Source organism: Equus caballus, chromosome 1 (assembly GCF_041296265.1).
Source record: "Equus caballus isolate H_3958 breed thoroughbred chromosome 1, TB-T2T, whole genome shotgun sequence".
NCBI classification, from domain to species: Eukaryota; Metazoa; Chordata; class Mammalia; order Perissodactyla; family Equidae; genus Equus; species Equus caballus.
In genome coordinates, this window is record NC_091684.1 from 3,183,869 (window position 1) to 3,472,226 (window position 288,358).

At 48.0% G+C, this 288,358-nt stretch overlaps 1 protein-coding gene and 2 long non-coding RNA genes across 3 annotated transcripts; 2 read left to right on the plus strand and 1 right to left on the minus strand.

Annotated features, from left to right (window-relative positions):
- Positions 1-14,537: 14,537 nt before the first annotated feature.
- TCERG1L (transcription elongation regulator 1 like) lies at positions 14,538-237,779 on the plus strand. The gene is made up of 12 exons (NM_001433644.1): positions 14,538-14,940; positions 16,987-17,133; positions 17,876-18,056; positions 59,710-59,895; positions 161,047-161,138; positions 164,519-164,607; positions 180,889-181,043; positions 195,310-195,379; positions 216,347-216,491; positions 229,446-229,535; positions 233,555-233,673; positions 237,623-237,779. The coding sequence occupies exons 1-12, from the start codon at positions 14,599-14,601 to the stop codon at positions 237,777-237,779; spliced, it is 1,773 nt and encodes a 590-aa protein (NP_001420573.1). The 5' UTR covers positions 14,538-14,598.
- Positions 63,288-64,887, minus strand: LOC138920516 (uncharacterized). Its single transcript, XR_011431841.1, has 4 exons — positions 64,699-64,887; positions 64,325-64,402; positions 63,953-64,129; positions 63,288-63,517 (listed from the first exon to the last, which is right to left on the minus strand). It is a non-coding gene; the product is annotated as an uncharacterized lncRNA (long non-coding RNA).
- LOC138920521 (uncharacterized) lies at positions 133,090-137,853 on the plus strand. The gene is made up of 2 exons (XR_011431863.1): positions 133,090-133,230; positions 137,570-137,853. It is a non-coding gene; the product is annotated as an uncharacterized lncRNA (long non-coding RNA).
- Positions 237,780-288,358: the final 50,579 nt, after the last annotated feature.

The window sequence follows — 288,358 nt, forward strand, 5'->3', positions numbered from 1 at the left end:
AAATGGGTAAAGGTACACAGGATTTCTCTGCATTATTTCTTACAGCTGCATGTGAAGCGACACTTATCTCAAATAAAAAGTTTAATTTTTAGAAGCATAAAACAAGTGAATCTATCGAATAGAATGTATCTTTCTTAGGAGTCACTTACCTATGTTTTTATGAGATGAATTTACATAGAGTGAAATGCACAGATCTTAAGTGTAAAATTAGATGAGTTTTGATAAATGCTTGCACCCATGTAACCCCACTCACCCAAGACAAAAAACATTTCCATCACCCCCAAAATGTTCCTTTGGATTGCCTTCAAGTCAATCCCCACCCCCGTGGCAACCTCTGTCCTAGTTTCTATCACTATAGATAATTTTTTTCTGTTCTTGAATTTTGTAAAAATGGAATGATTGAGTATGTATTCTCTTCGGTCTGGCTTCTTTCACTTCCCATGATATTTTTGATACGAATCAGTTGTAGGTGTCACTAGTTTTATTGAGGAGTAATACTACTTTATTGGGGAGTAATACTCCCTTATTTGAATATGCCAAAATTTGTTTTTCCACTTTCCTCTTGGCCATTTGGGATGTTTCCAATTTGAGGCTGTTAGGACTGAATCTGCTAAGACATTTTGTGCAAGCCTTATTGCAGACGTGCCTTTTTCTGCATCTCAGATAAGTAGCTTAGAGTGAAATTGTTGGTCACATGCAAACACAGGCTTAATGTTAGAAAACACTGGCAAATGGACTTCCAAAGTAGCAGGACCATTAACATGCTCCTCTGCGAAGCAGGAGTTCTAGTTACTCCACAGCCTGATGGTATGTGGCAAGTCAGTTTTGTTTGTTTGTTTGTGAATTTTAGCCATCCCAGGGAGGTGTGAAATGTATCTGCCTTGGGGTTTAATTTGATTTTCCCTGGCAATTAATGATGCTTAGCAACTTTTCATGAGCTTATTAATATTTAATTTGCATCAGCCATTTGTACACCTCGTTTTGTGAAAAGTCTAATGAAGTCTTTCTCATTAGGCTGTTATTCTTTTTGTTATTGATGTGTAGAAGTTCTTTGCATATGCCAGATCGTCTTTATATACTCTAAATCCTTTGTCAGATATTTGTGTTATGAATTTTTTTCTCCCAGTCTGTGGCTTGCTTTTTCATTTTCCTAGTGGTGTCTTCTGAAGAACAAATGTTTTAAATTTTGATGGAAACTAATGTATCCATTGTTTCTTTTATTCTCATGCTTTCTGTATGCTGTGAAATTTTGTCTGCCTACCCTGAGGTTGGGAAGATTTTCAAATGTGTTCTCTTTTAAAGCTTTAATAGTTTTGGCTTTTAATTTCAGTTCTGTGACACATCTTACATTGAATGCCGTGTGTGGTCTAAGTTAGGGGTCCAAGCATTGTTTTGCCTTATTGTGTCTCACATTTTATCCAGTAGTTCCAACGCTGTTTGCGGAAAAGATTTTGAGCAGTTTTCTGTATTGAACAGTTTGTCATGTCTTGGCTATTCTTACTCTTTGCACTTGCATATGTATTTTAGAATTAGCATATCGAGTTCTATAAAAAATTCTGATTGTTTTGATTGCATTAAAATTATACATCAGTTTTGGAAAGATTGACAACTTTAAAATATTGTCTTCCTTTCCATATATATAGTCTATCCACTTTAAGTTTTGTTTTAAAATTTCTCAACAAAATTGTACAATTCTATCCATAAAAAATTTACACATTTTTTGTTAGATTACTCTTAAGGACTTCTTCATTTTTGTGACTATTTTGAATGTTACGTATTTTTAAATTATGTGTTCCACTTGCATGTATTATGGAAACGCAAATAACTTTTATATATTGATTTTTTAAAAAACTTGCCAAACTCTATTTTTATTCTTTTAGTATTTGCTCTAGAAATTCTAACATGCATATTGAATTTAACAAAGTTAAAATTTAATAAGTATCTTTACTTCTTTCCAGATTTACATGCTATTTTTGTCCAGTACGTTAGTTCCAACTTGATTTTTAACTCCACCAAGTATTCACTTACTGTTGTATTTTCAGGGCCTATATCCCGCTTGCACAGTTACTGCTTTCTCTGCTCACTGTTACTGCCAGCATCTCTGACCTTCCTCCTGGGATCGTTTACCTTCTTTCTCTAGAGCCTCATTATAACTCCCTTTAGCGAGAGTCTATTGGAGTAAATACTCTTGGTTTTGATTAGTTTTCACAAGTCTTTATTTTGCCCTTTTCTTTCTATTCCACAGATGTTGGCTACTGTGTTCCATATGTATCAAAAAAGGTGAACTTCATTATCACCTTGTTCATTTCTTTCTGTGTACCCGCTGATTTGTGCATTCGTCTGGATGTTCTGTCGGTTACTAAGAGAGATGTGTTAAAACCTCCCACGATGCTTACTAATTTGTCTACTTTTTAAAAAATTCTGCTAATAGTTATTTTGTATATTTTAAGGTTATGTTATTAGGTACATATTCATTTAGAATTGCCATATCTTCTTGTTGTGTCATTAAATGGTGCCCTTCTTTAATCTCTCATCATGTTTCTTGTCTTAAAGCACACTTTGATGGCACTGCCCCTAAACCAGCGTTCTCTTGGTAGTGTCTGTTGGCAGGGCTGCCCTATTGCTTGTGGGGACCTGGGCAAATATTTTGTGGGGGGCTCTGTCTATAGAAATAATTTGATTTAAAAATGTGTTAGAAAATCCCTGGGTGCATTGGAAGTGTCGTGATTTATCCGGGAACATTTAGAACAATGGGTAGAGAAGAGGGGCACACATATTGGTTTATTCTCCAATCAGCAAATATGAAGATTCTGGGTAGTTCTGAGACTCCATCTCTTCCTGTTCAGGTCCAGGAATCTTCTCATTATTTATTGCCAAATGCACTATTCCTGGCCAATTTCATCTCTTATAATGTGCAAAAATACAGCAGTGCTGTCGTGACTGACTGTGGCCCGGCTCGTAGGAAGCTGCGTGCCTGGATGTGGCGTGGGTCTTCTCATCTCCGCGGGTGTACATAATGTTGGTTACATCATTACTCCAGAAGTCACATGGTCAGCCTGCCGCCCAAGAACATCGGCTTCCAATGAGCCTCTCAGTTGTGCCTGGGCTTTCTTGATGATGACCACACATGCAAGCTTCCTTCAGAGCATGCCAAAAATGTGCTTGGGATCTGTCATACTTCCAGAAACTGGGGACTTGTGATTCCCATTAATTCTGGAAAATATTGTTTCTCCTTTCTCTTCTTTTCTTTCTGACTTTCTGGAACTCTTACTAGACACACATGGGCCCTTTTCACTTTATCCCACATGTTTCTTATCCTCACTTTCATGTCACCTGACACTGGAATTCCCACGTGTGACGTTTCCTGGGTAACTCCTTCATCTCTCCCTCCTGGTCCGTTTGTCTCTTCAGCTGCGTCCAATCTGCTTTTTAATCTACACACTGTGTTTTCAACCTCAAAGACTGTGTTTTTCACTTCTAAAAGGTTTATTAAATCAATTTACAAGTTCACCTAGTCGTTTTTTTATAATCTCTCATTCTTTAGCTGCAGCTTTAGTACATTATTTTAAAATAGATTTAAAAGAGTGTCTTAAAATATTTAGATTTTATTTGAATACATCAAGCAGACATACTTTATATTCCATGTCCTGTAATTCTAACACTCTCCATCTTTTGGGGTCTGATCATTCTGTTTTAATTTTTTCCTACAAAGCTCAGTCAGAATGACATCTTCCCTCCTGTGCTTCTTGCTCTCAGATATGTCCCTTTGATCTTCTGTGGCATATCTCTGGGGACTGCATTTACAATGTCTTCCTCCGGAGGTTTATATTCTTACTCCCAAGTGCCTGGGGCCACTTGCCTTCAGGGACCACTTCAGGCATTTTTTTTTAGTCACGTGGGTGGTGTGAGTTCTGCCTGCGTTCCCACTGTCTGAGGACAGTATGTGATTACAGATCTTCGGAGGAGGCGTTCTCCTGTCCGCCTGGAATCCAGGGCAGAGCGGGCACGTTTCTGACCATCTCCTTTTACAGGATGTGTTTCCAGTTCACACTGAGGATGTCATCTTCCTAGGGTGGCAACTCCAAGCTTGACCCTCTCGGCCGTCTCCATCTGTGCCCTACCAAGCAGCACAAAAAAGCAGGGGCTACAAATGGGCACCATGGGCAGCAAATGTCCAGATCAAATGATGGCTTTAGCTTAATCATGTCTCCAATTTGGTTTTCTTGGTCATTTTTCACCTCTCAGGATTTCCTATATATATATATATATATATATATATATATATATATATATATTTTTTTTTTACTAATCAGCCCTATATTTTTTTAAGTTGTAATCACACTGTTTGTTTTTTTTTTTTAATGTTTCATCCTAGAAACTTTTTTCAAGACATACAATTTATAACATCCTCATTCGACAAGTGTATATAGGGGTGCTGGTCAGCTACGGACTGGGTTCCAAGGACACAATGTGTACAGTTCACCTCTAGAAGAGTCTCAGTGCAGAAGGAAGCGGGTGTCCAGCTGACCTGGGACCCCCAATGAGTGCCCTGCCTCCTCCTCCATCCCCTGCCCTCCCCCTACGGGTCGCCATCAAGTCCTGAGGCAACTGCCTGGGCTTTTTGGTGTAGAGAGTGAGTTGGGAGCCAGCGATGAGAGGGACAATGGCTCCACCTGAAGCAGGCGGAAGGTTGAGGTGGTGACAGTTGGCTCTTGGACAGAGCGTGTGGGCGAGGGGCCCTGCGGAAATTCTTAGCGGCAGCTAGAGAAGTGGAACTGAGGAAGGGGGACTGGAGAACTCTGCAAGCTGTGCCAGCGGGAGATGGGAAATCCCATCTCTCCTAGTCCTGAGAACATGAGGAAGAAGGAGGGGTCTGGACAGCCGGGAAAGGCAGTGGGCATCCTGGGAAGGCACCACACTTGGGTTCCAATCTTCTCACTAGCTCGGGCCGTGGCCGACTCACCTGCCCTCCCACCCCTGCTTTCCTCACCCCTCGGCAGGTCCTGGGGATGGTCAGAGGGGAGCTGAGCAAGACCTCGGGTGTTGTGCCTGGTACCTAGGTGACACACAACTTTATTATTAAAATCAGGAAAAGCCACATGGCTTCACTCTGCTGAGGGCTGCTTCCAGGCACCTCGAGGGCTGAGGAGCCTTGGACGGGACTGTCTCTCAGTCCCAGATGTTTGGTTCTGTGCGTTTGCTCAGATGCTGTTGGACAGAAGTTGCAATGGCTGAAGAGAGGCCTTCGATGTCAGCCTCTTTGTGGGCAGCATTGCTGATGAGCAGGCTGTCACTTGGTGTGAATATTTAACTTTCACAAATTCAAATAGTGGCACTGGTCTGAGAGAGAGAAAGTGGAGGGGGAGAGGCTGAGGGAGGGAGGGCACCCACTCACAAGAAACACGCAGCTGTGAAGCTGGGCTCTCAGGGCATGCCCTGTTCAGCGTCTGGCTGGCTCTGGCAGGGCTGGAACCTTGCATGTGTGATAGCCCTGTGGGCGCCCTCTCTCATCCCAAACCAGTCTGGCTGTCTGTAATTGGCCTCGGTCTTCCTGATAGAAGAAAGAGCCCTGGACTGGGCGTTGAGAAACCAGGACCCTGGTTCTGACTCTGCTGCTGGAGGGGCCTCTGGGCCCAGGGCCTGCCACCGTGGGGCCGCAGCGGGGACATAGCAAGGAGCCATGGCTCCTTGGGTTCCTGTGGCTCCATTGTCTGTGGATAGGCTTGGGAACCCTGTGCATGGTGCTTCCTCTCCCACAAAGCTGCTGCCACAACAGCATCCAGAAGGGTCCTAGGTCCCAGACTGGGCATGGTTCTGAAATGCACATGTGGAGGCAGCTCTCCTCTTCAAATGAAGAGTCATGGGATCCAACCTGCTTTACTCTCCCCTCCTTCAGGGCTATTTTATTTTATTGTTATCATTTTTGTCTTATTCTCTCACTGTACTGAGGAAGGTGTGCCTTCTGAGGCATCTGATGCCCCAGAGGGGTGGTGCGGCATGCCTGCCCCATGCCTGCCTGTGGACCCCAGGTCGTAGGCAGGACTTCCTGAGTCCGGGTGCCCAGGTGTGGGTGAGTCTCTGGTCTGGTTTGCTGGTTGGGAGTCCAGAAGGAAACTGCTGCACCATCCCCGCCTCGCGGTGGGAGGAGCCCTCCGACTACACAGGCTACTCAGGGTGCTGGCACACTTTGTTTTATTTTGGCACGGAGTTGAGAAGTTTTGCACGTGCGTGCTGTTAAGGTCTGGATGTTGTGTCCCCTCCAGATTCATGTGTTGAAATCCTACCCCCCCGCATGTGATGGCATTTGGAGATGAGGCATTTGGAAGGCCATTAGGTTTACAGGAGCTCATGAGGGATTAGTGTCCTTTAAGAGTTCCAGGAGCTCGCTTTCTCTCTGCTCTCTGCCACGTGGATGCAGCAAGCAGAAGGCCATCTGTGAACCAGGAAGCAGGACCTCACCAGACACCAAATCTGCCAGGGCCCTGAGCTTGGACTCCCAGTGAGAAATAAAAGTTTGTTGTTTAAGCCCCATCTATGGTACTCTGCTACGGCAGCCGGAAAAGACTGAGACACACGCATCTTCCTTCACTGAGCTGCTGTGTTCCAGGCACCCTTCTGGACAGTGGGACACAGCGTGCGTGCTGCCGGGAAGAGAAGTGGGGTGAAAATGAACATGTCTACTTTATCAACCTGCATCAACTTCAGCGACACCCTACCTTGGTGTGGCGCCGCTGGCAGGCATTCCCATATGCCTGTCCTCATTTCTATAGGTGCCCTGCTAAGTGGATTTGACTTGCCTCTGGCTTCACTTGAGGAACTGAGCCTATGGAGGTGGCAGGACTTGTCCAGAGTCACACGGCCACCCATGACTCACAGGGCTCAGACTGAGCTCATGAGATGCTGCACACGCTATGCTAACCACTGGGTGGACCAAACTTCTCTCACTTATGGGCAGTAAGAGAGCTGGCAAGGGGAATGCCTGGGAGGGATAGAATCTTCATGACCTTCCTGATGGGACTTGGAGGCTGGCCCATGGGCCGTCCACCCCCCGACCTCTCACAGACACCCTATGGAATGGTTTGCATGGAGGAGAAAGCCTGCCCCTCTGCTGAGCCATCCTCGCCCTGTCCGATCTGTGGCATCCCCAGAAGCTCCCGGAGCAGGATTTTCAGGAGCGAGATGGCTCAGCTCTCCCCTCACCAACATCGCTATGAAAACCACACCCTTCGGGCCCCTCGGTTTCGTCTACTCACCTCTGTTTCACCACTTAGCTCCTTGAATAATCAAAACTTTTGCCCTGTCTAATTCTGAACATGGAAAAAGGTCAGAAGTCGGATGGCTCAGAGACTGGTCCCAAAGCAAGTGTATTTCAATATATTTATTAATGAGTTGGAAGAGTCAGAGAAAAGGTTAAGTGGTAGAATTTGCTGAATGCACAGAATTATTTAAGTTAACTGTTCAGGGAAGGAAAAACACAGACTATCTTCTACGAAATTCTATTTTTTTCCTTACCCTAAGAATATTTTATCAAGGTGAAAAATATTAAGACAATCAACGGTGCAGAGAGCACATTTAGTCATCTCCTTGATTTTCTGTTGAGACGTAATTTACTACCAAGGGTGGAGAGTTTGGATTGAAAGGAGATGATTGCTGAATTCTGAATTGTCACCTCTCAGGAATGTGTGCTGCTGGGTGAGATCAAAGGCGTGTGGAGAACAGCTGCCTAGCCCAGACCCTTCCAAAGAGAAAGGAAAAGTGCGACCGTGTGCAGAGACCAAGGATGGACATGCCAGCCTGGCCTGGGCACCATCCCCGGGAGCTGGGTCTGCTCAGGATCCCACTTCCTCCCTGTTCTTCACGCTCTGAGCACTGGCACACAGCTCACACTGCGGGCTGGATCCAGACCTTTATAATTGTATTGTACAGTAAGCTTGCATGGTGGCCTTGAATCCGGGTGACTTAGATGCTGCAAACAGGGAGTGGGGGCGTGTCAGTGATCTTTAGAATTCCGGTCAGCTCAGGCATGCGTTGGCAGATGCTGAGCGACTAGGCACGTTGCGGACTGTCCTCTCCCCAGGAATCTTGTTCTTCTGGTGCCGCTAAAGAAGTGTGCTCTGCACTCTGTCATGTGTCCAGACCCTGTGCTTTAGGGTTTGTGCTCATTTGAATCTGGTCGGAATCTGCAAAGTCTGTCCTGTGTACAGAGGAGGCTGATTAGCCTGCAAAGAGAAACACTTTCAGGACGTTGATTGCTGAAGCTTCTCGTCTGCTCAGCGCCAGCACACGGGGCTTCCCTTTGACCTCCTGTCAACTTCTGCTCCTGGCTGTGCCCCCAAAGCAGTAGGATTGTGTTAAAACTGCACTTGATAACCTTTATATTCTCCCCTGGTTTGGCCCATGCCACTTCTCCTCCTGTATTATTTCCCATTAGCAGGTTTGTTGTGACATGTTTCCTCATCACGGCCCCTCTTCCACGCAGCATGTGGTGTGGCCACAGTGTGATGAGATTGAGTGATGGCCAAATGTGCCTCTCCAAAGGGACATGGATATGGGAGTACCCACCCCCTTCTCCGCTGTGGTTGAGAAATCAGCGGAAAGAGCACGTCATGTGGGACAGATTGGAGCGGGGTTAACATGGTGGCTTCATCTGTTATGAGATCAACATGCTTTGATGGAACAAAATAAAATTATATGTAAGTACAAATGTTTGTGTTAAAATAGGAAGGGTGGGGGCCAACCCAGCGTTTGCGTGCTCCCCTTCAGCACTTCAGTGGCCTGGGGTTCATGGATTCAGATCCTGGACATGGACCTACACTCCACTCATCAAGCCATGCTGTGGCAGCATCCCACATACAAAATAGAGGAAGATTGGCACAGATGTTAGCTCAGCGACAATCTTCCTCAAGCAAAAAGAGGCAGATTGGCAACAGATGTTAGATAAGGACCAACCTTCCTCATACACACACAAAATATATCTAAAAATTAAAAAAACAGTAGGAAGGTTGGGTGTTTTCTGAACGGCAAAAGGCCTACTTAGCACGCATGATGATGACTTTCTAGTCATTTGGTTGGGATTTGTAGAGAAAGTGCAAATGATTTCACGTCTTCAAAACCCACAAATCATGCCCCCTGATGTGTGTGCTGAGAACAAGGCAGATAAATCCTCTGGCTTGTGAGGATGTACTGTACTATGTGTCTTTGTCTCTCCTCCTTGTCCTAAGTGTGTGGTAAATCATATTCGGATAAGATTAAAGACCCCTGTCCCCTTCCCCAGCAGCTGGGGCTGCCAGACAGTGGTGGGACAGGGAAGGGCACAGGAAGGGGTTGGGCATGGGGCAGGGGCAACAGTGCCCCCAACACTGCCGGAAGCCTGTCCTGGGAATGCCAGCTCATCCTTTGGTCTCTGACATCCCTGCCTTCTCAGGGAATCCTGGGTCTAAAGGGGGGAAGAATGGAACAGGGGTGGGGTGGACTCAGAGAGCGTGCATGGCTGGTCTCTGCTCCCACGCTTTGCCCTCTGGCCCTGAGAACCTCGGACAGACAGGGGCCACTGCTCTTTATGCTCGCATGTTTGGTGTTGTCACTCCCCCCTCCAGGCTTCTAAGCTTCATGAGGGACATCTGTCTCACTCAGTGTCATTCTCTAGGGCCGAGCACCCAAGCTGCCTCGGTGTGGATTCTGGAAGGTGACTCTCTGGGTGGACATATCCCTGTGCCTGGTGTGTGGCTTGGCAGATGGCCTGGCTGGATCCCAGCGCTCCCCTCCCCTTGGCTGGGCACCTTTATACAGGACACCGCCTGCAAAGCCCTCACAGATTTACCGTCTGTTGGGCGGGACATGGTCACGTGGCAGGTCTGTCTTTGTATCCAGTTGGGGCTCAGTAATGGGCCTGCTGGTGACCCTGGGCTGGGACTTCCATCCAGCAGTGAGAGAATTCTGTTCTATTCACTGAGCATTTATTAATTTCTTATTAGGCGTTGTGGGAGAGAAGGAAAAAGGCCTGGTTCCTGCCATCCAGGGCTTCTCAGCTGAGCTCAACCAAGAGGCACATGTGTGCGATGACCAGGGATCAGTGTGCACCTTTGGGAAGTGCCTCCGGGCAGGGCAGAGGGTGTAGACAGGGGGAGGAGCCTGCTTCCCACCAAGGGGCCTCTGCCTGGTCTTGAGCATCCAGGGAACTGAGCCTCCTACAGCCACCTGGGGACATTTTACATACATCTTATAGACAGACAGACAGACAGATAGGTAGGTAGATAGATAGGTAGGTAGGCAGGCAGTTTTTCATAACTACAAAGTGTGTGACAGGCTGTTGAGTGGGATACCCCTGTTGTCCCACAATTGGCTACTGAATTCCCGTTAGGGGCACATGTACCTTAACTTCTAACTGTCTTCATTGAGGGGTTTGCTCTGCTATTAATAAGTGGGCTCCTCTAAGAATTTTTATTAATGTGGGAAAATGTTCCTGCTAAGATACTGAGTGAAAAATAAGATTTAAAATTATATATAGTACAAGAGAAATTAAAACTGTTTATTATAAAATGCAGCTTAATATAAAATGAAATATTATACACTATATATAATATATAAAATATGTATTATCACATTATATATATGGAGAGATGAGAATAAAAAAATACTGTGCAGGAGAGGTCACCAAAAGGATGTTTCATATTCCTTTTCCCTGAGTGGGCTTGAATCATTATGCTTCTCTGTATTTTCCAGATATTCTATGGTAACACGTTTATAGGAAGAATGATAATAATACCCTTTATGAAACAAGCACACTCCTGCCCATCCAGGATGGTTTCGTGGCCACTGCCTGCCTCGGTTTACCTCCCTGTGTTTCCCAGGGAGCTTCGTTCCCCATCACTGGACCCGTGAATGGCCTAGGGTGACCCCATCCACATCTGAGATCTCAGGGAATACAGACAGCTGTCTCTCTCAATTCTTGTTCTGTAATTCTAATTCCGGTTCTGTAGCCCCATGCAAGACTTTGCTCCTGAACCCCAGACTGGAGTTTCCAACTGTGATATAGATGGATCTTTCCAGGTGTCCCTTGGTGCCTTCAAGGTCATCATGTCTAAAGCCATCACCTCTGCTTGGCTGCTCCTCGGCAAAGGCCCCTCATCTCCAGGAGGGGACGAGAGCTGCGTGGACTCCCAGGTTCAACAGAGCTTTGGAAATCGCTCTTGCACCCTCTCCTCTCCCCCAACACTGAGTCAGGTAGCAAACCACCAGTTCCTCCTCCTGAACACGCCAGCCTCCCGCGGCGGTGGCTTGCTTTCGTGGCTTTCATCCAGGGCCTCATCATCTCACAGTTGGCGAGTTTTCAGTTGGGAAGGACCAGGTCGGATCAGCATTTGTTTTGGAAAGATGTTCTGGCAGTGTGGGCAGGTGGGAGGGGCAGGGTGCTGCCGAGGTGACATCTCGGTCCTCCACCTCCCTCTGTTCTCCTGGGGCTTATTTTAAATCTGCAGGCCTGGAAGGAAGCATTTTCATCCTTCTCCCTCGCTTTCTTTTTTGGATTCTTTTACATTTTACTTAGAAAAATAGAGTGAAATAACTTTAAAAAAAAAAACTTTTTACAGGCTACAAAATCTTATTTCATTGATCTCTCCCTAACACACGACATTATTTTCTCCTGAAAGGTAATAAACAATTCTGAGCTCACTAGTGTATGTAGATAATTCACATTTCTCCTGGTGTGGGCTCATCTTGCTTTGGTTAGGTGTTCTGTCTCACCTTACCTGGAAATTTCTGCTGGTTTTGCCTGAATAATATGAACAGACTTAAGGTTGTTTTTATTGGTTAGGAGAACTTGAGACTAGATTGTACATAGAAACCTTTCTAAAGAAAATTTCTCACTGATTTTTACAGGGAGATCAAGGGCCTGAGTTTATGGGATGCCAGCCACGTGCACTGCCCAGGGCTGACCTCCCCAGGTGCCCACTAGCAGCACAGGTCTACCTTGCGTGGAGCCTCCACCCACAGGTGGGAGGTCTCCTGATTCAGGCTCTCCAGGAGCACAAGGCTTCCTGCTTCAGGAGAGTCCTCTCCAACACCCACTGGAATGAGAGAGTCTACAAGGAGACTTCTATCCTGGGGCGTGGAGGGTTGTTCCTGGGTTAAGCAGGGTATGTGGGGAATCCCTGAGATGAATCCGATAGAAACAAGAGTCGGAAGTGGGAGATAAGCCATCTCCTGGGTCCCTTGTCGTATGAATTAATTAATTAGTGGAAATTGCTCTGCATCGGTGTTGTCCTTGGCCATGTCCCCAGAATTCAGCACACAGCATGGTATGGAAAAGGGGTACAAAGCACTGTAGTAAGTGAAGACAGTTAAGCCTGTGGCAGGAAATGGCAAAGGAGTTTGGGCTTCTTTGAGGTTCTTTGAGTGAATGTTGCTTCTGATTTTCCAGCTCTTGTTCAGAGTCAAGCAGTTGCCCAAGGCATGGTGCACTCAGGGCACTGGAAAGCCCACGGAAGGAATGAATATCACCAGTTGACAAAAAATGACTTTAGCAGAACCACTCAAAGGACAGTGCTGTGTAGGAATGGGGTGAGTGTCCTCCCAAAGTACCTGCCAGAGCACCCACAGATCGTGGCTGAACCCTGCCTTTGTGGGAGCCTGGGGTCAGTGCATGGAGCACTTTGTTTTTGCTGAGAGGAGCCTGCAAGCTGGGCACTGCCACTACTGGTCCCCCGTCCCCAGCCTCCAAACGATGGAGAAAGGATGAGTAACTCCTGTTCAGACAGGACCCTTTAAGGGGTCCACATTAGCCTGCCTAAAGACAACTGCCCCAATGCCTTAGTCTGGCTGTGACCATGGAAATCAAGGCACTTGTATCCCATGCGAGCACATACAAATATATGCACATGAATTAAGGGCTTAAGCTGAATAGTAACAGGCTTCTAATCTGCACAGCTTTCTGATTTTAGGTGAGAAAAAAAACAAAATCTTGCCAGGACTTTTGCATCAAAGACAGAGAAACTTGCTAATTGAAAAATGGCTTGCGTGAAGGAAAATATGGAGACGCCAACTATGTAAATTAGCATATGCCTGGATCTAAAAGAAATCCTGCCGGGCCAGGAGGAAATTAAGCAAATGAGGAGAAGGAGGAAACAACCCTGGAAGCAAACTGGAGGCGCTCTGGGCTTTAGTTTCTCCCAGGAGGGTGGTCGTGGACCAGTTGAGAGGTGATGAGAGCGGTGTCTGGAGAGCCCCAGGCATGTCTGTGGGTGTGAGGGGCCTGGTCAGGTGAGGTCGGGGGAGCTTTTCATACAAGCTCTTGAACGCAGGCATTGTAATGCCCCCTTCTGCTGTAGGCGGCAGAAAGCCCCTTCACCAAACGCCCCTAAGACGCACTGGGCTTGCCCTGCTGTTGCCTGTAGCTAGGCTTCTCGGGCTTAGAGACTTAAAGAGTTTATTAGCATAGGCGAGTCTCCATTCCCCTCTCACACGAAGTGCCCAGGGCTGGGCTAGGTCTCAGAGCTGACGTTTCTGGCAGAACAACACAAGGAGGAGACTGCGCGTCCCGGGGACCAGTGTCTGCCGCAGGAGGGAGGTCGGCGCAAGCGGCTGGGAAGCGCGCCGCCTGGCGGTGACTGCGAGTGGCCAGCGCCGAGTCAGGCTCGGCTCTGCAGGCACGGACTGTGCTCTGAGTTCAAGGAGGGTCCTCGAAAAAGGGGTCCGTCCTTGGCCCCTGGCAGCTCAGGGTGCACGGCAGAGGCCACGAGCGGTGGGTAAAGAAGAAGTGCAGTTTTGTGCCTGGGGAAATCCAGGACGAGTTTTCACTGGGCAATCCCAGCTAAAACCGGACGTCCTGTGCAAAGGCCCGGAGACGAGGGGCTTTGCTCCGGATTAGTGGGAAGTGGGGTAGGGGCTGCAAGGACAGAGGGCCCACTGAGGGCGTAGGGAAGTGTTTGTCAGATTGTCAGAGAAATCCACCCGTCCCCAGCGGCAATTGATGCCCTCCTGGCTTTGGGGTCTGCAGCCAGCATCCCCTCGCGGCCCGGTGCCCTTGACCTGGGTTAAGCCAGGCAGACAGTGGTCCCCGCTGGCGGCCACAGCCCTGCCCGGCGGCGGGACGTCCCCGACTTGGGCGCCGCCACCTTGGCCTCTGCTCGCTTCTGCGCGTGGATTCTGACTCCCGGGCCCCGCTGTGCGCGCCTCACCCGCCGTGCGCACCGTCCGCGAGAGCCGGCTGCCTCCCGCGGCCGCTCCGGAGCCCGGGGGCGCGATCCGCGGGATCGTCGGCACGCGAGCCCCTCCTCCGTTCCCCGCCCGCCGCCGCGGGGGTCCAGTGCGCGGGCGCGCGGGGCCCGGCCTGGCGGGGGAGGGAGCGCTGGCGGGCGGGGCCGGGGCCCAGGTCCGGGGGCGCGGGCTGGCCGGGCCGGGCCCGGGGGCGGCCGCGGCGCGGGCTGCCGCGCTCGGAGGGGAGGGCGGCGGGCGGGAGGAGGGGCTCCCCGCGCGGGGCAGGGGCGGAGCGAGCGGCCGCGCCGCGGAACCAAGTGAGTTCGCTCCGGAGCCCGCGCCGCCGCCGGCCCGCACCTCGGGCGCCTGCCGCCCCCGCCGCCGCCGCTCGCGCGGGGATGTAGGATGCTGGTGGGCGCCAGGCTCCAGCGGCGGCGGCGGCAGCTGCAGCAGCAGCAGCAACCCCGGAGGCGGCAGCATCTCCTCTGGCCGATGAATGCAGACCCGCAGCCGCCGCCACCCTGGATTTGGATGGTCCCCGGCTCGGCCGGGTTGCTCCGGCTGGGCACCGGGGTCGCGCCCCGACCCTTGTTGCTCGCATCGGCCCAGCCCCCGGCCCCTCCGCTGCTCCCGGGGCTGCCGGGCTGGCCGGCCCCTGGCGAGCCTCTGCTGCCGCTGCTGCCGCTGCCCTCTGCGCCAGACCACGCCGCCGCCGCCGTGCATCACTACCCCGTGCTCCACGGGCAGGTAACGTGTCTCCCGTCCCCGGCCCCGGGCTCGGGGTCGCCGGCTCCCCTCCTGACCCTGGGCGCGGCCCTCGCCCGTCCCAGGGGTCTCTGGCCTTGTGGCTCGCGCTCTTTCCTCCCTCGGTGGCCCTAGGCTCCCCAAACCATCAGGGCGCAGGCTGGCAGCCATGCATTGGCAACAAAGTTCATGCTTCGACGTCCCGTTCTACCTTCGGCAGTTTTTGCGGTATTTCCTCCCGATCTCTCAGCTGAGCGGTCTGGAGACCCGCACCCCAAGGCCAGAGCGGGACCTCCTGGCGGCAACTTTCGCCTGGGCCGGGGTCGCTGTCCACAGCGCGGTGCTGAAGTAGCAGCCGCTGGAGCCGAGCGTGGCAGCCGCGTACCGTGGCCGACTTATTGCAGAGAAGTTAATACTTTTACAGTCTCTGCCAGACTTGAAAAGCAAGCTGGGAATCAATAGCTATTTCTGATTCTGATCTGGGTGTTTTTTTTTTCCCCATTTGAAAATAGACTCAGGACAATGCTTAAGAAAATTCAAACCAATGGAAGCCGGCAGGGAAATCCTGCCTTTAATACTGAGAAATGTTACCGGTGATTTCCCCCGCAGCCTGCGTCTGCCTGGGCCTGCCAAATTAGCCAATGCTGTATTGGACTTCAGAAGAGTTTGGCGTTTAAACCTGGGATTAAAAATAAAAAGTGATTGCACCTTTGATTAATGGTGCAACAGAGCAACACAGGCTGGTTTTGGCAAGATCCATTGTTTGCTGTCTAACTATGCAGATGCATTTAAATCAGGGAGTAAAATGTATTTTATTCCAAGGATTGTCCTCATTAGCATATTCAAATGAGCGGTATGTTAGAATACAGCATTTAATTAATTTAATTCCAATATTGTGAGCATTTCTAAAAGATGTTGTTAAACTCCTCCTAAATTAGTCTCTAGAATTAATGATACATCTCATATGTGATACCGGACATTGCATTTTGACGTGTGATGGAGTTGATATGGGGTTTTATGAATAAACGGTAGCTTTTTCAGTTTTTTGAAGGGGTTGTTATATCAGAGTGCCACCACTAGAGGTATATAATGTCAAGGAACTACATTTTTTCTCTTTTTTTGTATAGAACACTGCATTTCTTTCTCGTGTAAATTTAAAAAGAAAAACCCAAGGAACTTAGTATTAATCTTTTAAATATTTTAGTGCTACATATTTTCTGTTAAATAACAATATTTAGAACCAGAAGAACATTTTCACATAACAGGAAAATAAAAAACACTTTTATGATTTTAAAACAAATAGATAGGGAAGTGTTCCACGTCACTGAGCAATGATCTTATTAGTTCCCCACTGATGGAGATTCAGGTGTTGCATTCGGGAGACTGTCTCCTGAACTGCCTGCCTCGTCTGGCGTTTGCTATTCCAGTCTGTGCACTGGATCTTCAGTTACGTGATAAGCCAACCTACGTGTTCCTTGACTTGGAATCTGTTTGCATTTGTGACCCTTGGGGAACTTTGAATCTTAACCCTTTAGCTAGTTTTATTATTAGTCATATTTGCTTTTAAAATAAGTATAATTAATACAAAATGTTGTATTAAAAGGATCATCATGAAATATAGCTCTCTTCTTGCTCTCGAAAAGAATTCAAGAACTATAAAGGGAACACCCCGCATTTCACCTTTCCATCTTGGCTTCTCATTATCTCAGAGCAGAAGCCCATTTCTCACTAAGATCTCATGGTTTTGTGCTTAGAGGTTCTTTCTCGATACTACAGACTGTAATGTTGGTAATGCTTTGTGATGATTCAGATATGAAAACTTTTTTGTGTTTTTAAACTTATATTTTAATTTTTAAATTTATATTTTAAATTTAAATGATAAACTTTTATGGTTTTTCTTGACTGGGGAAAGGGAGAGTTTTTCTCATAATCAAATGCATACATTTTTAAATTCCCTTTGTAAAAAAGTTACCCCATCATCTTTTGGTACAAATTAGAGTTGATTGATGTAGGCTAATGAGAACTCTCTTCTCTTTTCTTGGGTTTCAGTGGCTGTTTGGTGGCCATTCTCCATCGATAGGACTGTCCCCACCTTCCACTGTGGAGTTGGTGCCCACTTTCCCACATTTCTGCCCATCTGCTCTTCCACCTCCTATTGGGAAAAGCTGGATAGACAAAAGGATACCTAATTGTAAGGTAAAAATGCAAATGGTTTAGTTGGATAAACGGACTTTTAATTATTAGGTTTCTGGGTGTTTCCATAACAACATGTATTTTCCACATTCTAATTGCAGTGGTGGGCCATGTAATTGTGGAGGGAAATCCCTTCAGAGTAAGGCCTGTCTGTTCAAAAACACTAGCAGATGGGGAGGGGATCATTTTGTTTTAGCTTAAAGAATTTGGATTGCATAGAACAATATAAAATTTACAATTCTGAATCAGAATCTACTGTTTAAATTTTTTAGTTTAAATTTGTAACCATTGATGAATATCTAAACTTAAACATCATATTATTCAGGTATAAATTCTAAAAGCAAGTTTTTCTTGCTATTATTGCTTTGGGTGTTCACCTTTCTGATGGTTTATCTTGGCTTTTGAATTCAAATTTACCGACTACACTTTGTTTACTTGAAAAGTATAAATAAGTAAAGTGGTGACTCTTTCTAGACCACACTGCTGCTCTCGCTGGGGTGATTCCTAATCTGTCAACTGGCTGCTGGGCTGAATTAACCAAGTCAGTAGTTGAAGACCAGCCCAGATAACTTTAACTAGAAGATGATTGGTATTGGAGCCACATGGATCTTTAAGTTGTGGAATGATGCTTTTATAGACTCCCTACTTATAGGATCTCCAATATTTGATCCATGTAAGACAAGATGAATATTTTATAGTAGTCTTTAGCTGTCTTAAATGTTATACTTGCTTTCCTCTTGGACAGATCTTTTTTAATAATTCCTTTGCCCTGGACTCAACATGGATATATCCCGAGGAATCAAGATGGCTCCATGGGCATGAGAAGCCTCATTTGTTGGCAAATCAAGTCTCTATGTCCCTGTCCAGGCCAGTTCCTGCCTCCAGGCCTCTTCCCACAATGGTGTTAACACCTCAGCCTATACCAGGTTGGTGCCCAAATAGTGGTGACAATGTGCTTTTTATTTATTTTTTTTTTTTGCTTGAGCTACAAGTTAGTTTTAGGTATGAAAACTACATTTGTCATTTTACTGAAACAATTCTTTCAGTAAAATATAATTTCTTCTCACAGGCATGATTCTTTTTTATAAAGAAATTGAGTTTGGGGTGGCTCATTCACTGTGCTTTTGGAGTATAGAATCTGTTTTAAGATGAAGAGTTGGCTGATGGGATATGCATAGAGTTGTATTTTTGGTGCTCTATTTTTAGAGTTGGACCAAATCTACTGATTGATAGCTCTTAATGGGGGCACTAATTGATCAGGCAACTTGTTAAAAAAATATTGCTTGTGTGGGGTGCAGTGCATGCGGCAAAGCTCCCTCGTCCGCAGGACACAGGCACGCGTATGATTTTCGTGAATTTTATCTTCACATCGGGGGTGATATTGGGAATGGTCTATAAAAATATACTGCTTGGAAGATGGATTTTGTTCTATCTTTGGAGTCTAGTGACCTGAAAGAACATTTGTCCTGGAAGAGATTCTCATGAAATCAGCCTTGGATGAAAGATTGTGTAATAAACCTATATAGTAACAGGAGAATAAAATCATCTTATGAATTTTTAAATTGATTTTTAGAATCACCTTAACACATGATCATGTTATAAAAGCAAATGTTCCTCTTGCCAAAATTATCTTGCAACACCTTCCATTGTGGAATATTTTATGACTTCAGAATTACATTATCTTCCTGTAATTTCCTACCTCCCAAGTTTGTCTCAGTGTGTGTCTGTACAGTTTAGTCATGAGGGTGCGTGAGTGCCTGTGGGTAACGCAGTGCTGGTGTAGGAGATGTATTTATTTTCTTCTCTGTTTGCCTACCTTATGTGTTCTAATTGGCTATGGATCTTGTTTGGAAATGATTCAGGAAGAACAACTCAACTATTTGTGTTTTTCACAGGCCTTAATGATTCCTGACTGAAACATGCCTTCTGTCCTTATAATTATGCATTACTCAGTTATTAAAATCTGAATGAGCATTGCACACACATACATACATTTATAAACATTTTACACTAAGATGATCATGTTTCCTACTTAGTTTAATGATGATAAAAGATGATTAGATAGCATATATTATACAAGGATTCCAAAGTTTTAAATGGCTCTTTTGGTTTATGAAAGAATATTATTTTATTTTCCTAATGCATTGGCAATAACTGTCACCAAAATGATCGGCAAATTTGGTTTAAAAAATAGTGAAAGTAGTTCAACTGTTCCAACAGAATCTTGGAGTGAATTTTCCTTCCCTCGGCTCCTCTTGGAATATCATATGGACATTTTGCAGTCTACCTTAATCCTCTTCTTAGAAAATTCATACTGTGAACACGCTGAATATCTGTTTAGTTGAAGGAGCTTATGGCAACTTATCATAGCTTTTCTCTCAAGTGGATATTGTTTACTTACTATTGTGTAGCAAACATTTCACACTTTATTGAAAGCAGGTTTGTGTTAATTTTAGCTTTTGATTTTTTGAGTAAGCTATTTTAAATGACAAAATAAAATAATATTTTTTACTAATACAAACGATAATAGAATAACCATTAATTCTAACCCGGCCTACTGGATGTCAAATCTCTGCATTTTTTTTTTCTTGGACTTAAGAATGTAGCACTTAGAGTTTTACTTATCTTTTCGGGAGAAGTCTATCTGTCTCCAAAGGTTATTTAATAACAGCCTGATGCATTTGTTTTGAGATGGACATTTCTGACTTGCTTCATGAAAAGTTTGATTTTTTGATAAGTTGGAGAATTCTCAGAAATTAGTACTCTGGAAAGCATGCAGATAATGATGTTTCAGTGAATGACAGACCGCATAGACAACGGCGGTCTCATAAGATTAGTACCACACAGCTCAGCTGGGCCATAGGCTACACCATCTAGGTTTATGTAAGTCACCCTATCACGTTCCCACAAGGACGACATCACCTAACAACGCATTTCTCAGAACGTATCCCCATCGTAAAGTGACTCCTGACTGTACTAATTGTCCCTTAGTCCAAAGAACACATTTAAGGGGTTGTTTGTATGTTATCAACTGCTTAACAGAGAACTTGGGAGAGGGAGCAAGTAAAGAAGGAAGGTGGTGGAAACTACGAGTCAGTTAAAAATTACATTGTCTCAATTTTACTGAAATTAATGAGACAATATAACTTTATTAAAATATTTTATGTGCAAATTTTCAGATATATTGTTAAAAGTTATTAAAAATTGCTGTTACATTTTTATATCCTATTATGAATAAACTTAAATGTTATGTTTAATTTATGTTTATATTATATTATATATTTATAATATAAAATATGTATATTGTATATAATATAATAATATACAATGTAGAAATATATTATATAACTGATATTTTAAATTGATCAATCTTGTTATAAATTGTTATATTCAGAAGTAGGTAAATGACCTCAAAATCATAGATATAGTTTACTGATCATCCTTCATTTAATCAAAGAAGCACCGTCAGGACTCCAAGAGAACCCAGAAAAATGAGTCAAACCCCTTCATTTTAAACAGGGCTAGCGGCTAAGCTCATTTTCCTTTCTTGGATAGGTAGTAATTTTTGTGTAATAATCGTTCTTGGAGTAATGTTGGGTATGCGGCGTTGCTTCAGGACAATGGCAATTTGTATCATGAGCTTAAAGAATGTGACACTAGAAAGCGGTTTTGAGTAAGTCTACTTTTGTGGAACTGTGTTAGAGGTCGCAGTGGGTAGAGATATCAGGGCAGGTGACCTGTGAGGCTATTAACGTTACAGCACCCCTGATCTGTTGTTGATTAGGAATTAAGAATTAAGAAGACCTGAGGCAAACAGGTCTCAGATAATATGAGCACGGTTTGGATGAATTTGGATGTCATCTAAAATTTAATAAATACTATCAGAAACTTTAGTTTTGATATATATTAGACTCGCTTATGTTGCTGATAGTGATGATCCACCATTGTATACTCAGATCTGAAAAAAGCTGGCTACTTTGAAGTGTAGCAACTGATGGTAAATATTCACATTCTCTTTTGTTTAATGTTAGCACTTTTTTTTTTTTTTTTGCTGGGAAAGATTCACCCTGAGCTAACATCTGTCACCAATCTTCCTCTCTCTCTCTTTTTTTTCCTCCCCAAACCCCTGTACATAGCTGCACATTCTAGTCGTAATTACTTCTAGTTCTTCTATGTGAACCACCACCACAGCATGGCTGTTGGCAGACGAGTGGGATGGTTTTGCACCTGGGAACTGAACCTGGGCCACTGAAGCAGAGCATGCCCAACTTTAACCACTAGCCCATCAGGGCTGGCTCAATCTTCACATTCTTGTCTTCACTCAGTAGGCCCAGCTGTCATCGGGCACCTCCTCTGCAGGTTGCTGCAGAGCTGGGGCCACACAAGGCGCTGTTGAAAAGCTCTCGCTTTAATGGGGAATATGCAAGTCGGTAGATGATTGCATGGCCCTGATCGTGTGTGCCCGCTGCAGACATCTGCGGAGAGTCTTAGGAGGAGGGTTGTCAGGGAATGGGGGTGAAGCCACCTGAAACACATCACGAAGACTCAGCAGCACTTTACCAGGGCGGGAAGAGGGGAATGGAATGCCAGATGGAGGGAGTGGATCATTCAAAGACAGAAACATGGGGGAGAATGTTGATCCATTGGGTGATCAAACGTGGTTGAGTATGGCTAAGCCACAGGAGTAGACAGGAGTGGTGGGGATGGGGCCGTGGCTGGCCCAGCCTTGGGGGTCTCTTCATGCAAGGTGAATCCCATCATCCCACTGGAGCTGTGTTGTAAGGTCCGGGCTCTCTACGGAGTGTTGTGGAACTTTCCATCATTCCTCGACTCGGGACCCCTGCTTCCTTCAGGAAAATGTGAGCTTGTCCTCAATAAGCAGAGCAGCCCAGAGAAGGCAGAGAGTCTTCTCAGTGAAAAATAAATCCAAGCACACAAAAATTTGCAACATTACTATTGAACTAGAAACTAAGGTCTCCAGTGAATAATTTGGCAGCCTTTTAAGGAATTATCTCTAATTAAGTGTGAATGGGTTGAATTGAGAAAAAAGCTAGGACTCATTCATTTCCAGACTGCAAAAACTGATTCAGGGCCAGCCTGCAGGAGGGGCGGGCGGTGTGTCACCCACACGGTCATTCCCTCCTCTTCAGGAGCTTCTCTGCATGTGGGACAAGGCTGTGTCACTGTGCCTCCTCCATCATCATCCCCCTTCTCCCAGGAGGAGGGAAAGGAGGTTGCATTGATCTTAGCATGTGAGGTTCATCTCAAGTAGAGGTGGAGGCAGGGCCAGGGTGGAATCTGCTCTCTAAGGAGTCTCTGTACTCTACTTCTAAAAGTAAGAAAGAGTCCTTCAAGCTGTTCAGAAATAAAATCACTTATACTCAGAGTGTCAAGTACTTGGAGAAGAAGAGAATTAATTCAGGCCCCATCCAGTAAAGATACATGAAATACTAGTTTGCTGGAAACTGGAGATTCGTCTGAAAGTTGTCTGTATCCTATTGCCCTTCAGCTTAAGATCAAAGAGCCTGATTCTACTAACATATTGTTGCAAAAAAAAAAAAAAACCCTGGCTGTGCCTCATCTCATTCAAAGATGACTAAAGAGAGAGAAGGAGAGGAGATGGAAGGTGAGGCGGGGCGCCTGAAAATAGTCTGCTTTCTGAAAGACGCGCTTGCTGAAAAGATGTAGAAGAAAACAGATCTGGGAAAAGGCTTTTGCACAGGAAAAACATGTTATAAACATGTTGGATGAATCAACTTTTGATTTACCTTCATAGGAAAAGCATGAGCTTTATAGAAAAGCAGTAAAGGAAAAACAAAAGGGAGCTGGCCCAGATGCAAAGAGATATGGAAAGAGTTTGAAGAAATGAGAAAAGATGCAAGGAAACTTGAAAACTGGCAATTAAAACATTAAAGAGAAGAACTGATTCTGGACCTAATGATGGAAGACAACAGAAAAATTAGCTTATGTAGCTGTGGCAACAAAAAAGAGGTGATAATAATGAGAGAAGGTAGTGTAAAATAGAAAGCGAACAACATATCTGCATTCATTTGACTGCTTAAAAAACAAATAGAATGCAGTGGAAGTATTGAATGTGGCAAAGCCGTGGACTTGCTCACTAAACGGAATTCTGTGAGTGGGAGAGGCCCTACTTGAAGGACTCAGAAGTGGACATGGCTCCAGATCACTCCACAGTCTTAGATGTGATTACTCCATGGGGAACCTCAGAGAAGTATGAGGAAAGTGTCAGTGATGGAAGAAACGTGTTCCCAACAAGAAAGTCTTACATCTGCACAAGCAAGGAAAGACACTCTCAGATAAGCAGTGGGTTGACTTTGTCACATCTAATGTTTTCACTTCAAATTCTACTTTGTGTAAAGTTAATGTTGCGGGCCAGCCCCAGTTGGCCTAGTGGTTAAGTTCACCATGCTCTGCTTTGGTGGCCTGGGTTTGGTTCCTGGGCACTGAGCTACACCACTCATCTGTTAGCAGCCATGCTGTGGTGGTGGCTCCATAAAAAAAAAGAATAGGAAAAAGGGCCATGGATATTAACTCAGAGCCAGTCTTCCTCAGCCAAAAAAAAAAAAAAGAGGTTGATGTTGCTACCACTGTACCTTTCTATTTTGTCTTTCTTGTCAATATTTGTCTTATCTTTTGTTTGAAGCTTGGGCGAATTGTTTAAAAGCACAGTCTCTGCCTTTGCCTTTTAAGAATGTGGTTTAGCATACTTATATTGATTTCCTATTTTTGTATTTCTCTGTCATGTTATTATATCCTGATTTTTATGGTTTTTTTGTCATTCCTTTTAGTCTGATTTGTCCTTATTCTGGGCCGCTAATGTTTTGTTTGGTGTTGTTTACTTTTGTTTATATGCTTATTTGGAATGCCTTCATACTGATCCCATTTTCTCAAGCAATTATCAGTAAGATTTAAAAAACAGCCTTGAACTTATGTTTCCTCTAATTTTCAAATCATGACAGCACTATCACTTTAGAATCCTTTCTCAAACATGCGAAATTTGGGAAAAGTTTATCTCATAAAAATGTATTTTTTTCTCAATTTTCTCAGCTAATTGAGAAATTAATCTAAAGCAATAACTAAGAATGGGAAAATCAGGTTTCAAAGTATCTGTAATTATCAACAATTTCTGTCAATCACGTAGAATATATGTGAACATTTGCTAATTTGGTTACAGAAATGAATGAAAAATTCAAAGCAATTTTCTTGATGGAGAAGAGATTATCATAATAATTATAATCCGAATACATAACTTCAAATCTGTTCATAAAATTGAGAAGAGGACTGTAAAATTCCTCAACTTTGTTAAAAGAAGCAGAAACGCTAGAAAACAGTCACACACAAAGCCCAGATAACAAGGTTATCTAAGACAGAGATGGGACCAGGACTCCTTCCCACTAACCAGCCTAGCAAGTTGGAGTGGAAAGCAACAGACATTTGCCACTGGTGCCACAGCAGGACATGGAGAGTGACCCTTTTGTGTGGTGCAAGAATATAGGGATGGCTGAAAGCTGAGGGAGGGGGGCACACATATTAACGAAGACTGTCAGACACCCCACATCTTACCCTAAGCAGAAGCATTGTTAAAGCATTTTGAAGCCTGTAGGGCATTGAAGGCAATCATAGCTACAAAATCGAAATCCAGGTCAACTCCTGAATACACTGACACACCTCATTCACTAACAGCTTAACGGAGGAAAAGTCGTGCGCATTTCCAGGAGAAAATCCTGTTTACCTCATTCTCTATTGCTCTACTCATGATGTATGGTGTTCAGTAAAAACGTTACAAGACACACAAAGAAAGAAGAAATGGTAAACCATTGTCAAGAGATAAAATAATCAACAGAACCTGATCCTAAGATGGCACAGATGTTGGAACTATCAGACAGGGACTTTGAAATAACTATGGTTAAAATATTAATGAGTCTAATGGAAAAGGAGGGCAACGTGCCTGAATAGATGGAGAATTTCATCACAGACGTGGAAATATAAGAGAGTCAAATTGAAATACTAGAAAAAAGAGACATAGTATCAGAAATGAAGAATTACTTTGATGGACTCATGAGTAGATGTGACACAGCCAAGGAAAGAATGAGTGAACTTAAAGATAAGTCAATAGAAATTACCTAAATTGTAATGCAAAAAGAAAACAGTGAAAAATGGAGCATGCTTTCCCAGAGCTATGAGATAATATCAAATGGTTTAACATCCATATAATTGAAGTCTCAGGAGAAGGAGAGAGAACATGGCAGAAAAAAATATTTTGATACATAATGACCAAAGGTGATAAAAAAATGATGAAAGTGATCAAAACATGGATCCGAGAGACTCAGTGAACCCCAGGCAGAAAACCTGCAAAAGCACAAAAGCAGCTCCAAACTGAAAGCTGTACAAATCACATTCACACTTCTGCCTCAAAGATGAAGAGCAAATCTTGAAGACAGACTGAGAAGAAAGACACATTGCACAGATAGGAACGAAGTTTAAAACTTCAGGAGTTTTATTGTCAGAATTTGTCCTCAACAAAAGGCAACAAAGTGACATCTTTAAAGGACTGAAATAAAAATCTCTTGGTGAAGGACCAAGCAAAAACAGTGATCAAAAACTAGGGTGAAATAGCGATTTTTTCCCAAACAAACGAAAGCTGAAAAGACTTCATAGTCAGTAGACCTGCAGTTCAAAACATTAGAAAGAAGTTTATCAAGAAGGAGTGATATGATGGCAGAGAGCACCTTACATCTGCGCAAAGAAATAAGGAGTGTTATAAATGGAATGCATTCAGGTGAAATATTTATTTTCCTAGTTTTTAATTGCTGTAAAAGATAACTAACTGCATAAAGAATAAAAAGTAGCTCTGTAGTATGCGCATATATATATGTAAACTTGAAATAATGCCAACACTCACAGAGGTGGGGGAAGGAAGTGGAGATACAGAGCTGCAAGGCTCTCACACCATTCACTAAGTGGTGTGATATCATTTGAAGGTGAACTCTAATAAACTAAACACATATTGTAAAGCATACAGCAAGCACTTAAAAATTAAAAAGAGCGATGACTAATAGAAGAATAGAGCAGATAGAATTGGAATCGTAACAAATACTCAACACAAAATCAGGTCAGAAAAAGAGAACACAGGATCAAAGCACAGAGGGACAAACGTTAAAAAAACCCCAAAACATCTAATAACTACAAGATGGTAGATTTAAATACAAAGGTGTAAACTCTCTCATTAAAAGGAGAGCTTGTAAGGTTTTCATCCTCAAATATATAATGTCCACAAGGGAGTCATTTTTAATATAAAGATATAGAATAGATAAAAGTAAAAACATGGAAAAGATATAGCAGGCAAATACAAATTAGAAGAAAGCTGGAGGGACTGTGTTAATATGAGACAAATTAGAATTCAGAACAAGTGTTACAGGGAGGAGGAGGGGCATTCCATAGCTAAAAATGCATAATTAAAAACATGCCAAGAAGGCATGACAATTCTAAATATGTGTGCGTCTAATAAAAGAGCTTCCACTGAACAGGAAATAGACAGAGCCACAATTATATTTGGAGATTTCAGTACTCATCTCTCAGTAATTAATAGAGCAAGAAGGCAGAATATCAATAAGGACTTACAGAACTTACACAATACTCTCCATCAAGGTGATTGAATTGACATTTATAGAACACTCTACTTAACAACAACAGAATAGATATTTTTTGTCTTCCTCTGGAACATTCACCTACACAGACCGTGTTCTAGGCCGTAACACAAATCAACATATTTTAAATAATTAAAAATGTACACAATTTGTTCTTTGGCCACAATATAGTTGTCACAAATCAATAACAGAGAAATATACAGATAAATCTCCAAATATCTGGAAACTAAAAAAACTCCCAGGTAACACATGGACCAAAGGGGAAGTGACAGAGGAAATTAGAAAATATTTTGAGATGCATGAAAATGAAAATCAATATTGAAAAATTCTTGCGGAATATAGCTAAAGCAGAGTTTGGATGGAAGTGTAGAGCACTAAAATGTCTATATTAAAAAAGAAGAAATTCTCAACAAAATACTAGCAAACTGAAGTCAACAGCACATTAAAAGGATCCTGCACGTGACCAAGTGGGATTTATCCCTCTGGTGCGAGGATGTTTCAACATATGCAAATCAATAACTGTGATACAGCACAGTAATAAAATGAAAAATAAAAATCATATGATCATCTCAATGGAAGAAAGAGCATTTGACAAAGTTCAACATCCTTTAACAACTAAATAAAATCCTTAACAAATTGGGTATAGAGGGAACACACCTGAAAATAATAAAGGCCATATACAACGGATCCACAGCTAACACCATACTCAACAGCGAATGGTTGAAATAATTTCCTCTAAGAGCAGGAACAGGATAAGGGTGCCCACTCTCACCACTCTTATTCATCACAGTACTGGAAGCGCTAGCTACAGCGATCAGGCAGAAAAAGAAATAAAAGACATTAAAATTGGAAGCAAGAAGTAAAATTGTCCTAGAAGAAAATATAGGGTAAAAGCTTCTTGACATTGGTCTTGGGAACATTTTTTTTTGATATGACAACCAAAATCTCAAGCAATAAAAGCAAAAATCAACAAGTGGAACTACATTAAAACAAAAGGCTTCTGGGCAGCAGAAGAAATAATATGCAAAATGAAAAGTCAGCCTATGGGATGGGAGAAAATATTTGCAAACCATATATTTATAAAGGGTCAATATCCAAAATATATAAAGAACTCATATACCTTAATAGCAAAAAAAGTACAGTCGTATTAAAAAATGGGCAGGGGAACTGAATAGACATTTCTCCAAAAAGGATATACAGATGGTCAACATGTACATGGAAAGGTGTTCAATATCACTAATCATCAGGGAAACGCAAATCAAAACCGCTATGAAATGTCACCTCACACCTGTTGGAATGGCCACCATCAACAAGATAAGAGATAAGTGTTGGCCAGGATGTGGAGAAAAGGGAACCCTTGTGCACTGTTGGTGTGGATGTAAATTGGTGCACCCCCTGTGGAAAACAGTATGGAAGATCCACAAAATATTAAAAATAGAACTACCATATGATCTAGCAATCTCACTTCTGGATATATATCCAAAGGAAATGAAAACAGGACATGGAAAAAATGTCTGCACTTCCATGTTTATTGCAGCATTATTCACAACAGCCAGACGTGGAAACAACCTAAGGGGCCATCTATGAATGAATGGACAAAGAAAATGTTATATATATAGTGGAATATTATGCAGCAACAAGAAATAAATCCTCCCATTTGGGACAACACAGAAGGACCTTGAGGGCATTACGCTAAGATAAGTCTGACAGAGAAAGACAAATACTGTCTGGCCTCGCTTATATATGGAATCTAAAAAAGAGCTGATCTCCTAGAAACAGAGAGTGGAGTGGTGGTTACCAGGGGTTGAGGATAGGCGGAGGGAAGGAGGAGATGCTGGTCAAAGGGTCCAAACTCCCAGTTATAAGATGAACGAGTTCCCGGGATCTAATGCACAGCGTGGTGATTATAGTCTACAAAACTGTACTGTATACATGAAAGTTGCTATCTTAAATGTTCCCACCCAAAAAAGAAAAAAACAAATGAAAAGAAGAAAGGTCTCAAATCATTGATCTAAGCTTCTATGTTAAGAAACTAGAAAAGAGGGAACTAATTAAACTGAACCAAGCAGAAGGAAGGAAGTAGTAAAGATAAGAGCAGAAATCAAAGAAATTAATAACAGAAAAATAGAAAGCAAATCAAGGAAACCAAAAGCCTTTAGGTTTTTTTTCAGAAAGATCAATATAATTGACAAACCCCTGGATATAGAGAATAAGAAAAAAAGAGGGAGAAAGCAGATTATTGATGTCAGAAATGAGAAAAGAGACACCACTGTAGATCTTAACACTAAAAATATAACAGGAAAATGTTATAAACTACCTCATGTCAATAATTCAACAGCTTACATGAGATAGGCGAATGCCTCATAAGTCACAAGCTACCTGTGCTCACTCAAGAAGAAACAGAAACCATGAATACCACTATACCTAATGAAAACATTGAATTCATAATTTCAATCCTTCCAACAGAGAACACCTCAGGCCCAGAAAGCTTTACTGGAGTTCTCCAAATATTTAAGGAAAAAATTTGTTCAGAAAATAGAAGTGGGAATAACATTTCCCAAGATGGAGGTCAGTGTTCCTCTGATACAAAAACCAAATAGATATTACAAAGAAAGTCAGTTACAGACCGATATACGTCATAAGCATAGATGCAAAACTCCTCAACATGACATTAGTAATATATAAAAGTGATATACATCATGACCAAGTGAGATTTTTTCTAGGAATGCAATGCTGGGTCTACATTAGAAAATAAATGTTATTTCCTTTATCAAAAGAGTAAAGAATAGAAACAATGTGATCATTTCAATAGTTGCAGAAAATGCATCTGTCAAACTCAACATCTATTCAGATTAAAACAAACAAACAAAACCTCTAAGTCAACTCGGAATTAAAGGGGACTTCCTCAAACTGACAAAGGATGTCTCTGACAGAGCCGCAGCTAACCTTGCATATAATAGTGAAGGCCTGATGCTTTCTCTCTAAGATGGAGAACAAGGCAAAGATTTGTGCTTTTACCATCCTATGTAAAATTGTACTGGAATTCCTAACCAATGAAATAAGGAAAATGAAAAAAAAAAAAAAAAAAAAAGAATGAAAAGCATATAGGTTGGTAAAGAAGAAATAAAGCTTGTTTCCATATGCAGACAAAATCGTTGCCATGTAGATCATCTCGAAGAGTCTACCGAAAGCTACTAGTACCAATAAGAGAGTTTAGCAAGGTTGCAGGATACAACATCAGTGTGAAAATTCACACTGTTAATGAACAGCTGGAAATATAAGATGGCAATATCATTAAAGCACCAAAAGAATGAAATATTTATGGATTAACTTAACAAAATCTGTATGCTGAAAATTATAAAACTTTGATTAGAGAAATCAAAGACAGTAATAAATGGAGAGATATCTTGTATTATTGGGCGGGAAACCTCAGTAGTGTTCAGATGTCAGTTCTCTCTGAATTGATCTATAAATTCCTGTAATCCTGAACAAAAGCCCAGTTTTGTAGAAATTGACAAGCCAGTTCTATAAGTGACATGGAAAGCCACAGGAATGGCATAATAGCCACAAGAGTCTTGAAAAAGAACAACAAATGTGGAGGACTCGTACATAACTGATTTGAATGCTTATGATAAAGCTGCAAGAATTAAGGCTTTGTGGAATTGGCAAAGCATAGGAACAAAGATCGATAGAACATAGTAATAGACCTTCCAGAAATAGACACACACATATATGGTCAATTGATTTTTGACAAAGGCACAAAGGCAATTCAGTAGAGAAAAGCTTGCCTTTCCAATAAATGGTTTTGGAACAATTGTACATTCATTTTTGAAATAAATAAACCTTGACCGACACCTTATATCATATACAAAAATTAACTCAGAATAGATTATAGACCTAATTATAAAGCCAAAAACCCCAACCAAACATGCTAGAACTTCTCAAGGAAAACATAAAGAAAATTTTGTGACCTTGGATTGGGCAAAGATTTTTTTAGATGTGACACCAAAAGCATGAACCATAAAAAAAAAGGCATTGATAAGTTAGACTTCATCAAAATTGAAAGCTCTTGCTCTTGAAAGGATTTTTAATCAAATAAAAAGAAAAGCTGCATAGTGGGAGAAAATATTTGCAAAACATAAATCTGATAAAGAATTGATATGCAGAATATATAAAGAACTCTCATAGGCCAATAATAGGAAAACATCAACCCAACAAAAATGGCCAAAATATATGACAGATGCGTCAGCCACAAAGATACATGGATGTCAAATGAGCATAGGAAAATATGCTGAACAGTATCCATCATTAGGGAAAGGCTAATTCAATCCTTAATGAGGGTCCCTCCACACCTGTTAGCATGGCTGGAATTTAAACACTGCAGTACCAAGTGCCTGTGATGACACGGAACAGCTGGAACTTTCTTAACTCGGTGGTGGGGATGCAACATGATATGGTTATTTTGGAAATTGGTTTGGTGGTTTCTTGTAAACATACTTGTATCATACACTCAGTAATCACTTTCCTAAGTATTTACCCAAGAAAAATAAAGAGATATGTCCACACAGAAACCTGTACACAACTGTTTGCTGTTTCCTGATTTGTGAGTGACACTACCTGGGAACAATCCAGATACCCATTAGCTGATGAATGGATCAACAAACTTGCACATGTCCTAATGGACTGTGACAGAAAGAACGAGGCAGCAACACGGCCCCATCCCAACAGCATTCTGCTGAGTGAAGGAATCCGGGATGAAACACTTGTATCCTGTGTGGTTCCCTTTTCATGACTTCAGGGAAAGCAGAACTGCAAGAACAAGAACACTGTGGTTTCCAGGGTTGGGCTGGGAGCAGGGTATTGACTGCAGGGGAAGACGGCAGGTTTTGGCGTTGGGCACAGTTATCTGATTGTGGTGGTTATCTGAGTGGTTGCATTTGTTAAAATTCAGAGAACTGTACACCTAAAAGGAGTGCATTCCACTGTACGTAAGTTATACCTGAATGCACCTAATGTTTTCTTAAAAAAGAAAGACTTAGGAGGCATACCCATAAAATGTGTGGATTTTATTGAACCTGGTTTGAACAAACCAAACAAAAAAATTGTGTCAGCTGGAGAAATCTGAACACTGAATAAGTATTTAATAATTTAAGGAATTACTGGTAGTTTTATTAATTTGAAGGTGATATGAAAGTTCTATGCTTATGCTTTTAAAAAGAACCCTCATATTTTAGAGGTATGTACTGAAACATACAAGGATGGAATAAAATCATGCCATGAGGTTACTTCAGAATCATGTAGGCGTGGGAGGGGGGAGAGTGAGTGTAAAGATGACTTTAAAGATACGCCCAGCAGCTTGGAAGTTAAAAGAATACCAAAAAATAAACGAATGAAATAGAAATCAATATTATAAAAGTGAGCCTTTCATAAAATAACCAAACGTGACGTGCACATGTTAGAAGTGGTAAGTTTCAGCCAATTGTGCTACAAGGCAAATCTGAAGCCCAAGATGGGGATGATGTTGACTATGAAAGCAGGGGCGCAGCAGAAATTAGCTTTCAAATCAATGCATTAGAAAGTTAGAGAAAATTAAGGAAAATATGAGGAGGCAAATGATAAAACTAAAGGCAGATAGCCATAGTTTTAAAAACAGAAATAAATTAAATTGATTAAAAATGCTTTCACCACCTGCAGTCAGAAAAAAGAAACACATTAAGTGAGACATCTCTGCTCAATATTGGTAATTTTTTTATAATTAGATGAGCTGTTTTCTGGGAGAGAATGAGCTATTCAACTTGAATCAAGCAGGGGCAGCTGCATCACTGCCTGCCGGTCTTCAGCCTCTCCTGACGGGCCGCGTGCTCGGAGAGCCCAGCCTCACCTGTCCCCTTACCTGAGGCCCCCCGCCCCCCACACCCTGACACGTCACAGGTTTTACTGGTATCATCTCCCAAACTTCAAGAAGAATCTTCTCCTGATACAGTTTGTTTCAGAACATCAAAAATGGTGAAATGCTCAGATAGATTAGGAAGTTGGTTATCGATTTTACCAATGTTTCGAAAAATAGGAAAAAAAAAAGCAGCAAATAAATTATATGGACAGATCTCAGTTGTAGAGGTGGCTGTAAAAATCCTAAAAATATTACTGAAAATTGATCAGGATGGTAACAATAACATCTACCAGAGTTCAGTGGAGTGTGTTTCATGGTTGCAGAAATTGTGTAATAGTAAGAAAGGCCAGGACAACAACATCACACCTGTGGATTTAGTAAGAGAAAATGCATTCTTTTCATTGTACCATGGGAAGAGGCAATGTTTGACAAAATGCAACAGCCATTTGTTAAATCAGAAGACTAATGACTGAAGTGCAATTCTTCAATACGGTTTTAATATTTATCCCCAAACTGCCACATCACATGGCAAACGTCATTGTCACTCCCAAGATGATCAGTCACTATTCATCTCCTTTTACTGTTTTCTGGAAGCTGCAGCCTATGCAATAAGAAATGAAACAGAAATCTGAAACACCACTTGAAGTTTACACACTTTTACATTTATAAAACTCACGACATTCAACTTAAAAACGCTCAGAATTAAAAAGACGGTTGAGCAAAATGGATTGAGAAAATATTAATGTACAAAAGGTACTATATATCCTACACATTAACAGTTATTTAGATATTGCAATGGAAGAGAGAGTCTTCACACAGCATGGAAAATGCCCAACTACTGGGACACAACCATCAATATGGGCAGACGGATCGCAACTTCACTTACGTGTGAAACCTAAAGGAAGAAAGCTAAGAATTTGCTGAGAATGATATTTTTCAACTGAAGAGACTCGCTATTGGCTTTGATAGGATAATGCAACATTAATTAATGTATATAATACATTGCTAGTTATATTACTGTTTTCAAGTGTGAGAAAATCATTTCATAGTTTGATCATGGAATAAACATGAGATGAACAAATATATACTTTCAAAAAAATCTAAAAGGGCGATTTAACTTACTGTAAAGTTACAACAGTTTTTAAAAATGTGGCACTGATGTATTAATCTGCATATAGATTAATGCAGTGAGTTTTAAGAGGATTGCTATACAGCACAACATTCTAATACCATAGTAAAAATAGGCAGACATGAACAGATGACTCAAAATAATCATAAATGATCACTGTGCAATATGTCATTTACTCACAAGTGATTCAGTGAATGCAGATTTAAACCACCAAGTGTCTCAACTGTCTGTGAGGCTAGAAAATTGTCTGTGGCTAGAAAATTGGTTATGTGGGTTATGATCCATCGATATTAAAACATGAAGAGTCTTCCACCGTTAAGCAAGTCACATTTGGAAGATGGTTTAGACAAAAGAAAACACTCTTATTTTGTTTTAGTAAGTTTCTGAAAGCAGGTTACAAGCTGTGTGAACAGGATGATCCCAATTTTGAAAGCACCATACACACACACACTCACACACACTCACACTCACGCATAAAAGATAGAAGGAAACATAGCAAAATGTTAGTCGTAGTTGTATCTGGATGCTGGGGTGAGAGGGTAGTTTTATTTCCAACTATATAATATCTTTTATTTTTCATTTTTAATGAGCATGTGTCACATTTATAGTCAGAAAAATGCCACAAAATACATAAAAATGCTTTTTTCTTCTTCATGCCATTAAAAATGAGAATATAATCTGCTGCTACAGCCTCTCATCCGCCACATAACACTGGCAGAATGAAGGTAATGGAGTTGTGTCCGTCCATCCCACAAAGAAATGGCCGTGCTAAGGCAACGCGTGATATATATATATATATATATATGTAATTTTTTTTTTTTTTACCACTCCTCATCTGGGGACGGAGCTGTGCTCCATCTTGTAGTCACAGCTAGACTTCTGGAAGAACCTTGGGAAGAGGCTTTGATTTCCTCCTTGGACACGTAACGCTGGGGATCCTTGGGATCTGGCGCAGGCAGCAGCACCACCTTCTCTGACAGTGAGTGTCCCCACAGGACACCCATCCTGAGCAGTTGGGTCTGTCCCCACCTGAGATCGCGTGTCCAGGTGCTGGTGATGGGGTGGGGTGAGGTGGGGGTGGAGGAATAAAATGGAAGTAGAGCTAATAGCTCCCGGGCAAGGATCAGCCTGACTTACTAGGAAATGAAACTGTGATGTCACGGCTGTTTCTTGAGCTCAGCTCTCAAGCTGGGCAGGCTGGTGCCCAGGGATTTCTGGAGTAAGAGGATAAACAGATAAATCTTTTGGGGTCCCCAGATTTACTTAGAGAGTTGGGAGAGACATGTAGCTTTTATATGATGGGAAACAGATGTTTTAGTAGAAGTTGCAGGTGAGTTTGACTCTTAGAAATAACAAGAGGTCCTCAAGAGCCTTTCAGGCTTGTGGCGACCGGTGTGGGGTCTGCCCTTCACCCAGCTGGTGGATTCCTGATTCCCTCCAGTTCCAGAGAGAACCGTGTGGGAAAATCCAAGAAGTACTGTAAATTATGCCATTTGGAAGAAGTCACAAAAATGCTTGTATATGAAAAACATTTATCCAAATGCTTCTTCTAATGAGTTGCTTAAATTCTGCTTTTAAAGATGTGACATCCCAGCACAGAGGGCTTGGGTTCAAAATGACCCCGCCACGTGCTAGCTGTGGGAGCGTTATTAACCTCTTTGCACCTCAGTTCTCTCATCTATAAAGTGGGATTATTTCAATAATTCAGTGCATTATTATTATAATACTAGAAATGATATAAATAGCTAACATCTCCACAGCATCTTTGATGCCAGCACTATCCAACTGCTTTACACAGATAGTCCCTACACGATGCTTCTCCAGAGAGGCGGATGTCTTCCTGGAAATACTCATCCTGTGAGCCAGCTATCCCTTTTGATCACTTATATTTTCTCTCAATCTAGACTGTACTTCAAGGCTCCATTTGTATGAAAATTGGTTTTGTCCTCAGACCCAGTGGTAAATTATTCAGACATCAACTGAAATTGAGAGACTGCCTCGATAATGAAAAAATTAAATGAGATTTGTGTTTACCAACATAACTCATATCATTTTAAAGAACTAGGAATTTATGTCCTAGCGATCATTTTTTTCCTTGAGTTTATGAGTGACATTCCGCAAAGTAATGAATCAGTTTATTGAAAAATGAGAGTTGTAAGTGACGGATATGATACTGAATCACTGTCGTCGTGCTGAGATACTGTTAAGAAAATAACTAAGGAAACGTGAGGGTTCCATAACTGTTTGGGCTTTAAAATCAAAGTTAGGCTCGTATTCCCTGACTTTCTTCTTATCGGAGGTTTCTGGACACCAGTCCCTATCCTAAAGCAGCATTCTCTACTGGATATATAACGTGAACCACACGTGGAATTTAAAATGTTCTAGTACTCATATTTTAAAAAGTATAATGAAACAGGTGAAATTAATTTCAATAATTTATTTGATTTAGTCAGTATATCCAGCACATTATCATTTCAACATGAGATTTATATAAAAGTTATTAATGAGATATTTACCTTTTTTGCGTGTTTTCTTCGAAATCCAGTGTGTGTTTTACCCTCCCAGTACATCTCAGGGCAGACCAGCCACATTGCAAATGCACAGGTGCCACATGTGGCTGATGTCTCCCCTATGGGACAGGGCGGCCTGGGAAGATAATAACCAAGTTTGTTTGTGAAGACGTCTAAGATCATTTGTGAGCATATTTTAGAGTGGCTACTCAACAAGGTGCTAAGATAGCATTTTGAAGACATTTAATGCTTGTTCAGTGAACAACTTCAATTTGAATGTGACTTCTCCATGTCCGAGATCTCATAAAAGTAGTTAGAAGAGCTGTTTTATCCTACATCTGAAATATTTAAAAGGCATAAGCTTATATGGTGTCTATTGCACAAATGGTTTGCCTTTTATTTTAAGGCATTTAATTTTTCCTAATTTAAGAATAACCCAGGGGCCGGCTCCGTGGCCGAGTGGTTAAGTTCGCACACTCCGCTGCGGTGGCCCAGGGGTCGGATCCTGGGCGCGGACATGGCACCGCTCGTCAGGCCACGTTGAGGCGGCATCCCACATCCCACAACTAGAAGGACCTGCAACTAAGACATACAGTTATGTGCCGGGGGGGTTTGGGAAATAAAGCAGAAAAAAAAGAAAGAAAAAAAAAGATTGGCAACAGTTGTTAGCGCAGGTGCCAATCCTTCAAGGAAAAAAAAAAAGAGTAAACCATATTTGTTAGAAATAGAAAATTTGGAAATGACCAAAATGTAGAAGGAAGGAAAAAAAGTCACCCACAGCCCCGGTAAATATACAAGGAATGTTAATCTATTGGTGGCTTGCCGCACATGATGCATTATTGTCGCCACTGTCTTATGTTCCTAGTCTGACTTAATATTTTAATATATACTTCCCCAGGATAGTAGAAGTTAGTAAATGCCATCTGTAATGAATTTTTAAAAATTCAGCAGATGAATCAGAGTTTACTTAACATAAACACACTAGAGGAAACCATTTCCAAATTTTCACTGTGCATAAATATTTTGTAGGTGTTTACCATCATTTCTTTGTAATAACTTTACAGACTTCTTAAAGACCTCTTCATCCAAGTTGTCAAAGTCTTTTCGCTTGCTCTAAAGGACACAAGTCTGCTTGGCAAGAACCACAGACGTGATGATGATAAGGAAAAGGATTTGATTCTTCCTTTCCATTCTCATGCCTTTAACTTTACTTTTTAAATTTTTGTTTTTACCCTTGCTGTCTAGGACTTCCACCACCATAGCTAATGTAGTAATGATTGTAGGAGCTCTATGCTCTTCCTGTCTTAAAGGGGAGCCTTCTAACACTTCCCATTAACCGTAGGATGTATGGCGGATTTTAGCTACCCTTTACCAGCTTAGGAAAGTTCTTTCCTTTCCGAGTTTGCTAGAGGTTATTTTTTGTTACCATAATTTGGAGATGAAATTTTTTCGATGTTTTCCCTTTTTCTATTAAGATAATTACATTGTTCTTCTTTTAATCTGTTATTGTAGTGTACGACGATTTAAAATTTATAATGTTAATTCACTTATATTCCTTGGATAAACCCAAGTTCTTCATGACGAATTGCCTTTTTTCTACCCTCTGCTGCGTTTCTGGCTGTTACTGTGTGTGGGGTCTTTGGTCTGTGTTCCTGTGTGAGACTGCCCTGCGGTTTACTTCCACTGTAGTCACCCGGTTTGGGTGTGAAAATTACTCTGGTTCCATAGCGTAAATTGAGAAGTGGTTCCTCTTTTTTAATTCTTTGGAACAGTTTTTACAATATTAGAATAGAATATTCCTTTAAAAATAATTTGTAGGACTTTCCTGTTAACATTTAAGGACGTGGTCTTTCCTTTGTGGAAAGATTTATTTTTTAAAGATTGGCTCCTGAGCTAACAACTGTTGCCAATCTTCTTTTTTTTCTTTCCTTCTTCTCCCCAACCCCTCCAGCACATAGTTGTGTATACTAGTTGTGAGTGCCTCTGGTTGTGCTGTGTGGGACGCCACCTGAGCATGGCTTGACAAGCGTTGCCATGTGCACACCCAGGATCCGAACTGGTGAAACTCTGGGCCACTGAAGTAGAGCGCACGAACTTAACCACTCGGCCAACAGGCGGGCGCCAAGATTTTTAACTGCTGATTTAATATCTTTAATTGTCATATGACTATTCATACTTTCTATTTCTTATTCTGGCAGATTGACAAGCTATATTTATCTTTTCTAGAATTCATACTTGCATTAAGTTTTAAAATCAGTTTTGGTACACGGTTGTTCATGGTATTTACTTATCTTTTTGATATATTAATAGTTATCGCTTTTTTAATGTATAATATTGCTTATTTGTACCTCTTTGTTTTAAAAAATTTACTTGTTCAACTTCACTAGAGATTTGTCCATTTTACTAGGGCTTCAAAGAAACAACTTTTGTGCTTTAAAAGTATTTTCTGTAGGTATTTTCAGCTGTATTGATTTCTGCTATCTCTATTTTCTTTGGATTTGTTCAGATTTTTTCCTTAAATCCTTAAGTTGTGTATTTGTGGATTAATTTTCTATCTTCTTTTCCAATGAAGGATATAAGGAACAGATACTCATGACTCAAGACACCACAAGGAATGAAGAAGCAAATTTGTCTGTACCTTTCTCTGTACATACCATTCTCATTACTTTTCATAAAATGATAAATGTACTATTTTTGTTATCACTTGGTTTTGTATATTTTAAACTTTCATCATAATTTTATGTCACGGATTTTATTTTAGAAATATCTGTTTCATTTTATAATTTATGGGGATTTGTAATTTTCTTTTTGTTATTCGTTTATAATTTAAATAAATTGTGGTCAGATATGTGGTCTATCTAACAAGAATTCTTTTGAAATTTGTTGAGCTTTATAGCCTGGCACGTTCTTGGTTTTCATAAATGTTCCGTTGGCGTTGGTGGATAAGGATGAGTATCTGTTCCTGTTGGATGCAGAGTTCTATAAATGTGCATTTGAATAGGCTTCATAATTATGTTGTTTAATTATAGTTTTCCTTTTGAAAATAGTATTTGAGAAAAACGCAGTTACATCTTATACTGTGGTAGCGGGCTTCTCGAATGCTCCTTGTGGTTTGATCGCTTTTGACATGTTGCATTAAGTTCGTTGACATTTTGACTTACTGTGTTTTCATGGTGGATTTATCTTTTCCTGTTGTCTGGTCACCCCCTCCATGTTGGCAGTGCTTGGTTTCTTACAGCACTTTTGCTCGTCATGTATTTCCCACAGTGTCAAATAGTTGCAGCTCTCTTCAGCTTACACTGGCTGTGTCTTTTTCTGCATCTTTGCTCTGAACTTTTCTGCATCTTTACAGTTTAAGTGTTTGTTTTAGACATTAGAGAGCTGGGTTATTATTCCAATTAGCAATCCATCTTGTAGTTAAGGCAATTAGTCAACTTGCATATATTACTCACATTCATCTATTTGAAGTTGTTTTTAACCTTTTAGTTTTGTATTTTTTATCTTTCCTAATTTTTCCAATCTCTCAATTTGTCTTTTTTGCTGTGAATTTTATTTTTTGTTCATTTAAAAATTTTATTTTCCTCTACTGTTTGGAATTCGTACACTCTATTTCTATTATTTAAAAACACTCTTGGGGCTGGCCTGGTGGTGTAGTGGTTAAGTTTGTGCCCTCTGCTTCATCAGCCTGGCGTTCACCGGTTTGGATCCTGGGCGTGGACCTGCACAGCACTCATCAGGCCGTGTTGTGGTGGAGTCCCATTTATGCAAAATAGATGGAGGATTGGTACAGGCGTTAGCTCAGTGACAATCTTCCTCAAGCAAGAAGGGGAAGTTTGGTAACAGATGTTACCTCAAGGCCAATCTTCCTCACCAAACAAAACAAAACAACAAAAAACACTCTTAAATTTATATTATAAATAGTTAACTTAAAAAGCATAAAGTTAAATATTATCTTTCCGCTACCATCCCCCACTGAACAACATGAGGACATTACAGTAATTTAACACTCACCAGCCTGTCATCCCTACCCCTCCTAATTTAGATGCTTGTATTGTTCATTACTTAGTTTTTTTAAAGCATGTTTATCATTTTTGTTGCTCTTTCTACTCATTAACTATTTGGTTTTACTCAGATGATCCTTCCAGGGTCATTTTTCTTCTTTTTATTAGATCCTTTAGAATTTAGTTTTTTTAGTGAAGGTCAGCAACTGGTAAAACCTCTGTTTTTGCTCATCTGAAAAAAAATATTTATTTTCTTTCATTTTTGAAGGATGGTTTTTCTGGTTGACTGTAATTTTTCTTCTCGACTCTTTGAAGATCTGATTCCAATGATTTATGGCTTCTGTTTATTAATGCTAAGTTTTCCATTATTCTAAGTGATGTTCCAGTGCAGGTCCTCTATCTTCTCTCTCTGGATGTGTTTAACATTTCCTCATTGACTTTAGAATTTACAGTTTCATCACAATGTATCCAGATGCCGTTGTTTTAAAAATTCCTAACTTGCTGTGTTCCTGCTCCTGGGCTTCAGGTCTCTCATCCTTCCTGAGACATCCTTCAAAAGCTGACTTTATCTTCATTTTCTCCTTCTGAAATGTTGATAAGGAATATTTTTAACTTGATTGCTCTAAATTCCATATCTCTTAGTTTTCCTTTCATGCCATTTATCTCTTTGCTCTCTGTGCTGTTTCCTGGTACTTCCTTTAGATATATTTCCAGTCACTGAGTCTCTCTTCCCCTGTGTCTAATCTTCTGTTTCAGCTCTCACTGAAGCTTTTCATTTCAACAATTATAATTTTAATCTTTAGAAATTCTACTGGCTTTTTTTTTTTTTCAAAGTTGCTTCTTCATTCCTTGTGGTGTCTTGATTCTTGCTCCTCTTAAAAACGTTTCACACACAATTTTGTATTCTGTTGATGACCGTCCTGCTACTTCTAGCCTTTGAGGGTCCGAATCCATTTGTTGTTCGATGGCTCTCACTCATGGTGGCTGGCTCTTCTTTTACGTGGTGCACTTCAGTTATGATTTATCATTTTGTCACAATATGTGGACCTTCAGCAGGCCTAAGTTGGTTATTATGATTTCCTCGTAAGATATTTTATACCTGCCTGCTTCTGCAGAACTGGGGGGCACCACTAACCCAGGACCAGACAAGTCCTCCCTGAAGATATAGCTTCTGCTCAATTCTAAAATCCTAGACACATCTCACTGCCGGCCAGCCTCTACATCTGCCCTCCTGCACATGTCTCCCTCTTGTCTGCCACCTGCAGACCTAAGACAAAAGTTCTTCCAGAAAGTAGGAAGAGATGGAATCCTTGGGACCACATCTCATTTTGGCAAGCATAGTGAAGCATTAGAAAGTGGAGTCTATCCAGGGTTCTCTTTGTTGCAGCTGGAGAGTCCCTGAGAGTACCCAACTCATCACACTGTTGGAAACCTAAGTCGGTTCAACTTTTTTGACTGAAAAGTCTGGCCAGCTTAATGGCTCATGTCCACTTTTCTCTAGAATTGTATAATAAGAAATAGTCCTTCAATAGAGAATAAATTTTAGTCTCAGATCATATACCTTGTGGTCTGATAGCCAGGCAGAGAGCTGGATAGATGGGTTTGTAGATTTCTCTTGAGTTACAAATATCACCAGGACTTTATTTCAATCAAATGTCAGGTGCAACAACTATAAGAAATTAACTTGTCAGACATAAAGTTTTTGATAAGAATTAAATATTCAGCTTTCCATGCCATGATTTTCTTCCTTTAAACATTCGGTATCAATGTCATGTAGGTAAGAATTCTTGGATGGCAAAAGCCCTTTCTGTCTTGTTTACTGCTTGATTTCCAAGGTCCGGCAAAGTGTCTAGTCTCTGACAAGGTCCTTGTTTTTCGTGTCATTCAGTTGATTCTGACTCCTAGCTACCCTGTGCACAGCAGAGTAGAACCCTGCCCGGTCTTTTTGTGCCATCTTCTCTCTGGTGCTCTATCAGACAATGCTCTGCTGCTATTCACAGGGTTTTCATGGCCAATTTTTTTGGAAGTGGGTGACCAAGTCCCTCTTCCCAGTCTGTCTTAGTTTGGAAGCTCTGCTGAAACCTGTCCACTGGGGTGACTCTGCTGATATTTGAAATCCCGGTTGCATAGCTTTCAGCACCACAGCAACACACAGCCACCACAATATGACAACCAGCAGATGGATGGTGTGGTTCCCTGACCCAGAAATGAACTTGGATTGTGGTGGTGAGGACAATGAATCTTAACCATTAGACCACTAGGGCTGGCTAACAAGGGCCTGGCAAATACTAAATCAATGATCAATACTACAAATATGGATTGAGAGCCTACCGTGTACCCGCATTGGTGGATGTGCTGGGAGAGAGAACAGTGAACAAAACAGATCGAAAATTTTGCTTCTGTTTTACGGCTCTTACCATCTGGTTTATTTTGTTAACATTTTAGTGTATCTGCTGTGTTAATAGATTAACATACTCTCGGTGAACAGTTTTCAGATAGGGAGAGACCCAGTCTTTCCGGTGCGACACCTAAGACTACTTTCACTGGTTTTTCTGGTGGAGAATCCGTTTTCTCCTGTTTACGCGGTGTTGTCAATCATGACTGATTTTCAGAAGACAGCTGCATCAGGAATCCTAAAGATTAACGTCTTTTCCTAAAACTCCCTGCATGTCATGGTCGTATTTCCCATAATTGTATCTGTTGAACGCATGTGGATGTGATTGCAGTTAGAATCCTCAGAAACCTGAAGCTCGCACTCTGAACTGCGGCTGTGATGTGCACTTTAGGAGATGGAGATCTGGGTGCGTCCCCCGAAGCGGCTTTGCAGAGGAGTGGGTGTTCATTTGTGTCAGACAGCGTTTGCTCTTGAGTGTTGTAGGTGATAAGCAGAAGACCAGGTTTTTCGGACTCAGACATTTATACAAATTAGGGTCCTCTTTAAGGGAAAGAATACAAAATTAGTGACAGGAATTGGGGATGGAGGCGTGGGGTTTTTGTGTGCACGGGCACCCTGGAGGTGAAGCCTCATCAGCTCCAAGTCAGCTCTGCCTTTGGAAAAAGCAGAAATATGAGCGTCTCCAAATGACTAAGCATTGCATTTTTACTTATAATAATGAACTGGGGATTTTGAGTCTTACTTGCAACTTCCTTGTTCCTCCTGTATCAATACAAATGCCTTTTATGTAAACAATATATTATTCACTCTTTCAAGGAAAGTACGTATTCATTCCAGGTACCATTATCTTCAATATGGTGGATTATTTATTATTTTTTTGGGGTAAGGGAGGTTGGCCTTGAGTTAACATCTGCTGCCAATCTTTCTCTTTTTACTTGAGGAAGATTGGCCCTGAGCTAACATCTGTGCCCATCTTCCTCTATTTTATGTGGGATGTCGCCACAGCATGGCTTGATGAGCAGTGTGTAGATGCCTGCCCAGGATCTGAACGTGCGAACCCAGGATGTCCAAAGTGGAGTGTGCAAACTTAACCACTACACTACCGGGCCAGCTCTGGTGGATTTTTTTAAATTGAAGTTGAACCTTGGGCCCCTTCTGATCTAAGAAGCCTATTCGCCCTCAGCCCCATGGTGGAGAGACAGTCCTGTGTGGCGGGTTTACTCATGCAGTGCGGGGGTGCAGGGCAGGCCTCAGCGTGGACTGCTGCAAGGCCTCGCGCATAATGGACACACAGGAAATATCTGCTGATTCAGTAAAGGAAGAGTGAATGCAGTTTGGATGCAGGGAACAGGATTTTACAATTTGCAACAGAAGGAAGAAGGATAGCGGCTGTTGGTGGTCAGATCATGGCCTTTGAGACCCTGAGAAAGAGGCGTGTAGACACTGATGCAGGTTTAGCTAAGATAAAAAGAATTCTCACAGGGGACTACAACAACCTTTATGACTCACATGTTGTGACTGACTTTAAGGTGGAGATATGAATATTGGGACAGAAGAGGGAGGGGGCCAGAGGGTTTGCTGGGATTCCGTGGATGGCCTGACTCCTCTCCTTTCTGCTGGGAGGTGAAATGACAAGGCCCAGGAGGTCCAACTCAGGTGCCTGTGGCTGCAGAGCTTCTGGTGGTGAGGCACACCACTGCCTGCCCAGAGCCTGTCTCAGGTCCCTCTCTGAGGCTGCCCAGGTAAACCTGGGGCTGTTTCCACACATTGCAACCATAGAGAGAATGTGTGCGTGCATGCATGCACATGTGTGTGTGCAGATGCACATGTGTCTTCCTGTGCAGATACAGATGCCACGTGTAGCTTAATATTGAAAGATGCAGAGGGCTGGCTCTGCTGGGCCCCACTACAAAGGGAGAAGCTCTCACCAAGTGGTCCCCCGTGGGCATCCCTGATGGAAGTGGGAGCATCTCGGCTTACCCACTGCAGTGAGAGGTGGACGAACGGCGGGAAGGGGGTTCGGACAGATTTGCTTCGACTGTTACGGCTCTGTGAGACCCACGAAAGCTCTGAGCTCTCCCATTTTCCATTATTTCCGGTTGTTTAGAGACTGTGTCCCTGACACAGTTGGAGTAGGTCTGCTGAAGTGTGACCTTCCTCGTGGGGACACTAGATGGCCTGTTTTCCTCTTGGGTTTGGAATTTTCATGGTTTCAGGCTAATGTGGCCATGGCCTTCTCTTTGCTTTGGGCACCACTAAACGTGTGACATGAGTATATTCGCCAAATGTCACTTCTTCCAGGGCTCCTTCACGTTGCTCTTGACACTGATGACACTGTGTTTTCTTTTGCCCTTCTGGGAATTCTTCAGGCCACAAAAAACCAGGCATGACATCATGCCTGGAAATTACTGGTAGGAATGATGATTATAGATAAATATATTGTGCCAAGTATCTTATGTTCCTGCTGACCTGCCTGGTGCTGCCTTCTTTTTTTCTTTCCTCCTTCTCTCCCTTCCCTCCTCTGACCCTTTGTAAAGTCAACGCATGTTTAGAATGCCTTAAAATTGCAAGGAAAATGGCCAGATTTTATTTGAACATGCACAGTGTGCAGGCACGTCATAAGCGCCTTCCCTGTGCAGGGGGCTTAGCTCACTGGTCCTCACGTGGACTTGCACTCTGTGAAGCAGGTAGCAGTGTCCCCACCTCAGGGAACACTGGGTGCTGCTGTGAGGCTGGGCCAGCTTCCAGAAGAGCTGTGTTGAGCCAGACCAGGCGAGGTCTCCCGGCTCCTGCAGCTTGGCGGCCTGCGGTGAGACTGGCTTTCATGGAATGAACACAGAAATGCGTGTGCAGTGGTGGCAGACACATGTAGGAGGGAGTTGTGTGGGGCCGTGCAGGAGGATCATGCAGGAGGAGGTACAGACAGGGACCACCTTCAAGGGTGACTCCGGGGAGACAGTACACGCGAGAGGAAGAGGCCTTCCTCTTGCAAAGCTCCTGGTGCAGGAGAGAGTGTGAGCCGCCAGGGCCAGAGCTGCTCCTGGGGCGGAGGCACCAACACCAATGGGAGGCAGCTGGAGGCAAGAGGGGAGCCAGGCTGCCCGTGGTCAGGCAATGATGCCCACGGAAGGGATGCAGTCAGATGTGTTTTGAAAGGAGGCTTGTGGCTCAACGGTGGAGATAAATCAGGGGGCTGAGGGGCTGCCTTGTCTGCACTGTGCAGATGTGATCTCGAGGAGGTGCTACTATCCCGATGTGACAGATGAGGGGATTGCAGGCTCTGGGTGGTCAGTCCCTCGCCCCCCACCCTGGGCTCAGAGTTGTGGGCACTAGGAGCAGGTGGCGCTCCAGAATGCCCTGATTTGGGTTCTTGGGGGCTGCGAGGCCCTGCAGGGCATGGAGGGAGCAGGGCAGCTGCCTCCAGGCTACGCCACGCATGTCCATAAGTGAATGAGTGCGTGAGCATGGCCGCGGAGGGACGTTAACCATCTTGCCAGGAAGCAGGGAGCAGCTCTCTTATGTAGCCATGGTCTGGCACAGGCCACTACCTCCCCAGGCTGCAGGAGATTTTCTGGCCTGCTGTCTGTGTAGCTGCAATGGCTGGGATGCTGTTAAAGCTGGGGGTGTGCATGCACCACCACAGGAAATCCTTCTGACGGTTACAGTGGCTGGGGCTCAAAAATGAACTATAATCTCCTTTGTTTCTCCCATCATCTCTAGAATGAGTGGGATGATTTTAAGCTCCTTTTGTCCTTGGTGCTCACCATGTGTGGGGTGCAGGAGCTGACGGTTTTGAGCACAGCCTTAGCCCTGGGCCTGGGTCTGCATGTGGGAGAATTCAGTTCCCTCCAGGTGCTATCTCAGCAGGGTTATTACTCTCCTTATTCCTCTCCAGGGCCTTGGTCCTGGAACTCAAAGCCTCATCTCGCTGGGGTATCAGTTCTACAAGGACAGATGCCCTTGTGCCTTATTCCCTGAAACGTGAATGCACATGGCACATTTCACCTGCAGCAGCTACACATGACGGGAAAACTTTTCTGAAAATTTCTGTCTTTGAGATTTTCATTCTCAAATGCAGTGGGTGTTCATTAGGGGTATGTATGGAACCCTGCTCCAGAGGCTGTTTCCTGGGAAAGTCTGTTTTGTGGAATAGAGTTGTCAGTGTGGACACGTTTATCCTGGTGTGATCCATTAAGGCTGCGTCCACTGTCCTGAATAGTCTTGCAAGTAAACAACTGCGTGCATTTACCTGGGAAAATTCAGGGGACAGAACCCACTCTGGCAGGTGGCGAAGGGACAGGCATGTTTGGCATCTCCATTATGAGGCATTCTATCATCTTAATTTCATAATGAAGATAGGCACAATAAAGCAGGAAAATTCCTACGCGTCGTCAGCTGGCTGATTGCATCGCTGTCTGAATGCGTCTCCGAAGAGAAAGACGGTTGAGAATGGTTTCCTGTGCTTTATTACTGCCACGGGACGTGATGAGGCAGGTAAGAGGTGAGTGTAAATCGTGTGTGCGTCGAACATAATGAAGTGCTTTGAAAGCAGCTGCCTGATGATAAACAGTGTAGTTTTGCTTAATGCACTATAGAACCCTTCACACAACTTTGGTTGTTGTGCAAACAAATAGGATTTTGTCCTGCTTTCAAGGTCAGTAAAACCTTGGGCTGTCTGTTAGTAATAGCATCGCTTGCTGCAGCTTTAATGATATGAGCACATTTATGTTAAGGCAAAAGGTTAATCTTCTGCCCATGCCCTAGCATTCCATAGAAAAAGACACCCCTTTTCAGGACAGCCGTGCTCACCCTGGGACCCTCCACAGGGTGTGCATTGCTGGATCCCCAAAGGGTGAGCCCCACTCAAGGCTAACCTCAGAAGGTGAAGAATCTGAGAGGACCCCTGGAACCCACTAAGCCACTTACAGAATGAATCCTTCAGGAGACCTGGGTTGATATGTTGACTACTCAGTTGACATGCATTTGTTAAATACCTGCTGTATACACAACACCTGGACATGAGCTGTGAATACAGTCTTGCCCTCAAGGCGTTTATAAATGTGGGTGGTAAAGGCAGCAGCTATGTCTTGGATGTTCTGACGGAAAGTGAGTCTTGGGGAGACAAGGAGCTCTGCTGAGCCAGCCCTTGGGTCCAGCTTGGCTGGTGTGCATGCATGCATGTGTGTTGTCACAATCCACTTCCACCCCAGGCACCTGAGCCCTGGTCTGCTGCACACCCGCCCTTTCCTGTGACGGGTCTGGGATCCCAGAGAGTGGGCTGCTGTGGGTGGGTTCTGGCTCAGAGGGGAGGCTGAGCTGACGGTGCTTGTTAGAAGTTACTGTCAAACTGTCCATTGTTTCTTAATGAAGAAAATCGCCACCCTGCTCTCTCCCCCTTTCCCTCCTAACACAATTCATTACCGCACTCAGGGCATTTAGATTACCCAGTATTCACGGCAATTTGTTCTTTGGGGTAGTGTAATTAATCTCTAGTTTTAATAAAATGAATATTCAAATTTTTGTGCATCAAGTTACGTGAAATCATCAAAATTACAATAAATTAGTATTTCTAAACTGATGCACAAAGCTGAGTGAATTCGCCACCCTCTTAGCGTTAAATAGCTGGTTCGTCCTTGCCTAGCTCCATCTCCGGTGCTGAGGCGGGGAGAGCTAAATCCACACTTGTGTTCAACCCGTGCGGAGCCCAAGAGGTGACTCAGCCATTACGTGTTTGGGGCTCGATCCCGTGGCGGGAGAGGGGCTTGCTCATGTGGATGTGGTGGGATCCAGTGCACATTTTGAGCTTGTGTCATCAGGTGTCCCTGGGAGAGACACACATGTCACAGCACATCTTTTGTCTGTGGGAGGAGACCCAGCTGAGAGGGTCCACATGGCTGTGAGGAGAAGGAGCTGTGAGAAGGAGTGCGAGGACCTGGGAAGTACGGGCACCTTTCAACATAAGGTCTGGGGACAGTGACTAGGAGGGATCGTCCATCTAGGAGGGGTTGCTCAGAGCACCACCATGGGGTCTTCAGGGTCTGCGCCCACAGCTGTGGGCTCCAATCCGAGGCCCTGGGCCTGCCCAGCTCCACCCCAGATGACAGTTCAGAATGGAGAAACTTGGAATGTGGATGAGGGACAGGTGGCAGGGCTGTCAGCTCCACGTTCAGCACAGCTGCTGGTGGCAGCACAAAGAGAGGAGGCGCAGCGGGCCCTGCCTCAGCTCCGCTGGAAAGGCAAGAGGGAGAGAGAACATATCAGGGAGGCGAAGGGGCCTCCTGGTGCTGGGGCCTGGGAGGAGACTTGAGTGGCTGGAGACGCGTCCGGATGTGCGGGCAAAGTTAGATTAAAATGAGCCACAGAGCGGCAATGCTGCTTCCTAACAGTTTTAAATGAAACGCGACTAGATTGAAATCCGCCCTTGGCAGAGCAGTTTCTGGGCACAGACATGCTATGCCTGTAAGTCAACAAAAACAAAGACAGGGTAATGTGGATAAAATTAAAAGGATCTGTACAGGCAAGTCACCTTCCAAGTGCCTTAAATGAGGGGAGGTTGAGAGGGAAAAAAAGCAAAGATTAATAAATCGAATCTCAGTTTTCATGGTGATGGGATTTTAGCAAAGCTGAACAAATGCCATTGAGGTGGCGCTGGGGCACCTCACTGTGAGCAGACGCTATCCTGAAGGACAGTGGTCCTGTGTGCCGACCACTTCTCAGAGTCTGGGCTCTGCGTGCGCAACATCATTCCGAGGAAACTGCGCACTCCTTTTAGAACAGGAGAGGTGGGTGCCTCCAGGAATGCCGTTCACTAGAGTCTCTGCCTTGTCTGGGAGTAGACGACCATGAGCAAGGAGCAGTACAGAGGCCAGGGAAGTGAAGGCAATGTGAGCTCGCCAAGACCATGAGTAGATGGGGGACAGTGGCTCGTCTTCTGTCACACGCAGTGCCCTACTGTTCTCTCAGCCGAACGGTAGAAAATGGGAGATTCCGAGGGGAGCGTCGTTTCCCCTGTGGCGTACTTCACAACAAATTGTCTTCTTTCTGTCAGGGAAGATTTCGTCTGGGAATACTCATCCCTCTGGTCGCTGACTCTGACTTGGGGACAAATCCTGGTTTTCTTATTTCCTGGAAAGACTTGAGATGCGGGCGTTCCAGGCTCCATGTGCCTAAGCTATCCCGTGGTGGGCTGGGCTCTGAGCCTCTGTGGGATCGCTGCCTGAGAGCTGCGGGTCGCTGGGCGCCCTCGGAGGACGCAGATGCCCACACAGGTGATTGTGTAAAATGGGGGGCCATGGAAGGGGGTGCTTGGGTGAAAGGGCGTTGTCAGAGGAGAGCTCCTGGGCAGGGGCAGCGCAGATGAGACCGACACCCTGTCACTCGTGGGCCTGCACATGACGTGGCGGCTTGGAGGAGAATGGCAGTGTCGGCCTGGGAAGGGGGCACTGAAGGTCCCAGGGGCAATGGGGGAGGCCTGCTGGTGGGTTACAAAGGCCCCTGGGCATGGTCTGGAGGGGAGATCAGAGCAGCGCAGTGAGGGTGACGGCAGGGAGCTCCTGTAGTATTTGGGCTGTCACTGATGGGACCCTGACAGTGGGATCCAGGAGAGGGCCCAGATTTGAGAATTCTTGGGCCGAGTTGTCAAGATTTAACAGGTGATTGGTTAGAGGTTGAGCCAGAGAGAGAATGAGGTGTCTAGGTGATTCTGGCATTTGTGCCTGGGGTGACAATGAGGTGGCTGGGCTAGGGGGCTTCCCTGAAGTAGGCATAGCAGCAGGAGAGGTAAGTGAGGGGCGGAGGAGGAATTAACCAGGAATTGATGGCTCAGGTGTGTACGTGCACTGTGGGGTTTGAAAGACGAACGTGCACCAGGGTCTCAGCGTGGATGGCCTGATCCAGGGGGAGCGCTGCCACTGGGGTGGAGGAGAGTGAGGGGGTCGCATCTGGCCTGGGATGGAGGTTTCTGAGAGGACCAGGGAGGAGGCGTCCACAAGAATAGAGAGGTGCTGTCAGAGAGCCAAGAGGACCCCAGGGAGCCTCCTGAAGGTCAAGGAGGAAGCAGGAAGGAGAAGGAGGGGGAGGGAACAGGGAGAGTGGGAAGACAGACTGAAAAGCATGCATTGGAGGTGGTCCCAGGAGGCCCTGTGGTTATAGCCAGAGCCTCTCACTGTGAGGCAGAGGAGAATGCAAAGACCCAGGGGTGATGAGTAATGGACATGAGGTGGTAGAGGCGGCGCTGATCCATGGACCCAAAAGTTTATTGGCACCAACTATGTGCCAGGAGCCAACGTTTCTGAAAATCCCCCTCGTAGAAAGGGAAGCAGGGTGAGACATGTGTCGGGGGAGGGGACACTCAGTTGAGAGGCATCTGAAGGAGGGAGAAACAGGGGCACATCGGTGAGGGGTCAAGTCTGTGTCCCCTGTGCCCCAGAAGGAAGAGGCACAGCTCCTGGTCCCACCACAGCTCCAGCTGCTGCCATACCCTGCTCCCGCCCTTGTGGGACACAACTCGGTGGGACATGATCTCTGAGTGCCCCCGGGAGACGACCGCTGCTTCTCCTGCACCGCCCGAGCCCTAGGCTGGCACCCTGTCCCCTCCGCCATGGCCAGGTCTGGAGTGCTTTGGCCTCCTCTCGACCATAGAGGTGTTGGCTGCTGCCCACAGGTGGCTCCCTGCTCTGCATGAGCCTCATGGCCTGGGCCAGCCGAGGGTCCTGGACCAAGACGGTGGAGCCGTGGTCCATGGTTGGGGGCTGCTCCTGCCACTTTGAGAGTCATTTCTGAGTAATAATTTCCAAAGCATCATTCCTGGGAAAGTTTGCTCATGATTTTGAGGAAAGAGACTGAAGCTCCATGTTGAGTTTGTGACAGCAAAACCCCAGGTGTTGGCAAAGGGATGCAGGTGACTCCTTCAGAGGTTTGGCTAATCTGTGACTTCAGACCCAAGGAAGAGGGAGCCTCAGGGGAAACCATCTGAGATGTCACCAATGCGCTGGTCCGTGCCTGGGCCACCTGCCCGTCCGTCTAGGCTGTACCCTCACCTATGGGGGTGCCCAGGTGGCCTGGCTGTGAGTCCAGTGGTGTCACTGATACAAGGATAGTGACCATCCTAGGCCAGGGATAGGTGAGGACCAGGAGGAATGTGGGTGATAGAGCTGCCTGAGGGAGAGTCCCTGGACCTGACGTGAGGCTGGTGCTGACCTGCTCCTGACCCGCACTCCTCAGGCCATCTCTGCTGGTCTCTTTGGCCAACTGCCATTGTCTGAGGTCCCCCTGTGCCTGTGCCCTTGGGGCTGGCCACACCCTCCGTCCCCACCCACACCTGGCCAGGCCTGCAGGAAGGAGATGGAGCTGAGGGAGATGCTTCCTGCAAGATCTCTGGCCCATGGTTCTGCCTGGGGACCCATGAGGCCACGGGCGCCTGCCCAGGCCTGGTGCTCTGCGCCTGACCCTCAGACACCCAGCTGCAGAGCCTCCTGGACCACAGGGAGGGTGGGGTGAGAGCAGGTGGGACCGCCTCCCTCTCCCCTGGCTCTGAGCGCAGTGCACTTTCCTTTCTCCATTCCCCAGGGACTTTGCCTTAGTCTGCTCAGAGCTGGATCATGAAGCCAAGCTTCTGGAGTCATCTCTGGTATGTTTCCTTCTGTGCAGATTTCAGTGACCAGCTGGCAGTGAGCTGGCTCCATCACCAGGGCCTGCATTTTCCAAGGGAAACATCCTTCACTCACAGGTTATTAGCTGCAGCAGAAGCTGCTGACCTGCCCCTGGGTAGGCTCCTTCCACAGACTTGGAGCTGGCGTCAGGACAGTACAGAGGGAAGAGGCAGGGATGAATGGGCACCAGCCAAGACCACAGGCCAACTTGCTCTGAGATCCCTTGGAAGATCCTTGCCATCTGTGGAGGCACCAGGACTAGCCTTGTCAGGGGGAAGGGATAAAGATGTGGTGGGCACCTACACTTGGTCCAGCAAGTGATCTGCGAGATGCCATTTGGTTCTCCAAACAACATTGTTCCCACCTCACAGATGAGGAACTGAGAGAGGAGCTTCTGTGACCTTCTCCAGGTTGCACTACTGGTTGCTCAGCCTGCTGAGGTCTGGAGCTGGCATCCACACCCTCCCAGGAGGCCCAGGCGGTAGCCTAGGAGAGTCTTGTGTTGGTATGGACATGGGCTGAGTGGGCCACCTTCACCCGTGATTGGACATGCAATTCACAGACTGGGCTGGGATGTGGAGCCAGAGCAGTTGCCAGGGCCATCCACCCCACCCCGTGTGGGGTTCTGGGCAAATGGACACTCCCTCAGCATCGGGGTCCTGCACTGCCCCAGGTGGCAGTGAAGACAAGTGTGGCAGGTTCCTTGAGCAGTTCACGTCCAGAGGGCCCGATCTTGATGACTTGGCCAGTTTGCTGAGAGGGTCCGTGGAGCTTGGTGATCATCCTGCCCAGCTTGTGGGTTTCTTCCTCAGCATATGGAAAACTTCAACTCTGCCAGGAACTGAGTGTCTCTCTCAGAAAACAGCCAGAAGGACAAACACCAAGAAAAGCTAATAAAAATAAAGATCACCTCGTTATGAACAATGCACACACACGCGGGGGGTGGTTTGCTGGCCTGTCACTGAGACACACAAAACCCATCACATCTTCTTAAAAGGAATGGGTCAAGTGCTGACGATTCCTCCTTCCTGGGAGCTGTGTGTCCGCATGCCGCTCTCGGAGGACGGGAAGGAATAAGAACCTGTGCTCTTGGCCCCGTCTCCGCAGCTCTCCCCTCTGCCCGTTGCCTGTCAGGCCACAGGCGCCTGTTAGAGACCCCAACGTGCCTCCCCTGAAACCTGTTGCACCTGCTCACGTGCCTAACGTCACTGTCTTCACCAAACAGTCATTTTGCAGGAATAATTACAGTTGGTAGATAGATTGCCTGAAGGATTTCCACCGGAGCTGAAATCATTTGCTAAATAGACATAACAAACTAATGGTTGTTTATTTTTTTGAATATGTGGCTCTGCACAGAGACACAGCAGCTGGTGATTGTCAGATGAGCTTCTCTCCTCAGCACAAGACTCTCGCCAGCCATCCCAGTGTTTACTCAACACCCTCTGCCAACTTTGAGACCTGAGGTCTTCCCTTCTGCATGGGCATCCTCAGAGGCAGAAATGACATGCTGAGTCCTTCATCCTGTTCTCTTGTAAAGATGCAGAAGTTAAATGTGTAGCATTTTATCTCCTCTGCAACCCACTGGCAGTTATAATTCCCCTCTTACTGTCTGGTGACTCTCTGATACCAGAGCAGCCCTTCCAGGCTGAGCATCCCTCCTGGAGGGGGCCAGAGGCCTGGATGAGGGGTGAGGGTCTGGCCTGGACGAGGGGCAAGGGTCTGGGCTGGACGAGGGGCAAGGGTCTGACCTGGACCAGGGGTGAGGGTCCCTCTGCAGCACTTCCTGCCTCTGCTCTTTTTCTGCAGAACACAGGCTGTGACTGAGATCCTCTGGGCAGGGAGCGGGATCTCTCCCAGTGCATGCCTGGAGAGGAAGAGAAAATCGAGACGTAGTGAGAACAGGTCGCATCGTGCAACCCCTGAGCAGGCTCCCCTGAACATGTGCAGCGCCAGGATGAGCATGGTCAGCCTATGCTGGGTGGTTCTAGAGCCCCTCTTGTGCCACTGTCCCAGCTCCCATGGCCACTAGCCTTTTCCTTCCGTCCTCTCTGTTGAATCCTGGAAAACGCAAAATGCAGCCTCTGATTTTGGAGGCAGGCTCTGGGAGGGTGCCAGTAGTCAATGTGCCTGTGAGCACAGAGGCTCATGCAGAAACCACCTGTCCCCGTATGCCGCTGAGGCCCACAGAGGTTCAGATAAGTCATTGCACCGGCCATCACCAAGGCCCCCTGTGCATACAGCCCCAGGGTGGGCTCTGGTGGTGCCAAGGAGAGAGTCTTCCAGAAGCTCGAGTCTGCCCAGGTGTCTCAGACGAGGGAGGGAGGGACAGGCGTCCGGCCAGGTGGGGCCCCAGCACTAGCCCTGCAGAGGAACCTGATGTTAGGGTTCAGGTGCTATCATTCTCCAGGGACCTTTGGGAAGTTTCTTAAACCTCTCTGAGTCCCATTCTCTTCAGCTGCAAACAGGGATGATAGAAGTTCTCTTCGTGTGGCTGTTAGGGGTCTACTCAGAAGGAAACCTGCAGATGAAGCTCTTGCATGTTTGGCCATCAGAGAAGGAGGCAGACATGGCAGTGAGGATAAACCTGCAGCGAAGGGCCGTGAGCTAGCGCACATGGAGTGCCTGGTGCTGGCCTGCCTGCTCTCCTCCAGCAGAATTCATGGGAAGCACATGGTTAATTACTGCTTTGCTTAAAATGTTGATTTTTATAAGTAATCCTTATGGGATAGCATCTCTGGCTTATCTCCTAGCTGGCTTAGCAGTGTTTTTTGGCTGGAACTCTTATCTCGCTGTTTATTTACTCAACTAAGGGATTCTCTGCAGCCCTCGGGGAGAACGAGTTCTGATAATTATTTATCAGTCGACAGTTGATCGAGTGCCTGCTTGTCTTCCAACACTGGGCTCGGGAGGTGTCTCTCGGGGAGCAGCTGGCGTCCCAGGGCTCTCGCTGGCTCTGTGCACCTCCTGGCTGGCGTCCACAGGCAGCATGTACCTGCGGGCCTTTATCTGTTTGCATCAGGGTCTCCTGTCGGATCGTCTTTCCTGTCCCCCACCGTGCGCAGTCTGGCATACAGATGCTTGATAAATACCTGGCCGAGGGGGCAGGAAGGAAACAGGAAAACCCAAATAATCAACAGCCTTCCTTCCCCTGCTGGGTGCCCCAAATTTTATTATTGCACAACCATCAGTAAAAGTTCTTGAGCACCAGCCTCCCAAAGCGCATTCTACTTATTTACAATGTGCACGCATGTCTTCTTGTGCTCAGGCGTGCTCTCAGTGTGCTGCAGGTTTGGGGCGAGGTTCTGCTCCCACAGCAGGTGCCTGTTCTAACAGGAACACACGAAACACCTCGAGAGGGCCTGGAGCCTGCTGGAAGCCATACGGTAATGACTCCGGGACCTCTTCTTTCTTTCTCATCAACCAACTACGACAATACTTTTGGTGATGTTGGTTATTAACTTTCTATCTTCCCTGATAATATTCAGTCGATTTTGTGAAATAACTGGAGAGTGTTGCATTTTTATAGGTAACCACACAAATGCAAAGTGGGTTAAAAACTATTTTCCAAGTTTTTCTTTTTGCTGAGCAAGATTTGCCCTGAGCTAACATCTGTGCCAGTCTTCCTCTATTTTGTCTGTGGCTAGCAGTGGTGTGTAGGTCCGTGCCTGGGAACCGAACCTGGGCCACCAAAGTGGAGGGCGCTGAAACTAACCACTAGGCCACGTGGGAGGTCCCCAAGGTTTTTTTGTTTGTTTTAAAGAGGCAGATGAAGTCTACTTATTTTCCTTTTAGTTGACACATATTTTGACAACAAAATCACGTGGTGATAAAGGCATTCCCACGCTTCCACCCACGAAGCATGGCAGCCTTGGCATCTGTTTCTTTGAAAACACCATGAGCTACTTTCTCATCCGTTGCTAAAGGGTCCTCTTCATTTGAACAGTAGATCAAGTTCATTAAACAAATTCACTAGGTAGCGTATCACCAGGTCGGCCGGTTCAGTACTCTTTACTTAGAGAGGAAAGACGTTAAGCATAGCAATTCTCTTCAGCACACCAGCGGCTCTGTCTCTGAACGGGGCAGAGAAGTGGTTAAATTCCCGTGAAAACACCTGCGGTGAAATAGTATCAACGTGGAGATGCTGAGGGAGAAAAGCCAAATTTAATAAGAAACTTTTGCATGGGGCTTTACGGTGTATTGACGTTCACAAAATTACCTCATTAAACTGACACCTGCACACCCTGAAATGCTCACACTGTTTTGACCCTGAATATGTATCTTAGGGCAATAAATGCAGAAAGTAACTTCTTTTGCACACAGTTGTGTGTGTCACGTTTATTTATAATAGGCTACAGCTATTATGATGGGGGCTGGTTGTATGAATACAGCAAATTTGTGTGGCTGGTCCATTGCCTGGAATACCAGGCTCTGATTGGTAATTGGACTGGGGAAGGCCATTTAATGATAAGGGCAGTGATCATTTGAAACGCCTCCTGAGAAAGCTGTGCCCACACAGGGTAATAGTGCTGCGTTATCAACACAGCTAGACCGGGCACCAGAAAACTGCCAGGTCACTGCTTAACAAAAGGGCAACGGTGTCCAGCTGGGGAGACCAAAGGGACATTTTTACCACTTATTTAGTCTATTTTATAAGTATTCTGTAATGTGTTTTTATTATTAAGTAGGATGATACTTTTTGAATAGTTTTTTTTTTTTTTACGTTAAATCTGTATGTGACAACAAGATACCACTATACACCTGTTCGAATGGCCAAAATCTAGTACACTGACACCAAATGCTAGAGAGGATGAGGAGCAAAAGGAACGCTCATTTATTGCTGGTGGGAACGCAAAATGGTGCAGCCACTTTGAGAGACAGTCTAGCAGTTTCTTACAAAGCTAAATGTAGTCTCACCATATGATCCAGCAGTCGCACTCCTTGGGATTTACCCAAATGAGCTGAGAACTCGTGTCCAGACAAAACACACACACAAATGTTTATAGCAGCTTTTTTCATAACTGTAAACGCTTGGAAGCAACCGTTCACCAAGTAGATGAATAGATAAGCTGTAGTACATCCAGACAATCGAGTATTATTCAGTGATAAAAAGACATGGGCTATCTTGCTGTGAAAAGACACAGAGAAACTTTAAGTACATATTGCTAAGTGGAAGAAGCCAGTCTGAAAAGGCTACATCACGTATGGTTGCAATTATATGACATTCTGGAAAAGGCAAAACTATGGAGACAGTGGAAAGATCAGTGGTTTCAGGGGTACGGTGGAGATGAGCACAGAGGGTGGTTAGGGCTGTGACACTGTGACAGTGAGTGGCGGATACAGGACTTATGCGTTTGGCAAAGCCCACAGAATGTACAACACAGTGAACTGTAATGTAAACTATGGCCTTTCGTTAACAATAAGGTGTCAGTGTTGGTTCATCAATCGTTAACAAACATGGCCCTGGGTGCAGGACGGTAATAACGGGGCAGTCGGGTGAGGAATGGCATTGTGAGAGTATGGGAACTCTCAGTATTTTCTCCAAACCTAAAACTGCTCTATAAAAATTAGATTAAATTTTTAAGATCGTATTTGGCCATCATAGGGAATGTGGAAAATATGAAGACAGAACGAAGAGAGATTCCATAGGATCTGGCACTGAGTGCGTCCAGAACTAGCCTACCCCCTGCCTCTCTGTTTCCAATAAAGTGGCCAGGATGAGGACATGGAAATGGAAGTCAGAGCATCCTCCTCCGCTCCACGCACCTCGTGGCCTGGCTCACTCAGAGTGAAAACCCGAGTCATCATCATACCTCGGCCACCCTCCCCACCCCGCCCGCATTTCCCTCTCTGCCCCTCTCCCGTCCCCCTGGCCTCCCCGTCTCCTTGCAGCTTCTGGAGCACACTAAGTAGGCATCAACCTCGGGGCCTTTGTGCTTCCTCTACTCCTCCCTGGCCTGAGTGGCTCCTGTCCTTGCCTCCTGCAGGCCGTCACCCACGTACCCCTCCCCAGTGAAGACCTTCCTGACAACCCCATTTAGAGGTGAAACCCGCCTCCCAGATGTCAGTCCCCTCCCCTGCATCGCTTTTCTCCCTTGTGCCTATCAACCTATAACACAAAGCAAATAGACACGAAAAGTGCATCCGTGTGTCTTCCCCACCTGGGGCTACAGTCCCCCAAGGCGGGCCTTGTCTCTGATTCACTGCTCTGTCCCTAGGAGCTAGAACATGCTTGGCGTCTGGTCAGCCACATAAAGATTTGCTGACTGAGTGACTATAGAGTGTTGAAATTAGAGTGGTTCTGTAACGTGCTTATTTACCGAACATACTGTGAGCTGCCCCCATGGCGCTGCATGCTCTTTGATGTGATTCCACTGGCTGTTTAACCCTCACTGAGTGGATGCACCATCGTTTATATGACCGTTCACCTTTTGTTAATATTTCTAGTTTCCCACTATAAACCTTTATCTTAAGGCACTGGACTCATGGACGAATTACAGAAAGGGAAACGCCAGATCAGAAGTTGTGAACTATGTTGAGGTCTTTAGAACATACTTCCAAATTGCTTTCCAGCACTGGCCAAACGAGGCCTCCACCATCAATATAAGGAGGTATCTACAAAATATTTCTTAGAAACCACAGTTATTTGAGGGGCTGAGGATTCCATAAAAAAAAAAAAACGCTTTACAGAAGAGGCATATACAGAAACAAACTTTCAAATTCTTCCTAAGGCCAGAAAGGACAAGCTGGCTTTCAGGTTTGGAGCCCAACTCCTCACAAGGAGCTACCCAAGCCAAGACGGATGTTGAGTTTCTCCACTGCAACGGCCCGTCAGATGGCCAGCCTGACTGCTCAGGGGCAAGCTGAGCCTCATGGGCTCTGGAAACCCCTCTCTGCCCTGGCCCCTAGCTGCCCCTTCCTCTGCACCCACCTCCCACATTCCTTATGTGCCACTCCCTGGGCCCTCAGCAGCCTCTGCTCCCAGTAGTTGCCCACTTTCACCATCAGCTCTCATCTGTACGTATGTAACTCATGTGACTGTAGCAAAGTTGCTTCTCTTTAAGGTGCACACGTAAGCTGTGAGCTTCGACTGTAAGCTTTGTGACTCACTAAACATCACACAGAGGTGTGTGTGTGCTCTGTGTACAACTGACATGTTGATAGATTACAAACGCATCCCATTTATTTCTGGGATAGTGGCACACAGCATGTGCTTCCAGCAAAGGGGGTTAGCACCACTTTTGTTTTCTGGGTACTGGTATGTAGCATAAGGAAATGGCATTTGTCTCCTGAGGACACTGGGCGTCCCCATGCTGACCTCCCTGTTCCTCTTCTGCAGGTGGCGGCCACAACAGCCTTAAGCCCGTCAGCAGCAGCCCCACCATTGCCATCGCAGCCGCTGCCACAGCCATGGTCTCCATGGACCCTGACGGACTTGGGGTCCCATCACCATCCAGTGTGCAGCCCTGCCACTTCCTGACGTTGGCACCCATCAAAATACCCCTGAGGACCACTCCTTTCTCTGGTAAGCACAGAGCACTGTCTCTCAAAGCCTTGAGCGAACAAGGCAGGAACGAGCCTGCCTTCAGGTCCTCAGTCTCTGGGTTCATGTGCTGTGTGGATCCAGGCCTGGCTCCGGGGAGGGACGTTTGGTTGGGGTTATACAGGTTTTGCTCATCTTCAAGCTACACAAACGGACCTCAGTTCCATTGAACAAAGTCTTGTTAGGTCAACTCGGGCATTTTCTGCCATAAAGCAAAGTTTAAAGTTTCTGTTTGAGGAAATGAGACTTCCCTTTACTAACTCTTTAGGGAGAATGAAGTAGTGACCAATAGGGCAAGGACGCTGAGAAGTCTGGACTTTTCTTACATGAGGCATGGAAGAAAGAAAGGCAGCATGTTAGAAATCAGTTAAGCATCTAAGTTAATAAAACACAAAACAGTACAGCTCTCACTAAGCCATCCCACCTGGGCTCAACAGCTGGGCCTTCTCTGAACATGTGGGATGGGGTCCTACCCACCATGGCAGGACCTCTGTGGAAGCCACTGAAGCCCTGGGATGAGTACGAGAGGCGTGGATGACCACAAAGGTATTTGAGTCCATAAGTGTGGTTGGCGTACTCTTCTGAAAAGTCCTCAAGGTGGAGGCAGGGCTGGTAGACATCCTGGCATCCTGAGCAGAGCCAGGATGTGTGATGTGGGTCTCAGAGGGGAGATCAAAGCCCCCAGGTTCTGGATTGGTTGTGACTATGTGTGTTCAGAGCTGTACATGTCTGTCTGTTACCTGTAACCAGCAAGCCATGTGTTTGGGCGCCATCTTTGTGAACCCACGTTTAGCTCCTTTCCTCAAATGAAGAAAGAGCAACATTAATTTGGAATGACATATAGTAAGTACTCAAATCTTGTGAGCTAGTACTCTTTAGTTTTAGTGTTTCATGTGATATTGTAACTGAACTCAATGGGTTAATCGCCTGGTGATTGTAGAGCCAAAAAGCACAACTGAGGCAGAAGTAGGTGAAGAAAAGGTTTATTGCTTGCACAAACAAATGGAGAGCAGTGGGGATAGCTCCCAATGCAGTCTCCCTGAGCTCAGAGCCAGCCGAGACTTTATACACAAGAGAGCAGAGGATAACAGGTTTATTTGTAACAACTGTGTACCAATTCTGTGTTCATTTAAGGCGCATGTGTAACAGGTAAAGATGCTAGTGCATACAGCACAGGATCTGAAAAAGGCTGCTTGGACCCTCCCCGAGGAGGAGGATTTAAGATACTGTGAGTTTAAGGTAACTTTCAGATGCTTGGTACTGGGACATTTTGCAGGTGTCTTGCTGCAAATGCACAAGTTTCTCTTGAAGACAGCAACACTGCAAAACGGGATGTCGACTTCTGCAAAACAGGACACATAGTTTCTTCTTGTCAGAAAAACATTTGATAGACCATGCTAATCATTGATCAGATCCTCAGTAACCCTTTCTTTGCCTGGTTCCCTGGTCACAATATGATAAGACTTGAATAGAAATTCTATACTAGAATTAATACTAGAATTCTAGTATTAATCTTATTAATTGTTAGACTATAAGCCATAGGAGTCATCACTAGATTGCGAGGTGTATACATACGTGTGTATAGAGAGAGATGAGCTCATGGTACAAAGGGAAGTAACCTAGTTTCATCTCTTTCCAGTTTGGGGAGGGTTTTTGATTGCTTGTTTCTGGTAAATCTAATGTGGTCTCCTCAACACCAGACCTTTGACTTCTGTATTTCTCTATTGCCTTAAGAAATTAGTTGATCAGTAGAGCACTGTCTTCTCAAGAACAAAATCTTATTCCTCTTTCAGCATGTTAGTGAACGTGCATGTAGGGTGTGATGGGGAAATAAATAAAACACATAGATAATCTCTTGTGTGGAACATAGTTTACAGCTGTGTCAAGATTTTGGTTAAAATCCATCAGTCCACTGGCATTTATTAAGGATGATTTACTGTTTTTGGAGAAAAATAATCTTAGAAAGAGCCAAAAACCATGTACCCCACGGGTGGCTTCACTTTTCATGTCTCTTGTATGATTTATAAAGTGATATAATAATTAGGCATCTTTCCATGTTTGCATTTTATAAGGCTCTATAATCAAATTTGCCATAATGTGCATTCAGTTAGAAAAAGACAAGCGTCAACATTATCTGTCTTATAGATAACTGCCAAAATGGGCTGTCAAAAAGATGAAGGGGCAGGACTCAAAGGTAGCTTCCAAAATTGCCTTTACAGTATTGGCATGGATTCTTTTGATTTCTAGTAGAGGCCCCAGTTGAAGTTGAAATACAGGCAGAGAGTTGGGTCTGGACCAATGACCCAGCCCAATGGGTGGCGTCTGAGCTCTTCTGTCAATCAAGGCGTCAATGGTGAATGTGGTTCTACCCAGGGGTGCCCCTGGTAAATGAGTTCTTTGGGAGATATGTTCACTTAGTAGGGTCATTGTCCTGGCTAACTCCTCTTGGCTTTAGCAGAAGGTATTTGAGTGGGACTGGCCATGCCTATGATGAAAACCTTTAAAGAATTTCCCTTGAGTGCTTTCTGAGAACCAAGGCTTGAAGGAGACTGAAGGTAGACCCTTTGGCTATCAGGCTTTTTTTTTTTTTTTTTTTTTTTTTTTTTAACAATGTCAATAGCCCCATAGGATCAATGAGACTGAAGAGGTGACTGTTCTGATGGGTGTTCTTAGGGGAGGTCCATGCATTCTGCTGGGAAACTCCTGACATACCTTAAAACAGGTGGACTTGGGGGATGGGGGGCGTTCAGCATAAAATGCAAGGCCCATCGAGGGCTAGGTGGGAGAAGTGTGGCAGAGGAGAGAGAATGGCATCGACAGCAAAACAGGTTTTTATAGACCAATAAAAATGTGCCTCTCTGTGAAGTTTGCTCCATACTCAAATTGATTTTGTAAAAGCATGTGAACTTTAATCTAACTACACACAAATAATCCTGTTTTTATTTAGAAGATAATTAATTCCCATTTTAGATAAATGAGCTAGACTATTTAATTTAAACCCTCTGCTTCATAATATAAGCCAGATAAACTTCGCAGCGCTACACGGCTTAGCTTTACGGTTCTCAACTGGGGCAGTTTTGCCCCCAGGGGATATTTGGCAACAGCTGGAGAGTTTTTGGGGGGATTGCTACTGGGATCTAGTGGGCAGAGACCAGGGATTCTGCCACACACTGTGCGATGCCCCGGACAGCCTGCCATGGTAGAGACTTCTCTGACCCAAAATGTGCATAGTGCCTCTGTTGAGAAACCCTGGTTTATAGTCTAGAATTCCACTTCACAAACTGTGACATCTTAGATTGGTGTATGAATAAGCTCGCCCGGGAGAGCTAGTGGTCCAGGAACTGAAGGATCCTGAAGGAAACAGGCTCAGTGCTAGAACAAGCAGCCATAAGAGTTATACTTCGTTATGCCTTTAACGTGATTCAGAGTTTCAAATAAGACATCAGATTGAAAGAACCCACAACCAGTTCCAGATTCAATCACAAACTGGGTTTTCTCTTTCACAGTGTTGTCGGCACATGAGGAAGGTACCCGCGTCAGACTGGCCGCGCCCATGATGAAACTTTTACAGAATTTCCCTTGAGTACTTTCTGAGAATCCAGGCCTGTGGAGACAAGGGTGGACTATTTGTTTACCAAAGTTAATCCTTGCTCTTGGGCTCCCAAAGGACCCGTGCTGACCTAGGGGATCTCTTTGGCCTCCTGCTCACGTTGCTCTGTTTGCTGGCCTGTCCCTGCCCCCTCCCCTAGCCTCTAAGTCATCTGCTGGTGGCGCTGAGTCTGCCTATCCTCATCCAGCCTGCATGAGATGCCCAGGGCACTCTCATTACATCTGTTGAACTGCTGGCTCTGCACACTGAATTCTTCAGCAGTTTCCTGGACTAGTGTCTATTCTTCATATTGTACATTGATAGGTTGAACAACAATCTGTTCTCCTGTTCCCATAATTTCTAATGCTATTTCTCACATATCTGCCCCGAATCAGAGACGAGGTAGAGGGAAGGGTAGGTGGTGCAGAGGGTTTACCTGGAGATACCTACCACTTCCCTTTCCTGATGATGGCAGCCGCTGGCCCCTTAAACGTGGGCTGTGAAATCTGGGAGCGAGCAGGCACAGGGCACAGAGCACAGGGGGACACCGTCCTATTCATCTTCTTGAAGCAGCTTTCCGCTAAAACCAGTTTGCCTCATTTCCAACTGTTCCTTTAAATCTTAGACCTTCAGGTTAAAGAAGGAAGACATTCTAGGTAAAAACATATCTCGCATGCCATTTCTTTCTTAGCTTTTAAGGAGAACATGACGTTTATCAGGCGAGACGGAAAGACACGCAGGACTTGTCCGAGAGAAGAGAATTGCCTTCGCAGCCCTCTCCAGGGCTGCGTCCTCCTCACCTGTTCACTCACAACTGCTCACCTCAGACTTTCTGCCGGCGTGTGAGGCAGGTGCCCACATTCCAGAGGAGAAACACCAGCACAGCTCCAGCGTCTGCCCCTATTTGATGAAATAAATGAAGAGATTCTTTTTCTAAGAATGATGGTAGCTATTTTTAAACCTTGCCCACGGTTTCGTAAGCATTCAGATGAAAAAGCTAAAATATGGGTGATAGTTATGGTCTCTGGCAGAGCGAATTGCTACTGCATACAGCTATTAGCAAGTGCCATCTGCCCCCAAAACCGTTTACCACCTGCTCTTCTGCTTCCACAACTATTTAATGGTTTAACTTTGACATTCTGTCCTGCCACAGAACAGCTGGGAAGTGACTATTCTTTTTTCTATCAGGAACTTACCAGCCAAGCTACACGACAAGTCAGGAACGTCCCCGAGCCAGAATCCTACCACGCAGGCTCTTGCGTGGCTGTCGGCTCACCTCATCAGCGAGCTCAGCGGATGCTCAGACAGGTTCTATCATAGCCATAATCCAGCCACTTGGGGATGAAGTCTTTTCTCTTTTTATCCAGGAATTGTTTCCTCCTCCACTATAATCAAAAATGTCATAATACATATTAACATTTTAGAGATTTTCAGAGACAAAAATACTGTAACAACATAATTACTTACACCCCAAAGTGCCTGAGACTCAGCTGGCTTCTGTGAGAAAGACATAGGTGTTTCTAATGGAGGGATTGAGCTGTTTTTAGTAGAAAAATTATTGGATTCAATGAAACAAAAAAAAGACTGTCTAGTTTGTTATCCACAAGTGAACTGAGATTAAGGATGCTAGCTACGGAGGGGCGGTGGCATCACTCCACGTAGGTATGTAAGGTGCGGAGCTCGCTAACTTCAGGTCCTACCATTGGGATGCAATGGCTGCTGGGAATCGCTCCCACTGAGACTCCTTCCTGTCAGCAAGTATGTATACTCTAGATTGCCCACCTAGAAAAGGTCCTTCTTTGACCTTTTCCTACCCCTGGCTGCTCCATTCCTCCTACCTTCCCTGAGAAACGCCTAGCACTTTAGCTACATTAGCCGTCTGCACTGTTAGCTCCAATTCACTCTTTCTTTGAAAAGAAAAACGGAAATCCATCCTGCACAGAAAAGCGTGTATGTGTTTATGCCGAGGATAAAGAACGCTGATACAATAGACCCCCAAACGCCTCCCTCTGAGCCTCAGAAAGTAGACGTTGCCTTATTCCTAATGCTCCTGGGAACCTCGACTCCTGATTACCCGGATCGTTACCTACCTCCTCAATATGGGCCAGTCCTTTCTCTGCCATTGTTTAAAAATATGTTTACGTACATGTATTATCTCCAAACAACGTATCATGCAGTTTAGGTTTTTTTTGACTTTCACATAAATGTAATCATAGTTCATGCGTTCTTCTGTGATCGCCTTTTTTGCTCAAAATGCTGTAATTTTTTGAGTCGCCCCGCTGGTGCTGTAACTGTCATGCAATCATGGCCACTTTGTGACAGCATTGTTCCTTCCTGTGAATCCACACGATGCATCGTCGGTTCTGCTGCTGGTGGACGTCTGGGCTGTTTCTTGAAATGCCAAGCACAATTGTCCCCTTCTTCCTTCTGGAAGCACTTTCCTCTCCTGCTGATGTCCCTTCAGGGGATGGGGGATCTTGGCACAGATCTCTGAAGCCAGGGAGTGCTGTGGCTTGTCCCTAGACGTCCCCTCTCCCCACGGTCCCACGTGCCCTCCTCCTGGCTAATAACTAATCCCAGCTTTGTCTTGAGGTCTCATTCTCCCTGGAGCTCTAGGTTGACAGACCCAACTTCTCCCTGGCACCCACTCTTCTGATGGAGATCTCAAACCACGTTTTTCTGTAAAGGAATTGTTGACTCCCCACCCATGGGGCGAAACCTTCTTCCCTTAACTCTGCTGAATGAGTCACAGCTGGTAACACAGCAGGGTGTTGGCTGGGACACTCTGGGTGTTCTCTACAAGAGAGAGAAGAGATGACACGCCTGCTCTGAAGACGTCCATCCTACACCCACCCCACCCATCCCAGTCCTAACAAACAAGGTCACAAAAAGGGGAAACTATCTACACGCCCAAGGTGTTCTCAGCAGTGTTAACTGACATGGAACCTGGCTCCCAACATCGCTCATAAGCTCAGTGTGAATTGGGACATCTAATGTGGGAGCTCAACAGAGAACGAGGCTGCACTGTGAAGGACTTCAAAGGACTTCAAAGGCATGGTCATGTCTCAGCTGCTGCATCCTAGTAAGATTGGAATTTCCTGGAATCCAAAACTTTCACCTTGAAAAGGCTCTTGGACCCCACACAACCAATTGCATTCCTTAAAGGTGGGAGGCAGAGGGAGGCCAGCTCTTAGTGGAGACTGCCCTACCTAAGTCCCACAGGAGTGGGAGCAGAGTGAAGCTGGCACTCAGCCCTGCCTTTCCGAGGGCCCTGCATTGCTATCTTACGCACCGCCACCAATCCCTCCTGCCAACCATAGTTCACTGTTGGGGGTTGAGCCATTGTGCTAAAATCCATGACCTGTTGATCGATGCTGGCCAGACTGCCTGTGTTGGGGAGACTTTGCCTAAATTCAGCTCTGTGGCCAGGGGGGCCCCCGAAAGGGGCTCAGTTCCTGCTGCACTGAGGGGCTGAATCAAGAATCTGTGCCCAGCGCAGGCACAGAACGTTTGGCAGGACCATGCTCATGCCATTGCACATGGTACAATTCCTGCGGGGGTTTTGGTGGTCTTCTAGTGGGGTCCATTTTTTAGAAGAGGCCCTGGAAGGACTGTGAGAAAAATAGGTTGGTCTGCGGACAGAGGAAGCAGGAAAAAGCCACGCGTTGGTTGCTGCTTTAATGGAAAACATCCTCTAAGGAGGCTTGGTTGCTGCATTAGATCATGTTGCTATAGCCACAAGCTAGAGCATTGTCTTAGCACGCTCACTGTAACAGGAGCAGCTGGCTCCTTCCTGGGCTGGGCCATTTCATTTAATCTGTGATAAAAGCACCAATGGAAACAGTATCCGTGGCCAGTGACCATAAGAGGCAGTGAGAGTGGCATCTGGTTGAGGATGCAGGAGGGGATGAGGTACCCTGACGTGCACTCGCTGGAGATGGCTGGTCCAGGGGCACATCAGGAAGAGTCTTCAGGCTCAGCTGCTTTGGTCTTAACTCTCAAACAGATCCCTTTGGTGCATAAACAAGATCAAGGCCACAAGGAAGCCTGTGCATATTTAGGAGTTTGCAGACCTGTGTTTCTTCAATGGCCTGAGTCAGGGAGGGAGCTGGCATTTTGCTTTTGGTGGTTAAACTTCCCAGAGACCATGTGGAAGCTGCTTGAACCGGCATCCCCACAAGAACACTGGTCTTCTAAGTAGCTCCAGCTATGGGAAACAGTAAAACTGGTCCTCAAATAGTTAAATAGAGGATTACCATACGGCCCAGCAATTCAGCTCCTGGGTATGTACCCCAAATGATTAAAAACAGGGTCTTGAAGAGATGTTGGTACCCCCAAGTTCGTAGGGCATCAATTGCAGTAGCTAGAATGTAGGAACAACCCAAGCATCCATCAGCTGAAGAACTGATAAGCAAAACGTGATCTATCCATACGCTGGGGTATTATTCAGCCTTAAAAACGAAGTGAATTCTGACAGTGCTACATCACGGATGAACGCGGATGAACCTTGAGGACATCAGGTGAAGTAGGATGGTGTTTGCCCGGGGCTTGGGGGAGGGGAAAGGGAGTTCATGTTTACTAACTACGGGGACATAGTTCCCACCTGGGAAAATGAAACAGTTCTGTAGATGGATAGTGGTGATGGCCGCACGACAATGCGAATGTACTTAATGCCACTGAGCTGTGCACTTAAAAATAGTTAAAATGATAAACTTTAGTTATGTCTATTTTACCACAATAAAAACAATGAGGAAGAAAAAAATAGCTCTGGTGCTCTGTGTGCTGGGTCCCAACGGGAAGAGGCAGGTGTGGGGTGACCCCCTCTCTGAATTCCAGCTGTGTGATGGAGGCAAGTTCTCATACGGGTGTGAATGGAATTGATTTTAAGGATTTGGAAAGTGCCAGAAGAGCAGCATTAAGTAAGACGTAGGGAAAGCTCTTGTGCCTCATTGTAAGTTACATTTCCTACAGTGGGGCATCTGCACCTCCCCGGACTCCATCCTAGTAACAGCCTTTCCAGCAGCCAGATTTCTGGCAACGTGAGCCGTCTGGAACATAGTAGAAACTGAGGCATGAAGAGGAAGGCTGGCCCCTGAGCCTGGCTGAGGACAGCTGTTGCAAAGTGCATTTTCTCTCCTGGCTTGGAAGGCAGCGGGCAGAGCCGGGGCGGGATCTATAGAGAGCAGAGTGGTGGTGGAGGCCTCCAATTGGAGCTGGCCTGAGTGGTCTCTGACTGCAGCACTGAGGTCACTGGAGCAGCAGAAGGTGAAGGGCCCCGGGTTTTTCTGAGGTGGGCTGGACACAGAGGAGAGGAAGGGCAGGCAAGGGGAGAATGTGGGAGAAAAGTCAGGATTTGCTCTCAGCGTGGACAGAATGGCTGTGCTCGAACCTAGGTTACGAACAAGGTCCAAGATTCAATTCACCACCCAAGTGTGTCTCCTGGGGGTTCCAGGGCTAGGTGAGACTTCCTGAACTCTGATACACAGGCCATGTTCCCATCTGGAGGACCTCCTGTTCCAGCGGCGGTCAGCAACGGACTGTGTGCTGAACATTCTCCCGGGGCCAACATTTCAGTTGTAAACATTCTTGGTGGATATTTATCTTCTGTATAGACGGTCAACACCTGATCACAATTTCATCCACAGTGTTTTCCCTCCTGACTCCTTCTAGTAGAATATTGCTGCATCGCACACATGGGCACTGTGTGCTCTTAAAGTATTTGGTTCAGAATGAGAAATGTGATGCTCTGCTTGTCACCCAGTGAGGAAGAGGGCCTGGGGGCCCCGTGGGTGGTCCGTCATGAGATAGACACACAAAGACTGTGACTTCCCCAATGCCCCGTGGCCAGCAGGGCACCATGGGGACTGAGGTGTGAAGGCTTGACCTTGAGTTTAGTGTCAGTCCATGAACTCATCTTGCTGGAATCTAGCCGGATGAAAGAAGTGGGAGTGAGGAGGGCAATGTAGCATCTCTCCAGAGCTGACCCCTGGGCCATGGACCGTGGCTCTTAGCAGGGGTATTCAGCTGAGGAGCTGCCAGGAGGGGCACCCTTCTGTCTTGGGTGGACCCCATTGGTAGGACCCTGGTCCTTTTCCTGTTCTCTGTTACTCCAGGTGCAGTGATGGTGGAAGGAGCGCCTGCCTTTGTACCTTGGGTCCCAGGCTCTCTCTGGCACCTTCTCTTGGAGGGGTAGGGCCCCTCTAGGGATGGGCTGCAGGATCATCTTCATGTGAAAAGGGCCATAAAAGGATACACTTGGGAGGACCCCTCGGAAAGGAAGAGGGCATGTGTTAGAGCTGCAACCTAAATTTTAACAGTTCTGCTTTCCACCTGCCCCCTTTTCCATGGCCTTTCCTTTTCCTCTATTTACATCCCCATTTTTGGAAGTCCACTTGAGCGCTGATCTTGTCCGTGGCGCATACCTTGACCCCTCTGGTCCACTAAACCCTTCTAGCCTTGAAACTTCTATCCTGTGCCTGGCCTCACCTGCCACACATCTGAGAGCGAACTGTTCAGAAATTTCCACTTCATCTCCCATGCTGAGTGTCCACGGGGCAGGGCACACGGTACTGTCTCTGAGCCAGAATCAGCGCGACAGCAACGCCACGTGCACATCGCAGCTGCTCAGAGAGTTATCTGCGGAGGGGGAGACCCAGCAGCTGCAGGAAGCGCAGTGACCTCCCCTGGCCGAATTGGGCGGATTGATAAAGTCACATCGCTTCATAAAATAGTCCCTTCCCTGTTTGTACAACATGAAGTCAATGTGGTTTTATCCTGTTATCGGCCATGTAAATACAGTCCTATTGACTTAAAGAAATAGCCCAGATCATTATACGGTACATTTCCTCTGGAAGGTATTAATGTTTCCACTCTGTGCTCAGTTCTCTGTGCTCAGCAGCACCGTCTTACTTGGGGACCAGTGGTACTCGTGATTCCACATCTAGCCACAGGAAGTGTCATCAGCTACATCTCATTTGCTTTTTGCTGGAGAGAAAATGGCAATGCTCTCTTGCCGATAACAAAAGAATTAGCGGCACAGACCCTTAGAAGGACCATGGCGTTCACAAATTGTCCTGTATCATCCAAGCCAGGGGACTTAGTCCAAATGGGGCTGGAAGACGCCCAGTATTGCCCTGTGCTGCAGTGTGGGCTGGATCCCGCACCGCCAAGCACAAGGGGTAAACGCCATGGCCAGGCGAAGAGAAGCCTATCGCTTCAGGATGGAAACACTTCCTGATCTTCTGGAAGGGAGCTGACAAAATGGTCCAGACCCCCACACAGCCCTGCCTACTACGCCCAGCCCCAGAAAAGTTTCCACTCTCATCTCGGGTCAGGTCAGCGGTCAGCGCCGGCAAGATACATACGAGGGCTCTCCCTGGTCTGCGGCAGTCTTGGCTGGCCCACTGTCCCAGTCCAGGCCTCCTGCATGGGCAGCCTCTCTGGTCCATTTGAGTTCCAAATCCACCGAGCGACCGCAGGGCGGCCACGGCAGCGGGAAGTGACAGTAACACGACAGGAGGCTCCAGGAAGCCCTGGGGAGCCCAGACTAGAGGGGTTCCCGCTTGCCCAGACCTGGGCCTTGGAGCCCTGCTCCTTTGTGCTGGATTTAAGATTCCAGCAGGATCCATGCTCAGAACTGCCTCCCATGGACAACTTCCAAAAGTTTTTCTTCTTATTTCCTGAGTAAGTCTGATGCGCACATTTTTTAGTTGAATGAAAATTCACATGACATTTAATTAACCATTAGCCATTTTTCAGTGTGCAATTCAGTGTCATTTAGTACATTGAGTGTGGCACAACCAACACCACCATCTAGTTCTAGAACATTTTCATCACCCAAAAGAAAACCCCAAAACTATTAATCAGTCACTTCCACTGCACCCTCCCCCAGCCCCTGGGCAACCTCTAATCTGCCTTCTCTCCTTATGGATTTGTCTATTCTGGAAGTTTCATATAAATGGAATCAGACGATATGTGAATTTTTGTGTCCTGGCCTCAGAGAATAAGTTGAAGACTATCTTTTCTTTTATTCTGAAAGAATTTCTGTAAGACGCGAGTGATCTGTTTCTTGAAGAATTGGCAGAACTCTCCTATGAGTCTATTCGGCTTTGTATTTTTTTCTCTGTTGGAGGATCTTTAAGCAATAATTTAATATATTTTCTAACCACATGACTATTTAAGTTTTCTTTATTTTCCTGAGTCAATTTTGGAAAATTTCTCCTCCCTAGGAATTTGTCTATTTCTTCTGAATTTTCAGACTCACTGGTACAAAGGTGTTCATAGGCTTCTCGTGATTGTTAAATCTCCGTTGCACCTGTATAGATGCTGTTCAGTAAATGGGGCTGCTGTGGAATAATCGGCATGCCTTTCTGGGAGCCCCCAGCCAGTCTGTCCACCTGCTCTCAGGGCACCCAGACATGGTACTGCACACTCCTGTCACCGTCTGCCCACTTTACCTAACTGAGCCTGTTGAAGATGAGAGCATTTTCTTGTCTGCTTTTTCTCTCTACTGCTTGGTGCAGACTTGCCCTCAGGTTCTCAGCACATCTTGGTGGAAGGAAGGGGAGGAAAGAGAGGTGGGTTCTGTGTATGAGACTGTGGCAGCCCATGTGGAAGGGCTTCGGGAGGAGGTGGGGAGCAGCCCCTACCCTCATTCTCTGGAGGGAGGAGATGCTAGAAGGACCCCCAATGGGCAAGTGGCCAGTTGTGAGTTCAAAGGGGTGGAGCCCCGGACCATCAGAGATGAAGAATGGGGTCTATCGCGGCCTGGGGAAATGGACGAGATTCTAGGAGCCAAAATCCAGCCCATCTGCAGGCCCCTAGCTGGTAGCTGTCCTGGATGCCTACTTTTCAAGCTGTGTCCCTGATGGGGGCTCATACCAGAAGGAACTGCTGTGCCCTGGGTCCCAGGGCAACAGGCTGGGTCCAGGCAGGCACAAAGTGTGGTTTCTCTCCCGCTGTTTCTTAGGGTTTGCATGGGAGCTGCCAAAAGGGGCCTTGAAATGAGGAAGAATACACCAGAGGTGCCACTGCCTTCCAGCAAACTGATTTGGAATTGATGCTGTTAGGTTGACAAATGTTTAAAGTTTTCCTTTTCAACAGTTATAAGGAGTTCTTTGAGGGTAAAAATAACTGATCAGTGAATGCCACTTTCCAATCCAGGGACTCAAACTCTCTGAGTCAGAAAGCGGGGTTCTGAGTCTCTCCCCACCCCCCCCAACTCCCCATACACACACACACGCACACGTCTGTCTGTGTGACCATCTTGCTCACACACACATATTCTTCCTCTGTCTCTCTCTCTCTCTCTCTCACACACACGTGTACACCCCTCAGTGCGGGGGGGTGGGGGGGGGGTCGGTGCAGCAGTGTTAGGGGTGCGGGCATCAGCCCCCGTGCAGTGGGCGTCTCAGAGGCTTCCTGCTCAGTCCACATGGGGTCCTCACATTTCAGCAGTTCCCTTTGCAGCTCAGCCCCCGCTCTGCCTACACTCAACTCAGGCTCCAGCCCCGGCTCTGATTCCTGTTACAGCAGGAAATGCATCCACAGGATTGGAACAGCTTTGGGGACGACTTGGACTATTTGTCCCTTTACAGCTGTGACAAAGTCCTGGTGACAAGGGCCTCGAGCTCAGCAGTTGGCGAACGGAAGTCATCTCTTCTGGCTGTGGTTTTCCTTTTTGTTCTAGCATTTGTAGATTGTCCCCTATTATTAAGTTCATAAATGCTGACTTAAAACACTTAGAAAAACATCCAGGAGCATAAATGAGAAAATTACAACTGCCCATAATCCCTCTGCCTCAGGTGAACCTCTGAAAACCCTGCCAACATTCCCTTTGGTGTAGGCAATCTGTGAGTGACAGGATCAGCCTGTGTACTCCAGGCTGCGTCCGACTTTTAGCACTTGCTGTTTTCTTCTTCTTCACGATGGCAGGCCGCCCTGGATGGCCAGGGTGCAGTGGTTTTAGGTGGACTGTCTCTAAAAGGATCATGTGGGGCCGTGTAGGCTCTGGTGGCTAACTGTGGGGTGTGTGGGCAGGAGGGGCTGATTGCATTTCAGTTGACTTGGTTATCCCCTGCCCCCCACCTCCCATCGACTTTACCATCTCGCTTAACCACACGATAACCATGCGCTGCCTCATTCTCTCGCAGCGGCTCTGCCCGCCAGCAGCAGTGCTCACATATGGCATTCATTCCGGGCGCTCAGCGGTGCGAGTTCCGTCCAGAAGCAGAGCCCTCTTCACTGGGCAAAGGCTGGTGTCTGGATTAATCTATAAGTGAGCGTAGAGTGCCATCTTCTGCTCCTGCGTTCTCGTTTGCTGGGCTGACTGCGCTTACTTTCCTGCAAGGATTTGAAGAGGAGGAGGAGGACACAGCTTTTTGCTGCTCGCTCTAAACCGGCCACCAGTGTGTGTGAGTGAGCGAGCACGCTCACACATACTCATGAAAACCAAGGTCAAGTAGAACCAGGAGAGCAAGCAGCAATTAATGCTTTCAAGTTTTGACTGTGGATATACGTAGTTTGGTAATTTGCTCACGTGGAAGGAAAACTTAGGTCTGAGGCTTTTCAAGGAAGAATTGAAATGACAGCAGTAACCAAAGACCGGAACGTGCTTCTAGTGCTGAAAAGGACGCCGTGTGCGTTTACCTTCCCTGGAAAGGCCGACTCTAGTCCAGGGACTCGCAGACACTGGGCTTTCAGTGACGCGTGGAGCCGGGGGGCGGCCGCTCTCAGGGTCACTCAAGTTCAAACTCTGTCTGAACCTGAAGAAGGGCTGTGCAGAGCCTTTGTTGCCTTTTTTTAGTTGAGATGTTGTGTCTTCTGAGATGGCAGGGACAGCCTGCTCATGTCTGCTTAAGGTAGTCGACTCTTCAGCAGCATGGTGTGTAGAGAAAATCTGAATTTTCTTAAATAAACTCTTTCATTCCATCCCCCACCTGCTAAATCAAGCAGCCACCCCACTTTTCCTGAGTCCCTACTGTGTTCTTGGGTCCAGACTAAGTTCCGAGTATTCTGTCATGAGCAGGAGAGGCGACTGCTTCTCTCAGGCGGATGCCCATGCCGTCAATCAGAGGAGTTGCTTCCAAGGGACAAGGTCAGCTCCCGCTCCATCAGCCCTCTTGGGGGTCAGTCAGTGCTGCTGAGAGATGGCCGAGGGTGGACCTGACCTGGAGTGCTGTCTCGGGTTGGGTGGGCCCAGAGGCAGACTCTGAGATGGACATTCGACACGAGCAGGGGTTGAAGAGAGGGAGCCTCTGTAGGGTTGACACTCCATGGCAACAGGGGCGCTCAGTCCTCCTTGTGACTCTACAGAAGGTCTAGCACATTCTTCAGAGTGTTCCGCTCAAGAAGGGAAGAAGCTAGGTTCTTTTTCATCAACTCCCACCTGAGTTTGGTTGAGGGCAGCTCTTGAAGGCTCTGATTTCTTGCATTTCTGTCCAGCCGGCGCCTAGGACAAGACCGCTCCTCAGCCAGGCAGCCCCGAGGCAGAGAGTCTTAGTGGTCGCAGGAAGAGGCCGTCGGCCTGAATGGGAAAGGCGAGCACTTCAGTAACATGGTGGGGCATGTGGCTGATGGCTGGGTGGAATGTGCTGCCCTGGGCACCAAGTTAGGGCAATGACATAAAGAATAGATGGAGTGTGGTTCGTTTTGTGACCTGACCTCTCTAAAAGTCATAATAATAATTAAAACTTTGGTGTTAGGGTCATGAGGACCTTTCTGCAGTTCTCACAGCTGTGACATTTCTCGACAAGTGTATGTTCAGGGCCTGGGTGGCATCCAGTGTTTAAACAAATGGCTTCTGAAACAGTGGCTTTTGTGAAAGGGACCCCTTTGATTCACAAGAATAGAGATGTTGGCTGGGAGAAGGAGACCTCAGACTCTAGGTCATTCTTCCAGGCTCCCTTGTAAGCTTTTCTTGCCCTTGAGACCACCGTTCTCCTGTCATCGGGTGATGATGCTGGCTAGCCAAACACAGGACCAGGGTGGAGTCGTTGATGAATACTGTGCTGAGAAATGGGGTACCATGACTGGGCTCAGCCCACAGAACCATCCAGCACATGGTGGGTGTTCAGCGAGTGTCCACTGAATAAAGAGGCAACCTCTAGATGTAAGAAGAAAACACCAGCAGATCCACTGTGAAAGGAAAGGCTCTAGGGAGGTCCAAGTACCAGGCCCTAAGTGGATCAGGGGTGTACGGGGAGCCAGGAATAGCCCCAGAGCCAAAAGAGCATGGTGATGCTAAGGCTCATGGCAGGAAAGGGACTTCACCCTGGGGCTCCAATTCTAAAGAGCTCTGAGATCTTGGTCAATCCACTTTTCTCTCTGGCATTGCTTTGCTCAGCAGTGAAATGAGAAGTCAGGGTGAGGCCATCCCTGAGGTGCTCCCCATTTCTAATGAGCCATGAGTCTGCAAAGCAGAGCCATGCATCCAGATGAACAGGAGCTGGGCACCTTCTGAGGTCAGGGTGGACCACAGCCAGAGCTGCCAGGCGCAGCCTCCAGTGAATATCTCCATGGTTTAATGTTCTTGCATCAACCCTGCGAGTCTTTGTAATACCTTTAAAGGTCCTGTTCAGTCTTTATTAAGTCAATTTATTCTGTTGTGGACAGTCAAGCAGGGAGGGAGCTATCACAGTGACACGGGCAGGAGGTGCTGGAGGCTTCGATGAGCAGATAGCGGTGGGGCTGGGCAGGGAGCTGAGTTTGGGTCCAACCTAAAGGTTCACTCAGCAGGCTGGTTGGCAGAATGCTTGCAGGTGAGAGAAAGACAGAGTCAAAGGTGGCATCAAATATCTGTCCTGAGCAACTGAACAGATGGAAATGCCATTCATCAAACAGGGGACGTCTGAGCAAAGCAGACTTGGGAAGGCAGATCTGGAGTTTGCTCTGACCCGGCTTCTTCCTGTAGCATCAGTCTGCTTCCCCCTTTCCTTAAAATCCCTCCAAATCAGCTGTCTACACTTGCTGGTTTCAACTTCTCTCCTCCTCTTTTCTTTTGAACTCAGTCCAAGCTGACTTTGACTCCTCCGCTCCACTGAAATTGCTCTTATCGAGATAACCGACACTTGCATGTTTCTAAATCCAAATGGTGCATTCGGTCCTCCCATTACTGACCTTTTATCAACATTTGATAGAGTTAATAACGTATCTTTGTTTGATTTGCCTCCAGCTCACAAACCTGCCTGGCTAATCTCACTTTCCTAGGTGACCTTCTCGGTGCCCTAGGGCTCCTGCCATCCCCCCATCCTCTAAATACCATGCTAACCCGGGCTCGGTCGTTGGTTCCTTCCTTCTCAGTCCACACTCTGCTTCTCCAGCACAGCCGCCTGGCCTAACTGGTACGATTTCGAATGAAATCATCTGGTCTCATGGCTAAATTACCACCTCGGCATTGTTGCCCCCAAATTTCTGTGCCAGCTTGGACCACTGCCTGACTCCAGATTTGTGTGTCCAAATGTGTGCATGACAGTTGCACTTGTAAGTTTAATAACCACCTCGCACTGAGCAGATCCCAAACTGAGCTCAAATGTCCTTACAATTTTATCAAATAAGCTATAATTTTTATTATGTTCATTTTTCTCAAGGCAGCATCTGGGGAAAAAAAAACAGAAGGAGGATCTATGGTGTGAAGGGTGGAGGGCATGTCGTGGACAGTGGCTGAGGGAGGGGCAGCAAGGGTGCTTGTGGCGATTCAGGCATCTTTCTGTTGCAATGTCACTCTCACTGAGGATGTGGTCTTCTTCCTGGAGGAGGATCTGTAGACTTTGCTAAGAAGCCCGCGGTCTAACAGAGAGGAGCTTGTGCTTACTACACAAGCCGTCAGACTTGCATTAGTTATGTGTGTGTATCTGACATTTTCCATGTGTTGTAGAATTATGAAGTTTGTTAAAAATTCATTAGGACTTGTAAAAGTATATGTGCAAGATAAATAACTCATTTAATAAGTGGGCAAGATGTGAATAGACATTCCTCCAAGGAAGTTGTATCAATGGCCAATAAGCACAATGAAAATAAGATGCTCCACATCATTAGTCATCAGAAATACAAAATCAAAACCACAATGAGATATCCTCTAGGTGGCTAAAATAAAAAGATGGACAAGGAAGGGTATTGGTGAAGATGTGGAGAGACTGGAACCCTCATACGCTGCTAGTGGGAATGTAAAACGTGCAGCTGCTCTGGAAAATAGTCTGGCGGGTCCTCAAATAGTTCAGCATAGAATTACCATAGCATCCAGCAATTCCATTTCTGGGCATATAGTCTAGAAAAATAAAAACATCTGTCCACACAAAAACCTGTGCACAAATGTTCACAGCAGCATTATTTATAATAGCCAAAAAGTGGAGACAACCGGAATGTTCATCAACTGGTGGATGGGTAAGTTGAATCAAGGGTATCTACTATACAATGGAGCATTAGTGAGCAGCAAGAAACGAAGTATTGACACCTGCTACAACGTGGATGAACTTTGAAAATGATGCCAAGTGAAAGACACCAGTCACAAAAACCATGTGTTGTGTGATTCTATAAATATAAAACTCCTATAATAGGCAAATCCCTAGAGACAGAAAGATTAGAGGTTTCCTAGGGTGAAGGGGGTTGGGTAGAAAAGGGAAGTGATTGCTAAGGGGTATGGGATTTCTTCTTGGCGTGACAAAATACTCTAAATTTGGTTGTGGTGATGGTTGCACAACTCTGTGAGTCTGGTAAAAACCACTGACCTGTACACTTCAAATGGTGAGTTTACGGTATGTGAATTATATCTTAGTATAGCCATTGTAGAAAGACAGACGCATGTGCAGCACCCATTTAGCTTCCAGCCCCTGCACGCGGCTTGGCTGGAGAGGGCGTGATGCCTTGCACTGCTACATATTTGAACTGCCCTGGAATAAAGCAACCAGTGAGAGCCACTTCAGACCCCAGCAGTTAAACGTCCTTCCTGGAGACAGAGAGAGCAGGAGTGGTCTGTCCACTTGACTAATTTCAGTAATTTTCTATTGAAGGATGTTTTCAAGTCATTCTCACCTCTTCCCTGGTTGCTTTGTGGATCTGCGTGACTGTGGCCATTCTCACATCTGAGGCCCTGCAAGACGGGATCTCAGGGGACACCCTTCACTGCCCTACGACATTGCTCTGAGTCTCTTCAGGTTCCAGCCCCCCACCAGGATCAGGCAAAGGATTCTCTAGGAAGCTGGGGTGGAGGGACGGGGGTTCATGATGAGGGTCTATAAAACATGATGGATGGTGAGATGGGGTCCAGGATGAGAGTCACGGGGTCTGCTGGATGGAGGGATGCAGGTCCAGGACGAGAGTCACGGGGTCTGCTGGAGGGAGGGATGGGGTTCAGGATGAGACTCACAGGGTCTGCTGGATGGAGGGATGGGGTTCAGGATGAGACTCACAGGGTCTGCTGGATGGAGGGATGCAGGTTCAGGATGAGACTCACAGGGTCTGCTGGATGGAGGGATGGGGTTCAGGATGAGACTCACAGGGTCTGCTGGATGGAGGGATGAGATTCAGGATGAGACTCACAGGGTCTGCTGGATGGAGGGATGAGATTCAGGATGAGACTCACAGGGTCTGCTGGATGGAGGGATGAGATTCAGGATGAGACTCACAGGGTCTGCTGGATGGAGGGATGAGATTCAGGATGAGACTCACAGGGTCTGCTGGATGGAGGGATGAGATTCAGGATGAGACTCACAGGGTCTGCTGGATGGAGGGATGAGATTCAGGATGAGACTCACATGGTCTGCTGGATGGAGGGATGGGGTTCAGGATGGGAGTCACGGGGTCTGCTGGAGGGAGGGATGCAGGTCCAGGATGAGAGTCACAGGGTCTGCTGGATGGAGGGATGGGGTTCAGGGTAAGGGTCTATGAGGTCTGCTGGATAAGTGGATAGGGTTTGAGGATGAGGATCTGTGGGACCTGCTGGATGGAGGATGGGGAGATGAGAGAGAGGGTTCAAAGGCGGCAGGGGCTTCATCCTGTGCACTTCATGGTGGGGATCAGGAGGAGGAGGCTGCTGAGCTCCGGGTGAGTGTCTGTGCGTGTGCAGCTAGGGTCAGGAAGGGACTGTGAATGGCACTTCTTCTCCTGGCCTCCTCTCAGAATGAATCATTACCTATTGAAAGGTGGCGCCCGGAATGCTACTTAGGGGACCTATAAACAGAAACTCTGTATCCTGAACCAAACACACATGCCCGTGGAAGCACGCACACCTCCTCACACACACTTAAGTATGTGGTATATCTGTGACTTTGCAATTGTTTTTTTTGTTTTCCTGGTTGCACATAAAGTTGCTTTAGTAATTTTATTCATGTTTATGAGGGCGGCTCCTTAAGTCCCTTTCTTGTAGTGACAGCATGGGAAGATGACTTATATCCTAGCTTTGTTTCTAGTTGAAGTCTCAGCTAAAACCTTCAGGAGGTCTGGCACTGTCCTAGAGAGGAGTCAGAGCACTGGAAGCACAGACTTTGCTGGGGGAGTGGCCTGAGTTTACCACAGTTGTTGTTTATTTCCGTTTTTGAATCCAAAGAGCTGTTTCTTCCTGTGTCCCTGTAACGTCCTCCCCTAACTGGTGCCAGGGACTGGGCGTTCCTAGTGACCAGCCACTGTCCCTGGTTGGGATGCTCAGCAGCTCACATCGTTCTCTAGCAAACAAGGAGGACAGGGCTTCTGGACTTCTCAGTCGGGAAGAGTCAGATGGAGGCAGAGCGAGTTCCCAGGCCAGCAGAGTCAGGGTGTCTCATGTGCATGGAGAACAAGGGGGCGGTTACCCATTTCTGGCTATCCTTGGCTGAGAGCGAAGCTCTGAGCTTCCCAGGCCGCTGGCCGCAGCACCACCAAGGGAGGACTGATTCCGGGCACCCCCCTGCAGACGGCTCTCCCCTCAGCTCTAAATCCCCCCTGTCTGCAGGTCTATCCCCTTTCTTCAGTCATTCTGGAATGTTCCCTTTCTTTCTGTGGGTGACATTTGAAAAGTAGCCCCACAAAGCTGCAGAGGTGGCGGGATCCCCAAGACGTTTTTGAGGCCGTGATTCCTTCTGCTTCGCGAGCTGTCATCAGGAGCAGCTAGACTTGAGAGCGTGCCCAGCGCCGTCATCTGGGTGCTGGCAATCGTGAGACACGTCGCTGTGGACTCTGCCACCTGTAACCATTTGTGTCGGAAGCCTCACGTTCATTAAATGCATTTCGTCGAGTATGAGCCACAATGAGGAACTTCCTTAATCTTTCTTACTCATTTTAAAGATTATAGGGATCAAAAGACCTGGCATTTCTATCCAGAATTCATAATGTTTCCTCCAGTTTGCTCAGCGACTCACACAGATTCACATTTGAGTGCAAACACGTGCATGAATGTGTGTGTGTGAGGGCGTGCCGAGGGTGTGGGTTGCGAGTGTGGGTGTATACGTGCGTGAGTGTGGGCATGTGTGTGATTTAGGCCACAAAGGAGGCCAGGTGACAAGTGACAACGCTCATGAGGATGGAGGGAAATAGCTTTGAGAAAGGGATCTAAGAGCATGCGGAAAACAGTAATGAAACCAGACTTGTGGATTGATCAAGGATGGGCTGTGGGAGAGAGAAGTCAAGAGGATATGCTCTAAAAGCCTTTTGATGTGTTCTCGTCCTAGAGGGTTTTTATTCATTCACGCTTCTTTTCATCCTTTTTGTCATATCTTGTTTTTCTTATCAAGTTATAAACTCCTCTGCCACAGAAACCTTATATTGTGATTCAGTGCCCCAGGGGCTCGTCCGCTGGGGGTGCCTGGGGGTATTTGAGGTCATTTAAGGGAGGAACTTCTGGGGCAAGAAGAGGATAATCACAGGCTGGGCCTCGCGGATGATGCTGATTTATATACACACATTTCAAAATTTGCTAATGGTGAACCAGAACATGCAGGTATGATTTGCTACAGCTAATGCATAATACCTAAATACATAATACTCAATTTAGAGTGATTAGGAGAAATGCATTTACACACATGAGCCACTTTGTGCCCGCCCAACCCAAGGTGCGTTTGAGTAGCATGGCATTAGTCGCTCCTTCTAATGAAACTGTGCTGATTGCTGTGTGGGGGGGATATGCCTGCACCCATGCGCCTGTGCATTTGCATAATTCATGTTTACGTCTCTATCTGAGATGCTCCTGTGACTCTTTATCCGTGCTCAATGTTGGATGAACTTGCGCATCTGCCTCCTTGCACGTCCGTGAGCTCGGGATTCTTTGAGCCGCAGCTCCTGAGCGGTGGGTGGAGAGGCTATCAGGAAAGGACTTCTGCTAGTTATGTTTGAATACAGAGTACTGATAGCTCTGTCCCGGAGCGTGTAACTCTAGGTGCCACCCGATGGTGGCCTCTTGCCTCCAGTGCTCAGAGCAGGGCGAGACACTGAGGGTGTGTGTTGCTGCGAGGGCGTCTCACCCTTGGGGATGGTCCTGCCTGAGGGGCAGAATGGGGACCCCAAGTTTCTCCTCTGGTCCAAACCCCTTGCGTTTGTAATGACTTCTGCTGCATCACCGGGTGATCCCTGTATTCTGGCACACACAGGCATAGACAGCCACACCACAGGGAGGAGCTCTTTGCAGGGTGGAGTGGAGGAGGGAGGAAAGGAGAGTTTCATAGGTCCCCCAACTTTGCCTCTGCTTTTCATTATCCCTTCTCTGACTGGCAGAAGCCCCTGGGCTCTCTGCCCTGGGCTTGCGCATCCTTTCCACATAAACTGTAGTGTGCCTCCCAAGGCATGTGGCTTCCAGCCTGCACGCTTCTCCATCTCCAGCACCGGGTAGAGGCCTGGCATGCAGACCTCTCCCGAGTCCAGTGCATCCACCACCTCGCTCTTCTCTCCATGCTCAGCATTCACTGCGTCTCTTGGGACCCCCATGCCTCTCTCCACTGTGGTCACTGCCAATCTTGCTCATCCTTGAACATTCAGCTGGTGTCGCCCTCAAAAAGCCTTCCTGAGTGCACCCTGCCCCCTAGCCTTGCCGCTGTGAGTGGGTTACGTGCTCCCTGCATAATTCATAATTCTGGGCCCGTCTGTCATTGTCAGTTTATATGGTGCTGTCGCCCCTCTGGACTGTGAGCCCACAAGGGCCCAGATGACGTGTAATCCTCTCTCTCACCCTGGCACAACCCAGCTCCCACGAAGGGCCCAACCTGGCCCAACACTGTGGCCAGGAGGAATATCCTGCATGATGGCCCATGCCCAGCCGTGATTCTGAGGGCAAAGAGTGTCAGAGCCTGGAGGCGTGCAATGCTCATAGAACAAACAGACAAAGCATCAGGTGATGCTGACAGCCCGCCCCCTCTGCCCACACACCTGCCGCCAAGGAGAACCTCTGCCACCCAGGCCTCCTGCCAGATTTCTGGTCCAGCCTTCCAAAGTCCCCACGCAGCCCCATCTCGCTCAGCTCCCTTCTCAGATTAGAATGGCCCATGTACACTTCCCAAATTTGTACAACACCCGCCACATCCCTCCCACCAGTGCATACCTTGGACCAGCCCTTTATTAGGACATAATATTTAACTATTAACCAGAATGACTCACATCAGCTGCTTTGGAAAGCCCTGCCTCTGCTCTGGCTGTTGCCTGCTGCCGTTGAACCTTGCTGGAGAAATTGTGTGTCCATGAGGCTCGTGGTCTTCCGAGCAGGGTCCTGAGCTCTGACGTCTCCGTGCTTCCTGCTCCCGCACTTGGAGAGCCTGTGCCTCATTGGCGAGGGAATGCACAGGGAGGAGACGGGCTCGCATGGCAGGAAGCGGATGCACTCTGCAAGCAAAATTACTGTAGGCGCTTAGGAAGCTAAAGCTGGTGTAAGCCTCTCACAGTTTCTAAAATTTATTATTTTAAGCCTATTAACAAGCTATGATGTCGACGGTTATTTCCAAAAATAATTAATCATAGAAGAACTGAAAGACTTCCAGAGAGGTTAAGCTGGCAGCACTGCCTAATGGATTAAATGCTATAATTAATATCGCTCCCACTGTCTCCTTTCACTCTGTAATTACATTTTGCTGACACTTTTCCAGTGTGTAGTGGCTCATGATCTCCTGCTCCTCATACTGGTGGCAGTAGTGCCAATGAGACCCTTCGAGAGCTCCAGAGGTCTTCCCTGCCTTTCATCAGCACAGATCTGTTGCCGAGAAAGTCTGTTTTCTTTGACAGTGAGGATGTGACTGAAGTCTGGCTCATTTCCTGGGACCCGGGCATGATTGACAGGGCTGTCACCAGTGTGGGCCCATATCTAGGGCTGGAGCTTGGCCTTTTCCAGGTGCCCCCACAACTGCCCATGGATGGAGTTCCCTCTACCCCATGCCCACTGGCAGTCCCCTTCCGGGTCCCCCTCAGGGCTCTGCCTCCTCCCATAATCCTCCGGCTCCCCCCATGCTGCTGTCTCCAGGAAGTGTCCTGAGCAGGAAGGTGCCTGATCCCACCTGTGCCCGTGAGAAAGGAGATGTGCCAGGTCTTCATGACTCTCTCACCACCCAGGGGAGCAGCATCGACACTCTAGGCGTCAGCTGAGTGGGGTTGGGGACACCTGGGCCCTCCAGTGCATGGTGAATATGAAGTTACACGCCTGACTTTGTCCAGAGGGAAAGCACATTCCGACTGTGCCATGATTTCACTGGTCATCACTGGAAGAAGCCCTTCCCAACTGGTCATCTTGACCAGAACCTGTCAAGGATGTTCCGCCACACCCAGGACATCCCTGAGACCCAAGTCCCTGCCATGGCTGGTAGGAAAGGTGACATTGTGTGTAAGCTGGCTGCCATCTTCTCTCGAGCCAAATTTTAATTGTACTCCCCCGTTCCCTCTTAGTGAATATTGGTGACACTACACTTCTTCGATCCTTCCACCCACCCCAACTTAAGTAATCTTTGCAGGCTGCTGACAGCGCCCTCCCTCAGGTACCCACACCACCCCTCCTGCATTGCATACGGTTAACTCCCTGGGGCTGCTCACACTGAACTTCAGTCTCGCTTTCTGGTGGACGTGCGCCCTGAAGCCCCAGATCAATCACTTGCCTGTTAGATGGGGCGATGTAGCTGGCACCTCCACTCTGCGGCCTTTCCCATGTCTCTAACTTTACACCTCTTCACGTTTGTTTTTATTCACACCCATACACACGGGGACAGAAGATCAAGATGAAGAGTGAGGGTCTCTTGCCCCAGCACCTGGCAGCCCCACCCCAGATGTAGCTCCTTTCGACAGCTGCTACTGTCGTTTTATCTTTTGTTTTTTGTCAGTTAACTTTTCCATTGTAACTAGACTGTTAGTATATTTATTTCTTGATTTGTCAATTTCAGACAAAGCTATTGACGTCTATGAAAGGTGAAGATTGTTATTAGTTATCTGTAGCTGCATAATGGTAAAGTTCGCTTTTGCTGATTGACAAACCGTCCCGACATGTGGTGGCTTAAAAGAATAAGCATTACTTAACTTACGATTTTGTGGCCAGTGATTTGGGCTGAGTTCAGGTGGGTGGTGCTTCTGCTCGTGCAACCGTCTTGAAAAGTCTTGGGTTTTCTACGTATTAGATTCACCAAAAGCTGCACCCAGGTGTGATGTTGAGACATACCTCCTTTAGAGTTATGGCAGTTACTGGATTAGGCTTCTGTAGGAGTCCACCTGCAAGACTTCTTGGCTGACGTTTTGTCTAGCTACTAGACACCACCCTAAATCGTTCGGAGGTCTTAACAACATGTTTCCTGGTACCTTCTTTTCCTCACGCTTAGGCCCAGGCTTCATTTCACTTTGAGAATCACTGATCAGCTTGGGGACTAGGAATGAGAAAGAGTTTCCTTTCTCCAACTCAGCGAGTCTTGGCCCCTCTCAATTCTACTTGCAAAATGAATAATTCTTTCTTTAGTTTATCTTGCTTTTCTCCTATCATATCACAAGCAGACATCAGAAGCCAGCTGACTCCTGCAGCCTATTGCTGGTAATCATCTTCTGAGATCCGCGGGGACTGAGTGTATTTTCCATCTTTCAAGCTCCCACAGGCGGCGGTGGTGTTGTTTCAATACCACGCAACAGGAGCTGTTGTCTCTGCTTTCCAGTTTTCTCGCCATTTTTCAGCCTTTGTCAATAGTTTCTTCCCCACTTTTCTGGCATCTACTTTCCGCCTGGTCCTGAAGTAAATGCCGTGGTTTGAAGGTTTCTGCTTTGGCAGCGCTTTCTGTACCAATTCTGTGACAGTCATCTATTGCTGCATAACAAACCACCCCGAAATTTAGTGGCTTAAAACCACTGCTTATAGCTCATAATTCTGTGGGTCAGCCCGTGGGGCTGAGCTCAGTTCGGCAGTTGTTCTCTTGCTCCCAGCTGTGTCCCCCATGCTTCACTGTCAGCTGTCACTTGACCCATGGCTGACTGATCTAGGCTGGTATTAACCACATGCCTGTCAGTTGGTCAGCTTCAGCCAGCCAGAAAGGGTGACTGGCCACGTTGAGACCACAGTTTTCACGTTTGCAGGTTGTAGGAGCAGCAAGAGAGGACAAGTCTCAATGTGCAAGCAGTTGTCAAGTCTCTGCTTATGTCACATTTGCTCCTGTCCCATTGTCAGGTGCAGGTCTAATGGGAGAGCCTAGGGTCGGTGTGGGATGGACTTCCCAAGGGCATGGACATAGGGAGCTGTGAGCCAATTGGAGGCCGTTACTGCAACAGCCTCCTTAAGAATTTGGTTCACTTACACAATCTCACACAAGGATATTGATATCATTTTAGATATGCTAAACGAAATATTCTTTAAATAAATTATAATGTAATTTAAACACTAAACTTTTCATTCTTCTTCCACAAAATGGTGAGTTTCTTCTCTAAAATGGTGACTCTCTTTTTCCTAAGATGAGGATATGAACATCCCTAGATTGCCCTCAACCTTCCGGGTCCTAACCTCTGTCAGCCACGCTTGCAGGTTGTCAAGGCTGTTAGCAGTTATGTTCTGTCCCAAGGGCCCCACCGAGATCTTCTGGCTTTGTTCATAGACAGGTTCTACAAGGTAATAGATAATAATAGGTTCTAATAATTAATAGATAATTAAGTCAATAGATTTTCAATATTATAATTAAGTAGAGGCTGTTCCACAGAGAGTCCCCACTCCCAGGATGATGCTGTAGCATCATAATCAAACAGATACATTTACTCGTCTCTAATTGCTTGAAGCCACCAGCTAAGGCCAGGCCTTTCTTACGTGTTTTGGTTTGGGTGTCCTGCCATTCCTCGCTTCTTTTCTCTTACTTTTTGCCAATTTCTTCTTCTAATTCCTCACGGTAGTTTCCTAGTCTGGTCCCCTTCTTTTTCCCCGAGGCCCTTCCTGCCTCAAAGCACCTGTCTCCTTGCTTCCTGTCTCTTAGCTGCTCCCTGCAGGCTGGGAAGCTGGACCTCCATGGCATTGTCACTGCTCTGCTGTCAGAGCCACCCCCCCCTGGAGCTCATGTCTTCCTTCCCACCTCACGGTCACCCTTTCCCCGAGCACACCCTAAAGTCACATCCCAATAGAAGATATTTCTGATTTGTTTTGATATGTAAAATTCTCATTTGGCTTCAAACCTGATTGATAGGTTGTCAAGTTATGCAATGTTTGCTTGAATTGTTTTTCCCTCATATTTTTACAGAAATTGCTCTATCATCTTTAAAATCTGAGCTCGCAGAGAGAGAGACTCACTCCAGTTTGTGTTACTGGATAGGGGACGTGTGTTTGCTATTTGCAAAATTCCTGTTGTTAGTAGTGGTCCCCTCATCTCTGATGTTCACTGATTTTCTAATGATAGCTACACATTTTTAAATATTAATTCTGTAGAAAATTCTATGGGCCTTTTCAATCAAAGATTTGTGTTCTTCTTCTGGAAAATTCTTTTTTGTTTATACATACACACACCCACACACTCACCTGCACACATACATTCACATATGCACTGTTAACATAGATTATGGTTTTTTTGTTTGTTTTGAGGAAGATTAGCCCTGAGCTAACATCTGCCACTAATCCTCATCTTTTTGCTGAGGAAGATCAGCCCTGAGGAGCTAACATCTGTGCCCATCTTCCTCTACTTTATATGTGGGACGCCTGCCACAGCGTAGCTTGATAAGTGGTCTGTATGTCCACGCCCAGGATCCGAATCGATGAACCCTGGGCTGCTGAAGCAGAACATGTGCACTTAACCACTGCATCACCGAGCCGGCCCCTAGATTATAGTTTTATATTATGCTTTACATTACATTATATATTATACTATATGCTATATATACTATATATACTATATGCTGTGTGCTACATAAAATATATATTGTATAATAGAAGTTATATATTATGTAACAGTATATAATTATATATAGCGTTTGATCCTGTATACTATATAATGTTATGTAGTATATGTTATTTTCTCCCATCCATTTGCCTGTTTCAGGGGTTCCTGTTAGTGGACTATAGGCCATTATGGATTGTCCCTCCTTGTCTTTTGTTCTTTTCTCTCATATTTTCTGCCTCTTTTCCACATTTTCTGACTTTTTTCCATAATCTTGGAGACTTCCTTATCTTTGTTTTCAAAACATATTGAATTAAAAAAAATCTTTGCAGCTCTAGAGCGTTTTGCATTCTGTGAGCATGTCTCCTTGTCCTTCATAGTTTTCTGTTCTTCCCGTGGCACGTGTGGCGTGCGCTCAGCTCTCTCTGACGCAGTCACCGTCCTGTTTCCTTTTCAGTTCTGGGCAGGTCTCTGAACTGTCTGCCCCCGAACTCCTGGGCGACTCCTTCTCTCTGATCGTCTTAGTCTCTCTTTCTTGCTCCAGGTCTCTTGGCTTTTGTCCCATGTGCTCGGCTATTCTTTCCTAGTTAAGGAAGAGTCAGGCATGAGTGTGGGTCTCCTCCTCTTGGGAGGAGCGGTGGCCAGAGCCTGGGGTTTCAGCCAATGACCCGATGCCTCTGTGTCCCGCTCCTGGGCGTCCTGGGTGCCGGCTGCCCTGCCGCTTGCACCGCCTCCCCAGCTCCCGCTGCCACTCACCTTCCTGAAACCCGTGGGAAGTCTCACCTGCTGATCCGGCCTCTGCTCCCCCTCTTCTCGCGTCACCTTTTTTGCTCCATGTTTGTATTTCAGGAGGTGCCTCGGAGGGGACAGGCGGCCAGCACAGGCGCCTCCTCCTTAATCTGGAAGAGTCAGGCTCTGTGCTCTTCTTTGAGGACGTTTGATCCATGTCCCTCCCGTGAGACCAAACTCCCTCCAGGTGCACCCACTGTCACAGCTCACCTTGCCCCAGGCCTGGCCCCAGGAACAGACGCTCATTCATTCACTCATCAGATAGTTACTGAGTTCTCACTGTGCACAGGGCCTGTGTCAGGTGCTTGAGATTGTCAGTTTACAAAAGAGGCAAAGCTCCCTGCTCTCAGAGGCTTCCGCGTAAGCCGGAGCAGACAGTGTAAACACATAAATCAGCTCTACAGATGTATTCAATAAGTGAGTGAATGTGGGGCCGGGGGCGAAATTCTTAATTCCTGTGTGGATGACAAAGCACTTGCTACGAGAGCGACAGCACAGGTGTCGAGCCACATTGTGCAGGCACTGCCCCTGGCATCTGACACGTGGCTGCCGAGCGTCTGCTCTGTGCACGTCCTATGCCCAGGACTGGCTGTGGCCATAGACTGCATCAGCCTGCAAATGTGTTCCTGGAACAAGCCAATGCGTCTCTGCACAGAATTAAAGGGAGAGATGAGGCGGTGCTGCTGGGCTCCTGGGGAGGGGCATTCTAATGTCCAGAGTCACATCCCAGCACAGCGACAGGGCAGCGAGAGTGGTCTGGGGGAAGGGCTCGTTCTCCCAAACCCAGGTATCCCATTTCCTGACACCACCTGACGTGAGCTCGAAGAGTTGGGGCTGCTGTTCTCCGTACTCTGGGAGCTTTTATGAAGACTCCGCCCCATTCTGGGGGGCCATGAGGGGCCCTGCAAGGGTCTGGACTCTGAAGTGAGCCTGTGCAGGGTCTGCAGGTCAGGAAGGAAGAGGACACACGCTCTTTATGCTGGAGCCCAGGCAGAAAGGCGAGAGGCAAGATTTCTGAAAGCAGTTTCTCACCGAGGTCTTCAAGGCCAGATCCCTACAAGCCCCTCTGCCGTGCTGCCCCCTCCTTACTTTTTATCTTGGCACGTTGGGTTCTGTGTGGCTGACGTGTCTGGCCATCCCTGCAAGTGTAAATCATTGAGTGCGGTGTTTGTGAAAGATGTCTGAATGTGGCCGACCTTGTTTCACCATTTGACCACTTGTCAAAATTGGCAAAAAGCTTTCTTTCGAGGTAATAAATAAATAAAAACAGATAACAAGGGGACATATTCTTTGTTGGATATGGCTTCATTTTTAGGAGATAAGATGTACGTTGACATTTAATCCTCATTTTCATTCCGGGCGTTGCAGGCGTGTCTTCCGCAGTGGGCCCTGTTGTATCTGCGCCTCCCCCGTTCCCACACCAGCAGGCAGTTTACGTGCTGTTCTTTACTTTGTTGCGTCTGATAAAGGCCGCATTCAAGCGAAGGCGTGGAATTACATTTCCCAAAGGCACCTGTGGATGTGACTCCTGTTTCTGGGCGAGAGTGGAAGGGCGTGTCCCACACTCTGCTCTGGGCTTCATTATGGGAGTCAGCCGTCCTCCGTGGACTGTCCTCTGGGAAAAGCGCTCTGTTTCCTTCCCGGTAGATGAGGGAGCACACGCCCTCCTTGGGGCTTTGGCTTTTGTGTCCTCAGAGTCCAACGATGTGCCAGGTCAGGAGACCTGGAGCAACATGTGCCTGGAGTGTGGTTTTGGCCAGCAATGCCCTCCTGACCGGGAATGATGGCTCCCACCCACAGCGTGCTCTCCTTGAAGGCACCAGGCCCTGCAATGCGAGTGAAGCTGCAGCCGACCCTCCTCCCTCCAGCCCAGCCTTCCTGATGGCGAGAGGGTTGGGTCATCTGGGGGCAGCTACAGGGCCTTGTTCCAGCACAGGGCCACCATCACTTCCGGAAAAACCTTTATAAGACTTCCCGGAGTGTGTCTCTAATCCAGGTCCCTGTCTTGTTGCTGGAGCTGACGCTGCTGGGTTGCAAATAGAAGCATGGTTTCCTATTTCAAAGAATCTTGGGACACTGGAATGAACCCCAGAGATGATGAACGCTGAGAAAAGCTTCGAATAGGAGCACACAAAACTTCCGGAAAACCTCTCCTTTGCATGAGACTTCCTCCCGTTGTTTCCTCGTGGCCACATGTGGATAGAGCCCTGCTGGCTGGCCTTGCCTGGGGTACCAGCACCCTCCTGTGTGTGGGCAGCCCCACAGCTGGCTCCTTGGTGGGCTCTGGGCAAGGTCTGAGGCAAGCCCCCTGCCCCAACAGTGCTCTCCCTCCAGAGCGCTTGTTGCTCCATTAGACCTTGTTTTTGGTGAAAGCTTAGCATTTTCTGCAGAAATGGTTCAAAATACCCTATCTAGAGGGACAGCAATGATTATTTGTACTCCTGTGCAGATTCCCTACGAGATGGCTGTGCAGACTGGGACGGCTTGCCAGGATCAAACCCAGAGGGTCTGCAGTGGTCAGTGCCACACTGGAGGGCAAGCTGACTGAGGACCGGGGTGGGAGTAGCTGTGGTGGGTGGAGGGTCCAAGGCTGTGAGGGAGGGCGGAATTCGGGCAGACCCTGACATCGCTAACAGTTCCTTGATTTTCCAGAACACACAAAAATATTTGGATGAAAATAAAGCAATTTATTGCACCACGCTTGAGTTAGGAAGGCTCTGATTTGAGACTTTGGGGTGGGAGGGTTGTACCTAATACCGTGACTGCAAAACCAACAGAATACCCAAAGAAAGAGCGCCATGAGCAAACAGAGTCAGCCATCAGTCACTGGGATCAAAGAGCATTAAAAACTGCAAACCGCAAGGTCTTCCTGGGTGCAGGCCCCTTCCGCCTGCACGGGAGGATGTTGAAAAGAAGCAGTTTGACCCACTCAACTATGGGATTGATGTTTTTCCACCAGTTGACCCCTTGACAAGCTTCTCAAGCAAAGAAGTGTGGAAGGCTTTCCAAGTCACTGAAAGTGGTGACCTCACAGCATCTTGGCCACGAGGAATCCCCCAGCTGCATTCTTCTCCAGACCTGCATAAAGTCGCTGGCGTCTTTTTGGTTTTTTTCAGAGTCTCAAAGTACATGGATGAAAGGGCCCTAACTCAGCACTCTTTGCTTTAAGGCTGTGAAGTTTCTGCCCTCAGTGCCCCTCAGATCTCTGAAAAGGCTCCGTACGAAGATGCGAGAGCCCCACAGGTCTCTGCTCAGCTCCCGGGCTCAGCCGCACGTGAGCAGTAGTGCTTTCAATCCTTCGTTCAACACAGATTTACTGCCCATTGGCCTCGCGTCAGCACAGAGGACATGGAACCAAGTGGTCCCGGCCTGGACAAGCACACAGTTCTGCAAGTAATGACAAACACCCCCACCGCTCCCACTGCCCCCACTGGGAGGACCTGCTTTAGGTATGCCTGAGAGAGAGAACTCTGTCTTCACAAAAATGCTAATAGCCTTTTAAAGTACCATATAAAATGGTGAAACTGCATGCGAGCCCCTCACATAATCCACGTGCAGTTTTACTTGCTCAGGTACAATGCAACCAAATATTAAACTAGTCAAGGCTCTAATTTGCCTTCCTTTACTTATTCATTCATTTGTTTCAGTGAGTATTCATTAAGCAACTACTCTGTGCAAAGTACTGTTTTTGGTACTCAGAAAACCTTGAGAAACAAAGTAAAAATCTCTGTCATTGAGGGGCGTACTGCCCAGTAGGGGAAGCAGATGATAGATGTGGTACGTTAGTGGATTACATGGTACGTCAGAAAGCAATGAACCTTCTGGAAAACAGACACAGCAGAGAAGAAAAGAAATCAGGGTGCAGGGGGGCTGTCACAATTGACATAGGGTGGAAGTAGGCTCGCTGGGAAGATGGCGTTTGGGGCAAAGCTGGAAAGAGGTGAGGGTTTTAGCTGCGTGTCCATCTCGGGGAAGAAGATTCCAGCAAAGGCAATGGCCAGTGGAAACCCAAAGCAGGACTGAGTCTGGCCACGCTCAGCGGGGAGGCAACAGATGGGTGTGGTGGGAGATGGGGCCAGGGTGTGGTGGGAGATGGGGCCAGGCCCATAGTGGGGAGCCAGCCTTGGAGGAATTGACCAGGCTATCTTTCACTGCGAGTGAGATGGGACCTCTGCAGGGTCAGGACAAATAAGTGCCCCAAAATGTCTTAGGGTTAGAAAGTACCACTCTGGCTGCTACAAATAAACCATCGGGGCAAAGAGTGAAGCAGACGTTGATACGATGAAACCTGTAAGAACAATGGATGGTCGATTCACGCCAGACAAATGGATTAGTCGGATGTTGTGTTTGCACCAGCCTATAGGGACATGTGGATGTTTTACTCATCTGCCTTGGTACTTTCCTGCTCAGCGGATAAGCTCCTGGCGGAGTCTCATTATGGACATGATTCCCTCTATTCAGTGTCCTCTCTCCTGGATCGTCAACAGCTGTGTTCCAAGATGGGGAGAGAGCTGATACAAAGATTTATAGCTCTTCTACCCAGCGGGGATGGCTGCAATTGAATAGACAACACTTTTTAACTACAAACAAGCTAAATAGGAAGGACTATGCTGCTGATGCTGTCTATGCTGGGTGACTGGGGAGCATCCCCTCAGAGGCGGTCCTTTACGTAGCAGTTAACTCCTGGCACCGTGACCCCTGGGATGTCAACATGGCCACATCATGTGCTCTGTTTGCATTGTAAGACTGATTTCCACGGCTGTTTTAATTAAATTGTTTGAGGAAAATGGCAATATTTCATAATTAATTTACTGGGAATCATTTTGTGGTTGAATCCATCGGATTATAGAACATGAAGTGAGCTGTGTGGCCCTTGTATATTTATGGATTGAGAACTGCTAACCACTACAGGGGAAACTAAATGAACAAGCTGAAGTTTACGGAGAAGCAAGACCCCCAGCATCTTGGGGGCTGGAGTGAAGAGTCGCCCTGGCATTTGGGTTTAGAGGAGGCGTTGTGGGGCAACTCGCTGCCGGACACAGAAATTAGGTGAAGCCCCATGTAATGAAATGTCTCTTATTTGCTCATATTCAAGGGCAGTGTTTGCATTATAATTGTATTATATTTACTGTATACTTCTTTAATTCAGAAAAACATTTTTTAGGGATTTATCTCTTATTTTAAAGTAATAAATGAATGCATATTCATTTCGTAAGATTCATATGGAACAGAAATGCACACAGTAAGACTTGCATGTTTACCACCAGCAGCCTTGGCTTCACTGTCTGCCTCTGACCTTCCAGAACCCTGTCTGTGCCACGAATGTGTATAGGTCTGTATGACTGGTTTGCATAAACAGGATCATATTTTTAAAAATTGTGATAGCAACACCTAACATGAGCTCTACCAACTTACATTTTTAAATACACAATATAGTATCGTTAATAATAGGCACTATGTTGTACACCAAAGCTCCAGAGTTTACTCATCTCACTTAAGTGAAATTTTATATCCATTGACTATCTCCCCCACGTTCCCCTCCGCCCAGCCCCCAGCAACTGCCACTCTCCTCTCTGCCTCTATGAGTCTGACTATTTTAGAGACCTCATAGAAGTGGAATCATACAGTATTTGTCCTTCTGTGACTGGCTTATCTCACCCACCATAACGTCCCCCAGGTTCAACCATGTCATTGTATATGGCAGGACCGCCTGCTTTTTAAGGCTGAATAACATTCCATTGTATGTATATACCGCATTTTCTTAATCCATTAATCCATGGATGGGCAATTAGGTTATTTCCAATTCTTAGTAACTGTGAATAATGCTGCGATGAACATAGGAGTGCAGGTATATCTTGGCGATTCTGATTTGAATTCTTTTGGATATGTATGCAGAAGTAGTACTTACTGCTGGATAACCTCATAGTTTTATTTTTCATTTTTTGAGAAACTCCCATACTGTTTTCCACAGTAGCTGCACAATTTATGTGCCCACTCTTAGCACACAAGTGTTCCCTTTTCTCCACACTCTTGCCAACTGTTGTTATCTTTGCTTTGTGTGTGTGTGTGTGTGTGTGTGTGTGAGGAAGATTGGCCCTGAGCTAACATCTGTGCCAATCTTCCTCTGTTGTATGTGGGATGCCGCCATAGTGTGGCTTGAGTAGCAGTGCTGGGTCCACGTCCGGGGTCCAAACTTGCGAACCCTGGGCTGCCAAAGCAGAGTGCGTGAACTTAACCACTACGCCACCAGGCTGGCCCCTATCTTTGCTTTTCTGATAATAGCCATTCTAACAGGTGTGAGGTGATATCTCATTGTGGTTTTGATTTGCATTTCCCTGATGATCAGTGACGTTGAACATCTTTTTCTTATACCTGTTGGCTATTTGTACGTCTTTTTTGGAGAAATGTCTGTTCAAGTCATTCGCCCATTTTTTAAATCGGTTATTTATTTATTTAGCTATTGAGTTGTAGGAGTTCTTTATATAATTTGGATATTAACCCCTCATCACACATATGGTTTGCAAATATTTACTCCCGTTCTGTAGGTTGCCTTTTCATTTTATTGATGGGTTCCTTTCCTGTGCAGAAGCTTTTTAATTTGATGTAGTCCCACTTGTCTCTTTATGCTTTTGTTGCCTGTACTTTTGGTGTCATACCCAAAAAATCATTGTCAAGACGAATTTCATGAAGCTTTTTTCCATGTTTTCTTCTAGTAGTTTTACAGTTTCAGGTCTTATGCTTAAATCTTTAATCCATTTTCAGGTGGCTTTTGTGTATGATGTAAGATAAGGGTCCAATTCACTCTTTGCATGTGGATATTCAGTTTTCCCAACATTATTTGTTGAAGGGACCATACTAAAAATGATAAAACATTGATGAAAGAAATTAAAGAAGACATAAATAAATGGAAAGTCATTCCGTGTTCATGGATTGGAAGACATATTTTTAAAATGCCCATACTAACTAAAGCAGTCTACAGATTCAGTGCTATCCTTATCAAAATCCCAAGGACGTTTTTTACGGAAATAGAAAAAAAATCATAAAATGTATATGGAGCCACAAACGACCCTGGATAGCCAAAGCAATCTTGAGAAAGAAGAACAAAGCTGGAGGCAACAACCTCTCGGTTTCAAAATGTATTACAAAGCTACAATAATTAAAACGACAGGGTTTTGGCATAAAGACAGACATACAGACCAATGGAAAAGATGAAGAGCCCAGAAAAAACCCACACATATACGATCAACTGACCTTCAACAAGGGTGCCAAGAATACATAATGGGAAAAGGGTAGTTTCTTCAACAAACGGTCATGGGAAAACTGATTTTTTAACATAATCATTTTATTGGAATGTTTTCCATATGAGTACGTATATATCTATATCATTCTGTTGTAGTGCACCAGATTAAAAAATCGTTTTGAATTACTATAATTTGCTTAATTAATAGCCTATTGATATAAATTTTAGCTTTTTATTATTACAGACAATGCATGCGCATCTTTGTGCTTATTTGCACTAACTTTAGGACAATTCCTAGAAATGGAATTGTTGGGCCAAAAGTTAACCACTTTTTTCTTTTTGATTTAAAAAGACACTGCCCAACGGCTCTGCAGAAGGCTCCGCCACCCTCTCTCCAGGGGCGCAGAAGAGCCGTTTCTCCACATGCTTGTGTCTCTAGGGTAGTCTACTTCTATCCTTTTCTGAGGTTAAATATCCATCTTTCGGTCCTGCCGTCATCACTGAAATTCTCTTAGAAAATGACCCTGTCGTACACTCTGTGAAGGTGAACTGCACTGGGCATGGGGATTTTCACAGGTGCTGATTTTAGGATTGTAATCAGCCTTGGGTACCACCTTAGTGACCCTGCTGTGGTGCAGGAGTCCATCCGCAGCGTCATGCTGCTCACTGAACCACCACTGATGGGAACTCACCGCCTCCTAAGGAGGTCCACCTCTTCACAGGATTGTCCTCATGCTAGTGAACCAGCAATGCTTTTTGGTGACTTCCTGTAAGAGGTTGGTCATTCTTTGCCGTTGGGAGCAAGAAAGACTGCGTGCACACTTTCTGCTCTATGACAGGCTTTTAGCTCATCTGAAGTCAGCTCTCTTGATCCCCTGAGTCTTCTGTCTTTAAGCCGGGAACCACTAGTTTTCTCAAAACTTTCCTATATAAAGTTTTAATAATTTTGCTCCATAGGCTTCATATTTAATTTCACTATTTTCACGTGCTTAATAGCTAGTGATAAATTGCAAAAATATTATTTGTCTCAGCAATCATTCATGAAATTACGTTAGTGAAATTGGCTTATTTAGCTATGAAGCATGTTTCCAACAGCGTCCTGAGAGGTGTGTTGAGTCTCTTAGATGCAATGGATTGGGATAGATTGGAGCAGGAAATAATCAAAACAAAAACACCTGCTGCTCTGCTTCCGAGAATTTTTAAGGACTTAAAAGTAATTTCATAAAAGTTTAATGAAAGTTAAAACTACAGATTCTCTTTTTACTGTAGTATATATTTGATAGTTTCAAAATATATGTTTTAAGGTTGCATTAAAATGGATTATACAGTTACATATAAAAAACAGTGCTAACTAAGGAAAATATCTGGAGAGAAAAAGACTAGTAAACTGTAGAAATAAGAGAAAAAAGTCACACAAAAGACTGGGAAATTTGAATGCGTAATCTAAATTTCTTATGTATCTGTGTATGCATGCATATATATGTATACATATATCATACACACATGTGTACATGAACCGTAGCTCTTATTTATAATAACATAATGCTATGAATAAAGCGGTCCAGAAAATAGAAATACATGAGTTCATAAAAATATAGAGTAAGTGTAACTTTGTTATTAATCAAAAAAAATGCAAACTGTAGTAATGTGATCTCAGTATTTTGCTGCATAATTTCCTCCCTCCCTCCTCCTACATTATATTACCCCATGCTAGAGAAGGTGGTGAAACTGCTTTTATCAGAATAAAGCATCCTTTTGAAAACATTTTGGAAATTTACGTCATTTGCCTTACACACGTTGAAATCCTCTGACCAACAATTTTCCCTCAAGGAATTTAGTTTCAGGATACAGGAAATTTACTCCAGGCAGAGCTATTGGTGATATTTAAAATTGGCGTCAACTTACATCTCCAACAGTGTTGTATATAAATTATTCTTTGGAGTAACTCTTCTACGCAGCCTTTTTCAAAAGCTGTTTACAAAGACAACAGAGTAACATGAAATGCTGACACGGAAACTGGAGGTTGCGGAGGAATTTTCTGGAGAGAGTCTCCCCCGGCGGCCTCTGTCTTTTGTGAGCTGAAGGGAGGGCGTTTGTGTGACGGGTCTGAGACGTGAGGGGTCTGCAGGCACCTTTTTAGAAGTTGCTGGCCAAGAGCTTCCCATGAACATACGCCTTCAGGACGTGGCACCGTTAGAAACAATAGCTTCACTCCCGGTGACTTTTCTACATGCTGCAATTTTAAACAGAAAGAACAAAAACTATTTCAAAACTTTTCATGATTCATCAATCTCTCGTACTCACTTTTCATGAACAAAAATGGGCTACAGACTATAAAGCACATGAAATTATTTCGATTCCCCAGGCATTCTCAAAGCCTCTTCTATGTGGGATGCGTGTGCTCGGGCAGGTTTTGGGTGTGTGTGTTGTATCAGTTATCTATCCTCTCAGCTGTGTTGTGGAACAAACAACAAAACCTTGCAGAAGGCAGCAATAAGCGTCCGTGGCCATCCATCTCAGGGCGGCTGAGCAGCTGCTCACCTTGGCCGGGCCTCTCCTGGATCGAGGGGTTGGCTGGTGGTTGTAGGGCCTGGATGGCTGCATGTGGAATGCCGGGGGATTTGCGTGGGCTCCAAACATCCCTCTTCCTTTGCTCAGCCCGCCAGCCATGTTTCACGGGCATGGCAGAGGCGTGGGAGGGACCAAGCCCAATGGTGCAGGTGCTTCCATCGGCAGGCTGCATCGCATCAGCCAAGATGCCATCAGCCCCAAGCCATGCAGCTGAGAGCCAAGGAGGGTGGGCAGGCTGTGCAACATTGAGAGACAAAAGCTGGGACATGGAAAGGGAGGAATCGGGCCATTGCTGCAATCTGCCACGAAAAGGAAGCATAATTCCTTATTTCCCTATGATCCTTTTCTTCTGAATTAGCCTCCCACTAAGCAAGAATAGTCAGTCTCTGTTTAAAAATTCTTCATTCTCTTTCAATGTTTACTCGTTTGAAAATGAAACTCTCAGTCAAGGTTGGTTAAGACAGTCTCGTTGGAATATTTGCTCTCTTTAGGTGACTTCTGAGTCAAATCTCCCCTCCTAGACAAAAGTTGGTGGTGCTGGGCCAACAGTGTCCCTGTGGTGTTGGGGCCTCATGCTGGCCCTGGGTGTGCAGGCTGGTGTCTCCTGAGGGGCTTGATCTGAGACCCTCTGCTGAGTTCTGCGTTGGTGTCTCTTTTAGTCGTGGTGGGGGGTGGGGGGTAGTGGGAAACAGGGTCTCCCTGACTTGATTGGCCCCACTGTGGCTCTGTCAGTCTGCGGGTGGCTCCCACTTCATCTCTCCACTACAAAACCTCTGTCCCTTCTGCAGTGCCCCCACCCCCAGTCCCAAGCTCACTCCATCCTCCTCTGTCCCCTTTGTCCTCTCTCCATGACTCCCTACACCACATGAAGCCAAGGAAAGTTCTGGAGGGTTGACTCAGGCCCCTCTCTGCCCAACCATGGGACCCCCAACAGTTGGGGCCACTCTGCCATCTCCACCCAGAGCCCCAAATGTGGAAATAGAGAGTCCTCCTTGCCCCCACCAGTCACTGAGTCACTTTTATTAGATAAAATCTGCACATTGGTTTTTTTTCTCTTACATTCCTGCTCCCATGGCTTCACCTGTCTCCGAAGACATATGGATGTCCAACCAGGAAAGCTGTGCACAGAGAGATATAAAGGAGGGCAGGCCACGCCACGCTTCAAAGTACACTGGTGCCATCCGCCCTGCACCGTATCCGTCCTGGATGGAGGGACTCCAGTCCTTGGGAGTCAGAGTGGCAGTTCAACAGGAAGGAGCATAGCCATGGTGGATGGCATGGAAGCTCTGCAGTCGGAGTCCAAGCAGATGCGAGTGTAGCCTGAGGCAGGCCCAATTCTAGGGGCTCAAACTCTCTGAGCCTCAACTGTTCATCTCTAAAGTGGGCCTGATGACATTTGTCTCCAGAGGGCATGGGCTGGATGAGGGATGCACGTGTGCCTGCACACGGTAGGCATTTAGAAAGCTGTTGCCATTGACTGCGTTATTTTTGCTCATTTTCCGATGACATAGTTCTATTATCACAAGTTGGGAGCCACCTTAAGAAGCAGCTGAATGAGCCTGCTAGAGATGCCTAGGGTCAGCCATGCTAATGTCAGAGTCACACTCCACAGGCTGGCACGGGCATGGATACGTGACTCCAGCAAAGGGCCACTCACTTGGAACTCAGGGGTGCATTCAGTTGCTATTCATCCTTGCCTGGCAGGTCTGTGAGGCCACAGCCCACCTCCAGAGCCCATGGTCACATAGAGGTCCTCCGGGAATGACCACTGATTGGCAACGAACCTCCTTAGGTGGTTTTTAGGCCAAATCTCAATCTTTCACACTTCGAGGGGTGGCACTTAGGGTCCACCTGCCTACATCTTCAAGCAGATGGAGGTGCTCTACTCTGGTCCTGCATGCAGCCTCTGCAGTGGCCCCTCAGTGCTGGCGTGGGGTACACTGTTCCTCTCGAGGAGCGGCTGCCACATGCCTGTCACAAGCTCCCTTCCCTGAGCTAGTGAAGGCCCAGCACCTCTCCCAGCAGCACATGGAGCCGGAGCTCCAGTCCCTTAGCTGCCCTCAGGAGCTCTGGCCGTGAGTGGCCTGGGAGCTGGCTCTTGAGATGGCTGGGGTTTGAGAGCAGCCGCCCAGTGAACATTCTAAAAGTCACTTCACCCGAGCTCTTTGGTGCACGCAGTGGGACATCCCCAGACCGCGTGCTCACAGCTGTCACCTTCTCCTGGCATGACTGGCTTTGCTGAGGTGTAATGCAGGACATCCTCTCCCTCTGATGTGGATCCACCTCAAGTGAAGGTCAACCAGGATCTCCCCCCAGTGAGATTCTGCTTCTTTAGTCGGTTCCCTCTGAGGCAGCTCATGAGAGAGGCAGCAGTAAGGACTCCAAGCTGGGCTGATCACAGGGAGTCAGGGTAGGCCGGCAGGGAGAGCTGGTCACAGGCACCTAGTAGACAGAAGGATGGGTGACAGGAGCAGCACGTGCTTTCTGCAACAGTCAAACAATGGGGAAGCACATACGGTGAACATGAAAATCCTCACTGATTCCAGTCTGAACTCACCCCCCAGGGGCACGGCTGCTGCCAGTAAGGGTTTGGTGCATAATATTCTGGGCTTTCCTTTTCCCATTAATATAAATGCATGCACACACACATACACAGATCCACACACACACATACGTGCATATGCACTCACACATGTGCACCCACACACACAGGCATACACACACTCACTCACACACACGTGAACACAAACATCTCCCCCTACAGAAGGGAGAGCATTTTCTCTGTATATTGGGTATCCAGTTGTTCACAGAGACTGGAAACTATTTCTATTCTACCATGATTACCTTGAAGTTACGATAACCATGTTTGTTAGCTATTTATTTGTCTGTGGGCTAATAGCTTCAGGAATAATCCAAGGCCAGGATTTGAACACCTCAGCTAGCCAGTGTACCTGTGGGATCTGGGATGAGAGACCCCATCCTTCCAGACCTCGGAGGCCCCCCTGTGAATGGGTGTAAGAGCACACCCAGCTGAGATATTGTACTAGAAATGCATGTGATATCTGCTTCTTTCACTGAGTGGGTGTTCCCTCAGCGATGCTTCCATCATTTCTATTATTGAGTGGTTGTTGCTGAACTTATGTTTGGTTGTATCTGATGCTTCACTCTTGTGGTGTGAGTCATGGAGCTGGGGCAAAAAGCTGTCCAGTGGCTTCCGCTTAGGAGGCAGGAAAGGTGCAGGCAAGTTAGGAAGGTGACCTTCAGAGATGTAGAACAGGACGCTTGCGGAGAGGATGGTGAGTGGCTAGGTTAGGAACTGCTTTTGTGTGGGGTTGTTCGGGCTCTGAGAGCCATGAACAAGCAGGCTCTTAGGTTCAGCCAGGACCCTATGGTGGGGGTGGCATGGGGGAGGGAACCCCAGGGTGGCTCAGAACCACACATGCCCTATGGACTGGGAACCCAGGATGGAATTTTCTCCAGGTCAGAGACAATGCTCTAGGTCCCCGCACCTCACACTTTCATGCCCCCAGAAATCCCCTGGGATTTTGTTAAAATGCAGATTCAGATTCAGCAGGTCTGGGTGAGGCCTGAGAGCCTGCATTCTTGATGTAGTGTCAGGAGATGCTAATGCTGCCAGTGTAGGGACCACACAGAGCAGCTCCCAGCGTGTGCCCTGGGTTCACTGTGGCTGAAATCAGGAAAGATTGTCGGTTCAACGCCCATGACAAATGAGTGAGGTTTTCCTTCACCATATGTTTAAATATTAACAATTAGAATTGCAAATTGTCCATAAAATTGAAGATATATCTTTAAAGGTATAGTATATATCATATGTATAGACATACATACATATGTACATATCATGTATATACAGGTATATATGCACATGCATACACATGCACATATATTGTATTAGTCAGGATTCTCCAGAGAAACAGAACCAAAAGGAGATATAGCCTAATATATCATATATATACATATATATATATATAAATGTAATGAGATTTCTTGTAAGGAATTGGCTCACATGACTATGGAGTTGGCGAAGTCCCGTGATCTGTTCTCTGCAAGCTGAGACAGGAATGCAGTGATGTAGTTTGAGTGCCTGAGGGCAGGAGGGCCCAGGGAGCAGATTCTAGTCCGAGTCTGAGGGCCTGAGAACCAGGAGCGCAGGGGACAGGAGAATGTTGATGTCCCAGCTCGGCCGTGAGGTGGATCATGAACTTTCCCTTCCTGCACCGTTTTGTTCTATTCGGACCCTCAACAGATTGGATGAGGCCCACCTGCACTGGGGAGGCAATCTACTTTACTCAACCTGCCAACTGGAACGCTGATCTCTTGTGCAAACGCCTCCTGGGCACACTCAGAATTGTGTTTGACCAGATCTCTTGGCACCTTGTGGTCCAGTCAAGCTGACACGTAAACATCACCATCACATGTATAGACATGAAACTAGGAAGGTGAGAACTGCTTAATTACATAAGAAAAGTCTTAGTCTCTTTATAAAGTGTTTTATGAAAATGTATTTAAGTGGCAAAACTCCCAGATGAGTTTAGTAGGCTTGTCCCAATAGTTCCTAAGCTCCCATTCAGGGACACACCCTGACGAGAGCAGGTGTGCGGGGGTTGGCCCCATCCTGTGATGTGTTAGCGCAGATGTGAGCCCTCAACACCGACCCCAACACTTAGTCCCGCAAACAACCAGTGATTTTCCAGAGTAATGGCTGCGGCCAGCGGCAGTCAGCAAAGCACCCACGCATCCCTGAGGCCCAAAAGCAGCTGCTGCGTTGCAAGCCGTTCCTTTGCTCCCATGGCTAGGGTGGGTCACCGTCCCCTCCACTCTCCCAGGGTGTTGGCAGGTGGCTGGAACCCATGTTCGGCACTACCCAGGATGGCTGCAGGTAGAAAACACGAGATGCCAATATGATGCTCAAGCTGGACCACACTGACAATAAGTTCATTGTGTTGAGGGGCTGGGACCGACTTCAGGGATTGTCCACGACCATCACTCCCCTCCCTGCTGATTCAGAGAAACGTCAGGGCTCAGGCCCAGTTCTGTGCCAGGAAAGACAGGAAACAGCTAGCTCCTCCTCTTAAAATGCAATGAAAGGAGGGGAGAAAGCACAGCGGGAAGTGGTCTCCTTCCTCAAAGCCAGACTTGTCCTCGGTTCAGGTTTCTCCTGCCCTTCCTTTCTCCTTAGTCCTAATTCTTCCACGGTAGAATGTCCTGTGTCTCGCGGGGCATGTGGGGATTCCATTCACCTCCTGGAATCAGAAGTCGATGACTGTGCTAGTTAGTCATCGGCATTTAAATACATACCATTTCTCAGTGTTCCCTGTGACTTTGACCTTCCCTCCTAAGGAGGGATGTTGAATAACAGCCTTACTGCTGAGGATGAATGTTCGAGAAGGCATTCTGGCATTTGGCATGTGAGGGCGGGAAGCATAAATCATGTGTATGTCGTCAGCTGCCGAGACTTGTTCGTAGAGATCTTAATTTTATATGTGGAGGCATTTAACTTCCTCCCCATCCATCCATCTGGAAAGAAATAAAAAATCTGCATGGAATTCCAAAGGAGGAATTAGCCGCACAAGCTCCGTCCTTAAGCATCTGTTGTGCTAGAGAAGTGTGGCCCCCAGCTGGCCTTGTCATGACTCTGACCCAGAAGATGAACCAGGGACAGCCTCCCAAGGTCGCTGAGAGAGCTTCTCTGGACTCCAAGACAGAAGGAGATGGTCCAGATGAATGCTCCTCGGATGTCACTGAGAAAGTGAAGGATGGCTGGGGACAGGCAGGAGAGGTGGTGGTATAAGCAGGGAGGAGAGGCTGAATGTCAGGGTGCAGGGACAGGGGGAGGAGTGGGTGATGAGGGCACAGCAGGAACGGCAGGAGAGTGAGCCGAAAAATCAGTGAGCCAGAAGGATCTCCAGCCTGACGCTTCCGAGCTGTTGCTGAGTATTGACTTTAAAGATATCCATGCTCAGACAAAAATTTAACTGCTGGACAGATACCATGAGAAGAGCTTCCTTTCTCTGTTTAAATGGTGAGAAATAGGGGCCGGCCCAGTAGTGTAGTGGTTGAGTTTGTGTACTCTGCTTCAGGGGCCCAGGTTTGTGGGTTCGGATCCCAGGCGCAGACCTATACGACTCGTCGAGCCATGCTATGGCGGTGTCCCACATATAAAGTGGAGGAAGATGGGCACAGATGTTAGCTCAGTGATAACATTCCTCAACAACAACAACAAAATTGAGACATAAAGAACGTTAGTCGTAAGTGATCAATATTTTAATGAATACGATTGTAACCTTTTGTAACCATCACAGGGCATATTATAGACTGTGTGCGAACATCCATAACCCCCTCATCTATTTGGTCTAAAATGGCTGGGTCAGCGAGACAGGAAGCTCATCTGATTTAAAAGCTTTAGCTGGTCTGTTCCGCCAAGTGGAGAGGTCAGTTCAGAGAGAACTACAGATGTTTGTGAGTGTAGACGTGCACGAGCTTTCCCACTCTTCCCCTCCTGAGTCTGAGGGGATGGCCCTTGGTGGTGTTTGTCATTTCGGGTTGGCCTCAAGCGTGTGTGTGGGGTGGAGTGGGGTCACCCCTCCCACCCAACCTCACACCAGGGAGACCAAGACCCCCCTGGGACCAGGCAAGTCCTGGGGCCATTGTGTGGGGGTGACTCGTCTACCTCTGCCCACAGCTCATGGCCCACGTAAGTGCACTCTGCTCTTCCCATTGCCAGCCCTGAGCCTAGGCCAGGAGAACAAGAAATGGGGGGGGGGTCTTTCACAAGACCACTGTGCACAGGCAGAGATAGGGGCCCTCTGTGGGGACAGACAGTGGGTTTGGCTTCAACAAGCCATTGCATTTCCAACTCTGGTGGTGACTCCACGTTAAAGGAAAGCTCCCTTCCCCCATCCAGTGGCCACACCCACAGAAAGTTCTGGAAAGCAGCCCTAGGAATGGGGTGTTGCCCTCCTGGGCCCTGTGAGGGCAGAGGGCCAGCCTAATTCTCTACTTGGCTGTCGTGAGGAGGCCACAGGCAGGGGACAGACCTGGGAGAGCAGGTCGCTGGGAGAGAGAGAAGGGGCCGGTCGTTCCTGCCCAGACTCCACCTGGCTCTGAGGCGGCCTACCCAGCCTGAAGCTGACCAACAGGCGGTGGGTGTCAGAAATCCCCACATTCGGGTCTTTGTTTTATTTCTGTGCTTTTACTTTGAAGCAGGAGGCCTAGGTTTTCTCCAAGTTTTAGATGAACATTAAAATCCAGCATTTTATCTGTCCATCTGCCCCTAGGCAAGAATAGCATTCCTTTTATTCAAAATGTTCCTAGTTTTTGTTGCCTGGGCTTTTAAACTTATAAACTATAATTATTTTTGATTACATGTATTTACTGTGTGGCTAATTTACCTTGAACGCCTTGAAATTGAATTTGTGGGATGTATTTTTCCCGTTGCACGCCAGCTGTTCCACTGATTATTTCCCACTTCCCTCAGTCGTCTGCTTCGGAAGACCAGGCGCCGTCCCTCTGCAGCAGAGCCCAGAGCCTGCCTCTTCTGATGCCCATTTACGTGGCTGTAATCCTAATTTGTATGGTTCTGAAGGAAAACTTGAAAACCCAATCATTTTCTGCCTTCTCCACCCTTCTGGAAAGGTGGTCACTCTTTCTAGGACTGACCAGAATTCTGCTGAGTGGAGAAATAGGGGGCAACTTGGGTGACTGAGGGAAATTAATACCCGGGGTCCAGAGCGTGTTCCTCTGAGGTGTGTTCTTCAGCCCATTTCATCTCATGAAGATGAGTTAAAGCAAAGTCACTAATTTTGAATCTGCATTCATGAGGCTGACTACTTTATTTTTAGCCTGTCGTTGCACACATACATACCAGAGTCGCTCTTGTGAGGGGATGCTGGATGATGTCAAGGCAGGTGCATTAATGTGGAAATCTTTCTCCATCTGCATCTTAGGAAGGCTATATTCTGGCCTCTTATGGGGGACGCTTCTGTACTAGCTGTAAGATTTGGGTTTTCCATCAGATGTGTGTCTTTGGTTGTCCTCCTCAGATGGTGACTGGGTCTTGAAATTCATTGAAGGGCATCCTTGGTCTGGAATGAAAACAAGTGTGGGTTTCATGAACGCAGCTCTCAGTGCAGAGGTGACACTCGGAGCCGGTGCCCTTGAAGGCATTACATTAAACAAATGAGGTAGGCCTCTGTTCTTCCCTTTCTGCGTGTGGGCAGGATAACGTGCTTGCATAAGTATGTGCGATTAGCTCCTCTCAGGTCCCTGTTGACGGTTCTGGTTGTCATACAGCCTTTCCAGTCTGAGTGGCATGGCCGGGCATCTGTTCTCCAGGCTTTGCTGTGGGTCGTCGAGGTCTGGAGCACGCAGCCCGTCTCAGGAAACGTCACCAGGCCATAGCAAGCATGCCCCCCTCAAAGCCTTTTTGTGCTGATAAGCCTATAAAGGGCATGATGCGGAAGGAAGTCCAAGCTCCGGTTTCCGAGGGAATTGGGCACTGCCAGCTGCGGGCCCTGGGCCAGGGCTGTGGGTCTCAGAACCTCGCTGTGCCCTCCTGCAAAACGGGATGACACAGAGCTCTCCACAGTGACACACCGGTGGTGTTAATAAGCAAAAGTGTGCAGACTAGTGCTTGGTGCAGGGCACATGCACAATGCAGAGGGATGCTGATAATTATGATTATGAACCACATTATTGTCTCCATGTAACTATTGTTGTCATCTCCGATGATGACACGTGCTGCTTGTCATTCCATTCCAGTTCCTAAAGCCGAGGCACTCTGATTAGAGTAGAAACCCTGATTTCAGCAAGATTTAAACTTGCTGGCGGTTGCTATTTTTTTGTTATTTCCATAGATTGTTGGGGTTTTCTTACATTTCCTCTGGGAAAGTTAGGGGAGGGGACTCGGGGACAGAGAGGCCAGGAGGAGCCTGGAGATTGGCCAGGTGTTCTAGAGTGTGGCCTCCACAAATCCCCCTGGCCCCAGGGTCTGCGGAGAGTGTCATTGCCTCTGTCTCAGAGCGCAGCCTGAGGTTGGGAGGCTCCATAGCTCCCTCGCAGTGCCCACAGGGTGCAGTCAGTCCCGGCTCACTGACTCATTAGCGCACGTTCAGCTGTCCATCAGACAACAGAGCCTGTGATCTGCACAAGGGTCCCATGGTGAGTTAGGTAGAGTCCTGCCTTCTGGGGTCTGAGAGTCTGGGGGAAGACAGAGTAAATAACTTGTTCAGTGGATTTGCCCAGGACAGGGTATGGTCGTTGCTCTGGGAGCACAAGGAGGAGGAGAGCAGAAGGCGCAGGTGAACCAGGAGCAGGTGGTGTTGGAGCCGAGTCAGCAAGGGGAGGGCATTCCAGCCAAGTGGGATGCAACGGTCCAGATCCTTCAGGGAAGGCACGTTCTGGGGCCGATGGCAAGGGACACTTGGGGCTGGATGGGCCATGGGGGCGGGATCATGGAAGGGGGCCTCATTGGGGCTTGGAGACTAGCATCAAAGAAACAATGCCGTGTTGTTTTTGAGAGTTTAGGTCTCAGCCGGGAGTAAGGGGAGTGACCAGAAATAGAGGAGGACTGTGAATTCAAGAGAGAAGGAAGCTGGAGACCTGGTAGGAGTTGGCAATTGGCGGGAATGTTCTCGGTAATGCCAAGTGTCCCATGTAAAGTTCTGGTAGCATCAGGCTGGCCCCACTACCGTGGGTAACAGGACGAGGAGGAGGAGGAGGAGGGTTACGAATGACAGTGAGGACTCGGTGGGGGGATGCCTGGGAAAGGGACTGTGGACGCAAGTTCGAGGTGGGACTCCTTAGTGGCTGGTTGCAGTGTTTCCCGAGGAACAGTGGGCACAGAGGAGGGCTCGGAGGGGCTTGGGTGGGCGGGGAGCAGACTGCCACGAGAGACTGCGGCTTGGGTGGGGGGCCCAGAGCTGAAAGCAGACCTGCAGGCAGGCGGGTCCCAGAAAATGCTTTCCAAGGATGTCCTGTCACCAGCATCTGAATGTGCAGGTTGCCCATGTGGATGAAGCCCGAGGAGAAGCTGTGCAGTTTGTCCATAAAATCAGGCCAGTGAGAGCACAGGGGATCCAGTTATCGACGGGTCATTGCAGGGAGCTAAAGACGCAGACTCAGAACAGAGTCTGATGTGTCAAGAAAGTTTGCTGGAAAAAAAGAGTCAACCAACTGTGGTAATTGGCTCAAAATAAAGTGTGTGTACAAGTGTGTGGGGGTGTGTGCACACATACTTTGTTTTGCTTCATTTTTGTAGCTGTTGGTTTTTAAGGTAAAAACACAGGGATGTGTTTATGTAACTGACCAAAAAGGGGCTTGTTCTGCTCGCTGCAAGCCGGTGCCGATCAATTGCAAACAAGCCAGTGATTGAGAAGGGAAAAGTTGTACAATTAGCCAGCATAATGGGAAGATGGCAGACTAGTGACCTGAAGAACAATCTTAAAATCATACAGATCTCAAGGAAGTTATACAGGGGAAATGGGCAGGGAAGGAGGGTGTTAGGGATGTCGGCTATCTGGTGTGACAAACTTCAAGGCTCCACACCATCTCTTTCTTCTGTTTTTCGTGATGGGTACCAATGCAGAGATTTTCTTTCTGGAGGTTGTCATGTTCCTGGGGAACTCAGAGAACAGTTATCGTCTTATCACAGCTGGGAGATATGCGTAAGCAAGAGTCGTAGAACCAAGAGATCATATATTTTGTAAAATCGAGAGGTGCTTAGTGGTCCAGGCTGTGTGCAGGCTAGAGTGTACCCACAGAGACGAGTGAGTCAGGGTCATATACAGTGACAGTGTTGCTTCCTTTCCCTAGGATGGCTTCCCTCCTTAAGATCTAGCTGTTACCTTTATAGTTTAAGAAAAAGCCCACAGATAGAGAAAAATTGAGGACATCTGAAAGGGTGGACTTACAAGAACATTTGAATAAATCACGAGGGGTTGTGGCTTCGCCCTCCCTGGGGCAGAACACAGGCCCGGCTGCAGGAGCAGAAGGTAGCCTGTGCAATGAAACCCAAGTGAAGTGGAGGGGCAGGATGGCCCGGGGCACCTGGCAGGCCTCTTTTTGGGTCTTCTCAGCTCTGGGACATGGCCCAGCTTGCCCTCTGCCTCAGTGCCCCCGGGATGTCCTGACATGGCTGAGGCCAGTGGCTGCAAAGGTTGATGTGGAACCTTAGTTAGTGGTGAGGAGGTCGACCAATGGAAATGGTGAAAGGCACAGCACTGATGAAGCTCCCCAAATCATCTTTGGTCTCTCTTCCTCCAATCAACAAACGGATTGGGAACCTTTGGAGTCTCTCCCCTCCTAGCCAATTCATAGGGAATTAAGAACTGTGCTTGCATGCTGTGAGGCCCCAGGGAGGGGGTTGAGGACAAGTTACCATCAAGGATGGAATTCTGCTGTAAAGGGTGATTCTGGGCCACTGCTTTCACTGGGACGGGGCTATTGTCTTTTCCCAGTTCCTACAAGGAGGACAGGTGGCCAGATTGGGCACAGCCACTCTCCATGGCTTATGGGACGTTCAGGGCCTCTCTCGTGACCTCCCCAGAAGGCTCTGAATTGGAAGGGACCTTCTCCACCCACTAAAATACACGTGAGAGAGGAAGCAGGGGGGAGGAGGTGAGAATGCCCTCATGAAAGAGGCTGTGTCCACGGCCACGTGAACGCAGTGCTCTCCCGAGTGGGACTAGCCCAAACGGAGGCCACGTCTTGATTATTCCACGGAGCCTCTCTTCGCGGAGTCATGCAGGAAGCCTTTGTAAAGATCCATTGTGCTGAATAAGCCATCCCCAAATCCAGAACTTTCTCCTCTCTCATCAGGGAGGCCTAGTACCATGCTGGGGCTCACACGCTGTGAGTAGCTTCTGATTTAGGTGGAGAAATTGTAGGGAGTTTCCTGCCGATAGACATTCGTGCCTTTCTCAGAATGCTGACTTTTGTGTAAAGTGGCTGACACGTTTCTCAGACTCAGGACCCATTAGAATAGCACTAATTCACACACGCCCAGGAAGCAGAGCATGGTTCAGATGCAGCCGTCACTGTCCACATAAGAATACCGTTTGTGGGTAATTTGAAGCATTTGTCAGATCCAGGACTCTCAGGACGCCCATGTGTGCATCAATAATCCACTCTCTGATGAACTGTGGTGTTCGCCACGCTAACAGCAGCACGCTGCAGAGAAACGGCTGTCTTAATGGTCTGGAACCTGTAAGGCCATTTCCTATTTATTGTGTAATAAGTTACACAGTTGCTTTCTGGGCTGAGGAGGGTGATTTTCTCACCAGTTTTGGGTTGTTGAGGAATGTGGACGACTCCTAGGAATTTGAGAGATTTTGGGTATTTCCATGTTCCCTGAAGGAACAGGACTTTAGAGCTTTGCCAGCTGTAGGAAACAAGTAAAAGCAAGGACCCCGTGACCACAGTCTGCCTCATCCATGTCCACTAACTACGGGCTGAAGTGGCTTTTGCTGGGCTGGCCACACAGATTCTCGGGTGCTGGACGCTGCTTGTGTCCTGGAGATGGGATGAGCAACCTACAGAAAGACCTCCTCCTCTTCCCTTAGGATTTTCATGCAGCAGAATAGCAAGTCCAATCGCCTTCTTGTCTGGGTATGAGGTGTTCTAGCATCTGCATTTTGCGAGACCCAAGGTGTGGCATGGGGACTTGGCTGGCTGTGACAAATGGTACCCAACAAGTTCATTTTGTAAAGAGCTCTAAATATGTTTTTAATGAATGATAAAACAGTGTAATTTTTGAGCTAGGTTTGGTATAGGTTAAAAATCTATGATTTTTGAATGCTACATCCCTGTTATATATCTTTCAGAAATGTCCTGTTTGGAGACATACCGTGGTCAGAGGACCTGCTCTTTCTTTCATGGGCTGTCTTCTCCTTGTGCGAAGGAGGTGGGTTCGGGGAGGTGTGCTGTCCCCCTGGGCAGGGCTCTCCTCTGCAGGCTCTCCTGCATTCTCCCAGGAGGATTTCTCTCAGGCATCTCTGGGCAGTCTCTGCAGAAGGTGACATTGAGAAGGACCCTGCTCGGTTCTGCTCAGTGGATCATCTCTTCAGCACGCATCTCCTCCCGAATGAACAACAGCATATTTCGTAGAATAAGAAAGATCTTTGTGTACAAGACTAGACTAGCATAAAAGAAGAAACGTGGTTAAATTTTTTTAAATTAACAGCAAATAGGTCCTTTGGGAACCTTTATAAATTAAATGCATATAAATGTACAATTGTCCATACCAATGAAATCTGTCTCTGAAAAAGACACGACTTCCCTGATAAAATTTTAAGATGTGTTCTGCTCAAATTGTCTTTAAAATGCTTAAGTTTTAAAACTCTGAATTGGTTCTTTCTCTAAAATTAGGTGATGAACGTTGGAAATACTCCTTTCCTTGGGCTGTGGAGCTTCCAGAGAATTAGGTGGGACAGCCAGGTCTTAGAAAAGGAGGGAAAACCACTTTTAATTCACTTTCTTCTCTCCGTGGGAGACCAGGGCCTCTATCCTCACCTGTCACCTGGATACAGGAAGGAGCGTGCTCAGAGGCTGCTGCTTGGCGCTTGAGATGACCTGCCAGTGAGTGGGCCCCCAAGCACGCTGAGGCTTTGAGGTCGGTTTCCTAGTGTCTACAAAGAAAAAGTGCCCTTATCTGTTCCTTCTCTGATCAGTCCAGGCCACAGGTAACGGGCTTTCTATTCAGTCCATGCCCAGGAGGTTGACCAAGTCCAGGAAAGACAGGACATCGAGTCCAGTGTTGTGAAGTCATCACTACAAGAGCACTTGGCGTTTATTAAGCGCTTGCTGTGTGCCATGCATTTGTCTACACTTCCCCTCCCGTTCCCCTCATCAGGAGCCTTGGGGAAAGGTGCTGTCATTATCTCCTTTTTACAGAAGAGGAAGCTGAGACCCAGGTAGGTCATGGAGGAACTTCCAGGTGGGAATCCTGGACTGAAATTCAGGCTGTCTGGCTCCAGAGCCCATTGAGCATCACGTAAAACGTGCAAAGTGGGGGTGGGAAGCCAGAGAGTGAGAGTGAAGAAGATCCAGGGCTCCAAGGGGTCACCAGCATTGCTGGGTTTGTTTTGCATACTTCTTATTTTTGTCAATACCTCAGTGGAATGCGAACCAGGCACATTTCCCAGGTTACAAAGGCTGCATAAGCTGGCTGAAACTAGACAGTGTCTGTGTGCCTCTGTGTGTGTGTGCATGTGTGTAAAGAGAGAAGGAGAGAGAGAGAGAGAGTAGGTTAGTGTAAGCAAATATCCCCAGAGTACTTGATCCATCAAATCACCTCTAAACTTTTACTCTCTGTTGTTTCTCTGCTTTTGGCTTACTAAGCCTGTCAATTCATTCATGGTCAAGTGTAAATGGCTGAAATGAGTTTGTTTGAGTCTTAACTCCCTTCACAATACCCAGGACCTGACATGGCCCCATGGGTGGATGCTCCAGTGGGCTTTGTGCTCCAGAGTGCCAGAGGGAGACTTCTGAGTGGTGAGGCCAGCTGGGAAAGCTTTCCTGGGAAAGTTGAGGACAAGGAGGCCGTGAGAAGGCAGCCCAGGGCCTGAGCACACACAGCACCCCACAGAGCTTAGGGTAGAGGCCGTGTGCTGCAGAGTGGCTATTTGTCAAGGGTCACTCAACCCTCTAATGAATATGTATTGAGTACCACCACGCACAAGACTCTTTGCAAAGCCCAGGGATCACCAGGGAGAGGGCCAAAGGTGGACTCAGCCCGATGTCGAGGCAGATGCAGCTGGCCAAGGGGCAGCTCAGACCAGAAATTAACCAACAAGCATGTGTGTGTACCAGCCATGGGAGTGTGGTCAAGGAGCGACCTGCCATCACCCCAGAGGGCAGCCATGCAGTTCCTGGGGAGATGGCATTGGAATTGGGGTCTGAAGGATGAATGGGACCTACCTGGCTAAGGGGACAGGGCTCTCCCAGAAGAAGCAGGGGCACTTGGGCAGGGTGGTGGCAGCACTGAGGGCTGTGTTAGAGGAATCCACAAGGGGAGGCCAGGCTGCAGCGTAGACTGTGAGGCCTGAGAGGCAGGTGGAGCCAGGCCACCAGGGCCTGCCTGAGCTGTGGACAGAGTTCAAAGATGTCCTGGGGCTGCAGTACCAGCGTGGCCAGGCATGAGATGGGTGAGGAGCTAGTCACAACAGCTGGGGACAAATGCTGGTGGCCTGGGGTAAGGCAGGGGTGGAGCAAGGGGCTGGAGGGCGAGTTGACCTGTTCGATGAACAAGGGAGGGCCCTGGGGACGCCTCCACACCTCTGCCTGGGCGAGTGTGTCCAGTCACAATGAAGCAGTGATGATGTCTGCAGTTGATGTCACTCAGAGCAAGGAGGGCACCCAGATGCGAGAAACCCCTGGGTTTGTGCTGTGATCTGTCCCCAAGTCCAAGACAGGAGATGCTGCTCTCCCGTGAGATGATTCTAGATGGTTCACAGGCACGGCATCTGTGACTTTGATCCAAACCTTCCCTCTCTTTTCTAGTCTTGTCCAGTCTTCCATCACATCTTGGTGAGAAAGTCTTGGTGGGCGCTGGGCTATGGAGCCCCTGGTATTTGCTGATCCACCTGGACACCAAGGCTGGGCAAATCACAGGTCAGAGCCTGCAGCTGCCTTGGCCTCCAGGACTTAATCATCAAATTCGTGTCTGTGATTGTTTTAGTGTGGCCAGCTATGCTAGATTTCCATTTGTGACAACAATGCAAATGTCCATTTAATAATTGTGCCATAAGTGCAAGAAGTGAGTCACTGTAAGAAAACAGCACAGATGTTTGTGGGTCTGACTGAGGTTGGAGCAACTGGGGCAGCCAGCTCTGGATTTGGATCAGGAGGAGAGGGACGACCAGACAGAGGAGCTGGGGAAGCCAGGGGTGGGCCTGCAAGTGGAAATACCTGATGGGTCCTCAGGTAAAGTGGGCACCAAGCCAGATGGGGACATGGCCTCCAGCAGTTGGAGGAACCTGAGCCTCGGCCCCTCACAGGCAAATGTAGCATTTTGTCTCCCTCACGGGCTGGTCAGCGTATTGGTGGCCAAAAGGTTCTCCATGATCTGATCTCTCAGATTCTCACCCTCTCACTTTTGCCAGACACCACCTGTGTGATGAAAGCCATGACAGAGGAGGATGGAAGAGGCTGGAGACACCTCGTGTGGCTGACTCCATGGCCATGGGCCTGCCTGCAGCCCTGGGCTGAGAGTTGGCAGAGGTGGATGAATGGATGGATGAATGAGTAGATGGGTGGATGGATGGGTGGGTGGGTGGATGGATGGATGGATAGATAGATGGGTGGTTGGGTGGGTATGTGAATGGTTGGGTGGATGGGTGGGTGGGTGGATGGATGGATGGATAGATAGATGGGTGGTTGGGTGGGTATGTGAATGGTTGGGTGGATGGGTCGGTGGGTGGATGGATGGATGGATAGATGGGTAGTTAAGTGGGTGTGTGAATGGTTGGGTGGATGGGTGGATGGATGGGTACATGGATGAATGGATAGACGTGTGGGTGAGTGGACGAATGGATGGTGGAAGGTAGGTCAGTGGTGGAAGGTTGCTAGGGCAACAGGAAGGAGCATGATATTCAGACTGGAAATGGGAGAAGGACAGTGGAGGGAATGGGATCTGGAAGGCACAAAGCACGCACACCGCTAGTGAGAGGGTAGACTGGGTGAGGAGCATGTGCAGAGCTCATCTTGTCTGGCTCCATGAACTATCATTTCAGTGTCAGCACTTGTAACAAGTAACTATGCCTCAGCTAAAGTTCCATTTCGAGGCAATGAACGTGAGGTATGTTCTATGTGGTATTGATTTTTTCTCATTGACACTCTGCCTAGAAGGGCCCCACAAGATGGGCAGATTGTGGAAGCTCCCAGACTTGCTGGTGGCCCTTGCCCCCAGCGAGCCCACCCTGCGCTCCTACAGCGGATCTCCTGATGCGCCATCGTGCCGTACGTCAGGACTGATGGAGCCATCTCTCGCCCAGCTTGGCCAGGGGACTTCCCAAAATCCGTGTCTGCCACTTACTGCATGGGGTTCAGGCTCTCTCCCTGGGGGCTGCCATGTGTCTGTGGGCCTGGATCTGGAGGTCCAGCAGCCCTCAGAATCACCTGTAAGGTCTCCCCGTCCACACCCGCCTCCCGCCTCCTGAGAGCATGTCCTCCTTGTGCTTCCGCGTTTGGCTTCTATATGAGAAATGAGTGCTAGATGATGCGTTGGCTTCTTCTAGACCACTGATACCTTGACGTTCTATACCTGGTGCTAGAAATCCACAGGTTGAGAAAGGTTGGTTTCTAAATGGAAAACAGAACCAATTGCAAAAGTGAATCAAAGTTTAACTAGATATGAACCTACTGAGTTTTCACATGTAAACTGTGTGTCCACATGCAATGACTTGACCCCTCCCGAGCCAGAAAGAATGCTGGGATCTTTGCAGGGGATGGAGAGATTGGGCTGCTTTGTTCTCGGTGTGAGGGTGGATGGCTAATGGGATTATGTGGTGTTTCCATGGGGTCTTGTATTGCTTATGTGTTTTGAAAACAGCATTTCTAGCAATTTCATTTATCTGTGAGAGGTACTGGCACTTTGTAATATAGCTCTCACAGAACTTTATGTAGAAATATAAACAAGAGCCAGATAATGTTAAAAAAATGAAAATCAGTGCCCTAGGAAATGCACTCTGGGAGACAGGAGGGGCGGGAGGAGTCTGCTGGAAGGGACAGCCAGCAGAGAAAAGCCAGACCTCAGATCATCCGGGCACCACGGGCCCTCGCTCTGCCTATGCCTCACACTTTGGGGGGCGCACTATTTCATCCTTTAATCCTTTCACTGGGGTAAGATCTGAGCTGAACTTGGCCTGGGGGTGCTTTCCTCTTTTTACCTGGCTTTGCCACAGGGCTGCCATCCTGGTTTCTGGGCCCGCTAGCGCCATTGCTGGGCAGGTGGGGAGGCTGGTTGTGAGGATTCTCTGCAGGATGCCGGAACACTGGCCGGTGTCTCAGATGCTGACCTTTGCTACAGTCCCCTCCCTTACCTCTTCTGCCCACCAACCAGGGTGCCTGGCCAATAGCGTCTTCCTCTTCCAGCTGTGGGTGGGGGCACTTTCCTCCCATGACTGTTGGGTGGGCTTAAGATGTGTGTGACGCACCTGCCATGGTTGGCTCGTGGTCGGCACAAAATGCATCTTTTTATAAATGCCATCAGTATCTGTTTGCCCACTGTGGTCAGTGGGGGTGAAATCCAACGTCGGGGCTGGTTGGCGGGCTGTCTCCTCAGCTCCTCGGTCCTGTTGGTCTTCCTGCTCTCCCCAGTTACAGCCCCAGTAAAGCAGAAGAGAAAGTTGAATGTTGGGGAAGGCAGCTCTTGTCCTGCCTCTGGCTGTAGGAGACTCAGTTTCCTTCTTTGTAATATACAAGAAAGACTTGATAAAACCTACATTAGAGTTTCCAAAGCAGGTGCATGCCCATTTTATCCAAGACTCTCAAAACAACCCTCGGAAGAGGCAAAATATTGTCCAAACTGAAGGCCTTAATCCTCTGAAAAAAGCAGGCAGCTGTGGGATGAGTGACAACAGATGGTGCAAATCGCTGGGCTTAATGCTTCCAAGGAGGGGGGTGCAGGCTCTGTAAGCTCCACTTTGCCCTGGTCCTCACTCTTCCCTATTGTCTTATACCTGACCCACTTCTCACTTTTCACATTTCCTGGGCTCTCTTTGTATGATTGGGGATGGTTTCCTATTTCTCCATCCAAGTGAACAGGAACTGAGTCACTCATGACACCCAGCTGGAATTTGCCAACTTGAAACTATTTTGACTTAAAATGAATTGATACTCTCCCGGGCTGCCTCTACCTTCAAGGCTGACACAGGGACAGCCATCTGCTCCCTTGTCCTGCCTGCCCTGGGGCCTGTCGGATTCTGCATCTGTGCAAGGCTGGGCAGCACAGGCTCAGCTGTGCCCGCGGGCGGCTCGCATTCTCGGGCAGAGAGCTGCTTCTGCACGAGCAGTAAACTGAGGCTGCTCTTTTAGCTCTAGTGTGGTCACTGTTTTCCTTGGTCATGCATTTTTGCCATGGAGCATGTTTTCATGTTTCCCTGCAGTACACATAGTGTGTCCTTTTTTTGGACAGTTTCTGGATTCTGATCCCCGAGAGGTCAGAGTAAACCCTTGGCCGTCGCCACCCTTCTCCTCTATACTCAGAGAGTTTCTCCAGAGCTGGGCCTCGCTCCCCCTCCCCCTGCCACCCACAGCCCCTCTCCCTGACGTGCCGCACACTCCCCTCCGGGGGCCGGACCAGCACCCTTAGAGCTGAGGCCCCCCACAAGTGTTCTCACAGGCGCTCTCCCCTCGGTGGGGTTTGCTCCTCCCAGCCCCGCGCGGCTCGGGCTGCTGCGTTCCTGTGGGTTAGATCCCATCATCGCCTCAGTAAACGGAGAGCCTTCAAGGAGCTGAGGGCTTTGGCTTTCATTGATTAGGTTTATTTCATTTTAATCAAACTGGATTGGAGTTAAAATTTCCATGTATATTTAAATATACATTTTAAGGTAATTTTCTCTCAGCAATTGCTATGTTTATCTGGTGATGAGTTCCCAATTTAAAATGCTACCATCGGCTTAAAAACAATCTTATCTGATTAGCCGCTCATTTCTGGCTCCCTTGGGGGATGTGGATCCCACATGGGAATCATGGCAGTGCGTGGTGGTGAAGACCCTTGGGTGACTGATCGTCTGGGGATTTTCAAATGGTCAGATATTGTGTCTGAGTCAGGACCAGAATTGTTTAAACGAAGTAGCGCCAACTAGGAAATACTGCCGTACGGGTGTGTCTCACTTGGAAATGGTGAGTGTTGGTCCCAGGAGCGGAGCTGGCCGGGCTGAACTCTGCCACTGGCTTGCTCTGTGGGGTCTTGGGCAAGCTGCGCACCCCAGCTCTGAGTGCCAGCTTTCCATCTGGAAGTGGGCATGGTCATGGTGCCTACCAATAGGGCCATTGTGAAAATTCAATAAGAGGATCCTTGTCAAGGGCTTAGAGGAGTGCTGGGCACAGGGTGGGCACCCACGCCATCTTCAGAACATCTCAAGTGTTCGAAACGCTTTGTCAAGCAGGTAAGCCGAACTGAAGCCGGCCCCCTCCCCTGAGAGCCAAACGCTGTGATTAGCTCTCAGCTCTGTGGGAAACACTGAAATGAAGGGGGCAACACCCTCCTCAACACCGGCCCATCACCCTGACACTCACTGTTTAGTGAAAATAGGAGGTGTGGATGAAGACAGTAAGCCCTTTATGAAATAGCATATTTAAAGATGCTAGATTCCCAGAAAGATGGGCACTAACTCTGGGAGGAGGGGGTCCTTCCAAACCAAGAGGCAGAGACCAGGGTGAAGGGTATCATAGACCAGCCATGAGAGGAGCTGAGACATCTCCAGGTCACACCGGCCTCCTTGGGAAGGAAGGAGATGAATGGCGACCAGCCCCGAGCTTCCGTGGCCTATAGAGGCCAGCGGTGGGGTCTGGCCTGTGCCTGGACATGTGGGAGGGTGTGTGGGGAAGATGGAAGGGACTCTGGGGCTGGGTTAGTTGGCTTCTCATTGAAAGCTCGGACCTGCCAAGCTGGCCTCAGATGTGAGCCACAGCCATGCCCCCACCCCTTGGCCCCCCACCCGTCTGCAGGGCCTTGGAACCGCACACAGGGGATGCCAGGAAGCCCGTGGGGATCGACAAGAAGCTGGGGATTCACAATGAGTGCCCAGTTCTGCAGTCAACAGGGTCATTATGTTCTGTTTTGTTTGTTTTACATTAAAAGCTCGTCCTCATCGTAATACACAGGGAACATCTGCTGGGTTAAAGTGATTCACTTCCAGAGTGGCCAGAGCCGTCCTGACTGCAGGACAGATGGACACGTGTGAGCACTTCTCAGAACCTGGGAAACCACAGCCCTCCGCTGAGCCCTCCAGCCTCTTGTGGGCAGGGGTCTTGTTTTCCTCCGGTTGTGGCCGGGCCAGGAGCAGAGCCCAGCACATGAGCAGCCCTAAGCTCCTGCTGCACCTGCGCTGAGATCTCCGGTTGATGTGTAAATTGCTCTTTCAATTAGGCTGTCATTCAGCAAACATGGCCGAGAGCAGGATACACAGAACCACGTTTGCTCAGGGCTTACCTGGAGCAGGTGCTGTTCCCATGCTTTGCATAAATGAGTTCATTGAACCTTCACAGCAGCGCTGGATGTGACTCTGGTTATTGTCCCCACTCCATAGATAGGGACACGAGGCACAGAGAGGGGGCCTCGCTGAGCTGGAATCCGAACGGAGGCTGCAGGGCTCCCTGAGTCTGAGCTCTCAGCTGCCCTCTGGATCTGAAGAACAGAACCACATTTAAACATCTTATGGGAGTTTACAAACATCTGGTTCTAGTGAAGAATAATTTTATACTATGAACTATTGTTCCAACTATACCTGTTTTCTATGTTTGAATTTCTGTAGAAATGTCCAACAAGTGGGCCGCCTGGATCGCAAGCCCTCCTGGGTTCAAGGGGGCGTCCGTGCGCACAAGTTGACTCTGCAGAGTCTGGTGTTCCTTCTTCCTGCCTTGAAATGTGCCATCTTCCCAGCTCCAGGGGCCGTGCCAGCCACTGGAGGGGTCCCCACCTAGCGTCTGGGGGCACTGCGGCAGCCCCATGCACGTCCACTTGTTGCTGATGCAGCCTCTGATTGAGGCTGATTGCAGGATGGTTTTCTGGGCCGCCTGCCTTGCAGGGGACGAAAGGGGCATTTTTAGGCTGATGAGTGATTAAAGTCTTCAGACCCAACGTGAGCTGAACGTCACAGGTGGCCATGAGAGGAGAGGGCACTTGGTGGCTTTCTGTGAAAAGCGCTCCGGGGGTTCAGCCCCGTGCAGGGCGCTTCATCACCTGTCGTAGCCTGGGTCACCTCAGGCCTGGACCAACAGTCCTGTCTTAAGCCATCCCAAACACCCACACTTTAGCCCTTTTCATCTCTTATTGTAAAGGAAGCTTTTAGTTGCATCTGCGGTTGCTCACAGCATTCACGAGTTAATTAGTTGTTTTATTAGCCATCAGTAAATAGACCTAATTTGGTAGTTTCAGGTGTAATTAAGAATCTTGGAGTAGCAGACTTGCATGTGTGCAAACTAGTGGGCATTTGACACCCTTCCAAGGATTGTCCACATTCATTTGTCAGCTCACTGGAAGCTCGCCTCTTTCATTCACCATTCCACTTTGGCAACTAAATTTGATTATATGCTCATTAGGTGAGGTCTAATAGTTTTGATCTTACAGATGCCAAGTCTAAACGAATGAGAGTTCCCATCATGCATTTGGCTGGATGAATGAAGTTTCCCATTATGCATTTGGGATACTTCAGGTCATAGATGTGGACCCTGAGAAGGATCTTTGAGACCTTTTGGTTAAGATCTTGCAGAATAAACTGTACCATGGGTCTGAGGGCAATGGCGGGGAGGGGACGGCTTTCTTGCCCAGTCTGAGCTAACATGGTGTCAGCAGGTGGAGAGAGGGAACAAGGAGGCAGATTCAAGCTTAGCTGGGCCTGACCCCGCTTCTGTGCATCACCTGGGGACGAGATGGCCTCTCATCCCTGAGAGATGAGGACGACGTGGCGTCACTGCACACTTGAGTCACAAGGTCTTTGTGCTTTGTGTCTTGAGCTTTGCTGGACTGAGGACGAAACCAGGAATTAAATTCAGCTGGAGGATTTTAGCCTTGAGCGCAAATGTGAACTTCCAGTCTAGAAACAGAATCCTCTCCAAGCCAAGTCAGATGCTAAATGGCTCCCCTGAAACAACCTAGGTTCCTCCTGTGAAACTTTGTAATAATTCCGTTGGAGAACAGTAACAGCAGTAAGATCACTCACTGATGCCTACCACGGCGTAGCCAGGGCTCTCAATACCCACTCATCTCGCTGTTCTTGCAACCCCATGGGGAGCCACTGTGAGGACATATTGCGATTCCCTCTCCAAATGAGGACACTGAGGCACAGAGAGGCTGTGGCTCTCTCCTGTGGCCACACAGCTGGAGGGGCAGAGCAGTTTCTCTCTGGAGTTTCCTCCCTGTGCTGCCCTGGACCACAGCAGCTCCCACAGAGAGAATGCAAGTCCATGTGCGGGTTCGTGTACATGTCTGCACAGAACCTTAGAGCTGCTGTGTTTTATCATCGGTCATTGCTTTGTAAACCCGGGAGAGAAATCAGATCTCTGGATGGTCATGTGCCTTCCCAGCAACAGCAAAACGATGGTTTCCCTTGGACTAATGCTGTGGAAATTTCTGTGTATTTAATTAATTTGACATTTTTCACTTCCTGCACAATCCTTTTCCATCAGAGGAATGGAGGCTGTCAGCCATCGTGCATTCAAGAGGCGCCTGTGGGCAAGGGGCCGGCGGCCAGGTCTCAGGTGCTTCTGGGGGTGCAGCCACTCGCAGGCTGAGGCCACGTCCCCGAGGCGCCCTCCCTCAGGTTGTGCGATTCCTGTGCCATGCTGTGCACGCATCTCTGAATGTTAATAACGTACAGTGTGCGCAGCAAAGAAGCCATTCATAATCTTCCTGGCAAATTTCCTCCTTTGGCTGAAACTCAAGCCACAGCCTGGCTTTGCTTTCACTGGTCGGGGAGGTGAATGAAGATGTCACTGTGCATCAGGGCGTAACTTGTCACGATACTTCATAAGACAAAGAAGTTCTATCAAATCCAACACCTGAGTTCTGAGCCCTTGTACTTTTCACCGCCCAGGGGTCTCCCGTTATTCCGCCCCTCCCCACACTGTGGATCTCTGCTCTAAAAGGTTTTGCCTGCAAAAGGAACTGCATTGAAGTCACAGTTCCTTTTCCGGTTTGAAAGAGGACATCTCACCTCTGGGTCAAGCAGAGCCTCGCGTCACTGCCCTGAGCTACTCTGGTTCCGTGAGAGCTGGCACGGGGCTCCTTGTGGGGCCAGGATCCTTGAAACACAGGAGGCCATCCGCGCACCCTCACTGTGCCCGGGGCCTGGGGGCTCTGATGCCTCAGTTTGAGAAGCTCTGCTCTCAGTCTCCAGCTTCACAGGCCACCAGCATTTCACTGAGGCACTGAGCAGAGAGGCCAGGAACACGCCAGCATGCCAGGGACGCTGAATCGAGGACACGGATGCGGCATAAGCAGGCTGGGTTTCCCCTGAGAGGGGGTTTTAACTTGTCTGGACACAAGCCATTCCTGTGGTTCTCTGTGTCACTTTGCATTTTACCTACTTTTATTCTAAAACCATCTCCTTTGGCTGGTGGTCAAGGTAGGTTGTGGTGGAGGCGGCTGCTTCGCAGCCTTCTGCTGTTCTCCTACGTGAGTGGGACGGGGGAGAGAGACACAGGCACACACAGAGAGACACACACAGTGGGGAGGAGAGGGAGAAACAGAGAGATGCTTAGAGAGAGAGACTCGGCTGCACACAGGGGATGCTCTGAGAACCTGTCTTGTGCTGCCAACCTGCCCTCCTTTCCCACACACTGTCCCCCTACAGGGCCTTGACAGAGGATGGGCTGTTTCTCCTGTGGGCACCCTGGGACTCAGCTGGCCCTAACTCCTGGGCTGAGGACCTGCCTGTGTCTGCTTCCAGTTGCAGTCCCTTCTCTGGCCCTTCAGTCCTCTCCGACCCTGTGGCTCCATGCTCTGTCCCCGGCCATGAGTGGCCCCTGGGGACCAGGCTGAGTGTGACAGCCAAATGTGCATGACTGAGCTCAGGGAGACTTGGAGGCTCAGGGAGAAACTGGATGAGGTGGGACGGGCATTTAGAACCGGCTCTGCCATTTGGCTCTCTCCCTCTAGGGACGCCAGCCACTGTCCAGCAAACTGTGTCCCCTCTGGCTCAGTTCCGGGACACAGCAACATGGAACAAGAGTTGAAGGATGCCCAGGAACCTGGGTGGGAGTCAAGGCCACAGGCAAGAGAGGAGTCAGAGCTGGCAGCCTCACCTTCCGGCAGTCACTGTCTGGTGCTGGAAATGAGACGTCTGCTCAGAGGCGAGGAAAATGGAACCGTTAGCACAGGATAACCAGCGGTTTAGGCTTTGAAGCCGTGGTCCTGGAGTCAGATGTCTTGGGTTCAAAATTAAGCTTCATCATGTAAACTCTGTCTGATCTTAGGAAAGTCACTTAACCTCTCTGTACCTTGACTTCTTCACTATAAAATATGGATAAAAAATGTAGATTTTTATAGTGCAGAGGTAGATGGAAGAATTAAATGAAATGCTGTATGTAAGGATGCTTAACGCAGAGCCTTACCCAGAGTAAGGCTCCAAAAGTGTTAGTGGCTGAAGGGAGGATGGTGATGGCGGCCACAATGGTGGTGATGGTGGTGATGCTGGTGATGATGGTGATGATGGTGGTCATGATGATGATGATGGTGAAGGCGGTGATGATGATGATGATGTTGATGATATGGTGGTGATGGTGGTGATTGTGATGGAGGAGGTGATGGTGGTGATGACAATGATGATGGTAATGATGGCAGTATTGATGGTGATGGTGGCTATGATGGTGATGGCAGTGGTGATGGTGATGATGCTAGTGGTGATGATGGCAGTTGTGGTGGTGATGGTGGTCATGGTTGTGGTGTGATGGTGGTGATGATGATAGTGGTGATAGTGGTGATGGTGGTGGAAGTGGTGACAATGGTGGCAGTTGTGGGTGATGTGTGGCAATGGTGGTAGAAGAGTTGTGGTGAAGAGCAGGGTCCCCAACACAGCATGAGCCCACAACACAAAGAAGGGAATTGCACCAGGAAGCCTTCCACCACCCCTGGGGCACAATGGTGGGGTAAGAAAGAGCTGTAGCTGGTTGTGTGATCAGGTGCCCAGTCTTATCCCAGGCTCCCCAGACACTGTCTTGATTTGGGGCATCTAGTCTAATATTAGTCCTACCCACTGGGGGTCTGAGGGCCAGCAGGATGGCTGGCCTAGTTTTTATACTTGCAGGGGGAGGACTATGGTGCCTCTTGCATGGAGGGCCAGGCCGTGCTGGGGCTGACCGTGCCCCACTGCCCAGACAGCATCCCCAGCCTGTCTTCCCTGCCCTGCTCCATGAGTCTTCGCTGCCGTCCCCAGAGCACAGACAGGTACACCATGGGCAGTGTCTGAAAACAAGTGTTCAGAAGGTCCCCAAGTCGGACTGAGTCAGGAGAGGTGATTGAAGGAAATGTCTCTAGATGTTTTGTTTTGATTAAAACATTAAAGTGCATGGCAGCTCCTTGTGGAAATTGTAAATCTTTACTGGAGAAAAATGAGAAAATAGGAAGGACGTGAAATAATGACTCGGGGTTTCCGTGGTTGGCAATGCCTTCTTGACTTCACATGGAAACTGGGTATTGTAGCTCCCAAATTAATTTTTGGAAAATGAGTTATTGACTGCAGGTGTAATTTATTACTAATAAGCAAAGTATGCTTGTAACCTGGGTCTGATGGGATAGTTAGCAAAGCAGGAAGAAGAAGCAATAAGGGGGGGAAGGGGAGGGGAGGGAGGGAGTCACCAGGAGGGTGAGGAAGAGGAGGGTGTGCCCCCCAGGACAGGACCTGCTCGGCTCCTGGCGACATGTAATTTAATCCTGCACTGCTCGGTGAGCTAAAGTGCGCCCTTCAGTATTCTTAGCTTACAGTGGTGGGATTTAAATGACCTGGCAGAGCCACACCACTTGAAAGCGGTAGAGCCTGGACGCGCACCCAGTGTTCGGTTTCTCCAGATGGTCCTCTTTTTCCTGTATCCCCTTGATGTTGCCCACCATCTCCCTGCTGGTGTCGAGGTTTGGAGGGATGACGTAGTCAGGGTGGCTCGGACCAGGGCGAGAAGGCAGACAGGTTCTTAGCTCTGCTCAGGGCGGGGTTGGGGCTGGGGCAGCGAGGAGCCAGGAGGCGCCGGCCTTGGTCTGTGCGTGACCCTCCCCGCAAAGCTGGAGGCCTCAAGGAGAACACATCCTCCATCCATCAGTCTCCACGTCTGCACTATGGGCACAGTCACAGCTCCCAGTGTTCTTCTTGAAATTACGGCAATAATGAGGGAGACAGAGAGAGTGTCTAAGTTCTCGAAAATCTACTGAGGTATGCGGAATTTCAGGTCAGCCCTTTTATTTTTCCCCAGGTAATCTTTATCTCATTAATGTTCTTTTAGTAGCCAAAAATACATTTTTGAAAACTAGGGAAAGAAACGTACCTACTAGACTTAAATTCTCACTTTTGTTGGTGTGACCAGCCCAGTGAAGCTACAGTAGCTTCGTAACACAGTCTGATCCTGAATGCTGCGTTTGTAGGTGTGAAAAATATCTGTAATCTTGCTGTTTGGAGTGTCGCGTTGTTAAGATTCTGACATATTAAACAATAATATTTACAAAACATTTATCTTTGAAAATTAATATTAAAAACAGAAAGCCTTTCAGGTTAAAGTTTTTTGAATGCTTATATTTATTTCATAATTTATTTTAATAAGCATTTAAATAATTATAAAATACAATGGTTACTCTCATGCTGTTCCGTGGCATCGGTCACTGTGGTGGGAAGACGGACGGCGCGTTTCGCTGCTGGAAGCTGCCGAATCAGAATGATTATTCAGAGAAGGTTGGCAGGCCTCACAGTGACGAGGATTACATATTTGACATTTATAAGCACATTTGTCTAGAACATTTACATTTGTGATAATAGAATTATTTGACTAGTCATGCCCTGTGTGTATAAAATGTCTGTTCCTCAAAGTACTAATAATGATTTCTTCACGGTTTGTAAACAAAACTCCTATTTCTAATTAAAATTAGAGTATGCGAGTATCCACTCTCCCCTTACTGTTACACTAAAAATTTTCAGTGAGCTTAGTTCCCATGTCTATGTAACTGGTCCGGGGTTTCCACATCCCCGTGTGTTTGTTGAGGCTGGCCAGAGAAAGACTGTTCCACTGCAGGCAGGCCATGGCTTTTTCTCCTCCCTAGCAATGGTCAGGCCGGGTACAGACTACAGAGTTTTCATACATCAGGGCTGCTTATATTTTGACTCTGACTATGAAAATCTGTCTGCTAAAACACAGACTGAGAAGAGGATGCTGAGAAAACGGACGCCATGAGTAAAATTGGGAAGCTTGGCAGCCATGGAAGCCACGTCACCATCACAGGCCCAGAGCCTGGTCAGGAGGGCACATCTCTGCCAACCTTGTGGTTCTGGACATGTGCAGCTGGAGCCGGAGAGGCTATGTTGAGGAAAGCCAGGCTGGCAGACCCACCCCTAGGCATGGAGGCCAGGTTGACCCAGAGGACGGGGCCATCCCAGCTCGGGCAGAGAGCGTTTCCAATTGAAGTAATCTGGGGATCCCTCCTGGAGGAGGGCGTTGGATTTGGGGGCCCCTCATGAAGGAGGGGTGTTGGACTGGGTCTTAAAGAAGTGAGGTGGCTTATGAAGGTCCTTCCTGTCATCTCTCGGTCTTCGGGTAGACCCTGGGTTCCCAGGGGGTCTTAGTAGGGCTGGCCCATCTGGGGTCGGGGCTGGTCCCTAGGGTTCCTGTATTAAAGTTCTGTCCAGGATTTAATTTATAAAGATGACCGAGTGACCACGTGGAGAGGCCAATGCCACGGAAAGAATTTGTCACCTCATTTCCCTAGAGGAGGGGGCTCCCTGACAGTGCAGGCCCCCAGGGGAGCACCATATGGTCAGGAGGCACAAGCAGGAGCAGAAAAGCCGAGGCTGGAGCCTTCGTTGTGGCTTCCACAGGAGGGGGCATGTGGGGCAGGGAAACAGCTCTGGATTGTCGAGTTTGAATGGTACCTGTGGGCTCTGGGCTGTTGGGTGGTTTACCGTTGGCTAGTACCTGGCCCTGGGGTGATTTGGGGTGGGGACATATTGGTTTGCTGTGTGAGTTGGAAAAGGAGGTGGTCAGGTGGTGTAGACTCTGGATTGGTGGCTGGGCACGTGAAAGGCGTGTTGTGGGCCAGTGGATTCCGGGACAGGCACACGCTTTGGCTGCTAGGTTGGCCCTGTGATTAGCAGATGCTAAATAGACCAACAGAATCTCAGATGACACGGTTGGAACAGCCTCCCGGTGGGCGAGGTGGGGCTGGTCCCTGAAGTGAGTTCAGGCGCCTTCGTCACTCTCCCAGCTCTGCCTCCTCCTGCCTTCGCTCCTGGAAGCTGCCTGGCCTGGGGGCTCTTGTTCCAGGTTCACATGCATCCCCAGCTGATGCTGGTACCTTCTTTCTTCCTTCCACTATCACCACTCTCCCAAAGAACCACTCAAGGGGTTTTAGGCACCTTGGCATTTCACAGACAACCCTGGCTCCTGGGCCTAGAGAGTCCGCAGTCCAGGATGGTCATCAAGGGGACACTCTTAGTGACCAGGGGCCAGGATGCTGGCATGGGGCAGGGAGGCACTTTCCCAATTTGGATTACCCTTTCCTCTGTTTTAAGTTTTTGCCCATCCATGTTCTTAAGCCTGCTGTGGCTATCCTTGCCTGCTCACTGGAGCCAGGGAGTAGCAAAACCACAGCGACCAACACAAAAGAAAGCCTTGGGGGGCCCAGCAGCTGATGTTAAGGGGACATCTGTCCTTGTGTAGCAGACATTCTGTAACCAGGGCACTTGGGCTCGTCTCCTAGTGATGGAACTGAACTAGGTGCTGTGCCTGGGGTCCCTCACTGCCCCAGCTGCAGGACCCCTTCGTGGCAGCCTGTGGGCAGCACAGCCACGGCCAACAGCCACCCCGCCTCCAAGGCCCGAGCACAAAAGTCAAGCAACACTGTGCAGATTTTAGCACCGTGATGTCTCCAACAACAGAACTTTCCTTTGAAGAAGGCGACATCATCCTGCCTGAAGCCAGAGGTCTGAATGGGGTCCCAAGTGTTGGGATCGGAGCGTGGGACCCTCTCTGCAGATAACAGGGCAGCTTTCTCCAGCCTCTGCCGACAGCAGCGTGTGTGGAGTGCCCCCTTCCTGTGTTCACAGGCAAGGACAAAGCAGACCTTCTGGAAGATTCCTGGATCAGGTCTGAGGATGGGCGCTGCCAGGTGCCACTGATGATGGTGCCAGCCAGGGGCTCGCACAAAGACCTCTCCGGGCTTAGGAAGGGACAGAGTTTGGAAGGCTTTCTCCTCCCTGGTCCTTCACGGACCCCCTGGGAGGGAGTGAACTGACCTTCCCACACTCTTTCACGCCCGCCCCTCGCTCGGCCACGAGAATCCCCTTTATCTTCCCTGGATGCACCCCTCCCTCTCCCCGTTTCCCTAATCCTCTGCACAGTGAACCAGGTCTCAAGCCCCATGTGCATCCAGCTTCCCAGGAGCAGAGCTATCCCAGGCCAGCTTCTGCCCTCCAGCAGAACACAGCTCTGCTCTGCACCAAGAGCAGTGCATACAGGATCCATGGTGCCCTGGTTCTCGTCACAGGCACTCTTTCAGGACCTGGCTGCCTCCTCTCTCTCCCCAAAGCCACCAGCTAGCAGTGAGCTCAGCGGCAGAGGTCCTCGTCCATGTGGACTGTGCACTCATTGCCTGTGCTTGCAGTTGGCCTCCACAATGCTGGGTGCCTGCATGAAAGGCCTACAGCCCTGCCCCTCCTGTGCCCGCCTGGTTCAGGAACTCACTTTTCTCCGACAGTTTGTGACTCCCTGTCATCCTTCTCCAGGGGGGCACATGTACTGCAGCTTGAGTTCTGTCCTTCCTGGTGGTCTGAGGGCCCTGGAAGCAGTGCCAGAGCTCCCCATGTCGATCTCTGGCCCCAGTGCCCGTGTCCCAGCCCACTGCCTCAGTGTCCACCTGGAGGACGCTCTCCTGCTCCCCGCCACCTTTAGTCTATTCCTGGGTTGATGGCTGTCTGCAGGATCATCAGACCAGGATGTCTGGTGGGGACCCCTCAGCCTTCCTTGTGACGATTCTCTCTGCTGACTCTGACGGGTCACCTGGTGCTCAAGGCATCTTTTCCGTGCTGTCTGTACTTTTTATTCTAGAATGCAGAGCTGCTAGCCATCTCTCCAGACTGGGAATCTCGAGGCCAGGAGTGTTTACGGCATCCATCTCTGCCCCATCACAAATTCCCAGGAGTCCGCAGACCCTGGGGGTGGGGGGGGGGGCAGGGTGGGACAGCAGCTGTTACCTTGGCGCTACAACATCAGGCTTATCCTGGCTCTGCGTCCCAGGGCTCCCATTGCCTCTGGTCAACCATGCACTGTGTATTAGGAACAGCCAAGTCTGTGCAATGCTGGGCCTGTGGGACCGTTGTCCTCAGTCAGGGACCTTGGAGAACTGCTGCCTTCCTAGGACACGGGCCCCTTTGGACCCACGCCTGGAGTGGTCTGCACAGGGAGGTCACCGAAAGTGGTGCCCCTGCAGCTGTACCTACCTGTGAAGAAGTTTTGGGTTTTTGCAGTGAAAGTTCAGCCTGTTACAGAGTTTCGGTGTGAGAGGCAGGTGGAAGGAGGCGGATCCACAAGACGGTGTGGTGGGAATAACTCACTTCTAATGTAGTTTCCTGGAGGATGCTTTTCTGGAGTCTGACTCCTTCTCCCTTTTTCTCTCCCTCTTTGATTTTATTGCCATTTTTTTGACATTAGGAGAAATTGAAAACCTGTTTAGATTTCATAGCTTCCCATTTTAGGAGTGAGAGACGCAGCCAGGACGCGTCTAATTTATGCTGCATGACAGGACCTTCCTTCCTTTTTTAATTATGCAGCATCCTACAGAAGAGTTCTCCAGGGATGAAAGGATAAAGTGCTAAGATGAACATTTTCTGCCTTTTCTAAGGGAACCACTTATCAGACACAAAAGGCAATAAAACCAGGTATGATGAGATTGAATTGAGATCGAGGATGGGTCTGGTTACAGAATGAGCTGTTCGATGCCACTCGTCTGGGTTCTCACACAGTGAAGGGGCGGGGTGGGGTGGAGTTAGGTCCAGAAGCAGAGACCAGATCCCAGAGATGGCTGAGGCCTCGCCCTGGGGATGTGGCCCTGGACTTGGAGTCTAAGATGTCTCCGACCTTGACTGAGACCCTCTTCGTCTTCCCACTGCTAAGGCGAGGAGGCGGGCAAAATCACCCCCAGTTTTCTTCCTGGGATGCAGGACTAGGTAGTATTCACGCCTTTGAATATCTCAGAGTGTCCGTTTGAAACCATTCTTCTGTGCAAACTCCTTGGTGGTTTCATTTTGTACTAACTTGGAACCAGGAACCATACTTGTAGCATCCTCTAAAAAGAAATTTATTTCAGATGTATGCTGGGTTGAATAGCATCCCCCCAAAATTCATGTCTACCCGGCACCTCAGAATGGGGCTTAATTTGAAAATAGGATCTTTGTAGATATAATTAGTTAAGGATTTCGAGATGAGATCATCTTGGATTTATGGTGGGCCCTAAATCCAATGAGGAGTGTCCTTATAAGAAAAGGAGAGGACACAGACACACACAGGGAACAAAGTCATGTGAAGACAGAGACAGAGATTGGGGTGCTGCAGCCACAAGTCAAGGACTTTCAGGAGCCACCGGAAGCTGGAAGAGGCAGGGAGGAACCTCCTCTGGAGCCTCTGGAGGGAGCACGGCTCCGCTGACACCTGGATTCCAGACTTCTGGCCTCGAGAACTGAGAATACATTTCTGTTGTTTTGAGCCAGTTGGTGGTCATTTATTCTGGCAGCCCAAGGACACTAATACACTGAGCAATGGGAAATTTGGGGAAACACTGGGGAGAATGTATGCTGCATACAACATAGCACGGGGTACCATGACCCCCCACTCCTTAGACAGCTGGTCCCCGAGTCCCGCTGCCTCTCCTCCTCAGCACGGCTCTTACTCTTCCTTCCACAGAGAGACCCTTCGCTGACCAGGCTGTCACACAGCTGGCACCCCGGGGGCTGGACTTCAAGGGCTGATGGAAAAAGTGCCCTACCAAGGAGGAAATCTCTCTTCCTTGAAGTGTTCTGCTGTGAAAGAAAATGTCCCCTTATCGTGTAGCAGCTTCATGGGTTTATTTTAGCCTCCAGAGGAGAAGGTTAGACAAATGTCCTTTGACTCAAAGACACATGACACGTCCTTTGCTTTGCCCTGTGTCCCACCCCCAGAGCTGGTGGGGTGATGGGCTCCCCAGCTCTGCTGGAAGTGTGGGTCAGCTGGCATTTGATGGAGTCCCCCCTTTAGAAAGTGTTTAACAGGTGCTAGCCAGTGCCTGTGGTGGGTCTAATCATGTTCACCCCCATTTCTTGGCTGTGCATATAGAGGTTCAGAGGACGAGTGACTTGCCAGAGTTTCGGAGCCTGCCAGTGGGTCTGGGTCAAGGTTAGTGTTCTTTCCTGGAATTCCCCCACCCCCTTCACTTCCTTCTATCTAGAATACACTCAGTTTGCACAGGCCACAGAAAAAAAGAGCTTGTCATAGAATTGGAGGCACCAGACCCCTCCAGGCAGGCTGACCCCACTCCCTCCCAGCTGAGGGCCCACCAGGATCCTCCCCAAAGCATGAAGACAAAGGGTGGGTGTGCGTTCTGCAACCCAAGCACCTCTTATTGTCCGAAGTTTGACAACAGCATTGACAGCATTGATGGTACAGTGACATTTGACATGAATGGAATTCAATAGAGAAAGCCAGTTGGGTTAAACATCCTTAGCTACACACCAATGGCTGACTTCATCAAAACATTTTACTTATCTCTACCACATACTGGAATCCACTCTTGGTGGCAGCATAGCCAAAGGCCAAATGACCCAATTAAAATGACTGTAATTAAGAGCAAATATTATAATTAATCATCTCCTACAAAAATATCCATGTCATCCGTGGGTGAGCCAGCATCCCACAGCAGCGAACCTCCGTACCCCTTAAAGCAACAATGTGAGTCGACAGAACGTTGTGTTGATGCCCAGGATGCTCATACTGTGTGCTTGGGGGCACCCACTAAGGACCCTGATAGGGTAGCCCCAAGAGTTACTGGAGGTGCTAAGATCCGGGATCCCTGGTGAGCTGTGGCCACCTGGCAGCTGGAGCCGGTCACATAGCTCACTTCTTGGTTTGTGGCCTAATGTGCCATCACCTTTCATCTCAGCTGTGCTGTGGTGGAGGCACCAGCTGTCCACTCGAGGTTCTGCATCCCTTGCGAGGTGTAGGGATGTGGCTGGAAAGTGACTGCTGAGACATTTCCCTGCATGCCCTGGGTCAAGGAGGCCCATGCTACCATTCCTACCCTGAGTCAAGGCGGTCTATACGGCCAGTTTTAACCAGCACAGGGTGGGCAGAAGCAACAAGTGCCAGCTCCCTGGCATGGTGGTTAGGAAGAGGATGTGCCTTCTCCACCTCTCGCCCCTACCTACCTTCTGATTCCAACCACTCTGAGACTCTGGGGACGGCAGAACCCCTAAAGGAAGGAACCGTGTCCCCGAATCGTTGCCAATGACACTTGTCATTTCTTACATGAGTGATGAATAGTCTCTAAACTTGAGTGGGGTAACACAATAGGAATGTTCTTGTGGCAGAGCTAACAAGTGCTATGCATGCATTTCCTTAAAGCAGGAGCATCCACATGTGCTTGGGGCCAGTTTGGAGATTCTCCTGGAAACAGCCATCTATGACAAAAGAGCAGTTTTGGGCACTTATCTGTCATCAGCCTCATTAAACACTCCATCCTTCACCGATGTGAGCAGGTCTTAAGTGCTGTGCCTGCTGCACGTCACCGCGGTAACATATTGGAAGTCATAAAGGAGGTCTCCTCCCACACAGCTGCTTTCGGTAATTGAGTGAGTGCAGCTCCCGGGCTGTTGATGGGTGTAAGCGCCATTCATGAACACAGCTACCACTTGTTGAGAAGTCGCTGCAGTCATTCAGAGCTCTGAGGGCTGTCGATCCTGATGGTTCTCGAATCTGTAAGTGGGGCTCCTAGCCGTTGTCATAAATCCAGCAGATGCACGTAGTGTGCCTTTCGCCCTCTCCTCCGTCAACTGTGAACCAGAAGAAGCCTCTTGACCCCACACTTCCACTTAGGTTGGCGGCTGATTAACATAAGCCCGAAGGCAATTTCAAGCTGAGGTGTGTGTCTCCTTAGACTAGAGCCTTAATTATTTAAATGCCTACTTTTCTTCCAATTAAACAGTAAAATATGAATATATTCTACTTAAAACATGGAAACAATTTAGATGTATGTAGACTCTAAGTCCTCTCAACCCTATTCTTCTCACGGAGGAAACTTCTATTAGCAGTTTAGTGTGATAGTTAAATAATAAAATATTTCCATTGCATTGTGCACATACACGTGTATTCACGACAATGTCGAGGATTTGTTTTTAACTTACATGGGTTGTATAGTGCATATTTCTGACTCTTTACTTAGCAACCTACCTTGAAGACCAAAATACAGTGACAGAAAGAATTTCCAGTCTTAATTGCTCCAGGAGTATTCTGTGGTGTAAACATATTTACTTGTTCTTGGACATTAGTCTGTTTCTACCGTGGGGTCGTTACACATAATTCTTTTTTTTTTTTTTTTTTTTTTTTTTTTAAAGATTTTATTTTTTCCTTTTTCTCCCCAAAGCCCCCCGGTACATAGTTGTATATTCTTTGTTGTGGGTCCTTCTAGTTGTGGCATGTGGGACGCTGCCTCAGCGTGGTTTGATGAGCAGTGTCATGTCCGCGCCCAGGATTCGAACCAACGAAACACTGGGCCGCCTGCAGCGGAGAGCGCGAACTTAACCGCTCGGCCACGGGGCCAGCCCCTGTTACACATAATTCTTAATGAGTGTTTTTCTACACGCTACATCATGCAGGTGGTAAAGTGTCACATGTGGTTGATGAGATGCAATTTGGTATAATGTTTCTGGAAAGAAAAGGGTTCATATGAATCAAGACTCTTTATTTTTCCATATCATTTAGCCCAGCAGCTCCAATCTCTTTTATAAGAAAAACTGTTGTCAGAAATCCAATCTAGGGCTGCAGCCCGCTGGCCTGGGGTGAACCCCACGCCCTCCCCGGTAGCTCTGGGCACCTTCTTAACTCCTCTGATCTGCTCTTTCCTCGTCTCTAAGGAGGGCTGCCGGGCGCACTGTCAGCACAGGGCACTCCTGGACGTGGGTGAGGTGAGGGGTAGAGATCTTTAGCAAGGTGACCGGTAGGTCTCAAGCTACAATAGCAGCTTAATGTTCAGAACATCTTTACAGGCCCACAGGGAAGAATGCATAAGGGCATCCTGCAGAATGTGGTTTAAAAGAGGAAAATTAAAAATAAAAAAAGCCAGGTGCCCCACAGTAGGGGCTTGGTAAACTGCAGTCTAAGTATCTCTTGAAAGATCAGGCAGCCCTTAAAATCAGTCTTGTAAAGAGCTTTGGCTCACAGAGGGTGAATGTTGAAATATTAAGTAAAGCAAGCAATCCTAACCTTTCAGCCCTGGGTTCACAGAGACGAGAAGGAAGCCAAGCTCCAGGGCCCACCCACAATCTCAGGCTCCTTCCAGGGCACTGGGAATCTCCTGGCACTGTTTTTGCTTAATCGTGAATTTGTGTAAAATCTGCAAAGATGTCGGACTGCGCCCCATGAGGGCTCCTGTCTGTGTCTGCCTCCTGCCACTCTTCCCTCCTGCGGGGCGGGCTGGGGGGGTCGTGGACACGCAGCATCCGGCTGTGGCAAGTGGAGTGGGGGCTCATTTAGTTGACCGCGTGCCGTGGGGTGTTTCTGTGCTCGCTGCCCCTTTCCAGCAAGGCGGCGCCAGCGATGCCAGGGGGACAGGACTCCCGGGGACTCTGTTGCCTTCTTCTCTGCTCCCACCACCTGCCCCGAAATGAAGGTGCAGGGCCCTGAACTGGAAACATGCCATCGTCCGGCCACGTGCAGATGAGGTTTGAAGCTGGCTGGTCGAAAATTCTTCCCATGATCAGATGTGTAAAGCTGCAAGATGAGGATTCATTTTTCAACGACTAGTCAAATATGAGTTCTCTCCTGTCTGAATAAGCTCCATAATGTACATGGCCACCACTTCCCATGGTAATCCCACAAAACCACAGAACACCTGTGCCATTGGGTGGAGACCTGCAGCCATGCTGTACCCAGTGAGCATGTCCGCATGTGCGGAAACATCTCCAGGCGTGGCAACTATGAAGAACCGAAAAAAGGTCGATCAACCGTACGACAGGAAAGATTGAACTGTGTTTCTCCTTTTCTAGAGACTCATGTATTGCTGCTACAAAATTATCCTATGAAGAGGTGGATGCAGCCCAAAAACGTGGGAGCAAAAAGTATTTTAGAAATATGGAAGGCAATTGATGTAAATGTTGAGTTCTTTTGCTGGATTTTGTGATATTGTAAATGTTTTTCAATTTTCAGAGTAAGTGTGCTGTCTTTCCTCATTCTAAGCAGAGGCTCGCCTTTGTGTCTAATTCTTCACGGTTGTATGCTGTTTTTCCTAATGAGGGCCCTTCCGCTTGTACAAGCCCTGGCCCCACATGCCTGGCTTTGTATCCTCGCAGCTTTCTATCCTCCATCATCTCAACTGCACAGATGTGTGTAGGTGAGGGTCAGGCTGTCAGTGAAGTATTCCCTGGGGTTTGCAGGCGTTGTCTCCGGAGACTTGATTTTGGATCATTTCTTTTTTGCTTCCTTTGCAAACTTCGGCAGTTAGTGTCAGATAGAATGGAGGGGGAAGGAACCCTGATGGCGATTTGCCAACTTATACTAAGAGGTGAATGGCTGCTAGCCCATGATAGTAGGAGGGGTGATAGCTTTTTATTTTTAGAGTATTTATTAATTCTAATAAATCGCTTGGTGGTGGCATACCAACCAGTCTAGTCAGATAAAGTGAGTCTGTTCAGGCAGTGGAAAAACGGAGACTCTGGTCAGTGACCTGGGGATAGGAGAAAGCTATCTGCTTCCGTGCCCCTCCTGCGCTTAGCCGGCACCGTGAAGCCCAGGTTGTGTGCTCAGGGACGTTCAGGGCAGTGGAGATTGGAGCTTCCAAGCAGAAGCAGGGAGCAGAGGCAACACCTGCACATCCAGCCTGTCTTCAGAGAATATTCCAGCCTCAGGTGTAGGTGTGGTGATCCATTCAGAGCCCTGGGACCCAGGGCCTCCAGGCAGTGCCTCATCCATCTCTGCCTTGGGAGGAGCTGGCAGGTTCATCTTCTCCACAGATGTGGGAGCTGATCCCACAAAGGCAGCCATGCTTGCTCCTTTGTCTCTGGTTCAGGGAGGACAGTAACTGTAAGAGGCTTTGAGGGGTGGTGACCCAAGGACATTCTCACCAGGTATTCAGATGGTGCTGAGCCTATAAAAAGCCCCATCTCCATTGGCAGAGGTCAGATCTCCATCTGCTATGACAGATGGAGGCTCACCTTACACAGGGAGTGGAAGTTACTTTTCTCCAACACAAAGCACCCCACACCCACGTCTGCCTGAGACAGAGGTTATTCCTGAACTGAAGCTGTCACTGGGTGTGCCATCGGGAGGCTGGAACCCCTATGCCTTGGACCACTGGGGACCAGTGGGGGGATTGCTTTGTTTGTTATTAATTTATACTGTGTTCTGAACACCTGGCCATTAATTTTGCCTTCTTTTTATTTTGTCCCCTGCAATGTGAGTACTATGAATGTTGGACCATTTACCCACTGGTACCACAGTAGGGCTAATGGAAATGGGGCCACAGCCAGTGGTCGTGGTGGTGGACCGGTCAGTCTTTCCTTCATTTGCTCAATTTAGTGTGTTTCCACTGGGTGTTGGCCCCGTGCTAAGCTCTGGGACAGGCTTCCTGGACACATGTGACCTGGCTCTTCGAGGATTCCCCAGTCTCATTAGACTGTGGACCACGTGGCCCGTGCTCACCCCCACTGGGCTGCTGGAGGGACCAGAGAGGCGTCCTGCTGGCAGAGAGCTGACTCTGCCCCAGCGTGTGGGCAGGGCTTTGCAGAGGAGCAACACTTGAGCTAGGGAGCTCAGGAAGGGTCGCCTACGAGGACCAAGAACAGGCTGGGTGACAGGTGGTGGGAGCATCCCAGGCTGAGGAAGGCACAAGCCAGCAAGGATGAGTGGGTGAGCTCTGGAGGTGGGGGCAGGCGGGTTCCATCATGGTCCTCGGGCCCTTCCCGCGGAGGGTCTGGGGAAGGGGAGCTGGGAAGACAGTCCAGGAAAGCATCTCTAGGAATAAGCCAGCATTTCTGTGGCCCGTTTCTGGAAGGGATTCCCAGCACTAACCAACCTTCAATAATGAGTATTTCCCTCTTTCAGCTCCCATTTGATGCCGTAAGCCCGGTCCGGGTGTTAGTGGCAGTGTTCTGAGCCTCCAGGATGCCAGGATTCAGTGAGGTAGCTCGGGTCTACTGTTCCGGAGCTGAGCTGTGCACCCATGCACAAGGAAGACAGCCACACCCATGGCCAGATGAAGACAACAAGGCTGTGACATGGCTTATTGTCAGCATTCCAGGCTCCTGGGTGTGTTTGCTAATGTGCTCAAATGTGATGCTCCATTTAGTATCAAAATGTGACAAATAAAAATATTCATCTGCTCCCCATTTCACTTCTGTTCCCCGTGCTTGTCAGAGGAAGTCCCAAGTGTACTTGAACCTGAAACACAGCCTGGGCTGGTGGGACGAAGGCACAGTCTACAGACACCAGAAAGTCTGACTCTCCAGGCGTCTCTGCTGCTGTCAGGGACTCAGTAAATGGAGCCATGAAAACCTTGGCGGGCTGGATTTAGGAACATGTGCGTATCATCTGCCAAACTTTACAGTCAACTTTCACCACTCTTTGATCTTAAAATAGTATGTATGTGTGTTTACATGCAAACGTGCATGATCAATACTTAAATAGGTGTCTAGACATCCAGGGATAGACTCAGCTCCCTCCAGGCCCCTAGTGTGCAATAAAGAAGGCATTTCAAATCAGGGGGTGGCAGGATTATTAGGGGGATCCTGCTGGGAAATCAGGGAAGCCCCCCAGTGAAACACAAAGGTGTACCATGCCTCACACCTTTGCCTGGGTAAAGTCCAGATGGAGCCAACAAGGACAGGAAAAGTGAAACCATGAAACTTCCAGAGAAATCCTGGGAGAATTATTACGTGATTTTGGAATGACGCAGCTCTTTCCCCAGACAACAAAACCCAGGAAGCTCTCAAAGAAAAGAATGGTAAATTTGACCCCTTAAAAATAAAAATTTGGGGCCAGCCCCGTGGCCAAGTAGTTACAGTTCTCCGTGTTCCACTTTGGTGGCCTAGGGTTCTGGGGTTTGGATCCCTGGTGTGGACCTACTCCACTCAACAGCCATGCTGTGGAGGCGTCCCACATACAAAGTAAAGGAAGATGGGCACAGATGTCAGCTCAGGGCCAGTCTTGCTCAGCAAAAAATAAATAAATAAATCGGGGCATAGAATCCGTGATCACAATGACAGTCGAAAGGAAAATAGCATTTTGCCATTCTTATCCTAGCCAAAAGGGCCCTGTAAATCTATCAGACAAAGAGATCCACAATCCAGCAGGAAGACAAGCAGGTGGCAGGAACCCACAGTTCATGGAGGAGGAAGCACAACCCCGAGATCTTGTTAACCCCTGGAAATGTTAGGCAATGGTGATGACACGGCATCTCCCTCCAGCGGAATCTGAGTCCTGTGGGGCAGGGGATCTCACCTGTCTTGTTCCCTCGGTCCCCCCTCATGCCAAGAGTAGGTTCTCCACAAACATTTGTTGAGTGGAGGAGTGAAAAGTAAAGTGAATCTATACTAAGACATGCATCTTCCCCCTCCGATGGGCATGGGTCAATGAAGCCCCATTGTGAGGCCAGGATACAGGAAGCAGGCACCCCCCACGCCCACCCTCTCACCGGGGTGGGAGGTGCAGTCATTAATTAAAATTAAAAATGAGATGGTCAGTTTGGCAACATTATCCAAATCACAAAGATGTGTAGCCTCCCACCCACCGCTTCCTACAGAGATTTACCTTCATCAAACTTCCTGGGGGCCAGGTGAGGTGTGTGTGGCTGGTTTTGCAGTCAGCCCTATAAAAATAGCACAAGAGGAGAAACCCGTCCTCTCCATCTGTCCTCATGAAGGGCCGGGGGGTAGACAGACGCTGGGACGCCCCTGCAGTGGTTCCTGTGAGCTGTCAAGAAAACAACGTGGGCTTTATTTACCTGGATCTCAAAGATATATTATTAGATATTTTTAAAGACACATAGCAAGTATATATTATGGCACATTTGTGTACAGAAAAAAAATAGCATATGTGTTCATATTTGTCTGTAATGCATGAAGTATCTAAGGAAATTCATGTAAGAGACTGGTCAGATTCACTAATTCCAAGGAGAACTGAGTGGCTGGATTGAAGAGTGGAGGGGGACGTTTCACAGCATATCTATCTGTACCTTTTGAAATTTAGATAATTACTCAATGGATATATAATCTATTAAAATTTAAATTGATTTAAAGAGAAAAGTACAGAGTCACACCCCATGTATATGTATAACTTCCACATGCAAAAAATCCAAAGTCAAAACGATTGAAGCATTTGTGCGAAACATCTTTTGAGTTTCTGTAATAAGTGTCCTGAATTAATGTTAATTATGTACCCATTGTTGAATGTAGGAGTAATTGAAATGTAGCAATTCAGCTTTGTTTTTGCCATACTAATTAGATGTTAGGGCTGCCTACAAGTAAAATTGTTTTTGTATAAATCTGCCTTTTATTTCAGAAGTGTGTTTTTCTCTGATTGCGGTCTATACATTTCCAAAGTGGATAAAGTAATTGTGCAGGCAAGAGGGTTCTTTTATCTTCCTGTAAAACTTGGAAAGCCATTTTCCCAGTGTTCTGCATGGAAACTGTAGGGGCATACTCATTTTTATTGTGTTATATTGTATCAGACGGTTCTCTGATTCCCACTATTTCGACTCATAAACCTTGCTATCAATGAAACTAATTGCATCAGAAACAGCCAGGGAACTTCATAAGCATTCAAAACACATAAATAACACCACCAATTAACCAGCAAGATGGCGAAGCCCTCCATCTTCTTGTCAAAAGCCATGAGCTCGTGGCTCTAATTGCCCCAGAGACAGGCACTGGCGAAGTGTGCCCGGCTTCACTTCCGAGTGTGCTGGGGGCAGAGCGAAGGAGAGGCTGCCTTTTGGGAGGGAAACAGCATTTGAGGATGTGGAGTGTGCATTTAAGTCACTTCCAAGTTGAGCCCTCTACATCAGGCAGAGGCTGACCAGGAAAGAAGCAGCATGTGAGACCCTGCGGAGCGCTCACCTGGCAGGAGACGATGCTGCTCTTTTCCTTCTACTCACTTGCTCACACTGAGGCCCCCAAAGTGGCTGGACAGCGTGAGCTGCAGGGAACAGGATGGCCTCATTGGCCTGCATAAGAGCTTGCAGGAGAACCAGGGGGCCTGAAAGTCTCATTTAGGGCAGTTTCGTGGTTGAAGGATAGTGAAGGGGGCCAGCAGGAAGTCGGGAAACTCAAGTCCGGACGGAGAGCCAAGGAGACGCCGTGCCCACAGCGGGCAGACTATCTCAGCTTTCGCTTTCCACCCTGTTTAGGACAAAGTGCAGGAGAGACTGGCGGCCGCCTCCTTGTAAGTCTGCCCCCCTTCATAGCGCAGATCCTTCATCGCATGGAGCAGGAATAGGGCGGGGTGGGGATGGGGGTCAGTCCTGAATGAGGCCATCAGGTTAAATATCAGCTGAGCGGAGCACCAGATGGAATGCTCTCGGTCGGGGCCACTTGGTCCTCCATCGCTATGTCCTGGACAATGGGAAGGGACAGCTCTGCGTTAGCTGGGACCTTGACACTGAGGTGGCACAGCCCCAGCAGATCTCTGCTGCTCATTAATCACTTCGCTCAGTAGACCCTCCTGCGCCGGGAGCTGGGGTGAGAGGGGCGTGATGGTGAACCTGACCCATGACCCCTCCCATCACCGAGGTCACTGTCTTTGTATGGTGAGACTCTGTCCTTGCCCAGCTTTCGGCCTATCTTCTCTGTTACCTGGAGCTGAGGCGTGTGTGGGCTCTGGTGGACTTTTCTCGTGATGGGCCAGAGCTGTGTGTGAGAGTGGGGCGAGGGAGTGGGCTGGAGGGAAGGACCCTCGTGGGGTGGAGGGAGCTGAGCTAATGGTTGGAGCTATAGGGTTAGGGGTCAGATGGCAAGCGGCTACAGCTTCAGATGCAGCTCTCATCCCAGCATCCGACGTTTTCAGTGTCACCCTGCACTAGTCTAACAACCATTCTGTGCGGTAAATAGAGGCATTTTCTTTATCCCTGTGAGACTGGTGAGAAAAAGCAAAAACTAACTGACGAGCAACACAGACATGGAGGGCATCTCAGTGGGGTGTGCGATACCCAGTGCAGAGGGGCAGACCAGATCTAGAACCTTCTGTGCTGCAGCCCTTCTGCTCATCAAACAAGGTGCACAAAGACAAGGGTCTTCTTATTGACCACATTTAGTGCCCAGTCACCTCCAGCCTGTCCTCATCCTTTTGTACAAAAATAGGTCTTCTTTTTCTTTCTGGAAGTTTCTAGACTGATGCTTATCATCAGTGTTCCCATATCTCCTTGATGTGTCCAGGTATAACTCTGTAGGTGACAGATCTGTAGCATGTGTCTCTGGAGCTTTCAGAAATCCTCTTCTAGCGCATTCTCTGTTTCTGGGCCTTCTATTAGTTGGATGTCCAACTTCCTTGATTAATTCTCTGTGTACCCAAGTTTCTGACCTTTTCTCTTTTTTTATTGAGGTGAAATTCACATAACATAAAATTAACGATCTTAAAGTGAACGATTCAGTGGCATTTGGTACATTCACAATGATGTGCAACCATCGCTTCTGTCTAGTTCCAAAACATTTGCATCACCCAAGAGAAAACCCCCTACCCATTAATCAGTTACTCCCCATTCCTCCCTCCGCAAGCCCCAAACAGCCACCAGTCTATGTTCTGTGGCTGTGGAGTTATCTATTCTGGATATTCCAAATAAATGAAATGATATAATAGGTGACCTTTTGAGTCTGGCTTCTTCCGCTTAGCATACAGTCTTAAAAGTTCACCCGTGTTGTAGCATATATCACTACTTCATTCCTATTTATGGCTGGGTACTATTCCGCTTTATATATAGACCATATTTGGTGTATCCAATCATCCATTGATAGATGTTTGTGTTGTTTCCGTCATTTGGCTAGCATGAGCAGTACTGCTATGAACATTCATCTATGAGTATTTGTTGAGTTCTTGTTTTCAATTCTTGGAATACACACCTAGGCATGGGATTACTAGGTCAATTCTATGTTTAACTTTTTGAGGAACCGCCAAACTGTTTTCCACAGCAGCTGCACCATTTTACACTCCCACCATTATTGTACAAAGACTCCAGTTTCTCCACATTCTCACCAATGCTTATTTCCATTGTTTTATTGTTACCATCCTAGTGGGTGTGAAGTCGCCTCTAGTTGTGGTTTTGATTTGCATTTCCCTAGCAACTAATGACATTGAGCATCTCTCCAGGTGCTTCTTGGCCATTTGTGTGTCTTCTTTGTAAAAATGTCATTCAAGTCCTTGGCTTACTTTTTAATTGGGTTGTTTGTCTTTCTCCTGTTACGTTGAAAGAGTTCTTCATGTGTTGGATACTAAACCCTTATCAGATACAGGATTTGGAAGAATTTTCTGCCACTCTGTTCTTGGTCTTTTCACTTTCTTGATGTCCTGTAATGCACAAAAGTTTTTTAACTTTGGTGAAGTGCAATTTATCTATCTTTTTGTTGTTCTTGCTCATGCTTTTGGTGTCATACCTGAGAATCCATTGCCAAATCCAAAGTCACATCTCTCTCTTTTTAAAATCTCTGTCACATTCTTCTCTATTGGGGAACATTTACTTGATATTGTCTTTCAAGCCTCTATTTTTTGTATTTGGATGATATATCTAATATACATATATTAATATGCAAATATTAATGTAAATTTATGTATATATTATATTTATATACATAAATTAGAGTGTAAGAAAGAGCTTTTTGGGAAATATAAATATAGTATATAGAAATATAATGGGATATATACATATATAGTTTCCTGGAGCTTATTTATGTTTTCTGATTGTTATTTTTTGGTAGCGTTTTGTTCTTGTTTCCTGAATAGAGTGCCTCCTTAAATCCCTTAGAGGACACTATGTAGGACATGGATAGACGCTAGTGAGGATGTCTTACATCTTCCTCTCTGTTACATGAGGTCCAGTCACTCACTGACCCGTGTCCCACAGTTGACCTGTAGTTTCATGCTGTGGACTTGCTCAGGTGTCTAGCAGTCCTGGACTGTCTGTTCACACTTTTAAATCAGCCAGTAGAAAAGTAAGCGCCAGCCATGATCTCTGCATGTCCACGCAGAGCCTCTGGAGACGGACTTGAGCTGAGGTTTACTGACCTCCTGGAGGTACGCTGGGAGCTCGCTGCTTGGTGGTGGGACCCTGAAATGACTGGTGTGGAGGGCTTTGCTCTGGAATGGGAACCCCACACCAGCTGCCTTGGTTCCTGCCAATAGTGTGTCCAGTTTCTTGTTTATTTGTTGATCTGTGTCTCTTTTGTTTGATTGCTCTGCACATGGCAGGGGGCACATTGACAAGCCCACTTCTGTCTTCCAGAGGATGGTGTTCCATTCATTTGGGTCTACATTTAGTCAGCCATCCAACATTTATTAAACAGCTATTTTGTGTCAATCACACAGCTAATTTAAAAGAGTATTAAAGATTAAAAGGCATGGCTTCTGTTTCCAGGGAGCTGGCAGATACAAAATGAGTCACTTAAATGTGATGTGCTAGAGTGGAAATATGTAGAAGGCATTTTAAAACCCAGAAGGACAATCAGGTCCTCGCTGTGTGCAGTTCTCAGCGGAGACTTAGCAGAGGAAGGGGCATTGGCCTCTCCGTTGTGGAGAGGAGAAGGACCTTGTCAGGCAGAAAGGGAAACAAACTCCAGGAATTAGAAACATCCAGTGCAGAGACACAAATGCGGAGAGGAAGGTGAGATGGAAAAGCCCTCAGCTCAGCCCACCCACCAGATGAAGAGAGAAGGAACTGTCCTCGACAGGGGGCAAGGACTTTGGCCAAAAGTGTGTGTTGATGCCCGCTGACCAGCAGCACCTGTGTAGGAAACTGTGGACAAAAATGCTGAAGACATCATTTCTACCTTTAAGGAGCTTATCTTCCAAGAAGGAGAGAGGCATCCGCCAATAATTTTAGTACAATCTGTGAAGAGATGAGAAGTGGACAGAGTGGAGGGCAGAGCAGGGTTGCTGTGCTCAGTATGGAGAGTCAAAGACAGCATCCCAGAGAGGACGAGCCCTGAGCTCAATTTGCAGAAGGGGTGGGGAAGTTATTCCAGACAAAGCAGCTACATGAAACTGCGTCAGGGCCGTGTTCTGGGGAGCGGGTCCAGGTGATGCAGAGTTCCTGGAGCACGAGACTCCTGTGAGGAAGGGGTGGGATTAGGTCCCCTGTCCTGCAGAGGATGCAGGCCCGTGGAAGGGCATGGGAGGTCCAAGGCCATATCTTCACGAGAAGTGTTGGTTTATGGACCAGAAACTCTGATTCTAGTTAGCAAATAGCTGACCCACGTGGTAACCGGTCCAACAGAACCGGGAAAAGATAAACCCAAGACAAGAAGCTTCATTTGAGTATCTCCGAAACAAAGGGTCTTTTTACCAGACACTTCATGGTAAACGTAGGATTGACTGTTTTTAGTTTTTAATATCTTTAGAAGAAATAATTATTAAAAATGCAAGTTCTTTGAAAAACTTCTACTATACTTTAAGCCAGAACAAGACCCCATCTTGAGTAGTGCCAAATAGAATAAACAGAACATAGACATGTTCGGTCCCTTCCTCCCCATCATTTGACAAAATGCACCTGCCCTTGTCATAAAAATGCTTCTGTGTTTAGGGGATGGGCTGGCTTCCTGATGGCCTCGGCAGAGGAATTACTCTCCCAGGTGATGGGAGGTTTATTTTGATGCCAAATCAAATTGGATTGTGCCGGCTGACATTACAAATCATCCCATGGGCACAGCACTGATTTTTATCCCTGGTACGCAGACCAGCAATCCCAAGCCTGTAATCATTAAAGGTTATGTTTGCCTTAAACTAATTAAAGCCATTTGTATCAAATGACTGGAATAACTTCCTTTTTGAAAATAAAGAAAATAACTGAAAGAAGTCAGTTTAAAAAAAGTCTGAGTTAATTTCATCAACTGAGATGAGAAGTGCACTATTAATTTTATTACATCTAAATGTGGAAATAAATCAGCGAAGTGAGGACTGCATTTTCATATAGATTAGTTTGCAAAAAGTCAGAGCTGACTCAGTAAGAGCTCTTTGGAGGATAACTAGCCTACAGACACTAAAGCGGCCGGTGTATCAATCAAATGGCTACCCCCGTCAGACACGCAGAGGGATCCACATGGTTCTCTTGAAATTGCCTTTTGCGTTAGTCTTGTAGAGTTTACAAGAAACATAAGTACACTTCTGTGCGTTGGGCTTACATCCTTGTAAGTATCTGTTCATTTAAATCATGTAAATGGGTTAGGTTAAGATGAATTTATCACAAATCATGATTTATATCTAAGAAAATTTTAAAAATAGATGTTTACTGCTTTTAAATTATATACCTAATGAGGCCCTGCTGGTGCCAGGCTCCCAGCGAGGTGTTGGAGACACAAAGACACTGACTGAGGCTCGGAGCATCTCCCCGTCTTTGTGTTGATGTACGCGTGTTTTCCTCCCTCCCATATGCTGACAATGCAAGATGCATTTTTATCAGAAGCAGGAGAAAATTCTTCAGGCGTTTTCTCCAATGTCCACTCACACAGGAGATACAGGGACCTGTGCAAGAGTCTAGAACATTCAGCAGGATGGCTTGATCTGAAGCATGGAAACACGCACACATGCACACAGATGCACCTAGATTCACGGCTGCATCAGAGTAGTGTTGACTTCTGTGTCCTGATTTGCAACTACATCTTAACATCAGCAATGATTCTTTGCAAGGAATGAATGGTCTTTCCTAGTTTGTTTGCAGAGAACTGTCAAATGTCTCCCTTAAAATTTCCATGATAAAAAAATTATTACTATAGTTTTTCAGAAGACCTAGCAAAATGAACAAGCTGTGTCTGCAAAGGTAATTGGACCTGGGGGGGCCGGGTTTGCACATGTGGGAAGTAGGGATACAGAGGCCCCTCTGCTCCTGACAGGTGTCTTCCAAGAAGGAGAGAGGCATCAGTCAATCTTTTTAGTGCAATCTGCAAAGAGATGGGAAATGGACAGAGTGGAGGGCAGAGCTTTGCTCAACGTGGAAAGTCAGGGAGAGCGTCTCAGAGAGGATGAGCCCACAGGGCCGATCCTGGGTCTCCGTCTGGGTGGGGTTCTCTCTGCCTGCTCAACCACAGGCAGACCCTTCACAGTGGGCGAGGCTGGCAAAGGATGATTTTGCCCTTTAACTGCTAGAATTGCATTGCATGAGCACCTGCTAAGGCAGACACTATGTGCAGCACTGTATATTTAGTATCTCTGTCTATAGCCAGAATCTTCCACGTGGCATTGTTATGGACTGAATATTTGAGTCCCTCCAAATTCATATATTGAAGCTCTAACCCCCAATGTGGCAGTAGTTGGAGGTGGAGCCTTTGGGAGGTCACTAGGGTTAGATGAGGTCCTGAAGGTGGGGCCCCATGATGGGATTAGTGCCTGTATAAGAAGGGACACCAGAGAGCTCTCTCTCTGCTACACAAAGACACATCAAGAAGGTGGTGTCTGCAAGCCAGGAAGAGAGCTGTCACCAGAGCCCAACCATACCAGCACCTTGATCTTGAACTTCAGCCTCCAGAACTGTGAGAAGTAAATGTCTGTTGCTTAAGCTCCTGGTCTCTGGTGCTTGTCACGTCAGCCCAAGCCCACTAAGATGGGTATTATTTTGTCCATTGCGTTGATGGAGGAATTGAAATTCAGCAAAGCTAAGTGATTGTCCCCACACTTCAGGGCTAGCAAGTGGCCAAGCTGGGCTTTGATTTCCAGGCCCATCTATTCCAAACCCCAACCTGTGTACTGAGCCCAAACACCTCTCTGGTGCCCGAGGATGTGGTGGCTGCTGCCATTGTCCCTGATTCCTGATCCTCCCAGACCAGGTGAAGGCAGTGGGTGGTCCCTAACTCAACCCGCTGCTGCTCCCTCCTCCCAGCCTGAGGCTCCATTGTTGAGGGCGGTCCAAGGAGCTAAGAGTGTGCACAACTGTGTGGACCAGAGATCCCCAGGCTCGGGGCCACTGGCTCAGTTGCATGGGGGGCAGTGTTGGGGGTCTGTGCCCTTCCTGGCCTGAGCCCTACAGTCCTGTCATGGGCATGCAGCCAGCTGGGGGTCCTCTTCAATAGTCACAGGAAACGAGGCCCAGCTATACAACTCCCCTGGAGGTGACAGATGCCACTAATGATAGGACGCACTCCATGATCATAATTTCTATCTCGGAAACTTGGGGTTCGCTAATCTCCCTTCTATATTACAATTGCCTTAATATGGAATCCCTTTGTTTACAAAGATTTTCCTATTTGATAAAATTTAATGATGTAATTTAGAATATGAATATATTTAATCATTCGTGCCTCTTCTGTATATAACTGAAGGTTACATAAGAAGGTACTTTGAGGATGTGTTAAAATCTGAAGCTGTGAATACTCATGCTAAGATGACTAATGTATTCAATACGATTTTGAGCTGTGAGACCGCAAGACTTCATTTTAGCTTTGTCAACACGCACCTACGAATAGTGCAGCCCCCTCTCAAGATTCCTCTCCTTCTGTGAAATAATAACAGTAGATAGTGGCCTTGAAAAAAGCCTTCAGTGTGAAAATAAAATTTAACCATTTTTATTACGTTTGTCCAACACTATATGACATATTATGTATGACATTATTTACATTGACAATTCCATATGTCATTGTCCTCACATTTTTTCAGCTTTCTCTGCTCCCCGTAATGTTCAAACAGGGGAAGGCGGGGTGACTGGTCTTATACCGGGCCTGAGCTGGCCTACCTGCCCCCTCTGGCCCATCTTCCATCACCTGCCCCTGGCTTCTGGGGGCCCCTCATGGGTATCTCAGCTCTGGGACTTTGCACCTGCTCCTCTCGTCTCCACATGATGCTCCCGCCCCCTTGCCCCAAGCCCTCCCATCTTTGGGGTCTCAGTGGAATGACCCAGAGCTTCTCCCCATTTATGTGCACAAGTCACCTGCCTAGCTCCAGAAGGGCTTGTCCTGTCTTCATCCAGGAGCCTGGGCCGCAGCATTGGTTGGTCACCAACTGCCCACCAGCCCGCAGCTCACCCTGGCCTAGATACGCCTCTCTTTTCTCTCTAATCCCCTCACGCGTCCTGCTGTGCTTAGAGCAGGCCAGAGACTGGCACACACTTCTGGCCAAAAACTGAAGAAACAGTTGTAAGCCCTTTGTCTTCAGAGAGGACTGCTGTCCCCAGGCACAGACACCTGAATGCAGGGCCTCCAAACCTGCTGGTTTGGTCACCTCTCCGAGGTCGGACCAGGAGTGGCTGCTGGGGAATCGAGGGCATGTGGGCTGCAACCTCACAGAAGGACCCTCATACTCAGGGATGGGACAGAACTGTCAACAATCCTGCAACTGCTTCTCTGATGGTGAAATACCGGTTAAGGTTCCATTCCTTGCTGTAGATTATAGATTAGCAAGATTTTAACCTCAAAATCCAAATCGAAGAAAAATCTGTGATCCTTGCTTAATAACCTAGCATTCCAAGAAATCGCAGGGAGCCCCCCCACTTCCTAGCCCTCCATGGTGGTCGTATTGGTGGGTGGGGTTTTGCTCAACCTTCCAGGGTCCTGAGGCTGGGCTGGCTCCGCCACCCCGGCTGCTGTCGAGGTTGGAGGAGGCGCCACCAAGGGTGGATCAAAGGCCGCCCGGTGGCCTCTGGGGGGGAGGGTGCGTGCTTTTCCGGACACAGGGCACTCTGAAGGCCAGATGCTTCATGCCTCTGCTTGGTGTATTCTCAAATTGAAGAAAATTTTAAAAACCAACTTAAAGGATAGCAATTTTGACGTTTCTATATTTATAACTCAAGCCAGTCCTACTCTTTCTTTTTTTCCCAAATATTGGCATCTGAGATAACAATTGTTGCCAATAATTTTTTTTCTGCTTTTTTCTCCCCAAATCCCTCCACTACATAGTTGTATATTTTAGTTGTGGGTCCTTCTAGTTGTGGCATGTGGGACGCTGCCTCAGCGTGGCCTGATGAGTGGTGCCATGTCCACGCCCAGGATCCGAACCAGCGAAAGCCTGGGCCACTGAAGAGGAGCATGCGAACTTAACCACTGGGCCGTGGGGCTGGCCCCCTAAGCCAGTCCTACTCTTAAGCACGGCTCGGCCTCTCACCACATCCCTGGAAAAGGAAACAGGGAGAAGTTCTCCTCCACCAGCCACCTCACAGGGGCAGGCCCTGGCCCAGGAGGCCACGGGGGCATCAGCCTGCTCTGCAGGGGTGCCGGTCCCCTACAGACTGGCTTTGCTTCCCCATCATGGAGAGGGTCGGGAGTGTGTGTTCACAGGCGCCCACCGGGCTCCCACGATGTGAATGCTCTGCTGTCCGCGGGAGCTGAGGCTAGGCTGACATCCACGTGAGGGGGGACCAGCAGAGCCCCCTGCAGATCACAACACTGGAGCGTGTCCCCACGGGACGAAAGCAAGTATTAAGGAGCATATCCGAATGATCAAATGCTTGAGTCCCATGAAGCAGTTAGCATGGCTCTGTTGGAATCGCTGTTTTCTCATTAAACAATTAATTTGTGGCTCTGTGGAGTGTACAGTGGAGTCCCATCTGTTGATCCTGTTATTTAACTTGATAAAGAGAGAGCCGTCAAGTGTGGAAAACTAGATCTCACCTCGGGAGCCTTTACACCCAGGCGGCAGATGCTTAGGGACCGGCCTCTGGGGTCTAGGGGACGCCTGTGGGTGGGGGCGGGAGGCCGCCGAGAGCTGCACGCTTTCCCAGGAGCCCTGCAGGTGACCAGGTGTCTCCCTGGGGTTGGGGGTGGGGCTGCAGGCCCAGGTAGGGTGAAGGTATCCAGGACCAGTTTCTAAATTAAGATGGGCGCTGTGAGAGCAGGGCGTCCTGTCCCCAGAGATTATGGAGCCCCGCCTTCTGGAGCGAGGCCCTGGAGGCATGCTCTGCCCTTAGGTGGCTCTTTGAAGCCTTTTGAGGACACTTCAGGAGCCGTGAGATGCTCATTATCACATCTACCAAAGCTTGGCTGATGGAAACAGAGGTGTTCACACTACAAGCCTGCACCATCCTCTCCCAAAACCTCGTGAAGGCCTCAGTCAGGCGACTCTCCTGTTTCTCCATTAGCCCAGGAAAACCTCCGCTGAGCTGGGAACGTCACTCCCGTGGTTGTCTTCTTTTAAATTCTTAATCCTGTTAAAAGTAAAACAAGTAAGCTCATGGTGCAAAGGCTCTGAGCAGCTTCCTCAGGGGCCCCTGGGGAGACCTCAGCTACAGGCAGAACGCCCAGGGGCCCGAGGACAGGGCCTGCAGGCCAGGTCTGTACCTGCCGGGGCCCTGGGCCCGGCACATGGTCCTAGAGCTTTGCTGTTTTGACTCCGCCCTGTCAGAACCTCCCTCCCTCACGACTTCAGACCCCCCTGGAAGCAGCTGCCTGTTAAAGCTCCGAGGAGGACATGAGGAAGCTTGAAAAAGCCTCGGGACAAAAGAGAGAGAAGAGACTTAACTGTCCAAGACTGCAGAGGCGGTTACATAAAAAATAGCAACCTGCCAGGGCCTATGGCTAGAGGAGAAGGATAAGTGGGAACAGACTTGAAACTCCAGCCAAGGGCGCAGGGGCTGGGTGCCTACTGCGCCAGAACGCAAGTATGTGTAAAGGCTAAAGGAAACTGGCGTGTGATCTGGAACGCCGGGCTTCAGTGGAGATGGGGGAAGCAGATAGGCTGGCATCATGTGGAGTTACATCCCGGGAGGCATGACTGCAGCCTGTCACTCCCCTAGTCACTGGCTGACATTTGTGCATGGCCTGCTGCTCTGTGGTAGCCCCAGAAGCGAAAGTTAGTGTGGCCCTGGGGGCCTGGCAGAATGCGGGAGGCATTAACACCCAAGCAAGAGGGGATGGTGAACAGCCCTGGAGTCAGAAGAGAGGCTCACCTCCAAGAAGGCGAAATGATACACTTTGGGACAATTTTCAAAGATGGTGTCTGTGTTACGAAAGCAGTATATAGTATATGTAATTTTTCTGATAGAGACAACTTACTTTTGATGTCACCTTTAGAAAAAGCCACAGTGCTGACATTTTGCTTGTTCATTTTTACAGACATATGTCAGCTTTTCTTCCATTCCTTTCTGGCATGCGTAGACCAGAGTAACCTAACTAAGCGGTGGGTTTATGGGCAAAGCATTTATCTTCTGTGATGGCTAAAAAAATCCTCCTCAAAATGCTAGTCTTTGTACGTGTGTGTGTGGGAGGGTGAGTGCAGCATCCTCTTCTTAGATGGATGGGCACCTGAGCCCCTGGTGCCAGCTCAAGTCACCAGGGTAACTGCAGTGACAAGCCCAGCTGTGACTTTCATGATGACCAATTTGGTGGAACAAGTACTGCCAGTTGTGCTCTCTGCATCCTGAGGATGAGGTAGATGGCACGTGGATGTTCTTCTTTCAGCAGCTGTAATTCCCATACTGCCTTGAAAGGTGGGCGTTGCTTGAATAACTCAGCCTGGTACTGCAAAATGGATTTATGCTTTTTGGAAAAGGTTGAATGCTGAACTTTTTTTTTTTCTGGCAAGGAAGACTGGCCCTGAGCTACCATCTGTTGCCAATCTTCCTCTTTTTGCTGGAGGAAGATTGTTACTGAGCTAACATCTGTGCCAATCTCCCCCTATTTTGTATGCGGGACGCTCTCACAGCATGGGTTGATGAGTGGTGTGTAGGTCTGTGCCTGGAATCTGAACTTGCGAACCCGGGGCCGCTGAAGTGGAGCATGCGAACTTAACCACTATGCCACTGGGCCAGCCCCTTGAACGGTGCACTTTTATAACATGTTCTGCCTGAGCCAGAGGGAAATGTTTTAAATGATGGTTTGCAGGTTTACTTGAATATCTCTCCCTCTTTTTCCCCACCCCCAACCCCGTCTCCATCTCCATCTCCACCTTCATCTCTATCTCCATCTCTATTTCCACCTCCACCTCCTTGTCTATCTGCTTATCTCCTCTTTTCCTGGTCCAAGTTTGTGGTAAGGTCCTCCTTGGTTCACCACATACCTGATAGAGTACTCAGAATATATTTATTTCCTTATGGAAATTGTCTCATTTAATGTGTCTCTTTTGCCTTTAATATCCCTGTTGTTGAAAGATAATTGAAATTTTGAACATATTTTTTGAAATTGCATGGGACTTACCTGTAGTTCATTCATTCATTCATTGAACACAGGTTTATTGAGGTCAGAGAGGTGGACTGGGGAGCTGGCCCTGTTGAGCGCTCCTTGGACACACACTGCATTGGAGCCGACTTTCCCTGGGCATAGCAGGATACCGTTTCTGGGGGAGCTGCAGTGTCCTGGTGACTTTTGAAGTAGCTCTGTGGGCACAGCACAGCAGGGGCTAGTTGCCATCACAGATCATGATATCCCACTGTGCAAGAATGCCACAGCAGGGAGGCAGGAGAGGCAGGCCCTGCGTCCTTGTCTCTGCCTCCTGCTGAGAGTGAGAGAGAAGTGCTGTGACCACCAGCACGTAAAAGCCCATGTGCTCCATGCACATTTCCTGCATCTCCATTCTAATGTCGCTCCTCCTCAGAAGCCTGCCTTCATCAAGGAATGCAAGTGCTTCAAGTTCTAGAACAGTCAGTGAAGATGGCTCCTCATCTCCACAGGCCAGTCTGTCCAATGACGATGTCAGATCTTTGCTAAGTGACACAGACCAGCGGCAGAATGCGGAAATTCTGGCCTAGGGACAGAGGGGATGGAGGCATGTTATACAGGGTGTAGTCACTTGATAGCGGTGGAGCCACATTAAAGGGGTGGAGCCAGGTCACAGGGGTGGAGCCACATTACAGGGGTGGAGTCCATTACAGGGGTGGAGTCAGGTTATAGGTGTGGAGTCATGTGACAGAGGTGGAGTCAGTTACAGGTGGAGTTGGGTTATAGGAGTGGAGTCAGTTACAGGGGTGGAGTCAGTTACAGCGGCAGTCAGGTGATAGGGTGGAGCCACGTTGCAGGGGTGGAGCCACATTCCAGAGGTGGAGCCAGTTACAGGGGCCGTTAGGTTACAGGGGTGCAGTCAGTTACAGGGGCAGTCAGGTTATAGGGTGGAGCCACACGTTGCAGTCCTGTGATGCTTTCTTGGGGAGGAGGCCAAGCCCAAGTCCCCCAATCTGAGTGTTTTAAACCCTTCTGTCCTTCAGAGGGAAATCCAGGATGCTACAAATGGGTAGAAAATGCATTCTCTCTGTAGCTTGTCAAGTCTGTGAAACCACTACCTATGAAAAATTTAGGAGAACTCAGGAATGATTTGCCATTTATATGACAATAATCTTCAGTTTCAGTGAATTCGAGAAGGTGCCTTCAGACCTCCACTGCCAGCCTTTGCTGGGGAAGCAGGAGGCTGGGAGGGGCAAGGCAGGTTTAGAGCTTCAGCATCCAGCTTCCCGAAGCTCCCCGCCCTAGCAAGAGACCTCCTGACCCAAGACCCCTCTGACTCATGACGTCCCGGCTGCCAGACGCTCTACCAGTCCATTGAGCCTCATGTCCCTGCCATGTCGGCCGCTCCATGTGGTAACAAGCCTTGAGGAGGGACAGAGGACCCAGCCTGTGTGTCCCCTGGTGAGAGGAGAGGACAGGAAGACAGGATCCCCGGCGACCATCTGCCTTGGCCCCCCCTGTGCCCAGCTACGCTGACTGCCCAGCTTTCATGCATGGAGGAAATCCAGCAGGGGGTTGGGGGGAAGCTGCCCAGGAATCATGCCTCTGCCTCCTCCTTCCAGCCCCTGAGCTGGGAGCTGAGAATCCAAGGGCAGCTGCTCAGTCCTGCCTTTGTCTGCATCTCCTCACCAGCAGGACTTTGCCTGCCGTGGTGTGGTTGTCCCAGAGACAGCATGTGGGGTCTGAGCTCTGCCCATGGGTCTCCTTGGTGGGACAGGATTGAAGGGAAAAGGAGTTGAAGGACCATCCTCCCTTCACCAGGCTCCATCACCGGGCTGCAGCCATGTCTCCCAGCATGCCGCCAAGTCAAGCCCCCTGTCCCCGTGGGGTTCTCTCGGGTTTGCTTGCTTTCAGTGGCTGAAATTTGTGTCTCTCCTGCTTCTACCGGGGCCCCCGGGCCAGCAGCTCGTAGTAAGTCACCATTTGGGCAACATTGAAACTGGACTCTGGACACTTTCCCAAGGACTGAGTATCCCTTTGAGGTTTTAGTTCTTATTGAGGAGGCAGACTCTGAAAATTGATGCACTCTCCAGGCCTCATTTGGAACCATATACAACGGACCTGAGTGTGTCATTTTGGTTATCTTAAACATAAATTGCATTTTTCCCCCTTATTTTATTGCCAAATTTTTCAAAGGAGCCCAGTGCCACTTATATTGACAAATAATGTCAGCCCTCCGTGATGGTTTACTTTGTAACCTGGAAGATGACTCGCCTGGTCTATTTTTCTCATGTGTAAAATGAGATGATTGTTGCCACTTTGCCCGAGCATCTCAGAATTATTTTAAGATGGTGCTTATGGGGAGACAGTATGCAAGATTAAAATACCATCGTTTCTTCTCCTCACGACATTTCTGTAAGTGGATGACACGTTATTTGTTCTTGGAGGTGAGACGTGCACATACGGAAATGGGGTCATTAGATTGTGGCAAACACAGAAAATGGAGCCCAGTGACCCCAGGATTGTTCCCTACCACCCACACCTCTGCACCTACACAGTCCTCTCCAGGAATGGAGGTCCCTGGAGAGATGTGTTTCCAGGCTCGGTTCTCCTACAATGACTCGTCCATTGGGCCAGTGCCACTGTTCACTTCCAGCTGCAGGCTGAGGCCAAGTGCATGGGGATTAATAGTGTGGATTGTCTTTGTAAATCCTTCCCATGACGGCCAATGGTCTGTGACAGTCAGACAACCCAAGTCATCCCGCCTTGCCCTCCAAATTTGGGGGCACCCCCAGGATGTCACTGTCAGGGTCATGTGGTAGAGACTATCTGTGGATCAGGGGTCTCTTCAGTCTCAGAGCAGATTTCCTACCTAATTCCAAATTTGTAGGAGGCTGGTTCCAAAGGAACCATCCATCGGAGGTCACCATTGGCTTTCAGAAAATAAAAGGTCAGTTCTCTCTCTGGCCCTCTTCCTTGGGGTCAGTCCTCCATCCTCAACAGGAAACCAGAAGACGACTGTCTTTGCTGGCCCTCCAAGGTCGCTATGTGTGTCTTCCGTTTTTTCGGGATATACCTTGAGCAGTCCCAGATATCCTGTTGACTTGTAGAATCCTAGATTGGGAGAAACCTAGGAGATTAGTTCCTTTTATGGATGAGGAACCTGAGACCGAGAGAGGTCAATATTTATGGAATTAAAATTAGACTGGATTTCAGAATCTCCCTTTGAATTATTTGAATAATACTTCTTATATCTTTTTGACAAGTTAGACAATTTTGACTTCTCTTCAGTAGTTCTTCATTTTAATAATTTTACAAAAAGCCATTTTTGAATGTTTAAAAAGATCCTAGCGCTTTAGTCAGTAGAATCAGCCATTTCTGAAGCTAGGGTGCACCACTGCCACCAGACCTTGCTGGCCCATTACTGTCATATTGAAGCTGTCTTTGATCTATTTCCCCAAACCAGACGATGACAGTCACCTTCGAGTCTTCACGTTTCTGGGACTTAAGTGAACAAGTGGCTTAGATGTGAGCTAATGGCCAAGAAGTGATGTGCTGGAAAGCTGGCCGCGGACCCTGACCTCAGACCAGGGCCCAGCGAGCCCGCCTCCCTCTCCTTTTGGGGAAATGAGGTTCATTGATTGCTGAGCTGCAGAAGTTTCCGACGCCAAGTCTTGCCCAAGAGAAGGAGCGGGAGTTTCCTTTCCCACTCTTTTCAAAGGGACAAGTTATTGCCACTATTCGCCTTCTGAGGGCTCCTGTTGTATGTGCCCCCGGGGCCCCCTCACCAGTTCCTGCAACGCTGAGGGAAGGAGCCATCTACTTGCTCACATCGCTTTCCCCACAGGCAACCAGGGTCGTGCTGGATTCCCTGGGCGGTAAATACAAGCATGGCGGTTGATTGACGTGTCAGTTTTCGGCACAGACCCCTTTTCTCCTTGCAGACTTCCACGCGACCTTTCCAGTCCCCCTTGTCGCGCAGCACAGCCCTGCCAGGAGGAAAATCAAACCAAGGCCATTTGAGAGCACTTCAAATCACAGAGTTGGGCTTGATCAATAGACGACTTGCACGGAAAGATATTACCCTCCTGCCTCTCTCAGAGGGCGGAAATAATCGCCTGCGCCCCTGAGTACTTGAGCCCCTGTAGTGTTACAACTTGTCGGCTTTCCTCCATAAACTACTTCTCCTCCACCCTCAAGGGAGCCTTTTATGACAACATCATCGGAGTTTGTGGAGAGGCCCAGAGCAGAGAGTACTTAAGCATGTCAGAGTGGACCCCAGAAGTGGCCCACGGAGAGCTGTAGAGCGAGCGCTTGCGCGATGGAGTGCGAGGCGCGGACCCAATTACGCGCAGAGCCCCAGGCGCCCCGCCCCGCCGCGCGCCTCCTGGGTGCCTGCGAAATCAATGGCTGTTCCAAAGTGCCAGCGATTAAGGAAACTGTGCAGGGCCGGGCACAGGCATTTGTCACGGTGATTCTGGGGGATACGTCTGATCAGGGGCTTTCAAGTAATCATCAAAAGCATCTTCTCCAAGCAGCAGTCACCAGGAACAACGCAACCCCATTTATCTCAGAGCCAGATTTGAAGAGTGGAGTTTTACAGAGATCAACCGTTTTCAATAAAAGAAAGATTTTAATATGTTTTCTCAAGATAATGAGGGAATAAACGCAGCAATCCTACCCTCATTTGAGAATAGCGCTGTAGGCACGTGTCTTGGCTGTCGGCTTCCTCACACGTGTTTTTCTGATCATCCTTTTTGCGCGCCACCCCGCGCTTCTGTTAAGGACGGCTGCATCTTTACACCGGGCTGCTGCGCGGAAGCCTGGGGCGCGGGGCGTGGAAGCACCACGCACCCCCATTCTTTCCCTGCACGGCTTATTCAGACTCGGATGAAATCCAGACCGACTGGCTCTGGTCCACGGTCAGGCAGTAAAAAGCCATCTGCTCCCTTCTAGCCACCACGCAGGTCTCAATCCAGTGATTAAACGGTGGAGTCCAGGGCCGTAACCACAACACGTGACTTCTTCTGAAGCGGAAGCTTTCCTGCCCCCTTCCGTGGGCCTGCTTTACGCTGGGTTTCTTCAGCTTTTTGTTTGTTTGAGGAAGATTAGCCCTGAGCTAACATCTGCCACCAATCCTCATTTTGCTGAGGAAGACTGGCCCTGAACTAACATCTGTGCCTATCTTCCTCTACTTTATATGTGGGACGCCTACCACAGCATGGCTTGCCAAGTGGTGCCATGTCCACACTGGGGATCCGAACTGGCGAACCCCTGGCAGCTGAGGCAGAACGTGTGAACTTAACTGCTGAGCCACCTGGCCAGCACCCTCTTCAGCTTATTTTTATTCTCTGGTCTCCCACGCTCAGCGAGGGACAAGGGTCCAGGTCCTGCCTGACCCCCTGGGCAGCTCCTTCAACGTCGGCCTCCTAGAGCCCCGCCTCTTTCTTTCTCACAAAACCTGCTCTGATGGCTTCTTCAGACATCCACCCTCTCTGGGGCTCTCTCCTCAAGGTCCCCCGACGCAGGCCCATGCGTTTCTCTGGCCCCTCTAGCCATCCTGCTGCCCACACCCAGCCTTCAGTGCAGACCTCCTCTGACCCCCTCTGGCACCTGCTCCCCATCCCGTTTCCTTGGCTGCAGGTGGGAGACGAGCTGGGGCTTCAGAACTGCCTCTCAGATGCCTCTGGTCGTCCCCCCCCACACACACACACACATTGGTGTGTGCCCAGACAGACGTGGCCTGGGCTGAAGCCCAAAAGGAGCTCCGTAGGAGGGGTGGGGTGGGGCAGAGTATCCAGGAAATCTATCATTGACCTAATGGAATCACCTCTCCCTTGCTTTACAGCTTGTTTGACCAGAAAAGGACAGTCCTGCCACTGAGGGCTCCGGGTATTTAGATCATCAGGTGTCCACCTCAAAAACCATCTCCTGAGTAAAGGAGAGGAGTGGGCAGCCACGGGAGGGAGTGTGGGCACAAGCGGCTTTGACATTGACATTGGTGAACCCATCGTTATTGACTGAGGATGAGGGTCCCTACATAGTACATAAAACAGCGAGGGAACTGGTCATGTGATTCCAAAAAGAAAAACCCACTCTCCCCAGATGCCTGGGAAACGGAGTCACACTTGTCTGTTTGCCTCCAGTTTTCAAACAGTGCTTCAGTTTCTACCACATTTTGCCTTCAAGTCATACCGCAAGTGACCATTTTCCTAGATCGTTCCCCATCTGTCAGTTCTTCTCTCTGATGTAGTTGCCGTGAACTGCTAACCCATTCTGCAGACACAGAAACAGAGGGGAGGACAGGACAGCCCTGTGTGGATCCAGGGCAGAGATCTTGGTGTCCAGGCTCCAGGCTGCCTTTTGCATCATGATGAGAAGTAGGCTTTGGGGAGTAATTCTTAAGCGTTCTGGAAATGTCAACAATCTGGGTGCTCTGCTTATCACCGTGAGTGATAACAGAACTTTTCCACTGCCCTCCAGGTTAGGAGGTTATACCGTTAACGCAAAGCTGATCATTCCTTCTCCAAGGTTGATTTTGAAATGGACTCACATTTGGTTGCCAGGCCCCAAGGCGTGTCTCTTGGTGGTGGTCTCAGCTCTCCAGGAGTCTGGTGGTCAGCACTGGCCTCCTCTGTGTGAAGGAACAGTGCGGGCATAGTGGGGCTCTAGACACATATGGGGTGAGACGCTAAAAACAGGAGGAGGCCAGGGAGGCCAGGAGTCCATGCTTGGTCTGTGTGCTGCCAGCCTGAGCTAAGGGCATCTAACATCCAGGACTAGCCAGCTGCCCAGTGGGGAGAGCCCACAGGCCAGGGCGCTCTTGAGAGTGACAGCAAGTAGACGATGAGCCTTGCTGTGGTCCTAACACTCTCTGTGCATCCATCCCTCAGCTCGACTGATGAAGGGAAGGGCTCCCTGTGCTCCTGCCTTGTCCACACGCAGCACCTGTGTGTGGATGGGACGTTAGATCCAAGTCCAGAACTGCTCCCTGGGGCTGCTCCTCCTCTGAAGTACAGCTGTTAACCGACTGTTGCCAGAGGGAGGCCCTTCCTCCCCGAGGGCTTGGCAGCTGGTTGCCCTGCAGGCTGGCCCTCACTCTATAGCCACAAGGGTTCCAGGTGCAGATGCCCACTGTGAGCATGATGGCTGGGCCCACAGGGGCTCTGAGCCCATGGGGTCTTCCTGCAAACCTCCTCCCCAGGATGGGGCCAGAGGAAGCCCGAGTTTGCAGTGGGTTGAGGAAGACGGGATGGAAGTGAAATGGGCCCTTTTGGCCTCCCAACTCGGATCCTCCCCTGCCTCTGCTCTCCAGGCACAGAGGTGTGGGCCTGAAGAGGCCGAGAGCTCCTCTCCTGCTGCTGCCGTGTGTGTATGCGCATGCACATATGCATAGACACACCCAGACACATGCACACACGCACATGTAACAAGGTCCTCACCGTCCCCCCTTCCTCCCTTCCACGGGGAAGGTTCTGGCCCAGGATCCTCCCAGCTGTGCTGCCCAGACCAGATGCGAGCTCCGAGTCCAGCAGTCCCTCTGCTTCCAGAGGGCCCTGGCCTTCCAGCCTGCGAGGGGTCCCACGTGTCTTCAGTTAATTTGTCTGTTTGTTAGGTAGGTGTGTAGCTTGATGGTTTGGGTTTGTTGTTTTACTTCTTGGTGTCGAAGCTGTGGTGGCTCTTGCTGTCTTTCATGGCACCTGTTGACCACTTGCAAACATCTGGGGGCTATGTAGACATTTTAGGATGAGATGAGACCTCAACTTTGCTTTCATACCCAGAATCCACGTTTTGGCCATTTCCTTCCTTCCTCCCCAACTGCTTTTGTGTAGTGCTGTGTGGGCTGGCCCGAGGCAAAGCCAGCACCCACTTTAGTGATGAGCGAAGGAAGGTAACCAAGGGTCTGACCAGTGTGAACCCCTCCAGTTCCCCCCATCAGGGTCAGAGCCAATGTGGCCCATCATGGCCACCAGCCATTGAAGCCTGCTGTCCCACATTGGCCCTTGTCCTTGTCAGGGAGGCCTGTGTCCCATCCATCGGTAACTCACGTAGTGGGCCATGAGGTGTGGCCAATAGCATCATGGATGATGATGCACGTAGATATAGAGGGAGTTGCCAGAGGAGTTTGACGTCATTAAGGGACTTTGTCACCAGACCACAGATGAGGTGACGTCACAGCACAACCTTTCCGTGGGCTGCACTGTGTTTGCTAACCAGTTACAATTTTCAAGGCTGCATTTTATCCTTGTTTAGTTTTTCCAAACTGATGTGACAAATGGAATGCTAATGACAATTGTTTTGGTCCCACAGATAAAAGCAGAGAGCGCAGCCTCGCACCCCGCCCGCCTGCCCTGATGCTGCACGCGGACAGGAAGAGCCCGGCTGGGGACGAAGGAGGCAAGGTGAGTCTCGGGACCCACTGCATGTTTTAGAGACACAAAGCCCTGGGTTCAGAGGGCGAAGGGCCAGCACACCCTCTGCACCTGTTTGCCTGTATGGCTCTGAGCACTGGCACTTTGTGGTCCGCTGTGTGAAAGAGGGAAATCCACACATGCCAGGACACTGAGGGAAAGGGTAAATCATCCCAGAGGTTAGGTAAAAGCCACCTGGCCTTCCTCTCTGGATCCGGATCCCAGAGCTTGGTTGGTGCTGTGTTGGGAAGGGTGTAGGCGGTGACCCTGGCATCCTGTGCAGGTACAGCGTCCCCACATTTCAAGAAGAGTGTCGTGGTGGCCAGGCTGCAGGCAGACCCTCACCACGCAGGCAAGGCTGTAGCTCATATTTGGATTTTATTGTTAAAAAAACCCCCAGTGCACGTTTGCTTTTTCCTTAATGCATTCTGATCTCAGTCCTTCTCTTTGCCAGATAGGATGTTAAATATTGACTGAGGATGCGTTTGGTACATTTACGTCCTGGGAACAACCCAGGAATTAGCTTTTACTGCCACATTGGAAAGTGACAAGTGGCACTTAATTTGCTCTGATCTGTCAAATATGCTGGAGGCCTCTGGTCCGACTGGGTGTGCTGTTAACATTCGCTCCTACTTTACTTTCGTCAGCTACGTCCCGGCCTCAGGCTCTGTGTAATGTTTCTACCCCGCCGGCTTCCCCCATGAAGACATTCCCCTCTCAGGCACTGTCACTGGATGGTCCACTCCTTCCCCATCATCAGGGCCGATGTCAAATGGCGAAAATTGACCACGAATGTTAGTGCAAATTAAACTTTCTCTCCCCAGTGTAGGATTTCTCCATAGGAGATTAACATCCATGCCAGAATTACATATTTATTAAACAGATAGTCCTTCTAGTGCCTTAAATACTTTCTTTATCGGTGGGCTCTGTGTGTCTAATTCACTTTTATTACTTTAGCGTGGAAGGGAAGTTTTATGCCATGATTAGCCATTTTTATCACCAACAGGAAATCATTACCTGTGCTCGTGCCTCATGTGGGAGGCCTTGGTGACTAGAGGTGGAGAATGCCAGCATCACCACATCTCAGCGTCAGTCCCCATCGCAGATCCCGTCCCACCGTGTCTACTGGGATAATTAGCTGGGGCAACTCGAGCCTCAGAGCCCCCTCCTTGGGTTTCATTGTTCACTTGGTTTCATAATGAAAATCTCCCCTCGTTTCTCTAATTGGATCAGTAATATACACTCTAGTCTTAGTATGTTTTTTAACACCACAGTTTGTGAATGCTCCCTATTATGTTAATTATTTATCCTGACCTTATTTTCTCATGGGAAACAAAGACATTTTCTACGACCCAAAAACTCTAAAAGACATCGCTCTTAAACTTACAAACTTAAGGATAATTCTATAAATGACAAATCATTTATTCAACATAATTACCTGTCAGAGTGAATGAGGGGCCCCAGGAGACCCCACCAAAAGAGCAGGAGGAGCACGCGTGCATGAGACGAGCCCTCTTCCCAGACGTTATGGTGTGAGGTTGCACAGGTGCCCTCCCCGAGCTGCCCTCCCCCCAAGATGGCACTGGAAATGAGTGTTTTCATCTCAGAACGTCTCGTCCTTCCTCTTGGCCACCTCTCCTTGCACTGGACCTTCATTCCTGATAATGTGACCCTTCTCAGTCCACATCTCCTGGATGGGCAGTGTTCATGCTGTTGTCAAAGGTTTTAGCCGAGCGCCCCATTGTCTGGGGTTGATTTCACCTTGGCTCTTATAGGCGCTTGGGGTTCTTTCAACTTTTTGTTTGATTTTCATGTTTCATGGCTTCCATACTTCAGCACTTTCATTTCCAACTACTCGGTCTGAAAGGGGACTGAAATGATAGAAATGTGTGCTGACCCCAGTGCAGCCCTCGGGGGCCTGGAACAAGCATGCTTGGCTTTTGGTGCAAACGCTGTCCCCTTGTGAGGCCAGCCCCGCACCGGGTGCCCACACTGGGCCCTGGAGCACTGACTGCCTTTAGCTTTGATCATTCAAGCAAGGGGTTAATCGTCTCCTCACCTATGCTATCTTATAGAGCACTGCCATTGACGGTGGGAGAAACAAGAGATTCTAAAATTTTGTGGCAACATTCAATTTTTCTTTAGATGAATCTAGAGCTTTCGTTGCACTCGACGTTCTCAGCTCAGAACCTGGCTGTTGCACTGGTATCTTTTAATCTCACCTCATTTTCTGAGAGAAAGAGAACACAATCTTTATCATGTTATTCTAAGTTTGAGATTAAAACCATGGGAGCAGCTGGGAGAAGAAGAACATCCCCCCCCCCAACTAGAATCTACGGTGCTCACCGTGAGCTGCCTTCCTCCTTTAGCTGCTATAAAATTGAAATGACTCTTACTTTTAAAAAATTCCTCTTTGTGATTTTGCAGTACCACCTGTAGGAATCTGGCATTGTTTTCACTTTATTTAACAAAGATCCAGTGTCCATCACACATCGATGCACCCTGGGTTACTCAAAATTGTGGGTTTCCATCTAGTTGGTGGTGTAATCCTCTGTATTTTCCTATCTTGAGCAACTTCAGTTTCTCTCCCAAATCTGTCCGTAACAATGATCCTGTGTTCCAGCCACAGTTTTCTTTTTTCTTTTTTCTTTTTCTTTTTCTTTTTCTTTTTAAATGTAGGGAATAAATCATCATTTTCTTCTAGGTGACGTAATGTTCAAAGACTCTTTATTTTCTAAATGGAGACACAGAGACAGTGATGTTCAACCCCACTGTGCCTGGAATCGCCTGCACGATGTGAACACCCCTGAACTCTGCCCGGGTAGATGCTCCAGAAAGGGGCTCGTCACCAGAGCAACGGGATGCCACAGGGACAAGGGCTTGTCACTCCTCCTGCCTTCAAGGGGCCCGGCTGGGCCAGCCCTGGCTGCACCAAAACTCCTCAGAGCTTCCAGGTTCTCGGCCACTGAATGCAACATTTTGGTGGCATGGTGCCCACCGCTGGTCAGCATGTTTCTGAAGATGAATCCAGTGGGATTTTCTGCCCCTAAGTCATCAAGGCATCCAGAAGCAATCTCCCACCTGCCACTGCCTGTCTCCATGTCTGCTGAAGCAGGCGGCTCAGCCAATTTGGGATGATTAGGGGGATGCCTTTGTCTGAGTTACTCAACATAGACCATTGTGCCATTCATTCTGTTCTCAGCATAATTGCCCAGGCCCATTTGCTTTGCTGTACTGAGCGGGTCATTATTTACTGGCTACTGTAGGCAGGTCTGTCTGCAGGAGGCCTGTTATTCTTTACTTGCTTGCCTGTAATTGAAGGTGAGTGTTTAAACTAAAAGAAAAAAATGCTCTCCTCTTTCTGTTGAAAGGAGCCTCCATCGATCCTAGTGACTGGAGAGAACAGCGCAGCAAAAGGCAGCAGACCCGTGGCCTCTACTCCGGTGCCCGGATCCCCCTGGTAAGATGCCTGGAAACCGAGAGCAATGAGCCTTGTCTTGTCCCAGCATTTGCTTGTGGTCACCAAAGAGAAAATGCATGCTCCTTAGATAGCATTGTGCTTTAACAAATTAATTTGCAACTCATGGCAGGTATAGTTCTACTCTGTTGTCACATTCTGCAGAAAGAAAGAGTATTGAAGTGATAAGTTGTCCTGCTCCAATATATTTGTGAATATGTATTAAAATAATAATGCTGTTGCATGTGTATATATCAGCGAGAGACAATGTCTGAAGAAAACGCAGCATGCCTTCAGCTTCAAAGGATTTTTTCCCTCTACTCCCAGAAAAGCAGGACTGTATGGCTGTTAATTAAAGATGTGTCTGGCTTTCTCCATTTGCCCACTGAGGATTCCTGGTCTTTGACGATGGCACGCTCAGAAGACCCTCCACGAGGGAGCCACCGTCTTTGGTTTTTAAAAATGTCCTTTTATAATGGAGTAATTTGGGAGCAGAATAAAAAAGGTTACTATAGTAAAAATTAGTTTTCAAACCTGAAGATTAGAGTTCAGGATACAGTTGGGAGGAACACCAATTTAGAGAACAGAAATAGCAACCACTTGTGTCCGCTTAAAGTGCTGTCCCGGTAGGAACGCAGCCTGCCATGGTCCCCGGGTCTGACGTCAGCCTCGCATAGTGTCCCTGGTGACTAGAGATGTCAAAGGGCACGTTGGGCATCTGTCATGCCCTGTGACCCTGCCCTGATCACCTGCCTATGTTGGTAAACCATACTCCAACTGGAAACACTGGCATCTGTGCCTTCTTTGTATGGTCAGTGGTCGGTGTTGGCCAGCACGTGGTGGCCTCCCACCCTCTGCCTTTAGCTGAAACTGCTCTGCGCCCTGGGGACGCCTCTTGGGTCAGGGCCTCCTTATCTTCACACTGTGTTGTTTCCTAACAAGAACCAATTCTCCAATTCTCCCAACACGTGCGGAGTATCCTACAGTTCATTCAGTCTGACGCCGACTCCTGGAGTTAGCCCAGACCCCACAGGCTGAGCGCTCAGTCCCATAAGACTGCCCCACTTCAGACTCATCACAAATGGGGCCTGGGGTCACCTGCATTTCTGCCTGGCTGATTGCAAATTTGGAACCTCCCGCAACCTCCCCTCAGGTTTGATAATTTGCTTGAATGACTCACAGAACTTAGAAAAGTGGTTTACTTATGATGATGGTTTTATTATAAAGGATACAGCTGAGGAACAGCCAGATGGAGAGATGCACAGGGGAGGTACGGGGCAGGGCAGAGCATCCCTGCCCTCATCAGGTGCACCGCCCTCCCAGGACGTCCACGTGTTCCCCAGCCTCGAAGCTCTCAGGGGGCTTCGGGGCTGTTTCGTCACACAGGCAAGATTGATGACATTATTGGTCAAGTGACCCAACTCCATCTGCAGCTCGCCTCCCCTCCCTGGAGGTTGGGGGCTGGGGCTGAAATGCCTATCCCACCAATTCTGTGGTTCGTCTTTCTTATGACCAGCCATCTTCCAAGAGTCACTGCCTTAGATGAACTCGGGTGTGGTCCAAGGGGCTTGTTATAAATAACAAGCTCCTATTACTCAGCAAATTCGAGGGCTTTGGAGTTTGGTGCCTGGAATCCAGGACAAAGACACTGTTTATTTTTTTTTATGCCACAAATGCTATTTGGGGTCTTCAACAATAAAGTTTTAACACTCTCTCAAATGTGTCTCTGAGGCAGGCTCACTTTACAACGAATCCCATTGAGGGGAATTGGGATAAACTCAGACAAGCATGTGGCCCTGTCCCATGGCCTCGGTGGTGCTCTCCTCAGGGGATTGTACAGTTGGGCCCTCGGATCTGAGTTTCACTTTCCGTGGTTTCGGTACCCACAGTCAACCAAGGTCTGAAAATATTTGATGGAAAATTCCAGAAATAAACAACTTATCAGTTTTAAATTGCACGCTGTTCCGAGTAGCGTGATGAAATCTCACGCCCTCCTGCCTGAGACGCCATGTCACAATGCCTTTGTCATTCACCCCACTTCGTGTCATCATGTGGGCATTGTGCCATCTTACATCACCACAAGAAGAAGGGTGAGCACAGTACCATGAGGTATTTTGAGAGAGAGAGACCACATTCATGTAACGTAACTTTTACTACAGTGTATCATTATCATCTGTGTTATCAGGTTGACTGTCACGGCATCGCAGTGGTTATGTTCAGGTAACGCTTGTTTTACTTAATAACAGCCCCAAAGCGCAAGAGTAGTGATGCTGGCAAGTTTCTACAGTCTATAGTGATAATGGTTCTATTTTATTGTTAGTTGTTGTTAGTCTCTTCCTGTGCCTAATTTATAAGTTAAACCGTATCATAGGTATGAATGTATAGGGAAAACATAGCGTATATAGGATTCGGTTCTATCCGTGGCTTCAGGCATCCCCTGGAGATCTTGGGACATATCCTCCGTGGATAAGGGGGTACTACCATACTTATGGAAGACATGACCTTGAGCACTAGAACCTTCTAATTGGTAAGCCATGTTTTTTCTTCCTCGATATTGCCATGTTACAGTGCAATATGCTGAATGGGATCCGGGAGCTCACACTGTCCCTCGGCCGTCGCCACCATCTTGATGTGGGTTGCCTGTAAATTATACACCAGCACGAGCCCTGCCTGGGCTTCCGTGGGTGGAGCCTGCTCTCTGGCCATCTTCTCCCTGACTCTCCAGCAGAATGGGGCAAGAGGCCCTTCAGGAGAGCCAGCTGGGCGATGGCACGGGTCATCATGCCCCCGAGAACAGCTGATGCTGGCTCGCGCACGGAGGAGCTCCTCTCCATGGGGTGCTCTCTGAATCAGAGTTAGGCCTCCTGGATGGACTGTGCACTGTTTCCCCGAGGTGATGGAGATGCTGCCAAGGCCTGCCCTGTGCTCCTTGTTTTCTGCTTTTCTGACTCAATTCCTCTGGAAGGAGAGTTTCTTGGCTTTGTTGAGCAGCCTTGGTTGAGGATGTGAGTGTTGAAAGACTCCACTGTACCTTACAGGCTGGGTTTGCCTTTCATGAGAAGTGGAGGAGGGACTCTTGGCCTTACAGGATGAAGGGGCAGCCGCCATACTGGCTTCTTCTGTGACTTCATTCCCCGACTGAGAAGTGACTTTGCACGTGACGGGGTCTGACATCCTCATCAATCTCGGCGTCACACATATGGAAACCTCAGTAACAACACACTCTACTGACTCCTGACGCTGCGATCTGCCACCAGGAGAAGGGCTGCTCTGCCCTTGGGAGCTGTGCCTGTTTCACTCAATTAGCTCAAAGCGTGTCCCGCCAGCTCCGTTCTTGGGGGTCTGCTGGTAGTCAGCCGTAGCTCAGAGTCCACCAGGTCTCAGGGAGACGAGGAGCAGAGAGACCCACTGGAGGTGCAGGAAGGCCAGGACCACTGGCTCCATCCTCTGTCATCCTTGCCGGCCACCTACCTGCATGTTAGGACATCCCAATCTGCTCGTGGCATGGTAAGGATGCCCTCACCCAGATGGGGAACGTTCCAGAGGCAGTGGCTACCTTGAACTTTCTGATAAGCAAGTCCTCATGGTGATGTGTTGCACATGGAAGTGCCTGATAAGAATGGTGGGAAGTGAGAGGTGTGCTCCCTGACACCAGCAGGTCTTGTGGGCAATGTCAGCTGCAGTGGTCACCAGAGGAGCACACACAGTCACCAAGGGGCCCTGGTGTTTTCACTGAGTGAGCCTCTACTTCTTATGGCCAAACGCCCAGAACTCCCTGCCCATGTGTCAGGGAGTCTCGTTCTTCTCCTTCCTTGGATGGTGCGTTCTCTCCACAGTGTCACTTGTCAGTCAAACGCTGGGCTCTGTTCCCGCCTAGGGGAGCGGACTTCCCCCTGGGAGGGAAGAGTGAGGGCCCAGGCTTCCAGCTCAGGTCAGATCCGAGAAATAGACCCTTTGCCTATAGAACCAGAGCCTTAACTTCAGACCAACATTCTCCTAAGAAAACTTAGGATTTCTAGAGGCTTCTAGAGGATTCAGTGTAGGCAGGGGGTCCAGGGGTGGGGGGTGGGAAGCAGGCTGGGCTAACATAGGCCCAGAAAGGATTCCTCCTGATCATCACAGAGCTATGTGGGGTCATTCTGGAATCCCAACACTAGAAAGAAAAGAACTTTGAAATCTACTCAAAACATGGAGAATGGAAATCAAAATATTCTGACTGTGTTAATGTTTTCATTGTACATGCCCTGTGACCCTGCCCTGATCACCTGCCTATGTTGGTAAACCATACTCCAACTGGAGACACTGGCATCTGTGCCTTCTTTGTATGGTCAGTGGTCGGTGTTGGCCAGCACGTGGTGGCCTCCCACCCTCTGCCTTTAGCTGAAACTGCTCTGCACCAATTTTTAGTAAATTGGAGAAATTGAGTGTTTGGGAGGACAGCAGGATAGACTAAGACCCTAAATATGTAGTTGTAGGGAAGAAACTTGCTTTTCAAGGTTAACACTTTTGCTCCGTGGAAAGCATACTGGGAGGCGGGAGAGCTGTATAAATCGCTGTTAGGTGATGAGGAAAGAGAGTGCTTTTCTCCTTGTTCTGGGCGGGAGCTGTTCTGTGCACGAGAGCTAACCGGATACATATGGAATGCCCGAAGCACGCGCGTGGGTCCTTAATTATCCTTAAGTATGTAGGATTCTCATGCTGTTCTATTGCCAGGGGAGATGACCAGATGCATAGCCTGCCTGAAGGTGTTCGTGTCACATGCAGACCTGCAGACAGGCACAGGCAGTGCCCTGACGACGGGGGAAATTGGAGGAGGAGCTGCTGCCTGTCCTCGTCTCTTGACCCATGTCAGTTCAACCACTAAAGATGGTTTCAGAGTCCAGAGTAATTCCTTCAGACAACTCTGCTATTCAGAAACTCATTTAGCTTAAAACCTTTGGGAAATTGTAAGGATTCCGTAGTCTGAAGCATAATATTTTAAGAAGAAAAAAGAAGAGGAAGACCATATATGAACTTTCATAAAAAGTGGTATCCTGTCCACCTCAAAATGGAAGACTGGCCTTGGCTCACAGCAGGAGCTGCAGTGGGATTTGAACTACACTCATGCATCACTTAAGGGTGGGGTGCTATATGGGACCGATCTCATGGGACCACCGTCTTTGACCGAAACGTCATTATGCAGCACATGACTGTATGTTTTCAAATATCTTGTTTTCAGATATGTTAATACTGGAATAGCATTGTTTAGTCTCTGAAGAAATTTTTATTTCTTCTTCTTTTTTTTTTCCTATAATTTGGCTTTCTACCCAAATGGCAATTTTGGGAGAATTAAACTACACTATTATTGGGAGATAATTAAAATGTTTTTCTTGGAGTTGTTGAAGATATGGGAAAATTTCAAAAGTAATTCTTCAAGTGTAACATCCATGAGCTTTTGGCTTAAATAACACTAAATGCCAATACCAATGAATAATTAGCATTTTAAAATGATTTTAAAAACTGTAGATTTACAAATAATTAGCTATTTTCTGTGAAATTAAAAGAAATGAACATTGGGGATGGCCCCGTGGCCGAGTGGTTAAGTTCGCGCGCTCCGCTGCAGGCGGCCCAGTGTTTCGTTGGTTTGAATCCTGGGTGCGGACATGGCACTGCTCATCAAACCACGCTGAGGCAGCGTCCCACATGCCACAACTAGAAGGACCCACAACAAAGAATATACAACTATGTGCCGGGGGGCTTTGGGGAGAAAAAGGAAAAAAATAAAATCTTTAAAAAAAAAAAAAAGAAATGAACATTGATTTTAGAATTAAATTATTTTCCAAGAAATCAAGATTGGTGTAGTACAAGTTTTATGTCAGTGATCTATTAATAACAAACCCAAGTCCTTTTTTTTTTGTTTTTTTTGATATTGGCACTTCAGCTAACATCTGTTGCCAATCTTTCTTCGTTTCTTTTTCTTTTCTTCTCCTTATTCTTCTCCTCAAAGCCTTCCAGTACATAGTTGTATATTCTGGCTGTAGGTCCTTCTAGTTCCACTGTGTGGGATGCCGCCTCAGCATGGCCAGACGAGCGGTGACAGGTTTGCACCCAAGATCCATACCAGCGAAACCTTGGGCCACCAAAGCAGATTGCACAAACTTAACCACTTGGCCACAAGGCCGGCCCCCAAAGTCCTTTTTAAAATGACTGGGGAAGGGGGGTGGCCTCATGGTGTAGTGGTTAAGTTTGCCTGCTCTGCCTCAGTGGCCCAGGGTCCACAGGTTTGGGTCCCAGGTGCAGACCTAGCACCACTCATCAAGCCATGCTGTGGGGGCATCTCACATACAAAACAGAGGAAGATTGGCAACGCACATTAATTCAGGGCCAAACTTCCTGACCAAAAAAAAAAGTCTGAGGAAGAGAGAACACTGTGCTTTAAGAAAGAGGAGGGAAATGCTGCATCAATCAGAAAACTAACAGTCTCAGAAGGAGCCACAGCCCAGCACAGCTGGTTCATGTTCCATCCTAAGAAGGGAAGGCAGTTAAAATGCAGGGGCCGCAGGAGCATTATCTAAATGACCACGCTGAGTGATTACCGCGTTAGTAACTTGCGTCATCACTGAGAAGCCAGTGGCTGTTGTTAGATTTCTGCCTTGGAGGTGGGAGGGTGGGCAATAATTCTATGCCCACTAAAGACAAAAAGGGATGTACTTTTGGAGAACTGTTGTACATGTTAAGCACGGGTGACAGTCTTTTGAGCAGCTGACTACTGTTTCAAAATCCTTGTACTCCTTGGTCCTCCTGATTGTATGTTTAAGAGCATAACATAACCTTTTTATTCTGACTTTATTCAACATTTTAGCACTGTTGATGACATTGATGACATCTTTTTATTAATTCATCACTATTAATGTATTGAGTATAGTATTTTAAAAGTAGGTCCTTTAGATTTTTCTCAATATGGACATGTTTGACTTTAAAAGAATACATATGGAAGATGTGTTCTTGGATGAAGTTGGTGGAACTTTTTCAGACAGGAAGGAAAATTTCCCCAAACATGATACATATGAATGCCTTTCAACGAGAGAAGGGTGATTAGAAGTTGTGGTTGTGAAGACAGACGCGGGGCTGGTCGCATCAGAGGACATCTATTTTTCGTGTACAGTTACATGACCTATAGTCGCACCAACTGAACTCAGACCACGTAACGGCACTCTTCTTTGAATACAAGTCACTGAAGAGAAGCCAAATGTCACTCTATCCTCTTAGCACAATTGAGCCTTTCATTATGTCAACGAAGGCACAGGTGAGCTATTACTTGTTGGGGGAGGAGATTCTGTTGTAAAAATACATGTCAGAGAGGGTTAGTTAAGGCAGATGGAGGCAGGTGCATGAGGAGGCTGCCATTTAGATCCACATTTACGAGGCCTCCTGAGGTGGCGGCTCCTTGAACAAGTGTGCTGCTGATCAACGCCAATCCAGCTCTGCTCTTGGCTTATTGTTGTTAGTCTCCAAGTGGCCTTGCTTTAATCCTGAGACAGCCATGGGCCACTGCTGGCCCCTCGCCTTTGTCAGGCAGGTTGGTGATTCTGTCCCCCTCTGGCTGGGCAGGGAAATCAGCGCTCAGGAATTCACTGCGGGGAGAAGCCCCCAGGCTTTGAGGAAGCCCGACCTGTGATGAATGTAAGAGCGAAGGATGTGGCATTTTGAATCTCCATAAAGGCAGATTCTTCTGGAAGCCCTCAGCCATGGTCCGATGGAGTTCCCTGGAAGGCTTTTGTTCCATGAAGTCAATCTGGGGGTCCTGGGCTGTGTTCTGATGTTGAAAACAAGCCTCTGGAGGGTTTTGTGTCTTCTCTCCACAAGGCTGGAGCCCCCCGCTGCTCCCCCTGGTCACTGCTGGCATTTTTATGCTGCTCATTATTTAAAAATTGGAAAATAAGTTTACATGCACTAACTAAAGATCGATGGATAAAATCTTTCAAGAGTTATTCAGAGACATAGTGATGGTCTTCAGAGGCACAGATACGTGAACACAGGTCTTGTTGAATTCTCATCATCAGCTGAAATGTCCTTTCACTGGGTGGCACCCACGCCACCCAGTGTGCTTGATGACCGTCTGTCTAGAATGGCATTGCAACGTCACAGCCTGGCCAGCCTCCGCAGAAGAGATGGCGAGTCTCCCCGATCCTGGAGGGGAGAGCTCTGAAACCAACACGGAGCACACGGAGCACCTCCCCAGGCACAAGCTGCTCCGGCACACAACAGTCCATTTCTGTGGCTGGTCGTTGTCCGTGTCTTGAGTGGCAGGCAGAATGTCTGGTCATCTGTGTGTTCCTCATTAAATAAACATTGTTGATGGTGGGCACTGTGGCCAGAGGTGGTTGGGTTGGAGGATAGGCATGGGGTGTAAAGAAAAACATGCTCCTGTGTGTGTCTCCCGCTCTCAAGACTCCACACCCTCCACTTCCGACTCAGGATGTGTGGGTTTTCCACACGTCTAGCAATTCTTGGACCCAAGCTGGGGATCCTACAATTTCACTCAGTTCTGGAACTAGCTACGGGGAGACAGCATCAGACTCCACAGGTTAAGGGCTCAATCCCACAAGACTGCCCCCATGTGTGCTTCAGACCCCAACTGGGAGTCACCTTGCTGTCACTGTGCTTCTGACCAACTGGCTGGACAGCAGTCCCCCTTACCCGAGGGGGATACGTTCCAAGGCCCCAAGAGGGAGCCTGAAACTGCAGGTAGTGCTGCATCCTATATATACTGTTTCTTCCTATATATACTTACCTACGATAAAGTTTAATTTATATTAGGCCCAGTGAGAGGTTAACAACAATAACTAATAATGAAATAGAACAATTATAACCATATACTGCAATAAAGGTTCTGTGAATGTGCTCTCTCTCTCTCAGAATGTCATATTGTACGAATTTAATGCCTTTTCCAAAACTTCTGCAGTTCAAGGTCTGACAGCAAACTAGCACGAATTTCTTTTTCCTTCTTCACGATTTCCTGGACAGAAGATTCGTTCTTACCGTAGATCTTAGCAACTTCAGCATACAATCATTTTTTTCTTTCCTTATTAAGTCTAGAACTTTCACTTTTTCACCTAAGGGAAGCACTTTACGCTTCTCTTTGGCATACATATCCGAATCACCAGCATCACTACTCTTGCGCTTTGGGGTCATTGTTAAGTAAAATAAGGGGGACCTGAACACATGCACTGTCTGGATACCAACAGTCTGTCTGAGAACCTAATGCTAAGTGACTGACGGGTGGGGGCGTGTTCAGCCTGGACACAGTGGACAGAGGGATGACTCCCGTCCCAGGCGGGATGGAGCACACAGCTCGAGATTTCATCATGCTACTTAGAACAGCGTGCAGTTTAAAACTTATAAATTGTTTATTTCAGGAATTTTCTATTTAATATTTTCAAACCACAGTTGACTGCAGGTAACTGAAACCATGGAAAGTGAAACCTCGGATAAGGGGAGACTACTGTACATCGGAGTTTCCAATGACCCCCTCCTTGGGTTCAATTATTTGCCAGAGCAGCTCACAGATCTCAGGAAAACAGTTTACTTACTAGATTATCGACTGGTTATAAAAGGGTATAACCCGGGAACAGCCAGATGGAAGAGATGCATAGGGCACAGCATGGGGAAGGGCGAGCTGCTTCCTTGCTCCCTGGGAGAGCGCCACTCTCCGGAATCTCCACCTATTCACCAGCCCGGAAGCTCTCCAGAACCGTCCTTTGGGGTTTGATGGAGGCTTCAACACATAGGCTTGACGAGTGAATCATTGGCCATTGGCGACTAACTCAACCTCCAGCCCCTCTCCTCTCCCCCCTCCCAGAGGTCAGGGGGTGGGGGACTGAAAGTTGCAAATCTCTGATCACATGGTTGGTTCTCCTGGGGACAGCCTCTATCCTCAGGTGCTTTCCAAAAGTCACCTCATTAGCATAAATCAGGTGAGGCTGAAAGGGACTTGTGATACCCATAATAGAAGACACCCATTTCGCCTTTCTCTCTCTTGCTCTCAACACTTAGGAAATTCCGAGGGTTCTAGAAGCTCTGTGCCAGCAACAGTGAGGAAGACCAAATATCTCTTTCTTCCTAGACATCACAGTACCCCAGGAGGAAAGGTGGGGAGGAGCTCTCTATTCTCTCCTCCCTGAGTCTTTGTATCTGCAGGCCCCACGCCCCCTCACCCAACCCACCCTGTGGACCAGGACAAAGATGGGAGACAAAGATGGGGAGAATGCGGAGAGGGAGATGTCCACCTGAAAATAAAGAGCCAAAATGCAAGGCAGTGAGGCATTTATTTTGGGATCAAAGAATTGCAATCCAGGGAGCACGGATTCAGGTAGAAACCCAAATAGCGTTCCCATTACAGGAGAGGGGCTCAGGGATTTTATGGGAAAAAGGGAGGAGGAGCTGATTTGCATTAAAGAAGAGTTCATTGGCACTCCATGAGGTAAGGCTGGGTGTGTACTTCATAGATTGGCTTGAGAATTGGTCATCAGGCAAAGGCTAGACTTGTACTTCATTGATTGGTTAGTGATTCGGTCATCAGGAAAGTCTGGTTTCATCACTCCTTACAGACAGAATATTCTCGTCCTTACTTCTTGGAATATTGGTGGTTTGGGCCAGTTGGGAAGATAAAGAAGACAAGACATGCATGGCAATTCCTCTGAAATGGTAGCTCTGGCTCTATTTTAATGTGATTTCACTCATGTCATCTTTCACAGAGAACAGAGCAAAGCACACAGACGCTGCCTCTTTGATTCAGAGACCTCGGCCCTGGGGATGTGACCCAGTGAATGTCAGGCTCTGTCCTCCTCAGGATGCTCCTCCTGGGTCAGGCATGCAGGGGCAAAATTCAGATGGAGAGATGGACCCAAAAAGTGTCTTTGTGTGTGGGGAAGGGGGGGCGAGGCACATACCTCCTCTCCCCACTCGCTGAGCTCAGTCTTAGAGAGAGAAGCAGAAATGTCCTCCACGCTTGGAGCTTATAAACATTGGGGTTTTGCTCTGTGAAGGCGGCTGTGAGAATCCTTTTGTACAACAAAGCAGCAACCCCAGTTTTCATTTTCAGTTTCTGGTAAAATCCAGATCTTTGCATATTGGGGCTGCTGAGTGTGGATGTTTTTGTACCAGACTTAAATAACTCTGATGCACTAATTATATCCTCTGGGATACGGGGACAGTTAAAGAGAAGAGGGACTATGGCAGCCATCCAGAAATTATGCAGCGTGATTAAAGGAGGGGAACGTATACATATTACTTAAAATGTGCATAAAATGATACATAAAATTAATTTTGCATGCTACAGCTGGCTCGGTCTAGTTGAAACCAACCGTAACAAGTGGATGGGCAGACTTCTCTTGGGGAATCGCGTTTATTTACCCTGCCACTGGCTCTTTGGTTCCATTGCGCACGCGCCCCCACGGCACAGGAACGGGGTTCTTTGTAGCCTGGATATAAATGTGCCCCGTGTTAATTGTCGTTGCTGCTCTCTCCCGGGTAATCATCCCCTATTAAGTCCCTAATTAGCTCCACTCTTCCCTTGCTTTAGAAGCTTGGTGGTGGAAGTTGGGGAGTTGTGACTATTTCCTCCACTTTGGGGCGTTCTGGGTGCTGGCTCTTCCCCGCGGCGGGGATGTCGAGTGGGGGTGTCTGGACGCAGCACCAGCAGCTTGCAGAGTCAGCGTATCCCCAAAGCAGCAAGTGATTAACAAAACAGATCCAGGATCTGGGAGAATTGGGTCAAATACCTCCCCAAATGTAAAGGCTTTCTTAAGTTAACAGCATCGCCTGGAACCAGCAGGAAAAACACCCCAGGAACCCGTGAGAAAATGAGCTGCGTTCACCGGCTGAAGGACGCCTGGGGCCTCATCGTCACGGGAGTGTAGTGGTGGCAGTGCCATGTTTGGTGGGATCAGGTCTTGTCTTTGAAAAACCAAAGTGCAGGTCATTTAGGGAAGGGAGTGGGGGGGTGGGGCAGGTGTCCCAAGCACAGACACTGCCTGCTGTCACACCTGTTGGAAAGTCTTCAGAATACTTAGTCCTTCCTCCCCTTTGGGGTTTGTCGTGAGACAGCTTCCCCAGAAGCAGTGTCCGGGATGGCGCTGGATGCCTGTGAGTCAGGGAGGAGGGCTTCCCGGGGAGCAGGGAGCAGGAAAGAGGGCAGGAAGAGACTAAGTGAGGATGTGGTCTCAGCTGGAGGCCGAGCCTCATGCGCCCTGGACCATGAACTGCACCATAGACTTGGCCCACCCTCCACCCCGCAGGCATGCGGGGCTGCAGGCTGCCCCGGGGGGGAGGCATCCAAGTGAGGCAGCCACTGGCTGAGCACAGTTGTCTAAGGAAGGTGCAGGTGTAAGTCCAAGGCAGCCCAGCTCAGCGAGCTGAGGGTGGGTGCACCTGGCTGTGAGGTTGCTCAGCAGGGAGGGGGCACCAGCACTGACCGTGACTGCGATCCTGGCACCAAACTGGAAAATTAAGAGAAAAGAAGAATAGACGCTAAAATAAAAGTTGGAAGGGGCTTCAGAAATCATCTGGGGACCCTAGTCCACCACCCTTCTTTTAAAAATGAGGACACTGGGGCCGACCCGGTGGTGCAGCGGTTAAGTTTGCACATTCCGCTTCTCAGCAGCCCAGGGTTCGCCGGTTTGGATCCCGGGTGCAGACATGGCACCGCTTGGCAAAAGCCATGCTGTGGTAGGCGTCCCATGTATGAAGTAGAGGAAGATGGGCATGGACATTAGCTCAGGGCCAGTCTTCCTCAGCAAAGAGGAGTATTGGCAGCAGTTAGCTCAGGGCTAATCTTCCTCAAAAAGAAAAAAAAATGAGGACACTGAGACCCTTGCAATGAATTCACTGCCTGAGTTGTTGTAGACCCAGAGGGCAGAGCTGCTCTGAGAGGTAAGCCTCCGAGCCCCCAGACTCCTAGCTGAGTGCTCCCTCCCTTCAGTGGCTCCAGAGGAGGGAGCAGGTTGGTCAGCCCTGGGATGAGGCAGTTGGCACCTGAGTCTCGATGCCCAAATCACTGATGTGTGTGTGTGTGTGTGTGGAGGAGCCGTGGGTACAGGATGACTTCCTGCCAGGGACATGGAACCTCTTGGATCCATCAGCTGCGGCAGGACCAGCAGAATCTGTTCTTTGTTCTAACAGGTGAGGGGAGGGCTCCCTGGAGACCTTAAAGGTCCACACAGCAGCTCTTAAATCTTAGGTGGATAGACAGGGAGGCAGGGAGCCAGGGAAGCTTCTAGAATTTTCCAGCCATGCCAAATGCAGTCAAACATCATGAAAAAAATAAATAGTCCAAGCCAGACTGGCTGCCAGGAGCTTTGGTCTTGGAGCTGTTTTTCCAGCCAAAGCCCAGTCAAAGAAGGCGCCTGAAGCCTGCGTGTGGGGTGGTGGCTGGCCGCCTCTGAGCATCCGAAGGCTGATTCTAGGCATGGCACCGTGAGCGGGTGGTGCTCAGGCTCTGCTGCGACAGCCCTGCGCTGCTGGTCTGCTTCTTTCTTATGACATTAACCACAGCCGTTGTCCAGTTGAAGCTGGAAGCAGAGCCTGCCTTCAGGACAAGAAAACCGCTCCCCACAGTCCTCAAAAGGTGCAGGCCGAGAGTGGGGTCCTAAGAACAAGCGCTGGGTGTTGCTGAGGAGCGCGGCCTCCCAGCCTAAAACGGAAGCATTCCATCAGCAGAGCTGCGTCTGTCCGTCCCAGAGGGGAGGAGCCGAGTTCCTCTGTCAGGGTTTATGGTCCCTGCTAGCCCAGAATTCTGGGTGAATTGTGCATAATTACAGCACAGCGTAGTTACCTTCAGCTCTATACTCAATAAGCCCTCCCCGCTTCCTCCTCAGCTCTGCTCAAGGAGCGCAGCTCCCAGGCCGGATTGGTGAGGCGCCCCCTGCCCAGGCACGCTGGGGGCAGAGGAGGACTCCACCACTAGGGTGGGGGTCCGGTTCCACTTTGCCTGTCTTGCCCCTGGACTTCCAGCCCCAAGCACAGGCCTGAGCAGTGCCCCTGTGGGCCCACGGGCTGTCCTGCCTCTGATAAGAGTGGGGGCCCTCATATCTGGCTTCGGTTTTCTCTTAGCCAAGGAATGTTAGAATAACACAAATCTGCATTCCAACTCCCACCAACCAGATGTTGGAACTGAGGCCACATGGGGTGAGGGGAAGCTCTCAAGGTCACCTGAAGGTCAAGGGCAGGTCTAGAGCTGGCAGGTGTGTCAGTCAGGACAGTCTTCTTCCACCTGCGTTGACCAGGCCTGCGATGGCCAGTGACTGCGGGCACAGTTTTGCCATCACTGCTGGCTGGATGCAGGTCTTGATGCTGGCACCCAGGACCCAGAGGGACCAAGGGTGAACTCTGTTGACTGGTCTACCACAACCTCAGAGGCTTCAACTGCACACGTGGATCATCTCACAGTTCTGGAGGGCAGGAGTCCCACGTGGTCCCACAGGACTAAAGCCAAGGTGCGCAGGGCTGCTTCCTCCTGGAGGCTCCGGGGGAGAATGTGTTCCTTGCCCTCCCAGCTTCCAGAGGCACCTGCGCTCCTCAGCCCGCTCCTCCGTCTTCAAGGCCAGCAGTGTAGCATCTTCCAGGCTCTCTCTCCCCCGTGTGTGTGTCTGTGTGTCTGTCTGACGTCTGCTTCCATCCTCTCCTCTCCTTCACTGCCTCTGACACTCCTGCCTCCCTCTTCCTCTTACAAGAACCTTGTGATTACAGTGGACCCACCTGGACGATCCAGGGTGACCTCCCATCTCAAGATATTAGCTTAGTCACATCTGTGAAGTCCCTGTTGCCGTGTAAGGTCACACATTCACAGGTTCTGTGGATTAAGATGTGGACATCTCTAGGGGCCATCGTTCTGTCTACCACACTCATGAACTTGGCCTGGGCGGGGTAGTATATCTGACAGACCACCTCAACGTCATTTCTGGGAAGGGTGGTGGTCTGCCTAGAGTTCCCTTAACAGAGGAGTCTGTCCCAAGCCCTGTTCATGGCCCCTGGAAAGCGTCTCTCTGGGTTGGGTATGGAGATTCGGGGGTGGCAGTGATTTTCTCTGTGCAAAGCAGAGTGGCCTTTGCTGGCCCAGATCCACACCGACAGCAGACAACCATGTGTGTCTGACTGGGTGAGGTAGAGGCCAACATAGTGCCGGGCAGGCAGTCCCCCAATTGGTCAGAGGTCCTGCCTCCGAAAAAAATGAACAGCCAGAGGGCTGGGCACACAGGGGCTTTTCCCACCCATTCCCACAGCATCTGAGGAGACCAAGGAGAATCCTGGAGCTGTCAGGACCCTCAGAGGTCACTGGGGGAAGCTGAGGCCCAGGGAGGGGAGAGGCGTTGCCCGAGGGAACCTTCTGGAAGGCCCAGACCAGAAATGGGCCTTGATGCCAGCACAGGGCCCGTTCTCTGCACCATCCTGAGATCGGTCATGGGACAGAGCTTGAGCCCGAGGCCAGCCTCGTGGCCTTGAGTGGCCGTGTGCCTTGGGATGCTTTGAGGCCAGATCTGAATTCCCGCACGTTTCCGCCTTACAGGCACGCACAGTCCTCAGGAAGGGGTCCCTCTTTCTTTTGTTTTTCTTCACTATTTTTCCTTTTCAATTTTTTTTCCTCTCTGATAGCTTTCCACAGATAAGGGGCCTTAAAAATGCATATTATTCTTTCAGAGATTTTGGATTCCTATATATGAAAATTCAAAGCTTAAGTCATTGCTCTTCTGAAAACCAGCTGGGGCAGGAGGGTGAAGTTGCTAATCAAAGCAGCCCATTGCTATTCTTGCTGCTGGCGAGCAGTGAGCTGTGGACCGTGCATCCTCCGTGGCTGTGAAACCCCGTTGCACACGCTGTGCTTAATTGGGAAGTTTCCCGGGAACCACTCTCAAATTACTAGGTCCCTGAATCCAGGGCCAGAGGCGCCCTGAACACTCAGGTTCTGAGTTGGAAGTACATTAAAACAGAGACTCTTGGTGTCCGGGAAGAACTCCCACCTCCTGCGGGCTTGTTAAGCTGCTTGCTTTGCTGAACTTTGGTGTCCTTACTGGTATAAGGGCGGGCAGGGTAATAGCTACCTGTTAATCAAATGAGAAAAAATATAAAAGATCTGTAAAGGACCCTGAAAAGCCAGACATGACCATTATTATTTATACTTTACATAAATAACCTTTGCAAACCTGTTGATTTCAATCATGATGGACTTTTTGAGTTAGGATGCACATCAATGATTTTTGAACTAAGTATCTTTGAGGGTAACTAAGATGAGTTTCTCACCTCAAACAGGTGTGTGGTCTGGACGGGCGACGACCGTGTTTTCTTCTTCAACCCCACGATGCAGCTGTCTGTCTGGGAGAAGCCCGTGGACCTCAAGAACCGCGGGGACCTCAACAGGATCATCGAAGACCCGCCCCACAAGCGCAAGCTGGAGGCCTCACCAAGTAACTAAGAGCTGGGCTGTTTGCGTTCACTTTCATGAGGGTTCAAATTGTATATTCCTAGTGAACATGAAAGGGAAGCTTGTTTATCTTGGTTATGTTGGAAACTGAGTTTTAAGGAATCGTGTTCACTATTTCAGAATTTAGTAATTAAGTTTTTATGGCATTTTCTGCAGAAACATCAGCTTCTGCTTTATTCTTGCATTAGGTAAAGTTATTAACTCAGAGAAGGCCTTTTATTCCGTCAGCCACTGGAAACTTCCTTTCCAGCATTGTCATTAGCCAGCCTTGAATTTTTGTTCCAAATGTCTATGAACCTCACTTGAGGGACCAGATGTACCCAAATGGGAGCGTGCTTCCTTCCACCTCACTCGTTCGCTTTAGAGCCTTGGCTGAAACCCATCCATTGTCTATTTGAAGGAATGCTTGAATTCAGTGGCGTCACGGGCATGGAGACAGAAAGGATTCCTCTCAGCTGTAGAGGAATGGAATGCTTGGCAGAGACGAGCTGTTTCTGACGATGCCCGTGGAAATCTTGTTTCCCGGGAGTCAGAGAAGAACGTCTAACATTTTCAGAAAGGATCCTTTACGATTAGATGTAATATATTTTTTATTAGCTGCTGTGTCGGGAAAGCCCCACTCCCTTGGCTAAGCTGGAGAAATTTGAGATCAGGAGCTCTCCCCGACCTGAGATGCACACGTTTGGCTGCAAGGCCGGGAAATGGGATCCTGACCCCTTGAAAGAGGGTCTTTGTTCTATTTTTGTGGAGTGTTTTATTAGGTTTGTAATGATATTTTTGATTCCACATTATATAACACAAGATGACATCAGCCCACATTTTTCATCAAATCCAGAGGCATTTGACTGGAACTTTAGAAAACGGTATTATAAAAATTTTCTTAACACTTTTAACAGCACTAAGAGAAATGGCAAAGATTGCTCTTGCAAAGCTCAAAGCTCATAGTAGTCTTTTAAGATTGAGAGATGACAGGTTTAATATGTTTATTTCACTTAAGATAACAAGAACATTCTCCAGAGAGCTTGCGTCCACTGATGTTGGGAAAGAAAAATGTTCTAGGTGCATATTTAACTGGATCTCTAAAAAACTTAGCTGTATTCAGGGACAATAAGAATTGGGTTTTTGATTTCGTTTCCTCCTTTGATCAAGTGGCATGCATGTTTAAAAGGGATATTTTGTGTATCGAAAGAAGGCTTAAAAGAAAAAAATCCTCATAGGAAACCGCCTCCCAAGTTCCTTCCTCAGAGACAGGAGATGCTGCACAACTCAGGAATATCACAAGACCTACAAGTCCCAGGAGGAGCACTAAGGCGCAATTTATCACGGCAGTGATTTTATTTGTTTGGAAAAAGACAAATAACGCAGGGGATTCCTGCTCCTTTCTTTAGCTCACTTTCTTGTAGATAATTGGGTACTGTTCCTTCCTCTTTTTTCCCAAAGCATTGGTAGGACTGAGAAGAGAGGAGCTCATGGGCAGTCAATGCATAGCTGCTCCCCATGTCTCTCCTTTGGATCAAATCAAGCCAAGTCTGAGAGAAATGGAGAGGTGCCCCCAGACTGCCCACTGAGTCATCTGCCGGGTCGACGCTTGTGAGGACCGTCGGAAGAGGACAGTGGTAAAAGATGAACCGAGGCATTAAAACTTTGAAGAGTTTATCTGAGCAAAAATGAGTTAGAATTAGGCAGTGGCAACCTGGAAGTGGTTAGGGGCGCTCCACTGGTGGGAGCGTGGAAAGACTTACGTAGAGAAGGTGGGAAGCAGAGAAAGGAAATGATTGTGTGGCCACAGCTTAAAGCCTCGTTGGCTGTGTGAGATGGGTTGTCCTCAGTGTTCTGATTAATTTCGGACCTTGAGGCTTTTATAGGCTTCGATTACACTTTGCTTACGTAGGTTGTCAAGGCATTGTCTAATGGCCTCCCTGTCTAATTAATCTAACAACAGGGACCTGCATTACTGGGTCATAGATCAGTGCACTACTAACATGGATCTCATTTTATACTCAGAAAGGTGGAAAATTGAGCCTCAAAACTTAACAAACACAACCAGAAATAGCTGATAGATTTAGATTTAATAAATCAAGCTATTTTGTCTTCCCTCAGCTTGCTATGGAGGCCCTGACTGCCCCACTTAGATATGTGATGATAAAATTATGTGTAGTTACAAGAGGAGTTTTAACCTTGCTTCCTCTTATCAAAGGAGGAAGAGATTTTCTTAAACAAGTATATTTTTAACCTGGATCTTACAGATTTGCAAATGACCTCAACTCTCAACTTACTGTTGCAAGGTACAATTGACATTTAAGTGTATAACTTCTAATTTGTTAAGATCCACCCACCCAAATTGTGTTGTTTGCAGTAAAACAATTAGGTCAGGAGGTGTTTCTGAGGGATTAATTAGCGATTAGCATCAGAGTTGATGACCTCCAGCCGTGAGCAAGTGGCATTTTTTCCTGCCTGGTCATCCACCAACAAGCCTCATCCAATAATTTGACTCTAATTATTACAAGCTCTAGGGGAGATGGCTCCTGGTGTGGAATTTTGTTTTTCACATTTCGTTCAACTATGAGTCATTATACATTTGAATATATTAATACCTGTTATTAGTCTAAAATGGAACAATTAAGCATTCCATCTGATACCCATTATTTTTCAAGAGGCAAATGAAATAAATGCATTTTATAAAATAGCAGCCACATTTAAATGCTGTTAGGTTTAGTGGTGCCTGTGCGTGTGTGTTTACTCGGGGTATCAGGCGTGGAAGTGGAGCTAATAGTGTTAGGCAGCTATGGGGCGCAGGATACCGAGCTGCCAAAAGTGCTAAGCCACTCATCGTTCAACAGATAAGGACAAAGTCCCTTTTTCTCACTCTGTTAGCGTTGCTGAGAGATTCGCACGAAGGCCTGAATTATTTCCTAATTATCTTGCAGTGCGTCCAGATTTGTTATGGCTCTAGCAGCTATGCTGTTAGTTGAGAATAAATGCCTATTGAACTAAAGTGAAATGAGAATACCACCTTTGCCCCACATCCGTTTCATGGCGATGCTCTCGGGACTAGTACCAGCTCTTCGGTTTGGAGGATACTCACTTTGTTCTCCCCCAGCTTCAGCATTCCTGAAACCTGTCGGAGGTTCAGTTCTTTCTCTTGAGTTCCCTGCAGCCCCAAAGCCCTCCCTTCCTAGTGATGGGTAGACATCTCCGGTAGTCTGGCTGATGCACCTGCTGCCTCGTTGCCGGGTCAGCTCAGCCTGCCCAGTCCACAGTGGAGTATCCCGTCCCTTCCACTGGGAGGGTCTCGTGCCGCCAGTGGGAAATATCAGAAGGTGATTAGATAAGTGCCCATGGGCTTGTCCTCTGGGAGGGGGACAGGAAAGGCAGGGGGAGAGATGAGGAACCTGACCTCTCTCTCCTGCCTTTTTGTCTCCCGCTGGTACCTCCTAGTGGCTGAAGAGGACAGGAGCCTGAGGGGTGAGAACTGCAGAGGCGGCCTCCTCCTGGGCATGGGGGAGGATGGAGGGAGCCCTGGAGGGAAATGGGGAGAAGGTAGCTCCCCCGACTGGGTTGTTTAGAGCTCACACAGCCCCAGGAGATGGGTGCCTTCTGTATCAGCTTCCTGTGGCTGCTGTCACAAATTGTCACAAACTTAGTGGCTCAAACACCAACTTAGCACCTTAGAGTTCTGGTGCTCAGAAGCCCAACGCAAGTCCCACTGGTGCTGGCAGAGCTGTGTTCTTCCAGCAGGCTCCAGGGAAGACTTACTTCCATGCCTCCTCCAGCCTCAGAGGCCACCCAATTCCCTCAGCTCCAGGCCCCTTTCTCCACCTTCAGCAGCAGCATAGCATCTCCGGATCTCTCTCTGGCTGCCTCTTTCTCTTTACAGAGTCCTTGTGATTACACTGGGCCCACCTGAACAACATAAGACCATCGCTCCATCTCAAAGTCAGCTGGTTAGGAAACTTAATCCCCCTTTGCCATGCAATTTAATATATTCACAGGTTCCAGGGATCAGGGCGTGGACATCTTTGCGGGCCATTATTCTGCAACCCACCATCATTTTGCCCATTTTACAGAAGAGGGAATTAAAGAAAGGAGATTAATTAACATGCCCAAGGTCACACTTCTATCAAGTTGGGGGACAGGGATTTGCACCCTGGCGGCTCTGCCTCCAGATCCGAGGGGTGGGGGTGGAGTGACAGCCTCACCAGGCATCTTATGAGCTTATGATAAAAACGAGGTTTTGGAAAGCATTTTGCTCCCCACGCCTGACGCAGGAACTGTCGGGTGCAGGCAGCCGTGCACTCAACACTGCTTTGTGCCCACCCTGTAATAGAGACCGTGCGACTTCAGCAGGCTTCAGTTGCTCTGTAAACATTTTAGTCATTTATATTCAAGACAAATGTGCATTGATAATGACATTCATTTCACCAAGTAGGACATAAAGCCGTCCCAGTGAGTAAACACAGCTGTGACTTGTGAAAGGGTGGCTTTCCCAAGCATTGTTTGCCCAGGGACAGTGTACACAGATCTCCAGATCACAGTGGGACAGGTGGCAGCCAGCACTCAGCAAGACCCAGGACCACTGAACATGCTGAGTTCTTGTGCAAAGTGGCAACGCTGTGCGTCCTTGTTCATCCGAGAGGACTCAGGTTGATGGGAGAGGCCTTCCTTTTGCAGGACTCACCCACCCCGACTCTTTGGGAGGAACCCTGACCTTCACAGGGGACCCATGTTCCACACCCTGGCACCGCCTGGCGGCCCTATGCCTCCTCTTTGCACAATGAACGAACCACGCACCTGGCTTTGTTAGCTCCACTTAAGCGCCCACACTGGTCCGTCTCCATAACGTGACCCCCAGATAGAGCAGGTGAGTGGAGACAGGTCAGCCCTCCGGAATCCCTTGTCGACTTTTCCAGGAAGCAGAGCGTGGGGTGCCTCTTGAACTCCTGATAGAATTGGCCAGGCAGCCCACGCTGGGAAGGAGCAAGCTGGGTGTGCGGGTGGCGCGGGGTCTTTATGATGCTCTGTAACGCTCACCTTTCGGTGTGCTGTGGTCAGCCGTGGCACAGGCAGCCAGGACGGGCAGGGCAGAGGCTTTCTAGAAGCACCCCTGAATTAGTGCTGATAAAGACACTGTGTCATGTCTCTGTGCCTTCAGGGCCCAGGATTGTTAAAAGGAGAGGCTGGGACAGCATTTTTCAAAGCAGTTTCCCCCAGAACCTAATGCTTCAAGCTGCCACTGTGTCCTGGCCCAGGAATGAATGAGGAAGGAATGAATGAGGGGGAGGGAGGAGGATGTCAACTCCATTCTAAACCAACCGTTTATTTACTGGGGGCCTGGTGACTAAGCCCAGGGCTTGTCACGGGCTCCAACAGTGAGCAGGAGGTGGGTGGGTGGTGACATGTTGTGTGGTGGATGTGGGTGGGGGGAGAAGTGAAGGCAGGGGGTGGGTGGAGCAAAGTGAGCCCCCAGACCAGCAGCCAGGGGGCCTCCTGAGGCAGGGCCACTCACACTGGACGACAGAAGATGGGGAGGGGTAGGTACACTTGGAGGACCGGTCCTCTGTGTCTGAGCTCAGGGGCAAGCTCTCATTGGGCATTAGGACATGGAAAACGTGAGTTCCTGCAGTGGTAGGCACCCCATTAGCCCAGCATTTCCAAGGGACCCTGGAGACTTCCCCCATGATGATGATTGACCAGACACAGAACTTCCCTGCTAAGTGCCCCCTGGAACCACACACTCCGGTCGGTCCATTTGGGCAACTTCTACCTCTCCTAATCAGGGGGCTGGCAACACTCTGCCTGGCTGAGTTCAGGCTCTTTCTCTGCCTTACTTTGTATTTCTGCATTTCTTTCATAAGTTGATTTCAACCTAGGGATGCAGAGGAGACCAATTTTGGTAGAGGAGACATCCTTGGACCTGCTGGGGGGTGGGGAGGGAGCCATGAGCATTTCCATGAATGGACCCCTCTGATCCCCACCTCGCCTCGCCCCTCCCCATTCATACCCTCTTCACACTGGCTGACACCACCACCAACCCTGGGCCCATGGGAGGAGGGAGGAGGGAGGAGGTCAGTGGCAGGAGCTCAGCCATGTGACTCTTGGTGCCCCACAACAGTGAGCCCTGGGCCGTAACATGAGTGTTTCCCTGAGCTCGGGGAGCTGCTCCAGCAAACCACCAAACCTGAGGAGGGGTCATGGGAATCCTGATTTGCAGCTGGTCAGTCAGAAGTAGGTGTGGCCTGGGACTTGTGACGGGTCATCTGAAGTGGGGGGGTCTTGTGGGACAAGCCCTTAAGTCTGTGGAATCTGGTGCTATCTCCAGGTAGTGTCTGAATTGAATTGAGTTGTTGCACACCCAGTTGGTGTCCAGAGAACTGGAGAAGTGGTTGTTGGTGTTGGAAGACACACCAGAATATGGAGGAGCATTGCTGCTTGGTACTTATCTCGTCCTGACACCCATGACTGTGCCACGGGGTCTGCCACCCCAGCTCTGCCATCTGTTGACATGGTCTGGTCCAGCCACTGCAAGAGGCTCTTGGCGCTTCTTGCCCAGCGGGAGTCCCTCTGATCTCACCCCTCCTTTTCCTCAGGGAGGCCACAGTCCCGGGGTGCATTTACTCTCTGCACCCCTGAGGCAGCCTCAGTGTCCTTGAGGGTGTCTCATGTTTCTTGTCCCCATTTTCTCACACACAAACACCAGTCTTAGAACAACAGGAGAAACAACTTTCAAACGAGTGACTTCTCTGTTGCATCTCATGGGTTCTAGAAAATGCAGAGAGAGCTGTCTGCACCGGGTGTCATGGAGAGGCGGGCTCGAAGGGGAGGCTGCCCTGTGGAAGCTTAGCTCTGAGCACGAGGAGCCAAGGGCCCTCTGAGGGCTGTCCGCCCGTGCAGCAATTCCGTAGGTGGGACCCGGATGGGCCAGCCAGCCTTTGACCCTGGGGCCTTTTCACCAGACACCTGCACAGAGCATGGAGTTCTCTGTGCCAGGTTCCCAGGTGGCAGTCCCAGGAGGTGAGGACGGTCTCAGCTCACCGCTGCCTCAGCGGACGCCATGCTAGAGATTAATGACTCACAGAAGCCCAGTGGAAGCACCACATCACTGCATCCATTAGTTTCTCAAATCGCTCTGTTTGTAGACACCCAAGTAAAAAGACAGGGCTTTGACCAGCGGGGGCCACCGCATTCATGAAAGCCCCCTCTTGGACAGCCCTCAGTTGTGAGCTCTAGTGTCACCAGGTGGGAGGAACTCTGCTGTCTTGTTCCACTGAGTGACTGTACATTTCATCAAGTACATAAGTTATTTAACCTGCTGTCAGTCTTTTCAACAAGATGCTTGCAGATGCCCCCAGAACTTCCATAAGATCTCAGCTCGTGTGGTTTGCTCACATCCCAAGAAAGCTAGTCTGTGTTAATGGGCATCTCGCTCCCTGGAAAGCAGGGAGCAGGGACGTAAAAGTGGGACTGATGGGTCTGAGTGCTGAGTGGGGGAGATCTGACCGTGATGAGCACGGTCTCCTTGGAGGCCAGCATCTGCCATTAGGAGTGACCCGCAGATGCCCGTCCAATTCTCAGGTGGGAGCGCTGTTGTTCCGGGGTGCCTGGAGTAATTACAGCCCTCCACCTTTCCAAGTCGAATTCACCTCGGATGGGACTCAGGTATACACCACACACCAAGGATCTCCTCTGATGCAAACTTGCTTCCCCACCAAACCAACGCCTACAATTCTTCAGTAAGCTTTAACCAGAGGTTGTGCATTCTCTTTCCAAGGGGACTGGAGGCACTAGGAGTAACTGCTTCCACCCACAGAAAGGGAGGCATTTGGCTCACAGAATCAGGAGGTCTTTCACTAGCTACTCCAACCTCACTGCCCAACTCAGGGCCTTTTTTTTTGAATAACATGCCCTTGCTGGTAAACGCATAAAAACAATAAATTTTGGAAATATGTAGATGTTTGTGTGTCGATATGTTTTAATGAAATGTCTAAGGAATTGACATGCACTTTCTGTTCTTCACCTTGCTTATAATAAATTCATCTTGGATATCTATCCAACTTTGCATGTTCTGAGCATCTCTCTCTCCCCTCTCTCTCCTCTCTGTCTCTGTCTTTCTGTCTCTCTGCCTCTCTTTCCGTCTTTCTCTGTCTATCTGTCTCTCCTCTCTTGGCTGGATACGCCATGACTCCATTAGATTCTTCCAGTTGATGGACGTCTAGGTCATTTAGTCGTTCATGCTAATGCACTTAATGCTGATAAGAACACATACGTTGTATACACATATTTATCTTAGGAGCATTTTTATAAGTATTTCTGTTGTATAAATTCATATTATTGGAATTGCCAGGTCAGAAGGTACATGTATTTTAAATTTTGACAGATATTGCCAAATTTTCCTCCAAAAAGATTGACTGGCTCACATGCCCACTAATAGATTCTGCGTACTCTCATAAGCACTGTAGATCATCAAAATTTAGCTTTTAAAACCAGTCTTTGTATCAGTTGGCATTTCTTTCATCGTGAGTGAAATTGAAGCTTTTCACAGGTTTATGAGCCTTTGTTTCGTTTTGTGTTCTTGTGACGTGCTTAAGGGTCTGTCTTTCTTTGTGAATTATATGGACTCTTACAAATTAAGGAAGTCTGCATTCCGGTTATAGCATGATCCCAAGATTTTTCTTGGTATTTTGATTTTTTTTTCCATAAAACAAATTGAACTTGAATTTTTTCTTTTGTTAAATTATACACAACATGAAGTTTGCCATTTTAACCATTTTTAAGTGTACAATTCAGTGGCATTAAGACATTCACAATGTTGTGTAACCATCAGCAATATTTCCAAGACTTTTCATCACCCAAAACAGAATCTCTGTCCCCATTATCAATAACTGCTCACGGCTCTCCTCCCTCAGCCCCTGGGAACCTCTCTTCTACGTCCCTCTCTGGAGATGTGCCTGTTCCATGTGCCTTCTGTAAGTGGAATCGTGCAGTGTCTGTCCATTTGTACTGGCTTATTTCACTCAGCAGAATGTCTTCAAGGTTGATTCACATGGTAGCCTGTGTCAGAATTTCAATCCTCTTTTTGCTCAGGTGTAGAGCGTTATATTTCAGCTTCTGTATAGACCACATTGTGTTCACCGCCGTCAGTCTAGTTTTTATCCATCACTGTACACATGTGCCCCTTTACCCCCTCACTTTCCCCCTACTCCCTTCCCCTCTGGTAACCACCAATCTGTTCTCCGTATCTGTGTGTTTGTTTCTCTTCCACATATGAGTGAAATCATATGGTATTTGTGCTTCTCTGTCTGACTTATTTTGCTTAGCATAATACCCTTGAGGTCCATCCACCTTAACACAAATGACACGATTTCATCTTTATTTTTTATGGCTGAGTGGTATTCCATTGTGTATATATATCACATCTTCTTTATCCAATCATCTGTTGATGGGCACTGGGTTGCTTCCAAGTCTTGGCTATTGTGAATAGTGCTGTGATGAACATAGGGGTGCTCAGATCTTTTAGAATTAGTGTTTTCAGGTTCTTTGGATAAATACGGAGTAGTGGAATAGCTGCATTGCATAGTAGTTCTATTCTTAACTTTTTGAGGAATCTCCATTCTGTTTTCCATAGTGGCTGCACCAGTTTGCACTCCCACCAGCAGTGGATGGGAGTTCTGTTTTCTCCACATCCTCTCCAACACTTGTTATTTCTTGTCTTGTTAATTATTGCTATTCTGACATGTGTGAGGTGATATCTCATTGTAGTTTTGATTTGCATTTTCCTAATAATTAGTGATATTGAACATCTTTTCATGTGCCTATTGGCCATCTGAATGTCTTCTTTTCATTCATGAAAAATGTTTGTTCATAGCCTCTGCCCATTTTTTAATTAGGTTGTTCATTTTTTTTGTTCAGTTGTATGAGTGTACAGCTGCATAACATTCCACTGTATGTATATACATACCACATTTTGTTTATCCATTCCTCTGTTAATAGAGACTTGGGTTGTTTCCATTTTTTGGCTATTGTGACTAATGCTAACATGGACATTGGCCTACAAATATCCATTTGAGTCCCTGTTTTCAGTTCTTTTGGGGCATGTACCTAGGAGTAGAATTTCTGGCTCATGTAGTAATTTTGTATTTACTTTTTGCAGAATGGCCAAACCTTTTCCCACAGCAGCTACACCACTTTACATTCCCACCAGCAAAGCCCAAGGGGTCCGTGTCCTTCCCCACATCCTTGCCGGCACTTGTTGTTTTCTGTTTTCATTATTACTGTTATTACTATTGTTTCTAATATTATGGGCATCATACCGGATGTGAAGTGGTGCCTCACTGCACTTTTGATTTGCATTTTCCTGATGACTGATGGTGTTGAGAGTCTCTCCATGTGCTTCTTGGCCATTTGTATGTCTTCTTCAGAGAAATGTCTGTTTGAGTACTTTGCCCCCTTTTTTTTTTTTTTTTTTTTTGGTGAGGAAGATTGTCACTGAGCTAATGTCTGTGCCAGTCTTCCTCTATTTTGTATGTGGGATGCCACCACAGCGTGCTTGATGACTGGTGGGTAGATCTGTACCTGGGATCTGGATCTGTGAACACTGGGCGACTGCAGTGGAGCACGTGAACTTAGCCACTATGCCAGTGGGCTGGCCTACGTTTGCCCATTGTTTAATTAGGTTGTTTGAGTTGTTGCTGTCATTGAGTTGTAGGAGTTTTATATCTATTTTGGATGCTAATCCCTTATCAGGTACGTAATTTGCAAATATTTTTTCCCATTCTATGTGTTGCCTTTTTACCTTATTGATAGTGTCCTTTCATGCACAAAAGTTAGTGTTTACAAAGTCCAATTTATCTGCTTCTCTCTTTTGTTATCTGTGTTTTTTGTGTCATAGTTAAGAAACCGTTGCCAAATCCAGTGTTGTGAAGATTTCCTCCTGTATTTTCATCTAGGAGTTTTGTGGTTTTAGCTCTTTCATGCATTTTGAGCTGACTTTGGTGCGTGGGCGTCCTCAGGGACGGTTGCTGTCGGGTTCTGTTCATCCTGTGAATGGGCCTTCCATTCCCATTGCTTTACGTGCTCTGGAACTTTCTGTTGAGAGCTGGATTTTCTGAGTATTATAATATGGCAGCTCCGGAAAACAGATTCTCTTCCTCCTCAGGGATCTCTGATTCCTGCTTGTCGAGGGCTGGAGCTGTCCTTTGTGCCTTTTCCAAGCTGTTTGTAAAAAAATGCTGTATATTCCTTGTCAGTTTCAGACCCAAAACTGCAGTTTCTGTTCCCTGGTCTCTGTGGTCAGTTAAGGACAGCGGCCTCCTCTTTTGCCAGCACTTCCCAGTTGCTAGAAGTGTCTAATTAGGTTCCAGAATTCTGAAAAGCTGGTTCCAGTCAGCCCTCCTGCTCACCGGCTGTTTGGGAGGATGGACAGACCCCAAGAGCTCCTGCTTGACCACTTGGCATGATGCCCCTGGTCTTGTGTTTGTAAAGGCAGCCAAATTTATAAATATTTTCCTTTGTGGCTTCTGGACTTGGTATCTTGATTAGGAAGTATTTACCTATGATGAGATTATTCAAAACAAACACAAAAACTCTAAAACCTAGCCAACATCATTATAATTGTATGGCTTCGTTTATTTACTTAATTTTTGCTGAGGAAGATTCACCTTGAGCTAACATCTGCTGCCAGTCCTCCTCTTTTTGTATGAGAGCCGGCACCATGGCATGGCTCCCAAAAGACGAGTGGTGTAGGTCTGTGCCCAGGAACCAAAACTGGGACGCTGAAGCAGAGTGCACCGAACTTAATCACTAGGCCACCGGGGCTGGCCCTGACCTCATTTATTTTTAATTTTTAAAAAATTTTCGCATCTAACCTTTGATGTCCCTGGAGTGTGTTGTGGTGTGGGCATGAGGAAGGATCTGCCTCTTCCAGGCCTGTTTCCTGTCTTGGTTGTGTCTCTGTCACTTCCCATCACGCCCCATCTTATCTGCCCGCAAAGCAAGGAGATGTCAAACACAAGCCCGCTCCTTCAAAACCTGGCTAGAGCATCGCCTCCTCTGGACACTCCAGCAGGAGGTGCATCCTGGGAGAGATTCCAGACACGGTGAGACACAGACAGGCAGACTAGCGGATGGTCTGCAGGAGCTGACACAGAGGCCATGTGAGGACCCAGTGTGCCGGGCGAGTGGGACCAGGAGGGGCATCATGAGAGACAGTCTTGGGTCCTCCCATGGAGGCTGAGACAGGGAGGGTGGGCCCAAGGGTGGTCTTTTCTCTAGACCTCTGATTCCTGGGATGCGGGGGTGGCAGGGGAGATTCTGTCCCTTAGAGGACATGTGGCAATTTCTGGAGACATCTGTGGTTGTCACAGCTGGGAGGGGATGCTGCTGTTGGTATCTCTAGACCAGGGATGCTGCTAAGGTCCTACAGTGCACAGGGCAGCCCCTTGGCCCCCTAACAAGGGGTGATTCAGCCCCAGGGTGGTGCCAAGGTTTAGGAGCTCTGCTTGAGTGCCCCAAAAAGACCACCTGGGCTCGGGCTGCTCAGCTTTCCATGCTGATGTCTTGCATTCACTCCTCTCCCCAACCCTGCCCTGCAGGAAACCCCGATTCCAGCTCCATCTCCAATTTTGAAAGAGTGTCAATGTCTATAATGTCTCTTTTTTCTTTGAACCTCCTTGTAGAGCCTGCTTGTGGTGGGAACTGCTCACCTAGGTGGAGGATGGGTGGGGACTGCTGGCCTTGGCGGAGGATGTGTGGGGACTGCTGGCCTTGGCGGAGGATGTGTGGGGACTGCTGGCCTTGGCGGAGGATGTGTGGGGACTGCTGGCCTTGGTGGAGGATGTGTAGGGACTGCTGGCCTTGGTGGAGGATGCGTTGGGACTGCTGGCCTTGGTGGAGGATGTGTAGGGACTGCTGGCCTTGGTGGATAATGTGTGGGGACTGCTGTCCTTGGTGGAGGATGCGTGGGGACTGCCAATCTTGGTGGGGGATGTGTGGGGACCGACTGGCCTGCAGCCAGTTCTTGCTCAGGAGGCACGCACTGGCCCTGTGATGGTGTGGTGTGGAGTGCAGAACTTGGTGTGGACGGGCTGTTGGTGGGAGGAGGCCACTAGAACGAAGGTTCAAGGTAGGCTAAGGTGAGCTGGGAGCTTCCAGAACCTGACCCTCTCATCCTGCTTTCAGCCCCACCCTGTACCTTGAAAGCAAACCTATGCGCAGGTGGGAATTGGGGCTGGTAGCAGAGGTATTATTGGGATTCCAAACACTGCAGATGGAGAACTGTCAGGTTTTATAAAAACAGAAGGTGTGGAGGGTTTGGCAGTTGTTGAAATTGATGTCTTTTTCCATAATCTCACATTCATTAGGAAGGCGTTCTCATTACAAGCCCTCCTCAGGAAGGACGCGAGTCAAAGCAGTCGAGGGAGGCAGAGGCAGCAGGTGGGGATGCAGGACGCTCTGCTGAGCCCAGGCCCCTGCCCCTGCGCCCACGCTGGGCGTGATGGTGAGAAGGCGGTCTCCCGGGGACGCGACACAGAATGAGAAGCAGGGCGACGAGGCAGTTGTGATGCTGGGGAGCGTGCAGAAATCACTCAGCCTGTCAGGACTGAAATAATAATGCTCCAGAACCATCTTTATGCTCATTTTTCCTCCTTCTCTTTTGGAGACAAATATGAAACACCGAAGCACCTTTTCACTTTTTCATTTCGAAAGCTCATCAAACATTTACAGGACCGACCTCTTCAGGATGGAAATAGGGGACCTGTCTTCAAAACCCATTTGGCTTTTTGAAGTAGACACGTAGTCAGCAGTGAAGTGTGAGGTGCCCGCAGGAGACATGTGATTATTCATAGCAGTGGACAGAGGAGGAGCTGGGTCTCACTGTCCGCCAGCAAGAACGTGAAGGCAGACATGGAATAGGAGGGCTTTTCCAGGGCCTGCGTCCTGAGGCACAAGTGGAGGGGGCAGGAGGGTGCCCACCTTCAGTTCTCTATCCTCCAGATCCTCTGCAGGTCTAGCAGCCTCCCATGGGCAGTGGCTAGAGATGACCTCCCTGCATAAAAAACATCAGATTTCTCTTCTCTGAAGTGTAAAGGGAGTGTACTGAGAGAAAGCCAGTAAGTAGGATTTGATAGCATTCTTTAAGGGAACTCTGTTTTCTTAATTTGGGGATGAGGCTGCTGGGAAGTGAATACTTCCTGCTGATTTACCAGAGTGATGGGTGCTGACACTACAGCCACATTAACTTGATTCTCTTTCAGCCGAGCCCAGCGATGGATTGAGCTCTGAAGACAGCAGAGAAGACCCCAACGTGAAAACCAAGAGGAACCGGTAGGTGTCAATGTCCTTTCCTCTTGTGTCTTTCCTTAGAGGATAATTAGTTGGTTTAGAAAGAAAAGGGATCATTTTGACTCTATTGACTGAGCAAAAAACTGATTGAACCACGAGCAGATGACGGGCGTGCTGGGGACTGCTCTGGGGGCCCTGTGTCTCGGTGCGTTGGTGTCTCAGTGGCTCTGGGCAACTCTGACGCTGGGCAGCGCCCGCCCTGTCTCTCCTCTCCCTGGTGACCATGTGCTCAGCCCTGGCCTTGCAAACGGAGCCCTGAAGGAGTGGACAGAGCAGCCGTCAAGGTGCCCGGGGGGGTGCCATGTGCAGCATGAGTGGACAGACTTGGGGGTTCCAGCTCTGTCTCTTGCTTGCAAAGTAGTTCCACGGTGAACTCAGGTTTCTCATCTGCAAAACGAGGTTGCCGAAGCTTCTGGTGGCAGCTTGAGGAGACGCCTGAATGAAGTGATGCTGGGTGACTTCCTGTGGCATCGGGGAGTGGAAGCTCTCCGTCAGAGTCTGATGGTGGTGGGTGCGAGACCCGTCTTGCCTGGCAAGCCAGGGGATGACTGCTACCCCTTTAACTCCTCCCGTAGGCCCCAGTCTGTGGCTGCTTTCACACCAAATTCCATGTAAAGGGCTGAAGTTTGGGGTCCGTGTGTCCAAGTTCCCCAGCAGGGGAGAGACAGAAAGCAAGGTGTAGTTTCTGGGCGTGTCACAGGCCGCTTCCTGAGCTCTCATGGAGCCTGGCTTCTTGTCGGGACTGGCCCTCATCCCGGCCCAGCGGGCATTCCGTCCCGTACAGGCGCCGGCTCATCAGCCCCTCTCATGGGACAGCCCAGGCCTGCGGCAGGAATCCGAATGCAGTTGTCAAGAATGTTAGTGCTGTGTGTGTGTGCTCTGTGCAACAACGTGCCTTAGAAGAAGTATTACTTTTGCAATAACAAATGTTTGCAGTAATGAAGGGAAATTAATGCCATCTTGGCTCAGAACCTGTGTCCATTCTCACCTCTTCACTCTTTACTCTGTGATTTCCAGGCGAAAGGCAGTGAGAGAGAAAGAGGGAGGGAGAGAGGGGAGGGAGAAGGCGCAGGGCCGGTGGGGGCCTGACAGGGGGAGTCAGGAGTGGACTCTTCTCAGAGGTACCCCCGTGGAGCCACGAACCTATAGAATTAGACCTGAGTTTGTTCATTAAGTCCTTTTATTTCAACACCTTTGGGACTTTTTCCACTGTGTACCCCTTTAAAAACTGATGACCAAGGCCCAGGCATGTTATCATTTTAAGTAACAAGCAGACACACAGAACTTTCCAGAAACAATGCAAGGAAGGGTAAGCAGTGTTCCCCAAGACAGAGATGCCTTCCCAGCGGCAGGCAGGGGTCTCCTTTCCAGAGTGAAGGAGACCCTGGGCTGCAATTTGACAGGGCCAGGGGCTCCCTGTGGCCCTGGAGGGAGGGAACCCCCAACCCAATCTCACAGGCCTCTATGTTTGTGTTCCCTCAAATCTTCTTAGAAAGTCATTTTTGGGTGTCAAAGGACACTTGTGTGGGCCGCAGAGGACGGACACGGCGTGCCTTCGATGGGCCCAGGGTTCCAGGACAGAGTCCAGAGCTGCCTCTTTATGCTTGTGTTCAGGCTGTGAGCATCAGCTAAGCCAGTCTCAGTCGGTCTCTGGATATATATGTAAATATAATTTTAAAAACAAGATGAGCTTCCCGAGGCACAAGAGAAATGGAAATATAGCCACGATTGGATGAATTTTGAACTCGTGTAGGAGAGAAAGTTTGGTCGGACCCAGAGTGGCTAGGATGTCTGCCTGCATCGCCCAATTTCATCCCTTTTTCCGGGGAACTGGCCTCAAACTCTGAAGAGTCCGCATGAAAACGTTCCCTTTGGTTTCATTCACTGAATGACTCCCTGGCTGAACACTCACTCTGGAGCAGACACCGAGGTTGGGCGTGAAGCTGCCCCGGATTTGGCGATGGTGCGTTTCCCCTGCCGTTTCCGCCCTGCAGATTCTGTGTGTGAGGAGAAAGCTCGGGCTCCTGGGCTCCCCTCCACGCTTCAGGCGCTGCTGTCATGGGTGGTTCTGTTCTGCCACTGATCTGGGAGGAAAACGCTTCAACAATGGTTATGTAACTGGATCTAGATCTAGGATCTAGAATGTTCCATGAGTCCCGGACATTTGTTTACAAGCTACTTTACACAAACTGCGCCTCTTCTGCTTGGAAGCTTCACGTTTTTGTGCGTTTTTTTCAAAGCTCCCTCCAAGCATGAATCTGCATGTCTCTTGCTCAGAGCTAATCCCCCAGGCTGGCTGGATAGCCAGCACCGGCCTGACATTATTTGTCCATTTGGGGAAGGTTATTGTCAAAAACTCCAAGTATTCCTCAAGCTCCTAATTAACTGCTTATTTTGCGTATTTTTATTTAGTGGACTCTGGCATAAATAGAAAGACAACAGGCTTCCAGAGAACCTGCAGAAATCAGTTCATTTTGACCTACCCTTTTTATATAAATAACATAATTTTTCCTCCTCAAAAAGCGCTTAAAATCCTCTTGCCATGTATGACTCAGCAGCAGTCGTTTAATGACATCTGAGAAACAAGGAAACGAGCTGTGGTGATTACTGTGGACATCGCTCTCTACTCCTTGCATCTCTTGGGTACCCGGGCACAATTCACACACATTTTGAACATTCTTACGCAGATGGAATTAAATCAATCGTGCAAATAATTCAGGTCCAAATGATACTTTTCCTAAAATTCCCTGGGAAGAGAAATATGTCACAATGACAAGCTCTCAAATTACTAAAATATTTTAAAAGACCTGGTGAGTGCCGTTTCAGATAGCTGGTTATTTACCATTTAATGGAATGCGTTCGTGATGCACGATCACACATCTTCCCTGGGACCGGAAAATTGATTGTTTGCTTTTTCCCTTTTTGTGCAGTGCCTGGGGCTTCTGCCAGTTTCTGATGTGTACATCTTTTTATAGTTCAAATGTGCTGTCTATTTTAAGAAGTTAGGATTTATTTCAAATAATTGAATTGAATTACTTTAAGGAGTCAACAGAAGTGTGTCATTTGGTTTAAAAATCAGAATGAAATTATCCACGAAACACGTTGGAGAAGAACTCGCCAGCAATCTGTATGGCTTGTAGCCCCTTCACGAAGTGCCAGCTTTTGCCAGTTGGGGGGCAGGGGGGTTTCTGCTAAATTTATGGCTTTTCATAGCATGAAAGAGGGAAATGGCTTTTTTGTGTTGTCAGTTATAATTGGCCCCACAGCCTTGGAAACATTCCATGACATTTGGTGTAGATTTTTTTGTATTGTGGGTGACCAAATAAATCCCGTGGCATGGAATATTGTTTATTGTGGCCATTTGTAAACTTTGGACATGCCCAGTTATGACTTTGACTCTAAGTGGTAAAGCTGATCTTGTCCCACCAACTCTTAACATCAAGTAGGGTGCTTCCTCAGGGTCATATACAGCTTTGACTGGAGATCAAAGAGTGTGGAACCAGCAAGAAGTGACCTTGGGGTCATTCTTCTGCTTTCCCCAAATATGTCCTCCACTATTCTCCTCTTGGCAAACCAAGGTGGCCAAGGCACGGCCAAAGCATGTCTTCTGGACAGGGCTGCGTCTTTAAGGACTTCTGGGGTAGCCTGAGGCGGGAGCCCCATCCTGCATGCCGGTACAGGACCCTGAGGTGTCCTCACAGAGCAGCGAGGCTATGATCTATCTACCTGCCTTTCTGCACCCAACCTGGGGGCAACTGAGGGCAGTGAGCGTCCTTCTACAACCAAAGAAGAACACCACCAGCCAAAAAACAACAAAAGCCCAATTTAATGTGTGGAGATTTCACAGCCAGTACCCCTGAGACTGACCTCAAGTCAAGCCCACACCTAGATAGAGTCAACTGTGGGAGAAGAAAATACTCTTTTTACACCAAAAAGCTGCTGATCCCTGCTGCAAAGACGTAAAACAGGCGGTGAGTGTGTGCAGAAAGGGGGGCCAGCACGCCGTGCCTCTGTCTGCACACACAAAGTATGAGATGAGCCCCTCTCCCTTCTGTATACATCACTTCTGGAATCCTGGAAAAATTAGCTATTGAGAAAGCAAGAGCATTGCTGCTTTGAAATGCTGTAAGATAACGCTAGATAATATGCAGACTCTAAATTAAGATTGCTGTGGGATTATATCTTTACTTTGTCCCTAGGTAACAAGCAAATAATCTACATTCCAACGTCAGCACTGGCGTCTCGTTTTCTTCTCCAGGGGACAAGCTAGGACAGCGTATGTCTCTTTGTGGTCTTTGACACACATGGAAAACACATTGTTAACACCCACGTACCTTTTAAGTTACTCCTTGTCCATAATTCTTGATTTTAGTTGATCAGCTGCTTCCATATAGAAACCTGTGGCTCTGCGAAAGCCTTGAGTCTGTACCCAGGATGCCTCCCTGATGCCTGCCTATGGGAGGACTGAGGGTCTGGGCAGTGCTTTGTCAGAGGGTTTCAATTTATCTTCTTAGATTGAAACATTGATCTCCTCTGGCATTTATTTTCTCTTCAGAAAGGATTATGAAACTTAAGTCTTTCTGAGAGGGGAGACCAGACATCAACATTAATAACGAGACTCATGCATCCCATCACAGGCTTGAATACTAGACGTGGACACAGCAGGTGTTATTTCCTCGAGTCTGGTCGAACAGGCAGAGTTGCCTTTCCAGTTTCCACGAAGCTGTCCACTCACATGGAGATAAACCTGAAATCTGACCACCAGGAGGCCCATCTAGAATTGGTTCTAGAGCCCTTGACCTCAGAGTTTTTGTCACTGGCTCTTTTTCAGACCCATCAGCCTGCCTGTCACTCCCTGTGACTCCACTGTTCGGTAAGCACTTGACATTCAGCTATCATCACGTATTTTCACACAGCAAGTGCAAAGGAGGGCTAGCCAGGTGTTCCTGGGGATCCTGCTTGCTGACAGCAGGCACGTGAACTCTGAGATGAGACCAGGCAGTCTGGGATAGATCTGTCCTCCTTTGCCTGAGAGACGGGGCCTGTTGCATAATGTTCATCCATGACGGGTCCGTTCATGCAGCCGAAAGCATGCCCAAGTGTCCAATGTTTGCTGGGGCACCTGGGGGCCTTCCCAGCCTCTGGATGACCATCTAAGTCCAACATGGCACCGACCCATAGGGACGTCCCTCTCCCTGCCTGTGGAGCAGCAGCAAGCCTCCCAAATAGAAAGATCAGAGACCTTGTTTCACCTCCAACCCTGAGCTTCTGGCCCACTAGTTCATCAAATGCAAAGCGCCTACTGTATGCAGTGCATTGTGTGCAGGGTTCCCAGTGCGATCCAGGCTGTAGATGTCTGAGAGCTTCCCATGGCCCCCATTTGTCTGGTGGGATGGAAACTATCTGGGACAATGTGAGGCCCACATCTCCTGCGAGTTGATTGTGCAGAAGAAGGCTCAACCTTTCCACGAAAGGTCATGGCCTGGGGAGGGCAGGCAAAGCAGATAGATGAACAGAGAAACCTCCACATTCCCGGATTAGAACGAGTTCCTGCCCCTCCTCCATCTAACAAGCCCTCTCGTTCAACAAACCCATTGTGTATTGTCACCCATTGTGTGTGGGACCCCGGGGACACCCAGCCGATTGGATGTCATTTCATGTCTCTGGCAGCTCTAGCCCAGAAGGAAGGGGATGCTCACACTATGTCAGATGGTCACAGTAGGATGTGCTCGTCCCCAGCACTCTGAGATGCAGTACCCTTGGGTGAATTGTCTTCTCTCCTGGGCTTTGTGCACCCTGATGCCAGCTTGCTGTAGCAGAAATAGCTCCTTCTCCCGCCCTATTTCCCACTGTGTCACTACTCCCATTGTAGCCCTTGGTTCTTGAGCTTGCAATCTGGCCTTCCCACTCTGCCAAAGCTCCCCAGCTTATGATAAACCGTGACTGGGTGGCAGCCTCCTCCTGACTTGGCACAGGGACCTTCTGCTGCCCCCACACTGGTGCCAGCATGCTGATCGATTCTGGTCCCTTGTTGGGTGCCTGGCCTCTCCTCAGGGTCTCTGGGTGCATGACAGGAGCAGCAGCTACTGTTTGATGTGTTTCTGCCTTATATGGGAGGACCTAGGGGTCAGGTCTTAGGGAGTCCCATCCAACTAGAGCTGTTGCTTCCCCATCTGTGCTGCATCCCCCGAGAAAGCAGCTGGGCGACTTTTCACAAGGCCACCTGAATGTCAGGCCATCAGGTGGTGATGCGTCAGTTGAGTCTTAAATAATAAATGGGATTTTGACAGGCTTCTCAAGGGAGCAGAAGAGGAATCCAGAAAGAGGGAGCTGGAGGAGACGTGCAGGATCTTGGTCTCATAGTCTCCTTCTCTTTCTCCGCCACTCTCACCCCTCATAAGACAGGCCACAGGCGGGCGGAGAGCCATCCTCTCTGAGATTTCTGTGCACTCCTCTCTGCTTGAGGGCTGCGCGGCTCCTGCCTGTGCTCAGACCCAGCTGTCCTGGAGACGGGCTTTGACTGGAGAAGACACTTTTAATCTCCAATTCTTCTTTGAAATTCTGACTTTAGAACTTTCTCTTTTAAATGGAATGCGAGGAATTTCCTGTGCTCAGAACTCTTTCCATCCCGCTGACCATCATGTGCTCAGGGTGGCTGTCCCTCTTGAGAGGTGTTGCCACTCTTGCCTCTCACCAAATGCAGCTTACTTTCCCATGGGGATGGGCAGCTCAACATCAGAAACCTGGAACTGGGGACTCAAGTTACAGTTAGGATTTCTGAAATCACTGCAGCTTTTTGAAGTGGAAATGTACTTTCTGAGTCACTGGAATTTTTTGCGCAGGTGTGCCTGAGGGCGGGTAAGATGGACAGTGTGCGGCCTGCATGCCCCACCTGCCTCCTTCCAGAAAGCAGGCCCATCCTCAGCAGTCTTCCCATTTCATCGTTAATCCTCGTTTCTTGTGTGATTGTGGTTTGCCAGGTTTGAGGCGCGTCCCTGCGGGGATACAGAGAGACGTTGCCAAGTGGTAGAGTACATCTCACACCCACCTCACCACCCTCTTCTCGAGGCCAAGTGTCAAGAATTTTGGCTCATTTATTACGCTTTGGAGGTATAAATGTGTAACAATCTGAGGCAGTTTTTCCTCTTGTCTCCCATGAAAAAGAATGTACTTGCCCTACACTGAGAATAAGTGGTAGACAGACTCTGTTGTATCTGGTGATTACTTCTGTGGTAAGGAATGCTCAGTGTGATGGAGGCAGGTGGAGATGGTTTGAGTGACAGAAGGGCAACCTTTGCTGCCCCAACAGCGTATTTGGTCTTGCAGCGGATGGACTAGGGTCAGAGCTTTGGCTAGAGGATGGAGAGAAGCCAACGTGAAATGATTGTGCGAGAGGAAAGTGCAGGTTAGGTAAATGCAAAAGGCCCAGTTGAGGTGATTTCTAGTAAAGCAAAGAGGTGAAAATATGATGGGAGGGAAGACAGACAGCTTGAGGTGGCCCCATGCTTATCCAGCTATCGGACACTGTGCTGGAAAAGCCCTAACGTAATGAAAATGACCCGCTATACCCAGTTAAGAAGGCATGGTCAATTTACCTATTTTTAACTTTTTAATTTGGAAAATTTCAATATAAAAAGTGAAACAGAATATTTAACCCCCACATGCACATTTCCCAGCTTCTGCAATTATCTCACGGCCAACGTTGTCCATCTCCAGTTCATGCCTCTCTCACTCAGATTGTTTCTAAACAAACCCCAGATATCATAGAAGTTTCATTTGTGAGTACTTCAGGACACATGACTAAAATATAAGGATTTAAAAAATATAGCCATGGTTACACTAAAAAAACAAAAATAATTCCTTAATATTATCACATAGCCTCCCAGACATTATTCAAATGTCCTTCATTCTTTTATTTTCTCTCATGATTTTACTTTTCAAATCAATATCCAAATTACATTTGCATATTGCACTCTGTTGGTCTCTCCCCCAAGTCTGTTTTAATCTGTAGGCTTTTCCTCTCCCACTCCAGTATTGTTTTCTCCATTTGTTTTTAAAGAAATCAGAATTTCTTCTCATCTGTAGAGTTTCCCCTAGTCTAGGTGTCACTGAATCCTGTGGGCTGCTTTGACGGGTTCTTCTGTCCCCTGTAATTTCTGTAAATCTGTAGTCAGATCAGGGGGCTGTGTCTGATTCAGACTTGACTAGTGTTTTGGCAAGAATACGTCGTGGCAGGACTGAGCTCTGTCCATCAGGAGGCGTGGCATGGCTGGTCGTCCGTCTTTTTGTGATGTAAGCTAGTGATTTGCTTAGATCCACTACTTCTTTAAGGAGCATTAAATGTTAATATTTTAACCCTAGATTTCATTTGCATTTATTAGCTTGACTACTCTTATAAAAAGAAACATCCTCATAAACTGTTTGTTTCCCTTCAAATAGAAAACACAGGGTAAATGTGTGATCCTTTCCCTTTAATATTGATTTTCAAAATATTGTGTTGGTTCTCTAGCATCCTCCAAGGTTGATGGATTCATGATGAATTCTTGGATTTGAGCATAGTTAATGTGCTTCGATCCATTGTAGTTATAAATTTGATCCTTTAAAAGACAGCTGAGTGTGTGTCTCTGTCTTGGTGATCCTTAGTTAATTGGTTATTTATCCCACATATGAGGTGGACCCTTTCCGAATGTAGGTGAACATCTTTTTTATATAAGGAGATTTTTTAAAATTATTTTTTGGTGTTTGTTCTAGCCCATTGCTTTGAGTTTCCTTATTGGCGACCCCACGTCTCCTGTTTGGTTCATCTTTGCTTTTCTTCTGTGTCACTTTCTTCAGCATCCTTTTTATATTTTTCCTCATGGGTTTTCGATTTTTCCTCTCCTTCTCATCTGTTATTAGCCTTAAGGCATTATCTATGGCATTTATTCTACTCATGTTCGTGCACCTTCTGGTTTATTCTTCATTCCTAAAATGGTTTTTTCTCTTATTTCTAATTCCCTGGATTTCTCAGATGTCTTTCCAAATCTTTCTCTGGTCCCGTATCCTTTATTTCCCCCTGAATTTGTCTCCTCTGACACGTGCTCTTACTTTATAGCATCTACCATCTTCTTTGAAAACTGTAGCTCATTTTCAGATCGTCGGTTAATATTCTCATCAGTGTCTTGGGCTGTCTTGTCACTTTCCTTCTGCCTGTGGGGACATTAATCTCACTCTCCTCTTACTGACTCTGTGCATTTGGACTGTGACCATTGTCTGTAGTTGGAGTTTAAATTGAACAGTGATAAGGGGAGGGTGGCCAAGGGGTGGTCCTGGTTTTCCGGCTCTGACGCCTCTTCTCCTGCTCTCGTGGCGTGTGAATGTGCCCTGTGTTTGGAGGCCTGTCCACGGCGCTCCCTCACATTTACGGGGGTCTTCCCTTCTCTTTCCTCAATGTCTCTCTCATTTGGACTGTGCTCACGCCACTTGCTCTTTGCATTTCTCCGAGGTTTAATCCTGGAAGGGACCCTCAGTTCACAGGCCCGGGTGCCCCACCTGTCCAACCTCCTTGGGCCACCTTGTCTGCTCTGCAGTTTGGATCCCTGAGGGCCCCTCAATCTTTGGTGGCTGCCCCCCATAGCCCCCTCAGCCGCTGGAGCCCCATGGCTGCCTCCTGACCTGGGGCCGTCACGGGCTCACTGGGCTAAGGGCCGTGGACGTGCCCCTCCAGCTCTCTGCTTCCTCGGACGGTCACCCATCCTCCAAGGATCTGCTGGTGCCCGTGGTCTGGTGCACCCACTCACAGCATGAGTTCTCGGGGATGCCTTGCCCCTTAGTTTGTGGAGATGTCTGTGGACTTTTTGTTCTGTTATTCGAATAGCTCCATCTGCCTTTTATAAGGATTTGGGGAGACTGAAAAACTTCCCTCTGCCTTTACTTTATTTAGGGTCATGAGGTTTGTTTTGGTATTAAATCTTAGGATGTCTTAGAGTCCTGTATCCTAAGCTGTATGTGATTGGCCTGATATGTTTCCTCCAATGTCCCCAAAAGTGACACCTGGAGGCAGCAAGTAGAAGTCAGACGATGGTTTTGTTGTCGTTGTTGTGACATAATGATGAAGCAGCCTCTGCGAGCTGCACCCCAAATACTGCAACCTGAGGGCTCCCCCCAGGTGGATCCTCAAGCTGCACATGCTCAGAACTGAGCCCGTGGTGACCTCGCAGGTGCAGCCAGGAAACCTCCCGCAAAAGGAGCAGTGGGAACCCGACGCTGGCAGGACCTGGCTTAGCATCGCCAGTGCTGCCGCTGTGTGATCTCAGGTGCCGGCGCTCTGCGACCACAATGTGAGTTCCCAGATGAGGACACCGCACCGGTTACAGGTGCAGGTACATTCAGGTGTGGTGTTCGAGGGCTGCCTCGTCACTGGAGCGTTCTTTCAGATTTAGCTGAGACTGGCATGGAAGACAGGACCGACGTGGCACCTCACAGCACCATGTCTTAAAGCAGGCACTCTGGTCAGGACCTGCCCTTTCAACAACAAAACTGACCTGTTTCTGGAGACTCAGAGAGTCTGAGATGCTCCCTGGGGTTCCACTCCCACCCAGAAGGAGGCCATCTGCCATGAGCAGCAGAACACCTGTCGACAGTTGCTCCACCAGTGAGGGAACCATGGCCTCTGAGACGCAGGGGTGGCCTCTGAGCCGACAAATAAGCATGAAGCTGGCTGACCCTTCAGTCCTTCCAAAGGCCCTCGCCAGCTGGGCCATCAGCTCAATGGGAAGTCCAGGATGGCTGTAGCTCCTGATCCTGTGGTCTCATTCCATCCCCTCCATCCAGCATGGTTCCTGGCTCATAATTGGCATGCCAAACCTTGTGGACAGAAAGGCGTGGATGAATGTGGTCATGCAGCCTGGGAGGGGGTCTGCCTGGCCTCGGCAGAGCTGGCAATGGCCTTGGCGGTCCCCAAGGCCTTTCTTTGTCAGGTGTCATCAGGCCAGAAGTATTGCCCACATTGAGGTCAGAGGGCAGGATAAGAGCTAAACCTGCAGGGGTGAGGAAAGCAGGGCAGGAGTGGGCACGAGGAGGTTTTCCAGGTGGTCAGCGGCCAGTCAGGCAGAGCAGGGGATCAGTGAGGCCATGGCTAGGGGACAGGTACCCAAGATCCCGGAGCAGCCCAAGCTCCAACCTGGAGTCCAAGTCCTGCCCCTCCAGGCAGATGTCCTATCCCTGCCCATCCTAGAGGCCTTGTCTCTGCATGCTGGGCAGGGAGCGGCTGTTCCTGCTAAGCCCCCGCAGCTCCTTGCCCCATCTTCTCGGGGCCAAGGCCTGACACCCAGGATCTTTCCTGTGGCTGTGACTCCATCCTGGGGAGGCACCCTCCTCGAGGCCTCCATTGGCTTGAGATCCCAGCCATCCACATGAGAAGGGCAGTGCGGGCAGAGCTGGTGTCACCGCACCCCAGCCCCACCGACAGACCCGGAGCCAACTGTGAATGATGTGCCAGTCTTCTGACAGCAGCCAGAGGCACACTTCCACACTGCAGCATTGAGGCTAGAAACTCGAGAACACAGGGCTTTCAAAGTCTGCCTCACACAAGGACCATTTGTTCCAACCATATGATAGAATGTCTGAGGCCCCACAAGGCAAAGAGATTCACAGAAACTTTGATTCCTGCAGAATTTAATGTTGTGTCTAACACCGGAGTTACAGGCTGGCAGTATTTGGATGATAAATTCCCAGCCCTCTTTGCTGAAAGAAAGAAAATGTTCTCCCCATCCATTAAATCAAATAAAAGATGAGACGTCACCAGGCTGAACAGGGGGCATGGCCATGTGAGAGTCCACGTTCAACAGCAGGTCTGTCAAGACCAAACTTCTAATTAATGCCCGACACTCTACCGCCTTACGTCACCCTACGGTTAGATGATCTTCTCCTTCTCCTTCTTTCTTCTCCTTTTGAGGATAAAGAAGCTGGGACTTGAAGAGATTAATGAAAATCCAGACAGACAGTAAGCGCGAGACATGTGAGGGGTTCCAATCTTGCTCAAGTCCTAGAGTCGTGCTCTCAGCTCCTCTGCGCTGCATGGAGCAGCAAACACCAAACCAGAGAGCATTTACAAAAATAACCTTGCTTTGTAGATTCATTTGACAACTCTGTTCAGTGAGGACAGCCACACATTGAGAACACTTACAAAAATGTGTTAATTACAGGGGCCGGCCGCGTGGCAGAGTGGTTAAAGTTCCGTGCATTCCACTTCAGCAGCCCTGGTTTGTGGGTTTCTGGTGCGGACCTACTCCACTCATCAGCCATGCTGTGCAGGCATCCCACATCCAAAATAGAGGAAGACTGGAACAGATGTTAGCTCAGGTCTACTCTTCCTCAAGCGAAAAAAGAGGAGGATTGGCAATGGATGTTAGCTCAGGGCCAGTCTTCCTCACCAGAAAAACCCCCCAAAAAACAAAAAAAAACCAGTGTTGATTACATCCTAGACAAGTTCTGGGAGACCTGCTCAGAAGGGCACCATTCTGCAGCACCAAGACAAAGCTGGGATGGGGACATTGCAAGGAGGTGGAAGACTGTGGCAAGCTCTTCTCTTCATAAAGTGGGACCTGGAGCCTCATTGCTTTTAATGTGTCTCCAAGGAAATCACCAGGAACAAACTCAACCATACAGTCTAATTCCATAAACGTTTCTCCATCCACTGCTTTCTGTGCACCAGGCACAATGCCAGTGCTGGAGACAGTGGGTGAGCCAGCCCTGATGCTGCCTGCGGGGCCTTGCCCTGGGTTACAGGCACAGATCAAGAGCGGCTCTAACAAAGCATCCTGTGTCTCGCCCGCCAAGGCAGGAACACCACGCTCTAGGAGCTCATGGGAGAAAACAACTCAGTCCCTCGGGGTCGGGCACCACCTCCCAGGGGGATGGCCAGGTACCCAGGTGACCAAATGCAGGAGTGGACAGGGGCAGGCAGAGTGCCAGGGGAAGAAGCGTTGTGAGAACAGCACTGAGATGAGGGCATGAGGTGTGCAGACCCGGTTGGTGGAAGACAAGGATCTAGGACACACGTGGTCCTTCCGCCAGGCTGGTTGATGTTGCGTCCTGAGGACATGGGGAGAGGGTGCAGCTGCTCACTGACCCTGGGATGATGCCACCACAGAGGGACTCAGGAAACACCCCAGGTGGGCTGTGGGCAGACAGAGGTCGGTCCTGGGGAGTTGAGACTTCTCTGCACAAGCCCAATGTGAATGTTCCAGAAAAAACCCCATGAGTCTGGGTGGTCACTCCGAGGAGTGTGAGGTTGGTGGCAGGCTCCCTGGACTGGGCTGGAAATGTCAGTCCTCTGCTTCACACCCAGGGAAACCCGGTGCCTGATTTCCTCCCTGCCTGCTGTCATTGCCACTCATGATGACAAAACTTGGGGACACTCCTCCTTGGGGACATGGCACTTGCTTTTCCAATGAGGATAGACCTTGTTGTGGGCTTAATTGTATCCCCTCAAAATTGATAAGGTGGGGTCATACTCCCCGGAACCTCAGAATGCACCTTATTTGAAAATAGGGTCCTCGCAGCTGTAATTAGTTAAGATGAGTTCATGAGGGTGGGTGCTAATCCACTATGACTGGTGTCCTTATAAAAGAGGAACTCTGCACCCAGACACACGCACAGGGAGAGAACCCTGTGGAAGATGAAGGCAGAGATCAGGGGGATGCGTCTACAAGCCAAGGAACCCCACGGATTGCCAGCAAACCCCCAGCACCTGGGGGAGAGGCCGGGACCAGATTCTCCCTCACAGCTTCCAGCTTCCGAAGGAACCAGCCCTGCCGACTCCTGGTCTTGGACTTCTGTCTCCAGACTGAGACAGCACATTTCTGCTGTTCAGGCTTGGCGCTCGGAGGCATTTGTCACAGCAGCCCTCGGAGGCTGACGCAGGCGCCCTGGAGTGCAGGTTCTGCCGCCAGGTCCGCCTTGTAGAGTCTGAGGACGCAGCTCCATGTCTGGAACGTGGAAGACTTGTGACGGAGGGGAAGTATGGCTGGAACCTACAGATGTCACAGTCTGCGTGATCTCGGGCAAGGGGCCTGCCCTCTCAACCTCAGTTCTCCATCTGTGAAGTGGGAGTAACGCAAGCACGTCCCGCAGAGAGATTGGTACGCGTGGGATGAGAAAACGTGCTGTTATTAATAATTGCCTCCAGCGCTGCCTTGCTGGCTGTGCTGTGCAGCCCACGAGGAACGGCCGCAAGGGCCAGCAGAGCATCTGGCCTGGAGTGGACACTGACGTGGAGCGAGGGCTGCTCCCGGTGCTGTGATGGCGCTCAGGGGGCGGCGAACTGAGCTGCATTTGGGAGGGAAGACGGGAGGGAATAGAACGCCAGTGCTGCTTAGACAGGCATCCACAGCGTGGAGCCTGGTCATGGAGCCCCTACCACATAGGCTTGGAGATGCGTCAGGGCCCAGATGCACAGACGGGATGGCCAGACAGGAACTAGGGTCACAGCATCACACGTAAACCTGCATTGACCTTGCAATGTCAGCAGGCCAGGGAAAAGAAGGGGCTCTGTCTGTAAGGCAATGAGAGATACTCATGTCACTAATGCTCTCCTGAGAGCTTCCGTGAAGGATGCAGGATCTTGTCGCATTTGCTTTCCACATTAATGCCATCCTTCCCTTCAGGCGGCATCCGTCATCGCATGCCCCACCTGGGATAATGAATAATTTTGAAAAGCACATCAAGGAAATAGGCATTCAGGAATCATTTCATGTCCAGGAAGACGTTTCTGAAGCATGTTGGGAAGATGCAGGCCGGCGGGCCTCAGCTCTGTGAGGACTTGAAGATACATAACCATGTGCCCCAGATGTAGCGCATGGCAGGGAAGCCTGCGCCCGCTGTGGGTTCCCGGGAGTACTGCTGGGAGCCATCTCCGAATCTCACACATAGGGGAGTCCCTGGCCAAGGAGACAGACGGAGGAGCAGAGACAGCGACGACTCAGGAATCAGGGTAGTGGGGACCGCAGGACTTGCCGCTCTACCCCAAACCCTCTGGGGCTCCCATTTCACGCGGGGTTACAGGCCATGTCCCTCCTGTGGCTGAGGAGATCCGAGGGTCCTGGCCCCTCTCTGTCCCCTGAGCACTGCCCCCTCACCCTGTGCTCATGCCCCACTGGCCTCCTGGTGGCTGCCTCTGGAACGTTCTAGATGCCCAGCTTAGGGCCTCTGCACTGCTCAGCCCTGGGCCTAGAATGCTCTTCTCTCAAATGTGCATGAGGCATCTTCACCTCCCTCCAGGATTTGCTCTTGGGCACCCTTTTCTAGGAGGCTGCCCTGACCCCCAGGGACATCCCATGTCTGGCCTGCCCCGTGATGGCCCCAGACCCTACCCTCACCCGGGTTTGTTTGTTGTTAAACTTCCTGAACAGTGACATCTTTGAACACACTGCCTCATTTGCTTGTTTCATAGGGTTGATTCTTTGTTACTCTCAGTCCCTCCTGTGAGCAGGTGAGCCCTGATGGCAGGGGCCTTGTATCCCCCTGCAGACACCTGCAGACACCAGCAGATGTGTGCTGAGGGGGACACAAGCGCCCCTCACAAACCCTTCCATGTCGGTGATCCTGGCTGAGCCCTACAACCTCGTGGCAGTGTCAGTGAGTGGCGGTGAATGAACTCAGGAGGCTTGGAGCTGCGCAGGCTGCCCCGGCCAATGAGGGCCACACACCGACCCCAGGAACGCCTGCTGGATGGAATTGGAACATGAATGGGACTACCGTCTGACAGCAATTTTCTGACGCTGACCTGGTATCCTACAATTTAGTTCTGATACCGACCACCCAGAGTCAGTGCAGACCCCACAGGTGAAAGACTCAGTCCCACAAGACTGCCCCCACTTCAGACACCAGCCGCAAGTGGGGCCCCAGGCCCCTCACACTTCTATCTTCCTTGGCTCCCTTCTGTTTTGGTAATGCACAGAGCTCCGGAGAGCACTAGACTGAAGACGACAGTTTCCATACAAAGGGTACAACTCAGGAACAGCCGGATGGAAGAGACACACAGGGTGGGTCTAGAGAGGTCCCAAGCATAGGAACCTCTGTCCCCGTGGAGTCAGGGTGTCTCCCTCCTGTTCCATCAATGTGCTCACCAGCCAGGAAGCTCCCCAGCCCGGCATTGTCCAGAGATTTTATCAAAGTGTCATCACCCAGGCCTGATTGAGTCACTGGTCTTGTGATTGAACTCAGTCTCCAGCCCTCTCCCCTTCCTGAGTGTTGGGGGGTGAGGCTGACACTTCCAGCCCTGTAGTCACAGGGCTGGTGTTTCTGGTGGGTGGGGCCCCTCCTTTGAAACTACCTAAAGGCCCATCCAGAGTCACCTTGTTAGCATAAACTCAGATGTGGCCAGGTAGGGCTCCTTAACAAAGATGCCACTATCAGTCAGGAAATTCTAGAGTGTGTGAAGCTCTGTGCTGGGAACTGGGGACAAAGACCAGATCTGTTCTTCATTATCTCACAGGACCACTCTTGCCAGCACACTGCATTGCTAACCGGCCCTCAGGGGCTGGCAGCTCGGGGGCCCTGAGTGATCACTGACAATTGATGGGTCAAGAAGAAATGCCATCCAAGCTGCCCTCCCCCCAGGGAGCTGGCCTAAGGGACAGGGAGGGACAGAGTGTGGATTTAAACAAAGCCGAAGTCACTCAGCGGCCCTACTTATCAGGGGCTGCATTGCCTAGGATCCACCACAGGCCAGCCACTGGTGGGGACCCCAGACAGTGGTGGCTGAGGCACCGGGAGACAGAGATACCATGGGAGGCAGGCGAGGACTGGCTGACGTATCTGTCACTGTGACTGCTCATCTCTTTGCCCATCACCCGTGCTGGGGAGTGCACTGTCGCCTGCAGGGTTGAAGCTGGGGGGACTTGCCAGAGGCATCTGCCTTTGGCATTTTCTGCTGAACATTTTTATGAACAAGTTGGATGGAGACACAGGAGGCCTGTTTATCAAATTTACAGGAAGTGCAAAATTGGAAGGCAGAGCTAATAAGATCATGGCAGAATCAAGATGTTTAAATATTTCAACAGGAGGAAATGATCAGGATCACACTTACGTCCCAGAATTGCAGTGCTTTGAGCCATTGCAAGATCATCTTGTCTGAATCACGCGTTTTACCAAAAGTAAGATCCGGAGAGCTTCCATAATTCACTCAACGTTTTACAGCAAACTGTCCTCACCTGGAGGCTCAGAAGCACCTTAAGCCCCATGTATCCATGCTTGGAATCTTCTCCTGAGCCAGGTGGTCACTCAGAAGTGGGCATTTTCTGTAGATAAGATGGAGTCACCACGGCGGCAGTCTCCTGTCTCATCCTGCATCGGTGTTTATTTCTCCTCTCTCCTCATGCTCTGCACTTCAGCAACGGTCAGACTGAATGTCTGCTACTTCTGCAAAGTCTGCCAAATGATCACGTTAGGAGGCAAGGAGGGGAGGAAGGAAGGAAGGAGGGGAGAAGGGAAGGAAGGAGGGAGAGTGGGAGCACACTGAGTGAGGAGTCGTCCTGAGGGATTAATCTAGATTATCTCATTGAACCCTCACATCAACCCCATGGTCGCCCACATGAGGACACTGAGGTGTACAGACCTCAGCATACTTGCCTAAAATTGAGGTTTGGACCTTGATCCATCCGGCTCCACAATCTGAGCTTCCACCCACATGGGTGATGCGATGACACTTGTATATCGATGCCTGAGTCAAGGGGCAGGTGCCTCAGACTCGCTGAGAAATACACCTCCCCACCGTGCACCAGGTGTGAAAACTGCAGTCTCCTGAAGCTTGGTCTCTGTCTCTCTCACAGAACACTAATAAGCCAGTCTCTTTTGAACTGTAATATGCAGCTGTTCCGTGGTTGTAACTTCATTGCTGGAGTGACCATCCCGACCTCAGGCTGGCCCCGCTGAGAGACTGGGGGTTGGGAAGAGGCGTGTCTGTGCAGCTGAGAGGGGCCCCGGGCTCACAGCAGACGTGCCAAGTCCAGCAGCCTGAGTCCCCTCCACCCCAGGTAAACTAATTAAATTTTGTTGTCTAGAAAAGGAAAATAGCGACTGGACTTGGTGTTTAGGATCCTGTCTCACCAAGTCTGGTCTAGCGCACTGTACCAGGTAGTCTGCTGCCCTCGCACACGGGCTGCGGGCTTACCCCCCCAAGATGGATGAGCGTGTGCACATGCAACCATGTGACCAGCGGGTCAGCTGGCCATGCCCAGCAGCCGTCAGAGGGCTGAGACCAGGGCAGAACTGGGGAGGAGAGCCCCTGTGCTCCAGGGGGCGGGATCACCATAATGTCTCCAAAAGGCTGGGGGACAGAGGCAGGGAGCATGCTGCCCTTCAGAAGGAAGAGACCCCGAGCTGCAGCCCCAGACTTGGGGGCCCCAACCCTGGAGAAAGGCTGGACAACACCAAGCCCCTCTCCATCCGTACAACTGACCTGGGAAATTCCCCAGATAGTGCGTGACCCTAGTGAAGCATCTGCCGTGCGGTGAAACTGTTTCCTGACGAGAGCCCTTCCCCCTCAACACAGCTAGCAAGGCCGTGGTCCCCAGTCTGTGTACCCATGGGGACACCAACTCTCGTCCTCGTACAGTTTTGGCTTGAGCTAGTTTTATTAAAAGTATTAAAATTTCCTTTCTGTTAAGGGTTCCAAAATCATTCAGCCATAAGAATATTAGAAGTATATTTAGCAAATTTGCATTTGCTTTTGACCAGCTCTAATTGAACCGATGGCTTCACAGTCTGGAAGGCATCCAGTGGTTCTGAACAGAAGATTTTGTTGAATAAGCTGTAAGACACGATCATCACTGAGCTTACGACGCTCCTATTAGTCTTATTTCAAGTTACAACAATACTCTTCCTGTTTTCACACTTCTATTTTTAACTAATGAAAATCTATTACAAAGAAACCCTAATTATAACCTTTGGAATATCATACAATTGCAAATCCACTGCTAATTTTCTCTTTTCAAAATTCCACATATTCGCATAAGAAGCAGACAATGTAAGTTCTCCTCAAATAGTTGGTCCCTAAGTAAGATTCCCCGATGGGCTGAACGAGGGCTTTTTTTCCCTTTGCACGTGTTGGGTTAGGCTGGATTAGTCCATATTACAAGCCTGGTGAGTGAAACCCTGGTTTAACGTAGAACGTTGTATATTTGCACACATATTAAATTGGTAACTAACGTATTTCCACGGTAATACAGTGGACAGACAGTGATGGAAAAGCCAAGTGCTTAGTGGGCATCAGGAGGTGGGGACTGGCCTGGTCCTGGCCACTAAGTGATGGTACGACCTTGAGTGGCCCCATCTCCTCCCCGGCAAATGCGGGAGTTGTGCAGACTTGCCCCGGTAATCCTGGGGTCTGCCCTGTGCACTGCAGGGTGTTTGCAGCATCCCTGGCCTCTCCTCTTCCGTGCTGGCAGCACCTTCTCAGTGGAGATAACCACCAATGTCTCCAGATGCTGCCAAACGTCCCCAGGAGCAAAGTCACCCTGTATGAGAGCACCGTGCCAGATGTATGTCTGAAAGCCCCGACACGGATGGTGTGAGCGAGTTTAACTGCCCCACTCCCGGGTGAGGCTCCTTCTGCAAAGAGGCCTAGAGCCTGGCACTTTTTAGATGCATGTTCCCTGCTGTTGCGGGACCTCCTGGCACTTAGGATGTCTAGAATGCAGGAGGCAGGATGTCACCTGCTTTTCAGGGCCCTTCTCTTTATGATGGTCAGCCTCGGTTGACCTCAGTGCCATCAGAAAGTGAAGGCTCTCTGAAACCGGTGATCTGATGATGATGGCAATGATGAGAGAACGGATTTGTACCTGTCCTTGTTGACGTCACTGGGCACGGAACCTGACAATGGAGGAATGTAGGGCAGGGCCAGGCCAGGAGGAGACCCAGCAGAGGGATCATTCGGTTAGAGTGGGGCTGCCTCCCAGGCCGGTGTAGGTCAGGTCTGTGCATCACGGCCGGGAACAGGCTGCATCAGAGGGGACAGGGGTGGCAGCTGGTGGACCCTGCTCCCAGGCAGGACCAGGTTGGGGCAGAGGAGGGGCGGGCATAAGAGTAAGTGTTCGAATTTGGCCAAATGTTTTCATCCAGCAGCAACTGTCAAGATGTGTTAGAAGGAAGGTTCCAGATGCTTCTAGAATAAGGTATAGCATCATAAAGAGATCTAGCAAATGGCCAGGTAAATAACATAATGCAAGGCATTATGGAGTTGGTGCTTAATAAGAGCGGGCCTCTCCCTTCCTTCCAGCTGCCCAGCCTGGTGCAGTCAGCTTATGGGTACCTCACCCTGTGCCCACACCGGCACCAAGCCTGCCTTGTGCCTGCTCCTACTGGTCCCGCGTTGTGTCCTGGGCCTTGGCTGTGGCCACCCCTGTATTGGGGGAGGGAACATCTCCAGGGCTCCCTGTGGTCCAACTTTCCACCATTCCCTGTGCAGACCACCCATGGCAGGGTCCCAATGTCCCCCATTGTCACTACAATCTCCCTTTTCGATTAGACCTCAGGATAAAGTTTTCTGTCCCCTGAGTGTTGATAGAATAGTTCTTCTTGTAACCATCTTCCATAATTTGTCCAAAAGGAAGGCCTTTCTAAAAGAACGGAATCAGTTATGAGCTCCAAAGATTTGCTCAAATGGGAAGGCTTGCTCCCGTGCCCCGTGAGGACTGTCTCCAGGCAGGGAGCGCTCACCCTCGGCTTCCTTCCCTGGTGGCCCTGGCCGCCCCAGTGCAGTCAATCCCCATGTGCACCCCGCCAAAGCAGTTTGTATCCCAAGAGCAAGGGTCTCTGCCTCCCACTTCGCTGGGCTGACTGCACCAGGCTTGAAAACATTTCAAAGTACCTTTGCTTCTCAGCTCCCTGGAGAGTGTTAAAGGTTGCACCGAAAAGCAGTGGGTCTCCAGGGCGTGGTTGGTTAACTCTGTGTCTTGTGCCCTGAAGGACGGAAGGCCGCGAGAGTCCTGGGCCAGAGGAGGCAGAGGAGGCGGAGAAAGAGGACAAAGTCGCCAAGACGCCGCCACCCCAGATCCTCCTGCCCCTGGAGGAGCGGGTGACCCACTTCAGAGACATGCTCCTGGAGAGAGGGGTAAGGACCTGTGCGGATAACGGTCCCTCGGAAGCCGGGACCGAGTCATCGTCCCCAAGACCCGAGGGACACTTCTGCTTCCTCACTGCGCTCTTGGGGTCAGGCTGGGGGAAATTCAGGTGTCACAGGATTTGAGGCCCAGCAACATGAGAGGAGCCCTGCTTCTTGTCTTAATGGAGAAAGGAGAGGATGTGGGGGCGTCCGGGCAGCTTTCTTGGCCTCTGAGCCCTGAACAGGGGTGGGTCTCCTGGAAGGGGTGGTGAGCCAGGACGGGTATAGGGATCGCGTGGCAGTCACAGTCAGATGCCTGCTGGAGCCCGGCCAGGATTTGGGGCCCATGCGTCCCAGAGGGACGTCCCCTGCGGTTTTCTCACTCAGGAAGACTTTCACACCTGTGGATTAGGCCACCTCTTTTTAATCAAATTAGGATCTCTTAGTTGCAGTTGACTTCTGAATCTAAGTTCGAATTTAGGGGGAAAAGAACGTTTTGTAATCAAATCTTCCAATGACTTTTGTTTCCTGCTTTGGCTTTTGGGTGTAAAATGAGCCAGATACAATAGCTTGGCCCAGTCGGGTTTCTTCATAAGATGAGACTGAACTCAGGAGGCAGTAATGGAAGCTACGTGTATCGTGAAAATTATAAGGAACCCTGTAAATGACCTTGGGAGTTCGAAAGCCAATTCCCCCTGCAGTCTGCACCGCACCCCCACCCACCGGCCCCTGCTCCTGGGCCCGCCCTCCCAACAGCAGGTGCAGCTGGGAACTGAGGCTCAGGCTTAAGGAAGAGAAAACGAGGAGGCTGCCTGTGGAGACCCCATCTCCCCCCAGAGCAGGGGGTCTGGGTGGGGCTCCTCAGAGTCGGGGCTGGAGCACCAGCTCTGGGCGGGACATGGCCCTGGGGGTACAGGGAGCCTGAGACAGTCCCAGCTCTTGAGAACTATCGAGAGGGAGGCGATGGTCCCTGCACCATGAGTTTTAATACACACATCGCTTCACCTATCTCGTCACTCACTCAGAACTAAAATACAGCCTTTGGCGCAAGAGACTGGAGGAGAAGTGGACTTGTGAACTTAAATTACGATGCAGTGGGTTAAGCCTAAATTAGCACGTACCAAGAAACACAGAAGTGCAAGACAGGGAATGCCGTGAGCACACGTGCGCATGCAGGAATAGTCGCTGGTATAGATGGAAGGCACGCTTTTCAAAAAGATGATTTTAAAAAACTTATATTTATTAGGCTAAAATTGGGTTTTGAAAATTACTGTAATCCCTCCCCATGCAAATGTTTGTTTTTCAAGCCACGGGAATGACTGGATTAAACTAATCCTCAGTGTGGAACGGCCGGGGAAGCAGCGGGCTCCTCCCCTGTGTGATGTGCGCTCCGCCAGGCCCGCTGGGACTGCACCGTGGACTGCGGACAGAGCAGGCAGCCAAGCCCAGTGCCAGGCCCGGCTCCCCCTCTGCCCTTTGCTCTGCCCCCAGCTAGTTCCATCACCTCTCTGCTCCGCTTCTCCCACTACAAAGCCAGACAGACAAGCCAATAAAACCCATTCACCCCTCGGGTGCTGAGTCCCACACCAAAGAGAGAGGGCTCCAGGGAGCATCAGGATGGGTGTGCTCCATGCTGTTCTGGCCTTTCATGTTCCTAAGCAGAGAAATGGGTCCGCTGTCTCCATGCCCTTTCTCCAGGCATCCCGGGAAGGTGCCAGCAGTGCACTTACTGCCTTGAGACCCATCTCTGCCACCCTACAGGGTTGCTCGTTCTGTGGCCCTCAGACTGACCTCATGGTCCTGGAGGCTTGTACCCAATGTCACCACTGGTCACAACCCCTGGTGGCTGCCCTGAACTCTCTCACCCGCACCTTGACCCTCCTTCCACTCTTGGCACAGGGTCCCTTTGCCTCTGCCTGCCACCCTGCCCTGGCTGACATAGGATAGCACACGACGGCTCTGTGTCCCTGCCACGTTGCCAGAGTTATCATGCGAGGCCATAGTTCCTGGAGGGGTGGACTTTCTGATGCTCCTTTGGATTCACAGTAACGCTCAAGGATTCCCAGATTCCCCCAGTGTCCCTGTAGATGCAGCTCCGGGACCAGGCTCCGGTCTTGCCACATGTGCCCTCTGACCCAGCCCAGCACTGACCCCAGAGCAGGCCAGCAGAGCCTGAGACAGGGTTTATCTTCCGTACCAGCTGCAGTTCCATCTCCTCTCCCTCTGCTCCCGGTGCCCAGAGCAACCGCAGGACAGAGCTTAGGGCATTGCACATGCAAATGCGACAGAGCAGAGTCCTGTCCCCGCAAAGGTGCCAAGGCAAGGACCCCTCTCCTCTGGAAACCTGGGAGGTGCATGCTCTGAGTTTGGTCGCCGTGGTCTGTTAGCTCTCTGTCGACACGCAGGATGTTCTCCACTTTTAGTGCATGCACCTCTTCTGATTGCAAAGACAGTGCAGATACCCATGTAATTCTGAGTGTCTGCGTAGACCCAGCCAGGCTGTTCCGGTTGAACTCCCCAGCAGGAGACATGAACTGTCTCGCTGAGACGTGAGGGCGTTGTAAACATTGGAGAAAGATAAGCAAGCGTTCATTTCATCTCATTCCTGTCTAAGTTTTCCATCTCTTTGTTGTGGAAACACTTTACCAACACAGCATTACACGGGCCTGCGTCGGTGGCAAGGGCTACTGGGAGAGCCCTTTCTCTCCCCAGGGCGCTGGTGGCCATGTCTGTGTGGCCTCTCGAGGTCATCCCAAGGGCCTTGGTTTTACTAATGAGATTCTCTGTGCATTCTTGCCTCACTGAGGAGGGTGATTCCTTTCAGCCTTAGTCTCTTATATCTGAGGATCTTATATATATGGGAATTGGCAAGAACAACCCGGAAATGAGGAACACCGCCCCCACTGTTCTGAGTCCCCCGGGAGAAAGAGCCTGGGGTGCAGCCTCACCCCATCTTAGGAGGATTCCAGAAGAAGCCCACACGCAGCTCATGAATAGAAACGACCACTCTGAATTTACTGCCCATATTATAAAGCAAAGCCACCATTTATGACTTCTTGACTTTATAAAACAGGCCAGCAGATTTCATAAGTTACTTGTGCTCATGAGAATTTGATAGCTAAGCCCATAAGATTTCTAGTTACTTAAAAATGAGGCCCAGAAAGGTCACTTTTTTCATGGACTGAGTGATTAATACGATTTTTTATTGCATTTGTTCAATGCGTCAGTTCAGAAATTCATGTACTTATGGAGTGATGAAGCTGGGTCCTGTGTCTTTCTGATAGTTTTAAAGGGCTTAGTTTGGGGTATTCTGTGGGGATTATGGATTAGGAACAGGCCTTCGGTTTGTGGTTTTGTAATATGTAAGCGATGGCTCATGGAAAGGTTTGTTTTTATTTTTTTTTTAACTAGACAAACCACAATGGAGCTTTCTTTTAAACCTCAGTCTATAAAGCGGCTGTTTTGATTGAAGAGCAGATTATTAATTGAATCCTGCCTATTTAGATAATTAAAGAATTTTTATTGAGAACTTCTTCCTTCTGCAGAGTGTCCCTCGGAGCAGGTACGGCTTTTCCAGGGGCAGGAGAGGAAAGACCTTTCCAGAACCCTAGATTTTAATTCAGGGACTCTGGGCGCTGCACCTGCCATCCTCTCAGGGGTCCCTCCATGGGTGACCCTTGGCCAGCCTCCCGCAGTGGGCAGCTTCTGGGAGACGGGCTCACACTGTGGCCAGCTCCGTGGGTGAGCCCCCAGAATTTGGGTCCGAGTCTGTGCTGGAATGAGGAACTCACAGGCCACGTGCTCATGCTGGCCGGGCCACAGTGGTCTCTGCCTGCATGCAGACGGTGTGGATCGTGAGGTCAAAGGTATAAAGTTGGTACAAATGAGGCGGAGGCTCCTTACCTGGGGTCTTCCTGCTAACAGGCCAGTGAGAGAGGGGCACCTTCTCCCAGGCAGGACGAGGGGCAGCCTGGCTCCCCTACTTCGGAGGCCCCTTCCCTGGTAAGTGGTGTCTGGTGCCCCTTCCCCTAGACATGTCAACAGCAGTGCCTCCCTAGAGCTGCAGTGGGCCCCAGGCCAGGACATGTGCTGGACAGGCTCCCGCAGCCTCACCTGTGAGCACACGCCCTGGAGCCCACGCCAAGCTGTGCTCCTGAGTCCTGGGCACCCCGGGGGCAGCCCCACGCAGTGACGCTGTGCTTCTGGGGAAGCTTACCTGCTCCCTGTTCCTATAGCAACTCTTCCAAATCTCCCAGGCACGTAGTAATACCGCTAATGACACAAAATTGTACTATGAAAGGAATGCACGCTTATTATAGAAAATTTGCAAAATATAAAGAGTATAAATAAGAAAAAAATCACCTGAAATCCTACCCTAAAAGGCAATTATTTTCATCAATGAGGTACATTTCCTTCCAATCTTTTTTTAAAAACATAGGCTTTTAAAAAAATGATCAAGAATAAACATTTTTATCTTATAGTACAACCGAGATTGAACTGTAATTGAACATGGCTGAACCAATTATTTTTTATATAGTTAATTTCATAAGATTCAACCAAGTTTATAAATCTGTATACTGTTTCCTCCTTTTAAGCATTTTTTAAAAGTATTAGTATAAACCTTTGGAAAACATTTTTTCTTTTTCTTTTTTGGAGGAGGATTGGCCCTGAGCTAACATCTGTGCCCATCTTCCTCCTCTACTTTATATGTGGGATGCCTGCCACAGCGTGGCTTGATGAGCCGTGCTAGGTCTGCACCCGGGATCCAAATCGGCTGACCCCAGGCTGCTGACGTGGAGCATGTGAGCTTAGCCACTGTATCACCAGGGCAGCCCCAGAAAACATTTTTGATGAGGGCACAATATTTGATTCATCATCAGTTCAAAGATCCTGCATTTCCATTCACTTAGTGTCTTTCCCAATTTTGCTGTTTTAAATAATATTCTGGCGATCGTAACGATGCATGAACTTTTGTTTGTGTGTGTAGGACTGTTTCCTACAGGCTGTCAGCATCGGATCTCTATTACCAAATTGTTTTTGAAGAAGCCTCTTTTATACAAGGTATTCTCCCGGCAGCAATGTTTGAGGGATCCTGGGAATTGGTTTTGCCCACAGCTCCATAATCATTGAATTCTAAGAACTATAAATATTTACAACTTATTGGTTTTTGAATCTCGTTGTTCTTTTCCTTGGATTTATGTTTTCTCTTGGTTTCTATGCTCTGGTTCCTCTTTCCCGAATCTACCACCATGGCCTTTGGCGACTGAGCTCTTCGGATGCTATTAGAGTCACTCCTCCCCCGGTGTCAGATCACATTCTCATCATCAGGCTGGCTTGGGGGAATCGTGGACCACCCACTCTAGTGCTTAGAATGGGATTGTAGCTATCCCTAATGTGAAAATAACCTTCAAAAGTAACGTAAATCAGCTGAGGATGCTGTGCAATGACAGTATGAAATTTTATTTATCCATCAAAATAGGAAAAAATAGCTTCAACTGGTGAAATCTTATGATCACCAGGAGACGGGGGTGGGGGTCAGGGGTCCCCGAGTTTGGGAGAAGCAGGCAGGCCCTTTTGCTCACTTCGGAATCCACCTGCAGGTCACCTGGCCTAGTGGGAGCCCTCCATGTGCTGACCACTCCCCCTCTAAGTGGGAGGGACTGGACATCTCCAAGGGCGGTTCTCAGCCAAGGAGGGGCGGGGACCAGCAGGTAGACCCCCACAGCCCTGTCCTTGGTGGGACAGATCTCAGGCAGGTTCTGGCATGTTCTCATGACCCTTCCAAGGTTCCCCGGCGAGACTTGGCCCAGTGGCCCACTGTGGGCACATGCTCATTTGTGCATCCTCATTGGCTTTTCTCCTTCACGGGCAGCTCCCACTGTGCCTGGAATCACCTCCCAGATGCACCGCTTGCAACCAAGCCCCTGTCTCAGGGCTGCTTCTGGGAGATCCCAGAGGATGATACAGCCTCACCACCAAGAATGAGGTGCTGTGTCCGTCTCAGGCCGCCTTCAATTGTCAGGAACTCCAGAGGCAGAAATAGAAGACACGACTCTGCCTTCTAGGAAATTGGGTAAAGAGGGCAATGGCGTAAGTGCCAACTACAAAGAACAAGACGTTTCTTATCAGCCTGAGCCTGCAGGCAGAGTGGAGGGCGGGCGGAGAGGAGGGCAGAGGAAGGATGTGTAGGAGGGACGGGGCATGGCCAGGCAGCTTCTCAAAACTGAAACCCGTCCACATGGAATTGGCGTCTGCAGGGCTCCTGGGAGGTGGCCACGGGAGGCTCAGGAGGAGAAAGTCCTGGAAGGAGGGTGAGAGGGCGGGGTGGGGCAAGCTGTGGTTGGAGGTGGAAGGTGTTGGGACAAGCGTGGGAGCTGGAGATGGAGAAGCTGCGGGCAACCTAGACAAGCTCATAGACGAGGGGCCGTGGCCCCAGTCTCTGGCCCCTGGTAGCAGAGGTCTATGTGCTCAGGCTGGAGGGAGATTCGTGCACCTTCTTTTGGGGCCACGAAGTCTCCTGCGTGGCTCACACCCACCTGCCCCGGTGGTCTTGGTGCCCCTTCAGAGCCCCACACCTGCTTCCCTGCCTCCCTCCACCCAGGCCAGGAGGGCCTTGTGCTCCCCCTACTGAGGCCTCAGTGAATTTCCCTGAGGCCAGGGGACACCAGCGGGACTGAGGACAGCAGGAAGGGAAAAGGGCGCCCTGGTCGATGGGCCAACTAGCCTTCAGCACGTGCTGGGGGCTTGTCAGCGAAAGGGGCGTGGCGGGTGCCCCGGTGCCCAGCCCGGCCGCACTGCTTTCAGCTGAGGGGGTCTCCCGGGCAGCTGCAGGCTCAGGCCGCTCCTCACACACCTTGAGGAGTCCTTTCTGTCTGTCTTTGTTTTCCTCTGTGTCTCTAACATAACATAACACAACGTATGTTCCATAGGAGTTTCATCCACTTGTTTACATTAATACACTCTGTGCAGTTGTCCTGTCTCCCCCTCTGCCCAGGCGGCGCAGAGTGAAGAAAAGAGTGACTTGAGAACAGAGAGGGTGATCGTATTTCAAGTCCGTTTTCTTGTGATCAGGAGATGAGCGTGATGGTAGCAGACTGCTTCCTTCTGCAGGATGTTTACAGTCATAAAACCAGCAGGAAACGTTGCCCCTAAAGATGAAGAGTTCACGCTCTGGGTTCCAGATCTCTATTTACAGACACCAGGGAAGTAAAGAGTAAATGCAGCGTGATAGATAATCAAATTTGGTCAAAAACATCTGAAGGAAGAGGATTTGTGTTTGAGATGGGACTCATCGCTGCACAGAGACCCTGGGAACACCCAGTGCCGCGTTCCTGAGCTGAGCTGAGTGGGCAGCTGCTCTGGCTGGACCCCTACAGAGCTGGGGATGGAAGCAACGGACATGGAGGACAGCGGAGGGCGAGCAGCACAGACAGAAAGAGAGACAGACATGGTCCCCTGCTCCGCAAGGGCACATGCAGTCACGACTGCCCCCAGCTGCCCCAGGAGGACGTCAGAGGGGAGCCCCGAGCCTCCAGCATCAGCATAGTGCCTGGACCGCATGGCCAGCTGGGGTGATGAACCGGTCAGGGCTCCACAGGAGCCGCCCTTCCCCACCCCCCACCTTCCTCTCTGTTCCTTGGGTCCCTGCCCTTTTCTGTGATCCGAGGACTGACAGACACTTGAGCAGTCTTTGGTTTTGAGGATGAAAGGAGCACCTGCCTCCTTCAGGGCACCCTGCCCCTGGCTTGGGGGGACGCAAGGATCTCTGTCCCAGAGGATTGTGGCCGGTCAGACGCCGTCAGACGCTGGCAGGACTTGCATTATCCCACATTTCAGCCGTAGCTGAACCCTCTCTGACCACTTTGCTGAAATAGAACCCACTCTTCTCTAAAGTCAGTCTCCAGGAGCAACAAAAGACCTTTTCCTCAGTTTTCCGAGAGGCTTTGGTGAAGCTGAGACTGAGGTTGGAACCAGTTCCATCGGTGACTTTTCTCTATGTGCACAGGACCCTGGTCACCTCTCAGTGGCTTCTGATCCAGAGTCGGCCCCTCCCATGCACAGCAGGTGGAGTGGGGGGAGCTGCTACTTTGTGGGGGACGCTTACCCGCTGGGATGGGTGCTCAGGGCAAGGTGGGCCCCACATGACGGCAATGCAGAGCCCAGCTGGCCAGGCAGCTGCCCCATTGAACCTGGGGAAGCAGCTCGGGCCAGGCCACGGGGGCCCTGGGTGCTGGCTGACCAGTCTGAGGCCTCAAGAAAGAGAACCCTTGGGAAGCAGGGTCTATGGTTGGAGGGAAAAGGACGCTGGGGGACAGGGGAGCCGATAGGAGATGGTTGTATTCATCCAGGCATGAGATGACCACCGCCAAGTGCTGCAGTGAAGAGGTCGCCATTTTGCTACTTGTTCTGGCAAAACACTTGGGGATTTTTCAAACAAGGTTATTTTCATGGAGTGAACATTGAAAACAGCTGTGAAAAGAGGGGCCTAGCTCATGCGCCCCCCAGAGAGGTACCAGCTTCTTACCTCTGAACTGCAGGCTCCCTCGGCCTGCCATCTCTCCAGCAGTGACATCTGAGGTGCAGACAGTGCCACGCAGGGAGCCCCCTGTGCCACATAGCCACAGCGGTGGCCTCTGACCCCTGCCCAGGGATCGATGCCATTTTATGGCAGCATCTGTTGGGGTTGGAAACTGCGCCCGGCCTGCGTCCACACTGCTGCTCCTTCTCTGGGCCTGTGTTTTAAAAGAAATGGGAACAGATAGCAACTCAGACGCTAATGGAGAATCAAAGGAGAGTCCGCCAGCGGGAGAAGCATGAGGTGCGGGAGGCTGGAGAAGAGAGGGCATGGCCACCAGCCCAGCCTCCAGGAACCACCTGGCCATATTGTCATGACTCTGAGTCAGAGGTGACACTCCAACGATGACTTAAAGGAGGAATGTGGGTGCCTGCCAACGGCGGGGAGCAGCACAGTCCTCCGACAGTCTCAGATACGCCATCCCACCAAGACAGAGCTCTGCCTGCACACGTGCCCAGTCCCCTGGTGGCCGGCACACTGACCACTCAGACGCTCCCGGGATTACAGTTGTTGATTGTCAGGAGGTGACCCCAAGACCCCAGAACATGCTTCAGGAGGGGAGACAGAGTCAACACATCACACAGCCAGGCTGTGGTGGAAGCACTGGACTTCTGCAGGAAAAGATCTGAAATTGGCTGAAGAATTCAGTTATTGGAGGACCAAATTACATGCAGAATGTCAGAGAATCAAAGAAGTTTCAGGCGGGACTAGGATAGAGAGCACTGCTGAGAAATGAGGGCCGTGGAAGAGAAATAATAATGTGCAATAGTCCTGGGGACCTGCTGTGTGGGCAGAGTCCCAACATGGCCCCCAAGAGCCCCACCCCTGGATGTACACATCATGAATAATCCCCTCCCTTGAGAGTGGGCAGGCCTGTGAATAAGAGGGGGGCTCACCCCATGACAACATTGCATTATGTTATGCAAGGCTGGGTCTTATATAGAAATTCTCCTTCTCCCCCCATTGTGGAGGGGACCCCTTGGCCCAGAACTAAGGGTGATCTCTCCGAGCTGAGAACTGTGCCCCAGTGGACAGCTCAATCGTTGCCCCTTGGGATGAACTTCCTGGGCAAGAGACTGTGGGGACAGAGAGGGTGGGCTTCTACCAGAAGCGAGTCACACGATTGATCGTAAATGCGGTTATCAAGAGGCTTTCTTCAGGAGCAACTCTGTCTCACAGACAGGGCTGTGCCCACCCGCAGGCAGTGGAGGGCCCATTTCACACACGGCTCTCCAGCCTTCCCTCCTGCTCCAGCCTGTGTCCCAGGTCCTGACCCCGGGCCGTCCCTCGCCCAACCACTGCCACCCTTCTCTGAACTTCAAGGGCATCTGTGATCATGGCCGTCAGGTAATCTGACAGAGGCAGTTTTGTCATTGTAAATTACAGTCATTGTGAACATAGAGAGATCTTGCCTTAAATACAGATTGTAAATTCCTTTGGAAGCAAAAAATATATAGCATTATTTTTAATATATTTTATTATATATCTAGAACTCAACAAATTCTCAACATACTGGTAGAGTTAGTTGTGTGGCACCAATTCTTCATCATATTCTGCCCTCTCTACAGGGCTAGGAACTTCTGAGATGTTCACAGATGCCCATTTGATTGAGCTGAATCGAGGTTGCCACAATTTCTCTCCATAACCGCCCAAACGCACCTGTGCTCAAGTGTCCGCTGTCAGAGAACAATGAGGCACTCTGCTGGATGCTTTCCCAGAAAGTCCCAACCCCCAGTCCCTGTGATGTGTCCACGTTTCACCATGTTCTCAGTCAACTGAAAAAAATTCCTGAGTGGAGCCTGGGTCATCCAACCCAATAAAAGGGCTCATGAATATTAACAAAGGGGCTTGATTTTTATCATCGAAGTTAGATATTGTCAATTTAAAAAATCCACATGTTCTGATGTACCAAGTCAAGCAGGCATTTATTGAAATAGTACCAGGAATAATTTAACCTGTTACAAAAGTAAAAATGTGAGTGGGATTTTGGTTTTGTAAACTGCCACTTAGCTTCCCTCTCCTCGGTGCCCGGAAATTTATTCCCTGCCCAGGCCAGGGTGGCCTTCCTAAAGCACACGTCGCATCTGTCTCCTCCCATCACTCTCAAGGTGGGGTCCAGGTTCCCAAATACACCTGGGGGTATCCTGCACATCTGCGCTGTTTCTGCTGCCTCTTCCTGGCTCCTCATAGGCTCCTTCATCCCCAACCAAGTCCAACCCTTTGCAATTCCTGTGTTCCCCGTGGCGCATGAATCCTGGCCTTTGCACCCAAGGACAGCCCCGCCTGGAACATCCCTTCAGGCCCTTTCACAGGGCAGGAGGAGTATTCATGTTTCCAATAGTCAGCACCCTAGAAAACTCCTCTTGGAGGGTTAGAGGCCCCTTCCTCGTGCCCTCTTAGCTCCTAGGCGTGTCTCTGGTCCCACGCTAATTGCCCTCAGGTCGTTAGTTCACTTTCTGCCTCACCCTGGACCCTGGGCTTCCTGATCTCAGGGTCTTGATTTATTTTATCTAAATCCTCAGCACCCAGCATGGGGCATAGGTATCGAGAATATTTACTCAGTGTTTTTAAATGAATAAATTACTTTTAAGTGACTTGAACATTTCCTGCTCTGTCAGCTGAGACAGTCCAGAGGCAGCGTCGTCCCCAGCGGTGAGCAGCTCGGCACCCAGATCGTGGTTTCTGGTACTGTTCTCAGACAGGAGGCTCCAGGGCTTCCCGGAGAATTGGCTGATTCTAGGCCTAAGGCAGCAGATGTATAAGATGAGTTGGAGCACCTCAAAGTGCCAGAAAATGAGGAAGCGCCCGAAAATAAAGTGATGGCGGTATGCCCAAAGGACACGGGGCCACCACCACTGGTCTGAGTGGCCAGAGCTGGAACAATTTTAACAAGAAAATAAAGGAAGTCATGTTGGATTATAACCCAGAATATAGAATAAATATCCATGAGTCCATAGGATATAACTAAATGACTGAATAAATAAGTAAATATGAGAGAATGGATGGATATCCCATCAGAAGATTCCAAATAACTTATATAGATGGCCCCTCCCAAGAGGTGGAACACAACCCCTTAAGTGTGGGCTGCACACAGTGACTTTCCTCCAAAGAGTGCAGCATGGAAAAGGGGAAAAAAAGAGTAAATCTGTAGAGGCGAGACCTGACAAACACCTCACCTGGTGACCGAGGTGAGCACGCACAGTGACGAGTCAGGTTGAGTACGCACTGGATGTGATGAGATGAAAATGGCACTTTGTTCTGGGGTCTTCCTGCCAAAACCCATAACCTCGGTCTAATCATGAGAAAAACAGAGAAATCCCTGTAGAGAGGTGTCTTACAAACCTGCTTGACCTTCACACCTCAAAACCGTCAAGGTCATCAAAAACCAGGAGAGTCCGAGAGGCTGTCACAGCCCAGAGGAGCCAAGGAAACAGCAGAATGAATGTCATGTGGTGTCCAGGGTGGAATCCGGGGCAGAAAAAGAAAACTAGGTAGAAACTAAAGAAAGCTGAATGAAGTGTGGACTTTTATTAACAATAGTGTATCAGCGTCAGCAGTAACAAATCTAGCCTACTAATGTAAGATGTTAACACTATGGGAAACTGGATATGGGGTGTATGGTAATGTGTAGTATTCTTGTAACTTTTCTATCAATCAAAAGTGGAAAACAAAAGTTTGTCTTTAAAAATGAGCTGCCTCAAAAAGTTTAAATATTGATTAAAAATCAACTAAAATGCTGGGGCTGGCCTGGTGACATACTGGTTGAGATCACATGCTCTGCCTCTGCAGCCCGGGGTTCCCGGGTTTGGATCCCAGGTGCAGACCTACATACTGCTCATCAAGCCATGCTGTGATGGAGACCCACATATGAAATAGAGGAAGATTGGTGCAGATGTTAGCTCAGGGGCAACCTTCCTCAAGCAAAAGGAGGAAGATTGGCAACAAATGTTAACTCAGGGCCAATCTTCCTCACCAAAAAAAAAAAAAAAAAAAAAGTCAACCAAAATGACCCTAAACTCAGACTGTTTGCAAGACTTTGCCCTTGGTTATGGCCTGTGGCATTCTGAACTTTTTACAAATTTCGTTTCTCCTTTCAAGATGTGCCATTCAGATGCCACAGCTCCAGAGATATAAGCGGGGCTTCAGATCACCAGTACATGGCCCTGAAAGGTATCCAAGGGAGAAATAGTGTCATGAGTCTAGAAATTAAATCTTCTAATGCTCTAAGTATTGATTTTCTTGAAAGTTTGACATGTCTAACACTTTTATACAACGCCACATCACTGGACCGGTGGTTCCTAATGCTGTTATTTTGCTATTGATCATTTCACACGACTCCAGGCTCAGCATTAGATGCTAAAGCAGCTCTATTGAATATCTTTCTTCAGGTGTCAGCATTTTCTACCTGGGAGAAAGAACTACACAAAATCGTGTTTGATCCACGCTATCTCCTGCTGAACTCTGAGGAACGTAAGCAGGTAACATGGCGGTGGTGAGGCATGCTCACGGCGCAGAAGACCCGGCGTTCGTTAAGTGACGCTCGGTCCCGAGAGCCACACTGATGAGCAGATGCCTGTCGTTTTCGTGTTGTCGGTGGGAGGGGTCGTGGACTGAGTGCTCTGGCTTGTGAGCTTGTGAACAGTGAGGTTGAGGTGCAGAGGAAGGTTATACTGGTAGCTGTTCTTAGAGAACCATCTGGTCATGACCCCATAAGACAAATACTCATATTCAAAGATGAAAATGCAAATTTGCAAAAAATGCAAATTTTGAGAACATTAACCACATCCCAGATTCCTGTATTATAAAGACGTAAGGTCTTATGTAATAATAGAGAACTAGGAGAGAGTCCAGGGGGCAACAGTAACACAGCAAAGGATGGAAGCCTCTAGAAAGCATGTCCATCCGCAGAAAAGCAGAGAATGGATCAAAGATAGCTTTAAAATGGAGAACATTGTGGATAGAGATTTGACAGGGGTCTGCCCTGGCTTGTTCACAAACTGGGTCTTGGAGCCAATACTGTTTCCCAGATTAATGGGCAGATGCAAGGAGAGGCTGTGCTGCCTGGCCAGGGAGGGACGGATGCCGTAATACAGAAGCTTGGACAGCCCAGCGAGGGATCCGGGTGGTCCGTGGAGCACATCCACGAAGGGCCCTGAAATAAACCCCAAAGATCCAGATTTTTGTGTTCCGTTCCTGTCCCAATCACGTCTGTCCCTCCCTCTACCCTTTGAGTGAAGAAATGATGCACATGGGCAGTGGGTCAAGAGCAGCCACTGCAAACAAAAGAGCCATGAGCCATGAGACTTATTTCAGAGGCTCCAACACCAGGGGCTTGCACAGCGTCCATTCGATTTCTCAGACAGCAGAGTCTGCAGAAGCATGGGGGAGGGGATGGAAAGTGCAATTTCATTTTCAATCCTGTCCTGAGCTCCTGAAGTTCCTTTACACATATACACCAAGCTGATCCGATGAAGTGCCAACCGGGCAGAGCCCCAGTTTGAGTTGGGGCATCATATACTTTTTTCCTAGAGCTGGGGAAAACTGTACACTTTAAGCGTTGGTAATATTTCATCCTTTTTTTTCAATCTTAAAAATCAGAAAGTTCATCCATTCAACTATGAAAACACATAGTCAGAAGCCTGTTTATTTTTGTGACAGAATCACTTTATGTCAAAGTGAAGACCCACAAACGGGCTAATATCTACTAACAGTCAGCACACCTGTAGACCGTGTGGTCGCTGACCTGTGCATGGGCAACACTGTGAGCTCTCCAGTTCATGGATGTTTTCAGAGGCCGTCAGCCCCTTTGAAGACAGTTGAAGAAGTAAACCTCCCACCGTCAAAGAAAAGCCCAAAGGTTGATGTGATGTTGATGGCACATCTCTTAAGATGACTGGAAACTTGCTGAACTCAACTGGTTCTTGCGCAGCACGGGGTCTCCTGGCCTCCTGATAGCTGGGCGGGTGCTCATCCTGCAGAAGACTCAGCCACCGGAGCACAGAGAGGCTGGACTTCCACAGGCCATGGTCAGAGAGGGCAGGGCTGACGGGAGGGGCCTGTGTCTGCTTGGGCTGGGACATCCTGGGATGTCCTGCCTGCACCTAGATGTACCCTTTGCAGACAGATCAGACTGGAATGTCAACCCACACTAAGAATGCACTATTTGGGGAAAGCCTTCAAACGTCCCTGGGAATCACCCGAAGGAAGCTTCAGGCCTGTCTTACAAGACTGCAGCTTGGTCCCAGAGGGGCGGTGAGGAAGAGAAGGAAGCAGCGTCCCTGGAAGAGGGTGCACGTCAGCATCCGAGAGCCCTCAGATCACACACCTGCCTTTGGAAGAGAAGCAAACCCCATGGAAGGGGAAACGTTGCAGTTTATGTAAGGAGTGGTGCTGAAGCTGAACTGACGAAGAAGATAATATTTAGCACCCACTCAAAAAACAGTCCTATTTATGAAGAAAAAGAGTTAGTGAACTTCAAACCCGGAATCCGTATGGGACCTACTATCCCACAGGGTTTTCTTGAGGAAAGCCAAGGCTCATGGTGTGCAAATTATGAGCATCCGTCTCCTGGGGGGCTGCAAAGGAGAAGTGACTCCAGAGAGGCGGTGTCATCAGTGGGAGTGCTAATCAGACCCACTTCTATGGTAGTGAAGAGTGTTTCATTTTATTGCACTAGAACATGCCTTAATGAGATAATGGCCAATGGTATCTCTTTTAAAAGTGATGCCCTACTTTGAATAAAATGAATAATTTGTTAAAGACGGGGTAAAAAGTGCTCCATTAAATTATAGCGGCATAAATAAATCAAAAGAGCAAAGGGAGAGGAGAGAGACGAATCTGATTAGATGGAGAGGCGGTTCTAGGCTGAGAAAGAAGCATATCTTTCTTTGGAGCTCTGACCCCACAGCCAGCCAGGGTTTCTATCTAGATTTAAAATTAATAGAGCAAAACTCCAACTAATGATGGAGCCACATGCTTTTATTTGGATAATAACCCTGCATTCACCTTTTTTATGAGTTTAAATTATAAGACAACTGGAGAGCTGACATTACCACTTGCCTTGAAGATGAAATAAGCCAATCACATTCCTACTTAAATATATGTGCACAGGGGCTCAATTTCAGTCCTATCGTGGGTATTTCATTGCACCGCCGAGTCTTCAGGAGGCGCGTAGCATGTTGTATTTATAATCCTATAAAGCCTTGCCATTACTGAGATGGACCCTGAAGCCAGAAGACAAGGTCAGAAGAGAGCCACTTCTGCGCGGGAAAGTGATGGAGGCTTTGATCTGCCACACCTCACTTTCCAATTCCATCTCCTTGGCAGGCATCTGGAGACTCCCTGAGCACTTGGGTCAAGTTTTAACATCAGCCATGGCCATTGATTGCGTTGGTGTGGGATTGCGGTGTATTGGTCTTATAGGATCACATGTGGAATGTTTAATGATCTTTTTATTTATTTTTGCATACACATTTAAATTTTATCCAGTTTTTTTTTTTTTTGTAGTGTTCCTGGAGCCTGGGTAGTGTTAGGAATGAAACAGCTATGTCTCCACTCCCTTTGGCTTTGTAGTCTATAAATGGCGATTTTCCTGATAACAGAAGGGTGAGTGGTCTTAACCTAAGCAAGGGAGTATCAGTCTGTGGACTTCTGCAGAGATTCCATGGTGTCATGTTGTGACGTCGGCTGCGTGTTCCCAAGAGAAGCCGTCCTGGAGTTGTGAATGGATTTGCCTACCTGACAATAGCCACATCCTTTGCGCTGAGGAACGGGGTTTTCCTGTTGGATTGGCCTTCAAAATCTACTCCTTTCCAACTGTGGAGCACGCAGTACCCGAGAGTCAGGTCTCCATGGTGGGTGCCTCCACCTGCAGGCTCCACGACGCCCCCAGGGGAGGCCCACCGTGTCCGCCTGAGCCCTCCTGGTGATCCAGACCCCACATTCAGAGCGGTCCTCCTGGAGACTGGAGTGGGGGAAGTTAGACGTGCTGTGTTAACTTTCTTTACACAAGTTAAAGTCACATTTGGAGGCTCAAATATCAATTATGTCGCCGTAGGAATTGACTAGAACAAATTACATTACTGGTTCTACTGGCAGTAATGTGGAAGTCAGCAGACAACGTATGTCTGGAAATGCTGCTCAGGAAGTTCCAAAACGAGAAATATGGTGGCCCCTGGAGCTTGGGTTTCCAAACCGTGGACCACTTCCTTGGGGCCTCGAGAAAGCCACCACTCGTTCCCAGGATGGTGCAAGCAGGGCCTGTTCTGCGTTTGAGCCCCAGGCGGCGCCTCTAACTGAGAAGCAGACTGGCCTCCTGGGAATCTGGGGTTAATTCTGTAGATGCTTGGCTTCCTGGAGAGAGTGGCAGCAGCCCCCGTAACTGTGAAAAAGAAAGCCTCACCTCGGTGCTCACTATCTTTTCATGTGGTGCTTGAAACATAAGATATTGTTTCTGATATGCAATCTTGTAACACTTTGCTTTTGTGTGTGTTTTAAGATATTTGAACAGTTTGTCAAGACAAGAATAAAAGAAGAATACAAGGAGAAGAAGAGTAAATTGCTGCTAGCCAAAGAAGAATTCAAGAAACTTCTAGAGGAATCTAAAGTGTCGCCCAGGTAGGGAGAAAGGAATGTGCCGGGCAATTTCCAGGACTGGAAATTTTCCAATTCTGATAAGTGAGCTTTTAAAGTCTGCTTAGGTTAAATCACGTAACCTAACGTTCTGTGGACATCAAAAGTGTAATTTTAAAGACCTGTTGGAGAGAGCAGCCGTCCCCAGCCTGTGAGGTCAGTGAATGAACCCCCCGTCTGTATCGGTCCAGCAGACAGGTGTGTGCTGCTAACCAGTGCACCACAGTTATTCTGTTTTCTGCCTTGTCTAGTTTTCAAAATGTGAGCAACCCTGAATCCTTGGCCTAAATAACTAAGCAATAGGTCAGCCCTCATGAGATGAGGTCTAATTTCTGATCTACTCATCAAGGAGTAAAAATACAAAACGAGCAACAGTAGCAAAATAAACTGGCCAATCCCCTCGGTTCCAGATGCCGGAGGCTTGGCCAAGATATGCAGTGAAGATCTGACACACGGGCTGACGGACGAGGTGAACTGGACGCCAAAACTCACCTAAACTAATCAGGCATTCTTTCTGTGAATCAAAACAACTTAGGGGGCCGACCCAGTGGTGCAGTGGTTAAGTGTGCACGTTCTGCTTTGGTGGCCCAGGCTTCGCATCCCGGGTGTGGACCTACACACTGCTTATCAAGCCTTGCTGTGTCAGGCGTCCCACGTATAAAATAGGGGAAGATGGGCACGGACGTTAGCTCAGGGCCAGTCTTCCTCAGCAAAAAGAGGAGGATTGGCAGTAGATGTTAGCTCAGGGCTAATGTTCTTCAAGAAAAAATAACCCAAATTAGTAGGAAAATAGACATTAGGAATTAGAAAAATACATAAGCTTACTTTTTCTTTAATATTAGCTTTGATTGACATTTAAAAAATAATGAACAGTTTAGAATTATAAAACTACTACTTTCATAAGTATAAAAATGATTAATTTTAACACACTTTTATTTTAGAATGGGATATTATTTTTAAATGGACAATTATTTATTATTATTTTGGATAACATACATTCAAAATTATTTTTTAAATAGACATTAATTCATGTTTGCTTTCTCTGAAGAGGTAGGCGTCTACACTTTGATCAATAATTGGTTAATTTGCTTGGTCAGTAAATGGGTAACGTAAGTTAGTGTTGGTTATGTAGTCCTCATAGAATTTCCTCAACTATTTAAAGGATAGATTCCTTCTGAATGGGAAAAAAATTAGCATGAATCATCCCCGTGACAGAATGCTAACCAAACTAAGAAAGCACATGTGTGTCTAATGATTTGTAAATGGTGATTCTCTATGGCTGAGGCTGTCCTGGTGAGGACGTTGGCTTCTGGCCATAGCATCCCTGCATCCTATCAGGGTCCCTATGACCCTGGGGGTGAGGAAATTGGTTCTGGAGCCCCTGCCCCAGGGCACAGCCCAGCCCCTCCTTAGCCCTGGCCATGGGGTGAGGTATTGGCCCTCCACGAGCTTCTGGGTCATCCTCTAAACGGGGGATGGCTGCCCCAGCCTCACGGGGCCATCAGGAGGGTGTGTGAGGTGCTGGGAGTGGAGAACACACGTGGTGCCTGGCAGGGAGGGGGCGCCGGGGACGGAGTGCCGTCTCCTTCCTGTTATTATTATTAAGGACATTGAGCTGATGTTCCCTGTCTGCCCATCGGTCAAGTGTCAACAGTAAGCCAGCATCTCCCCCTCTCACGAATATATTATGAGGGCAAAGAAGACAACGTGCAGAATGTATCAAGCGGTTAGGAAAAAGATCACACACACACGGAGAAGGAAAGTGAGTGGGAGAAATTGCAAGACGTAAACTTACTCTTCTTTAAAATTAGGTTTAATTGCCTGTTTTTTTTTAAATGTACACTGAGCATATATTACTTTTATAATTATAAAACTATTTTTCATTTTAAAAGCAGCTAATTCTGCAACATTGTCAAAAACTTGTGTAGCTCTTGTTCATGTTGCCTTCCTGCCGTCTCTTAGGCGTCCTAGTGAAACTTGAGCGGTTCAAACGGCTGCATGCGGGATGCTGGGCGAGTTAGAGGCCGGCGGCCTGAGCGTCCTCAGACGCAGCCTCTTGGGTCTTCGCAGCCTACCGGTTGTCCCAGGCTTTAGTCCTGGTCACCGGCCTCAGCTCTCGCCTGAGAAGCCCGAGGGAAACCAGGCTGCAGGGACGGACCAGAGCCAGCTCCCAGCCCTGCCCAGCCCTCGGGGTCTTGGGATGGGGAGAGGGGATGTGGGGCACGCTGTGGGGCTGGCGTTCTGCCGCTCCTTCTTGAGGGCCCCGGTGGCCACCCCCTTCGACTGCAGGCGGGCCGTGTCCCCACTTGCCAGAGGGAAAAGGGGTTCACAGCGCTGATGACTCAGATGACTTCCTCAGGCACCCTGGACAGTTCCCCAGGGTCAGTGGCAAGCTTAGCTGTCCCCGCGGGCACGACTAAGGGGCCACACAGAGTTTTAATTCTCTCTCTCTCTTCAGGGACACTTCTTCAGAGGTGCCCCAAATAGGACCTATGTGAAAGGGGCCTCTGCCCAGCCTGTAATTGAAAATGCTTAGGCTCCTGTCTAGACAAGTGAAGAAAATAGGCCCCCAGGGATTCTCATCTTGGGAGGGAGGGAGGAAGTTGAAAACCAGAGAGAAATGCTTTTCTTTCAGAGAAGTGTGTGAGCCAGCACGACCCCAGAGGACGAACAGGGAAAGGGCACTGCTTGAGGAGAAGGAATGAGACTGTTTAGTGACAACAATGAGGATGAACCTATTAATTATTCGTCTTGTCTCCTAATGGCCATGTCAGTGTAATCTTGTTGTTCATGTATAGAAAAAGCTATTAAGTTATAACAATTTAATAGCATAATCAAATGTCTGCAATGAGATACAAAATTCTCCACGAAGAGAAGTTGGGGGAATAAGAGGCACCCCAGGACGAGGCGTGGACGCGCTTCCGTGCACCCTGGGCGCCTCCTGCAGCGCAGCCTGCAGCTCCGAGGTGAGGGCCCCAGACAGGGAGGCAGGCCAGAACCGTCCCTCCCAGGCCTCGGCCGTTCAGCAGCTGTCACTATTCGTGGCTTCAAGTTCAGGCCTGGGAGAAGAGACAGCGGCGGGGCCTGGTGCTGGCAAAGGTTCAATTTGGCCCTGCAAAGGTGTGCATGCTCTTTTGCTCTTTGAGCTGCCCCAGCCCCTCGGGACTGGCCTCGCTGGGTTGGCTTCATGCGCGTTTCCTTACGTGGGACTCCTTCGCCTGGCAGGACAGATTCATTTGATCCATATTTGCGTGCTTACTACACATCAGCTGCTGGGCTGGACGTTCAGGGAGTTCAGTGGAGAGCAATGCTGATAATGGTGCTTCCACAGGAGCAGAGGAGAGTTGACTAAAATTGTACAGTTAAGGCTCATTGCCATCCAGAACCATGACAAGGGCCGTGAACGAGCGATACACAGTTTTCTGACCCTCTAGATAGGCTGAGTTTCCCTGAACAAGAAACACTGGTCCTGACTTCTAATGATCAGTGGGCTTTTTTTAAATGAGGAGTGAAGAAATAAGGGAAGGGTGTGCTAGGCAGAGGGAACAGCATATACAGAGACCTGTGGCAGGTAGGAGATTGGTGAGAGCCAGAGAGACAAGAAGACCTGTGTGGCCGAAGCAGTGATGGGTGAGCATATGGGCAGTGAGGAGCTCAGAGAGCGACGGGGCTGGAGAGGCAGATGAGGCCAGGCTCATTTCCAGGGTCCCATTAGATGTAAAGATGGGGATTCTGCGGGTTAAGTCGGGTAGGGACCCTGCTGGGCCCCAGTGGGCTGTCACACTCAGCGTGGGGAGGGTGGGCAGGCACGGGAGGCCAGAGCTGTGCCCTGCAGCCCATCTACCTGCTAGTGTTCTGCTTCTTGGGCCCTGGATGTCAGAAGACTAGGACTCGCTCTCAGGGAAAGAGTCTTAGGAAAGCTCCTGTTTTTCAGGACCACGTTTAAGGAGTTTGCCGAGAAGTACGGCCGGGACCAGAGGTTTCGACTTGTTCAAAAGAGGAAGGACCAGGAGCATTTTTTCAACCAATTCATCCTTATTCTGAAGAAACGGGACAAGGAAAACAGACTCAGGCTACGGAAAATGAGATGAGTCTGTACAGAAGGCAATAAGACTGAGAGTTGCAGGGCGAAGGGGGGATGCCCTAGGGAGACCCCCAGAGATCACGGCGTCCCCCCCGGGGGGTGCTCTCCAGCTTCGCCTTGGGCTGAGTTCTCAGAGGATTACTGTTTCATATTGAAGCTCTCTTTTGTACCACGTTCAGAGTTTGATGCATTTCTAACTGCCATGATACGTCGATCCCTTGTTTTAATTATGCAAATTCCTTGTAATATACACAAATTATAAATCCACTTCAGGTTTGTAAGTCAGCAGAAACAGGCACCTTCTAGAACCATCTCAAGGCCTTTTCGCAAGTTGAGCTGATTATCTGAAACTTTTCTGAAAACCTTTATGAGTTTCTTGGATTCTTCGGGAGCTCCGTGGTGGCGGGGAACTCCTTACTCCAGTGTCCCGAGGTCTCCGTCTGTTTCCTGAGTAGCAGCAATAGGATATTCACCATTACTCATAGTGACAACTGTGCGCATCTCGACACATGGACCACACATCACCCGCAGGTGGCAAAGGGCGATCGCCTCATTCCCCGGGGACATCGGGCCTGGAGAAGGGGGCTGCACTGTCTGTTGGGGGTCCTACTCAAAAAGGAATTATTTTGTACAAAATCATCATATTAATATTTGAGTTATTTTTATTGTATGCCCAGAGTTTGCATGAGATTTTTCTCATCATCTTTGTATAAAAAATTTTAAATTTTTTTTAATTAATAAATATTTTAAAACTCTATTTTTGTGGCTAAGACATCCAAGACAATCTCAAGCAGCAAAATTGTGTTTTGACTGAAGATACTTTATTTCAAAAGATTCATAAAAACATGTCTGATTGCACAGAAGTCTGTATAATTACTAGTCAAACAAAAATCCAACTTTTCAACTTACTAGTCATGGATGGAACAATGTTTGATAAAACCCCAGGTAATCAACTGTATTCTTTAAATTATTGAACATCTCTTTATTTCTAGATTTGTGGAGTTTCTATTCAGACACACTGTCTTTGTCCACAGTACATGGCAACATCTACCTTCTCCTTAGTTTCCATAAGACCACCAATAGCACCCAGGGGCATGTCAGGGCAGGTGGGGCTGGGGGCTGCCCAGCCCTCAGGGGCGGGGTCCTGGGGAGGCAGCCTGTGCTTCTGTGGAGCTGGAGGGAGGAGCTTCTGGGGGCCCCTGAGATTTTGCTAGAAGCCAGTGCTCTCTTCTGCCGTCAGGATCATCCACATTGAAGCCAGCTGGCTTGCGTCTTGCCCTGGTAGAGGCTCACAGCCTGAGCACAGAATACCAAGGGAGTGCACCCTGAGGCCCACCATGACCTGTTGTCTGGTCCACCCTGCGTAAAAGTGGATATGTATGGCAGCGTTTCATCCACGTGGAAATACCCAGCTGAGATTGGGCCTGAGGAGTTCTGGAAGGTGTCAGTAGATTCCTGTTCCCTTTGTACCTGCTCCCTCCTGCTCCCTCTCCCTGCACCCCCAGCTCTGTCTCCTGCTGAGCTCCTCATGGTCTAGGGGCTGAGAAGGGAAGGTGCAGGCCGGGATTAACAGCTGAACCTCACGGTGTGCTGGCTCCAGTCCCAGGTAATTGCTTGCTTCGTCACAGCCCCAGTCAGGAGTGGTGGTGAGGGGAAAGTCCCTCTGAGGGGCCATCTGACTCCTCGTGGTGCTGAAGCAACAGGTGGAGAAGGTGGTGGCTGTGCTTGCTCGTGAGTCATCCCAATTATGGAAGGGAAATGACATTTCTGGCACCTCCTGGGGATAAGGAGAACTGGAGGGTACTCTGGGTACCTTCAGTACCTCGCTCAGCACTCGTCAGCAAGGACCTCATTGCCTCCATAAAGTCAGGGCCGCGAAAGACTTAGCCCCCGTGGGAAAGAAGGCGGAGTCACCCCTCCACGTCGTAAGGCAACTTTGCAGAGCTGAGAGAGGGAAAGGAGCCTGTGACGGCTGGTTGAATCTGTGGCCATCATCTTCAGTCCTGTGGCCATCATCTTCAGTCCCACAACCATCTCCAGAAACAGGGCCGGGAGCAGCTATGTTTCTATGTTAATTTTTCCTCTCCTTCCTTGTCCCCTGTTATCTCGTATAGTTGGTGACTACTGGTTTGGATTTGAGGTGTGTGACTCTGAGTTGACCTCACCTTACAATAAGCTGGCGACTGGTTGGACTGTCTCCCATGTGGGGGCCACAAGGCTCATCTTCACCCATGTCAGCGAGTGTGCTGCAGTCCAGGCAGAGGACTCGCTGTCCGACGTCCTCTCCTTGCTCTGGGGCCCAGGGTTCTCCTCATGCCGCAGCTACGGGGCTGCCTTCCTCCAGCTCTCAGGTGGTTCTGTCATGGGGGCAGCTGCAGGAAAAGAGAGGCTGGAGGAGAGAGGTGGGGTGTTTGTTCCCCTGTCCCACTCCCTGCTCAGCCGGTCCTTTACTCGTGGCTGCAGCTCCAGTCAGCCAGCTCCTCCTGCAGCCACAGTGTGCCCTGGTTTTGGTTAAGGTCCCCGTACCCGCTCCTTCAGGCCCAGGGCTGGAAGTCCTTCCTGCAACGGCTTGTCCCCGGTACTTCACCATCTCTCGATTTCCCTTAACCCTATTCCTGCATTCGTAACCCTCCTCCGTTAAACTCTGCTCAGTCTCTCCTGCAGAGGGGCTGTCTGATCGCTGTCAGCCCCACGACAAATTTCATCACCGTCATCATCATCACCGTCATCACACTCAAACAGTAGTTACCCAGTGCTCACAGCGACCCAGAATTATACCAAAATTGATGCCAGCAGGAGGACTCCGGGCTCATACAGTTGTGGCCTTTGTGCTGGACAAAATGTGAAAACATCCATGAGCTTAGTGTTTGGAAATGCAAGGTGCCCGTTGGCCGGTAGGAAAATTTCCAGACATTTTTGCTTTTCACCCAAATGTTTGGAACTTACCTTTTAGTGCACATAACTATGATTTTGAATCTAAGAGAATTTAATTCCATCTACAGTTGTAGATGGATAGATTGACAAATAGATCATCTCTATGTTTATATGTACATCTGTGTTCATATCTATCTACGTATCAATCAACATGTTATTGGACATGAAAGGTCAACCCTGATGTGATCAGAGAAGCCCCCAGGGAGAAACCTGAGTTTGAATAAAGCTGGTTTATATGTGTATATGGACTGTATTTCAAATACGGGCCCACTTTGAGGGCTGAGGCGGGAATTCCCTTTTTAGTCTTCTGCATAGATTTAAGACATTATAGAAATACAATAGGCTAAGATTTCTTTTAACTTATAACTTATTTTAATTTTTTTTCACGTTTCACTTTCCTTTTAAATGGTACTAGCATAACTTGGGTTAATGCAATAGTGACCTCTGAGCTGTAAAAATTTAGCAGGAAACTGAGGGTGTGTCAATCAGTTAACACTGACATCACGGGAATAAGTGACAGTGAGGATACCTGCTTCCAGTACGGGCAGGAGCCCCACAGCGCGGGCAGTGGTTTCAGAGCAGATTCCAGAGTCAGACAGACTTTCGTGCATGTGCTGGCTGCGTCACTGTCCAGGTGACTTTGAGCAAGTTGCTGACTGTCCCAAAGTTGAGATTTTTCCTGTGAACTGAGGGTCATAGTAGAATTCACTTCAGAGGACTGTGGAGAGGACTAAGAAACAAGGCACTCAGCTCACCGCCTGGCATAGAGAAGCTGTCAGTGAATTATCTCTTACAGTTAATATTTCAATTACCTACAGATAAAGTGTCATGGTCATTTGGAAATAGGAGCTTGTTCCAGCTGCAATGACCACATATAGATCACCTGAAACGTGGTGGCTTAGACCAGTGACACACTTTGTTTTGCTCCTGAGTCTACAGTTTGGGCAGGGCCTGGCCGGGTGCCGGGGCTACTGTCCATTCCCCTCGGGTCAGCTGCTGCCTCTCAAAGGGTGGGAGCTGCCTGCCCGGCAGTTGGTGCTGCTGTCACCTGAGACTTCAGCTGGGGCTGACGACAGGGGCACCTACACCTGGCCTTTCCTTGTGGCCTGGGCTTCCCCACCATGTGGTGGCTCCCAAGGGAGGATGTCCCAAGAAAGGAGGAACCAGGAGAGCCCTCATCCTCTTTAGGTCCTGGCCTGGCAAGTGCCATAGCATCGCTTCTGTCACACCTTATTGTGGAGGCCGTCAAAGGCTCCCCGCCCAGACCCACCCACTGTGGGAGGAACCTCAAACATGTGGTTAGAGCAGCTTGTGGGGTGGGGATAGAAATACAGATAGAGACAGAGGTAGATACAGATAAAGATATGAATAGATATATAAGCAGGCATGAAGGATAAATACAGAGATAAGGATAGATATAGAGATAGAGAAATAAGATGAGCGTGTGGAAGATATATATACATACGTGTGTGTGTATATATTTTTAAATCCATTCTGCTGTAAACCTGTACCAGAATGGAGTGGACACTGCTTCCCCGTGGCTGCTGCTGGAAGGAAGCCTTGGCCACAGCTCACGGCCTGGGAGAGGGGCACCCCGGGACCCATCAATTCATGCAGCGTGGGAAAGTTCTGCACCAGAGCTCACAGGAGCTGGAACTGGGGGGCAGGACATAGAGGGGGCGAGAGTGGAGGGGGAGAGGAAGTCTGGGAGGCTGAGCCGGCAGGGATGCAGAGGCCTTCCAGGTGGAGGAACAGCTCACACAAAGGCTCAGAGGACAGGGTGCAAGATCTGCCTGCGGAACTGCCAGCAGCACCCCAACCCCAGCAGAGAGCAACCCCCTCGAGGGCACGTCTGGTGAGTCTTAGGCCCAGAGGAGACCCAGCACCCAGCTCCGCCTGTGGGAGGCAGGCAACACACCCACGCCAAATGGCTGGGACAGTGATGCAGACCCCAGGGGCTTCTCAAAAGCCTGTCGAATGTGTATCCAGGAGAGTAAGGCAATATTTTTAATGATCTCATTCCTTCATTTGTCCAATAAATATTGTTTAGCTGCTAGGAAGTGCCAGACACTGTCACCAATGTAGACAACTCAACAGGAAACCAAACAGCTGTGGGCCTGCCCTCTGGGACATGCACACTGGAGCTGGGGGTCAGATGAAAGAAATGTACAAATGGATGATGTGGGGCATATGCAGAGTGTCACAAAGGGGACAGTGGCTGGGCCAGAGGGCCCAGGGTGTGTGCTCAGTGAGAACAGTTGGGGGAGCTCACCTGGAGCAGAGATGGGGCTGAGACAGGCACAGGAAGGGGCAGGAGCCCATCCTGGGATGGGGGCTGTGCGGGGCCCAACATCGAGGGGAAGGGCGGGTGGGGGTGCCCTGCTGAGCCTGACAGTCTTGAGAGGGCAAGGCCGGGGCTCTTTGGCCTGAGCAGAGAGAGCACCTCCCATTGGTCACCCAGTGAGCCGCGGGGGAGGCTAAGGCTGCAGACTCACCTCTCACGGGGTAGGCTTTCCCACCAGCCCGTGGTCCTCAAGGTCTTTCGCCAAATCTCTACCGTGGACAGTAGCTAGGTTAGCAGTGTTGCCGTCTGCCCTCTTTTCTCCCCAGTTCTTTCAATCTCACCGTTCCCCTTGTTTCTTAGAAGCATAAACACCGTCTATCAGGCAGGAGCCAAAGCTTGCAGGTCGCCAGCCATGCTCTGAGCCGTGACTTAGAGCATCTCATCTCTGACCCATTGTACATAAGTTCATTTCATGTTTAACTTAGGGAGCAGTCATGGGGAACATATTCATCGTTGGTCCCTGCCCTGCCTTCCATCCCGCAGGATCAGGCCCCAGTGGTCAGGGTGGCAGTGACATCTTAAGCCAAGAGAGCAAATGGGTGACTTTAAATGGATTGATTTCCCTGGAAGTGTGACAGCAGCTGGCAACTGCTCAGCTTACCTCCATTCCTGGCCTGCCAAAGCCCCATGTACGGCAGGGCGGGGATGTCGAGCCGGTTAGCTGTGGACCCTCTCCCTGTTAACTTAGCACATGGGCATTGGATTTTTAAGATGCAATTTGCATCAGGCATAGTGTGAATGTGCAGGGCTGGCTGAGACCATCCTGAAATGATAAACTACTTGTAGTCCCATCTCCTTGCCCAAATGCCCCGAGCCTGTTGTGACCTCAGCTTGCAAACCACAAATGAAAACAGCTGCTCTTCTGCTCTGTGGGCACCCCTCCTCGACACAAAAGTTTGTAATCAATGGCTTTACAACGCTTTCTCTTTAAAGCCGGGCACAGGCATTTTGCTCTGGGCACCACTAGAATAACCTACCAACAGAGAGGGTGCAGAGTGGAGCCCTCAGCTGAACAACCGCTCCATCCCATTCTGCCCGAGTCATCAGGACTCTTGCCCAAATGGAGCCGGATGAGACGCCCAGGGCACTTTCTCCTGTGGACTCCCAGCAGCGCCTCTGAAACCAGAGCTCAGGCTTTTAGAAATGGCCTGAATGACTGTGAGTGTGGGAGAGGAGTAGGGTAGGGATTAGGGCTGGCAGAGGTGTTCCCGTGGTAGCAGGCTGCGCCCAAACGAGAGGGATGTTACTTTTTCCCTTTGCCCTGTCTCTCTGATCTCAGATTTGTTCCCCAGCTGCATGATCTGGGGAACCCACTTCACCCAGAGGGTGACAGAGGGTTTCATTTGCCCTCAGAGGTCAGCCCTCATAGGTGCCACTCCCCACAACGTACCCACCAGCCTCCAGGCAAGGTTCCAGCCACCACTCGTGGAGAACATTTGTGGGGCCACCAGTGCTCGTTCCTGATGTTCCAACGTGCACCTTCACAGAGGTTCCTGCTCCCCTTCTCAGGAGCATTGTCCCCAGCAGGTAAAGCCTTATGCCAGCAGTGCTGTGGCCACACAGTCAGGCTTCAGCCAGGTGTGTTCTCCCCTTCCACATGGGCCAGTCCTCCACCTGCCCCCACCGCCAGGCAGCCTTCCGAGGACTCTGTGTGGAGACACCATCAGTCCTCTTGTTGTTCCAAACTCAGTCAGGTCAGTAGACACCAGCCAAAGGGGCTGCCTTGTCCACCTGGTTGGGGGTCCCAGACAGCGGGCTCCAGTAGGCCACTTGGCAGAAACAGGCCCACCTGGGGACATGTGGCAAGGGTTCTTCTGGAACACTGAACTTTGCCATTTGCTGTTTTAAAATTTGTGGATGTCCATGTGCACCTACCCAGACGTGTCTGTTCTATGAACTCCTTCTGTGAGTTTTCCCCTTGGGATCCCATCTTGGCTCTACACAGACCGTCATCTGGGGAGATAGGCTCTCCCTCTGGTGGACAGAAGCCAGGGACATGAAAACAGATGGGATGACGGGGCCAGGAAAGGACAGATCCCTTTTCTATCCTTTCAGAAAGAGCGTGGCGTTGGCTTCAGTGGGTAATGTTACTTGATTCATCTCCGCGTCCATCTGAGATGAATCTCTCCATTTCGGTCCTCTAATTCTGCCCATGAAGTCTCAAAATGTGGGCATCCCATATGCTTCTGATCATAAATCACCTTGCGGCAAAGTGTGCCGAGGAATGAATCATTTTTACTACCTTTCCAACTTCCTCCACTTCGGCAACACACACATTTAATACCGAAGTCAGACATCTACACCGCCATATTTTGTAGCTCAGACTAACAGAATAGAAATGCTCTCTGGATCCCCATATCTGTGCAGGTGGACTGTCCTTACTCCGTCATCTCTTACACAGGCACTGCCCTCAAAGATATGAGAAGAGGAATGCTGATCTAATCGTGGGTTCCAAATGCAGAAGTCAGCATGTTGTCCCGGGGTGAGGAGCTGTTCTTCTCTGCTGTGTCCGGCCGTCTGCCATCTGAGAGGCTCCCTTCAGGACAAGGGCGATGGAGCATGCTCTTGGCCCCACGTGCTGACAACAGCTCAGGGTCGGGGAGAGCTCCACGGTGGCTCATGTTCAGTGCCACTAAATTTTGGCTAAATCACAGAACCAGGGCCGTAATGGGAAGACATAAAAGAGGCCCACAAAACACTCAGGATTTTTAGGTTTTATTTAGGATATAAAAGAAATATTTACTACAGTCCTACACATAATAAATATTTCTTGCCACATGCATCATCACTTTGCAACTCACACCATATTTTAGAGGTGGAAATGGCCCATAAAGCCCCAATGATTCCACTGCGAATGCGACAACACAGCCCACCGCCTTGGAAGCGGAGTGAAGGCTGTCCTGCCCCTGCTCAGCAGCCTCGGGCGTGGGCAGCTTGCAGTGAATTGTTCCTCGTACTGATTCATCAGACCGTTCTTCCTCTGCTGGCCTGAACACTGGCGGCTGAGATGCTTTCCCACGAGGTCAGGACAGCAAGCCCTCGGTTACTGACTTGTGGATTCCCCTTGTCCGAGGACAAATTCCCTGCCACTGCCCCTCATCTCTAGCTCTGGACACAGATCAACTGGGTCACATATGGCAATTAGCACAACAGGTACTGAGTACCTGCTAAGTGCCAGAGCCTCTTATGTTCTGGGGGTGGAAATGGAGCAGACACAGCCTCTGCCCTCCAGAAGCTCACGGTGAAGGGAGGGCAGAGGTGAGGAAGTGCACCATGCTCACCAGCACATCAAGTTCTAGGGCGGAGCGACGCCTAAGTCGACAATGGCAGCTCAGATGTCTTCATGGTGGACCCTCTGCCAGGCAGCTTCAAGCTGGTAGCTGATGTAATCCTCACACGGATCCACCAGGCAGTCAAGATTATTGCTCCATTTTATAGATGGACAAACTGAGCCAAAAAGAGGCAGCGAGCCTCAGGTTGGGACTGGAGCACAGGCAGGCCACCTCGAGGACCTGGGTGTGTAGCCACTGCTCAAGGTGACCCTCACAGCAGTTAACAAGGGGAGGTGAAATCCAGGACAGTCTCTGAGCTGAGAGCTCTCTCCATCCACACCCATTGTCTCCTCCAGGTCCTTGAGAGTCCCATCCTCATGCTTCTGAGGCTCAGGCAGGAGATGCCACTTGTGCAGGGCCGCACATCCTGACCGCACTCTCCCTCCAGTGCTGACGGAGGATCAGCCTTATTTAAAATAGAGCCAGTGGGGTCAGAGAGTCTGAGGGTCAGCGAGCGAGCTTGGGCTGGCCGCTTAAACTCTTGGAAGCTCACATTTTTCTGCTGCCAAATAGCAGTTCCCATCTGGGGGGCTGCAGGGTGAGAGGGGTCACGTGTGCAGGGGGCTAACACAGAAAGCCTCGGTCAATGACACAGAAAGGCTCAGTGGATGAGGTGTGTGTGGCAGGGAGCTGCTTGTTTCCCCAATGTTCTGATCACCTCGAGGGGAATCTGGGGCCTGGGCTGCCCAGGGGTGGCTGGTACCCTGGGCCTGGCGAGGCAGAGGGCATGGGCGAGGGGGAGGTCAGGGCAGGTGGCTGGTGGGGGAGGAGAGCCCCCCAGCCAGCCTGAGCTGGGAAGGGACTAGCTTTGCTCCGTAATTGCTGCATTTAATCGCCCCTGCAGAGGTATTATTATAATCCCATTTTCTTATTATTCAGGCTGAGATAGGATAGAGAATATATAACCTGATTATGCACCATATAATGTATTAAGCCAGGAAGGTCTTAAAATTAAAACATTTAAAAAGAACTATCTGGGGAGGTAGTTAAAATCCATTTAAATCCTTATCAAATAATGAAAATATCTTCAGAAAAAAAAAGTCAGCCTCTTAGCTATGTATTCACTTCCAAGATCATTTGTGTTTTTAGTATAAGTCTAAAGACAAATTTACATGAAGATATTTAGAATTTAAAAGTTCCTTTTGGCCATAGGCTGAGAAAGCAGGCCAGGTGCAGGGAGGGCTCCCCAACGGGTCTCTAGTCATGTGGGGGTTGGTGGATACAGGGCAGAGTGAGTGTCTCTGGCCTGTCCCCCACTGTCCCCGACCACGCACACTGGCGGCACTGCCTTCTCCCGGCAAGCTCCGCTCAGCCCAGCCTGGCGGGCAACCTCAGCCAGCACAAGCCGCCTGTCCCTCATCCTCCGGGGGTTCCGCTTCCCTGTCCCTAGGTGAGGATTTGGATTCCATCATTTGTAGGCCTCCTTCGGCTCTGAATTCCAGGCTTCTCCTGCAGAGGTCCAAGCGGCGACATGGGGCTCACTGTGCCAAGAGAGCTGAGCTGCAGCTTCCTGTCCCAGGGTCCCCAAGAGAGGGTGGGCACCAGCACGGGCACCCTTGCAGCTCCAGGCACATGCAGCTTGCTACCCACCTGCTGGCTTGGCCTGTGGGCACTGGCACCTGGCGCGCGCTCTGTCCTTTGCCTTCTCCACCCTCTGGGCCAAGCGCTTGTTCTGCTCTGTGATCAGGGTGCCAGCATCTACATAGCTCACCTGTGTGTCCAGGTTGGAGGCTTGGAGGTAGAGAGACCGCCCATCCCCAGGGTCCTGATTGTCCCACTCACCTCCCCTTCTTCCCGGCTACAGGTCCAGCCTCTGCAGTTCAAGGGGACCAGCTCCTGTAGTAAACGCCCCCTTCCTGTCACTTCCAGTGCTGCTGCATCTTTGATGAGCCCTGACTCACACAACCTGCCCCAGGTGTCCGCTTTCCACTTGTCCAAGGGGACAGCAGTGGCACAGAAGTCGTCCCCTCTGGTCAGAAAGCTCAGCACCTGGCCTGTCCCACAGCCAACCCATGAGCAGTCAATTATGGTGTCAAACTAGGTCCCTCCCCAGCCTTGCAGGTGGCTGGTCCCTTGCGCTCCCCCAGGCCCAGGATGGGATGGGTGCAGAGGCCAGACGCCACCTGTCTGCCACCACACCCACTTGAGCCGGATCCCTAAAACTTGGGACCCCGGATCTGCCTCAGACTCTGGGCCCCATGCCAAGCTGCCCACACCTCCTTCTCCTGGGAGGCGTCAGGAAACAGCTCCTCACCTGATTTCACATTGCTTTTGCTCAGTCTGCACCCTTTTCTGTAGAGGAGGCCCAGAGAGGTGAGCAACCATCCAGAAATAGGGGGCAGCCTGGGCCCCCACTCCAATGCTGCCTCCCGGCTCCACTATACTTCCCCAGAGTGCCAAACAGGTAGCCAATGGGGACGTCCTGGCGGGTGCTGCGTGCGGGTGGCGGCTTCCTGGTCTCCCGGCGCCTCACCACAAGGAGTGAACGAGGTCACCGCAGAGGCCTTGGGGGTGCTGGAGCTGGAGGAAGCTTCCTTCCCTTGATGCCTGTTTCACGAACGACTCACCTTCTCAGCCTCGGTGGCTCCAAAGAGAGGGAGGATGTTTGGGAGCAAAGACAGAGAGGCGGGGACTCCCGGGTCAGCACTGGTGACTGCAGGCCAGGCTCGCAGAGAGCTTTGCATTCCAGCAGCACTGAGGGCCTCTCGGTGGGTAAATGCAGAGCTGACGGACCTCAGAGGAGCCAGGCTGTGAGTAGTTGAGTGAGTAATCACCTGCTGGAGACCAGTGGAGGGCCCACGAGGATGGAGGGGTGACAGGAGAGCCCCTGCTGGACACCTGGATGAGGAGATACGAGTGCCCCAGGAGGGAGCGCGGGCTGAGGGGCACCCAGAGGAGGGCTCATCAACCTGCACTGGCACAAAACGCTGACCGAGGCATCGTATGTCCTCAACTTTCATCCTGCATCGTTTCTGAACAACGCTTCAGCATGCTCAGATGAGATGTTGACCTGCGATGAATTAGGGCCTTTCAAAGATTTTTGTGATGGAATTTTTCTAACCTGCAGAAGAGTGGAAGTGAATAACGACCCCCAAGGCAGCCAAGCCTCGCATCACACTCTAAAGCCAGGTCCCTTGGGTGCCCTTTACCTCTCCAGTCCCAGACTTCAGACCCCGACGCGAGTCAGCATTGATGGTTGACTACCAACAGAGAGGACCCCCAGCCATGCGAGACCCCATCTCCACACTCCTGGGTGTGACCCATGCCTTGGGTGCCTGTTCTCTGCCCCGCCTGGAGTCTCAGAGTGGAGAAGCCCCTGCTCCTGTGAGGGTGACATACAGAGAGATAACCCTTCACACTCTGCCGGCAGCTGTCAGGCCTCAGGAGCTCCTCTGCGGACTGGCCAGGTGCTGTGGGCACCAGAGCCCGGAACTCATCACTGCTCAAACCAGTCATGGTGCTAATTAGCTTCTGTAAATCAATGCCAGGGGATGACTAGCCCAAGCTTGGATCCCGTCTAAAGCAACCTCCTCCTGCGGGTCAGGTGAAACCCTGCACACTCAGATAGCTGGGTCCTCCACGCACTAACGATTCAACATTTCTTTTCGTTTTCGATTTCATTTGCATTTGTTGTTCAGATTGCCGTCGTACTGTGTAGGCTGGTTTCCCTGGCGATAAAATCTGAGTGTGGATCCACAACCTAGTTCACACCTGGGAAGATGGGATTCAGCACGTGCAGATACTGCTTGTCCACGTGAGGCCAGCTGGGTCCTCTGTCATCGAGGTCCTGGCCCCCACCGCTCCAGGTCAACCTGTCTTCCTGCTGTTTTCCTCCTAAGTTTGGAATCAGCTGCTCAAAATACAAATTTGTGATAAAGGTCAAATAATGAGATTAGGACAAAAATCTTTAGAAAAGTTTGTTGACAGTCTCAGCAGAGTTGTTGTACAAACTATTGGGTAATTGAAAGATTTTTATTTTCCACGAGAGAGACACTTTGAGAACTGTCCTCGTCAGACTAAATTTAGGAAGGCAGAAAAAGACTGTAGCCTGGAAACCCATAGGCTCAAGAGCTGTGTCTTGACTGGACTGTGGAGGGTAAGTTATTCTGCAGCCAGGATTTGCTGAGCTCCTCTCATAATGACAAGGCCCTTCGGTGAGCCCACAGGCCTTCAACATGCACCTCGGGGCCTGGAAGCGAGGCTGGCTCCCAGGGGCCACTGTGGGTCCCCGTGTATCTGCCCTGCGGTCCGGGTTGTGTTGGCCCATTGTCGGGGTTGGAGGGAGAGCACTGGGGACAGTGGCCAGCTCCAGCCTTCAGGAGCCTTCATGTTCTCTGGTCACGCGAGGTCTCACTCTCCCTGTGACTAAGGTCCTTTGTAAGAGAGTATTGAGGGATGTCTCACCATCAGAACAGAAGCTGGGCTGTGGAATCGGGGAAAGGACAGGAGATGGATCTGAGAAGGTGAGTGCAGCAGGAGGGAGCTGTCTGAAGACGGGAGGTCACAGGATGAACATGCTGCCCCTGAGGCTGCCCATCCCCAGAGCCCATCTGGGGGAGGGGCAGCCAAAGCAGAGCTGCCTGGGTGCTGGGTGGAATCTTCTGTGTCTCTGGGCTCTTTCCTCCTGTGTTCTAGACAGCCTGGGTGACAGTCCTCGGGGCCACAGCAGTCCCTTTTGCTTTTCGGGGACACATGCCGTGCTTTTCCCTTCCAACAGGGTCGCTGGGGGCCAAGACTACGGCCAGAACACCTGTCAGCAAGCCTCCACAGCAGGCAGCTCCCCAAAACCTCACATGCAGAGTCCTCCCTACAGGCTCAGGGTAGTTCTGTCCTTGGTGATCTGGTGCTCTCGGGCACTCACACCTTGCTGCCGTGAGCCCCAAACCAGGGATTTTATTCTGCTTTTCTCAATTACCTGGATGGCAGTTAGTGAGTGTAGCCTGCACAAGTGGGCAGCCATGGAGGCTGGGTCAGGTGGGTGGAGGGGTGGATTCTGGGTGGAGGCAGTGTGAGCTGAGTGTGGGCCACCAGGACGCAGGGACCACTGCCCATTGGAACCACGGACCGTGGTGGGGATGCTTTGAGCTCTCACAACCTGAAATCACAGGTGCTGTAGGGATGTGATGCATGGTCTGAGCTTTGTGGGTTAATGTGCAACACACAATGGGAAACACTCAGGGAACAAGGACTCATGTGTGTGTGGGTGTGCATGTGCACACTCACACATAAAGGAGAGAAGAGTGCCACACCATGGGAGATCTGTCCATGCCTGGATTGTAGGATTGAGTTGCAGGCAGAGGCCTGGCCAGGCTTGTGGTTTCCTGACAATGGGAAGAGCAAACCCCTGGTTGTACATTCTTCAACAAGAGCCTGGTGTGCCCTGTGCCTACACACCTGCACCCTGGGAAATGCAAGTGTGAGATAGTTGCGGGCAAAGAAATTATTAAATGCCTACTCTCCTTTTGAAATATTAATTTTATTTTGCTATAAACATTTTTTGTAATGAGCACATAAACGTCGCACATCATGTAGCTGTTGTATAAATGGGATCAGGAGCATGTCGACTCATGCTGAACAATATTACAAGCATATTTTTAGAGGACGATGGCTCAGGGAGGGGATGTTTTGAAGAACCTCTGATGGGGCATTGCCAAGGACAGAAGGGCAAGCTGATGTGGGGCACAAGGTGGAGGAGTGGGGGCCAGCAGGCTCGGTCCGTGATTGGAGGAGGACGTGGCTGTCCAGAGGGTGCCCCGAGGGCACTCTGCTTCCCAGTCCCTAGACCCAGGGCAATTCTGCTCCCCATTCAGTTGTCGTCCAAGACACATGCTTTTCAGAGGGGGCCCTTGTTTTCCCACCAAAATCAGCTCTTGACTCACCTTTCATAATAGTGACTAAAGAAATTAGATAGCTTTGTTACCTACAATCCTCCTTTGTTCCCAGCTTCTATTTTGTAAACTTTAAACCTCCAGAAAAGTCAAAAAATTGTAAAATGAACACTCATATATATTTCAAATTCATAAGTTTTCAACAATTTGTCATATTTTTGCTCTCCTTTTCTCTCTCTGTACCGGTAAATACACATACCTACACATATTCAGCTATAAACACAGATACATTTTTTCCTAAATTATTTGAAGGTGAATTTAAGACACCACGACATTTTACCCCTAAACGCTTCAGCCTGCCTCTCCACGGAAGGAGGCCTCTTGCCCACGCGGCCACAGCACCACTGCGGTACCAAGACACTTTAACATTGACTCAGTCAGATCAGCTAGCGGTCTATATTCAAGTTCTACCTATTTTAAAAAATTTGTTTTATACTTTTTCTCCCCCAGGATCCAATCCAGTTTACTCTCGAGATGTGGTTGTCATGACTCTTTGGGCATTTTAAAGTCCGGAACTGCCCCCAAGGCCCCGACTTCACTTCTCACCCCTTAGTTTGTTTTTGGTGACCTTGGATCTTGGAAGACCAGCACCAGCACCTGGGACTGTCGGATTGTCTCAGAGTGAGCAACTTCGGGTTAAGCCTTTCTGCCCAGAGGGCCACAGCGTCGTCTTCTCACTGCCTCCTCTCTGGAGGCACACGATGCCACTTGTTCCATTACTGGTCCTGAGGTTTGGTGGTGTCTCTTTGGAAACGCACTTTGCCACGTTGTGTGTTTGGTGGGGTGATGCTCTGAGCCTGAGTGGACCCCTCGTTTCTGATATTCTGTCCTCTAGTGGTGACGATCCTTCACTTAATGAACTATAACTTCACTGGGGACAAAATCATGAGATAGCGATGCTGGCGTTAGTAAACCAAAACTTTCCCTTTTTACCTCTTTTGTCTCTCATGGGCACTTGGGAAAATATATTTTTCAATATCTTATCCATTATCATCAACCTTCTTTATGAGGCTTAAACTGTCTCAAATTTGGCCAGTGGAAAGCCCTTGAGGTGGACATCTGTGTTCTCTTGCCATGTATTCATTCCTCTTTGGGCACTGCCTTATTTCTGGAACAATGAGATGTCTCAAGTTCTTATGGTACTCTCCTCTGCCAGGCTTGCAGTCAGCCAGTTCTCCAAGGAACCTAGATTCTTTTTAATGCACAGATATAGAAGATTACAAATACACTCATACATACATATGTGTACACATACACTTATACATCTTACATATATACATACAATTACATTAGAGAAATATGGAACTTTATATTTTTATTTTTAAAAGGTATATCTTTAAAATCATGATTCATACTTGTTCCACTAATTCAAAGCCAGCATCACAGGTTTCTCTTACACCTCCTGCCATTCTGTATTTTATCCTCCTTTTCCCTCAGTGAGAAGCCTCGTTCCCAACGTCCTCAACTAGGATACGTATTTATTTGCTCTCTCCTACAATACACAGAAAATAATGCCACAGTTACTCCATCATCGCCACTTTCAACCATATACCCAATTAAAATTCAACGCTTTTTTATTGTTGTTCTCAGAATATATCCCACCAAGGCTAGACATCATATGCTATTTAAAAGGTATTTGAATTATTTTTCTGTGTGATTTTTGTTATAAATTTGATATATACTTGGGTCCCTGTAGTTCTGTTTGAATTCAATTTTATAGCGTGCTTTTGTTTCTCATCCTTTCTTAATTAATTTTGTTTTTTGAATATGTAAAATATTTATATGGTTCAAAATTAAAATCATAAAACAGATGAATCAGGAGCCTCCCTTCCACTCCCATCCCTGCACCCTTTTTCTACCCACATCACCCAATTGACTCTTCTTGTGGTGCTTTATATAAAACTAAGTGATTGTGTACAATGTGTACTCTTTTGCACTTTGTTTTTTTCACTTAGAAGTCAAATAGGTCATCATCACTTCTGTCATTTCTCCAGCTTCCTAATGGGCACCATCATGAGATTGCTGTGGTCCATGTGACCCCCCCTTTGTGATGCTTCCAATGTTCCTGATATAACAATGCTGCACAATAAACTTGTGCAAATGTCGCTTCATATTCGAGGGCGTTCATCTTTGAGGGAAATTCCTGGAAGTGCACCACGAGGCCAAAAGTGTGTTCTTGTGTCGTTTTCTCAGATGTTTAGTTCCTCCACAGGGACTAAGGTTCTGACACCAATCAGCAATGTGTGTGTGTGTGGGGAGGTGGGGGTTGTGTCTGCCTCCCCACATCTTGCCAACACGAGCATTGTCAAGCTTATGAATTTGTGTTAATTTGAGAGGTGAGAAATTGGATCAATACGTAGTTAGGATGTTTTATTCTCCATGATGAACAAAGTTGTAGATATTTTCCCAAAGTTTGCCATTTATCTTGAATTTGCTTTTAGTGATTTGTACCATACAATTAAAGTATACCACTGCATTTATCAATCTTCCATTTTATTGCTTCTAAATTTTGAGTTCCAAATAGAAAAACTTTCCCCGCATCCAGGTTAAAAAGGAGTTCACATCCGCTTTCTCCTAGTATTTGCCTATATCTATTTTTACCTCCAGATCTCTTTGAAACGCATTGTGATGAGAGCTGTGAGGGGTGGGCTAATGTTCCAAGTGGCTGTCAAGTTCCTGATGCCACTAAAAAATGCTTAGATTTTCCCCAGAGATTCGAGCGATGCTCTCTTTAATATGCGCTCTGTTTCCACGTGCAATCGGGTGTATTTGTGCATTTCTATTTTCTTCTCTTGGTCTGTTGATTCACATTCCACTATTACACTGTTTTAATCACAGAGGCTTTATCATCTTTTTAATTTCTGATAAGTCTCCCATCATCACTTCTCTTTGATTTATTTTTAGATAGTTTGTATTCATTTCCAAATGAAATTTAGAATCTAATTGTCTAGTTTCAGAGAAAATAAACTTTTTAACATTTTTATTGATATCACAAGAAATGTATACGTTAACCTGAGGAAACTGACATCTTTATAATTTTGAATAGCCCTACCCAAGAACATGGGGGCCTCCCATGCAGGCGAGTCTAATTTTATTTTTTTAAAGAGGTATTTAAAAGTTCTCCTCATGTAAAGTTTGCAGTTTTAAGTTTATTTTTACGTACTTTCTTCTTTTTATTGCTATTTAAATAGAGCTTTCTTATCCACTATCTCTTCTCTTTGGTCATTGTATATATAAAAGCTCTTTATTCTTAGGTTAATTTCATATCCTGATACTTTATTGAACTCTTTAATTTGTTTTACTTTTGTGTGTTTAGGTTTTAGTTTAGTGACTTTAGTTTTGTCCCTGATTCTCTTGGGTTTTCCAGGAATATTTACATATCACAGCAAACAGAAAGGTTCTCTTCCTGTCGTTCTCCTACTTTCTGCTGTGTGATTGCACTGGCTGGTATCTTCAGTACAATGTCCAGCAGGCGAGGAGATGGTGGGCATCCGTCTTACCATGTTTTCATATTAAGTACAAGCTTGGCTTTGGGACTGAGGATATTTTATCACGTCGAGGACATTTCCATCAATTCCTATTTAACTGAGCATTTTTGTAGTTGCTGTCTAATCGGGTCTTGGGATTTGTAGACATCACAAATAAAACATTAAAGTTCGGTCAGGCCTGTCCAGAGACTGACCGTGGAGAGGTGTTTCTTGGAGTGCTACGTCCTTGGGAGCCACAGGGTAAAAGGAATGTAGAATGTTGCTTCTGTCTCACTTGCTGTGAAACCTCTGAAATGTGGGCCTATCGTGGACTCAGGAGCTGAGTCAGCCCAAGGGACATGGGTCCACCTGGCAGAAGGAATAAAAGGTTGTAGGAAATGAGACTACAGATTCTCTGTGTCCCAAATGCTCCTTGGTCCTTGTCTGTGGCAGCTGGACACACTCAGGCAGGAGCAGGCCCCGAACAAGCTGAGATTCTGCAAGAATTTCTGACGAGGGGAAGGTGCCATGTGTACCATATCCTTGCCTGCATCCTCCCATGATGCCCACATCACAGGATGCCTGCATCCTCCCATTGTGCCTGGTGTGTCTGAGTGCCTGCTGGATTCACTGATGGGCCAGGGCTAAGTCCTTCTCAAAACTATCTTATTAATGTCTAGATTTGGCGCCGTATACTGTCTTTTTCATGACAAGCTCTTTTTCCATTTTGGAGCCCAGTGCTCTTAAAGCAGTGCTCAAGGACAAGAATGCTTTAGGAAGTGACCTCTCATCTTGAGCTTGCTGTGCTGGGGCCGTGAGCTCCTCGGAAGCTTGGAGGAAGCACTGTTCTATGTCTGACCATTATCGCCATCCACTGACAACCTGAAGTGAAAGGGCTTAAGTCTTGCGGTGCCAACGCAGCCCCCAGCCTTAGTGATTCAGCTGTGAAAAAAGGTGGGACCCACAGGGCACCATTTGTCAGAGACTTACCTTGGTGGCATCTCAGAGTTGGCTCTGAGGGTCCACAGAGATTGAGCATTATAATTTGAGACCCTGGGCACCACTTCATCCTAACTGACCCCACAAAGCCAACTGGCAACCCAGATGTGTGTTTACTAGGTGTCATCAGGGAACAGGTCTTCCCACAACCCAGGGCACCGCTTCCTATAGTGAGGTTGGCCTGAGAGCCGAAACCCCCACCACAAGTGTTCTTGGTGAGTCGGGGGGCAGAGGCTGCCAGGTGGTGCCGGGAGATCAACACAGAGCTGTACGTTGTGTGTAATAAGAGGATCCAACAACATAACGGATAGGAGAGGCATTTGTAAGCAGTAAAGACGTAAATTATGTAAGGACATCTTTTTATTTATTCACCAACTATTTATCAAGTATGCATCATATGCCAGGAACTGGGGATTACAAACTGAACAAGAGTCACGATTCTTACCTTATGGAGTTTAAAGTCGAGTCTGGTTTTATTTTTATTTGTTTACACTTGAGGGCAGAGAATCACTCTTACTTATTTCTGTATTTCTCTCATAATATTTGCATTTAATATTCTCAACAAAATTTATTCATTGAATGATCACTGATCAACCCTGAATTTTCTTTTTGTCAACTAAATTAAGGATGTACACAGAATACGAAATCTCTTTTCCTAATTTTTTAAAATAAACAACCTTTTTAATGTATTTCTAATAGTCATCGATTTTTTCATGTTAGCATTATTACTGGAAGACAGGGTTCAGGTGAAATGTCTATTTCACTGTCTACTTCTTAAAAGCGTGTCTCTGGGTTTCTCAATGAAAATCTACACTTTGAGGTTCCTCAGGAGTTATTTTATTTCCTCACCTGCTTATAATCACTTTTCTGACTTTCTGCATCAGGAATGACATTTTCCCAGCCTTATTCCCTTATCTGGGCTCATCTAATGCACCATCTGAATTTAAAAAGATGCTGTAGTTATGATTCTGGCCCTTTCGAAGGCACCACTTCAGGATCCATTCCCTAAGCGGTCCAAGGAGCCAAAGACCTTCCCAGCAGCACAGCTCTTGCATCCTCATAGGCCCCATCCTGTGAACTGTGTTTTTCCAACTTGGTCCCATAGACTCTGAGACACATCCTCATGGGGGAGGTGGTGACTCGGTCCCCATGACTCTGGAGGACTCACGTCCCGGTGGGTGGGGGAAGACCCCAAGGAGTAGAACAGCCCTGAGTCACCATGAGAGACGCCAAAGATGGGGACCCCTCAGGGGCAGGGGTTAGCGGCAGGTGAGCAAGGCTAGAGGGCTCCGGTGGGGTAAAATTTAAAAGTTCGACTAAGTAGCCTTTAGATCCCATTTGTCTCCAGTGTTCCACTCCCACGTGGTTGCAAGTTGACTGTAAAAAATGCATTTCCAGTTAAGGGGAGAGGCCTCATTTCTTAGACGCCCATCGGACAGTTGCTTAGACACGTGTTTGAGAATATGTGTTTGAATAATCAACAGGCATGAAGAGCTAGAACTGTCTAGAAAAAGGTCTTAGGATGTCATCATCCTGTAGTAACTGGAAGAGTGTGATGCTCCTGGAGCATAGAGAGAAGAGTGACCCAGAAAAGACATCCAGGCATGGGCCCAGCTGCATGTAGGGGCTTCAGATTAAATCAGGAAACTACCAATCAGTTAGGAGAGGCGCATTAGTCAATGCAATCTAGCATGAAATTTCTTATTTTGAAAAAAAAAGGGCCTTTGGTTCCTTACACTACAGGGTTGTACCAACACAATAGCCACGTGGGGCCAAATGCAGAAGCACAGCTGGGAGGAGGGCCAGGAGGGGAGTTTAGTATTACCTGAGAGGGGGGATGGGCAGGAGTTTCTTGTTTGATGTTTGTTTGTTTGTTTGAAGTGTATAAACAATAAAAGAAATCACAAGATTATCTTCTTCTGGACATGACTGAATGAATGTTTAAAACATTATCTTAAAAGCACATGAAATGATGTACGACCCAGGGTGGGGTTAGGGAGGATGCCTTCTACAAAGTGCCACCCAAGCGGTCTCATTTCCTAAGTGGCAAAACTCAAGAGGAATCAATAAATTTTTTAAAAAGCCTTTTGTTTTCCTTAATTGAAGAGTGGTTGGAGAAAATGAGTGGATTGTTTACAAGGAGATTGTTGATAAACAAACATAAAAATACAAACACAAAAATTATTTAAATTTGCTGGTGATCGAGGAGAGACAATTCCTCAGAATAATGAGATATTTGTTACTTACTAAACTAGAAAAATGTGCAAAGAATGATGGCAGCCGCTGCCTTGGAGGAAGGAGTGAGGGGGCTCGCTTCTGATGCTTAAGGATCCACTGGCGCGTACTTTCTCGATTTACGTAATTTGATTTGGTGATTCCTCTTCTTAGTAGCTATTCCCAGGAAACAGTCATAGGAACCATCAAAGACTTCTTCACAAAGGTTTTCATCACAATACTATCCACAACAGGAAAAAGTGCAAAAATCTCACATCCTACAATAGAAGAATAGTTTAACTGTGCTGGATCATACAATAGGTAATTACATCACCAGTAAAATAACTTCTTGAAAATTGTCAGTACCTTGTAAAAAATTTTACTACACAATATTAAGTGAAGAAAACTCAGGATATAAAATTGCACATGCAGTACAATCTCAATTATGTAAATATGTGTGCATAAGACCGGAAGAAAATGCAGATGAATTTAACAGCGCTTACCCCTGGGTTACGGCATTATAGGTCTTTAAAATGCGCTTCTTCTTCATACTTTCTCGTAAGTATGTATCACTTTCTAAAAATAATAATAATCACAAAGAAAACCAATGAGTCCTTTACATAAATAAGCTGAACTGGGACCCTAAGAACTGAGCCAGCGTGCTTGAGCTTCAAGACCCCAAAGTCACCGTGTACATCATCTCCTCCAGAGCTGCAGCCCGCGTCAGCCTCCTGCAAAAATCAACTATTTGTCTCCTGCTCTCTATTGACCTAAGTACTGTCGCATCATACATCACTACATGTTTACAGACCTTAATTTTCCTTTTTTTTCTTTCTAGGTTTATTGCTGCTTAGTTTATTTTATGTTTATGATCAAAGCAAAATTTTAGTTTCTTTATTTTTCTCTTTAGAAACTAAGCACTATCTGCCACGGGGCAGATGCTCTAATGGAATCTTGCAAGGGATGATTCTCGAAGGAAGGAGAGACCCCCTCCTGTCCCGCCAGGGGCCTTCCACCCTGGCCCTCTGCTGTGCTAGCTCTGAGCTTTCCAAAGAGCCCGGGGCCTGGGCGCCTTAGAGGGGAGAGCCTGGGGCTCCCCTGAGGACCCCAAGCCCAGCACCAGGGAGGAGGAGGGAGCTTGAGCAGAAGCTGCTGGCTGTGCTAGGCAGGAGGGGATGGGTCCAGATTAGGGACTGATGGTTGTGGGGCCGGGGCCAGAGCCCAAGGACCTCAGTTTCCGCCTGTGCAAAGTGGATAGAATTATCATGGAGATTAACTTGGGTAATAAACAGGAAAGTGCTTTGGACCTCTAAACTGCTGCTGCTGGGAGACCAGGTGGTGGTCTTGTGATTGCAGTGGAGAACAAAACGAGGCCACTCTGCCATTTTGTTCTGGAGGACACAACCAAAGCTGCGCATTGACTCCTACTCACAATGCCCGCCTGGAATGAGAGTGCCCAGACCAGCCCTGCCCCCTGCAGCCGTGGGTCTTCCGGTCTGGATGCCCCTGCGCGAAGCTTGGAGAGACACAGAGGCCTCTTGGGAGAAGGACCCTCGGTGCTGGCTTCTGTAAAGGCCACCCCATCATCAATCCAGCTGGACCCTGCCCCAGGCCTGTGATAAGGCCTGGACAAGGGGGAGTAGGGATGGGCAAAGGGCTGGCGACCTCTCTGGAAGGTCAGAAGCTGGCCCACAGGGGCCTGCCCTGCCTCTGAACCCCTTGGCTGGACTGTGTGCTAAGCAACTGGCGTGTTTTCCCTTGTATCAGGTATATCCGCCATTCCTGCAGCCATCCACCTTCATCCCGGCTCCTGCCCTGCCTGCTCGCTCTTTCCCCTGCAGACTCTCCCCACATCCCTGCCTAAGAAGATGCCTAAAGCAGCCTGTGTCTCAGTAGCAGGGGATGTGGATGTGGGCCTGGCCAGGATGGCGCAGCCTCCTGGGGAGACAGGATTTCTGTGTATGGACGAGCAGGGTCCTGGTGGGCTTCCAGTGAAAGCATCCTTATGACGAGTAGTGGGTGTCCAGCCCAGTCCCTGTGAGATCATGACCCCATTATCACTAGTCGAGGGGTGAGGGCGCTGCTGACACATTGGAGTTGGGACTTCCTGTCTCTACGCCAAGCCCTTCTTCCTATGTGCTAAGGTCTAGACACTCAGGAAACGGTGCTGAGGCCTGTTCTAGACCTGAGCCCATCACTGCCTCAGCTCCCTCCTGAGCCTTCAGATCCAAAGACAGACCCCTTTGTCACGGCTCAGAGAGCCGAGACGTGCTATGGCTTAATGAGCAAGAGGGTGCTTCACGCATTTTCAGAAACACCTGATCCCAGGGCGTCAGCACTTGGGAGATCTTCGTACTAACTCCTTCCCGCCCCTCATTTCAGTCCAGGCAACAAGGCCCTTACACCCCCGAGGGAAGGACGTTGTTACCCGGAACGCAAGCCTTCCAGTTCTGGTGTTTCAGAGCTGCGCCCTTTTTAAAGAGAGATTGATGTCAGGGTCTTAGAGACCTGAGCACTTGCTCAGACACGTGATGGATGGGATGCAGGGTAGCCTGGGCAGAGTGACACTTTTCATCAAGAACGTCTGCACCTCTGTGCGTGAATCTGCTCCAAACCCGGTGCATAGCTTCTCTGTCTTCTGAGGACAGCAGCGCCTCAGTCATCTTTTTTTAAGACTGTAATATTTAGATGGTCTAAAATATGCTCCACAAATAATTCCTTTTGGGAAATTTGATGATATAATTTATACAAGTCTAGCGGTTGGGTGGTTCTTCACATACTGTTTTACCGTGGACCGCTGAGATTCTTATAAAAGCTATAACCTGCTGACTCATGCTCATAGCAATTTGCATACAATTGTATTTATCATGTTGGAAATAAATATCTTTAATAAAGACAAATGACTACCTTTCATAGGAAATATCTTTTAGCTTCCATTTCCTCATGCAAAAAATGGATCTTCACTTCATGTAAAATAATTGACACAAATCTTAGTTGGGCCAATAAAACAGAAAAGTGAACTTCTTTAATGCACAACAGAAGGTCAATGAGAAGGCTAGCACAGCTGGGCTGACGTGAGGAGTTGAAAAGCAAGCAGCACCTGGACGCGGCAATCTGTCATTTTGACATCCGACTGATGTTGACGTTCATCTTGATGGCCGTAAATGCTGAAAATACTGATTTTCAAAAACCTCCATTCACAATCGACTTAGAGCTTCTGGAATTTGATTTGCCAGGTGAGAGCCTATTTTTGTCAAGGAGCCAGAGTTCTCTGAGTTCAGTGTGGGTCAAACTGCCCCGTTTGTTCTCAGGTCAGTGAGGTGGTCATTGTTAAGACCTCCCTCAGTGATAAGCTGCCAAGGATCAAAGGCTTAGAAACACACACTCAGAGTTCCCTTGTGAGCAAGCTGACCATCGCAGGAGCTCCACGGAATTTCCAGGCGTCTACAGGTTCCTTTTCTTTTCTTAATTAAACTTTTCAATTTGAGACAGTTGTAGATTCGATACACAGGGAGCCTGTTTCTTTCAATGGTAGCATCTGGCCCACCTATAATCAGTATCACAATCAGGATATCAATATTGATGGAATCAAATACAGAACAGTTCCATGACCGCAAAGACACAGCTCACGCGGCCCTTTCATAGCCACACACACCCTTCCACCCCACCCCTCCTTAACCCTGGGCAACCACTCATCTATAATTTTGTCATTTCAAGTATGTCACATAAACGGACTCCTACAGCATGGACCCTTTGAGGATTAGCTTGTTTTTCCTACTCAGCATAATTTTCTAGAGAGTCATACAGGTTGACGTACGTGCCAACAGTTCATTCCTATTTACTGTGAGCAGTGTTGCAGGACATGGAAGTGCCACAGTTGGTTTGACCACTCACCTTCTGAAGAGCATCTGGGTGTTTCTAGTTTCTGGGGCTGCTATGAATAAAGTCCCTATGAGTGTCCAGGTCTTTGTGTGAACATAAGTCTTCATTTCTCTGGGATCACTGTCCACGGGTGCAACGGCTGGGTCATATGGTAGTCACATATCCAGTTCTTTTTGTTTTTAAGAAACTGCCCACCAGTATATCATCTCACCAAGGTCTGTCTTCTCTCCTGCTGTCTGAATTTCCTCTTTTATTGTTTATCTCTACCTGGAAAACTTCCTTTGTCATTCTTTAAAGTCAATCTACCGGTGAAAAATTCTCTTAGTTTTCTGTCATCTGTGATAGAAATGACCTCATTTCTCTTCATTCCTGAAAGTATTTTTGCTGGATGTAGGCTTCTGGGTTGACAGTTCTTCCCTTTGAGTATTTGAAAACTGAAGAACCACTTCCTATGGCCTCTGTGGTTTCTGATGAAAAGCCTTCTCTCATTTCAATTGCTTTTCCCCTGTAGGTGAGGCGTCCATTGTCTCTCACTGCTTTCAAAATATTTTCTTTGTCTTTAGTTTTCATAAGTTTGACTATGATGTGGATTTCTTTCAGTTTATTCCATTGAGGGTTTGCAGTTTCTTGTGCCTATAGTTTTGTCTTTTGACAGGTTTGGGGAGGTTCAGCCTCACTTCTTTGAGGACCTTTTCACCACCCCCCTTTCCCCTTCAGGACTCTGTGACGCAAATGTTCATGATTTATTATTATCCCACAGGTCTCTCAGACTCTGTGCATTTTTTCCAGTCTATTTTCTCTCTGTTGTTCAGATTGGATAGTTCTATTGTTGTACATTGAATTTGCACACAATCTTCTAGGTACAATATAATCTGATTTTGTCCTCTGCCCTCTCCATTCTACTCTTGAATGTTTCATTTTGCTATTGTATTTTTCAGTCCTAAAACTTCCTTTTGTTTCTTCTATAGGTCTTCGGTTACTTTGCTGAGATTTTCTATTTTTCCATTTGTTTCAATTGTGTTCATAATTGCTCACTGAAGCATAATTATGATGACTGATTTAAAATGTTTGTTAGATACTGCTCACATCACTGTCACCTCGATCTCCCCATCCGTTTATTTAGTGTTCTAATTCAGTTTGAGATAGCGCTCATTTTTGGTATGATGAGTGATTTTCTATCAAAATTCTGCCATTTGGGCTATTACATTATGAGATTCTGGATATTGTTTAAATCTTCTGTTTTGGATGGTTTCCTCTGACATCACTCCAGTAGGAGAATGGGGACATACTAACCCGTTACCTCCAGGTGGGCTGGAAGTCCATTTTACCACTAGGGCTCTGCTGACACAAAGGGAGCTTCCTTTTTATGGCCAAGGGAGAGTGAGAGCTCCAGCTCCCCACTGGGCCTCCTCTGACACCTTCCTGGCTGAGAGGTAGGGGTCCCTTGTTACGGACCCTGCTTGACGTCCACTGATAATACAGGGAATGAGGGTGGCCTCGTTACCTCTGGGTGATGACGGAAGTCCTGACACTCCACTAGGCCTCCTGCGACACTACCCCAGTGGGGAGGGGCTGGTAGGTCCCCTCTTCCTGCTGGGTGGGGGTGTACATCCAGGCATGGTCCCCACTGACAGCACACCTGGGGAGGGAGCAGCCTTTGTTACAGCCTAGTGAGATGAAAGCCCAGCTCCTGATTTGGCCTTCTCTGACACCACCCAGTGGGGTTTGGGAAGCTTCATTGCAGCCAGGTGAGGGTGAAAATCTAGGCTCTCACCTGGCCTTGGGGCGTAAGTAGGATGTGCGCTTTTTCAGTTCCAAGTCTGATGTATGAGGCAAAAAGAAAGCCCAGAGCACTGACCACTGGTTATTTTCCATTCCCAAGGTTCCTGGCCAATGCGCCTTCTTCTCTTCACTTGCAGTCTTCTTGTGTCTGTAACATATATAACGTCCAGGGTTTTTAGTTGTACTTAGCCGGATGCGTAGAGAAAAGCATGTCTACTCTGTCTTGTTGGAAGCAACCCCAACTTCCTCATCAAAGAGAAATTTAAAGAAGTTTTCACTATTTTTCATTGGACTTTTGCCTGTAGACGTATGTGAGAGGTGGCCCTGAAGTTTCTGAAGCAAGACTTGCCTCTCTTCCACGGAAAGCTTTTCATGGCACTCAACATGGTGATGCTAGGGCTGTAATCACACTGGTTACCTTGCCCATATGTCAGCCAAACTCACAGAGTGAGGCAAGCCAGGAATTTCCTCTCCTGTCAAATTGTTCCCAGAGCCAGCTCTTCTTTTTGTCCCCAAAGCAGAGTATATGGATGAAGTTCAAGCGAGCACCTCAGAACACGTTCTCTGAAAAGCAACAGGATTTCCATGCAGAAAAATCTTATATTCTACTTCCATCTCTTGACAAAAACCTCTTGAAAGGCAGTAATTCAAGACTTCTCTTATGAATTTGATAAATTCCACAGTAGTAGACAAGACATTTTCTAGATTATCGATGGTGTTTGAACATAATCTGATATCGAATGCAAGGAAACATGATGACTTGTGGAGCTTCTTTTTACACAAATGCTCCAGAGCCAGATGGGGTGCCAGACACAGGAAGCATCCTCTTCGTGTATTGAATACTAAAATTTTTCTTGTTGTCAAAGTTATTCTTGGAAAAGAAACTTCCCCCAATTTCAAAGATATATACATCCTTTGAAGCTTAGAAAAGAAGCAGGAAGAAGGCAGACAAGGACAGGAAGCATACAGATTCTGTGACAGCAGAAGTGGACATAATGGGAGGCAGGTGCCAGCTGCGTGAAGACACCAGTAGACTCATCTGGACGCATGAGGAGAGGAGACTTGCTTGGCTCTGTCACACAAAATTGCAGTGATTCTGGAAAGGGCCGCACCACTGAACAGAGGAAGTGCTTCTTTTACCTCCTTTCACACCAAACCACCAACCCACAGCTTCTTCCCAAGACCAGGGTTTTGTCATGGCTTCCCATGTGGCTTCTTCCACTTGGCATGAGATGAGCAGCCTTGCAGGATGTTTCAAGACAAGGTTTTTGCCTTGGGGCCAATTTGAGTTTTGTTTAAATGACAGCCTTTTCAAAGGAGCATTCTCCTCCAAAGGATTCCTATTCTCCAATGCATTTATGCAGATACACAAAAGTAAATTGCTGCTTAATGTGTCAACTGTCAACAGTCTTAAGAAAAAGCCCTGTGCCCTTTGACTCCTGTTACTCTCAGGGACAAAAGTAACTTCAAGGGGGCACATTCACTGTGTTGTGCTTTCCTCTCATTGCTCACCTCAATTACGTTAAAAGAAATGTCAAAGAAAAATATCAATAATGGCAAAGTCATTTTCTTAATTCCTACCGTTTGTCATAAAGATTATTACAGGATATGTATGTTACTGCACAAAGATGGGGTTATCTTTCCTGATGCACACACAACAAAAGCTAATTATTACAGCATCAGCTTTGGGGAAAAGAATACAGCTTTATTGCAAGATTGAGCTGCAAGGAGACAGGAGGCAACGCTCTAAAAATCTGTCTCCCGTCCAAGGTATGAGGTGAGGTTTAAGGGAACAGGGAGGGCTGGCTGATATGCTGCCGTGCTGGCTGGATGAGTTTTCATGGCAGATGAAAATTTTCTCTTCTGCACATGCTCCTGAAGAATAGCTTTAACATCCTATTGTTAAGACAGGGTCAGTTATGGGAGGTTAGGAGGAAAAGCGCAGTGAACATGGGTAAAGTTGTTACGCAGATTTAAGTCATCCCCTTCTCCATTGATAAGAGTTTCTAGAGATTTAGAGTCAGCCTCTCCTTCCTGGCACAAAGAGGGAGGCGCCCTTACAAATGGAGATATCTCTGGCAAATGTAAATTTCCATTACAAAAGGGTAATTTCTACTAGATTTTCAGAGTTTGTCCTGTGTCTTCTGTTTTTTAATAATCTTGAGCTCAAGATAGCCCTTATGCCAAAGAGGCATATTCTGGGGTGGCAATTCTGTTCCTGGTCCTGTGGTTACAGCTGTAACACTGAGATAGGGGTTGGTGTTTTACCCAATTCTGCACAGTAGCATCTCATGCTTGGAAATGAAACTGTGTATTAATGAGGTTATTTGAGGTTGCAATTTGTAAAAATTCCAAGTAGGGTGTATGCACCCCAGTAGACCTTAGGTAAAGAACTCCTGTTTTCCCTTTGTGAATGATGTCCGTACACCAAGAGAAACTTCCTCTAAAATGGAACTGAAGTCAACTGGAGCCTCAGGAAAGTGACTTATTTATTTTCTCTCAAAAGCAAAAGTTGTAAATAGAGAGGGGCTGTGTCACAGAAGCTGAAAACCTAGTTTTTTGTCCTGGAAATGGTTCAAAGGAGGCTTAGAATGAAAATAAAGGAGGTGCTGGAGGCTCTTGGAAAGAGATTTCATATGTTAATTACAATCATCAAGGGTCATAAAGTTTGCAGTTCCTACGTTGCTAGAAAGCCCCCAGGTCATAGCGTTTTTGGATTCAACTTTCCAACCTAACAGAAAAATAAGACTCTCAACTATTGTACTTCTGGGGGAAAAATTGCAGAATTCCTATACAAATTCTTTCCTCTCTCACATTTCTTATAATGTGGTCACTATGAAATAAAAATAGTAACAGGAACCACAGGACTCATCATCCTTCTTACCCACAAATTTCTGAGAATGCAATCTTATTTACCTGTAATTATGATGCTTATTCAGTAGATGCCGATTTAGACGATTTGGGAAAAATTATTATCTTTAGGCTCAAAAATATATACCTATTAACAAAATTTTCTATATCAGATTAACTGTATTTTTCTGTTGTAAACATATGTATATGTGGATTCCAGCCCTTTCCTTATTTTTGTCCGCATACTGAGGTGCAACGTTCTCTCATTCTGCTGGCTTATGGGAACTGTGCTCTCCCAATGACTAGAGAATATTACTGTTAATACATTTAAAATGTATGTGCATGTGTAAGACTTTTATTTCATAATTTTAGAGAGAACTGAGAATTTATTCTTGATTTATTAGGAATGACAGTGAACAAGAACTCCATTTCCAATGTATTTAGAATAACTAACTATTGTATAATAAATGATGCATCTAGTCTTTATCCCTGGGTACTGGGAGAGAACTTCTAAACGTTTTTGATTTCCTGAGTGATAGGAGTAGATGCCTTTGTTATTCATGGTGGGCCCTAGGACCACATCTGAGCTCTTGCTAACTAGGCGACTTGGGGTGGGACCCTACACAGTCTCAGGTTAGGGCCTGGCCGTGCTGTGAAGACCAACTATCTGATTAGACTGTTGGCTCTTGAGCCCATGATCTCACCCTGACCTGTGAGGGAGGGAGAAGAGCTGAAGATTAAGTTCAGTTATGTGGCCAATGATTCAATCAATCATGCCTTGTAACGAAACCCCAACAAAAACTCTGGATACCTGGGCTCAGGTGAGTTTCCTGGTTGGTGAAAAGTAGGAACTCTGTAAGTTAAAGGGTAAATTCTATCCTCTAAGAGTTTGTTTTTATCCACTCTATTGGGAAAAAACTGCCTCTTTGCTCCCTGAACTAATGAAGAGTGTTTCCCACCCACCCACCCCCACAGGCATAGTCAGTGCAGTAATCCCTTTAGCATCACGAACACAGTGGAAAGGACCAAGTTGGTGGAGAATGAGACCAGCAGGTAGCAAAGGCTGTGGCAGGGGGCGTGGCAGTGGAGGGTTGTGATGATATTGTTACCACACAGAATTGGGTTCACTTGCCTGATACTCATAAATAGCCAATTAATTACGGCATCAGCCTTTGGGAAAAGAGATCAGCTTTATTCTGCAAGGTCGACCTGCAGGGAGACAGGGGTGTGTGCTCTCAGATCTGTCTTCCTGATCCAAGATTTGGGGGAAAATGTAAGAGGTTAGGGAGAACAGGCTGGCGCGTGGAAATGCTGGCAGGACAGGTTTTGATTGGTGGGCTTGAAACACTTATGGTAAGGTTTTGAACATTCATGACAGGGTTCTAAACATTTATGATGAGGTTCTAAACTTTTATGATAGGATTCTAAACATTTTTGATGAGATGGGGAAGGAATTTTAACACCAGATCTTCCTGAATGAGGGACCCCTCACTTCTGATAAGACTTTGACTTTCAAGTTCCAGCCATGTCCTGGTCCTTGGGTTCCGTGGGAAGGAGGATCTTTGGTTCTGTGGTCATTTCAGGTTGAAGTTTCCTCTTCTGCACACACTTTGGCTACGTGACTTTGCAAAAGATATTCTGGAAGACAATCTTTAATCACTCTGTTGATGAGACCTGGGGTCTGTTCGAACTGGCTCTAAATGTGCCCATGGGTATAATACTTAGTGGACGGGGGACTGATAAGGCTCTGTCCTGGAGCCCCTATGCTCAGACATGTCCACGCACCATGGCTGCAGGGGGAGAGCAGCCCTATAGTCTTGCCTGGTGGACTTGGGGAGACCTTCAGATGCTGCTAAGCACTAGAAATAGGGCAGGCGAAATCGAGATGTGCTATAGGTTTGAAATGCACATTGGAGTTCAAAGACTCGATATGAAAGAAGTAGAAAGTATTTCATCAATAATTTTTATATTGATTACATGTTTTAATGATGATATTTTGGACATATTAGATTAAATAAAATATTATTGAAATTAGTTTCATCTGTTTCTTTTTCCTTTTTTTTAATGTGGCTGTTAGAAAATGTTTAAAAAAATAATATATGTGATTTGCATCATTACATGCAATTGCATTGTATTGTGTTTCTGTTGTGTTCAATTTCTACTATTCAGTAAAGTGTTGCTTTGAAGAATCAGACTAGGCAAGGGTTTAGGAGAACAATCAGAGGAAGGACCAGGCACCCAGACAATCTAGGCGGCACCCATAGGGTCTCTTTAGACTGAGTTGTCCAAGCACAAGCAATGAGTAATTGAAAAATATTGTCATTGGCCCCCATCATCTTCTCCCCTGCCCCTAGCTGGGCCTATTGAAGTGTGCCATCCTATTGACAGCACTGCAGATTAACTCCACAGAGTGCAGCCAGGGGGAGGGGCTCGCCATCACCGTGGTGTTCATGATGCTAAAGGGATTACTGCACTGACTATGCCTGTGGGAGTGGGGTGGGCGGGAAACACTTCATTAGTTCAGGGAGCAAAGAAGCCGTTATTTTCCAGTAGAGTGGATAAAAGCAAACTCTTAGAGGATAGAATTTACCCTTTAACTTACAGAGTTCCTACTTTGCTGAACTGGAAGTGAGTCTCTCCTTCTGAAGGAGTGTAGGCGGGGAGCCTGTGCAAACCGACCCCGCAGCTTTCGTTACTCACGAACTGGCACTATTTCCGGTGTCATCACCAGTGTCTGTGGCGTAATGGGGGATATTTGGATTTTGGTCTTTTCTCACGAATGAGGTCAGTTCCAAGATGCTGCTCCCTGTGTTATGTGTTGCAAGTGCCCAATAGACTGGTCTTTCACTTGTAGGGTGACCTGCCCTGCTTTCCCTTTGATGCTGAGGCCTCGATAATCGGCAGCTCCTCTGGACCTGCCTGGTGCTCCGGGGCTGAGAGGGGGAGTGGCCGGAGCACCTGGCTCCAGAGCTGTTGGTGTCCTCTGGGTGCTCAGGGTGCTGTCCACACTGCTGTGGCTGAAACTGAACTAACGTTGAGAGTAAGTAACTCGGACCCCAAAAACATCTCCTATGATCCTTAACTGCAACTCCAAGTTCAGAGGAGGAAAGAGAACATTCATTCTACTTCCAGATAACGCTGCGTCTTTCTTCACATAACAACAAGATCAACAACATTCTGCTTCTCTTTTGAGTCCCGTGTTCTCTTGTGAAAAGCTCCACCCTTCCTTGTCTGTTATCTACTCTCTTCCTGGTCACCTTGAAGACTTGGAATTTGGACAACCTTGTTCTTCTTGGCCTTAATTCCGACCTTTATCCCAGGTGACCTGTGTCCCTGTGAATGAGACATGCTAACACCCAGCCAGTGCCTTGTCCTCACCTCCAGTTACTTTCACCTCTACCACACTTCAGCCACCTGCATCCAGTTTCATCTTGGAACAGTGGCCTCTCTGAAATCTTAAACTAAAATGTGTCACTGGTTTCCTATCATTCCAGATATGCGAGTCTTTGTTCCCACCACACCCTTTGGATCTCAACGGAGCCAGCAGTCCTCAATCCTTCTGCTGTCTAGTCCATCAGTTCCTTCCCATCTTTGTGTCTTTCTCCACCCTGTCTGGACCAACAACGTGTCACTTTATCTGAGCCGTGTGTCCTTCCATTTCACTCCCCAGGAAAAGCTGCATCCTTTCTTGGCTACACATCGCCTGCCAGGCACTGCTGGAGGGGAAGAAAAGGGAAAACCTTTGAGAAAGACGATAAAATTACAAATATATGTCAGCTATAAAAGTGCATATGTATAGTGACAAAAGAAATCACAACTAATTACAAATCTAAGAATAATGACAAATACTACAAACATCACAAGACCAAAAAAAAATCCACCATGTATGTATAGCTGCCTGATACCCATATTCTCCTTTTTATTTTTGCTGCGTTTTTCTCTGCATACTCTTTGACGACTCTTCATTTAACACAGTTTTGCGAAACATTTTCTCTGTAGAATAGAAAAATGAACATCTTCCATCTAGCATGGTAGACCAAAGCTTGTTTTCCTCTATTTTGAATTGCTAGTTTAGAAAAGTTTCTTTTGGCTTCCCAACTTCTTCGGAATATCACGCACATTTTTAGGACTATTGTCAAATTTGGGAAAATCTCATGAGGTTTCTTTCACATATGAACTGTAACACTTCAGGGCATTCCAATGTCTTATTCAGCTACTCATCTCAACGGCTCACTGAGTTGTCAACACATGTTAACCAGTTTGTCATTGATGGACTCACGTGGTGTAAGTTTTATGTTATCTTCATTGATGGAAACATTTCAAGTCAAATAAGCAGAGAATGTAAATAATTTCCCAGTGGGTTTATGCAAGTACATGATAGCAATGTACTGGGTCGATAATGAGGCTTTACATATGTAGTTTGTAGTGCGGCTAATTTTGTGTTTTACAGAATTTTGGTAAATCATATGTCATGTAATTTCAGTCAAAAATTATTTTATAGACCTTTCTCTGTATATGTATATATCTACTATTATTTTTTATTGAAATTACGTGAAATAAAATATATATAAAAAGAGAATGCAGTCTGTTCATCTATCTATCTATCTATCTATAGAGAGAATACTATCAATGGCCCATGTGTATATGGCACAGTTTTGATGTATGTGCTCAGTCACTGAGTATAACCTGACAAGCAAGGACTTCCCCTTTGGCTGGGCATTGATGAAAGCTGATTCTCCTCTTACAGTTTTACTCATCTGATGTTGGGAAATTTCCCCCAGCCAAGCTTCTGGTTCTGTACATTCCCACTTTTTTCTCCTCCACCATCCAGATTCTTCCAGTTCTGGGGGCCATAAGCCATGTTCATGTTGCCTAGGACCACTGGCCCTGCACCTTGATGCCCCCACGGACCTGAGAAGTCCTCACAGTGAGCAGAGTGAGCATCCCCAAAGCCATCCCTACACCAGGACAGGAGCTGACAGGAAATCTGCAAAAATGCCTCATTAAACTAGTGATTTCCAACTTAACTCTCCCTTAGTTGCATCCTAAAAATATCTACATCTGACCCAACACCACCATGCATGAGTGGAAGAGCAGCAGAGCTTTTATACATTTTATAAAAAATACATAAACATGTGAACACATCACTAGAGTCCCTCCCAGCACTTTGGGAAGAGAGGAGCAAGTTAGGGACCCAGAGATGTGGTGGTTTCATGAGGCTCCTTCTTAGAGGCCCGTCCATGTCCAGACATCCAACCTACAGGCTCTCCTACCCTGCACCTGTCCTTTGCTCCTTCTCACCCATTGGATTTCAGAGACATTGCTCCTTCTGGATCTTTCTCATCCTTCCCAGCCTGGGAAGTTTCTCCTTCAGTCATGCTCTTCATGTATTTCAGCCATGCCTTCTCCAGCAGCTTCTTCCCATTGGCATTCACACGGTTTTGTCTCTTGTCTTCAAAAACCTTTCCCTCAAACCTATGCCCAGCCCTAGGTTTGCCCACTGCTCTTCTCTTTTCCTTCAGAAAAGGCATCGTGAAAGATAAGACTTGCTTTAGGTCTTTGCTTCTTCAGCTCCCATTCTTGCCTTGATGTGCTTCAGACTGACATCTGAAAGAGTGCTTCAACCTTGGTGTTAAGCCAGTGGACAATTCTCCTCTTTCATCTTGCTGTTCCAGAGGAATTTGGCACCATTTCCATGCTTTCTTTTTGAAATTTCCTTCCCTGGCTTCCAGATCCTACATTCTCTTATCTCTGCTCCTATATCTCTGGCCAGTTCTTTTCACCCTCCCCCCTGTGTGTTTCCTCCATGCCTTCCAGGGCCTCTCCCCAGCTCCTCCTCCCACACCACTGTCAAGGTGCTCACCTGTGTATCATTGTGCACTCTCTTGGTTTATCTACCATCTTTTCCTCAGAAGGCCCGAAACTGTTATGTTCTGACTCATTCCTTCTTCTCTGTTCTTGATTCCACTTCTAATCATCTATCAGGTAGTTTCACCCGTAATCTCTCAGACTCAGGTGTTCAAAAATTTCCCATCTTTTTCCCTTTGAGATTCACTCCACTTCCTATATCCCCTAATGGACTAGCTGTGGTTTCTGTGCTCCCTGGCTACTCCTCCTCCCCCTTAAGACCAAAACCTAATCAAACTTCCAGCCCCAAGGTTTTACATCTGTGTGAGATAGGGCTCAATGCCCAGCCCACCCCAGCCCCTTAGAGACCCTTTACCACCAATCACAGGTGAAAGCATGACCCATTCCCTTCCCATCCCTCCAGGGCCTTTGTTTTCAGTATAATTGAGATTATACTGTATCCGTAGTCTTTTTTGGTTTTCACTTACCAGAATAAACTTCTTTCATGTGAATAAAACCTGTCAAGCATAATTTCAATGTCTGTATACTCTTCCTCTCCATCAACGTAGAATAATTTACATGACCATTACCCTGTTGCTGAACATTTGTATTAACCTTCACTTTTCATTCCTTAAGTAACCCAATTAAATATTGCCCTAGAAACAGGATGACTGGGTCAAAGTCTGTGAACATTTCTAGCACCCAGAACAAACTATGTTGCTTACTTACAATAATCCGATTACCTTAGGTATTCAATATATTTTTCTTCGCTCCTTTGTTATTTTGCTTGTTCATTCGTTTTCACAGCCTTTGTGGCCCCTTTTGTGATTCGCTTCGAAATAATTTTGGGGTGTAGAGAAAGGGCAAATTTTATATATAAATATAATATTTATATGTAATTGTATATAGAGAAAGAGATAGATTAGTGAGGCTAGCTCCCCTCTGAAATATAAACCCTCTCTCCCTGTGCTCTTACTGAGCGTGGCATGAACTTTTTCATTGCATCTTGCATGAGTCCTCTTTGTATGGGTTAACATTAAAAAAAAAAAAAAAAGATTAACAGAGGGCAAAACGAAATGGCAGTGGGTGGGCAAAGTGAGCTAATCGCTGCTTTAATCAAAACAAGAAACAAACTCAAAATGCCCTCAAATTTATGGGGTCAGTCTTTGGTTTGTTTGGGATTTTCTTTATTTTTTAATTAATGGGCTTTAGTTTTAAAGGTTGCTTTATGTTTACAGAAATATTGAGCAGAAATCGCAGAGTTCCCTGTTGCCCCCCACTCTAGCACACCCACATCTCCCCTGGTACTGACGTCTTGTATCCTCGTGGCACGTGTGTTGTACTTGATGAGCTGTGGGCTTTAACTAATAACCCATGGCGGGACTTTCATTGGGTGTTTACTCCCTGTTTCTCACGCGCTTGTTCTCACAGCTGTCTTGCTATCTGAGCTCCTTCAGGTAGGGACTGTCCTTGATTCTCCCCTGAATCTCAGATGCCATCAGAGCACTTGCCCAGGATGGTACCCACAGAAAGGAGGACATAAGCAGAGGAGGGCCAGAAGCCAGGTTGCTTCCACTATGCTGGCTTCTTACCAAATAACAGTGCAGCTTCTGGGCATGTCACCTGCTCTTTTGAACTCTCGGGAGCTCCATTTGTGGCCCACGAGCTCTGCCCTCCCAACCTGCCTCGGTGCCCTGGCCCCTGAACTATTAGCCATCAGATCCATGACCCCATGTAAGTAAAGCCTAGATGTGCTTTCAAGGCAGCCCTCCCAATATAAGAAAGTGCTGGTATTTTCATGCCACACAAATGGTACCCATACTGTGTCAGATTAACACATCAGGGACTTGATTTGTTGTCTCGGTGACTTTATCCCCAGCATCTATGGAAGTATTTGTCCTATATCAGGATCTCAATATACAAGTGTTGAATGAAGGAGATGAGGATGCATCTGTAGGAAAGTAATCTGTATGCAAACCATCTGCCTTAGGACGGGAGGGTCCGTCACTGCTGTCAGACTGCTCAGCCAGCCCTATTCTCCCGGGGTCCTCACTGCCCCAGCCCCAGGCAGGCTCTAACCTGCAGAATATGTCGGGCTAAACCTCTAGGTGTGGATGACAAAGCCAGTTGAGACAACGTCTCCTTTCCAGATACATAGAGATCTGTGCCTGGCTGCTGTGATGGGGTTGATAAAACAACATACTGATTGATAAAGTGATACTCAAGCTCCCTCCCTTCTCCGCTCCAATAAACGGGTGTGCAGGTGAACACCGCAGACCACACGTTATGCTCTGGAGACAGAGGCAGCGGGGTGACCTGCAGCGGGACTCGCTCTGCCCCTTTCACGGTAGCAGTCATTGGTGGCTGGGACCCAGTGCCCACAACATCTCAATGCCTCCCTGGGTCATAGGTCGTGACGAACACCCTCCCTCCAACCCCAAGCAGCGACTGACCTCAGGCACTATTTCTGTGTCTTTCTTCTCGAAGTTCCTTTCCTCCACGTGGACGAGCCCCTATTCTGTTTCTCCCGCTGCATCTCTGGCCGGTTCTCCTCAATCTCCCAGTCGTTCCTCCTGCGGAATTCTCCCCCTGCTCCTCCTGCTCAGCCAGGACAGATCGCCTGTGGTGGCTCCATAGGTTTAAAGCTGCTAAGCCTGGGAACTGTCACACCTAGAGTCTAGAATGCGGGGAGAGCACACAGCCTGTGGCCTTCTGCCCCTGGCTGGGTGACAAGGCTTCAGGGGGACCAGGTGTCCATCCATGGGGACATCCTAGAAGCCCATCTTGGCAGCTCTGTTCCCTCCTTCAGGTGTGAAGGCCCAGAGCAGTGCTCTGCTGAGCTCCTACGTTCTGTCCCTTCCCCCTGAGATTCCAGGAGACAGAATGAAGAGCCACTGTAGTTATGACAGGGAGAGAACTATTGTTTTTAGTGTTCATGGCAGGGGGCAGGAAGGTTGGAGAGTAATGAGGAGAGAAACAGGAGAGGAGAATATTATTTAGAGACTAGTTTCCTGTGAAAGGGGCTTTGGGGCTGCTCCCCATATTGTTCAGGACTTCGGGGAGCTCAATGGTGTGGAGAATTTGGGGGAAATTTTGGTCTGTGTTACACAATGTAATTTCTCTTTACTGCCCTCTGAAGAAAATCTGCCCTGAATATTTATTTTACACTTTAAGGCTTTTGGCATCAAATTTATTCCTTACAGATGTGTAACCAGGCTGAAATGGCCTTAAAGCAAGCAGGAAAAATACGCAAATTTATTTGGGTTTCATAATAACTGGGAACTAATCTATGACTGATGTTGATTTTAACAGAAAAGAAAATGAATAGGCAAAAAATGCTATAGTAAATCTATGTCCATTTGCATAATTTTATCAGATTATTAATGAGTTGAATGTATATTTTATGGTTAAAGTCCGTGTCTTTGCCTGAGTTTAGATGCTATGAAGGTGGAGGAGGCAATGGGAAACCACAGCCTTTTCCATCACTATTTACCCACAGAGGGAGTCTACATGGGCCAGGCAGAGAGCAGACACTAAATTACACCTGTTGAAAAAATAGAAAATTTGCTCTATTTTCCTAGTCACAAGTTAAAGTATGAATTTTACCTGTTTCCCCTATTTATCAGTTGTTTTCATAGGATTTTTCTAGAGGAGAAAGTTCTCATTTATGAGCTGTACCTCCAGATGCCATACCCGAAGCTGAAGGGTGGGAAGTAGAAACAAGAACTCTCTCCCTACCCCGTTTCTGCTCCCGCTCCCCCAACTCCTTCTCTCTCTCTCCCTCTGATGAGATGTCAAAGAGAAGACGTGGTGGCCCATTCCCTCCACTGTCGGTCCTTGTGGCCAAGCTCACCACAGGCTGACCGCAGCATTTGGGCTGGAACAGGATGCGGGAAGCCACCTGCCCTCTCCACACTGGTGCCCTGGCCTGAGGTGGTCTCATCTAGGAGGTCCTCAGTCACCAGCAGGGAGGCAGACCCACCCATCATGGGGACTGGGGGCTGCAGAAAATGCCTTTCCTAGCAGCCGGCTACTTGGTGCGGGTCCAAGGACATCACAGGTCACCAGCACCAGCTGCAGGCCTAGCGCTCCGCGGGCTCTCAACAGATACTCGTTTTCCTCCTCCCAACCCGGTGACCCCTTTTCTGTGGCTATAATTAGTGCAATATTAAAGATCAGTGATCAAAAGAAGTTTAGTTGCACCCACCCAAGAGCTGGGGAGGGTGAAGGAGCTGAAACCATTTGCTCTTGTTGCCATGGTGACTGTGAGAAAGTGGGAGAAAGGGAAGGAGAGTGGGGGAGGGAGAGAGATAGAGACAGAGAAGAAGAGGAAAAAATTGAGAGAGAGGGTGGAAGAGAGAGAGAAGGGGAGAGACAGAGGGAAGGAGAGAGAGAGAGAGAGAGGGAGGGAAGGAGAGAGAGGTAGGGAAAGAGGAAGGGAGAGAGAAAGATTCAGAAACAGAGAGAGAGGGAGAGAGAGAGCACGCATGAGCTTCTTGTCGTAACTTATCGGTGCCCCATGTGTCCTGGAACAGCCTGTGGCTGGGGATGACAAGGCAGAGACAGGTGCAGGCCCGCCCATCCCTCAGTGTGCTAACAACACACCCCAGGGTGTGCAGGAAGAGCAGTGCTGCCTGGGAGCAGCTTCCCTGTCCCCACAACACAGGAGGCGGCTGAGGTCACTCTCTGAGGACCCGGGTCCCTTCCTTCTGCATCAGCATCTTTCTGCAGAAGAGTGACCACAAGGTGCCCAGCTTCTTGGGGAGAGCCCTGCAATGCTCCTGCTTGTAACGCTGTCTAAGGCAAGTGTGCCCAATCAGTGACATCAGACACAGTGACCAGGTGAAAACAGGTGAGACAGTCTGCGAACCACGCAGGTCTCCTGCAGACGCTGGGGCCCCATGGCTGCCTGGCCTCCTCTCAGGTTTCCCGGGACAGCATACTGGAGGAGGGACAGGCAGCGTCGGGTGAGCCTTGCAGCCCTGGCTCCTGAAGACGAGAAACAGTGAGGTGATGGTCCTTCTAAACATCCATGTGCCCTTTCTCGGGGAGAAGAGATGATTCCTTTTACTCAGGCAGTCAGTCAGTGTGAGAGGCACAGCAGGAGCGTGACAGAGCTGAGTTCCTTTCTCTCGTGACCAGGAACCAGGTGGACAGGTGAGGTGGGGCGGGGCACTCCCGAGAATCCACTGGAGCTGGTTCTGGCACAATAGAAGGAGCCACCTTCCCTCCTGCACGTTCCGGTCAAGAAAGGAGAAATAGGGTGCCACCAGAGAAGAGATTCAGTTAGCGTGCTTGCTTCCCAGAGGTCTTCACTTCAGAATCTCAGATTCTGCTCCCCTGGGCTGTTGGTTAAAGAACCCATGGATGCCTCCTCTCCTATCAAAGGCAAGAGCAGGAAACCACGGCCCCCTCCACACCCACACCCACACGCACACACACACACACACGGCTTTATTCCCATCACCGCTGCTGCTGCACCGACTAACTTCCTAGCCTTTCTCCCTCATCATTAGGATGACTGATCAAAGCCAACAATCCTTGACTACGCTCCACGCCTTCACGCTCCTTAACCTCCCCTGCCTAGCTAGTCTTACTCAAGCATCACTCATCATAACCCTAATCAGAACTCTTCAGTAACTTCCTGTGGACTAGATTAGCCGAGGCAAGCTGATTCCAATTGACCTCCTCACCCCCAGTGATGGGCGGTGGCTTCCTGGAGTGCTGCGCTGAGGGTTTAGACAGCTCATGAGGAGAGGCGCTGCAGTCCATAGTGATGCTCTCCTGGGGCAAGAGGAGAGTAGTCACCATGCAGGTGCCTTTGTGCTCTCCACAGTCTGATCTAAACTCCTTGCTGGACCCTCATCTGGACACATGCAATGATGCTATTGTACCTTAGATTACAATGTTCCCTCTACCTGCTCGCTGGTCCCCATCTCCATCTCCACCCATCCCATCTCATCAAGGGCATAAGGTAGAGGCATCCTTACAGGGCTGTAAATCTCCAGCACATCTGAAAGAAATCACCCTTGAATGGATGGAAGGATGGAAGGATGGATGGATGGATGGATGACAGGGAGAGAAGGGAGAAAGTAGTTCCTCCATCCCAAAGGGGACAATGGCTTATTTAGTGCTGGTGTGCTAAATGGTGAGGAGTTTCAGTGCTCTCCTGGGAAACAGTCCAGTCCCTCACAGCCCCTTTTCATTCTTTCATTAAAAAAAAAAAGCCTTATAATATTTCACTTGTCTGTCTTAGCTCCTTGTCATTTCTTAATACTCTGCAAACTGGTTTCCCTTCCAGCCTCTACTTAAGGTGAATTGACTAAGATATGGAGACATTTCCGGCACTGAGGTTTCAAGCAGCATTGACAAGGAGAAGGCTGGGTTCTTGTTTGTCCTTGTAGCATCCCCAGAGCCAATGATGGGGGCCCAGAGAAAATGTTGGCTCTCAGGCGAGCCCTGGAGCATCTACTTACATGAGACCCCCTTTACACTCTCCAGGGGAACTTTCAACATCCATAGCCTAATAAAGGTGTGGTGATGCAGGGCTCAGACCCCTCAGGGATGAGAGTCAGTGACCCCACCAAGTAAGCCACCAGGAAGAAAGCTAGCCAAGAAAAGGAGGAGTCCAAAATGGGTGGAGGAGGGAGACGAGGAGGAGCCGTGATGGCCATGTACCAAGTGCGACCACAGAGCTGTTCTTCTGAAGAAGCCTCCCTGAAATTGCAGCCAACAAGAGTCCTGGAGAAGCCGTGCCTGGACTGCATGAACAGAATGCAAGGAGCAAGCACACAGGGGTAGTGCAAGTCATGGACTCCAGCAGACGCTCCAGGCATCCTGCTAGATGCCCATTCCTGGCAGGCGCTCACACCCCCAGCTGCTGGAAGGGTTCACTATGGTGAAGCTGGTCTCCAGCTGAGACCAGCCATCGCTTCAGTTCCCGCCTGCCCCATCCTTCGTCCTTTGACCCCACCTCCCGAGAGCCGTGCTAACAATGCATCAGTTGGACACAGTCCTCAGCTCGAGTGCTGCTTCTGGGGAACCAGGCCTGGACCAGCAACTATGATGACTTTACAACTCCGGGTGTTGAGACGAGCTCTCAGCCCGTGTCCTAAGCATTTGAGATCTCATATCTCAATGCTCATACAAAGCTCTCCCGATACCAGATAGGTGAACAGCTGAGCTATTAGCCCCCGGCTTGAAGATGGCTGTAGACACTCCCAAACTGTTCTCCCGCAGACACACTCCTGGGTCTCAAGTTAGGCCCATGGAGTCTGATTATGAACCTTTGACACCATTAGCATTCATATTCAAAGTTTATTTCCCTCCAAGCTGCAAAGTAATCTGAATTGCCCCTGGAAGCAGGCCTGTTGTAGTTGGAAGACGGCCATGCTGCATGAACAGCCCCAGGGCGCAACCCCCGGCAGCTTTGCCTTCTGCATACACTTTGGCCTGTGTCCATCACGTCCCTGTTAGCCACAATTAACCTCGCGCTGAACTGGGATCAGCATCTCTGGCGCTGCAGCCTGGTTTACAGAGACAGCACTTACACTGGACCCTTTCCAAATCCATTATAAATATTCTCATGGAAGATGTTGGTGGGGATGCCAGCAGTAGCCTCTTCTGGAAAGTCTATGTTGATTCACGGGGCTTGCATCTGGTGGGGCACTAAAATGACCCAAGTTTGGCCACAATCCTGGTCCCACAAAGGGCTGGTGAGGAATTCAGACCTTGAACTTTGTTACAGAGTCCAGCTGGGCAGAGTTGAATTCAGCTGTGCCCAGAAGGAGCCCTCCTCAGTGCCTGCCCTGGTGCCCTGGTTTGTCATTTAGAGGGAACGCTGTGTTACTCTCTGTGGTGGCACAGCTCCAGCATCCTGTCTCCTCCCCTGGTGCATCCATCATTCCTATTCCAAAATATTGTGTGGAATCAGGTTCATGATTGGGTTTTATGGTCTCAGAAGCCCCTTTCGTCATTCACTCACCATCAACCAGGCAACCACACCTGGTTATTTTTTTTTAATCTTCTTTTTTTAACTTTTATTTTTTTCGGATGTACATCATATTTCAAATTTTGTATACATTACATCATGTTCTCCACCCAAACACTAATTATAGTGCATCCCCTCACATGTGACCCTAATCACCCCTTTTGCCCTCCCCCCTCCCCCCTTCCCCAATGGTAACCACCAGTCCAATCTCCAATGCTATGTGGGTTTTTTTTTTTTTTGTCATTTTTATCTTCTACTTATGAGTGAGATCATATGGTATTTGACTTTCTCCCTCTGACTTATTTCACTCAGCATAATACCCTCAAGGTCCATCCATGTTGTCACAAATGGTTGGATTTCGTCATTTCTTATGGTTGAGTAGTAGTCCATCGTGTATAAATACCACTTCTTCTTTATCCATTCGTCCCTTGATGGGCACCTAGGTTGCTTCCAAGTCTTGGCTATTGTGTATAATGCCGCAATGAACATAGGGGTGCAAGTATCTTTATGGCTTTGCGTTTTCAAGTTCTTTGGATAAATACCCAGCAGTGGAGCAGCTGGATCATATGGTAGATCTATCCTTAATTTTCTGAGGATACTCTAAACTGCTTTCCATAGTGGCTAAACCAGTTTGCACTGCCACCAGCAGTGAACAAGGGTTGCCTTCTCTCCACACCCTCTCCAACATTTGTTGTTTCCTGTCTTGTTAATTATAGCCATTCTGACCGGAGTGAGGTGATACCTCATTGTAGTTTTGGTTTGCATTTCCCTGATAGCTAATGATTTTGAGCATCTTTTCATATGTCTGTTGGCCATCTGTATATCTTCTTTGGAGAAATCTCTGTTCAGATCTTTTGCCCATTTTCTAATTGGATTGTTGGTTTTTTTGTTGTTGAGCTGTATGAGTTCTTTGTATATTTTGGATATTAACCCCTTATCTGATATGTGGTTTGCAAATATCTTCTCCCAATTGTTAGGTTGTCTTTTCGTTTTGTTGATGGTTTCCTTTGCTGTGCAGAAACTTTTCAGTTTGATGTAGTCCCATTTGTTCACTTTTTCTTTTGTTTCCCTTGCCCGGTCAGACATGGGACTTGAAAATATGCTGCTCAGACCAATGTCATAGAGTGTACTGCCTATGTTTTCTTCTAGAAGTCTCATGGTTTCGAGTCTTACATTCAAGTCTTTAATCCATTTTGAGTTGATTTTTGTGCATGGTGTAAGGGAATGGTCTACTTTCGTTCTTTTGCATGTGGCTGTCCAGTTTTCCCAACACTGTTTATTGAAGAGACTCTCCTTTCTCCATCGTATGCTCTCGGCTCCCTTGTCGAATATTAGCTGTCCATAAACGTGTGGGTTTACTTCTGGGCTCTCAATTTTGTTCCATTGATCTGTGTGTCTGTTTTTGTGCCAGTACCATGCTGTTTTGGTTACTATGGCTTTGTAGTATAATTTGAAATCGGGGAGTGTGATACCTCCAGCTTTGTTCTTTTTTCTCAGGAATCTTTTGGCTATTCGGGGTCTTCTGTTGTTCCATATAAATTTTAGGATTCTTTGTTCTATTTCTGTAAAAAATGTTGTTGGAACTTTGATAGGGATTGCGTTGAATTTGTAGATTGCTTTAGGAAGTATGGACATTTTAACAATGTTAATTCTTCCAATCCAAGAGCATGGAATATCTTTCCATTTCTTTGTGTCTTCTTCAATTTCTTTCATCAATGTTTTATAGTTTTCGGTGTACAGATCTTTCACCTCTTTCGTTAACTTTATTCCTAGGTATTTTATTCTTTTTGTTGCAATTATAAATGGGATTGTATTCTTAATTTCTCTTTCTGCTACTTCGTTGTTAGTGTATAGAAACACAAGCGATTTTTGTACATTGATTTTGTATCCCTCAACTTGACTGTATTCCTTTATTATTTCTAAAAGTTTTTTAGTGGACTCTTCAGGGGTTTCTAGATATAAAATCATGTAGTCTGCAAAGAGTGACAGTTTCACTTCTTCTTTTCAAATGTGGATCCCTTTTATTTCTTTTTCTTGCCTGATTGCTCTGGCTAGGACTTCCGATACTATGTTAAATAAGAGTGGTGACAGTGGGCATCCTTGTCTGGTTCCTGTTCTTAGAGGGATAGCTTTCAGTTTTTCTCCATTGAGAATGATATTTGCTGTGGGTTTGTCATATATGGCCTTTATTATGTTGAGATATTTTCCTTCTATACCCATTTTATTCAGAGTTTTTATCATAAATCGGTGTTGTGTCTTGTCAAATGCTTTCTCTGCATCTATTGAGATGATCATGTGATTTTTATTCTTCATTTTGTTAATGTGGTGTATCACGTTGATAGATTTGCGGATGTTGAACCATCCCTGCATCCCTGGAACGAAACCCACTTGATCATGATGTATGATCTTTTTAATGTATTGTTGTATTCGATTTGTTAGTATTTTGTTGAGGATTTTTGATGTTCATCAGTGATATTGGCCTGTAATTTTCTTTTTTTGTGTTGTCCTTGTCTGGTTTTGGTATCAGGATAATGTCGGCTTCGTAGAAGGAGTTAGGAAGCCTCCCCTACTCTTCAATTTTTTGGAAGAGTCTGAGAAGGATAGGTATTAAGTCTTCTTTGAATGTTTGGTAGAATTCACCAGGGAAGCCATCTGGTCCTGGACTTTTATTTTTTGGGGACGTTTTTAATTGCTGTTTCGATCTCCTTACTGATGATCGGTCTATCCAAATTTTCTACACCTTCTTGGTCCAGTTTTGGAAGGTTGTATGTTTCTAAGAATTTATCCATTTCTTCTAGATTATCCAGTTTGTTGGCATATAGCTTTTCATAGTATTCTCTTATTATCTTTTGTATTTCTGAGGTGTCCCTGGTAATCTCTCCTCTTTCATTTCTGATTTTATTTATTTGAGCCTTCTCTCTTTTTTTCTTGGTGAGTCTAGCTAAGGGTTTGTCAATCTTGTTTATCTTTTTGAAGAACCAGCTCTTGGTTTCATTAATTTTTTCTATTATTTTTAGTCTCTATTTCATTTATTTATGCTCTGATTTTTATTATTTCCTTCCTTCTGCTGATTTTGGGCTTTGTTTGTTCTTTTTCCAGTACCTTTAGGTGCACTTTTAGATTGTCTATTTGGGATTTTTCTTCTTTGTTGAGGTAGGCCTGAATTGCTATAAACTTCCCTCGTAGAACTGCTTTTGCTGTATCTCACAGATTTTGGCATGTCGTGTTTTCATTTTCATTTGTCTCCAGGAATTTTTTTTATTTCTTCTTTGATTTCTTCATTGACCCAATCATTGTTCAGTAGCATTTTGTTCACTCTCCACATTTTTGTGGCTTTTCTGGTTTTCTTTCTGTAGTTGATTTCCAGTTTCACACCTTTGTGGTCAGAAAAGATGCATGGTATTATTTTGATCTTCTTAAATTTATTGAGACTTGTTTTGTGGCCTAACATGTTATCAATCCTGGAGAATGTTCCATGGGCATTTGAAAAGAATGTGTAGTCTGTGGTTTTTGGATGGAATGTTCTGTATATATCTACTAAGTCCATCTGGTCTGATGTGTCCTTTAAGGCGAGTGTTTCCTTAATGATCTTCTGTTTGGATGATCTATCCATTAGTGTAAGTGGAGTGTTAAAGTCCCCTACTGTTATTGTGTTACTGTCTATTTCTCCTCTTATGTCTGTTAATAATTGCTTTATATATTTAGGGGCTCCTATGTTGGGTATGTAGATATTTACAAGTGTTATATTTTCTTGTTGGATTGTTCCCTTTATCATTATGTAGTGCCCGTCTTCGTCTCTTATTACAGATTTTGATTTAAAGTCTATTTTGTCTGATATAAGTATTGCTACCACCGCTTTCTTTTCTTTGCCATTTGCATGGAATATCTTTTTCCATCCTTTCACTTTCAGTTTGTGAGTGTCTGTAGGTCTGAAGTGTGTCTCTTATATGCAGCATATACATGGATCTTGTTTTTTATCCAGTTGGCCACCCTATGGCATTTGATTGGAGCATTTAGTCCATTGACATTTAAAGTAGCTATTGATAAATATGTATTTATTGCCATTTTGTCACTTTTTCTTTTTTGGGGGTGTTTTAGTAGTTCTTCTCAGTTCCTTTCTTTTTCTCTTGCTCTCTTCACTTGTGGTTTGATGGGTATCTGTAGTAATATGTTTGATTTCTTTTGTCTTACTTTGTTTCCTGCTTGTTATAGGTTTCTGGTTTGTGGTTACCATGAGGATCCTATTTAATATACTATGCATATAACAGTCTATATTGAGTAGATAGGCTCTTTAGCTTGACCTCTTTCTAAAAGCTCTACTTTTTCACTCCCCTCCTCCCACATTATATGTTTTTCATATCATATATAGTCTTTTGTTTAGTGTGTGTCTCTCCATTACCCTCTTATCATTGAAACAGGTAATTTTAGTACATTTGACTTTTAACCTTCATATTGTCTTCACAGGTAGTTGATCTGCTGCCTTTACTATACTTTTACCTTACAAGTGATTTTATTGCCTGTTTTTTCTTGTTGTTGTTTTGGGATTTTTGATAATTTTTTTTTCTTTTATCTCTATTTGTGGTCATTGCTTTCCCACTTAAACAAGTCCCTTCAGCATGTCTTGTAGAACTGGTTTCTTGGTAATAAACTCCTTTAATTTTTGCTTGTCTGGGAAGCTCTTTACCTCTCCTTCCATTCTGAAGGACAGCCTTGATGGATAGAATACTCTTGGTTGTATGTTTTTTCCTTTTAGCACTACAAATATGTCATGCCATTCTCTTCTCGCCTGTAGAGTCTCAACTGAGAAGTCTGCTGACAGCCTGATGGGCTTCCCTTTATATGTCACTTGTGGCCTTTCTCTTGCTGCTTTTAGGATTCTCTCTTTGTCTTTAATTTTAGACAGTTTGATTATAATATGTCTTGGTGTGGGCCTCTTTGGGCTTCTCTTATTTGGAGCTCTCTGTCCTTCCTGAACTTGGATGTCTGTTTCCTTCCTCAGGTGAGGAAAATTTTCCTCTATTATTTCGACAAATAAATTTTCTGCCCCTTTGTCTCTCTCTCCTCCTTCTGGGACCCCTATAATCTGAATGTTAGCATGCTTGATATTGTCCCAGAGTTCCCTTACACTGTTCTCATTCTGTCTAATTCTTTTTTCTCTTTTCTGTTCTGCTTGGATGATTTCCTCTAATCTTTCGTCTAGCTCGCTGATCCATTCTTCTGCTTCCTCTACTCTGCTATTGACTCCCTCTAGTGAATTTCTCATTTCAAGTATTGTATTCTTCATTTCTGATTGGTTCTTTTTTATATCTTCCAGTTCTTTGCTGATGTGCTCACTGTGTTCATCCATTCTTCTCTGCATATCTGTGAGCATCCTCATTATATTTTGTTTGAATTCTTTGTCAAGGAGGTCGCTAGTTTCTGTTTCACTTAGTTCTTTTTCTGGCGTTTTGTACTGTTCCCTTGCTTGGAAAGTATTCTTTTGCCTCCTCATTATGCCTCTTTCTCTGTGCTATTTTCTTTGTACTAGGTGAGTCAGGTATGTCTCCTGATCTTGGAGAAGTGGCCTTATGTATGAGATGCCTTATGAGGCCCAGCAGTGTGCTTCTCTCTTGTCACCAGACCATAGGAACCAGGAGTGACCACTTTGTGGGCTACTTGTGTTCTTCTGCTGTGGCAGGGTTGCTCCCACTGCAGGTACCCAGGGAGTCTGATCTTTCCTTCCCTGGCCAGCTATTTGTAAATCCGGTTTGGAGAGGCCTCAGCACTGTTGGCTACAAAGTCTATTAGCACAGTCTTATTGTAATTGTCCTCTTACTTGGGTTGGTACCCAGTGTAGCTGGATGCTAGGCTCAGGGGCATACAGTTGTGATAGGCCTGAGACCAACAAGGCTGTTGTCAGTTCTCTTAGGAGTGCAGCTGAGTGGGGCTAGCCCTTGGCATGGGGGCACTCAGTTGTTTCAGGCTTTGGAAGGTGGGGCTGATCCTTTTTATGGCTATTTGTGAAGCACAAGTCTTCTGCCTCTGGTAAGCCTCACCCCCCCCCAATGGACCACATACACTGTCAACACAGTCCCGGTCCATGCACACTTCTCAAACCCCTGGAGCCTACCCCAACGCCACACTGCAGAGGCCCCCACCTCTGCCCCAGTGCCCCCCACAGTTCACCTGGTCCTCACACAAGCCCTGCCCCTCAGAGGCAGACACCCTTGCCTGCCTGTAGAGGATCAAGCCACTCAGTCAATGCAGGCTGAAAAGTAGCCTGAGGGCTTGCTGTTAGGTGGGGCCAGTCCCTAGGGCAGGTTGCCTGCCCTGGCTGAACTGGATTAAATCTGTGCTCTAGTGGGAGTGGCAGACCCCTGGGCTAACAGCCCAAGGGATGCACCTCAATGGCCCCCACTGGTGTCCTTATCAGCATGCCTGGACCAGCTCAGAACAAAGGCCCCCACCAATGTCTCAGTCTCCAGAGAGGATCCTCCTCTCACCAAGATGCCCCCAGAGCCCACCAGGTGAGTTTTGTTTCACCAAAGGACAGTCAGCCTTCTCTCTGGTGATTTTAGGTTGCTGCAATGAGTGAGTTTGTGCGTGGGCCCTTTAAGACATGGATCTTTTTGGCTTTCAGCCAATAGCTTTTCTGGGGTGTCCTCGCTACAGTTAATAGCCAGCCAAGGCAGACAGTAAGACCCTTGTCTCAGTTGGGCTGAGTCCGAAGGATGGGTATGGCAGTATTGCCCCCGTTCGGGACTCACTCCTCCAGGGAGGGCTGCGTACCTTAGGGTGGCTCCCTCCTGGCCAGCTGAGAAGCTCCACTGCTCCCAAAGGTGGCTTTTTTCCTCTCCTGCCAGAGTTACTGCCTCTTCTGCTTTCGTCAGGACTGTCCCTTCTTGTGGGGGTTCTTTTTACCCAGTTTTCAGTTTTCAATCCAGGGCGATTCTTCCCAAAATTGTTGTAACCTGGTTATGTTCGTGGGAGGAGGCGAGTTCAATGTCTGCTCACAGCACCATCTTGAAGAGATCTCCACAGCTGGGTTTTGTTGGGACAGGCACAAAAGAAGGCTCCT

Coding starts and splice junctions, on each gene's coding strand:
- TCERG1L (NM_001433644.1), top strand. CDS start 14,599: ATGCTGGTGGGCGCCAGGCTCCAGCGGCGGCGGCGGCAGCTGCAGCAG. Junction 164,608..180,888: donor CCGGTGCCCGGATCCCCCTG/GTAAGATGCCTG, acceptor CACCTCAAACAG/GTGTGTGGTCTGGACGGGCG. Junction 195,380..216,346: donor GTGAAAACCAAGAGGAACCG/GTAGGTGTCAAT, acceptor TGTGCCCTGAAG/GACGGAAGGCCGCGAGAGTC.